General features: G+C 35.0%; 3 protein-coding genes across 14 annotated transcripts in view; 1 reads left to right on the forward strand and 2 right to left on the reverse strand.

Moving 5' to 3' along the window:
• LOC141394447 (uncharacterized) overlaps positions 1-6,663 on the reverse strand; it is an 11,361-nt gene extending 4,698 nt beyond the window's left edge. The window contains exons 1-2 of the mRNA XM_073968786.1: positions 6,334-6,663; positions 1-6,266 (exon numbers count right to left, since the gene is read on the reverse strand). The exon at positions 1-6,266 is cut by the window's left edge and continues 2,956 nt beyond it. Of these exons, the coding sequence (XP_073824887.1) occupies positions 979-2,370 (1,392 nt within the window). The 5' untranslated portion in view covers positions 2,371-6,266; positions 6,334-6,663 and the 3' untranslated portion in view covers positions 1-978. The remainder of the gene's footprint in view (positions 6,267-6,333) is intronic.
• A 6,892-nt stretch (positions 6,664-13,555) lies between these two features.
• On the reverse strand, positions 13,556-209,801 carry LOC141394445 (pseudouridylate synthase RPUSD2-like). 12 transcript variants are annotated; one of them, XM_073968777.1, is made up of 12 exons: positions 114,559-117,999; positions 68,847-69,661; positions 63,887-63,985; positions 61,210-61,297; positions 60,920-61,142; positions 47,010-47,097; positions 45,323-45,543; positions 42,744-42,934; positions 42,255-42,470; positions 41,988-42,196; positions 21,145-21,300; positions 13,556-13,762 (listed from the first exon to the last, which is right to left on the reverse strand). In XM_073968777.1, the coding sequence occupies exons 2-12, from the start codon at positions 69,609-69,611 to the stop codon at positions 13,694-13,696; spliced, it is 2,325 nt and encodes a 774-aa protein (XP_073824878.1). In that variant the 5' UTR covers positions 69,612-69,661; positions 114,559-117,999; the 3' UTR covers positions 13,556-13,693. The 12 variants fall into 12 exon arrangements, with proteins under 12 accessions (XP_073824878.1, XP_073824883.1, XP_073824882.1 ...); XM_073968782.1 differs by having other exon boundaries at positions 68,847-69,762; XM_073968781.1 differs by having other exon boundaries at positions 68,847-69,650; positions 114,353-117,999.
• LOC141393016 (uncharacterized) lies at positions 196,651-198,475 on the forward strand. The gene is made up of 2 exons (XM_073965969.1): positions 196,651-196,675; positions 196,744-198,475. Exon 2 carries the CDS (start codon positions 196,939-196,941, stop codon positions 197,761-197,763), a length of 825 nt encoding a protein of 274 aa, XP_073822070.1. The 5' UTR covers positions 196,651-196,675; positions 196,744-196,938; the 3' UTR covers positions 197,764-198,475.
• Positions 209,802-288,358: the final 78,557 nt, after the last annotated feature.

Here is a 288,358-nt window from a genome sequence, read left to right on the forward strand (position 1 = left end):
TTTTACGGTAACTTCGTTTAGCTTGCGTGCATCCAAGCAAAGCCTGTTCTTTTCGCCTCTACGTACGAGTGTGACTGGCGAATTCCATGGACTTGTACTTGGTTCTATAACACCTAGACTCAACATGCGATCCAATTCCTGATATATAAGAGACTCGACAGCTGGCGATACTGGATAATGTCGCTGTTTTATTGGGACAGCATCCCCCGTGTCAATGACATGTTCCTCCAGATCTGTCTTGCCGAGACCATGCTTCTCAAAATCTCTAAAACTTTCCTTAGCTTTCTCCAGCAAGGCTAATTGGTCATCGGACAAGATATGCATATCGGAATCTATTTTATCGGAATGGATCTCTAAGCTGCTAATAAGTTTTGGTGCTACGCTGAACTCTTTCCAAAAGTCTACACCGCAGTACATGGAATTCTCGAGACCAGGAATAAGATAAACATCCATGGTCTTCGTCTTACCGTCGTACGAGAGCTCAACACTAACTTTACCAGAACAGGAAACTCGCTGGCCACTAGCTGTACCAACGCTACATTTATACACAGGATTAACCTTCAGATTTAATTCATCAATCAAAGAAAAACAATTTTTACCTAAGCAGGTGACACTGGCTCCACTATCAAAAAGAGCTAAAACTGATACTCCATTAACAAGAACTTCTCTAAATGGTCGAGGATCATTGGGTCTAAAATCAGAAAATTGAGCAGACGATATTGATAACCTCTTAAGTCGCCTACGTTTATATCGCTCACGAGTCTTCATAATGCGTTTGGAAACAAAAACAGTGGTATCGGCCGTTATTTCGGAATTGAAAATTCTATCACGAGTCTTCATATAATTGGCCATGCGGACGTGAAAAGGTAATGTCAAATCAGGTTTGGTTTTGGCTAAGTTATTGGAAAGTCTGGGTAATACTTTACATGGATCAGAAAAAATTGGATCTGTATGAGTGGAAACATCAGTAGAGGCTAGTCAATCCACTGTCTGAGTAGCTATGGATTCGGATTTAGAAACATTAGAAGGACGACTAATTTGTTTGCATTGATTGCATTGTGGAGTGGTAACCCCTGGTGATCCACAGCGGAAACAAAATATTGAACGATGTGAACTAGAGCAGTTCTTAAAAATGTGGCCATTGCTGCCGCAATTCCAACATCGTGAAGGCTCACTCTTGGAAACACCAGTTGGCTTCTGCCGTAAACGCAACTCCTCAACATCATGGACTAAATCATCAAAATCAGAATCGTTAATTTCATTTATCATTCGAGGGGGTTGGCCTGTTCTAAATCTCATCGACGATTCCCTTTCAAGAAACTCTTCAGCTTTTCTAACTTCATTTCGGAATTGTTCAACAGAATAAAAGGTGCCACTGAAAGTTAAATGGGCAAGTCGGGGTTTTAATCCCGCTTTGAGAATGTCTATAACTTCAAAATCTTTCAAAGGTTCCCTCAACTGAGTACGCAGGCTATTTATGGCATCTATATATTGAGTAGCAGATTCATCCCTACCCTGCTTTCTGTCCATAATCTGCCTCATCACATCAAGATTTGATTGAAAACGTTGAAATTCATGGACTATACTGATCTTTAACATTTCCCAGTTCATGTTTGGATACTGTCTAATCTTTCCCCAATACCATTGGCAAGGACGACCTTCCAATAAATGATGAAATTCATCAACCAATTCTTGTTCTGGGCAGCCATAACTATTCCGAAGTCTTTCTACTCGAAAGATGAAATCTTCGACATTTGGTGTCTTTGGGGTAGCATCAAACTTAATGCCCCACTTACTGAGATATGGATACCTGGGCCTACTAAAATCTTCCCTATTTCGATTTGGAACTTCCTGGTTTCTACTACCCGAACCTGCATGTCTTGTATCAGTTTGTAGTGGTGGCAAGTCATGAGGCCAATCAATGCTTTGAGAATGTGGTTCTTGTCTGTTAATAGGATTAACTGGAGGAACAGAAGATTGAGAAAAAGCAGCTTGAACTGCAGCAGCAACCGCTTTCTGCATTTCCTTTTTCATGGTTTCAACCATTGATGCTTGGGTGGCCTCTAAGGCGGACTGAACTACCTCCAGAACTCCTGTGCTACTAAGCCTATCAACCTGATCTTCATCATTGCCACGAATAGTCAAAGGGCTAAAAGAAGGTCTAGTAATTGTGCTTGGTTGCTCATTTACTTGCGAAAGAGTAGGTGGACTTGCAAATTCGTTTGGTGTAGGCGGATCATTGCCATCAGCGCTAGCTGGGATACCTGATCCGGTACCTGGTTCTGTTCCAGCAGCTTCTCCCACTGCTTGGCTTGTCGACCTTGTAATAATGCCGTAAGTTTTTGGCTTAGCACCCGTAGCAGGCTGCATGTTGTTCAAATCAAAACCAAATCTCAACAAAAAAAAATATTGAAGAACTTTCCAAAAATGTACTTTTATTACTCAGTACAACAATAAATTTCAATAAAAAGCTCAAAATCCAAAAATGTCTTCTCTAATGACCGACAGGTTTCCAAAAAGGTAGGTATGATACCATAAATTCAACAAAAATACCAAAGATATGTAGATGAAACAGTCAATCACGGTTACTGCCTTAAGGTTCCGAAAAGTCCAATATAGACTCAATATGAACATTTAAATGGTTCCAACAGGTCAGGTATTTCGAAAAAGGATCGAACCAAAAAAAACAATAAATCTTGCAAAGTTTCTCATAAGCAGAAAAAAACTCAAAAATCCTGAAAAACAGAATAAATTGAGACAGTAGATTATCTAGGCTGTGGTAGATCAGGGTAAAAGTTTGTAAGTCCGGGTAAAATTAATTCGAATAATATTCGAATCAGAAAAAGAAAGGTCTTAGCTGGTGAAGGAAAAAAAAATATATATATAGGACTTCGATAGGCTCTTCAGTCCTCTTCGCCTACCCCTATTGTTCTATGAGGTAAACTGTTCACAACGTAGGAGTGATTGTTGCCGGTTAGAATTTCCTCAAAGAGTTTCTCGAGGTCTCTTCAGTGTATCTTTAGTTAAGCATAGAACGGCTTTCTAAAGATACACTGAGAAATCGACAACCAGACAACAACCAGTCCTACGGAAAATGCTCCAACTCAAGGTTGAGCGCTGCCGTCCGAAGGCTGTCCAGACTAACCGCCCCTACAACCTTAAGGTACTTCAGCTGACCTCGAGTCGAACTGAAGACCAGTCTTCGGAAACAGTTAGTCCAGTTCTGTGTACACCCTGTGTGTACGTGAAAACAAACAAAAATATATTGCTACTCAAAGCGTATATATTTTAAAAGTAAGAACTAGCAATCAGTAGTTTGAGCCTATCAAACCCCTCCTGCAGTCTTTTAATCAAAAAGGGAAAAACAAATGTCTTGAGGGCGACGACCCTATGCCTCCCGCAATCGGAAATAGCTTGGTAACTACCACGGTAGAAAATTCCAGCAAAGTGAATAGTAAATTACTACCACCTCTGGAAAATCTAACAAAAACTAATGCACCACAGATCCCAATTGAAATCTCGAAAGGTTTCACCAGTTTCCACGACTACGCTTCACATTCAATTCTCAAACCAGAAACAGAAAAAAAAAAATTGCCAAAAGATCTTATTAGTGCAGGTGCCAGATAAAACGAAACTAATACGTCTTAAATGTGCCAACAATCGAACAAACTATCAATAATCTAATTCTCAAAAAATTTCAGAAAATTTTTCCAATAATTTCAGGTTAAAATTATTTCATAAAATGTATAAGGTAATTGGTAGAAGGTTAAAGTATCAGCCAGGATAAAAAAAGAATAATCAACAACAACAAACAATCTTCATCATCTTCCAAAAGCGTGGTCAAAATTTTCCCCAAAAATTTCAATTCCAATAAATCAGTATATTAAAGCAGCTATAATATAGCAAATCATGCAAAAGATCATGAATAATCAACTGCAGATGACAATATATTATAAAGCTTTAAAGAAAGTCGAAGTATGAACTTAATAACATAGAAGTTTTGTCACAAAATTGCAGCTTGACATAAACTCAGGCTTGCAAGACGACTAAAACTCTTTTCCTTTAAGTTGACATTCAAGAAATGATGTTAAAATTTAATTGACCTTAAGTCGCAATTGGTATGTTGTAATATAACAACAACTCAAGACATACTGAAAACCAATCAAACAAAAATTCATACACCTAATGTTCAGGAGCAATTCCCATTGATGGGAGTTGAACCTAAGACATTGGCTTGAACGTTGGGCGCCATTGTTATGTAACTAATTTGGAGTGTAAAGGGGAATGAGGCATACCAAGATGTCGCTGGTATACACTTGCCATTGAAGAGATTCGGTCTAGCTCAGTGGCCACTCCAGACCAGACATAAACAAAATTGATTCATTATCAAATCACACATTCATAAAAGAAACGCTTATTTAAATTAAAAAGAATTAAAGTTGTTGTTGTTGTTGATGGTACCCAAGATGTTTGCTGGGTTACCTTGCCCTCCCAATGGATTTTCTACAAAATCCCCAATGAGTCTCATCGATGATGATGACTCCCAAAATCTGTACCTTGGCTGGATAACCTCTACATTACCTTATGTTAACAAATTAGAACCTCATAATGTTAAATTTCAAAGCTTAAATTCATATTTATTTTATAACATTAGGTTATAACAGATATCAATAACGCTTAGGAATAATTATTATATTCGTTGTTTATTATCTAAAGGATAATATATTACCAAATTCATTAACGAGATTTAATTTTACTTCACTTAATGATACATACAAAATTCAAATTTTAATTCTGTATGTCATTCCCATTTGTGCCACTGAGCACAAAAGAAAAAAAAAAAACATTTAATTTAACTTAACCCTCTACCTTTTTACCTAATGAGCTCAATGGTTAAAAACGAAGACGGTAAAATATCCAATAAGGATAGTTGTACGGAGATCAAAAAAAAAAAAAAAAATGGGATTGACATAATAAAATTTATATGCAAAATTATTAGTTGAAATATATGCATATATATACTATATACATATACGTACTTTAGATCGGAGGTGTTCTCCTAAAAGACTATAATCTAGTATTATGATTGACAATGAGTCAGGTCAACGCCAAGAAAAAAAATTTAAAATTGGGTATATATGTCTATATATATGCATATATAAACAGATGTGGAATTGAGGGATGATAATAATTTACTAATATAATCTTTTAGCGAACATAGTTCCATATAAACAATGAATAAACTTATAGAATATATGATAATTAACATTTCTCGATCAAATAGTAAATCGGTTGAATAAAATCCAAGTAGTTAAAATTTTGGTCAAAATGCGTGGCTATAGGTTTGGCGACAATAACCAAAGTAAATTATAAAACAGTTTAGGTAGTCCTATTGGGCTGGAATGCCTACTACCAAACTCGTGTTACACCCACGTGCATAATTCACCGTTATACTTTGACCTCAATCGACAACGAACCGTTATTTTGAATAACCAAAATGTTCACAAGAAAATTCATAAAAAGATAAAGCCCAAAAATATATATAAATACTTAATAATATATAAAATCAGGAATTTCTGGATCTGCTTGTGAAACAGAGGAAAACAGCAAAAAAGACTGGTCCCACACCTCCCGGTCTGTAACTGGTTGGTATGGGTTACCAGGAAGGAGCAGGATGGTTGCACCGACTATATCTGTGTGTTATATTGCGTACTTACAGTTAGAGGGTAGGCATTACCCTTAATTTGGATTAACATCTCCTCTCTAATGCAGATTGAAATTGTGTATAAAATGGCGGCAATCATAATGTTGTTAATGGATGCTTTTGTGTGATGGTGGTTCTGTGAGTTGTGGCTTCCTTCTATTGTGTGGTCAGTGGAATGAATTGATGATATGGCTTTTAGGTTATCTCGGCTGGATTTGATGAGATTGATTTATGATGGTTGAGTATGAAGGGTGGTGATGATGGAGTGACTATTGGTTGGTATATCTGGGCTATCTTGTATGGTTACTGTGGATGTTGTTATGTGGCTATTGGTAAAGTACAGTATTGTGGAGTTTACTGTACTTCAAGGCATGTCGGTTTTTGCAAACATCAAGAGGTAGCAAACGGTGTTATTGTTCGCTTTTAATTAATTTGTTTAAGCCGCATAACCTCAATGCCTGAAGCTGCTGTGGTATTGTACCCGGACTATGGTTGAATGGAATGTAGGTACAGCCACACATGCACCATGCGGTTAGCATGTGCTATCCGCTACCAAAAACACCTTTTAACAAACAGAAACGAATTTATTTTAGAATAAATTCCACAAAATTCCACTTCGTGTAACTCACCATTCTTTTGTTGATAAAATTCAACAATAATCCACTAGGGTTTCAAGAAAATTCCAATAAGATGGCAGGAAGATATCACAGGGGCACGTTTCTGGTGATTTGCTACTTTGCTGGTTTATTCCAGCAAAAGATATTTCAATTTTTCTTTGCCCGGCACAATTTTACTTCACGATTATGAGGAGATGTTTTCGCTTTGCTAATTTTTTTTGCAATGACGCTGGAAATGCACGTCAGAATTTTTGATGGCTGCAAATTTACGCCATTTGCAAAAGATGTTGCCACATCGATAAAAACACAAAAACGAAATGTCAAAATTTGCCTACGTGGCAGGCGAATGCCCACAATGCGAAAGCGTTCGTACGCCGACGCTCGGCATATATGAAGTGTTATGGCAGGTTTACATTTACGAAATCGAGTGGATTTCATAAATGTAAACCGCATTATGCTAGGTTAACATAACATGCTTCAGCCCAATTTACAAAAGTGGCATAAAATCAGCCTATGAAAATTACAGACCAATATCCATATTACCAATAATTGGAAAGGTCTTGGAGGAAATCGTTAGAAGATTGAACAAATTTATAACAAAATACAATATTATAAACAAAAACCAATATGGCTTTCAAAAAGGAATGAACATAAACCAACTTCTGGGACACTTCGCAAATGAAGCGAGCAAAAGCAATGCCTAGTGATGTTTATCGACTTTAGTAAAGCGTTTGACAACCTGTCGCACAAAAAACTGCTAGAAAACGGAATAAGAGGACACTGCTTAAAGTGGTTCGAAAAACTACCCATCAAAATCTTCGATGCCAAGGATGCTATTGAATCATAGGTGCAAGTGATCAGGCATGTCATCTTTTTAGCATTTTCACTCATGAATTTTATATGAGCGTGACCACCATAAGATGACATTCATTTTCGGATCTTAAGATGACATTCATTGTCGGATCCTAAGCATGTCATTTTGACCAATGCTTTGACATGTCATTTCACCTACCCTTTGGCATGACATTTTCATGTCTTGTTTGGAAAATGAAAAATTCTGTATTGAAATATGATTTTCATGACAAACCAAACTCTTTATTCTTCTTCTTTATTTGCATATCCGTTATCCGGATGTTAAGCGATCATACAATATTACATTTTATTACATTCTTCTTGCAAATATCTAGTTTATGTGGAAAGCGATAATTGTCGGTTTTTAGCCGCTGTTAGAAGACTGAGTTCATCGCGGTTTCCGGTCCAGTATTGAATATTTTTTAGCCAGGACAATTCTCGTCGACCTCTACCACGTCTTCCTTCAACTTGGGATTTGAGAATGATCTGCAGGATCTTATATTTGTTGTTCCTCATCAAATGTCCCAAATAGGAAACTTTCCGGGTTTTGATGGTTTTAATTAGCTGCCGTTGTACATTCATTCTTCGCAGAACTTCGGCATTTGACACTCGATCGGTCCATGGAATTTTGAGCACACGTCGGTATGCCCACATTTCAAATGCTTCCAATTTCTTCTCGTCTGCTGATTTTACAGTCCATGTTTCAGCCCCGTACAATAGAACAGACATCGTATTTCATTAGAAGATTGCCACTGCTCATTTATTTGTGCTCCCAAGTATTTATATGATTTTACTCTCTCTATTTCTGATTCACGGATTTTTAGTGTGGAGTTGTAGAAATTGGTGCTTTTACTAACGATCATATATTTTGTCTTATTAAGATTAATGTATAATCCGTATGAATTACTTATCTCGCTGAGGGAACTTAAGAGACTTTGGAGTCCAACTAAAGAACTCGCTATTATCATGGTGTCATCAGCGTATCGAATATTGTTAATGAATTGTCCATGTATTTGTATCCCAATCCTTTTTCCTTCTACGCATTCTCGAAATATTTGTTCAGCATATACATTAAACAATAATGGTGAAAGTATACACCCCTGTCGAACACCTTTTGATATTACTACTTCATCTGTAGTTTCACCGGATACTTCTACTGATGCTGTTTGGTTCCAGTATAGATTTTTTATGCATCTTATGTCATTGTTTTCAATGCCTATGGATATCAGAATTTCCATTAGCTTGTCGTGTTTAACAGTGTCAAAAGCCTTTTCATAGTCTACAAAACACATAAATACGTCTTTTTGGACATCGCGACACTTTTGGATTAGCACTTGAACACCAACTAGTGCTTCTCGAGTTCCCATTCCCTCATTAAATCCAAATTGCGTTTCTCCCATTGCTGCCTCGCATCTGGGGTATATTCTTTTGTGAATTATACGTAGGAATACTTTTAAGGCGTGGCTCATTAGGCTAATTAATCTATAATCGTTGCATTTTCTGGCGTTTGCTTTCTTTGGTATGGTGACAAATGTAGATTTCAACCAATCTCGCGGATATTGTCCTGTGTCGTATATATTCTTGAACAGTTTCACAAACAATTGTATATTGTTTTCATTGACTAATTTGAGCATTTCGGCGGGAATTTCATCTGGACCAACGGCTTTTTTGTCCTTTAACGATTTTACTGCATATATGACTTCTTCTTTGGTAATAGGATTTACACTTACGAGAGAATTTTCGTTTATGTCAGAGTTTTCATTACGATCACAATCTGATCTTTCATGATCTGTAAATAGTTTTAATATGTATTCTTTCCATATTTGCTTTCTTTGCGAGATTTCAAAAACGGCTTGGTTATTATCATCAAAGAGTATAGATGGAGGTTTCCGTTTGTATATTCCGGCTGTTTCTTTCAGCTTTTTGTGCATATTAAAGTCGTCGTGGAGTGTTTGTAGGGCTTCAATCTCTTCACATTTTCGTTTGAGTTGTTCATTTTTTGCGATACGCGTTGCGATTCTTATTTCTTTGTTGATTTCCCAATATCTTTCGAAGTTTATGTTTTTACATCTTTTTCTTTCTTATCGAAGTTCTCTTATCTCATCAGTCATCCATTCTGCGTATGTTGGTGTTGGATCTTTTTTAGAGCACTTCTCATAGTAGTTTAATACTATCCTTAACATCATTCCATACAGTTTCTATTCCATCTTGATGAATTCTTCTAAGGTCTGCGTTTATTGTATCCGTAAGTGCTTGTTTAATTGTCGGGTTGCTTAACTTATTGAAATCGGGTTTCGATACTTGCTGTGGGGATAGTCCTGTGGGGATTTCCAAGTATATAATCTTCTTGGGTGGAGTTGAAATAGCGTATTTGATATTATAAAATTGTGTTCTTGACAGAACTGTACGAGACTATCTCCCCTTTCGTTTCTTTCCCCCAAGCCATGTTTTCCCGTGACGCCAGCTACATGCTCATTGCCAACTTTAGCATTGAAGTCACCCTGTATGATGGTCAATTCGTGGGGTTTTGTCATTTTCAAAAGTTTTCCTATGTCGTCGTAGAATTTTTCAACTTCATCTGAACTCCCATCACATGTGGGTGCATAGACTTGGATTATATTCATGTTTATTGGTCTTCCCTTTATTTTTACCATCATTGTTCTTTCAGAAATTGGGACATATCCAGATTCACAGTTAGCTATATGGTTCTTCATTATAATGCCCACACCTTTTCTATGTATACCTTTAGGTTTCCAGAGTGGTACACTCCTGTATTTTCGTATCTAAAATCTCCACAACCTGTCCACCAAGTTTCGCTGACTCCAAGTATGTCCATGTTTAATCTATTCATTTCACATACCGCATTGTTGAGTTTCCCAGCTTCATATAAACTTCTAACATTCCATGTTCCAATATTTAGTTCATGTTTTGTTTTACCTCCGGGGATTCTTAGCACCCTCATTTCGCCGGAGACTGAGGGCCATTCATTCTGTGTCGTGTTGTTCATTGTATGATTTTCAAGGGAAGTTACTTCAGTGGTTTCCCGTTTCCTTCTGAAGGATTTAAAGTTTTCCATCTAGTTTGCAGCCGCTCCTCATGGAGTTCAGACGCTGTTTGCTGCCGCTTCACCTGAAGACAGACGCAGCCACCTGTTGGTCCACGAGACGTATTTGATTTCCGTCTTACCACCCATATCTGGGAAGCATTCCCCTATCCGCCACCTGGGGACGCGCCCTATAGGGGTTACAGGTTCCCCGTAGGGGAAAGTTTACACCCAGCATAAAGTTTACACCCAACATTTCAATTTTATCACCGCCGCTGCACCGCAACAGAGTTTACTTCGTCCACTCTCAGCCACTGTCTTTTTTTATCTTACAAAAGATTTTCTATTATCTTCTCATCACCAGTTCAGATTTCGACATGGACTCCAACAGCACTCCTTTAAGAATTTCTAGTTCGTGAACCTACATTTAATTTGTAATTTTATAACAAAAAATCTTGGAAATGTATACTCTTTTGTTTTGATGTCGCTACATGTAGGGATGTACAAATCGACTTGTTTGTTTCTAGTGATCTGTACAAATGATTCAAATGCTGATGAAAAGATCGGATCTTTCACGACTTCCTTTGCATGGGTTTAAATGCTAATGAAAAGATCGGATCTTTCACGACTTGCTTTGAACCAATGCAAAATATGCCATGAAATCACGTCACGCATTGAGCCCCTTCCTTAAAATTTTGCTGGGTACTTAATATGTCGTAGCTTTGAAGTTAAAATAGACAAATATACTAGCAGCGAATATAGATCAGAGTACGGAGTTCCGGAAGGTTCCAAACTAGGACCAATACTTTTTATTATATATGCCAACGATATGGTAAAACATCTCAAGACAGCATTACTTTTTCATATGCTGACGACACCACTATCATTGTATCTGATCTATCCAAATGGCTGGAAAAAGAATGCAAATTGAAATAAATATAGTTACAAAATGGTGTCACGATAACGGCTTGGTTATAAATGCTAGCAAAACAAAACTCATGCACTTCCGCCTTAAACATATCCCCCAAAGGGAAATATCGATAATTTTTCACAACTTCGACTGTCTACACAATAGCGTCGGCGACAGTACGCATCAGGAATCATGTACCACGCAAATAGAAGTGGTCTCTACATACAAATACCTTGGTATTGTTTTAGATGGCAACTTTACATGGAAACCATACATTGAAAATGTTGTGAAAAAACTTCGTAAAACATCATACGCCATGTATCACTTGAGCAACTGCGCCCCATATCATGTCTTAAGGCAGTCATACTTTTCACTGGCTGAATCGTATTTAAGGCATGGTATCACAGCATGGGGTAATGCATCAAACTGAAGAATACTACAAGGTGCCCAAAACAGTTTGCTAAAAATACTCCAAATCATTTCTATAGACCACAAATCGACCGAGAACCGATTTTCACAACCCCAAGTGCAACCCATATAACCACAATCGACGATAACCGGAGCATTACAACGTCACGACGCACCAATTCAACACAATCAGAAGTACTACGCAAAACTTTACATGTCTTAAACATAAGAAACTTATACAAAACAACCATAATCAACGAATTCTCAAATGACAAGAATCTCCTACAATCCAGTATACCAGAAGACGACTTGAAGAAAGATACCATATCGCCAAATTCAAAAATGAATACGGTAGAAGATCCCTAGCAGTGAGCCTTCCCACAACATTGAATGAACTACCAATAGAACTATTCAATATTTTAAATAAAAGTAAAAGAAAGAAATTGTTTACATAAATTGTCACTAATATTTTTTTCTTTTATTTGTTTTTAACATAAATTAAAAAAATTATGTAATTAATTAATACTATTATATTGATACAGCTGAACTCTTAAAGTCTTTGAAAATGTATATAAAACCTAAGCTATACCTGCAGACAAGCCTAAAGCTTCGCGGGATTTCTGAATTGTACACTTGTTATATATTTCAATAAATAAAGAATTTCAATTTTCAAAGTCAAACACTAGAGCTATTTCATAAAATAATTTTAGTATGGAACTGGATCTAAGAACTCATAAAAAAACATGTGATGAGCCGCCGCTGCCGAAAAAATCGAATAGTCTCCTCTTTGTTCCTATTCGTAAATTTCACATGCAGTGTTGCCTTTTTTTGTAAATTGGTACCAAGCGCACCTTTTCTTAAAAATACCTAATGCAAAAAGAGGGTATTTTATAAAAAATATTTTATAATAATCAGGTATGTGATGAATCCATAATCTGCAGTCGAAAGAAGAAAAATAGAAATTAAAAATATTTTTTTTATCTTGGCGATGGCAAATGCCGAAAAAATGTAATAACAAATAAAATTAATTTGTGTTCTTGTTTAAATTGGCCTATATGGAGGTTTAGTGTGGAAATTCTTGTCCAATTACATGAGGAGAACTTTGCAAACAGTGCAAACAACATATTAAACGGATGTCTTCACTAATCTAGAGGAAAGAAACATGTTCAAATTAGATTTTTTGATCCGTGTTTTTTATCGAAATATCAAATATTTTCTTAACAAAATATACTAAATAAATGTAATTTATCTATTCTATATCCGTGCTCAAATTTCAAGCTTTTTTCCTAAAAGTATCAAAATTCATTACATCGTTTATAAATCGACCACAAAAATATGACCGTTTTAAAAACGAGAACGATTATCGAATTGCGTCACACGACTTTTGATCAATTTTTCCATAGAACAAAATGGAATATGAAACCGATATCGAATCATTTTTGATTCGTTTTGAGCTCGAAATCGATTTCCATCACATACCCTGAATATTTAAATTTTATGATTTCAATAATTTTTAATGCACAAATTTGTTGCAAAATTACATTTTGTTTCAGTTTCTATTACTATGTTTTGCAACTCTGCTTAATAACAATAACAAACACAAAGAGGAGACGATTTCTCGTAGGAGCAATCGCGTAAATGTAAAACACCACTAAGATTGTATGCACGCAAACTACAAAACAAAACATTTGCTCTCTCTCTCTTGCACGATCTTTCCTTGCGTTCGGATCGTATGTGTGTGAATTGCCGAAAATCTTCGTACCCAGCGACATATGGCATTTCGGTATAATGATAACGGAGAGGGAATTCAGGGCGATTAGATTGAAACTTGGGTTTATGAGGAGGTTTGAGGGCATGTGTCCCCATATACCCAAGGGAATTTGTCCAATAGAGGAACTATAGAGGGAGGCCCTCTCTCCAAACAGACAACCAAATCGTTTACGTTTTAATTCAAATACAAAAAACGCAAAAGTGATTTTTATATTGTATAACTATATAAATCAGAAAAACATCAGTAAATATTTGATTATTTTGTAGAATTTATTGTGTTTTGAATGTGGTCTTTGAAACTGTGATACAATAAAAATTGTAATATAAACAATGAGTTAAAATACATATGTATTTATGGTATGACATTTTAATTATATTTGCATTTTTGTCTAGCTTGTTTCCTTCCAGTCCGGTGATCCCCAAGCTGGCAATTTAGTTTCGTACTCCCATCCAGGACCCTGCAAAAGAATGAGAATAAATGTAAGTGTGTAATAATGTTTTGTTGAATACTTTATGTTAAAGAATGTTTCTATGTACTACTCGTAGTAACGTATGGTAGTAATTATCGATAGCACCGTGAAAAACATCTGCCCAGTATGCGGCATGAGCCCGCACAACACGCACCTTCTTTTCAACTGCCCTGACAAACCTACTCATCTAACTCCAATGGATCTGTGGTTACATCCCATCGAAGCCAGATTGAGCAGAAGAACGAACACACAAACATACAATAATAAACACTGTTACAACTAGTAACGTAAGGTACAAATATACAAGACTTCAGTATTTTAGAAGCCCTCACACAATAACATATCCCAGCAAAAAATTTGGAAGTCGTGCAATTGGGAGTTATGAAAAATGCACTCCGTTCGATACATTTTATAAGCAGTTGGTTGATCCCTACACATTTCTTCAAAAGACAAACGAGAGTGTATACATTTCGAAGAATTTTTTATAAAATAAAGAAATAACAACTTAAGTTGCCAACATTTTTGCGGTAATTCACGAGACGGAAATTGTTAATGGAACGGAGTTGGAGTCCATGTCGAAAGCTGAACTAGTGATGGGAAGGCAACATAAAAAACCTTTTGGATGATGAAGCAAAATCAGATGCGCTTTGATTAAATTGAGAACGGAGGAAGTAAACTCAAATGTGATTGAATTTAATGGAAAGGTTTTTTATGTTGCCTTCCCATCACTAGTTCAGCTTTCGACTCCAACCCCCCTCCATTAAAAATTTCCGTCTCGTAAATTACCACAAAAATATTCGCAAGTTTAGTTTGTATTTTTTTATTTTATAACAAATTCTTCGAAATATATTCACACTTGTTTCACTTTTCAAGAAATGTATATCTGCAGCGACGGGTAGGGTTCAACCAACTGTTTTTGTTTTGTAGGGATCTCTAAAGCAACTGCTTATAAAATGTATCGAACAGACTGCATTTTTCATAACTCTGTTGGACTACATCAAAAGATGTTCTGAAATCATAACTCCAATTGCACAACTTCCAATTTTTTTGCTGGGTATGAATTCACTTATGAATTTTACAAGAGAGCGCGCAGCTAGGATGCACTCCATTTTGCTTCCACATCACACAGCTAGGGTGCATTCCATTTTCGATTCAAATCACGGCTTAAGATGCAGTGCTTTGGATTGAATTTATATTCATTCTTCGGATTGCATTTTTAATCAGTCTAAAGATGCAATAAAAATGCAAGCCATTGCGAAATATCCCAAAATAAATAAAATGCATTTATTACTTGTGTAAAAGAAGAACTCAAAGAACATTATTATATTTATTATATAAACACGAATTTATTATATAAACACAAATTAAAAAAAAAGTTTCCATTAAATTCAATCACATTTGAGCTTACTTCCTCCGTTCTCAATTTAATCCAAGCGCATCTGATTTTGCTTCATCATCCAAAAGGTTTTTTATGTTTCCATTTCGACATGGACTCCAACTCCGCTCCATTAGAAATTTCCGTCTCGTGAATTACCGCAAAAATGTTCGCAACTTAAGTTTTTATTTCTTTATTTTATAACAAATTCTCCGAAATGTATACACTCTTGTTTGTCTTTTAAAGAAATGTGTAGGGATCAACCAACTGGTTTTTTCTGTAGGGATCTCTACAGCAACTGCTTATAAAATGTATCGAACGGAGTGCATTTTTTATATCTCTGTTGGACTACATCGAAAGATGTTGTGACATCATAACTCCAATTGCACATCTTCCAAATTTTTTTACTGGGTTGTAAACAAATCCAAACATCTTAACATCACCGTCAGTCTATCTTTTAGTTTCAGTATTATTAGGTTCAGTAGAAGAGTTTTTGCTTCGGACGATAAATTAACTGGAAGTGAAAGGTATATATTCATTCCATATCAATTATATAGTCAAAGTTCAGCAATTGATTCAATAAGTTAGACAAACCTATAGTCATTAGCGATCTAAGCTGTGATCATTTTTAGTGAAGCTGTCGTTTAGTCCGGATTGTAGAAACTCTCAACCAAAATATCTCGATTTTAAAAATGGAAACTGAATGCTTTATTGTCAGCATATAAACAAATATCTCATCTTCCTAGCCAAGAATTAACCACAAAATAATCGACTGGTTCTGCTCATGTTCATCTTTTTCACTGGTACTTTAAATGAAGCTATTGCCCTAAATGTTCACTCTAAAATAAAACGAAAACTGTCAATGGATATTAAGATGTTAATCCAGACTCCATAATAAAAAGTAGAATTAAAAGATTCCGAAACATCTCATGGAATAAATTAGCGCTATTTTGGAATTTAAACAAAATTATTTATTCCGAACCTCTTTTACCTTGCAGTGTAGAGGTTTTTGCAAAGACTTCTCCAGTTCGCCCTGTCATGAGACACGGATTTGACCGTTGTGGGCTCTATATTTCGTTCGGTTAATGTGTCGTTAACTGTATCCATCCATGTTTTCCTTCTTCTTCCTCTGCTTCTTGCACCTGACGGTCTTGCCTCCATTACTTGTCTTGGTGGTCGATTGTCTGGCGTTCTGACAACATGTCCAAACCATCTTAAGTTATTTTCTCTAACTCTGTTCTTTAGTGGCTCAATTTCTAGAGTGGTCCTTATAGTGTCATTTCCCGCTCCATCCCTTCTACTTTTTCCTGCAGATATTTCATTTCTGCAGACAGAATTCTACTTTGGTTTTTTGTTGTGAGGGCCCACAATTCACTCCCGTACGTGAGCATCGGTATTATGTTGATTTGAATACTGCTAGTTTGATGTTCTTGATTTCCTCTCTTTTGCTAATGAAGTTTTTGTTTAGGCTGTAATATAGACTTGTAGTTTCAGATATTCTACGGTTAAGATCCTTGTCTGCTTTGCCGTCGTCGCTCAATAACACACCAAGATAACAAAAATGTTGAACTTGTTTCAGTGGTTCTGTTCCAACAAATAGTTCATGTTGACTTTTATTTCGGCTAATTACCATTGTTTCGGTCTTCTTTGTGTTGATGCGTAGCCCTTGTCGGCGAAAATATTAATGTTTTGTTGCAGGTTTTCTTGGCTGTGAGCTATTAGGGTCACATCGTCGGCATATGCTAGCATTGATATTTTCACTGGTTGTAGTTTCCGATGTCCAATATTCATCGTTTGAAATGACTCCTTGCACGTTTTTATTATATCATCCATTAGAATTATAAACATATATGGGCTTAAAATGTCCCCTTGCCTTACTCCTTGGTTTGTTAAAAATTCTTCCGAAGCAGCGCTGCCAGTTCGCACGCAGTTCCGACAGATTTTATTGAAGCTTCTTATTCGCCTGATAAGGTTTCGGTCCACGTTTCTTTTTTCAAGAACCTTCCAGATTGTTTTGCCACATTACGGAATCGAAAGCCTTCTCCAGATCTATAAAGCAACAATGTGCTTCTTTCTTGTATTCAATGGTTTTTTCTGTCTGTTTGTCTCATTGCAAAAATTAAGTCTTAAGTCTTCTTCTAGCTGGTCTTCGATTTCGCTCCTCAGTCTGTTTGTTAAAATTCTGGAGTAGATTTTCCCAGCTACTGATAGAAGTGATATTCCTCTATGGTTCTGGCACAATTCATTATCATTATGGCTATCTGCCAGTCGTTGGGTATCGTGGCCGTCGTCCATGCTGCGTTTATTACATCGAGGAGCATTTCTTCACCATTCTGACCCATGAATTTCAGCAGTTCCGGGGCTATACCATCATGTCCTGCAGAATTTCCCAGTTTCATTTTTTGTAATGCCTGACTAAGTTCTTGTCTTGTTATTTGGTTTGTTCCATCTTCATCTTCTTGGGGAATTTATGCTTGTTCCGTAATCGGCGTGTTGTCTCCATTTAGCAATTCGTTGAAATATTCTAGCCAACGGGCCATTATCTTTCGATCGTCTCTCAATATCTCACCTTCTTTACTGCGGATGAATTTAATAGGACATTCTTTTGGTCTTCTGAGGTTTTTTAGGGTTCTATAGAAAAGTTTTTAATTCTGATTGTAATTTTCTTCCATGAAGTTTCCAAATTCCTCCCTTGATTCGGATTTGAATTGACGCACAACTTCCTTGACTTTTATTGGTTGTTCCTTATAGTGATTGTAATTTGCTGGCATTCTGTTGCTGAGATCTCCATCCATCTTATTTTCTTTTTCTGTAGAAGTGGAAGCATAGTTTTGATGCTTGATTGGCAGCCGTTGACCGAAACACGATGATTTCGGGTCAATCCGGTACGTAAGAAACCGCTACCGTGGGATTGACTAAAACATGTTGATGAGCCCTACTCGCCAACAGCCGAGAAAAGCCAAATTTTATGCAAACGTTTTTATGATACCAATTATTTTTCTTGAAATTCGAACAACACAGCAACATAAGATATTTTAAATTACCCTTTAACATTGTATAGGTTCTATTAAGATTTTCATCTCATATTAACGTTCCATATAACCAAATATATACAATTATTAAATGTCTTAAAAATTAAATGTCTTAAAGTCTCCCGGACGTGATGGAATAAATAACTTCTGTCTTAAATCACTTCTTTAAAAAGGTGTAAAATTTTTAACTATATGTATTTATAAATAGTAAACTTGGCTATTTTCCACACATCCTTTAGTTCGAATTAGAAACATTGTTAAATCTAATTTTGAGCGCCAGAATTCTATTTGTATCATTTTACTTGTTATTCATGCCGCATTCGATTCTTTATGGCGCAATGCCTTAATATACAAGATGATTAAATTGCATTTTCCCACTTTTGGAGTTCATATCGGATCTATTCGGATCTATTTTTTTGCAATTATTTATAGTTCATTGTCTCAAATATAAGACACAATATACAACAAAAAATTTGAAAAAATATGAAAATACATAACACGCCTAAAAATTTAATGGTCAAAACATATGCAACTGAACCAAATCCGTTGCAAAAATCTTCAATATTTTGTAAAATATAATTTTTTTGTTTACTATTTGTATGTTAGTAAAGCTTAATCTCATATTTGTTGTTTTCAAATTTAAAAACAACAAGTTTAAAGTGGGTGTAGTTAAAATTGATTACTTTCGGGGATGGCAGAGAAGACTAGTTTCGTCCAACGCCACTTGGACTCATCAGTTCTCTTAGTTCTTTGTATTGAAACAAAGAACCCTTCCCCAATTTTATGACGACTCGAGCTCAAGAATAAGTGTGACTGATGAATTCGTTTAAATGCGAATTCAACCGAAACACCTAAAAATTCTTTGTATTGAAACAAAGAAAACGAATTCATCAGTCACACTTATTCTTGAGCTCGAGTCGTCATAAAATTGGGGAAGGGTTCTTTGTTTCAATACAAAGAACTAAGAGAACTGATGAGTCCAAGTGGCGTTGGACGAAACTAGTCTTCTCTGCCATCCCCGAAAGTAATCAATTTTAACTACACCCACTTTAAACTTGTTGTTTTTAAATTTGAAAACAACAAATATGAGATTAAGCTTTACTAACATACAAATAGTAAGTAAAACACACATCTCAACAAAACTGCCAAAGTGAATCTATAATTTTTTTGTTTGATTCAAATAAATTATATTTGTTTTGGGAAGATTAAAAGTGAATAACATTTTGAAACTGATATCAGTCATACGTACTTCTTCGGGGGAGTGGCGGGTCGTACGGGAGAAGCATGAATATGGGTCCAAGGGTCAAAATTGTCAAAACTAATAGAAATTTCTTCACATTTCAGTTGTCAATTTAATAACATTTAAAGTTTAGAGTGCAGTTGCATCATTTATTTGCAAAAGCCAGAAGTCTGGGTTTTGAAAAACATATGATCGTAGGGATTTGGTCCATGTCAGAATGATGGATACTGATGTATTGAAGTTATAACGGGCGGTATCATTGGCAATTTTGGATTCTATAAACTTAAAAAGTTTTAGAAAGCTCATCAAATGATAATTAAACACAAAAATTGAGTATATAGACACTTTCAGAAACCGAAACGCCGGTACCAAAAGGAAAATATTTTAAAACAAATAGGCTTTGCTAGTATGCATGTGGAATATCCCAAAAAAATTTTAAAAATGCGTTTATAATGGAATAAGGTGACAAAAACAGTTATTTAGTGCTCAAATAACAAGAATACAATCAAAAATTCAATAAGAAAATTATAAAAAATCAAAATGTAATGTTAATGGGCTCTGGCGAGTTTTAAATGTTTAAACTTTGAATGTTATTAAATTGACAACTGAAATGTGAAGAAATTTCCATTAGTTTTGAAAATGTTGACCCTTGGACCCATATCCATGCTTCTCCCGTACGACACGTCACTCCCCCGAAGAAGTACGTATGACTGATATCAGTTTCAACATTTTATTCACTTTTAATCTTCCCAAAACAAATACAAATGATTTGAATCATACAAAAAAATTAAATTTTACAAAATATTGAAGATTTTTGCATCGGATTTGGTTCAGTTGCATTTGGTTTGACCATTAAATTTTAAGGCGTGTTATGTATTTTCATATTTTTATAAATTTTTTGGTTGTATATTGTGGCAAAACTTTTTATATTCTTATATTTGAGACAATGAACTATAAACAATTGCAAAAAAATACTTAATTTTACTTTCAAAAAAATATTTTAAATAAAATTTCCTAAAACGTGCAATTTTGTTGCAAATGTATTGGCCACCACTGTATATGAGATTAATGTAGGCTGCCCACAGGGACCATGTCTATCTCCAATATTTTATAATATATACACTAGAGTTATGACTTTTTTACAAGCTCGTATTTGGATGAGTTTTTACCTAAGATTACATAAAATCTTAATTATAAAGTAATTCGATAAAAATTTTCCGCACAAAATGATTTTAAAATTTTACTTTATCAGCACTTTGGGCAATTTTTCGAAGTCACTGTAAGCAGATATACATATAGCCGAAAACAAGCTTTAGAGCCACACGACATAACCAAAATTACATAAGCTTTTGTTACTCAATAATTTTAACATCATATCATTACATATATGTATGTATACCGTATTATATGATATGGTTTGTGCGTGACCTTTCCAAGCGTTTGCGCGGTTTTGGTTTCATTGCTGTGATACAGAAGTTGACCAGAAACATATTCAAGCGTTATGATGCAAAAATTCTATCGTGTTGGGGTTCATGGACAACTTTTTTGCTCAGTACAATCCCAGGAATCAGAAACGCGACCCTTCCATTAAGGTTTTCAAATCGCCCCGGTTTAATATACAGTAATTCTGACAGTACAAAGACTTACTTACATCCATGTCATATTCTACTAATTACCACCATATATTATGGTACAATGCAATACTAGTAGAGTTTCTATTTACCTTATATTTCCAAGCATGTAAATACATTATAAGATCCTTCGGTTTTGGATCTCTGTAGCGCACTTTACACTCATAACAATGCTTATCCAAAGTCATCTTCTCAGAATTAAACGATGTATCGGGCGATTCATGATCAGTTTGAGTTGCAACAGTGACCTGAAAAAATTAAATGATTAAGAACACTATTTAAATATCGAATTATTTAATTAACTAGAATAGAATTAGATACGTTTTATTACACCTGCTATTAGTAATAAGAGAATTTCCTTATTTTATCTATAACGTATTGAATTGTTTCAAGGTTTTTTATTATGTAATGTTTTGTTGGAGGACAATCGGAAGAGTGATGCGAATACGAATAATTATATTTGTTCCTCTTCAAACGTCAACATCACCCAATGTCTACTTGCGACTTGGTGGCGACCGATCATAGGCGATATAACCCTAACTCGTTGCACTGACGAAATACCTGCATCAATACCAAAATATCTGTAAGAGCCAACTCGAACTACTTGGAGAATATGGTATACATATATCTGCGTTGTTATGGCGGACAATGCAGTAGAGATGGCAGCGGATGAGCCCATATAGGTCAACGGTGGCGCCCACAGGCTTCCAAGAAGTTTACGCTCGTGCTTAGACGTTGAGTGCCAGGCTTTCTAAGCTCTTCTTTGTGCTTACAAGCAAAGTTCACTGTTGACTGTTTAATCGTTCGGTTGTACATAAATGGAGCCTACAGCTAATACTCTTTGTAAAAAGTGCTACAAGCCTGCAAACGCTAAGTTTATAGCCTGCCACATTTGTAGGGCTAGATACCATCTTTTGTGTGCAAAAATTGATTAAATATTGGAGATAATATCCTTAATAATACCAATATTGTTTTTAATTGCGATTTTTGTTTGTCTATTACTTCGGATTTAATTACTGGCATCCGTCTTTAAAGAGTGAATTAAGAGAGTTAAAAATGTTTGTCAACTCTTCATTGAGTACTGAAGTAAACGAGATCAAGAAAATGTTGCAGAATAATGAGAACAACAAGCATGACAAACAAAGTGAAATGAATAATCCGCAACAACAAAGTTCTAATCACAACAATGCGACTACGAATGCAGGTGCTGTTGGTGTAGTACAAAGTTCAGTTTTGCCTATTGCTTCTACCACTGAAAACTATAAAAACAATAACAATAACAACGTGTTGTACAGTATGCGTCGTCTGTTTCGTCGTTAAACACACAGGGTACTGATGGTGTTGTTAATGACACTGCTTTGTTTGAATCAAACCCCCAAACCACTTCGAATTGGTTGCGTGTCCAGGGGCGTAGAAAAAGGATGTGAAAGTAATATATAAGGAAAATAATATCTTAACTGACTTGGAAGTTGTTGCTTCCTACTTTCCTACTTTTATTGAACGCAATGCTAATGTTGAAAAAAGCCATTTGGAGTGTTACAAGTTGGTAAAAAAAGATGCTGTGCTGTGTAATGATCTTAAGAAGGTGAATTTCAAAGTTGGTGTTTCTTCGTGCTATTTTGATAACATAGCAAATCCTAAATTGTGGCCTACAGATATCAAAATTAGTCCCTTTGTAAATTTTCAAAGGAAATTAGCACAACCAGTGCAATATTCATTAACGAAGAGCACGGCTTAAAAATCTACTATCAAAATGTGTCTGGTATTCGTACGAAAGCTAAAAATGTCTTGGATTTTTCCAACCAATTGGATTATGACGTCATTGCTATTGTTGAAACATGGCTTAATGCTGACTTTTTTGATGCAGAGTTTTTTAATCTAAATACGTACGCAGTCTACAGAAAAGATAGAAATATTTCAAGAACCGGGTGCTCTAGAGGTGGTGTCGCACAGTGTTGCCGCGTGGACAAAAATCAAAAAATGTGATGTTAACTTTTACATATGTTTATGTTTTTTTCTTACATTAAACACATCCGATACAAGGTATCTGAAAGAATTTTGTCGATATGTGCATCCATAATGAAGTTATAGCTCTTTAAATATGAAAAATATTTCCCAGGTAATCTAAGGCGATAATCATATGAAAATAAGGCGACATTTAAAATAACATTTTCTGAAAAATTTGATGAGTGGGCTATAAATATAACGTTTTAGTACAAAAAGTTGACATTAACTGCACATGGGCAATGTACCGTTATCAAGAAATCAATATTTAAATTTGATAAAAAAATCAAAATTCTTAATATTTAATAGAGCAGATCTTTTGATTGCCACCTATTGCCACCTTGGCTCCTGTTTTCCGTTAATTGGACATATCTTCCAAATCAAAATGTGTAAAAACATTCTGCCCATCCTTGCAACCTTCTGAGATATATCGGTTCAGATTTTATATAGCCCCCATATATATCTTTTCCCAATTTTGCTACAACTCGTTCAATTTTGATCGAATAGCCTTCAAATTTAGTATGTGTTATTTTCTTAGGCTCCTGAGTAGTTTCACCGGTTTTAGCAAAAATCGGTTCAGATTTGGATATAGCCCCTATACATATATATCTTTCCCCGATTTTGCTTTAATTCGCTCAATTTTTGATGAATAGCCTTCAAATTTAACATGTAATATTTTCTTAGGCCCCTGAGTAGCTACACCGATTTTCACAAAAATCGGTTCAGATTTGGATATAGCCCCCATATATATCTTTCCCCGATTTTGCTATAACTCGGTCAATTTTGATCGAATAGCCTTCAAATTTAATATATAATATTTTCTTAGGCCCCAGAGTAGCTCCACCGATTTTCAAAGAAATCGGTTCAGATTTGGATATAGCCCCCATATATATCTTTCCCCGATTTTGCTATAACTCCGTCAATTTTAATCGAATAGCCAAATTTGATATGTGATATTTTCTTAGGTCCCTGAATAGGTTCACCGATTTTCATAAAAATCGGTTCAGATTTGGCTATTCGATCAAAATTTACGAGTTATAGGAAAATCGGGGAAAGATATATACGGGGGCTATATCCAAATCTGAACCGAATTTTGTGAAAATCGGTAGAGCTACTCAGGGGCCTAAGAAAATATTACACATTAAATTTGAAGGCTATTCGATCAAAATTGACCGAGTTATAGCAAAATCGGAGAAAGATATATATGTGGGGGCTATATCCAAATCTGAACCGATATGGACCAAAGTTGAAATTTTTCATTCCTATGCCCTTACAAGTACTTGTGCAAAAATTCATCAACCTAGGTCAACTCCTTCTATTTTTGTCCACTTTTGTATGGAAGCGGCAACACTGTGTGTCGTGCTTATCGCCGTTAGAACCAAGTATAAATCGTATTTGCGTTCAATTAACGATGATGTTGGATCATTGGATCAACTGGCTGTTTGCATTGGTGGTTCAAATCTAAGTAATTTGCTTCGTTTATCATACATTCCGCCAAATAGTTATGAATCTATTTATACTACACATATAGATAATATAGTATCTTTGAAAGGAGCTATTGGATCAAATGTTTGTCTTTGTGTTATGGGAGATTTCAACCTTTCTACCATCTGTTGGTCTAAATTTGATGATAATGACTTCTTAACCCCTACGAATGTCAATAGGAGCTATGAAATTTACTGTATTATTACTCTGTTGAGTCTAAGTCTTGTTCAAATTAATCACTTGTCTTATAAATTGCTTCGGTTTCTAGATCTTATTTTTTATTTCTGATGAATATAAATTTGAAGTTTATGAATGTTTATTTCCAATATCTCCTTCCAATGCACATCATTTACCTACTATCCTCGAAATTAATAGTTTTCAATATTTAAATGCCTCATTGCCGAATTGTGTTGCTTTGGATTTTAATGCCTGTAATTTTAATGTGCTAAATTCAATTATAGGCTCTTTGGATTGGGCGTCAATATTTAGAGATAAAAGTACTATGTCCTGCTTTGATGTTTTCGTAGATAGAATTTCAGACATTCTTAAAGCCAATGTTCCTCTTAAGAGAATCAAACAATATAAACATCCATGGTATACTAGAGGCCTCAAGAAATTGAAAAATATAAGAAATAAATTTCATAGAAGGTTCATAGCAAATGGTATTCTGCAAGATGAAGTCAAATATAAGCACTATCAAAGAGAATTTAATTTTTTGAATAAATTCCTTTATAAGCAATTCATTCTAGCCAAGGAAAGTGATATTAAAAGCTTTTGGTCCTTTGTCAACTCTAAAAAAAATCTTCGCATATTCCTTCCAGGATGATTTATAATAACAGAGTGTCGCAGTCTAATTTTGATGTTGTCAATATGTTCGCAAACTTGTTTCAATGTAACTTTGAACAGCCATCCGTGTGCCGTTTGCCAAATTTAAACTCTCCATTCGCTATTAATCTGGGAAGTATGCTAATTTCAAACAAAGATGTAAATGAAGCCATTCTTAAAATTAAAAACAGTTCCAAAGTTGACGCTGACGGCCTTTGTGCGTTCTTTCTTAAGAATTGCTCTTCATCTCTGGCTCCTATTAAACTTTTATTTTTAACCTTTCATTAAAAGAAGACGTGTTTATCGAAAGGTGGAAAGTTGCATATATTACGCCTGTCTTCAAAGGAGGTAAAAAGATGATGTTACGTTTTATAGGCCTATTGCTAAATTGTCAGTTGTCTCTAAAGTAGTTGAGCACATTATCCGCAATAAACTATTTTTCATTTGCGACCCTTTTATTTCTCGCCATCAGCATGGTTTTTATTCAGGTAGATCAACTACAACCAATATAATTCTATTTACTGAATATTGCTTGTCTGTATTTGAATGTGGTTTTCAGGTTGAAGCCATTTATACAGATTTGAAAAAAGCTTTTGACAAAGTATCCATTTTATTAGCCAAATTGTTGAAATTGGGTTTCCACTCTAATTTCCTTAGTTCGATTGGTTCTTACCTACATAACCGTATATACAAACATCTGGTGTTCCTCGGGGCAGCATACTGGGACCACTATTATTCAATTTATTCATAAATGATATATCATCCTGTTTTTCCAAATGCAAATATCTTCTACTAGCAAATGCCCGCTACTTCGTATGCGGAAAGGAAAAAAATATATAAACAATATTTAATACGGGAATGGTGAATACTGGAGATTCTGTTGTACTAAGACCTATTTTATTACCAATATTTTTTCGATTGTAGTCAGATTTTACAAAACAAAAAAAAAAAAAAAAAAAAAAAAATTGCCGTATCGCATCCCTACACAACTACCATATTTTTTATATCGAATTTCCAAAACTACGTACCATATTGCAAATTTTAGATTGGACTCCTGGTTTTAATCCTTCACTAACACAGCATTCCCTTCCAGTACGAATTTCCAAACACTAAACTTTATTTCACCCCTTCACAACAACAATCCCGCACATTTACAATGCAAGGTTCTAGCTTTAGCGGTTTCGCCCAGAGCCCGAATAGGTCCGGCATTCCAAATGGTCATAAATATCCACGTTTTCGTATATCCCCATATAACGGTACCTCTCGACTTAGTGTATTTTAAAAGAAGAACAAATCTATATTGTCCAATTATCTTTAAATTTGGACATTGAATACTCAGGATATAGAAGTTTAATTTAAAAAAAAGCTCCAATTCAATCCACGTTTATTAGAAGAGATATTTTGAAGATTTAGAGTATTTTGAAGATCTTCGGCACATTTTCCAACTGAAATTCGGAATTTGTGGCATGAAAGGTTAGAAAAACTTTTTTACAAAAAATTTTACTTAATGTGCACGGGTATGTCCACCGTATATAACGGAAATTTTTTTGGAGGCATTTCAATTTAGGTTTTTTTATTATCAGGGGGTAAATAACTTCTATTTAACAAAATTGTCGCATTGGATCACGTTTTCAAGTTAACATACCAAAGCGGTCAGAACAAAAACATTTTTGAAAAGATACTTCACGTTTGACTACTTAATTTCAGTCCACTATTTAGAAACGCCTTGGCGTTAATATCAAATCAATGGAACAATATTCAGTACAATTTTTCAAACTCAGAACTTTGTCTCTAATTTTAGAGTGATCTTCATAACAAATATTTTTCCATTTCGAATTTTTTGTACAAATAGCATATTTCCAAATTATATAATCCCAGCTTTGTTCCTACACCCAACACCAAATTTATTACCTTCACTGTTTACACAATGCCAAAATGGTTTTGGTACCAACATGTTACCCAACTTTTCGTACACATAGGTAAACGTTTCAAAAATTACTTCCTTATATTCAACTTATATCCTAACCCCAATTCACTTTTCCAACTTTATCCGTTCCTCTGAAACCCATTATAGTACTATTTAGTACTTTTTGTATAAATAAGTACGAATTTTCAAAACCTCCTCCCTACCTCCACTCTAAACACCAATTGCTAATCTAATACCGAATTTCAAAATTCCAGTTCTACCCTTTACAAAATCACAAATTGTGAAAAATTCTATACCATATAGCAAATACCAAAAGGTACCAAATTTTGTACCATTTAGCACTTTTCGTACACGAATTTCCAAAATGTACTTTCATATCTCAGCTCTATCCGTTCACCTAAACCCAATTTATAGCCAATGTAGTTCCATTTAGCACTTTTCTATAAGTACGAATTTCCAAAACTACCTCAATCCTGCACTCCAACAGTAATCTGTTTACGCAAATACAAATTGTGCTTCGTGCACATTAGTACGATTTTCTAAAGCTACCTCCATATCTCAATTCTATATTCCAACAACAATCTTAATTCCAAATTTCAGGATTCCAGCTCTTCAAATCCAAATCCAAATCATACTAAACTCACTACCATTTAGGACTTTTCGACCTTTGGTACTTCTTTCTTACTCTTCATCAGTGACCCCCATTCCAAATTTCAGGATTCCGGCCCTATTCGTTAACCCATATCCAAATTGTACTATATTTATTACTATTTAGTACTTTTCCTATACTTTTAATTCGAATTTCCAAAAACCTTTCTTTTTACTCTCCATCAGTGACCTTAATTCCAAATTTCAGGATTCCAGCTCTATTCGTTCACCCAAACCCAAATTGTACTAAATTTAGTACCATTTATTACTTATCGTACACTTATAGTTCGAATTCCAAAAACTTTCATTTTTACTCTTCATCCGTGATCCTCATTCCAAATTTCAGGATTCCAGCTCTATCCGTTCAACCAAATCCAAATTGTACTAAATTTAGTACCATTTAGTACTTTTCGTGCATTTATAGTTCGAATTTCTAAAAACCTTTCTTTGTTACTCTCCATCAGTGACCCTCATTACAAATTTCAGGATTCCAGCTCAATCCGTTCACCCAAATCCAAATTGTACTAAATTTAGTACCATTAAGAACTTTTCGTGCACTTGTAGTTCGAATTTCCAAAAACCTTTCTTTGTTACTCTCCACCAGTGACACTAATTTCAAATTTCAGGATTCCAACTCTATCCGTTCACCCAAATCCAAATTGTACTAAATTTAGTACCATTTAGTTCTTTTCGTACCCTTATAAAACCTTTACAAAAACCTTACATTGTTACTCTTCATCTGTGACCCTCATTCCAAATGTCTGTATTCCAGCTCAGTCCGTTCACCCAAATCAAAATTGTACTAAATTTAGTACCATTTAGTACTTTTGGTACCCTTATAGTTCGAATTTCCAAAAACCTTTCATTGTTACTCTTATCAGTGACCCTCATTCCAAATGTTTGTATTCCAGTTCTATCCGTTCACCCAAATCCAAATTGTACTAAATTTTGTACCATTTTGTACTTTTCGTGCACTTTTAGTTCGAATTTCTAAAAACTTTTCTTTGTTACTCTATATCAGTGACCCTCATTACAAATTTCAGGATTCCAGCTAAATCCGTTCATCCAAATTTAAATTGTACTAAATTTAGTACCATTTAGAACTTTTCGTGCACTTATAGTTCGAATTTCCAAAAACCTTTCATTGTTACTCTTCATCAGTGACCCTCATTCCAAATGTTTGTTTTTTACAAACATTTTTTCAGGGCTCTGAGGAAGTCTTGGTTTTTTAACATTTAAATTTTGTACCATTTAGTACTATTCGTGCACTTATAGTTCGAATTTCCAAAAACCTTTCCTTAATTCCAAATTTCAGGATTCCAGCTCTATTCGTTTACCCAAACCCAAATTGTACTAAATTTAGTACCATTTAGTACTTTTCGTACACTTATAGTTCGAATTCCAAAAACTTTCATTTTTACTCTTCATTAGTGATCCTCATTCCAAATTTCAGCATTCCAGCTCTATCCGTTCACCCACATCCAAATTGTACTAAATTAAGTACCATTTAGTACTTTTCGTGCACTTTTAGTTCGAATTTCTAAAAACCTTTCTTTGTTACTCTATATCAGTGACCCTCATTACAAATTTCAGGATTCCTGCTAAATCCGTTCACCCAAATTTAAATTGTACTAAATTTAGTACCATTTATAACTTTTCGTGCACTTATAGTTCGAATTTCCAAAAACCTTTCATTGTTACTCTTCATCGGTGACACTCATTCCAAATGTCTGTATTCCAGCTCAATCCGTTCACCCAAATCAAAATTGTACTAAATTTAGTACCATTTAGTACTTTTCGTACCCTTATAGTTCGAATTTCCAAAAACCTTTCATTGTTACTCGTCATCAGTGACCCTCATTCCAAATGTTTGTTTTTTACAAACATTTTTTCAGGGCTCTGAGGAAGTCTTGGTTTTTTAACATTTTTTTTCACGGCTAGCAAGTATTTTTTCAAGGCTCCCAAGAAGTCCTGGTTTTTTACAAATATTTTTCAAGGCTCCCAAGAAGGTGTGGATTTTTACAAATATTTTTTCAAGGCTCCAAGTAGGCGTTGATTTTTTATAAATATTTTTAAGGCTCCCAAGAAGGCGTGGAGTTTGTACAAATATTTTCAAGGCTCCCAAGAAGGCGTGGAGTTTGTACAAATATTTTTTAAATTGTATTAAATTTAGTACCATTTAGAACTTTTCGTGCACTTATAGTTCGAATTTCCAAAAACCTTTCATTGTTACTCTTCATCAGTGACCCTCATTCCAAATGTCTGTATTCCAGCTCAATCCGTTCACCCAAATCAAAATTGTACTAAATTTAGTACCATTTAGTACTTTTCGTACCCTTATAGTTCGAATTTCCAAAAACCTTTCATTGTTACTCTTCATCAGTGACCCTCATTCCAAATGTTTGTATTCCAGCTCTATCCGTTCACCCAAATCCAAATTGTACTAAATTTTGTACCATTTAGTACAATTCGTGCACTTATAGTTCGAATTTCCAAAAACCTTTCTTTGTTACTCTCCACAATTGACCCTAATTTCAAATTTTAGGATTCCAGCTCTATCCGTTCACACAAATCCAAATTGTACTAAATTTAGTACTTTTCGTACACATAAGTAAGAATTTCCAAAATCACCCTCATGTCTCAATCCTACACTTCAACAGTAATCTTAATTCCAAATTTCAGCATTCCAGCTCTATCCGTTCACCCAAAATCCAAATTGTACTAAATTTAGTACCATTTAGTAATTGTCGTACACAAAAGTACGATTTTCCAAAACCACCCTCATTTCTCAATCCTACACTTTAAAAGTAATCTTAATTCCAAATTTCAGGATTCCAGCTCTATTCGTTAACCCATATCCAAATTGTACTATATTTATTACTATTTAGTACTTTTAATTCGAATTTCCAAAAACCTTTCTTTTTACTCTCCATCAGTGACCTTAATTCCAAATTTCAGGATTCCAGCTCTATTCGTTCACCCAAACCCAAATTGTACAAAATTTAGTACCATTTATTACTTATCGTACACTAATAGTTCGAATTCCAAAAACTTTCATTTTTACTCTTCATCCGTGATCCTCATTCCAAATTTCAGGATTCCAGCTCTATCCGTTCAACCAAATCCAAATTGTACTAAATTTAGTACCATTTAGTACTTTTCGTGCATTTATAGTTCGAATTTCTAAAAACCTTTCTTTGTTACTCTCCATCAGTGACCCTCATTACAAATTTCAGGATTCCAGCTCAATCCGTTCACCCAAATACAAATTGTACTAAATTTAGTACCATTAAGAACTTTTCGTGCACTTGTAGTTCGAATTTCCAAAAACCTTTCTTTGTTACTCTCCACCATTGACACTAATTTCAAATTTCAGGATTCCAACTCTATCCGTTCACCCAAATCCAAATTGTACTAAATTTAGTACCATTTAGTTCTTTTCGTACCCTTATAAAACCTTTACAAAAACCTTACATTGTTACTCTTCATCTGTGACCCTCATTCCAAATGTCTGTATTCCAGCTCAGTCCGTTCACCCAAATCAAAATTGTACTAAATTTAGTACCATTTAGTACTTTTGGTACCCTTATAGTTCGAATTTCCAAAAACCTTTCATTGTTACTCTTCATCAGTGACCCTCATTCCAAATGTTTGTATTCCAGTTCTATCCGTTCACCCAAATCCAAATTGTACTAAATTTTGTACCATTTTGTACTTTTCGTGCACTTTTAGTTCGAATTTCTAAAAACTTTTCTTTGTTACTCTATATCAGTGACCCTCATTACAAATTTCAGGATTCCAGCTAAATCCGTTCACCCAAATTTAAATTGTACTAAATTTAGTACCATTTAGAACTTTTCGTGCACTTATAGTTCGAATTTCCAAAAACCTTTCATTGTTACTCTTCATCAGTGACACTCATTCCAAATGTCTGTATTCCAGCTCAATCCGTTCACCCAAATCAAAATTGTACTAAATTTAGTACCATTTAGTACTTTTCGTACCCTTATAGTTCGAATTTCCAAAAACCTTTCATTGTTACTCGTCATCAGTGACCCTCATTCCAAATGTTTGTTTTTTACAAACATTTTTTCAGGGCTCTGAGGAAGTCTTGGTTTTTTAACATTTTTTTTCACGGCTAGCAAGTATTTTTTCAAGGCTCCCAAGAAGTCCTGGTTTTTTACAAATATTTTTCAAGGCTCCCAAGAAGGTGTGGATTTTTACAAATATTTTTTCAAGGCTCCAAGTAGGCGTTGATTTTTTATAAATATTTTTAAGGCTCCCAAGAAGGCGTGGAGTTTGTACAAATATTTTCAAGGCTCCCAAGAAGGCGTGGAGTTTGTACAAATATTTTTTAAATTGTATTAAATTTAGTACGATTTAGAACTTTTCGTGCACTTATAGTTCGAATTTCCAAAAACCTTTCATTGTTACTCTTCATCAGTGACCCTCATTCCAAATGTCTGTATTCCAGCTCAATCCGTTCACCCAAATCAAAATTGTACTAAATTTAGTACCATTTAGTACTTTTCGTACCCTTATAGTTCGAATTTCCAAAAACCTTTCATTGTTACTCTTCATCAGTGACCCTCATTCCAAATGTCTGTATTCCAGCTCAATCCGTTCACCCAAATCAAAATTGTACTAAATTTAGTACCATTTAGTACTTTTCGTACCCTTATAGTTCGAATTTCCAAAAACCTTACATTGTTACTCTTCATCTGTGACCCTCATTCCAATGTCTGTATTCCAGCTCAGTCCGTTCACCCAAATCAAAATTGTACTAAATTTAGTACCATTTAGTACTTTTGGTACCCTTATAGTTCGAATTTCCAAAAACCTTTCATTGTTACTCTTATCAGTGACCCTCATTCCAAATGTTTGTATTCCAGTTCTATCCGTTCACCCAAATCCAAATTGTACTAAATTTTGTACCATTTTGTACTTTTCGTGCACTTTTAGTTCGAATTTCTAAAAACTTTTCTTTGTTACTCTATATCAGTGACCCTCATTACAAATTTCAGGATTCCAGCTAAATCCGTTCATCCAAATTTAAATTGTACTAAATTTAGTACCATTTAGAACTTTTCGTGCACTTATAGTTCGAATTTCCAAAAACCTTTCATTGTTACTCTTCATCAGTGACCCTCATTCCAAATGTTTGTTTTTTACAAACATTTTTTCAGGGCTCTGAGGAAGTCTTGGTTTTTTAACATTTAAATTTTGTACCATTTAGTACTATTCGTGCACTTATAGTTCGAATTTCCAAAAACCTTTCCTTAATTCCAAATTTCAGGATTCCAGCTCTATTCGTTTACCCAAACCCAAATTGTACTAAATTTAGTACCATTTAGTACTTTTCGTACACTTATAGTTCGAATTCCAAAAACTTTCATTTTTACTCTTCATTAGTGATCCTCATTCCAAATTTCAGCATTCCAGCTCTATGCGTTCACCCACATCCAAATTGTACTAAATTAAGTACCATTTAGTACTTTTCGTGCACTTTTAGTTCGAATTTCTAAAAACCTTTCTTTGTTACTCTATATCAGTGACCCTCATTACAAATTTCAGGATTCCTGCTAAATCCGTTCACCCAAATTTAAATTGTACTAAATTTAGTACCATTTATAACTTTTCGTGCACTTATAGTTCGAATTTCCAAAAACCTTTCATTGTTACTCTTCATCAGTGACACTCATTCCAAATGTCTGTATTCCAGCTCAATCCGTTCACCCAAATCAAAATTGTACTAAATTTAGTACCATTTAGTACTTTTCGTACCCTTATAGTTCGAATTTCCAAAAACCTTTCATTGTTACTCGTCATCAGTGACCCTCATTCCAAATGTTTGTTTTTTACAAACATTTTTTCAGGGCTCTGAGGAAGTCTTGGTTTTTTAACATTTTTTTTCACGGCTAGCAAGTATTTTTTCAAGGCTCCCAAGAAGTCCTGGTTTTTTACAAATATTTTTCAAGGCTCCCAAGAAGGTGTGGATTTTTACAAATATTTTTTCAAGGCTCCAAGTAGGCGTTGATTTTTTATAAATATTTTTAAGGCTCCCAAGAAGGCGTGGAGTTTGTACAAATATTTTCAAGGCTCCCAAGAAGGCGTGGAGTTTGTACAAATATTTTTTAAATTGTATTAAATTTAGTACCATTTAGAACTTTTCGTGCACTTATAGTTCGAATTTCCAAAAACCTTTCATTGTTACTCTTCATCAGTGACCCTCATTCCAAATGTCTGTATTCCAGCTCAATCCGTTCACCCAAATCAAAATTGTACTAAATTTAGTACCATTTAGTACTTTTCGTACCCTTATAGTTCGAATTTCCAAAAACCTTTCATTGTTACTCTTCATCAGTGACCCTCATTCCAAATGTTTGTATTCCAGCTCTATCCGTTCACCCAAATCCAAATTGTACTAAATTTTGTACCATTTAGTACAATTCGTGCACTTATAGTTCGAATTTCCAAAAACCTTTCTTTGTTACTCTCCACAATTGACCCTAATTTCAAATTTTAGGATTCCAGCTCTATCCGTTCACACAAATCCAAATTGTACTAAATTTAGTACTTTTCGTACACATAAGTAAGAATTTTCAAAATCACCCTCATGTCTCAATCCTACACTTCAACAGTAATCTTAATTCCAAATTTCAGCATTCCAGCTCTATCCGTTCACCCAAAATCCAAATTGTACTAAATTTAGTACCATTTAGTAATTGTCGTACACAAAAGTACGATTTTCCAAAACCACCCTCATTTCTCAATCCTACACTTTAAAAGTAATCTTAATTCCAAATTTCAGGATTCCAGCTCCATCCGTTCACCCAAATCCAAATTGTACTAAATTTAGTACCATTTAGTAATTTTCGTACACATAAGTACGAATTTCCAAAATCACCCTCATGTCTAACTCCTACACTTCAACAGTAATCTTAATTCCAAATTTCAGAATTCCAGCTCTATCCGTTCACCCAAATATAATTTGTACTAAATTTAGTATCATTTAGTACTTTTCGTACACATTAGTACGATTTTCCAAAACCATTTAATTACATCAACTCCACTTCCCAACCTTGATTTCCATACCAAATTCCATGATTCTAGCTATATCCGTTCAAAATATACAATTGGTACTAAATTTTGTAAGTTTTAGTACTTTTCGTACACTTAGAGTTCGAATTTCCATAAACCCTTTGGTACATCTTTCTAGATCTCCATCAGTTACACTCGTTCCAAATTTCAGAATTCTAGCTCTTACCGTTTGCCTAATACAAAGGGTACCATATTTAGTACCTTTTAGTACTTTTCGTACACTTCTGGGTCGAATTTCCAAAAACCCAGCCTTATCTCACCCCTACACACCAACAGCAACCTACACCCAAAATTTCAACTTTCTAGCTTCAGCGGTTTCGTCTGGGCGGTGATGAATCAGTCAGTCAGTCAGTGAATACCTCACCTCACTGCTCTTTTATATATATATAGATATGCTGATGATTTAAAAATATTTCATAAAGTTGAGTCTTTTTATGATGTGGTAGACATTCAGAAAGACTTAGACAATGTTGTGAAGTGGTGTTGTGAGAATAAACTTACTATAAATTTCTCAAAATGTGCCCAAGTATCTTTTTTCTGATTGCGTAATCCTATTTTATCCACTTTCAAAATTGGACATATTGAGCTTAATAAATTAACATATGTTCGTGATCTTGGTGTCTTATTTGATTATTCCCTGACTTTAATTCCACATATGAACCACATCATTCCAGCGGCGTATAAAGCCTTAGCTTTTATTAAACGTAATTGCGTTTGAAACGGATCAACTTTAAAATACCATGAACTATTTTATTTTTACTTTATTTCATATGTTTACTTTTCACTGAATTCCACTTATGTACATATTTTATTTATCATAGTCTAAACACCTACGTCTTCTTTTCGCATTTACATATTAAGAATACAACCCTGATTTAAATATTAGAATTTAACAGCTAAAAATACAACCATGTACATATTTTGTAAACATTACTATTAATTTACATCTTTGATCCTACTACCTTTTGCATACAACCAATACTAAAAACAAAACGATCCTAAATTTCTATAAAGTCACTCTAACTTGTTTAGCCAACATTGAAAGTTTATAATCTACCACGCTTGCCCAAGTTGATGGATATAGATTCATAAGCTGGAAATAAACACTAAACAAAGAGTAAAAGTATTCATTCAAAAGAAATCTTGTGTTGTTCTTTCGTATGAAGCCATATCAGCTCCGCTCACAAGCTGCTTTATTGACGCACCAACGTGGAGCACAACAACAAGCTGCTTTATTGATGCACCAACGTGGAGCACAACAACAAGCTGCTTTACGTTGAATTTTCTGATCCTAACACTGTTAAGGCTGTTTATATGGCATTTGTTAGGTCAAAGGTTGAATATGCGTCTATAATATGGGATCCCTATTGTATTACCCATATTGCTCGTATTTAGCGGATACAAAGGCGTTTTACTCGTTTTGCTCTTAAGCCATTATTTTCTTTAGATCCTCCATCATACAAATCTAGATGTTTGTTATTGGGTTTGCAGAGCCGGAGGCAAATTCAGTCTGCTTTATTTATTTATGACATAATAAATAATAATGTTAATTCGCCGGATCTATTGGCTTTGGTACCATTTTGTGTGCCATCGAGAACTTTAAGATTTACAGATCTTTTTAATATTGCTTACCATCGTACTAATTATGCTCGCAATGGGCACTTGACTAGGACGTTTTTGAATTTAAATCAAATAAATATAAATTTCCAAAAAGAATTGAAGCCATGTATTGAGTTTAGCACGTCAAAGGACAACTTTAAAGCAAGTATTTTTTATGCTTTTCCATTTTCATAATATTTATAATATTTTTAAGAAACTGTGAATTGTAATCTTAGTCAGTAAGGAACTGAATTCCATTGACTATAATAATAAATAAATAAATTAAAGAAGAAATCCTGACGAATTTTGTCACCAAAACATGAAAGAAAGAACCGAAAGAAATGTAATTGCCAGGAGGTCACAGGCATATGCCAAATCCTCCCGCAATTGCGGCAAGCTCCACGTGTCTGGATGGGAGCACTTCATGTTCAGACAGTGTTTCAGAAACCTCTAGAGGCCCTATGCTCCTCAAGGAGTTAAGCAGAAACAAAGAAGATGTTTTGTTTACTTTAAGACAACATAATACATATTGGAAAATTCCATTACTTATCCTATATAAACGTTCATTAATATCAGAAGGTTACCGTCATATATATATATATATATATATATATATATATATATATATATATATATATATATATCAATTATCCGCCTTTGATTTCATATCAAAATTTATTGAGCTAGTGAATGGGATTTGTATTTTTTATATATCCTTTTGTTTTATTTTAGTATGTTACATTAATAAGATTTTAACACTAAAAACTACATTCTCGGGAGTAAGGGTTTAATCAACGCAAAACCTAGTGCTCTACAGACTCCCTGCTCGTCCACGAAGGCGAGTAAGGACAACGCGGAAACAAGTATTTTCCAGACTCCAAGCTCGTCTGTGAAGGCGAGTAAGGACAATACAGGACCTAGCGTTCTGCAGAATCCCTGCTCGTCCACGAAGGGGAGTAATGACAACGCAAAGCCTATTGCTCTGCAGACTCCTTGCTCGTCAAATCCGAAGCAGGATGGCATCGATGCTCGACGGATTGTCCCGGGTGAGATCCGCCTGGCGATCATAGACAGGGCTGACCCCAATGGGCGTAACAGTGACTGTCATTGGTTGCTAGTAGAGGGTCGTCTTCGGGACATCCTAATCTCGGGCGTGTTTGACCAGACCAATGTGCGGCTTGGCCAGTCTGCTCTTTGCAAGGGAGTATATCGCTGGCTGAGCAGATTGGTAGCACTACGTTTTGCTCGGTCAATGAGGACGCCCCTACCAGAATTAGAGGAGCGTGTCACAGTTCGCCAGACATAACCATCGTGTCATCTGGTCTGACAAATTACGTCACCTGGCAACCCGTAATTTCCCTTGGATCAGACCATCTCCCCATAATTGTCTCCATCAGCAGACCATCCGATTTCATCACCTCTGAATGCCGCACATTCATCAATCATGGAAAAGCTGATTGGCCGATTTTAAGAGAGTTCACTAATCACCGCTTCAGAGAATTGCCCAATCCTTCTGATGTTCGGGTAGCGGAAAGGACGTTCCGAGACATCATCAATGCTGCAGCCGCTCGCCATATACCTGCTGGTCGAATACCCGAAGTAAGACCAAATTTCCCAGCAGAGGCGACGGGATTAGCAAATGAGCGTGAAGAGTTTCGTCGAACCAACCCCGACGACCCCAGAGTCAGGGAGCTGACACTGGAAGTTAACAGGCTGGTCGGCGAACATAAGCGGAACAAGTGGTTAAATTATCTGAAGAGTTGCAACATTGGAGCCGGTATAAGTAAATTGTGGGCAACGGTTAAGTCACTTTCGAACCCCGGAAGGAGGGATGGCAGGACCTCAGTCACGTTTGGCGACGTTACGTTGACTGACCCGAGGAGGTGTGCAAGTTACTTCAATCGACAGTTTGTCGATCACCCCGAGAGTGAGAGGGCGAAGAGAAGAGTGTTACGTCGCATTAGATCTCTTCCTGCCGAGGATGAACCACCACAGTTTAAAATGGATGATGTTGCGAATGCCATCAGGAACGCTAAATCATCCAAAGCGTTGGGCCCTGACGGAATTTCCATGGTAATGTTGAAACAGCTGGATGAGCCGGGAGTGGATAATCTCACTAAAGTTCTCAACCTGTCGCTAGCCATCCTTATTGTTCCCGAAGTCTGGAAAATGGGCAAGGTGGTCCCGCTACTGAAGCCAGGCAAGGATGCCAGCAAAGGTGGATCGTACAGGCCGATTACGCTTTCCTTCCCAACATTAGAAATAGCTATCAAGTTGCCGACCATCAGCATGGATTCCGTAAGCAGCACAGCACGACAACAGCGCTGCACGCCATCTCCAGATATATTTGTCGAGAACTCAACCAGGAGCGGCCGTGTGATAGAACAGTGATGGTGGCGCTTGACTTATCAAAAGCCTCTAATACTGTCAAGAACTCCACGCTATTCGAGGACATCGAGCAGACAACCCTCCGGCCAAGTCTGAAACGTTGGATTATCAACTATATGTGTGGTCGCCAGTCGTATGTGTAATTCAGGAACAAGAAATCCAAGCCCCGTAGAGTGAAACAGGGAGTTCCCCAAGGAGGGGTGATATCTCCCGAACTGTTTAACCTCCACCTTTCCTGTATTTCGCCTCCTCCAGACGGCATTGAGATCGTAACGTACCTACCCTGATGACATCTGTGAGAGACTGAACTCCTATTTAACCGATCTTACCACCTTTTTCCACGCGAGGAATATGCTGATATCCGCCACTAAATCGACGACCTCTCCGTTCACCACATGGACGGCGCAGTATAAAATAGAGTAGAATATCAGGGTCGATGGTAGCAGAATTCCGACCACAAACTGCCCCAAAATTTTAGGTGTCACATTCGACACCACTTTCACGTCGTCCTCGCAAGCCACAGCTATCTGCGATAAACTGAAATGTAGGAACAAGGTTGTCAAGTCCCTAGCCGGCAGCACTTGGGGTGCAGATAAAGAAACCTCGTATAAAGCGGTAGGTCGGTCGGTGGTAATCTATGCGGCGCCAGTTTGGTCCCCAAATTTATGTGACATGCAGTGGGATAAGATTCAAATTTGTCAGAACGCCGCCCTGAGAACAGCAATAGGGTACCTCCTCAAATCTACAGTGGACCATTTACATGAGGAGGCAACGATTCTTCCAGTACGGCAACATAATGCATTATTTGCTCGGGTGTTACCGTGAAAGCCATCCCAATCACCATCTGCTGGCCACCGATACACCCAGACATATCAGGAAGGGTATTCATGCTCTAGGGACGGAGGTCCAGCAACATAGGAGAGAACCTCTAGATCAACAGGCATATAAGGCAGGTTATAGTGTGAATACAGTCATCGGAGTACATCCCCCATCTATCGCAGCTGAAGAGCGTCAGCTGCCACGACAATCCAGAGTAGTTTTGGCTCAATTATGCTCGGGATATTGCAGTCGCCTAAATTCCTATTGGGCTGGAATTGATCGCACCGTGCAAGATTCAACTGCCCCGCCAAACCTGCTCATCTAAATCCAGTGGATCTGTGGTTACATCCCATCGAAGTAGCCACTTTCCTGGAACTGGAGATAGAAGCAGAGCCAGAACAGGAGAACGAACATACAAACATAATAATAAAACACAGTTACAACAGCAACAACAAAAGAACCGCGACATTGCTGATTACCGGATCGATTAAAAGCACTCCTCAAGCTGCTTTAAACGTCATCCTGGATTTCCAACCTTTGGATATCCTAATCCAGTTTCTGGCGGCGAGAACTGATTTTCGACTCCGGGAGTCAGGGTGGCGTGGTTCACACTTTGGACACTCGAATGTCTTAAAACTAATTGATAGCCGACTTCAAGTCTGACTCCTTAACCGTCATCTTCCCAAGCAGGGACTGAGTGCATATCTCCTCTGGACGGTCTGGCAATATACACGGACGGGTCCAAGATGGAAGTCTACTGCGAGAATCCACTAATTAAAAACTCATACAAGCTCAACGATAATTTTAGGGGAAGATTCTTGCGCTCAGGAAAGCAGCTGAATTGGGGAAAGGGCTTGAAGGCAGTCTTACTCATCTTCCCAAGCAGGGACTGAGTGCATATCTTCTCTGGACGGTCTGGCAATATACACGGACGGGTCCAAGATGGAAGTCTACTGCGAGAATCCACTAATTAAAAACTCATACAAGCTCAACGATAATTTTAGGGGAAGATTCTTGCGCTCAGGAAAGCAGCTGAATTGGGGAAAGGGCTTGAGGCAGTCTTACTGGACCGGTGAGTATATATGTCGATAGTCAGGCGGCCCTCAAGGCTCTTAAGTCATGGATCATAAATTCAAGAGTTATTCTTGATTGCAGGAAAGCTCTGCAGGATATACACGATATCGTAAAGCTATGTTGGGTTTCGGGTCACAGCAACATTATGGGAAACGAGGTAGCAGATGAACTAGCTCGGAACCTGGTTGTAGGGACTCTCGTCGAAGAATGACGTCCCTCCCCTCACTTGATAAGTTAGAGGTGAAAATCGTGGTGGGACTTATAAAAGGCCACTGCAGAGTGAGATCTCTAACTTCAAAATGTGATGACAGCGGCATTGACTACTGCAGACTATGTGAAGATGCGGGGGAGATAGAGACTGTCGAACATCTGCTTTGTAGGTGCCCCTTGTTGCAAACAAGGAGATACCGAACAATGGGTAGATATGAGATAGACACTCTGACCTTTCTGTCTAACATAGATCCCATTGTTCTATTCAACTTTGCCAGACATCTGTCTTGGTTTGCCAAAGGTCCTTAACAATTAAATACTAATCAGACTTCTTCTATTTTCCAGCACAATATCATATATACCTCGGCATCAAACCTCTCATATTTACATCTTCATCCTATCTGCACTGCACCATCAACTCATCATCTCCTGTACTTCACCATCATCTCTACCCTATCATCCTCATCTCACTATACCGCATCAACATCCTCACATCTTTAAATCTTCAACTACAAACTACAGCGGATGAACACAATGGACCAACGGTCTCCGAGTGAAGCAGTCACCTATACTACTAGATGGCTGCGCATCCTTAAAACTAACCTAATCTAAGGGTTTAATCACATTATAATCAATTAATTATTGCTCTTCTCTATAAATATAAAAGAACATGGTGCTGTACACACTCCTATGGCTTATCGTTTACTAACTGTGGACAATATTATAGTTTCAACGAATCAATCTCCAGCTCGATGAAAACTATTTAAAAGGATAAATATATTCTAATACGTACATTATAAAAGTGGAGTACAATTAAAGTGTTTAAATTAAAATGTGAGATTTAAAAGATCTTACCTTAACATGAGTATTTGATAAAATTGCTTCAGTTTCAGTTCTGTCATCAGATTGCGTAATTTCTTCAAGTTTATTGGAGGAATTGTCCACTGTTATACAACAATTTTGTGCATTCTCTGGACTCATGTCCACTGTACTCGGACTATTTGGAAATACAGGCGATGTTTCACGCGAGACAGCATTGTCCTCTTCACATAATGAGTGGTTGGCTAACAAATTTTTTTATTCATTAGTTATTAAATACATTAATAGTATACCTATACATACTAATGGGCAAAGAATCTGTTTCGCAGTCAGTTTTATGTGGCTTGAAGAAGGACATGTCCGAGTCGCCATCAATTCCCAGCCAGTTTTCGGCATTATGAATATTTATTAAATCACGAACCAATTCTTCGTCGGTTTTGCCTCCAATATCACCTCCACGGCCCTTAAGTGGTCCAAAAACTTCATGATTGTACAATGGATCGTTGGCAACGGGGTATCCTGTGAGAAAGAAGAAATGAATTGTTTGCACTATATGTTTAAACTAAACAGTCTTAGATGTTGATATATATTGTCTTTATCGTGTAAAATAGCATACGTTAAAGCTAACAATACTTCTAAGAGAAATTAATAAAAAAAAAAATAAAACTCTTTAATTAGTTTATAAATCAGTGATAAAAGCACTGAACATGAAAAGGCGTTAATTATTTGGGCACACTTTAATAAAATACATTCATATGGACATACATATCTACATATTGAATTTTTACTTACCAAGGTACTGTAAATGGACCCGAATCTGATGCATTCTTCCAGTTAAAGGTTTACATAATACTACACTCGTTTTCCCGTCATATGATAATTTTTGAAATGTTGTTTTACATTCCTTTCCTTTAGGTGACACTTTGCAGACCCCGATTTTATAACTGACGACTTCAATGGGCTCATTGCATTCGATTACACCCCTGAAAACGAAATTGAAGTTGAATAAGAACGTCATAATAAAAATAAACTCAAAATTTGGAGGCTTGAGTCAGTTTTTTGGCAACCCTTTGGGATAGAACTTTAAAATTCAGAAAATACCTTTGCAAATGCATGTTATGTGCATGAAATAGGATATGATGTCAAAACCTTGTTGTAACTCATTATAAAATTACTTATTTGAGTTGGGTTATATAGGAAAAACTATTTATCACACATCGAGCACATTTCTAAAATTAGTTTGTATTTTTTCATGAAAAGCAGGGTTTACACTAGTTGCTTAAACAACTCCCTCTCTCCATGTTTAGAAAGGAGAAGAGAGCAATTTGTATATTTCCTTCGTATTCCTTTTTTATACCAGAAAAATGTTAATAATAGGTACGAATATATTCAATCCATCAACACTAGCTTCTGTTATTGAATGCTACATTTATATGTAAGTTATTGAGAAAAAGCAAATGGATATACAACTCGTCGTTTACTTGGTTTACTAGTACCGCTTAGAACTAGTTCTGGACTACTTAAATTGTGACAAAGGGAATTTTCATTGCTAGCGGGTTGCTATGATAACTTATAAGGATAAGAAATAAAGAGTAATATTAAAATTACGATCAATCAAAAAATATGAAAATTAAAAATCCTGTTTTTCGCGGATTAGTTAAAATCAGTTGGTGTATATAGGCATAAAGCGAATCAATCTCTTTCAGTGTCTATGTATATTTTGATGTTTCACTCAGCGGCCACAGTGTGCCGTCAGTTGCATCATACTCGCACAATGCAAAAAAACTTAATAATATGCATACGAATTTTGTGTGCATAGGATTTCAGTAACCTCCTTGAAAATACGTCAATATACACATATGTCAAACACATTCGTCAAGAACCGCGGATGTGCCTCCACATTCTATTTTATGAAAAACACCCATATTACTGGCGTATCGCTATGCATTTAAGAAAAAAAAGAGTCCAAGAGAAAAGTGTTTAATATATTTTTACAGATTTTTCTGTTCTTCAAGGTGGCAATATCCACCGATTTAGTTAAAATGAGACTAAAACCCATAAAACCCGTTATATGCAAGAGTATTTTGTATACATTGGGAACTCACTGTACCAAAATTACGCCAATCAGATTGTAAAATGTGGCTAATGAAAAACACCTTAAATCGGGAGGTACGGTTATATGGGAGCTATATCAAAACATGAAACCAGAGACATTTTCAGTAGTTTTTTTTTCTGTTAAGTTATATATACTGTTGTTTTGTCAATTTCTTAAATGAGGTCTTCGGACTTGGAATTGGAAAGAATAAATAAATATTAAATTAAATAATATTTTATGGTCGATAATGTGTGATTTTTCCTACAACACTTCATTTTATAGACATGCATTCAAATTATATAGAATTGTTTAACAGTTCGAGATTTATAAAACCTTAAAACTTAGCTTCAAGCATTGCAAAACATTTTTAAACTCGTTAGTTTTTTGGTTTCATTTGACCTTTTTTATTTAATTTTAAAATAATAAAAGATTTTTAAACTCTCCCATATATTCTTACCCCAATGGGCATTGTAGATTTGCTATATTATCGCATAATTCATACCAAAACAGACACTAAAAAAGTAGAAGAAGATGATTTTTGATTGATGATTACAAAATTTAGATTTTGTATCCGAAATGTGCCAACTAGTACTCACATATGAACACTGAAATTAGTAATAGCCTAGACAGACGGTAGTCTTAATTTGCATTAACAGCCTTAATTCAAATTAATTTGAACATTATCCCCATTCTTAATGCACAAAATCAAAGGAAATTTAAACTGAATTTAGCAATTTCAATATGGCAATGCTGTTGAAAATCATTTGTCTTTTGTCAAATTTCCATGTTTAAGAAAATAAAAAGGGAAAGCAAATCAGAAATTTTCGCGTTTCTTCAAAATAAGTAGTGGTCTTTCGGGAGTAGAATAGCAGCTAATCGTTTTTCACGCCTTCTAACAAATCTCTTTTTCAAATTTTTATTTTCACAAAAAATGTCACCATACCAATTCTATCGAAAATTATATCTTCCTCAAATGTTTTTTAAAGTTTTGCAATATTTTTATAATATTAAAAAGACTCAAAGATATCGCGAATAAATTAAATTTATTTTTGCTTCATCGTGGTGAAAAGATCAAAGGTAGAAAGTGTATTTGTTTCGCATATTTTGGCGAACTTTTGTAAAGCTTTATGAAATGGTCTGCTGGGTACAAACAAACAACACAAACAGCTGTTTCATAAATGCAGATACTATCGTCTGTCATGGTGAAAAATTAATTCAAATTAGGACGTTTTTAATGCAAATTAACTCTGCCGTCTGTCTAGGGTATAATACTCACTCTGGGAAGTTCCCTTCTACTCGGCAGACATATTCCTTTTGTACTTGTCTATTACGTATTTGATGCTCCAATTGGCGAGCCTTTTTCGGACTTCTACCAAATAAAAGGAGGCCCGATGTTAAACGATCTAGGCGGTGTATTGTTCGTAGATTTTTCAGATTATATTCTTTGGCCAAAATAAAGACAACCGTGTTGTGACGATACCTTCCGCATGGATGTACCTACACAAATAATAAAAAATATTTGTTTGTTTACACTGTGCGACACGAAAAAAATGAACCACATTCTGACACCGCAGCGTGATAGAAGACGAAAAATAAGAAGACACGTGTCTCGCCGTTTTTCCCTGTTACTTCGAATTTCACGGTTATGGGCCCCCAAAGACCTGAGGCCTTGATGTCAAAAAGGACCATTTTGTCAGGCTCATATCTTCTAAACCGCTAAGAATTTTGGTTTACTCGTGAAGGCAAAGTTGTAGCTCTCATCTTAAGGAATAATAATTGTGAAGACATAAAATCCATTCAACCTTATCTTCAAGGCCAAAATCGTTAAGGTCAAGTTTCCGTTATAATTTTTTCTCAGATTTTGGCCTACAGATATCAAACCGATCAAAATTGAATCAAACAACCAACTACAAAAATGTACCATAGATCTCAATAAACAATTTTCTAGAACGTACGAATCCTGTAGAAATGCTTCTTAAAGGTCAAAATAGCAAAACAAATGCAATTTTTAGTTTATTTTTTCGGTTTCTGCTCCATAGAAATTAAACCATTCAAAATTCAAGAAAACATTCAATCACAATAATGTAGCGAATATATCAGTATACAGCTTTGTGGAACATCAGAGCTTTCTTTGAACTGTTCTTAAAGGTCAAAATAGCAAAAAACTTTAGAAAATATTCAATTTTTCTACTTTTTTTGAACGGTTCGGTATCTTTGATCAGAATCGGAGAAAAAAGTATAAAAATCGAACATTTTCTAAAGTTTTTTTTTTTTTTTGCTATTTTGAACTTTAAGAACAGTTCGTAGTGGGCTCTGATGTTCCACAAAGTTGTATACTGATATATTCGCTACATTATTGTGGTTGAATGTTTTCTTGAATTTTGAATGGTTTAATTTCTATCGAGCAGAAACCCAAAAAAGAAAATAAAAATTGCATTTGTTTTGCTATTTTGACCTTTAAGAACCATTTCTACAGGGTTCGTATGTTCTAGAAAGTTGTTTATTGAGATCTAAGGTAGATTTTTGTAGTTGGTTGTTTGATTCAGGTTTGATCGGTTTGATATCTGTAGGCCAAAATCTGAGAAAAATTATAACGGAAACTTGACCTTAACGATTTTGACCTTGAAGATAAGGTTCAATGGATTTTATGTCTTCACAATTATTATTCTTTAAGATGAGAGCTACAACTTTGCCTCCACGAGTAAAACGAAATTCTTAGCGGTTTTGAAGATATGAGCTTGACAAAATGGTCCTTTTTGGCATCAAGGCCTCAGGTTGTTGGGGGTTTATAACAGCGAAATTCGAAGTAACAGGGAAAAACGCCGACGCGTGTCTTCTTATTTTTCGTCTTCCATTACGCTGCGGTGTCAGAATGTGGTTAATTTTCCATGACACAAAAAATTACACACAGTGTTATTAAATATTGTTAATATTATAATACCGAATATTATTAATGTACTTACAGGTATGGATGCAGGCTTATTCACAACGACAATATCTTCATCCATGTGGACTATGGTAATGGGTTCACTTGTTACTGGTACTTCATGTCTGTAAAACATACAAATTTTACAGCAATATTTAAAAGTTAGTTCGTGTGTTCAGAATAAATATATTCTATAATATACATTGTCGCGTCATTATTGTACTTTTAACGGAAAAATCACTTACAAGATATTTTTCTTATAAGTAGACATCGGATTTATGCATATTTTTGAAATTTCAACCAATTGTAACTATGTTATTATGCAGAATTATGTCGTTCCAATTATAGAAATTGGATGTCGTATTGAAAATAATCAATAATACGTAAAAAGCTCCAGCTTCTATTGTTTAATAAACGAATTATTTGCATTATAATTATATAGGGGATGGAAGATACCAAGGAACGGTCCTGACCGGTTTTAACATGGCAAAGCCCAGGATTTATCTTGGTCCCTCTTTCATCTCAAGTGGACACTGACCTCCCCGTGGTGTCACCTGGGGAACTGCCTTTAACACCCGTTAAAGGTAGTGAGCTAACATGTGCCGCGCGTTCACCCATAAGAACGTTAAAAACTTGGGTTTGGGCGTCGGGTTAGTAACCCTCCCCTAGAAAAAAACAGCCTACTATGAAAAAACGAAAGAAAAGAAAAACAAACCCCTCTAAAGTTGACGAACCCCGCAAACGTTTTAAGGACCATGATCTGCGAATCTGCACCTGGAATGTTCGCACTCTTTATAGAGAAGGTGCAGTCTTCGCATTGGCAGATGTACTTGGAAAGTACAAAGCCGATATTACTGCCATACAGGAAATACGATGGACTGGGAAAGATGTCACAACAACACCTAAAGGTGACGCACTGTATTATAGCTGCCATGACACAAAGCATGAGTTTGGTTGCGGTTTTGTAGTTGGTCGGAGGTTAAAACATCTGGTCTCCAGCTTCACCCCAGTGAATGAAAGACTTGCTACAATTCGATTTAAAGCAAAATTCTTCAACATCAGCTTTATCTGCGCTCATGCCCCAACCGAAGACAAGGACGAACAGACCAAAGATATATTCTACGAGAGCTTAGAAGAAACATATGACCGTTGTCCTGCCCATGACATTAAAATTGTTCTAGGCGATTTTAATGCCAAAATTGGAAAGGAGAATATCTTTGGACAAACAGTTGGGAAATTCAGTCTACATAGTGAAACATCAGACAATGGAATGAGGCTGATAGACTTCGCAGCGGCAAAAAACATGGTAGTTAGCAGTACCAGATTTAAGCATCTCGATATTCATAAGGGCACTTGGCTGTCTCCAGACCAAAGAACAATAAATCAAATTGATCACGTTGTGATAGATGGAAGACATTCATCGAGCGTGTTGGATGTACGATCGTTCCGAGGAGCAAACATAGATTCGGACCATTACCTCGTTGCAGCAAAGGTACGTACCCGTCTAAACGTTGCAAATAAAGCACGGACAGACACAACACGAAAGTTGGACATCGCCAAGCTGCAAACACAACAGATAGCCACAGCATATTCCACTCAACTGACCCAATTGCTTAATGATAGCGCTTCTCGTCCCGATAACATATCAGCACAATGGCAAAATATTGCCCACTCCATGCAAACAGCCGCAAAATCAGTACTTGGATACCAGAGACCTCCACCAAAGAATCCGTGGTATGACCAGGAGTGCCGTGCTGCTACCGAAGAAAAAAATGCGGCATATAGGGCTACTTTACAATCTGTAGCAACGCGTAGCGCACGAGAGAGGTATCGGGAGAAAAGGAGAGAGGAGAAACGTCTTTTCCGCAGGAAAAAGAGAGAAATGGAAAAGAGGGAGTGTGAACAAATGGAGATATACAGGAGACAGAACGAAGTCCGAAAATTCTACCAAAGAGTGAAGCATCAAACTGATGGCTTTGGTACAGGAATATCGTCCTGTAGAGATCAACAAGGTAATTTGGTAACTGATACAGATAGTGTGCTCAGGATATGGAAAGAACATTTTTCCAAACTGTTGGTATCCGATAGCAGTGAAGACGGCGAAGATACCACAGATCCAATCCCAGATGATGGTATTGAATGTATACCGCCCAGCCAAGATGAGGTAAGGACAGCAATAAACCGGCTGAAGAATAATAAGGCGGCAGGAGCCGATGGCCTACCAGCCGAGCTGTTCAAAACCGGAGGCGACACGCTGATAAGGTGTATGCATCAGCTAGTTAGCACCATCTGGCAGGAAGAACGCGTACCCGACGATTGGAACGTGAGCATCCTATGTCCAGTCCACAAGAAGGGTGATAAGACTGTGTGCTCCAATTATAGGGGCATAAGTCTGCTCCCTATTGCATATAAGATAGTATCTGGCATATTGTGTGAGAGACTAAAGCCTATGGTCAATGAAATTATTGGACCCTATCAGTGCGGCTTTAGACCTGGCAAATCCACCATTGACCAGATATTTACCTTGAGACAAATCCTGGAAAAGACCCAAGAAATGCAGATCGACACCTTCCATCTTTTCGTCGATTATAAAGCAGCATTCGACAGCCCTATACGTTCAAAGGTGTTCCAAGCCATGTCTGATTTTGGTATTCCTGCAAAGCTCATTCGACTTTGTAGAATGACATTAACTGAGACGAGATCCTCAGTTAAAATTGGAAAGAACCTCTCCGAAGAGTTTACTACCAAAAGAGGTTTCAGACAAGGAGACGGCCTGTCGTGTGATCTATTCAACATCCTGCTGGAAAAGGTCATACGAGACGCGAAGGTCAAAAGAAATGGAACGATATACACGAACAGCCACATGTTACTGGCTTATGCCGACGACATTGACATCATGGGTCGATCGGTAAAGGAAGTAACTGACACCTTTGCAAAAGTCGAAAGAGAATCTGCTAAAGTTGGTCTGGCAGTAAACGGCGTAAAAACCAAGTTGATGGTATCGACGCGTAATATGTCCATAAACACCGCACCATCTGTGAATGTTGGTACCTATAATTTTGAGGTAGTAAAGGACTTCGTCTACCTCGGCACCGCCATAAACACAACAAATAACATCAGTTGTGAAATACGAAGAAGAATAGTGTTGGCTAACAGATGCTACTTTGGGCTGAGTAAGCAGTTTAGGAATAAAGCCACCTCTCGCCAAACAAAAATAACACTGTACAAAACACTGATACTACCCGTGCTAATGTATGGTTCCGAAGCATGGGTACTTGCTCAAGCAGATAAGGCAGTGCTTTGTGTGTTTGAGAGAAAAATTCTTCGAAAGATCTACGGGCCAATCTGTGTTGACGGCGAATATCGGCGTCGTATGAACATCGAGCTGTATCAACTATACAATGACATTAATATAGTTGAACGAATCGAGATACAACGATTGCGATGGCTAGGCCATGTTATAAGAATGAGTGATGATGAACCCGCTAAAAAGGCGTATAAATACGGGCCGCATGGAGGTTCTCGCAGATCTGGAAGGCCAAAGCTTCGTTGGAGCGAACAAGTGAAACGAGATATCACAAAGCTACATATCCCAGATTGGGAAAATACAGCAGCAAACAGAGAGGATTGGAGATTTTTTCTTAGTTCGGCTTATGGAACAAATGTTCTGTAAAAGGCCAGCTAAGTAAGTATAATTTTCAAGCCTATGCAAAAATCCGATGTCTATGTATAAGCAACAACGTTTTTGATTATAATTTGAATAACATTGTTAAGAAAGTTTCCTCAATTCTTAGAAGATTGGTGAAAATCCAATTGAAAAAGAAGTTGTGAACTGTGACGATAACAATATAAACATGCATCGACGATTTGCTTCCTATATAATGCGAGATATCACTAAGAAAGTATTCCCATATGAAAGGACCAATGTGGCAGCACTTTATCTGTCTAAGCCTTTAGGTAATTATGAACCACTATAACTTCCTCGTGTATCAACATTGACGAGGTAAGCGGTTACATTTCTAATTATCAAATCACAAAATTCGTCCAATTTCACAAAAATATTGCCAGCGACGCTGATGCTATTTAATATTGTTGCTAAAATAAAAGAGCATCGGACATTCATAATCATATTTTGCAGCACACATTATCAACACATATCAGAAAAGAGAATAAGCAACATAGTTTCAACGGCTTAGCCAGGTTTTCAGCAAACAATTGTGTTTGAGTTCAGAGTTACCAGTGTAATGCATTAAAAATCACGATATAATTATTTCCACTTTTTCAAAGGACATGTGAATTTTTGTTGAAGCCGTTTAATATATATTTTTTGTTATTTTTAAAAAATAATATGGTCTGTTCCAGTACTGCAAGAATCTACTAATTTTTACTATTTTTTTTTTCAAAAAATAGTAGCTTCTTGCAGGTTCTGGAACAGGGCAATAATTAGTATTTTTTAGGTATGATGAAGCCATTTTGACATTAAATGACACCTTTTTTATTACTGCGTTGGCAACAATACTCACAGAAACATCGGTCGGCTGTATATGTGCTTCGACGACTGGTCAGCCGAATGCTAAATATGTAGCGTGGTTGTCGATTATGTATAACGAAAAAAAAGCTTAGGCGTAAAAAATGAAATAAGCAAAAATGTACAAAAATAAATATGCGTTAGGTTGCTTATTTGGCCGTGTGTGTCAATGTTGTGTAGCAGTTGAAGTGTACAGCTAATGCTAATGGTTTTAGATGTTGGCTTTTAAACCCTGCAGCAATTTCATTATTTTACTCTACTATGGAACTCGATCTAGAAACGCATAATTTCGTGATTTTTTCAATGAAATCACTCTAGTGCTTTGCTTTGGATCAATTCCTTCACTTGATTCAACAAATTTTTATATTAAATGTAGAGAAATTGAGAAACATGGCAAATCACACTTTCTCGTATGTATATTTTATTGGTAATCTTTATATGAGCCGCTCAGTGCACACTTCGACTAACTCCACTTTTTGAAAAAAAATGAGATTTTAGTGTCAAAGCTTTTGATATCGCCATATCTATTAATGATTATAATATCTTTCCTGAATAATAAAGATGAGCACCTTTAAATAACAAGTTTTTATTGACCACTGAATAATATGCAACTTTTTTCAGTGCACACTTCGATTAACTCCACATTCAAATGTAGCTCTGCTCGCAACGTGGCCTTATTATGACGTATTTAACATACATTTTTGACGTATATTACATACGTCGGAAACATCGTAAACCTAGCCATGAAGAATGACGCTAACATAAAGCTAACATGAATTAATTACAAATATTGTTTTATAACCGAACTGCCAACATTAATTTTTATGTAAAACCTGTAATATATGTGTATAAAACTAAGTTGTTCGTTAATAAAAAAATTCAAGACCTAACTTTATTACTTTTTTCAGTGCACACTTCGATTAACTCCACCATTACTAACGATTGTTTGTTGACTATTGTTATACCCTCCACCATAGGATGGGGGTATATTAAGTTTGTCACTACGTTTGTAACTACTCGAAATAATCATTGTAGACCCCACAAAGTATATATATTCTTGATCAGCGTGCAATTCTACATCGATATAGCCATGTCCGTCCGTCTGTCTGTCCGTCTGTGGAAATCACTCTAGCGTCCGAACGGATTGACGTAGGTTGATGAAATTTTGGGAAAATATGTTATATTTACGTAGGACTTTTGGTATTGAAAGCGGGCTATGTAGGCCCACGCTTTCGTATAGCCCCCATACAAAATGACGCGTGACGCGTCGTCGTTTTAAGGAATTTTTAAGATATTTAGCCCATTTTACCACCGAATTGGTTGTAATTTGGTACTTTGTGTCTCCAGAGGCCAAAAAATATTCCTACCAAAGTTGAGTTATATAGGTCCACGTTTTGGTATAGCCCCCATATAAGGCCCCATATAAAGTACGCGTCATTTTAATATATTTTGAATGTATTAGACCCATTTGACCACAGAATTGGTTGTAATTTGGTATTTTGTGCTTTCAGAACCCAGAAAACATTCCTACCAAAGTTGGGTTATATAGGTCCACGTTTTGGTATAGTCCCCACATAAGACCCCTTATGAAGTACGCGTCATTTTAATATATTTTGAATGTATTATACCCATTTGACCAAAGAATCGGTTGTAACTTTGTATTTTGTGTTTCCAGAGGCTAAGAAACATTTCTACCATAAAATGTTTATATAGGTCCACGTGTTGATATAGCCCCCATAATACAATATCTCCCGATTTTCGATATTTTGAACGTTTTAGCCTCATTATCACACCGATATGGCTGAAATTTGGTATTTAGTCTTCTTTAGGCGTATAAAACTTTCCCCCAAAAATTTGTAGCTATAGGTCCACGCCATCATATAGCCCCCATAGAACGGTACCTTCCGAATTTCGGTATTTTGAAGGTAGTGGCCACATTAATCCACCGAAATGGCTGAAATTTGTGGTGGAGGGTATAAAAAGTTCGGCCCGGCCGAACTTAACGCTTTTCTTATTTGTTTTTATTTTATTTTATATACCGTTAGATGAAAGCTATACCTGCTATTATGCATTCTACATTATATATTTGAATCCATATTATCAAGGGAATTTTAAAAAACAATATACATTTCATCATTGCTGTTGTAGACACTTGTAAAACATTCACTGTAAACATAAATAATATTTCTAACTACATACCATTGAAATATGAGTTGTCAATATTATACCATATATACAGAAATTTATGTAAATTTTCTTCAGTCTGAGTCTTTACTTCCTTAAATAAACATTGTGTTCTTTTGTATAAAATATAAATTGTGTGTTCCTCATTTTACCAACCAAGACCCCAACAAATTGGCGACGAGGATTATGGCAGATCAAAAAGTTTTGGAACTATTGGAATTGCAGAGCAAACTCCTAGCAAGCTTGACGAATGGAACTCCTCTTAATAATGAACAATTAATTGAGAAATTATCCAACAGCATTTCGGAATTTTGCTACGATGAAACAGAAGGTTTAACATTCAATAATTGGTATTCCAGATATGAATATATATTCTTGGTTGAAGGAAATTCGCTGGACGATGCTGCCAAAGTGCAATTGTTAATGCGGAAACTGAATTCTGTTGCATATAGCAAATACGCATCATTCATTTTACCTAAGAATCCAAGGGACAATTCGTTTGCAGAGTAAGTCAAAATCTTGAAAGAAATTTTTGGATTACAAGAATCTTTGTTCAGCACAAGATACAAATGTTTGCAAATAACTAAAAAACCTCAAGAGGATCTGGTTGCCTACGCAGCAAGGGTAAATGTAGCATGTGAAAATTTCAAGCTCTCGGAAATGACTCCAGATCAGTTTAAGTGTCTTGTTTTTGTTTGTGGTCTACAAGCGCACAACGATTCAGAAGTTCGAACGAGATGTTTGTCATCATTGGAGGATGATTCTAACAATTCTCTGAATAAGTTAGTCACTCAAGCCCAAAGACTGCTTAATTTGAAACATGATACAGCCATGGTACAAGAAAATTCACCAACAAATGTACATGTTGTCAAATCACATAATAAACATTGGAAAAATCAAGCTAATCAGAACACAAAAGTTCCCAAAACACCATGTTGGAATTGTGGAGGGATGCACTACTCCAAATTTTGCAACTACGCAAAGCACACATGTATACAATGCAAGGTCACAGGACATAAGGAAGGTTTTTGTAATTCTAAAAAACCGAACAAATCAATGCAAGGTCAGAAGAAATTCAATCATCACAAGAAATCAAATTCGCCTCAGACAAGTGTCGTTCAGGTCAATCGACTATCATCCGCTTCAAATCGGAAATTCGTCATGGCCACTATAAACCCATCATCATCAGGAGGAACTGGTCATGATATCAAAATGCAAATCGACACCGCTTCAGACATTTCCATTATTGGTAAGAAACTCTGGATGAAAATGGGAAAGCCAGGAACGCAATGCGATGACAAGTTCGTAACAAGTGCTTCCAAAAACAAAATCAAAGTCATAGCCGAGTTTCCATGTCAAGTACGGCTATCAGGTGATGTACAACAATGTATTTTATCTGTAGTAGACATTGATACTCTTTGCATTTTTGGTGCAGATTGGTGTGAAATTTTTGGCTTGTGGGACAAACCACTTAACAGCATTTGTTGTCAATTACAAACAAAAGAATCTATAAATAATGAACTGTCAAAAATTAAATCAGAATACAGTGACGTATTTCAAAACACTCCATCCAAATGCTCAAAAACACAAGTAGAACTACATCTAAAACCCGGTGCTAGACCAATATTTAGAGCAAAAAGACCAGTCGCTTACGCAATGCTCCCTTTAATTGAGGATGAGTTACAACGATTGCAATCATTGAACGTCATAACTCCAGTTGAATACTCTGATTGGGCAGCTCCAATTGTGGCAGTAAAGAAATCAAATGGCACGGTACGGATCTGTGGAGACTACTCATAAGGACTAAATGATAGTTTGGAACCACACAAATATCCATTACACCGTCCGGAAGATTTGTATGCAAAGATCGGTAACAGCTGCATGTTCACCCACATTGATTTGTCGGATGCATATTTGCAGACGGAAGTTACACCGGATTCTGCAAAACTTCTCACAATAAATACCCACAAAGGGTTATTCAAATTCAATCGTCTAGCTCCGGGGGTTAAATGTGCTCCAGGTGCTTTCCAACAGCTTATGGACACCATGCTAACAGGAATCGACGATACAGCAGCCTACATTGATGACATTATCATCGGAGGTAATACAGCGGAAAAACATTTGGAAAACGTACACAAAGTTCTAAAGAAGCTCCGTGAGTACAATTTCCATATCAAGTTTGAGAAATGCACATTTTTCTCAAAACAAGTCACATATCTGGGAAACAACATTACACCATCAGGGCTAAAACCAGATGCAAACAAGATCAAAACAATCTTAGATCTACCACCGCCAACAAACAAATCTGAACTGAGATCTTTCCTCGGATCTATCAATTACTATGGCAAGTACATACCAAATATGACAAACTTAAGGGCACCCTTAGATTATCTACTCAAAGACAATGTAAAGTTTGAGTGGAATCAGCAATGTCAACAAACTTTTCAAAAGTTCAAATCTATTCTTAACTCAGATCTAATGTTGACACATTATAATCCTTCTCTACCAATCAAAGTTGCAGCTGATGCCTCAGAAAAAGGCATAGGAGCATTCATTTGCCACATTTTTCCTGACGGTTCGGAAAAGGTAATTGAACATGCTTCTCGTACATTGACACCGGCAGAGAAAAACTATTCCCAAATCGAAAAAGAAGCTTTAGGGTTAGTTTATGCAGTGAAGAAATTCCACAAGTCATTCTATGGAAGAGAATTTATTTTATGTACGGATCATAAACCCCTACTTACAATTTTTGGCAGCAAAAAGGGAATTCCGGTATACGCAGCAAACAGACTACAAAGATGGGCACTGACACTCATGATGTACAATTTCAAGATACAATACGTAAACACCAAGGATTTTGGATGCGTAGACATGTTATCAAGACTTATCAACAATACCACAAAACCCGATGAGGACATAGTCATAGCTTGTTTAACACTAGAAGCTGATTGCACAGCATCTCTTCAAGATCATTTCAACGAATTGCCTATCACATTCAATATAGTAAAACAAGCCACACAGCAAAATTCAACATTGCAAACTGTAATAAAATCACTACAGAATGGTTGGCCTTCAGAATTATCACCAGATTTAATTCAATACCACTCTAGAAGAGATAGTTTGTGTGTCATTCAAGATTGCATCATGTTCAACGATAGAATCGTAATTCCTGAGAGTCTAAGACAGCAAATACTAAAACAATTACATCGTGGACACCCAGGTAAAGAGCGTATGAAGACACTGGCAAGAAGTCACGTTTACTGGCCAGGGATAGATGAAGATATCGCTGTCTTTGTAAGAAATTGTCAGAAATGTGCACTTGCATCAACCAAACCTGTCAAACACACTCTGCAGTCATGGCCATTGGCATCCAGACCAATGGAAATAATTCATATCGACATAGCGGGACCATGCAATGGTCAATACTATCTCGTGATTGTCGATGCTTACTCAAAATGGCCTGAGATTGTAAAAGTCTCAAACATTACAACTACTACAATGATTTCAAAATTAACGGAAATGTTTTCACGCTACGGAAACTGTGACACACTAGTGTCTGACAACGGCACACAATTTGTCAGTGATCAATTCCAGGAATTCATGAAATCAAGAGGTATCAATCATATAAGAACTGCTCCATATCACCCCCAATCAAATGGACAAGCAGAAAGATTCGTTGGAACTTTCAAACGAGCCATGAAAAAACTTAAGGGTGAGGGAAATAGTGATACAATACTGGAAACATTCCTTCAAACATATAGATCCACTCCAAAGGAAAATTCAAAATCCCCTGCAGAATTGTTTCTAAATTGTAAAATCAAAACAACACTCGACTTATTGAAGCCTCAAAATGATACGAAGGACAAACAACGAAATGTCAAAATGGAACAACAGTTCAACAAAAAGCATGGAGCAAAGCGGAGAAGCTTCAAAGCAAATGACCTCGTATATGCTCAAATTTATAGGAATGGGAAACAAATGTGGATACCCGGAACAATAGTGGAACGAGTGGGCGTAGTTAACTACAACGTCTACATTTATGAAGGTCAGAAAACAAAACTCATTAGATCTCATATTAATCAGCTGATCCAAAGAACAGACAAAGGTATTCCCGATTCAACCGCAGGTTCTATTCAAATGATGATGGAGATTTTTGGTATAAAGCCCTGTACTCAAACTGAACAGCAATCGCATCAAGAAATGGAACAAGTAATTCACGATGAACATTCACCAAATCGACAGCAAATTCAGAATCCCGAAAATATAGAACACCAACCAGATGCTGTTTCCATTACTGATTCTTCTAGCTCTCTTGAAGGTGACCGGCGATCACCTGTAATGTTTAGCACACCTACAGCTCCATCACCTCCACCAGTTTCAAGACCAACTCGCAATCGTAGACCGCCAGCCAGATTTATTGATTAACTTAAAAAAGGGAGATGTTGTAGACACTTGTAAAACATTCACTGTAAACATAAACAATATTTCTAACTACATACCATTGAAATATGAGTTGTCAATATTATACCATATATACAGAAATTTATGTAAATTTTCTTCAGTCTGAGTCTTTACTTCCTTAAATAAACATTGTGTTCTTTTGTATAAAATATAAATTGTGTGTTCCTCATTTTACCAACCAAGACCCCAACAATTGCTTTTCTCAACTTTTTGTTTTATGGAGTTAGTCGAAGTGTGCTCTGAACGCCTCATATATAAAACTCAATTGTCGTTTGTTGGTAATTGAATCAGTTGAAAACGGCTGGAGCGATTTGGATAATTTTTTGTGGAAATGTTAGTCATAGTCCAGTTTAGGTTTTTATGCAAAGAAAAATTGGCCAAGCCCACTTTTCCGCCCACTTTTATAAATATGTTATATCTACGAAACTACTCAACAGATTTTCCTGAAATTTTCAGGGAACGTAGAGTGGTGGCCCCCTGTTGAAATAGGCTATACATTTGGTTGAATTTCGGATCGCGCGGGGTGCCTCCCCTATGCCCTATTTTTGTAAAAATGCAATATTTGCAACAATTACAAATGTATCGCTTTGAAAATTAATTTCCGAGTCAATGGCGATTGTGTCTCCGACCTTACGTGCTTATTTGGGGCATTAAGACTGGACAACGCCCACTCTTTTAAATATGTTATATCTACGAAACTACTGAATCGATTTTCCTGAAACTTTCAGCGAATGTACAGGGTTGGTCCCCGATAAAAATAGGCTACATATTTTTTGACTTTCGGATCGGGCGGGTACTTCCCCTATGCCCTATTACAAATACGAATGTATCGGTTTCGGAATTTATTTGCGAGTCAATGGCGATTGTGTCTCCAACCGTACGTACTTATTTTGGGACTTAAGATCCGACCACGCTCACTTTCTAATTAGGTTATATCTACAAAACTACTGAAGGGATTTTCAAGGAAATCGCGATTTGTCTAAACTTTTAAATCTTTAAAAATAAAAATCAAATGTCGTTCGTTGGTCATGACATCAGTTGAGAATGGCTGGACCGATTTCGATATTTTTTATGCAAAGAAAATTTACGCCCCCTTTTTTCAATTTTAAATTTTAATCATTTCTACAAAAACTACTGAACTGATTTTCCTGAAATTGCCAGGGAATGTACAAGGATGGCCCCCGCTTAAAATTGGCTACAAATTCAGTTGAATTTCGGAAGGGGCGGGGAACTTCCTCTATACCCTACTTTTTTAAAAATGTTATATTTACAATAATTACGAATGTATCTATTTCGGAAGACCTTACCCACTTTTTTAGGATCCAATGACTTGACCACACCCACTTTTTAAAATATGTTACATCTACAAAACAACTGAACCGATTTTCCTCAAAATGTCAGGGAATGTACGGGCATATTTTCTTGAATTTTGAAGGGGGCATATTTGAAAAAAACGCCTTACCTTTATGAATAAAAATCAAATGCTGTCATAACCAAACTTAGGTTTTTTGGAAAGAAAAGTTTACCACGCCCCCCGAAAACAGGTTACATATTTTATTGAATTCCAGAGGGAGCGGGGTACCTCCCTATGTGATATTTTTAAAAAACGTTATATTTGCAAATTTATGCATGTATCGGATTAAAAATTTACGGATTAATCTACAATCTAGGTACCTCTTTAGGGCCTATAGCCCCGACCACGCCTGTTTTTTTTTTTTTAATATGTCATAACTCCAATACTACTGAAGGGATTTCCATAAAATTTGCGACAAAAGCTCAATGTTTGCCGTTGTTATGTATACATTATGAATTTCGGAAGAGGTGGGGCACCTTCCCCATGCCTTTCTGTTAAACGCTATATAAGCCAAATGTATGATTATATCGGTTTCAGCATACATTTTGGTAGGCAATGAAGTTGTGTGCACCCTAGGTACATATTTGGAGCCAAGATACCGGACCAGGACTTCTTTTTTATATGTTATATCTTGAAAACCGATGATCACGCCCACTATTTTCAAAACATTATTTTTCCAAAACTACTGAACCTAATATTCAAAAAATGTTCAGGAATGCCCCGTGGTCCAAACTGCTATATATTTGTAAACGAATTTCGGGGCCTATTATTTTATAATCGCTATATTTGCTAAACTTATGAGTGCATGAAAAGCTAAAACATAAAAGTCTCAAAAAGCGGGAGAATTCGATTTAACCACTTTTTAACCTTTAAAATTAGATCGCTTTAGGATAGAGACAGGGACATGGACGATAATAAATCCTAAAAAGCATAAAGCAATTGGCGAAAAAATCCGACAAAGTCCGTAAGAAAGGTTACAGACAAAAAATCCTTCTCGGTTTGACAATAGACCGAAGAAGTGAAGAAGAAAATACCTATTTTTGAATTTTCAAGCATAAAGTCGATAAAAAGTTGTCATTAAAACTCATTACGACGGGCCAGCAACGCGGACCGGGGTCTGCTAGTAATACATAAAAAAACAATATTTTAGAATTAGTAAGAACTCCTGAACTTCATAAATTATATTGTCTAAATTGAATTGGTTTACTTAAATCCTCTTGAATCTCCCCCGACTACATTAAAGATTTTTTAATGACATTTTTATTTCTTGATAATTTGCATTTTTAGGTCATTACACGCAATTGTTGATGTTGCAAAAAAATCAGAGTCGACGTAATTTTAAAGGAATTATTTGTTCAAGGCGTAAGTGGAAGTACTAGGTGATTATGACGCATACAAATGTAAACGAAATGCTACATACCTGTGAACTATATTCGCCAACAAATCGTTATGTTTCAGTTTGTAATCAATTGGCACTTTCTCATAATTGACAGTTAAAGTGCCAGATTTAATACAGCGTTCGTACTCTTCTGCAGGATGGGCTCTAAATTCTCGAGAGAATACATCCAAAATCTTTTCTCCGACCCAGCGTCCTTTTGTAAATGTTGTAAAAGTAAAATAATAGGGATAAACTTTCCGTAAACCTAGAAACATAAAAAATAATAATACAAAAGTTACTCAAAGAAATAAGAAGAATAAGGAGATAGTTACCATTTTCAATGTAATAAGAAGTTTCATGATATCTTTCATCAGTAAAACCTGGTCTTTTCGCCTTTAATGCCTTTGTTTCTAGTTTAGCCTGTAAGTAAAAATAAGTATAAAGCGTAAGTAAAAATAAGTATACAGTCTTGAAACCCCCTTCAAAATATAGCAACTCATTGGTCTCAAGTATGTAAGCTAAGTAAATTTTGCTTTAGAAAAATAAAAATAGCGGAAAAAAATATATCTTAAAATTGATAAAATATCGGAAATTATTTGTAGTTCTCATAAGATTGCAAAACATGCCGATGGCTTTCCAAAAAAGTCTGCCTTTAGATGTCCTTAACAATTTGTAATATTGTTTCGGCAGTAAACCTTTTCGAAAAACATACAATTTTTCGTAATTGGGGTTTAACGAAATTTTGCGTGTAAACTCCCTCGTTTAAAGACAAGATTATCAGTAGACAGCGGAATCCTATGCAAATGCATATATGGTTAGGATGGTCGTAGAGAAAATCTGATTAGACAGAAACTCGTTTTATCACAAAATAAAACGAATCAGGCCCAGAAATGTTTGCATATCGTGCATAGTTTGACATATTTGCATAAAATAAGTATATGCAAAACCATATGCAAAAATATATACAAGGATTTGTGGTCTAAAAATCCCACCGAAATGGCTGAAATGTGGTATTAAGTCTTCGTTTGGGGTATGAAGCTTTACACCTGATATTTGTCAGTATAGGTCCACATCTTCATATAGCCCCCATAGAACGGTACCTCCCGATTTCTGGTATTTTGAAGGTTGTGGCCTCATTATCCCTCTGAAATGGCTGAAATTTGGTATTAAGTCTTCCTTGGAGGTATAAAACATTCCACCTGAAATTTGTCGGTATAGGTCCACGTCTTCATATAGCCCCCATAGAAGGGTATCTCCGGATTTCTGGTATTTAGAAAGTTGTGGTCTCAATATCCCGCCAAAATGGCTGAAATTTGGTATTAAGTCTTCCTTGGAGGTAAAAATCATAACCAAATTTCAGTCACTTCGATGGGATATTGAGGCCACAGACCAGAAAGAATATACCGAAAATCACCATCTACGAACTTTGTATAAGATTTGCAGAAATATTGCTATAAAAAATGTTTAGACCATATCTGTTTCGAAAGTTGTCGTGCGCACCAGCCACTACACATGATGGAGGTAGGTATTCCTTACAGCTTTCGGGCCATTTTCTCGGGAAGTATGGACTTGTCCCTGACAAAAACTCGCATTGTAGTAATAGGGTCCCCGAGGACAATTATTGCAAAAAAGCAAAGCGTTTCCAGAGAGGCCTTTTTATTTATTATTACACAGGTATATTTACTAATTATCCAGAGAGGTCTTAAACTGCACTTGTCTGAAAAATTTTGAAATACTCTGTGAAAGTTTATTAAAAGAGTGGAGCGATATTTGTACAAAATATCACGGATGTCAAATGTTGGACCGAATCGGTTGATCTTTTCGAGAATTATCGTGTTCTCCAGGCAGCTATCCAGACGGACGAACATAGCTAAGTCGACTCCCAATTTTCTGAAACTGATTTCTTCCAAACACACTTTGGCACTAAAACCATTATTTCGATGGGAGTACAAAAAATGTAGATTGGAAAAAAATTGAGTATATGGATTTTTGCTAAAATTTTTTGCGCCAGAATTTCATTTTAAGAGACTGAGAAGAGTTTCCCCAGTTCCTGGTCAATTTATGAGAAAATCCACGATAGGAATCCAGAATTTCTATAAGAGATGTCCGACGATTGGGCGCAAAAATAGTCTATTGACAGATGCACGATTGGGCGACATAAATCAATTCTCTACTAATCCCATTTTCCTTTCATAAATTATTCAATAAAATTGGAGTGGAAAATTGAAGACGTGATTTTGAACTTTTGTGAAGTAATAAACAAAGGAAAGGTCCTCGACATTCCATGTAAACAACAAAATTAAATGTTAAGATATTTCTAAGGTTTTCCGATTGTATACATTTTCTTTTGGTCTTACCGAAGTGATATCACTGAATTACATAACATTCCCTGTAGTTGTGAGTTATCTGATAAATGATACAACCAACAGTATATGTGATTATTAATATATTCATTGTTTTGAACATATGTATATTAACTCTGATATATTGTCAAAAAAGTTCCGAAAACAAGGGAAATTGTCCAAAAATCTTAAGTCATTTTAATTAAAAAATAGTAATGAAAATTATTTCATCAGTAATATAAGTATAAAAAAAGGTTTACATCATTGCTAAATAAGGCATTTTCACTAACATGAACTTTCAAAATTTTTGTCAGGTGGGCCTCTCCCGAAATTAAATCCTCGCTACGTCCCTGATGTCCAATACCAAAATTTTGATCGGCTGCAGTTAGTTTGGAAACTAACTAATTTATACATCATTTTTGGGGGTATACCCGAGCATTAACCCAAATATTTACTACACAGATATTTAATGTGGTATTTTTATTTGCGAAATATATTTTAAAAAGTCAACAACAATACTGCAAAGTTAATTTATTGACCGAACGTCCTTCAAAACGGTCAATACTCAAATAAATTCAACATTTTCCGGATATTTACCCACTGTCCGTCTCTTATCATTGTAGAGTTGTTTGTATAAGTGAAGTTGTGTACTCGTTTAAGTACGTACCTTTTTTAGATCTTTTATTTGTTCATTGTCTTCGACTTTTCGTTTTTCCGGAACATGAGATTTCTTTTTCTCCTTATAGTCGTCAAAGTTTGACAATATCTGAAAAGAAGTTATATACATTAATTATAGTTATATACATACTTAATTAAAAAGATTTATATAAAAATAGCCATATTAATAATTATGCAGTATCAAAATAATAATAAAAGTATATTAAAAATCAGCTTTAGAATATTTGTCTATATGGTAATATTCAAAAATCGTTGAAGTTGAGGTTCACCATTTAATAAGTCGCGAACTGTCAATATATTTTATACAATATGAATATATTTACATTAATTGAAGTGTTTTAGCCGGGGTCGCATAAAATGAAACATAAAAAATAATTTATGTGGAAGCTGTGTTGGTGGTAATATTAAAAAAAAAAATAGGTAAAAATGTGTTGAAGTTTGCAAGTTTTTTTGTGTTCTTTATTGATTTCTGGTCAAACCACGGAAAATTTAGACCTGAGCTCAAAGAAAGAATTGAAGAATACCCCTTGGGTAACATGGTTCAAATGTATGAATTTTCGATATATACACTGCATCCCCCTAAAATCGATGCTGACATTTTGAAGTTTTGAAATCTGGGTTTTTTGAATTTTTCTTATAATTGGAGGGCGCAACCAGAAAATTACCCAAACTATTTATTGGATTGTAGAACTAGTGATTCCACGTCGTTTGATGTACACTCCACGTCAGTAGAATAGAACACCTACATTTTTGTTAATGTTCGCTTATTTATCCCAAAATGAATGAATCTTCGTTTTTAATTTTGTGGGGATTTAAAGTCTATGATGTTCCGTATCATACACAGAAAAAATTATGTTTCTAGCTTTTCGCGAAATGATTTTCTGATCAATTTTCAGATAGTACTATGAAAAATAGACATTTATTTTTGGTCATCAGGATAGGACAGTCACTTTATTTTCGCGAATTTTTGAGATATTAACGCCGAAATTTCTTTCAGTCGATAAAACAAGGCTTTCTAATCATTTTCAGCCAAAGAAAACCTATGAATTATTTCGCGGACACTGAAATAACAGCGTTAAAGTGTTTAAATTGACAGATATTTTAAACATCTCGGAATATCAATAGGAATCGCGCAGTTATGTCATATTTCTTCACAATAAGATAGAATATGAAACAGACAAGCTCGACGGATACAATCGAGTGCTTCGGATGCTGATAAGATGGAACATTTTCAAAATAATTATGAAAACGTCAAAATTTCTCATAAAAACCATGATGTTTTGATCAATAAAACGGGTTTTCCGCGAACAAGTCTGCCGTTTAAAGGTTTGGAAATATGCTCCACATTTAGAGGAAAATAATCTGATATGAAAACAACCGCTATTTTAATACACTGAGGGAAATTTTAGCTCATTTTCAAATTGAACACACCCTTTGGACTTTGAATTTTATATGTGTTCCTATTTCGGTGTCCGCGACCGTTCTCAACAGTGTTATGCTCCAATATAAATGGACCAGGTTATGCTCTCCATACCGGATTTTACGAATTAGTAGTTTTTTTAACTGAACTCGCAAATGTAAAAGACCCGTTTTCGCGGAAAAACACAGTCATGGAAATTGAGGTTTTAGGTTTCGTATGTTGTTTTAAAAAGTACTAAAATTTCTCTCAATGTATGAAAATAACGGCTGTTTTCGTATCAGATTATCTTCCTTCAAATCTGCAGCCTATTTCCAAACCGTTGAACGGCAGACTTGTTCGCGGAAAAACCGTTTTATTGAACAAAACGTCATGGTTTTATGAGAAATGTATACGCTTTTCATAATTATTTTGAAAATGTTCCATCTTATCAGCATCCGAAGCACTCGATTGTATCCGTCGAGCTTGTCTGTGTCATATTCTATCTTATTGTGAAGAAATATGACATAACTACGCGACTACTATTGATATTCTGAGATGTTTCATATATCTGTCAAATTAAACCCTTTAACGCTGTTATTTCGGTGTCCGCGGAATAATTTTTAGGTTTCCTTTGGTGGAAAATGATTAGAAAGCCTTGTTTTATCGACTGAAAGAAATTTCGGCGTTAATATCTCAAAAATTCGCGAAAATAAAGTGACTGTTCTATCCTGATGACCAAAAATAAATGTCTATTTTTCATAGTACTATCTAAAAATTGATCAGAAAATCTTTTCGCGAAAAGCTAGAAACATAATTTTTTCTGTGGTTGATACGGAACATCATAGACTTTAAATCCCCACAAAATTAAAAACGAAGATTCATTCGTTTTGGGATAAATAAGCGAACATTAACAAAAATGTAGGTGTTCTGTTCTACTGACGTGGAGTGTATATCTCATGAATGTGCTTCATACAGCTCCCTAGTAATAGGAGTCCAAAGTCGAAATTTTGGTGCGTAAATTTTCTTTAAAAACCTATTTTTTGGCTTCAAAATTTACAACTGTGACTTTGGTACCTTTGAGCCCCGCATGATTTTAGTTTTTTTTTACGCGCCGGATCTAATGGACCATTCCGCTTTCAAATCCATCCACTAAAACGGCGGTTATAGATACCTTGAAAGTAGGAAATTCTGCAAAATTATATTTTGATGATTCCGAGCATTGAACCGCGATTTTCTTTGGTTATTTTTAGATAAATGGAGCCCTTTATACGCGATGATATTATTTTCCAAAACCGTGTGGCATATATTACCGATCTTCTGGAGTAATATTCGTATTTCATATAAAATAGAATTTGATAGCACATCCGCGGTTCTTGACGAATTTGTTTAAAATTTGTTACAATGACGTATTTTTTATAGGCGGTCACTGAAATAGGATGCGCCTTATAATCTTATGTACATCGCGCAATTTTTACCCACATAAAGGTTTTTTGAACAGTAAGATGCAGCTGACGGCACACTTTGGCCGCTGAATGAAAAGTGGAAAAATCGCTACATATTGATAGAGATGCACTCGCTGTATCTGAAAAGCGCATGCGCCTTAATTGATTTTTATGTTTTTCTTTGTTTGTAATTTCAATATTACTTTCTATTTCATAATCCTATTGTTTATCAAAGTAAGCAAATACACTTTCGGATTTGTCAACAAAGTCCGCCAGTCCTTGCATCGAAATTTAGCGAAGTAGTAGAATAAGTCCCAGAAATGTTTTTTCTATTTTTCGTATTGAACAAAAAATATATTTTTGAAATAATATTCCAACAATAAGTTTTCGTCTTTTGTTGTTGCTGTAATATGGAAGTTATAAATCATATCTTTAAAATTTTGGTCTCATATTTTTCTACGCGTTGTCTAGAATCGTTTTTTTATTTATTTTTTCGAGTTTTATTTAGACTCTAAATTAGAATTAATTAAATTTACTCCAAGATTTTTCAGTATTTCTTGATTTTCCGCGAAAATAGAAATACATTTAGTAAATATTTAGGCATCTACGGATAGATATTAAATGCTGTTAACGCTTTATATATACATTTTCTTATTACAGCAAAAATAGAATTTTTAAATATTTTTTCTTTATAAGGGAATAAAACCCCCTATAACTTTGGAGCATCCAATTTTGTGAACGCGAACAGATTTAAAACCACGACTTTTTTCTTAATCTATGTTCCATAAATTGCGGATGTGCTCGCAAAAAAAAATTTTAACATTTTTTCCAATGGAATTGCAAAAGAAATTTGAAATTTACCATATAATTAAAAATTGAGATAAAAATTGCACCCACGATTAACAGTCTGCACACAGTAGAATCGTGATAATTTGTAATTCATTCATCGTATACCTTTTGGTTACTGCATGTATTTAAGAACTGTAGTAATTTGAACAAATAATGATTTTAATTCTATATACTGTAATGTAGACTTTGCCATGAGCCTAGATTAGGGTGGGGCGATTTGTGTGGAAGGAAAAAAAACCTTAATGAGCCCTTCGCGTTTCTGATTCCTGGGATTGAACTGAGCAAAAAAGTCCTCTGGACCATATATCTACCGTGAAAATCGAGCCTCCCGATTTTAACTTTAAGTTTTTTATTGACGTTTTTTTGGATATTTTGGCATATAACAGCCAAACCATTGAGATTTTCGATCCAACACAAAGACAAAAATTGTAGCCAAGACAGTAGTTGAAAACTCTCTAATACATCGCAAAAGCATTGGAACGATCCTTCAGGCAGTTTTGGCCTTAAGAATGTGCAAACTTTTCGGAAAATGTCGATAAATGACATTGTGCTACAAAATTTGACCAGAAAATTATTCAAGCGTTCTTATGCAAAATTCCATCGTGTTGGGATCCATGGAGAACGAAAATGCCTTTACTTCGTTTGGGTCACTTCTTTTAATTTTTTTATAACAGTAAAAGTAGTGAAAATCTGAGTTTCTTATATTTTCAAATTTAAACGGGCATATCTTATTTTTTCCACAACGGATTTCTTTTGATCCATCTTCCTTTTAAAGGGGTGAATAATATCTTTTGAATAAGCTATTATTGTTTTAAATCGGTTAACAAATGGCTAAGTTATAGTGGTTTATGTCTGAAAACCCCCACAAAAAAACTATAACTAAATTTCTCATAATTTTCATAAATATAATGTTTTTTGTTTTGTTCAATATTTATTTTGAAAATTGTGGGAAATTCAGTTATAGTCCGTCGGCATGTTTAGATTTCTGTAATTTTTAACTGTTAGATTGTGTATGTATGTTTTTGCCCACGTTGCGTCGTGATAAGATGTCAAATGTTATTGAGTTATATAATATTGCTACGTTTATTTATATATGAGAATTATCCTTAATTTAACAAACACACTGTATTTTTGTTGTACTTTATGTGAGTAATTCTTACAAACTGGGTTGCACTCCATTACATTGGCCGTCGTGCATTGTCGTTAACCTAATCGCAGTTTGATTAAGTAAATGTTTGGAAAGAGGTTAACACACTTACCTTTGTAAGAGAGATTGGAAGATTGTTGGTCGCATTCATATTGTTTACATGATGACGCATTGCGACAACATCAACATTAAGGCTCAATGATGTTGGAACCGCAGGATTTGGAGACGCCGTAGATGAAATGCATGCTAATGGGGAGGAAGATGTTTTATTTTGAGTCGAATTCTGTTGTTGTTGTTGGGAAATTAATCGAGTGCATTCAGGAAGGCTTGGTCGGTTGCTTGGCATTCCTGTCATGGTACTGTTAATGGCCGCGGCGGCGGCAGCGGCTGTGGACGATGCCATGTATTGTGGCAGTGTTAAGGGCGTAAACATCGTTGATTGGACTAACATATTTTGATGCTGTGCATGTGTATTTGATAGTTGGGTATTTGGGAGGATGCCTCGTGCATGACCATTCAGAATTGTCGAAGCTAATGCGGATCCAGAACGTTGGACATTCGCTGTGGACGGATTATTTCCATGCAAACCGTCGACGGTGTTGCTACATGCTAGCTTGCCCACGGCATGAGGATTAAATGGTGTGTGTTGATGATAGTTGGCCGTCCCAGCAGTGGCCTGCACTTGAATGGGACTCACAACATTGGTATTCACATTACCTTGATGTGGATTTGTTAGGACGTGGCATGTTAAAGACGCATTGTTAGTAGCCAGATATGGATCCATAGGTGCAGATCCGGGCTGCCCATACGTCATTGGAATCATTTTCTGTATTGGTATACCCCATGGTAAGTACCACGGTCCTCCTTGATATTGCATATTATTTTACTTCAATTCAATAATAGTTATATCCTTGTACTTATATTACACTACGTGTTAAAAGAATATTTTATTCGTGAACGCAAAGTATCGACACATGTGTGAATTTGTGCTACATTCCGATTTAGACATTTAAATGATCCAAGGACAACTGATCATAGAGGACGAAAGTTACAAGATAGCTGTTTTTACAATATACCATTCATTGAAGGAAATGTAAAAATGCCCAACCTACTTGTCCAGTTATACAATAATAACAACAATACAAGTCTGCGTGTTGTTTAAATAATAACTTAATTGATCAATTGGACCTCGTACATTTTTTTGAAATCTTCAAAACGACATAAAAATTAAACGAACATTTTAATTTGTATTAGCAAATCTGTAGATATAATCCAAAGTAATAAATGATGCCTTAATTAAAAGTGTTAGCGAAAAATAAAAACAACGAAACAAAACAAACATGTGTGCTGCCATCTGAAATTATCTTGTGTGTTGTCACATGCCAGTTTCAGACTGACCGAGTCTTAAAATATATTCCAGGCATAATGACGTACAGTGTTCTGAACGTTACTCAAAACGGAAAACTGTCATGTGTTTATAATTTGTTTTACCATTGTACATGTTGCAAAAAAATATATAATTAGTAAATAACTTATGAAGTTCGATTTAAAAAGGGTACTGAAATTGAATGATATAAGTAAAAATTGCGATTTCTTCTCTCTGTTAATATATTTTTTGTTGCTTTTAGGCAATCTTCTCGTTATGTATGTATATACAACACGGCAATAGCAATATACGCATGTATGAAATCTACAAAAACATGTATTATAGACAGCCTCATACTAAATGAAATGAGACAAAAAAATTAACATTGTTTGTCTGTACAATTTCTCATACACATAGTCGACACTATAATAGCGACCTAAAATATAAATTATAATACATACTTTCAAAAGAACCCGTAAACAGTGGGACTACTTGAAAAAAAAAATAATTATAATAAAAGGATTCGTAAATCGTTCCTAAAATACATAAAACGTAAAAGACAAAGGCATATTGTTGGTATCCATTTTTTAGACTTGGTAGAGTTTCGAATTTGAACTGTATTATTTTCTTTCCTCTCGGAAAGAAAAGGTTTCTTAGGACTCCATGAACTCTATCATCTGTCACAATGATATGGTTTGATAAAGAAATTTTATAATAATTAATTACTCCACAATTTTATGCAGGGTTCGCATACACGATGTTAAAAATATTTATATTCATGTTCTCTAAATAGTTGATTTGATTTGTGGTGTTAATATATACATTTCGATGTTTGTTTCGGTATTTAAATATTTATTTTGAAATGAAAATTTTGTTTTTATGTAATATACCCAGCAAAAATTTGGTAAGCACATGTCATTACTTCTTGCATTACCGGGTAATGAGTGCTCATTACACTCCGCATTATCAGGCAGTATATATATATAACAGTTTACACATAACTAGTTACTTCCTTACTTACTACTAACTTACTAAGTAATGAGTATGGTGGCACAGAGCTAGTGTGTCCGACTACAAATTCTAGAGTTGTGTGTTCAACGCTCAGCGTCGGCATGGGTGTTTGTTGTTTACAAAATTGCAAAAACATGTTGATGTACATGGATGAGTTAGACCAACCCTTGTTGTTCGTGCGAGTGGCCTAGTGTGTAGTGTGTTTGAAATCAGAAGATTGTGTGTTCAAAACTAGCATGTATCGAATGAAAAAGAAAAAAAAACAAAAAAAAGTGTAGTGTTGAATTTGAATATAATTTCACCTCAATTTTTTTCTAAAAATACAACTATGCTTTTTAGCTTCTTTTCGAATGCCGGTATGTGGTTAAGTATGTACATAAAAAACATATTTAACAAAGTACTTCCTTCCTATGACATCCCCATGTAAAAAGTGTAAGTAGTTACTACTGCCAAATTTTACTGAATAAAGTCATTACTTAGTAATGACTGTTTTTGCTGGGTACAAAACCAAAAATATAACAAAAAAGACAATAAAATCGGTTTAAATTCGCGGTTTAAATATATTAAATGTTTCATATCTATTGTTAACGTTAGATGTTGGCTGCAGACTGCAAAAAGTACAATTTTTCCAGAGAGGACCAAATCTCAAGATAATCAACGAAAATCGAGGATATAGTCACCTGATATATGGGATAATTTGAGACCTGGTCCATCAATGGTGTTTTCATTCAAGGCGCAGTTCATCCAAGCGTTCTAAATGCTCTAAAATACCAGAAAAGATGCTGTTACTATTTTTAGTTTTGTCAAAATATGGACAAAAATATATCTTATTAAAACTGTTCTCATATGTGAAATAAATAATTGTATTTATATTGAAGCTAAAATTTGCTAATCCACCGAGTTTTCTCCTCTAAATTGAGCATTACATGTTACATAGTTTCTACCACCGACGTAGTCAGTCACCGACGTCCAATACTTTGGCTTATAAACAACATCTAGAAAACAACATTCTTGCGATCTTTTGTTTTTAAAATTTTGATAAGAGCAAATTCAACAATAAAAGATAAAATCAAGATTATTGATTTTATTGCATTTTATATTTATTGCATATTATTTCCAATATTTCGAAATTTTGGGAAGTACTTTCAATGGGTGCACATTAGGGCTATAACCAAAAAAATACCACACCAGTACCGTGTGGGGAATTTTGTCCTGATAACGAAAACGCGTTCTAAGATCGATTCCGTGAAAAAAGTTTCTGCACCGACTGCGTCTACTAAACCCCTTTTGATATTTTTTCTACTTTGAATTTTAAATTTGATTTGTTTGGATAAATATTTATAGAAAATAAATACAATTCTCCCAGGCAAAGCCAAACTTTCGCGAATTTGTTGCAAATTACTCCATATTCTCTTGTCCGATAGGTACAATAAATATAAACATAAAATTCGCGAGTTTATAAAAAAACAACAAAATTGCAATATTGTCAAAAGTTCCTAATATGCTCTGAAATGCCGTGATTTGATAACAAATTGGTCCAGAATGGTTTGATATTGATTTTAAATTAGGTTTTAAAAAACACAAATTTTAATAAAAAGCGTATATGTCATTATAACAAATAAAATTAAAAAATGCAATACTGAACTTCAATGCATTTGGTGCGGAAACTTTTTAGCGATAGAGAAAAAATTACGCCTTATTTCATAATAGGTTTTTATGCTCGACACGGCTATGTGGTGGTATTTTTGATATTTGCAAAAAAGTGCAAAAAGTTATATCCCTAGTGCACATTTCTAGAAAAGTTCCTTTTTCCTCCTTCGACTATGTGACGACAAACAAAATAAAAAAAAACTGGACGGAAACAAATTCTGCTTCGTCAAAATCTCAATAAGTATCAGTCGGCTTTGCGGACAGGAATACACCCTGAGCCTGTGTGAACTGAAACTTTCATCTATGGACAGATCGAACAACGGCTACACAACCAAAATCCCTTAACCCAAACCTATGTATTAGGAGATTTTCAGAATTCTGTAACAATTTTCTGACGTATGAACTTGCCAACAAAATATGGATTTTATCATTGATCACAAGTGTTGCGGAGAAGGTATCTGAGGAAATGGACCGGACCAACATAGTTTATTTTGGAAGTAGATATTATTTTGGGAGTCATTCCTCTTAAAAGATATTGCGCCCACCCTCAGGAAATATGGACTTGCCCACGAAAAATATAATACCGCTCTAAACACAAGAAATGCCTTCAGTAAAAATTTCTAAGGTTCCTCGAACAGACCTTAAACTGCATTAAACAACTATTTTGAAGATTTTGTGAGGGATGTACCCAATGTGGTCCATTTTCGAGCTAAAACAAAGTTTGGACAAAATATTATTTTTCAAGAAAAATCGTACATACCGCTTTAGCTAAAATTCTTGAAATTTGGGGGGGAATACCCGAAGGAGTAGACCGAAAATCACCATCTTCTTACTTTAAATAACGCTCGCAGAAATATTGCGATAAACAAAGTTTGGACCAACGCAGTATCCGAATTCGATGAGGCACATACTGACTAAAGGCTGAGAGTATAAAAAATGTAGGTTGGGACAAATTGTGTTTATGGATTTTTGCTAAAAAATGTGTACATGTATAGATAGGCTTGGGCGCCAGAATTTCATTTTAAAAGAATTCAAGATTGGTTGCCAGAGTTTTCCTAGTTCCTGATCAATTTATGAGAAGATCCACGATAGGAAACCAGAATTTCTATAAGAGAAGTCCGACGATTGTACGCCAAAATTAGTCTGTTGACAGATGTCCGATTGGGCGACAGAATTTGTCATTCACATACCCGCTATTGGGTGCTAGAATTCCATCATGGATAGACTCACTATTGTTCAGCATTATTTCTCATCAAAAAGCCACTATCAGCCTTCAGAAATTCTTTGTGATAAGATCTACGATTGGACACCAAAATATATTTAGGGAAATAACTACAATTGGTTTCTTTATGACAATAAAAACGATTGAATTTCCGAAATTGACCATATTCTGACACGGCAGCGTCCTTTATATAAATAACTCCTAATTTTTACCTGTAAATACAAAAAAGTGGATAACGCCATGATATCCAAACGTTCCTTCTGCTTAAATCAATTCCCTACTAATCCCACTTTCCTTCTATAAATTACTCAATAAAATTGGAGTAGAAACTTGAAGCCGTCAATTTTGTGAAGTAGGAAACAAAGAAAAGGTCCTCAACATTCCATGTAAACAAAAAAATTAAATGTTAAGATATTTCTAAGCTTTCCAGATTGTATACTTTTTTTTTTGGTCTTACCGAAGTGACATCACTGAATTATATAACATTCACTGTAGTTGTGAGTTATTTGATAAATGATACACCCAAAAATATATGCGATTATTAATATATCCATTATTTTGAACATATATTAACTCTGATATATTGTCAAAAAAGTTCTGAAAACAAGGGGAAATTGGGCAAGAAGTCTTACCTCATTTTAATTAAAACATAGTAATGAAAATTATTTCATCAGTAATAAAAGCCTAAAATAAGGTTTACATCATTGCTAAATAAGAAATTTTCGCTAACATGAGCTTTCAACATTTTGGTCAGATGACCCCCCCCCCCCCCCCGAAATGAAATCCTGGCTACGTCCCTGGTTTCTACCCACATTTTGGGTAAATTTCCGGGTATTTACCCATTTTTACCCAATTTACCCATTTTAATGGGTATTTACCATTTCCATTTCTCCACATTCTCTCTACATTAATTCTCTCTATGTTTTCTTATTTACCAAAACTTTACGTATCCAAAAACGATCCTTGAAGTTTTTGATAATAAGTTTTTGGTGCGAATTATTACTTAACACGAATGCGTAAAAAGTTAAAGAAAACATCTTAGGGTTACTCAACAAAAATTTGGTAAGAACCAATCATTACCTCGTGCATTACAAAGTAATTACTCTCCAACATATATGGTAACATGGGCAGCTAAGCAAGCGCCGATTTTTTCGCATACTACAAATGCTAGAAAAAATCCGTTAACGGCAAAATTGTGAGTTTAACGAAGATCTATCATCTCCCAAAAGTTGGCAGTTGTGTCATAGGTATGATAGCGGACACACGCGGTTTTATGTTTTCAGAATATTGGGATAAATAATTATGGTAGGTATGTTTTCCCAGCAAAAAACCTCTACTAACAAGGGCATGTCGCACTGATTTACTAGATATTCTATGACCAATATAACCACTAGAATAACTAGTCATTCTATGGCCACTGGAAGTTGAAAAATATGCTATAAGTTAAAAAATTATATTTTTTTATTTTTAGAACAGTTGAGATGGAATTTGATTTCAATTTCAACACACTTAATATTTTTTATTTTATTTTTTATTTCGCCATCTGCTGGATTTAAACGCATGTTCTGCTTTGTAGCCTAGCACATTACACACTCGGCCACGAATATTAAGGGTTGTTTAAACGTGTACATGTGCTTACATGTGTACCAGCAACTGTTCTTTTTAACAAAAAGTGGTAAGTAAAAGAGCGTGGAATGCACGACCCTCGGATTTGCAGTCGGGCACACAAGCTCTGCGCCACCGTACTCATAACTTAGTAAGGAGTAATGGAAATGGAATTTATTCGTATTTCAAATAAAATAATTTGAATTACAAAAGCAATAATTCGAATAACAAATGGAATAATTCGAATTACGGATGGGGTTTTCTAATTACAAATGAAAACTTACGAATTAAACATAGAATTCTCTAATTACTGTTAAAATAATTCGAACATCATCTGAAAAAAACGTTTTTTTTAAAAACTAACTAACATTTTGAACAAAAACTTCTATTTTGCCTACTGTGTGCCTTATTGTGATGTTTTTTTGTATGTAGCAACTGATCTATCTGTACGTAGACGTACAACAATTTAAAAATTTCAAAAATTTCTCCGTATTTACGAAAAAATGAAAAATACAAGTATACGTGTATTAAAATGTTCTGTTATTTTTTGGCATGTTGATTTATATACATACATCTGTCTATGAGAACAAATGTTCATAAAAAATGTATGTAGATAAATATTTAGGTATATACATTGGGGTTATGACTTTTTTGCAACCTCGTACGTCTGTATCATATTTTGTTGAGTTTTTACATAAGACTGGATAAAATCTTAATTATAAAGTGATTCAATGAAAAAATCTACTGCAGGAAATGATTTTAAAATTGTTATGTATCAGCTCTATTATAATTTTTTGCAATCAATGTAACCAGATATATAGCTGAAAACAAGCTTTAGACTAACTTAATTATCATAATATTACATATATGTATATCATTTATAACATTTTTTCATACATCATTTTTGAGAAAAAAAATATCTAAAAAAGTCATAACCCTAATGTATACACATACATATGTACGTAAATTAGACTGGTTTTAACTCAAAGGGAAAAATTGATGTCAGGATTTTTATACGGTGTCCTCCTAAAATGTTAAGTTTTGTTAAAAATTACGATTGCCAAAGTTTGAGCTCAATCGGATTATGTTAACACGTGCCACTGGCGCCTCAAAGTTTCCATGCGCCCTTTATATAGCTAATATTAAAATCTTCATACCACATTTATTTTCCAATCGATGAAAACAGTTTACCAGTTCTTCGTAGTGGCAAAACAACGGTTGAGATTTTAATATTAGCTATATAAAGGGCCCCTGGAAACTTTGAGGCCCCAGTGGCACGTGTTAACATATTCCGATTGAGCTGAAACTTTGGCAATCTTAATTTTTAACAAAACTAAACATTTTAGGAGGGTGCCGCATAAAAACATCCGACATCGATTTTTTAAAACCACTCTAACGTACATATTATGCATGTTGCCTCTATTTTCAAATATCGCATAAGTTAAATGACATTCAATATGTGGTAAAAGATATATCCTCACTGAGCACTCAATTATTCTGCCTGAAATTGTGACAGCATCATAAACACGACTGTCATTATCTAATAGAGATCAATGGCAGCAACGCCATATAAGTATTGTATCTAATTTAACCATATACTTTGGTATGTCTGCTTTTTAAGAACATTATTATTTGCCAAAACCAAAACAACTAAATTGATTCCCTTACAAATTGCTGTGTAAAATGTATTTTCGAAAAAGAAGTTAGTTATTTTTTGTCTGTATGCGCTGCCATGACATCGCTGGATCTTTTGCATTGGTTCAAATGAAGTCGTGAATGATCTGAACTTTTCTTCAGCATTACAACCAATTCCATGAAAGCTATGTACAATCGTTTCGAAAAGCCACTTATATAAAACAATCAAAGCTGGCTCAAAATACTAGACTCAGAGAAAATTAATCCACGCTGCAAACATTTTTAAGTGAAATACTGTTATATTAAAGATACATAGATATGAATGCAGATATGTTCACTAAGCCATTGGGCAACATAAAATTTAAACTCCTCAAAGAACTTGCCGGTTTAATTAATTAAAATTTATGTGGTGTTATTGAGAAGGGGTATTGAATTTGTATTAACAATAACACTTTGTTATTTTCATTTTTACTTTTAATATTATAATCATAATTGCAAAGCTAACTAACTAGGTGATGGATTTATGGTAAATCGAAGGCTTGGTCTTCAGTTTCACTCCGGTTAATGAGAAAATTGCCACAATCCGTATAAAAGTAAAGTTCTTTAACATCAGTCTCATCTGAGCCCATTACTGACTGAAGAGAAAGACGAACAGACCGAACGGAACTGCCTATTATATAAGTGGATGAGAACTCTAATGCAGTTATTCCATTATTAATTTTTTGAGGTAAACTCTTCCACTGATCCGAAAAGTTCAGTTCAAACAATTGATCTTCAATTGTGGTGTATTTAAAACCACACAGGTTAGTCACTTTTCACATTATCGGCCAGAGCAAATAGTTTTAAAAAGTGAAAAAATGTATGATCCAAATACATACATACATACATACGGCGCGTTATTTTGATTGCTTTGCAAATATCAATATAATCAGAGGGAACATCAATATTTTCATTATGCAAAGAACTAAGGATGTATTACATATGAACACTAGGGTTATGACTTTTCGACATGTTATCTCAAAAATGATTTCCTGTAGCACGGATAAATGAGCTTTTGACATTTGATCGCTAAAATAACGTTTATACCATTGAAATATAAAAAAGTGCACGAAAAATCGATTTAATTTTTTTTTAAATGTATGAAGTGAGAAAAATCTCAATAATGACATATTTTCTGTTGCACGAATGAATAAATTTAAGCCTATTAATAACTAAAATAACGTTTATTCTGTTGAAAAAGGTCATGCCCAAAAAAACTTTAAAAATGTTGATTTTTTTGTTAAAAAATTATATCTATGAAAAAAGCAACATTTTTATGATTCTCAGAATTAAAGAAAATTAGTGAGAAACAAATGTTATGTTAGTTTGGTTATGTCTCTAAAGTTTATTCTCAATTATATATCTGCTTACAGTGACTTCAAAAAATTTTCCATAATTCTGTTAAATTCAAATTTTAAAATAATTTTGTGTGTGCGGGGTTTCCACCGAATCACATTATAATTAACATTTTATGTAATCTTATGAAGAAACTCATCACACAATGAAACCGGAATATGAGGTTGTAAAAAAGTCACAACTCTAATGAGCACATCCTATTACATTGATCACATATTTCATGTTGTTAATAATGTTAAACAAGATAAAGACAAAACACAATAATCAGTGCGCTTATAGAGGAAAAAAGCTGTCAAATGTAAATTTTCCTTGCAAAATAGAAATGATCAGATTTTTATGCGAGGGTCTATTGGCTCCGCCAAATATCTTCTGGCTGTAAGCTGCTTCTGCCATGGATGACGTTTAACAATATGTATGAACCAAATTAGCTGTAATATTCTTTCAAAATCTAAATTTTGCTGTTGACTTACGACCTTTGCTTTTAATTACTCTCGATATGGTTTAAATTGTAAAATACCTAAAATCGATCGGTTGGCCGGGATGTGTCATTTCAATACCACATATCCCATTCAAATTCGAAAATTCCAACTTTTCAAATTTATGTCTAAAATTATATAGACTTCTAATTTAATATTTAATTTAGACAGTGATCTGCTTCAATATTCCACAATTTAGACTAGGTAAGTAGCAGTAGTCCATAAAAATATGTAGATGTGTATAGGCATTTTCAAATACAAACTAATTAGAAAAAACACATAAACGCATTCGTAATAATGGATCTACTAAAAAAAAACAATAATTTGTTATATTTTCTGACAAGTAAAACAAATTTAAGATTGTTCATTAAAGAACATTTTTCTCTATGCGGGACATGTATATTAGGTGGGGTGCTCTTAATAAATAGCGTACTACTTATTTATGAGAATATGTATGAATAACATAACTAAACATTTTCGGGCCAATCTTATCGTAATGGTAACTAACCAGCGATACAAATATGTATGTATATACAGCGACCCGCTGAGACCGCCAAACACTGGTGTCTGTATTTCCATAAGAAAGTCATTGATTCATTCAACTCTTCACATTAGAATTCTGAAGCAAAAACGTTATTCAATTGTTGTTATTAGAGTTAAGATTGTGCTAATTTTTATATTTATTTAGGCAAGAAAACTTTTAAAAAATATTTGCCTTTGTTATAGGTTTTAGCTCAGGGACAAAGATATATAGTATATATGTACATATGTATGTATGCACATATAGGCAACCATAACAATATAAGAAAAATCGCAGTTTCCATACAAAATATTCATTGTGTCATTCATTGTACGTTAGCGAACATTTTCATAGACAGAAAGAAACAATCGTTCTTCTGTTTAAAGAGCAAAACAAAAAACCGCACAGTAACAGTTGCGTCTTGACATCATAATGACCGATCAGACTGCCAAAAAAATTGTTTTGTGTATTCCGAAAAAATTTTGTCGTTAATGTCTAGAATTCATCATTGGATGAATGAAAAATGTTATATATTGCTACCTATAACCACATAGCATATATGTACGTGAAATAATAGATTTCGAGAGAGTTGCTTAGTTTTGCTTTAATCTACCCAAATTAAGATGTGTATATACATAGTGTATGTATGTACACTAGGGTTATGATTTTTTACAACCTCATATCCCCGTACCTTTTACCTAAGATTAGAAAAAATCTTAATATAAGGTGATTCGATAAAAAAAAACCTTCCGCACAAAATGATTTTAAATGTTTTATTTATCAGCACAATTTTTTAAATTCACTATGAGCAGATATATAACTGAAAAGCTTTAGAGCCACACGACATAACCAAAATGACATAACCTTTTGTTACTCTCTAATTTTACATTACCTATATCGCTCATTTACTCAAAGAGCGACATAACTCAAAAAATGAGTTTCTGAGTTAGCGGTTTCTATTTTTTTTTGGACGACTTCTCCTTTATCTTGTGTCATTTTTTCATGCTGAAATCTCTACAACTCGACTAGTTTCAGCTCATTTACTACAAGTTTCGCATGATTCAACACAAAAGTTTTTTGAGTTTCTTGCACAGATATTTAACACTGATATCTGGCTAGCTGTTTGCATATGGTCCAAGTAGTTATTTAAGTTTATGTGTAATAATCTTTTTAAGTTGGGAAGTCAAATTTCAATTGCCAAATTAAAACGCGTTTTTCTCGAAACTGGACTTTTTGAGATGTGTCACTCTTTGAGTAAATCAGCAATATGTATATATATTATTTTATATAATATGTAATTTAATTTCATATATAATATTATTTGCAAGTGTTTTTAAATACTTAAATGTAATAAACGTTAGTTTTGTCATAATTAGACAAAAGTTCATTCATTTCTGCTGCAGGAAATCATTTCTGAGAAAAAACAAAAAGTCATAACCCTAATGTACACAATCCTTTACTTTTTAAAATGGCAAAAAAGTGACAAAAATAATAATAGTTGTGAAATGTTCCCTCGTAGGGGAACGCTTTTTAAGTAAAAAGTAGTAAAACTTTATTTTTTCACGTAAAGTAACAGAGCTAATATTTTGGGAAAATATTATCGATCTTGTGGGAATTTGTTACGGCCACATAATAAAGAACGTTTTTTTATTATTAGGTTTGTTTCGTTTCAAATTTTGAAATATTTATGTGAAATAAAATTTTCTAATAAAGTACTCGTTAAGCACTTTCAAATAATGCCAAAACTTTATTTACTTTCCCCTTTAGTTATATGAAAGGTGGTGGTACTACACTTTTATAAAATATTTATATATCGGTCGGGCCATCTAATCTAATTAAGAATATTATTAGTAAACGTTACTTTAATGCAATTTTCACATAAAATCTGTATGTATTTTGTTATGAAATTTTGAAGTCGATTGTGATCGTTTTTTTATGTTCAGTGTCTAAATTCGATAATTAGGTCATTAACAATGTTTTACAAAATTTACCCATAAATTGTCAAACCGTTAATGACGCTCTGAACGGTAAATTATGATTGTCGTTTCATAATCGGCCATTATTTATCTTTAGATACGTTTTTAACCAACAGTTACCCAAGCTTTACGAGAGAATTGTACGAAAAAAAGCATTTTTATGAGAAATTTCTACCTTGAAAACTGTGGTCTGCAGATGGAATACAATAATTTCTCATCTATAAAAAATAATGATCAAATGTAACAAGTAAGGATATGTAAAAGCTTAAAATTTAGAAAGCCCCCAATTCTTATAACTATGCGTCTTTTTGTGCATTGGCAGTGAATTTAGCAAACACATCACAGCACACATTTTTACAACTCCAACTTTCGTTGCAGCCTAGGGGTGTTCTTATGGTCGTGTGATGTCAACACACTGTTTATTTTATTTCTTCTTTATTTATTTCATTTTTGTTTACGAGGGCTACTATGTATATTTCTTGATATGTTTTTTGTTGACCAATGTTGATGTTATTTTAGAAGTTGTTATTGGGCTTATTTGGTCAGATTTTTTTTTTTTTTTTTTTAATGATAATAAAACGAATTTATTTCATCTTCTGCTCAACGTTTCGTTGGCTTGTTTCCAACTTTTTCAAGAGCTTTTCTTTATTTAATTCTAGTAACAAATGAGAGTTGTATTTAATTAGATTTTTGTTTTGTGACATATTTAACTTAACTTTAACTTACTTTATCTGTTTTGCATTTTTATTTATTTCTTATTATTTTAAAAAACGGGACTCCACAACATTTAATCAAAATAATAAATAAATAAATAATCAAAATATAAATCACAGTTAAACTTAAGCTAAATCACAGAACCGTTTCTAATTTTTTAATAATGTTTTAACGTGTTGTGGAATTTCAGTTAGCTGTATGTTTCCTTAGTGTATATTGTAATGCCAATGCGATCATATACCACCAGTCCCACCTCGGGAATAATTTTCCAATGTAGGTCATGGGTTTAAGATTATCCAATATCAATATGAGCTGCCATCTAGTGCCAGACTTTCACTGGTGGGTGGTTGCTACTGATATATTAGGGTATAACTCTGTTATACGTCTTACGTGGGCTATACGTGTCTTCCAGAAAGAACGCTATAAGATCTATATTTAAAATGTTTACCAATTTCAGACAAAAATGTTGGCATATTTAACACGCTAAGTCGGTTGGTTTTTATGTTGTTTTGGAGATTGTTTTGTTTCGTCATGCCTATTTTTGCATCATAAGATTATCGGTACTTTTGTTCATGACATTTAGTATTAACAGCATAAAACAATTCATGCTGTATACCCCCACCAGAGGGGAAAGAGTGGAGAATGCTACGCTCATGGTTTCATAAAACCATCTGCGCAGCACCACAAAGCTGTAACCAGCGTACTAATGTAATATCTGCACTGGAAATATTTTTGGTCACTTTCTCCATATCCACTGTGCAGAGTTAAGGAAATGCAAAATACTACGAAAAAAACAAAAGGTCAAAACAGAAACTTTACTTAATCCTGTCAAAGTTCACAATTTTAGCGATCTTTTAGGTTTTCACAATTTTGCCACAAGCCATATAAAAATAGAACTAAAGAAGATGTTGTAGCAGTGAAAATTCACTACAAGATTGTCCTTTATAATATTTTCGTAGGCTTTACCATGTTTGAGATATAGAAGTTCAAATTGGGACAATTCACTGACTGCATCGTCTCCTTATAAAACAATGTCATGACTGCAATTTCCAGCATACGTAAAAATACTGTATGAAGCATTTCCAATGAAATCGTTTCGTATTTTCCATTGGAACAATACAAAATGAAACATAACCCACGATGACCGAACTCGCTGTTTTGTTTCGTTTTGTTTACATTCGTGAGTGCGAACAAAACGAATAGCGAAAAGTTCTCAATTCCACAACAACAGATAGAAAACGAAAAAGTTCAAAACACACGAACGATTCAATGAATGATTCGTTTGGTGGTTGAAAACATAAACCGTAGTATGTTCCAAGTATATTGATGTTAGCTGATAGGGTTGTTAAGCAATCAAATATGTATGTGTGTTAGAGTGTGGCATTGATCATTTCGCACAGCAAATGTTTGCCAAAAATTATTTTTCTTTCGGTGGTGAATGAAACAACTAGGTAAAGCATAGCCGAAGTACATTTTAGTAATCGTACGGTTTTCGTATTTTTGTGGTTTGTGGTTTTGTTTTGTTTTGAGAGCGAAACGATTCAGAGAAACTGAAAAGTTTGTGACTTTGTGTGATTGGTACGGGAATCGTTTTGTTTGTTTGCGTTCATTGGGAATTTCCCAACATAAACTTATACATCTCAAAAATGGTACAACCTAGGAAAAAATAACGAAAGCCAATCTTGTAGACAAAAAGTTCTCTACAAGTGTTGCCTTAGACACGCCGTTCGGACTCGGCGATAAACAGTAGGTCCCATATCATGAGCTAATAAGAATCGGGGTGCACTCATTGATATGAGAAAAGTCTCCCTTGTTCCTTCTGGGATTATTATTATGATTATTAATATTATTATTATTATTAATCTTGTAGAGAATTTTTGACAACTGTAAGATTTTCTCAAGTCTAATTTCGATAAGATATTTTACCCCCAACAGAATCGCGAAAACATAAAATAAACCTAAAAATGTGAATTTTGACCGCGATTTATTTAAAAATCCCACCTGTGATTTTTTCTTGTATTTGGGTTTTTCTAATTTATGAACATTTCTGTTTCAAAATCAAGAAAAACTTTCCAGGTGTAAGCGGTTTTATTTAAATTTAGTTAAGGCGCACCGTACATGACATTCTTTTAAAAGGAAGCGACACAGTCAGTGTGTTGTCCCAATTTGAACTTATATGTCTAAGAAATGGTAAAACCTACGAAAATATCATAAAAGACAATCTTGTAGAGAATGTTTACACCTACAATATTTTTTCTAATCCCATTCCGATAGGACTTGCGGTTTCCAAGCAAAATTAACTTTTCTTTTTTAACTTTTCTCATCTATAATCATTGTAGTTTCAGAATCCAAAACTTCCCAGGTATAAGCTTTTTTCATTTAAAGTTGGTTCAAATCGCGAAAACCAAAATACATCAAAATAAGTTTTGTGACCGCTTGTAACCCCAAATGCCAAATTATAACTGATTCGGTCTGAAATGTGGCTAAAAACATCAAAATATGTACCTGAAACGTGGACCGATATAGCCCATATTCTAACATGACCTGCCTATGGAAAAAATACAAGTTTTTTAGCCATTGCTCTTGTAATTTATCACTTGGAACTATTTTAGTAAAACTCCATAGTGGAAAAATTATTATTCGTATAGGGTCTGTTCCCTTACTTTTGAAAATGGTAAAACCGGCAAAAGTAGTAAAAATTGTAAACTGCTCCCATATGAATTGTATGGTGTCTGACATAAACGAACGCTTTTCGAGTAAAAAGTGGTAAAACTTGAAGATTCTGGAACAGAGCTATACATATCTTTGATTTTTTAGAAATCCATTTAGCAGAATGACCAAAATTGAAATTGGAACGTTTTATGGACATTTTCGTTTTTTTTTTTTTTTTTTTTTTTTGATTTCTACTACTTTCGTTGGCCTCCTATTAGATAAAAAGTATCTACAAAGCACCCAAAAAGAAGTTTTATGTGAACTAAAATCATACCCTGAATGTGTATTATAGAATTCTGCTATGGAGGAAATCTTTCAAAGTATGGCCACAGTAGTCACATCTGCAAACAAATACAATTGGAGATCAGTTCAATGCTTTAAACAAATATCAAATTGAATACTCAGCTTAATGGCGTTAGTTACTATAAATTGTCATATACTTATGTATATCGTGTTAAAATATACTCTATATTTAGATTGTAAATTCTATATCAATAAAAGTTATGAACTCGCCTTTCCCTAGAAATCTGTAGATAATTTCAGGTCTAATTCTTTTCCATATTTCGTTTTTATTGACCTCAAATTCGTCCGTTTTTCACTGATTGTTAGACAGCGGAATTTTATGCAACCCCTATTTTTGGTCCGATTCTTGTCAAATTTTGGGACTGGGCATATTTTTGGGTTCTGATTACATTGCAATCGAAACATATGACATATGCAAAATTATGCAAAATGCATAAATTTTTGCATATGCAAAATTTATGCATTTTACATATTTTCTTATGCAACAAATATTTCAATAATAGGTACAAAAATGTCTACGTGTACAATTTTTCTGTTTAAAATTCTCTTCAGACAAGTCAATAAAATAGAGAAATGTATAACCACAGCCACAACCTTCAAAATACCGAAAATCGGGAGGTATCGTTCTATGGGGGCTATATGAAGGCCTGAACCTAAGCCGACAAATTTTAGGTGGAAAGTTTTATACCCCCAACGAAGACTTAATACCGAATTTCAGCCTTTTTGGAGGCATATTGAGGGCACATTCTTCAAAATACCAGAAATCGGGAGGTACCGTTCTATGGGGGCTATATGAAGACGTGGACCAATACCGATAAATTTCAGTTGGAAAGTTTTATACCCCCAACGAAGACTTAATACCGAATTTCAGCCATTTCGGGTGGATATTGAGGGCACATCCTTCAAAATACCAGAAATCCTGAGGTACCGTTCTATGGGGGCTATATGAAGGCAGAATATGAAGACGTGGACCTATACCGAAAAAATTCTGGGAGAAAGTTTAATACTGCAAATGAAGACTAAGTACTAAATTTCAGCCATTTCGGTGTAATATTAAGGCCACAACCTTCAAAATTCCGAAAATCGGGAGGTACCGTTCTATGGGGGCTATATGAAGACGTGGACTTATACCGACAAATTTCAGGCGGAAAGTTTTATACCTACAACGAAGACTAAATACCAATTTTCAGTCATTTCGGTGGGATATTAAGGCTAAAATTTTCAAAAATACCGAATATCGGTAGGTACCGTTCTATGGGGGCTATATGAAGACGTGGACCTATACCGAGAAATTTCTGGTGGGAAGTTTTATACCCCCAACGAAACCCAAATACCAATTTTCAGTCATTTTGGTGGGATATTGAAGCCACAACCTTCAAAATACCGAAAATCGGGAGGTCCCATTCTATGGGGGCTATATGAAGACGTGGACCTATGCCGACAAATTTCAGGTGGAGTGTTTTATACCCCCAACGAAGACTAAATACCAATTTTCAGTCATTTTGGTGGGATATTGAAGCTACAACTTTCAAAATACCGAATATCGGTAGGTACCGTTCTATGGGGCCTATATGAAGACGTGGACCTAGGCGGACAGATTTCAGTTGTAAAGTTGCATAACCCTAACGAAGACTTAATACAGTCAGACCTCGATTATCCGTGATGGTCGGGACCGGAGGTATTACGGATAATCGATTTTCCCGGGTAATGGAGGCAATGCTTTTATGCAGATTTTAAACATATTTTGAAGTAAAAATGGCATAGTATCGTACAATAATATAAAAATCTGCAATTTTTTTAAGTTTGTTACGGCAATCCACCAAAATTATAAAAGATACTTAATATCATCAACATCAGAGTCATCTGAATTGACTTTGTCCCAAGGTTTTTGTGATACCATAAATATACAAATTGTGTAATACGGGAGAATTTCCAGTTTTTCTTTGTTTACCTTTTGTTTGCTTAATCAAATTAATTGGAAAGTGTTCTTTTAATGCCGGGTAATGAAGTTTATAACGAAAAATAGAGGAAATGGAACAAAGTACAACATTTCTTCTCTATCACGGATAATGGAGGTTCCCGGATAATCGATTCACGGATAATCGAGGTTCAACTGTACCAAATTTCAGCCATTTTGGTAGGATATTTAGATCACAAATCCTTGAATATATTTTTGCATATGGTTTTGCATATGCTCTTTTTATGCAGATATGTACAAATATGTCAAAATATGCACGATATGCAGAATATGCAAAATATGCAAAAATTTCTGGGCTTAATTCGTTTTATTTTGTAATAAAACGAGTTTCTGTCTAATCAGATTTTCTCTACGACCATCCTAACCATATATGCATTTGCATAGGATTCCGCAGTCTACTGATTGTCTAATGTAAATTTTACTGAAAAATATATATTTTCTCAAGCATTTTTTGATTTGATTTGTGTTATTAAATTTATAATGTCAACATATCAGTGTTTTAATTATTTCATATGGGAGCATCCACTGTGCCTTGTCCCTACGGGGATGTTGTGGGAACATTGTATGTGTGTATGTATTAAATATTGTTTGGTATGTTTTAAGCACCTTAGAGCCCGAGCAAGGTTTTTTTTTTAACATTTTAAACCGTGATTGGTACTTATGGTAGAGAGAATAATTAAATTAAAAATAAAAAATCCAAATCTTGCAGTTACAAACCGCTTTAAAGTGGTTAGTAAATTAAACCGAATTTACACTTCAGACACAGAATTATAAATCAGTTCCTCTTGAGGATGTACAGAGATAATCATTTAATTTTCATAATAATTCATATTTATAATACCATTTTTTTCTCAGTTTATCAGTCATATAAAAATATTGACATAAAATTGTTTTCAATGAAACAAAAAAATAAAAAAACATAAAATATTGACATTGCAGTCGAACAAAAACCTATAAGGAACATAAATTAAACTTATCATAATTGGGTTAAAAGAAGTAGAAAAACATAACGAAAATCATTATAAGGATTAAATGATTTAAAAAAGTACAAATATGATATCTCATACAGAATAGTCTCTTTACAACGAAGTTTCGGTATAACATAGTAATTCTTTGTACCCATCAGCTACGTCATAGAGAAGTTCGACTGTATATCGATGTATTGCGACGTGCTAAATAGCAAATTGCAAATAATATTTGAATTAGAGGTTATAACAAAAATCTGCTAATTGAAACACAAAACACGTTCAGAAGTCAAAACTATTATCGAGTAGATAAATTATTGTTAAATCTTATTATTTTTGTTGAAAGAATGAAATCTCTTAGAAGCATTGTATTACGTTTAAATGAACAAAATTCGTCTTCGTGCCGTCGGATCATCGCTATACATCAATAGTCTTGCGAAATAGGACCAACAAAAATGTTGCTACAGTTGTTATATAAGTTTTGTGCAGAATAGCGTTGCTCATAATTCGAACGGCTGATATCTACACTTTAACAAGTAAAAAGTATCAGTCGGCTTTGCCCACAGAGATATACCCTCAGCCTATGTGAATTGAAACTTTAATCTACGGACAGATCGAATGTATTTAGGATCTTTTCAGGATGTTGTGGCCCTTTTTGGACATTTGATCTTGGAGAAAAAAATGTGGATTAGGATTAAAGTTCAAAAGTTTTGCGGAGGAGGTACTTAACGGAATGGACCGTATATCTTATTTTGGGTGTCATATCTTTTCGATAGATTTCTCGCCCACTAGTCATTTCAGTGGGTCATCGTATAACTTTTGGACCAGTATGTCAGGAAGCATGGACTTATCCACGGAAAACATAATATCCTTGTAAACAGGACCACAACGACCACCATCGGTATACATGTCAGAAGGATCGAACAGGTCCTAAACTGCACTTTGACACAAATGTTGAACATTTGTGGGGCAGGTACCATAAGGAGAGGACAGATACGGGCCATTTTAGAAGTTAAACTAAATTTGGACAAAATATTAGGAGATCCAAAGTTTGGACCAAATTTGTTGCCCCGTTCAATAGATATAGTGAATACAATTTTAGTGATTTTTTTTTAAATTGGGGGGAAATTCAGCAATTTTTGAACCGGTATTGCCCATCTTCGAACTGAAACTAAGTTTGGAAAAAAATATGACGAAGACCAAATTTTGGACCAAATCGGTTGAGCAGTTCGAGAGTTAACGTGCTCTCCAGCCGAACATTTTTAAACTTTTGTGGGGGAGGTACCTCAAGGAGTGGACCGATATGGCTTATCTTCGAACTTAAACTAAGTTTGGACAACACACGGTGTCATAGAGGTTTCTTGCATCTTTCAGGATATTTTCTCAGAAAGTATGAACTTGCACCTGAGTTATCTTGCCGAGAGTTACCTTGCGCCACAACACATTTTCCAAACACTTTTGAACTTTTGTGGGGGAGGTACCCGACGGAATGGACCGATATGGCCCATCTTCGAACTTAAACTAAGTTTGGTCAAAATATTACGATACCCAAAATTAGGTTCGAATCGGTTGATCCGTCCGAGAGTTATCGTACGCACCAGCCAGACAGACAGACGTTCAGACAGGGCAAAATCGACTCCAAATTGTCTGAAACGAATTTCGTCCAAACATACATGGGGTCTAAAACCGTTATTTCGATGAGGCACATTTTTGGTCGTATCAAAGTGTATATACCCTTTCTAGCCTAAAGGCTGAAAATTAAATAAAACGCAATGACTTGCTTGAAAGATAATATTCGACTCTCTAAAGCAAGGACAAATTATAAAAAGCCGTTGTAAAAACCACGATTAAAGTTGAAAGTCTAACCCCTATTATTATAAGACTTCTTTTGTTATTGATTAGATTTTTCCTGTTAGCTTAAATTTAAATTTCAAGGAGGAACTTCTTAGCATTAACTTCTAATGTCAAAATTATATTTTAAAGTCCTCCAAAATGGTTTATTTTGATATTTCCAATCCATCCAAGAAACACCACTTTTTTCCTTATTTACCATTATAAAATCAAAAAATGAAACGACTGAAAGAAGCCAAAGGTATTTTCTTCTTCCATGGAATCCAACAAAACCGAATGGATACATAAAGTACTGCGAGAAATATCCGAAAAAGGTTTAACATTTATCCGCGAACAGGTCTCAAGCTGTTCTTAAGTGTAAACGTTTGAACTTTTGTGGGGGAGGTAACGGAAGACGTGGACCGATAAAGTCCATCTTTGAATTATATATATAACGAATACGATGTGCAAAGATTAGACCAAGTCGAAAACTCCCTTTAAGAGGCATAGTTCGGGCACTAAGTTTGCAAAATTGTATGGTGACATGAAAGACCGCTCTCTTTAATCAGGCGAAGGTATACTATTAATATTTGTGAATACACATTTAAATAAGTGAAAAATTATTTTGCGTATGTAATACAAACTACATATGTATATAAAGTTCCACTCTTATTTTAAACTTAAGACAGTGAACAGTGAAATGTGTCAAATTTCATTGGAATAGGTTAGTCCACAAAATAAAATGACAGATTTATATCTAGTCACAAAAAATTGGAAATTTGCCAACACTTTTATTTAATATATACACTGAAGAAATAAAGATTTGGCACCATGATGTTCTACATATAATAAAAATTCTTTGGCCAAAACAAAATGTTTCAGAATAATATGAATGTTATTTTAATTGAATGACTTCTATAAATCATGAAAAACCCAAGTGCTTAATAAGATGTCTGAATTGAAAGTATATATTTGAAAACGGAATGAGGACTCGTCCGTCATTCAAAGGAAAACTTTGTGGATTTTTTAAAATCGAATCAAATACTGGTAAAATATTATAGAAATGATTGTATTCTATTGTATACGTATAATATAAACATTAGGGCTATAACCAAAAAAATACCACACCAGTACCGTGTGGGGAATTTTGTCCTGATAACGAAAACGCGTTTCTAAGATCGCTTCGTTGAAAAAAGTTTCCGCACCGACTGCGATTACTAAAACCCTTTTGATATTTTTTCTACTTAAACTTGCTTTGTTTGAATAAATATTTATAGAAAATAAACAATTCTCACAGGCAAAGTCATTAAAAACGGTCTGTAACTTTCGCGAATTTGTAGCAAACGACACCATATTCTCTTGTCCGATAGGTACACTAAATATAAACATAAAATTCGCGAGTTTATAGAAAAAAAAAACAACAAAATTGCAATATTGTCAAAAGTTCCTAATATGCTCTGAAATTCCGCGATTTGATAATAAATTAGTCCTGAATGGTTTGATATTGATTTTAAATTAGATTTAAAAAAAAACACAAATTTTAATAAAAAGTGTATATGTCATTGCAACAAATAAAATTAAGAAATGCATTACTGAACTTGAATGCATTTGGTGCGGAAACTTTTTTTGCGATAGAGAAAAAATTACACCTTATTTCATAATAGTTTTTCATGCTCTACACGGCTATGTGGTGGTATTTTTGATATTTGCAAAAAAGTGCAAAAAGTTATATCCCTAATAAACATATGTATATAAATATATATCTATTTTAAATATATAGTGAAATTTCCATAGACATTTTTATGAAAAAAAGTAAAATTCTTTTAAGTCACATGACTTCATGACAAATATTTATCACTGAAACGTGATAATCACAAAATCTTTTATAACCACACACAATTTTTGTAGTTCGAAAATCTCTATAATATTTATCGTCATCCAACTCAGAAATGATCCGTTTTTCAAAATTTGTAATGTACACGTGTTATATATGTATTGTGTCAACATTTCGTGTTCCATATACCATTTAATATTTCAGAAGTGTGATATACAGTGCTGCTCAAAACATGTGCCATTTCACATTTAATATATTTTTTGTGGACATTTTTAGTATTGAATTATATTTATTTTTGTAATTTAGGGGCATAACTAAATTCGTCCGTATTGAAAAGTAGAACACATGTACTCTTATGAATACTACCGAAATACGTCGAGCTTATTTTATTTAAAGTTGAAAATCGTCAATTGTATAAAAAGAAATCTTGTATAAAAAGAAATCTTAATATAATTGTATAATTTTCATTTTATATTCGTATAACAAATCGTGTACGAAATGCTTCATTATTTTTCTAATCCCGCTTGAATTGATTTGGAGAGTAGGTGAGGAAAAATATATTAAAAAAGATCGCGTGATTTTTTTTTAATATAATATTCCTCACCTACTCCCCAAATCAATTCAAACAGAATAAGAAAAAACTAAAGTACAGATGAAGAAAAATATATTTAAAAAATCGGGCGATTTGTTATATATATATATTTTTCTTTAACTTTCTTTAAGCTAATAATTCTGACACATTCAATTGCCTTTGTTCAAGACCCCTACAAATATATTAATGTATTATATATAACATAAGTTAATTGAACAATGTAATTTATATTAAAATTTTATAAATTAAAAAAAATTAGATTACTTATCATCCAATTTTTGAGTTCTATGAAATAAGTGTTAATTTTTGCAAGTAATTATTGGAAATTATTGTTATTTTGAGTGCTTTATTTTTTTACTTCATCTTAATAAAATTTATGAATTTCCGCCCCAGTTTTTGTTAATTTCTTAATAAAATCTTTTGAAAATACACCCCAATTTGTTGTTTTTCATTATTTCATTTTTTTTTTTTTGAAAAAAGGTCACTAAAATAGGCCCAAAAGTTTTGTTGTTGTTTTCCATGTACCTGTTTGGGGCCTATTTTCATTTCCAATTTGGGGTGTTATTTCATGGGCCCTTATTTCTGTACGCATTTTATTTGTTTTCTTCTACTTAAATTGAAGTGTGACACTAAATTATTATGTATTTACTTTTATTATATTCCGTTTTACTTTCATTCTTATTTCTTGTACAATTTATAATTTTCTATGTAACTATGCTTCTGTTGTTGCTTTTGTCTTCGGTATGCCTGTGCATTTTAATAAAAGAAACAGCTAACACCATTTAGAAACGTGTGTATCCTTTTTTGTTTTGGCTTTTGGGTTTGTATTAAAAGAAAAAACAACAACAAAATAATTTTAAATATGAACATTTTGTATTGTATATTTGATTTTTTTTTTAATTAAAAATCGATAAAGATTGTTGTATATGCGATAATTTTTTTATCAAGTAAAAAATTAAAGAATCGATAAACCATTGTGTTAATATGAAAAATATTTTATCGATTAAAAAAATAAAATTCAAGAAATTCTTAATATGATAATTACTTTATCAATATAACCTTTATCGACGATTATCAATATGAACATTATTTTTATCGGCAAAAATCAATTCGAAATTAATTAAAATTTTATTATTATTTATTATTAAAATTGTTCATCAAAAAATTACAAAAAATCGTTTCTTTTAAATTGCTTGCGTGGAAATGCAAAGGCCAATACAATCTTTATAAGCGTGGAATAACAGATAACAGGCATTACTATAAAAAATGCAAAAAAGTACACAAAACTATGCGACCCCTTTTTTGTGGCGTTTAAACGACCAGTGGCTTTAAGTGGGTTAAATATTATTGTTATATGTTATTTTGTACATTTATATACAAGCACTTTCAACCGACTTTCATCAAACATCCTAAGAATTTGGACATAATTCCATACGAAAAGTAAAAAACTCATCACTCTTCCATATGAAATTGCTTCATTCAGAATTACCCATTATTTGAAATTCAGAGTATGCTGGGAACGGTGTGTCTCTCTTAAAATGTTGGTCCGAAATCAAGTCTGCTGCGTCAACTCAGTTTTCTTATAAAATCTGACTTCTTTTGGTAATATTAGCACTTATGTACCGAAGTCTGTTACCACTCTGCCTATTTGGTTTGCTGGGAAGATATAAATACAATCGCCTCTGCTCAGTGTTTGCCCTTTCCTTTTGTTCGCAACCTGACCTAGACCAATCACATAATAATAAAAATAACATTCAAAACTATACAACATCAAAATTCTTTGATTTATGTGATTGGCCATTCGAGGTGGTTGTGTGCTTTGCTGGTCCCCGGGGATAAATTCCAACTAAAATCTTGGTGGAGCGCGGTTATGTATGTATTTGTTGTTCTGGTTAATAATTCAACAAATCCCGGCAACGAGCAAACAATCAGTCCTAAAACGCATTAGTGCGTGAGTTAATGACACATCATTCACATCACCTACATGTGTAGATTTATATTTTTACATGCAAACAGAAGACGACGTTTGTTTAATATATGCCGCATATCCATGTACATATTTTCTTCTATATTCACTGTCTAGCATTTTGGTATTGTTGAGATGCTCGTATTTAAAAATAGGTAAAACAAATAAACATACAATACACAATATCACACACACATACTTTAGTATAAAACAAGAAAAAAAAGCCAATGTAAAAATGAATGGTTGGATGAAAGGGTGTACGTTCAGTAAAGTATTCTGACAAACATACTAGTTCATTTAAATGTACCATAGGTATATTCATATGTATACTAATACATAGTATGTAGTGTGTGATTTTTTTCTTTTCTATTATTTCAGTCAAACACAGCGGACATCTTTCATTTTGCTTATATCCACTAATAATTTGATGGCAGTGTTGTCTAGGCTATTTGGTAGTTGTTGGTATGTGGCAATGGACCAATTCATCTAGTTCTAATCGCTTTTCTGTCTAAGGTACATACAAACGGCCAATAACTATTTATCCACGCATGCTTTATTCAGACGCATGGACAAACACACACTCAAATTCCCTTGTAATGGTAGCTATTTGACCTTGTAATGTAAAGCGCTTTATGGAATGCTATGGAAAAACGATGAAAAACATCACCACCATTACGCACTTCATAATATTTTCCTATGAAAAAAAATCTACGTTGATCCATTTCAGGATTAGGATATTTAACAATAGGGGTGACGGACCGTGAGTTGCCTTTCGAAAGGATTCTAAACTTTATAGAATCATGTAATTAAATATGAAATTATTATTACAATTATAAAGCAATTCACATGTTAAGCATTACATTATAGTTTGGAAAAAAAATCATGTTTATTATAACTTTTCCTTTTTGAATTGCGATTGATCCTTTTAATTTGAAATGTAGCTGAAAAAAGGCATCACTGAAAAAAATGTTTGATACTACTATTGTAAGCAAATGTATAGGGCCAAATACATACGTTCCGTTGAGCGCCGCGTTACAACAACCACATGAGCACTTCAAGATCAAACTTGGCATCACTTACAAATTTTTCATGTGGTTGTTGTATTCGAAGCGTGACACAACTCACAACGGACCGTATGTGCTGAGGCCTTAACCTATTGCTAAAGTACATAACCCCATACTAGATGTGATCTCGCTTCTCAAAAGTGGGATTTAAGCAGAGAGAAACTCAATAAACTCGCTTACTCAGAAAAAATTGATAACGATTTGTTAAACAAATTCAACTATTCAATTAAATTTTGATTGATTTGAAATTTATCGGAAAAGTTTGTTTTTTGCGTACTTCGGTAGGAACCTTTAGAATCGTAATATTAAAATCCGGTTTAACCTAACTTTCGGAAACATATTGGGTGGACATTGTGAAACTATCAAAATGATGTAAATAAGTTGTTGTTCAAAACTAAATTTTGTACTTGTTCAATTAAATTATACGAGGACTACTAGATAAGTTTCTAGCCTAATAATGAAAACGCGGATATTTATCATCAGTATTCTCCGCCATAATTTATACACTTTTGCATGCGCTCAAACCAAATTGTCGAAGCACTTTTCCTACTTCGATTGAGACACCTCCAAGACAGGTTGTTTCAACGCTTCAGTAGTGTCTTCTGGCGACGTAAATCGCTGGCCACGCATTTTTCTTTTGATGTGCGGGAATAAAAAGAAGTCTCAGGATGTCAAGTCAGGGCCGTAGATCGAATGACCCATCAATTAAAAGTTTTGTCCAGTCGAAGTGTGAGAGAGAGAAGTAATTGTATACAGTGATTGGTCTTCTCTTGTTCGTTTTTTGAATTTGTCAGGAGACTTCAGGCCAATGGTGAGCAAAATAGGAAAAGAGAAAATTTAAGAGAGAATTAATATTTAATTTTTCTTATTGTTTCATTACATATTTAGACACTTTTAAGCACTAATTTTACCTAAAATCGTGCTACAAATGAATTATTAAAGAAATATTACAAAAAATACTTAAACGCCCAAGTGTTGTTGAATTAATTAAATTAAGAGTATTTTACAGAAACCACCAGTGGATGGCCGTGCACAGCATTGCTTCAGGCTAACAAATTGTAGTATTGTTTCTCTTTGTAAATACTCGAATCCGCGAAATTTCAGTAATCGATGGTAGATTAGACCAACGATACCTAGTTCGATGATAGGGCTGCTATCTGTGTTTATGCATTTGTTTGCAAGTTTTGGCCTCCGAACATGCCATACTTCTGCTGTGGCTCCTAAACATTTCCTCTTAGAAACTGGTGTTATGGTTATATCGCCAATGGTCGGTCGTCAGAGCCTACCCTGCTAAAGACAGGGTCCACCACTAGTCGGCGAGGTTGACAGTAATGCAGGAGAGGCTTTAATTTACACATATAAGATATGTACACTACACTACACCTTAGACCCCAAATTGTAGTGTACCACTCAGAATTAACCGCCATATGTTGCTCAAGCGGAATAGTCTTCACATGGCCAGTTTTGTCGAAGATACAGGCGACCATTCGCTTCGTTTCTTCCATGAAAAAATTTCGTTGGATTTGGCAAGTCTTCGAAGACCGACACGATCGATTGCTGTTATGTTTCGAGCTTATACGCATAGATCTATGATTTGTCATCAGTGACGATCTTATAAACATCTTTTGAAGCACCGCGATCGCATTTTTTAACATTTGAGCGATTATTAAATTGTGCTGGACCTAACGTGTAAAACCCTTTTTTGCGGCCAGGTGTTTATTAGGGCTATAACAAAAAAAAAAAAAAAAAAAAAAAAAAAAAAAAAAATACCACGCCAGTACCGTGTGCGGAATATTGTACAAACATTTTTGAAAGTCGGATCGGATTTTGATATAGCTATATAGGGTCCAAAATGCCCAAAATTGGCAAAATTGGCGTATTGGAGCTATATTAAAATCCAATCTGATTTTCAAAAATTTTTTGTAGAAATCGTTTTTAGCCGCAATAGTGGACTAGTAAAGATTTTTCATCGATCGGACCATAGTTGTGGCATTTAGAGAATTTTGGTGAAAATGCGCCTTTGGCCCCATACAAATTGCTATGGAAACAAAGATTGCTAGGTTGGAACGGGTTAACGTTAACCGATCGCCATAAATTTTCATATAACATTTTTGGATCAAATGAAAAAAATGGGGGTAGGAAATAAAAAAAAAAAATAATTTTGTTTTTTTTTTGTCAACCTAATATACATATAAAAAACTGCGTAAATACATATGTAACCTAATATGTACCAGAAGTGGTTACCGTTTTATTGATTAAGGTGTAAATATGTACATATATAAAGTACTGACAATCGACCTGAATTGATCTCCTTTTTGTGATCGCACCCCACTGCGCGCTACTCATTTAGCTCAACTCGAACTACAAACAAACAAAGAAAAACTTTAGCTTAAAATTCCATTGGTCATTAGATCTAATACAACAAAGCAAAGCACATGCTAATTTTTAAATAAAATAAAGTCTCTGAATTTGTTTACTTGAAAACAGTGTAATTTATTGAACCACTTGCATTTTAAACTCTCACATACTTTTTTGTTTTTGTTTTAATGACAATATATAATAATAATTAAAATTTATTGACAATAAAAATCGAAACTGCATGTTTCCCCCTCTTCCTCTATCATTCTTTCCATCGATGAAGCACATAAATTAGTGAACATATTTTCCAAACATTTATGGTTATGTGGTGAACATAACTCAACAGATCATCAATACAGCAGCAATTGGTTTGTTTACCTCCCCCACCCCCATTTCTTGGGCGAACAAACAAATGTGACAACAAATTAGAGTGTAGGTGGTATCATTTACTATTAAAAACTAAATAAATTTATGAAAATGTAATAAATAATATTGATGTTTATTTTATAATTGATATTATATACAAAATTTCACTATTGCTAATTTTTAATTGGTCTTTTTTTAAAAAATCTTGACTGCGTTGATTGAATACTTTAATGAACAAAGAAAGGCTTTCAAAGACCAGTCCGTTCTTGGGGCATTTTTATTGGAATAGGAGAAATTTAGATTAATAAAAATTTCATGTAAAAAGTAAAGGTAATGTTCGGCAGGCCCTCATTTTCCATGATTGATATATGCCAAATTGAACTATATGGTTATTCCTTAAAGGGATGTCAATCCATTAAAAGAAAAGGCGCAATTATATAGGATACAATTTGAAAAATGTGGGGTCAACGGCATCGGGAGATACCGTGGAACTATAAATTTCATCATGATTTTATAAACTTTTGTACACTTCGGGTCGTCAAAACTTAAATTTTTCAGAAGAAATGCGGATATCCTGAAGTGGCAGCAGTGTTGCCGAATTTGACGATTTATCGTCATTTTGACGATTTTTTGGCCCAAAATTGAAAAATGACGATTTGACGATGGTCCAAAATGACGATTTTTCACTTAAGCCAGAAATGCATGAAATAAAATACGATAACTACATTTTGACCAAAATTTCACGAAAGATTTTAAGGAAAACAATGTTCCAAACTCGATTTTTGAGCTTTTTCAATGCAATTTCCAGACGGAGTGGCTATATTTAGGCACATATCTGGAATACAGGTATTTTCATAGCTTTTGCCCCACATTCAAATTACATCAGCTGAAAATTTTCGTTTAGTTTTGTTAATGGATGAAAATCTTCCTTGAAAACTTTTCGAGATAAAATATTAATAGTATCTATTTTGTTGTAAAAAAATATGAGTCAAGCTTTATTAACTTCACAATGAATGACAATTTTTATCGATTTCCGACTATCCAACAACCAAAATGTACGTGTACCGACAAACATGGGCGGAAGGAAACTATCATCCACTTAGTGCTGTTTTTATAGCGGTATTTAAGTGATATTGGGTTAGATTTATTGCTGTGGGTTGTATATCTTATGTTGCCAGCCTCATTCACAAAAATATCAGCGAAAAGTTGCAATAAACGGTAACCAAACCGGGTTTTGTACTATGTTGACGATTTTTTGACGATTTTCCAAATTTTGATGACGATTTGACGATTTTTTTGAGGATTTCCGATCAAAAACTGTCGGCAACGCTGAGTGGCAGACATATAAAACAGTGGTAAATATTCTCTAAAATGTATGGGAATGACTTATGCGTAAAATATACCACTCTAGGGGTCAGTATGCTTCCAAAAATAAACTTCTTGAAAGAAAAAGACAAGTCTTGTTAGGCATTTCACTTGATTATAACAAGAATCCTTGCCAAAGCAGCATATACGGGTTTGTTCTTAAGCAGGAGGGATATACTTTTACTGAATATTACTGAAAGTACTTCGTTTTCAATATAGAGTGACTATGTATCAATACTCTAATACAGTCTTTCTGTATACCGGGGGTTCTATTCAAATAAGCCAATTTTTTTACATAAATTTTTGACTTTAATTGGCTTTAGTTGTATAATCTTTATATATAAAACTCAATTGTCGTTTGTTGGTAATTGAATCAGTTGAAAACGGCTGGAGCGATTTGGATAATTTTTTGTGGAAATGTTAGTCATAGTCCAGTTTAGGTTTTTATGCAAAGAAAAATTGGCCACGCCACTTTTCCGCCCACTTTTATAAATATGTTATATCTACGAAACTACTCAACAGATTTTCCTGAAATTTTCAGGGAACGTAGAGTGATGGCCCCCTGTTGAAATAGGCTATACATTTGGTTGAATTTCGGATCGCGCGGGGTGCCTCCCCTATGCCCTATTTTTGTAAAAATGCAATATTTGCAACAATTACAAATGTATCGCTTTGAAAATTAATTTCCGAGTCAATGGCGATTGTGTCTCCGACCTTACGTGCTTATTTGGGGCATTAAGACTGGACAACGCCCACTCTTTGAAATATGTTATATCTACGAAACTACTAAATCGATTTTCCTGAAACTTTCAGCGAATGTACAGGGTTGGTCCCCGATAAAAATAGGCTACATATTTTTTGACTTTCGGATCGGGCGGGTACTTCCCCTATGCCCTATTACAAATACGAATGTATCGGTTTCGGAATTTATTTGCGAGTCAATGGCGATTGTGTCTCCAACCGTACGTACTTATTTTGGGACTTAAGATCCGACCACGCTCACTTTCTAATTAGGTTATATCTACAAAACTACTGAAGGGATTTTCAAGGAAATCGCGATTTGTCTAAACTTTTAAATCTTTAAAAATAAAAATCAAATGTCGTTCGTTGGTCATGACATCAGTTGAGAATGGCTGGACCGATTTCGATATTTTTTATGCAAAGAAAATGTACGCCCCCTTTTTTTCAATTTTAAATTTTTATCATTTCTACAAAACTACTGAACTGATTTTCCTGAAATTGCCAGGGAATGTACAAGGATGGCCTCCGCTTAAAATTGGCTACAAATTTAGTTGAATTTCGGAAGGGGCGGGGTACTTCCTCTATACCCTACTTTTTTAAAAATGTTATATTTACAATAATTACGAATGTATCTATTTCGGAAGACCTTACCCACTTTTTTAGGATCCTATGACTTGACCACACCCACTTTTTAAAATATGTTACATCTACAAAACTACTGAACCGATTTTCCTCAAAATGTACGGGCATATTACCACGCCCCCCGAAAACAGGTTACATATTTTATTGTATTCCAGAGGGAGCGGGGTACCTCCCTATGTGATATTTTTAAAAAACGTTATATTTGCAAAAATATGTATCGGATTAAAAATTTACGGATTAATCTACAATCTAGGTACCTCTTTAGGGCCTATAGCCCCGACCACGCCTGTTTTTTTTTTTAATATGTCATAACTCCAATACTACTGAAGGGATTTCCATAAAATTTGCGACAAAAGCTCAATGTTTGCCGTTGTTATGTATATATTATGAATTTCGGAAGAGGTGGGGCACCTTCCCCATGCCTTTCTGTTAAACGCTATATAAGCCAAATGTATGATTATATCGGTTTCAGCATACATTTTGGTAGGCAATGAAGTTGTGTGCACCCTAGGTACATATTTGGAGCCAAGATACCGGACCAGGACTTCTTTTTTTTATATGTTATATCTTGAAAACCGATGACCACGCCCACTATTTTCAAAACATTATTTTTCCAAAACTACTGAACCTAATATTCAAAAAATTTTCAGGAATGTCCCGTGGTCCAAAATGCTATATATTTGTAAACGAATTTCGGGGCCTATTATTTTATAATCGCTATATTTGCTAAACTTATGAGTGCATGAAAAGCTGAAACATATAAGTCTCAAAAAGCGGGAGAATTCGATTTAACCACTTTTTAACCTTTAAAATTAGATCGCTTTAGGATAGAGACAGGGACATGGACGATAATAAATCCTAAAAAGCATAAAGCAATTGGCGAAAAAATACGACAAAGTCCGCAAGAAAGGTTACAGACAAAAAATCCTTCTCGGTTTGACAATAGACCGAAGAAGTGAAGAAGAAAATACCTATTTTTGAATTTTCAAGCATAAAGTCGATAAAAAGTTGTCATTAAAACTCATTACGACGGGCCAGCAACGCGGACCGGGGTCTGCTAGTTCGTACATAAATTGGATTTGAATACGAATGAATGACTAAGTTTACTCCAAACACATGAAACACAATATAATAAAACTTACACACTTCATATCATGCATAAAACGAACAAAATGGAGGTTGAAAACAAAATTGTAGGGGTTATATTCAAGTGAGCGGCAGTGCCAAATATAAAAAGACCTGGGTACATGAGCAGCCTCGTCTGTTTACTCTATCTTGATCTAGTAGGAACATCTTCCATTTTTCCTTTTTGAAATGCTTACGAACATGTCTGTAAGGGGTTCTTTTAGAATCGTAATGATGTTCCTTATAATCATACAAAGCTAGCCCCTTAAGCTCTAAACGTGTTACTCCTCCATGAGTTTACTCATCCATTTTTCTGCAATTTTGTGAGGCTTTTGGATTTGGATCACATCACAAAATACAAATCCTTGAAAATTCTTCAACTTTATGATACATCACAATAGTTCCCTATAAAACTCGTAAATGGGTGAATGTGTGCGATGCTGCTGATGTGAATGTGCTGATGTGTTGCAATGACAACACATTTGTTTTTTTTTTTTTTTTTTGCAGATGGATATACGATCCACATAGTCCCATTTTTCAATCCGGACAAGGCCAACAAGTGTATTTAATGTTGCCACCGTGAGTTTTAATTTAGCTTGCTTACATATTCTAAGAACACAAAAACCCTATGTCTTCTCACAGCCATTCATACAATCAAGTACATATGTAATGGATATGTTGTTTGTTTTTAGGATTTTATGAGACAATACTATGGACTTTTTAGCTTCCGCAATTACCATATAATAGCGTAACACCTCAACACTCACAGTGACATAAATATGTATGTAAAGTGGCCGGCATATGCATTCTAACATCAGCATCAATTTTACGAGCCCAGCATTTTTAAACCGGACGAACAGGATTTTTATCAGACGTCGGGACGGAGCCGACTATGTGATGCCCTACACCACTACCCCTGTGTATAAGCGTTTCACTCGTAAACATTTCTTTTAGGGAGATACTAAAGTTTTAACCTATCTGGCTTATACCAATTTTTGTCGGTAACCAAAAAATGCGTTAGAGAATCCCGCTACTGTAGCCTGATTAAAAAAATAGAAAAAAGGAATGCATTACCGACTTTTGCGATATCTCCGTTGTTTGACCACATACCCCAACCTACTTTGCAACAACGTAAAGGAAATCTTATCTTCTTCCATTGACGGGCTTTTCTTTTGGAATACGCCTACTAGAAGCGGAGATATTCGCATATGAATAAAACGTTGAATGATCTCCAAATAAGTTTTTTTCTCCCCATTTCCGAACATCAGCTCCGGGACTCCATTAACCACCAAAATTTCGATGATATAAAATGATATATATGTAAAGATATGATGATAAGTTTAGTGAGAAACAAAAGGTGATGCCATTTTGGTTATGTCGTGTGGCTCCAAAGCTTATTTTCTGTTATATATCTGCTTATAGAAAAATTTTCAAATGACTTTGTGCGTGAGCATTTTTTTATAGTCAGATTTTATCTAATCTTAGGTAAAAGAAAGGTCGTCCAAATATGATACAGGGATACGGGGTTGCAAAAAGTTATAACGCTAATATACATACACAAATAGACACATCCCAGCTAACAATTTTTTTCCGATTGCTCTGATTTCCGATTTTTTCTGAGATTTTCTGAATATTTTTTTAGAAATTTGCCGATTTCTCTAATTTTTCCAAGAAATTTGACCGATCTTCAAATTTTATTTTTAAGAATCTCTCCACATTTTCTGAAATATCTTAAGAATCTTCGTTCCGAATTCGTTCTGATTTCTAAGGGATGTCTTTGTTTGGTTGTTATCGAAAAACAAAGTTACTGGCTATGAAATTCGCATATAAAATTTTTAGTTTTTTTATACCCTCAGCATTTATGCTAACGGGGGTATATACACTTTCATACGGGCAAAATGTGCCTCATCGAAATAATGGTTTTAGAATGACCCCAACTATGTTTGGATGAAATGTGTTTCAGACAATTTGGAGTCGATTGAGCAATGTCCGTCCGTCTGTCTGTCTGGCTGGCTGGACCGCACGATAACTCTCGAACGGATCAACCGATTCGGTCCAAAATTTGGCTTTCGTAATATTTTGTCCAAACTTAGTTTAAGTTCGAAGATGGGTTATATCGGTCCACTCCTTCCGGCACCCCCCCCACCCCCCACAGAAGTGGGGAAAATTTGGAAAATTTGTACGTACGATAACTCTTGAAGGAAGTAACCGATTTGGTCCATACTTTGCAAATCGTCTGCTCTCGAATCGCTTTGGTTTTTGGTTTAGCAACTTGTATTCACTGCCCTCCATACGACGGTACAAGTTTCATCAGGGGCAAGTCCATACTTCCTGAGAAAATAGCCTGAAAGTTGCAAAAAACCCCTATGACACCGTGTGAGGTGGTTGGAGCACAAGATAACTCTCGAACGGATCTGGCGATTGGTCAAAAATTTGGTCTTAGAAATATTTTGTCCAAACATTGTTTAAGTTCGAAGATAAGCCATATCGGTCCACTCCTTCAGGTACCTCCCCCACAAAATTTCAAAAATGTTTTGAAGGGAGTGGCCGAATTGGTCCATACTTTACCCATCCTAATATATCTACCAGATATAGATCAGGTTTAAATGTGAACTATATTTGTCCACTTCATCCAAACAAAATTTCGGATAAGTTCACTTTAAGACCTACTATCGAATCACTTTGATTTTTGTTGGAGCAACTTGCATTGACTCAATTATGATGGTAAAAGTTTTTTCAGGTGCAAATCCACACTTCTTGAGAAAACTGCCCGAAGGGTATAAGAACCCCCTATGGCACCATGTGTAGTGGCTGGAGATCCACTTCCATAATGGTCAATGTCGATCCATTCCTTTAAGTATTTCCTGCGCAAAACATTTGCTCTTTAATCCTAATCAACATTTTTGTCGGTTCATACGCCCAAAATTTTTAAACTTTTTTACTTGTTTTAAAATAAATGCAACATATAATAATTGAAGCTAGTGTTGATAGCTTCAAGTTACACGTGCACATTGTTCTACTATTAATCACCGAATGATAACAACAGGAAAAATCATTAGAACGTTTGAAATTTAGAATCTTTCATAAAAAGCGCATTAAAACAAAAGTGTCTCTGAGTGGGATTTGTTGTGTGTTGTGTCAATATCAAAGGCGCCAGCGCCCTAGGATTTTTTCTCCGACTTTTTTCAGAGTTTCTTTCCGAATTACGACCAATTTTCTTAAGGAAATCTAAATTTTCCACCGAATTTTCCAGATTTTTTTTTCGAATTCGGGCCGAATTTTTTCAGAATATCTGATGTTTTCTCCGAATTTTCCAAGAATTTACCTTCGAAGTCCGACCGAATTCGTTGCGAAACTCTAATATTTTTTAGAATTTCCTTAGAAAATTCTTTCCGAATTCGGTGACCACATCCATACAACTTTCGTACCGAAGTCGATACGAATTCAGCATCAGAATCGGAGATTTTTTCAGAAATTCGGAACAAAATGTTAGCTGGTATGTTTCTACGTTTTGTCGAATTGAAATCACGGGTCAAACTTTTGTATGGGTAACAGTACGAAAAAGTCGAGAAAGAATCTGCTAAAGCGAGTTGGACAGTATACGGCGATAAGATCAAACTGATCGTAACTACGTATTTATCAGACCCCCCAGTATTCTTGAACCAACTGTGAAAACTGAAAACTAAAATTTTGTGTTCGTTAAGGATTTTACCTACTTAGCAATGATTAAATGAACATGATAGTTTTCAAAATGTCTACCTCAGAGTGATATGAGTTTGGATGAATTTAACATTTTCTAAATAACTCAGGTTTGTGCTCCACGCATTGCCTTTCATCAAATTCTAAAAACCACATGCGGTCCTCAAGTACAATAACTCAATATCTTAACAGCACCACCTATGAAATGTACATACATGCATATGTATATAAACTATTAATATATCAGAAGCATTCCATTTCATTTTGTCTATAATCAGGGAAAAGTAAAAAAACAGACATGCATCTTGGTATCGGAAATGTTTGTTTGCTACCAGCCACATGTATGATTTTATGTACGAGTATATGACTATTTTGGTCCATGCCTTATTAATCTAATGCCATATAGATTTGTTTTTTGTTTTTTATTACACTCACTCATTACCTCACATTTTTCGGCATTTTGAGCCAAAACTATACGCCTTGTGTAATTTCCCATCCTTTCCCCACCAATGGCATACGTCGTGCACTTGAATGAATGGATTTGTAATTAATACACACCCGTCCAATAAAATAAACAAACATTTCCACATTAAAATCGAGAAAAAGTTAATATATTCTACGAATATAAACATAGTTTCTCACTTGTTGATTTTTGTTGCTTGTTTCTCCAAAATGAAATTATTAAATTAGAACATGAATAACGACCACATTCGTATAAATTTTCCATCAGCGCCATAATCTCATAAACCTCTTAATGAGTCTCATCATTTGAGAGAGTTGTACCCTTTTATCAATACAGATATCGGCAATTATGTTTGTTAAAACTGTTGAAAGAAATGTTTGCTCAACTTGTTGGGGAAGAAAGAAACAATTGAGTGCTTGAGATAGATCAATAAATCAAGTTACATAGTATTAAGAATTTTTTAATGATTTTTTTCTAGACCATCCGTCTACTACGAAAATCGAGCTTCCACATTTTAACTTGCAGTTTTTTTTTTTTGTTTTTTGGAAATTAAAATATGTATAATATTCCGTAGACTATTTGAAATTTCGACTTCAAAATAAAGTTGCAGCTACTGTCTCGGACAAAAGCATTGAAACGCTCCTTCAGGCAGTTTTGGCCTTGTGAAAGAGCAAATTTTGGTAGTTTATGAATATTTTCACGAAATATTTGCACTTTCATGAGACCAAAAATGCCGGAAGGAGCGTTCCAATGTTTTTGCGATGTACTCTAGTAGTTGTCTTGGCTACAATGTTTGTCTTAGTATTGGACTGCATTTTGTCTCAATGGGTTGGCTGTTAATGGGCAAGATATAAAAAAACCCAGACAACAAATGGTGAAATTTCTACATTTTCGGCTTTTTGATCATGAGAACAAAGTTTTTTTCTAAGTAATATTGTAGCCCGAGGCATTAATTTTGAAAATAAATCAAAGAAATTTTTCCAAAAAAAGCTCGAAAAGCTGTCGAAGCTCGATTTTCACCGTAGACGTATGGTCTAGTGGACTTTTTTGCTCAGTACAATCCCAAGAAGCAGAAACGCGAAGCACTTCCAAAGAAGTTGGTATGTACACTCACATACCAATCCCTTGGTTTTTTGATGAGAAAATACTCTTACCACTTTTTTACATTATTACATGTCAGTGACAATAAATGGATTAAACGTTTCAGCTGATTCGGTCCAAAATTTTGGCCAAACTTAGATCAAGTTCAAAGAAGGACCATATCGGTCCACCCCCTCGGGTACCTCGCCCACAAAAGTTCAAAAATATTGGCTAAAATGGTTCGCCTATTTCTGTCGATGGGAGCAACCAATATTTTCCACACGTTGTACGTCGTAATATTTCTACCAGACAAAGGTCAGGTTCATAAATGGACAATATCGGTCCAATCCTTCGGATACATCCCACACAATATTTAATTTTTTTAGTTATCGGAACACTCACACAAGTTTAAACATTTTCGGTATAATGTTACGCGCGATATCTCTTAAACGGAGCAACCAATTCGGTCAAAAATTGGCCCTCGTAATATATTGTCCAAACTTATATCAAGTTCGAAATTCGGCCTGCGGATACCAAACCAGCATCAATTTATACTGGTACACCAGCAACAACAACTGTTCAAAAATTTTCGCTAAAATGGTGTACACAATAACTCGCAATATTTCTATCAGACATAAATCAGGTATGGACTATATCAGTCCATGAGGAATAACTTTAAAAATAACCCTAAATGTTTTTATAAATTCATTAATTCCTAAAGAAAGGTTCGCAATTTTCCTAGTTTTATGAAATATGGTAGCAGTGAATCGTCTGACGAACAAGAAATTTCCAATATGTTTGCTGAATATTTTCAATCTTCATATATCGATAGAAGCTTAGACGGTCGGTACAAATATATGATTGATAAACTGAACCACCTGCCCCAAATAGTATTATCTGAAGACGAAGTATTAGCTGGTTTAAAATCTATACGAATATCGAACATACCCGGTCCTGACGGTATTCCCTCTTGCATTCTTAAATCGTGAGCGAATGAATTCTATTTACCTCTCACAAAATTATTTAACTATTCGTTGATAAAGAGTTATTTTCCTTTACTCTGGAGATCAAGTTATATTATTCCTCTTCACAAGGCTGGTAATAGATGTTTAATTGAAAATTACAGATGTATTGCAAAGTTGAGTGCAATACCTAAACTTTTTGATTTATTGATTTCGCGTATGTTACTACATTTTACGAAAGCGGTAGTTTCGCCTTATCAACATGCATTTTTGGAAAAATAGATCCACAATCACTAACCTTATGGAATTTGTTTGTCATATTCATAAAGGTTTTATTAAAAAACATCAGACTGATGTAATATATACTGATTTTAGTAAGGCATTTGATACGGAAGTGCATAAGCATTTACTTTATAAATTAGATGTTATGGGGTTCCCATCGTCTCTCTTATCTTGGTTAGCTTCATATTTAGAAGGTCGAACACAGAAAGTATTATTTAATGATTTTCTGTCCAGTGACATAATAGTGTCTTCAGGAGTTCCCCAAGGTAGTCATCTTGGCCCACTCCTTTTTGTCCTGTATCTTAATGATCTTCCACAGGCGATACGATTTTCGAACATTTTAATGTACGCTGATTACGTAAAGCTGTTTTCTCAAATAAATTCCATAAATCAATCCTCTAATTTACAATACGATTTACATTCTCTAACGAATTGGTGTTCTGCAAATGGAATGACCCTAAACCTTAAAAAAATGCAAAAGGTTGTCATTTTTCAGGTCACAACAAATTCATTCTGATTATTTTATAGGCTCTTACAAACTGGAAAATGTTGAATCATTTGTTGACCTGGGTATTATCCTAGATCCTAAACTACGCTTTCACTTACATATAGAATCATCTGTTAATAAAGCCAAATCATTGTTAGGTTTCATAAAACGCTGGTCTAAAGAATTTTATGATCCATACGTTACCAAACGTTTATTTGTGAGTTTAGTCCGTCCAGTTTTAGAATATGGTTGCGTTTTATGGAGTCCATTTTATAAATGCCACTCTGATAAGATTGAGTCTGTTCAAATTCAATTTCTGTTGTTTGCTCTACGTGGATTACGTTGGGATACTTCAGTATCATTCTCTCCTCTAGAGAGAAGACGGTTTATGTTAAGAGCGCTATTTATTTATTATACGTGGTCTGATTGATTCGCCATTTTTAGTCGGTGAAATAATGTTCAATGTACCCTCACGTTTAACACGTAACTTCCTCCCTATAAAGTTATCTCTAGTGAAAACTAATTATGAAGCAAGTAACCCACTTAGATCTTTATGTGAAATATATTCCTTCAGTAAATATCCCACAGAACTTCAAAATTTTTCGTGAAAGTCCAGTTTAAAGACATGCCTCGGATTGTTTCGTTCCGTGCCCCTATTACGAGGTACATTTTTTGAGGATGAACACGACGGTTTACGAATTGAGTATTCGATTTGGCCAAGAGGGACAAATTCTTTGGGTCACCTCTCACAAAAGTTCAACATTATCGCTTAAGTGCAGTTTAAGAACTGTTCGAGGATCGTTTGGAAATTTTACCGAAGGCACTTATTGTGATCGTGTTTCCAGTGATACTATGTGTTTTTTGTGAGCAAGTATGTACTTTAGAGCAGAGACGAGCTTCTTTGCAAAGACAGTATAGTGAGGGCGCCCACTGAGTTGTTTTTGCATTTGCGTCTATCTCTTATTTACAGCATAAGTGAATGAAAACCGTTGGTGCTCAAAATATTTTGTGCATTAGTCTCTCTGAGCGAGCCATTCCTTTGCTAAAACACGGCAGATGAGAAAAAATGAGACCATATGTTGTTGTTGTAGTCACGTTAACGTATATGGGTGATCTTGGCTGATGAAAACAAACAATAAACATCATGTGGTTGTTGTTCTCTTCACTCATACATACACACATACTGAAGCATTGATGGAAATTCTTGGGCGACGCTGCTTTAGAGCAGTGTCGCCCATAATATTTCCATCAATACTACAGCATATGTGTATGCATGGGTGAAAAAAAACAACAACCACATGATGTTCATCGTTTGTTTTCATTCACTTACACTGTACGTGAGAGAGAGAAGCAAATGCAAAAAGAACTCAGTGGGCGCCCTCACTATACTTCTTTGCAAAGACAGCGCGTCCCTGCTTTAGAGTGACCCAAAAAAAACAATTTTTTTTTTTGGAACACCTATCCCCATTTTTTTTTTAATTTGATATAAAAACCTTATATATGAAATTTTATGGCGATCGGTTTAGTTTAAACCGTGCCAACTTATGGGGCCAAAGGTACATTTTCACGAAAATTCTCTAAATGCAACAATGGCATAAAAGCTCTAAATCTTACAGTGACTAAAATGACTCCCAATATAAGCTCCATTTCCAAATTGACTATGTCGGTTCATTCCTTCAGGTACTTACTTCGCAAAAGTTCAACACTTTTACGCTTTAACACAAATTGATTAGGAAAACGTAGCGGAATCTTATTCTCTCCGTCGTCAAAGCTAAGTGATATTAACTTGTTTAAAGATATTTTCTGAATAAAAAAATCTCCATAGAAAACAAATAAATACGATGTCTTACAACGACACTCTTTCCCTGTATTTGCTTATTGTCATTCTTCACATTTTGGACCTGATTATTTATTGCCACTAATCTTTAGCCTTGTTCCAGAACCAGAAAGTTTTTGCCTACTATTTTTGCCATTTTTGCAATATTTTGCGAAAAAATTGTTCCCGTACTCCAAAAATTAGCAAAACTCACATTCACATTTCCAAAATATTTTAATCGTAAACTAGAGCAATGTTGAATATGTATGTTGTACTATTGTCATGATTGTGAATGCCACATTTCCACATCAGTGAATCAATTTTCAACACTATTATCAGTTATTAAAATCTTCAAAATAGGCACAAAAATTTTGATGTCTAGGTAAACTAGGATTTGAGTATTATATAAAAGTCGAACAACTTACAAGTTATACATTTTAATAGATTTTAGGAGTAAGCTTGTATTTTGTGCTCTCACTGTGAGCTGCACTATAAACCCATAGAGAATATGTGCTGCTAATGTCTGACTTTTTGTATTTGAACGGAAGTAACTAAAAATGACTGTAACGAAATATGAAAATAATCATAAGAAAGATCCAAAAATATTTTCAGCTAACTTTGTGTAAAATCTCGTTGAGCTAAGACCATATTTATTATAACGGAATCTTAATTTATCAGTGAGAGGTTTTCACCACAACCGACAATAAATGTCTTTTAAGAAAAAACAGTGGGGACGTCAACATAATAAGGTCTGCAGTTACATTAATATATGTAATGATCAATTTTTCAACAAAATTTGTGTTGAATTAATAAAGGATAGTAAAGGAGAAGCTATTACAAAATATTTGCAATTCAGCAATTTTTGTTGATGCCGACTTTAGAAACAACAAAATGTAAAGTTTGGCAGAAGTCGGCATGGGGTGAAAAACCTTCGTTTTGTCCATGACTAATACCTTCAAATCTAATTAATTATAAATAGTTTGAATAAAAATTTGTTTTGCTTTCAGAACATTGAAAATAATGTCAGATGCGAAAAATTTAAAAAGGAATTCCCATTCACCTTACAATTACATTCTCCTACAAACTGAGGCTTACTGCACCTAAACTTTCCTAATGTAGATTGGGACTAAAAAAATTGGAATCATAGTTACTTATGACCTGTTTCAGTATGACGATTCATTTGTTCGTTCGAACAACTACCAAACTTCTGTTTTTTGAACATTATTTGATGATTTCTACGCTTTTATACAAAAATCGTCTAAACAAATTGTCTCGCTTAAAGACAATTTTTTATGTATTTAATAAGCTCACCAACATAAAAATTCAAAATTTCCATTTCGGAAAACACGCGCTTACATAGAAATCACAATAAATTTTCCCTCATATCTCAGCCAATTTTGCTCCGAACGACTTGACATTTTTTTCTGCATACTCTACTCTATACTATCTGTACATCCAAATAATTAATATTTTCACGGTGCTCTTGAAGCAACTTTAAATGGAAGGTGCTTACACCTGGGAAGTTTTTGCGGATTCTGAAACTATAATGTTCATAGATGAGAAAAATCAAAAAACAAAAGAATCGCCGGAACGCTTTTTAAATAAATCGCGATTTATGACATTTTTAGGTTTTCACGATTGTGCTTGGAAACCGCAGTTTCTATCGAAATGGGACTAATGAAAATGTTTTAGCTATGAAAATTCTCTACAAGATTGACTTTTATGATATCTTCGTAGTTTTTACCGTTATTGAGATATAGAAGTTCAAATTGGGACAATGCATTGACTGTATCGCTACCTTATAAAGCAATGTCATACATGGTGCGCCTTGACTAACTTCAAGTGAAAACCGCTTACACCTGGAAAGATTTTGCTGATTTGGAAACAGCTATGTTCATAGGTGAGTAAAATCCAAAAACAAGAAAAAATCACTGGGATTTTTAAATAAATCGCGGTAAAAGTTCACATTTTTATGAGTTTTTTAGGTTTTCACGATTTTGCTTGGAAGCCGTAAGTCCTATCGAAATGGGGCTAAAGAAAATGTAGTAGCTGTGAAAATTTTCTACAAGATTGACTTTCGTAATTTTATCATCCTAGGTTGTACCATTTTTGATATATTAAAGTTCAGATCACTTTTTTAGTATTTTTTGTTAGGTTTTCGCGATTTTGCTTGAAAACGGCAAGTCTTCTCTAAATGGGGCTAGAGAAAATCTTGTAGCTGCGAACATTTTCTACAAGATTGACTTTCGTATTTTTTTCCTAGGTTGTAGTATTTTTGAGATATATAAGTTAATGTTAGGAAATTACAGTGGTAACATTGTTTTATAAGGAGGTGATACAGTCAGTGCATTGTCCCAATTTGAACGTCTATATCTTAGATATGGTGAAACCTACGACAATGCCATAAAAGTCAATCTTGTAGAGAATTTTCACTGCTACAACATTTTCTCAAATCCCACTTAGATATGACTTGCGGTTTTCAAGCAAATTCGTGAAAACCTAAACAACCCCCAAAAAATGTCAGCCGATTTATTTAAAAAGCCCTCCGCCGATTTTTTTTATTTTTCTCATCTATGAACATTGTAGTTTCAGAATGTCAGCTTGAATACCGATTTATTTAAAAAGCCCTCCGCCGATTTTTTTTTATTTTTCTCATCTATGAACATTGTAGTTTCAGAATCCGCAAACACTTCCCAGGTGCAAGCACCTTCCATTTAAAGTTGATTCAAGAGCACCGTGTTTTTCGATTTTTTCGAAAGAGATAGGTAGGGATAACCCCTTAAAATTGATAGTGGACCAACACAATGTACATACATACTTCGGAGAGGCTAATTCTACATGTATAATTGGAATGAAATTCAAGAAGCTCAAGGATATTCATCGTACCTTTGTGAAGTGCTGGTATAAACTAAACAGCAACAAATAATATTGCCAAGTTATGTGGGAATCAACGGAAGTCAGATTAAACCAAGCGTCCAATTCAAATTTCACAAAAAACAACTTGGTATGTGCTAACCTTCATAAGTTAATTGACTGATTTATTGCTAAATAATAAACAACACAAAAACAGCAACAAAAAAAAACGAAGTCGCAATTGAAGTCACTTTCAAAATTACAATCACTTCAGAAGGCATTGGGCATTGTTATGTTTACACCTGTCACGGTAAATTAATAAGCAATACTGAATCGACGATGATCAATCCACCATCAAGTAGCAATGTAAATTTGCAAATAGAGAAGATGAACGGCGTCGTATGCGAGGAATGCAGCAGCTAGATGCACACAATGTGTCGATTATTTGCTTATTTTTTATTATCCAGTAACTAACATTTGCTAGTTACCAGATTTATGGCAGAATTTTGATATTCACATCTCAATTGCTGGTTCATCACTCACGCTTTGTGTCTTCGTTGCTCACTTTTGCCAGCACTTGCTGCTGTTAATGAAATTATTCACTTTGGAAAAACACAACTCAAGTTTACACGATTTTGTAATTGCCGTAGTCAGACGTCGTAAACAAGTTGAAACATTTCCCAAGTACTTGGTCTACACGGATTAAAGTTGCATATGTTTGTAAATGTATTCGCCTGAGAGGAATACAATTTCAATTAACACTTGAAATACCTTTCCCGTGCAACGAAGCGCAACAATTTCAAAACAATTCAAACGTATGAACGAGCCAACCACCGAAAAAACAGCTCGAATCAAGGCACTGCAATTGTCTCTGCTGAGTTCTAATCTGTATGTAATTTTTGTTTATTATTTGTTTTTTTTTTTTTCTTATTATTTATACTATATTGTTGTCATTATTATTTTTAATTTTGTTGTTCCCTTCGTTGTTGGTAATTAACAGAATGTAAAAAGTGCTTAAGTAGTAATTTTTAATAAATTGTATAAATCTGTACGACGTTCACGCGAGCCAGTGCTTTTTTTAAATGACATGTGAGCTGTGGCTATCGCGACGTACACATTAACGTAACGAACTATTACTGTCGACTAAACTTCAGATTTTCGACACGAGCCGACCAGCCAGCGACCATCGACGGGTATTCTAAGCAGCACGAAATGTTGTTCTGCCCCCATAATTTAGTGGTTGTTGTATCAGAGATGCCACATAGTTGGCCAAAAGACCAAAAAGGGGCATCTTTTAAATTATTAACGAATGTGTATAGGTAAATAAATATTAATTTGCAAGAATAAATTTGTCAAAAAGTTTTGAATAAAACTCATAAACACAAAAAAAAACAAGAATACAGAGATACACAATCATAGAACATTTTTCGTTAAATCATTATTATATGATTAGTAGACTAACTGTATGTTATAGAACCAAGGTTGCTAATTGATGGAAGAAATGTTATTTTCGGCGAGTATAAATTTCTTGTAGGACACCAATAAATCAACACGAATGGAATTAGTGGAAAATATTATTTTCACAATAAGACAAAGATTATTGGCATTGTATAAAATTCGTGAGTTTATTCACAAAAAAATTAACAAAGAATCTATTAATCGAGGATTATACGATTGTGAATTTAATTGGAACACCATCGATTTTTGTATATTGTAGGAAAGACAGTTGAGTACATGCATTATGTACTTGTCAAAAAAAAAAATAAAAAAAAAAATAAATAATACATAATAAAAATTTGTCTTGTACCGTACAATAGCGAAACAAATGTTGATATCATCAATGAAAATATTAATTTTATGCATTTTGTTTGATATTAGTTTTCAAAATTTTCAATGTTTAATCCACAGGGTGACCCTGTAAGCCCAGCTGATGTCTTCTCTTGCACTCAGAATACATTTTTGTTTTAAAAAATATTTCAGGCCAACCAAAAATATACTTTTACAATTTATTTCTTTGAATTTTACCTTTGCGGATCCGATATTCGGATGTAAAGCGATCATTCAATATTCATCATCAAAATGAATTTCAAATACATACAGTCAACCAAAAAGGTCTACATACACCCTATAAATCTCGGGTTTTAAGGGTAAGGAAGCATTTTTATGAAAACCCAAGTACATAGTTCTGTCTCATATCCCTAACAAACAATATTACACACAACAAAAATATATTCCATAATTTGAATAACGGTAAATTCTTTAAAAATTAAAAAATTAATAGGGAAAAAGTGTACATACACCCGAAGAAATATTAAGATTACCGTAAAATTTATGGAATAAGCAATACAAATTTTACACACAGTCGATGTGTCTGGGGAGCCCCACAGTCGATGTGTCTGAGGAGCCTTCCTAAACCAAAGGCGAAACATGCATGTCACACAGTGGTGATTGTGTGGGTTCGTATCGTCGGCTTTCCTTTTTCAAAAAAAGCATCTTGGTCAGTAAGCTCGTCTCTAACGAGAAATTAATTAAATTTTACATTTTATTGCTTTATCGAATGTCTCTGGTTGTCTATGATATATTTTAGACAAAATAGGAACATATTTGTGCTTTAATTGGCGTTATTTAAGGTCAGACTTCGCGTATAGCTCGTTAAGGCGGACCCTAGCAGATTTCTTTGAGTTTTTTAGTCTGGTAGTTTATGAAACCCCAGGAAATACAGTGGGACTAATTATTTTGAGATCCTAGAGCGCTTTGAAGTTGTTCTTATGAATAATATATGCTCCTGAGCTTCGCTAAATATGCAAATTCCTGAGGTTTTCATAAATTTTATAGTTTTCACAACATTCCAAGGGGCTTTTTATAATATTTTGTAGAAATTTGTATTTTGTATTTCTCATAAGGTGACCCAAGTATGAGATATTTCGGGATTTGACAGTATGCAGGAGTTGTCTTTCATGGTTTAATTCTTCTCAGAACCTCCTGGTTTGTTATGTGTACAAAAGTATAGGGGTTAAGATTATATATTTTACTATCGAATGGAAAGCAATTTGGAGGCATTAAAAATATTATTTTCACATTAAAAGTTAATTTCAAGAAGCTCCTCCTTGAAATGAATCTTCACTTTTAACTTTAAGTTAACCGAAATGCTTTAAATCTGTTCGTTAAATCCAAACTATAACAAAAGAAGACTTATAATAAAGGGGACAGATGTATTACTGATGGTGGTTGTTTGGGTTCGAATCTTCGGCTTTCCATCGGTCATTAAGCACAACTCCAACGAGAAATTAATTAAAATTAATGTTAAAAATAATCTTCCCCCTAATGCAACATTTTCAAATAAATCTTTTTTTATAATTTGTTTAATATTACTTTTTCAACATTTTTAATTTTTAATCCATTTCTGTCGTCTCTTTTGTTATTTGGAATAGTTTTGTTTTCATTTGATTAAAAATGTCCATGTTTACTGTACTGCCTATGAAAATTTGAAAACAGTTCCTAGACATTTGCCAAAAGTATAAACGGATAAGTGAAAAAGGTTTGTATCTTTGCTATTGTCTTCTCAAAATTATCGTATGTAAACGCCAGGTAAGGCAGGTCAGGTTGTTCTTAAAATGTCAAATGGCATGGAACTATATTAAAGGTAGATGTATCTGCATAGTTAGTCGGTTTTACAAAAACATATGGAATTTAGAACTTCACTGTTTATGTTGAAAAGTAGCGCAGCGCAAATTAGGCTATTAATTGTCGTATGTAAACGCCAGGTAAGGTAGGTCAGGTTGTTCTTAAAATGTCAAATGGCATGGAACTATATTAAAGGTAGATGTATCTGCATAGTTAGTCGGTTTTACAAAAACATATGGAATTTAGAACTTCACTGTTTATGTTGAAAAATAGCGCAGCGCAAATTAGGCTATTTAGTTATTATACCTACCTGTCACTTTCAAAAATCGAAAAAAAAATGTTGGCTTATTTTGAAGTACAGGTAGTATCTATGTATATATGCCGCAAAAAAATGTCAAGTCGATCGGAGCAAACTTGTCTGCGATATGAGCATTGGAAGGCAGCAATTTATTTTGATTTGTATGTACCATAGAAACTTTAAGCGCGTGTTTGTCGAAACGGAATTTTTGAATTCAGTGCCAACGATAGCTCAAAAACTAATTGACCGATCTTCATATGGTTTGGTGAGCTTATTAAATACATAAAAGGCTTGTTTTTAAGCTAGACAGATTTTTTAACAGCCTGTTTCTGTATGTCGAAACGAAAATGTGTGCGAATGAAACACACCCAAGTTTTCCAAATACTTTTACCTTTGCTTTTGCTTCAAGACAAAAAAAAAATTGAAAAACACACACGAGTTTGGTCATGTTTCATTCGCAGACATGTTCGTTTCGACATACAGAAACAGGCTGTAAATAATTTTTTGACCGATTTTTTGACAAAAACAGTCAATTTGTTCGTTAAAATCGAAATTTTGACTTAGTTAAATTTTTTTAAATAGATTTTTTAAATTTCTGTTTCGCTTAAAGACAAGATTATTAGGTTCTTAAAACGCTTACAAAAATATACGATGATCGGCCCATCCGATTCGAACTATCGTTGGCAACGCAAAAAGGTTTTACAAAAAAGGGGTTTCGCAGATAGCCATTTACCACAAGATTATGCAACAACAATAAAAATTCCAAAAGTAGTATAAGATGTGCTCTTTTTGATGAAAGAAATAACTTTTTTAAACAAATGGCAATTTCTTTGAAAAAGGTTCAAGAAAAATGAGTTTTTTGGTCTGCACAACTAGGAAAAGGGATGGTCTGCACAATGGACTTGTTCTTTAGACTCCATAACTAATCACTAGCTGTGCCCCAGAATATTTTGGCTAGAAAAATGTTCCTGTGCTCCAAAAATAGCAAAATTTGCACCCAAAGTTAAGAGAGTGAAAACAAACTGGACAAAATTGACTAATTTGATGACATTTCAGTTACTGTTTTTACAATATCTGTCATTTTTCCTTTTCGATAAATGTTTCAATTAAAAGCAATATTTCAATACAAAGCAATATCGTTCTTTAGCCAGTATTACTGTTACCAAATCGACAAAACAAATCAAATTGAAATTTATTGTTCTTGTATTACAGCAGAAGTTTTTTGTTGGGACAATTCACCTTTATTTTTGCATTGTAGCTTTGTTCCAGAACTAAAAAGTTTTTACATTTTTTACCACTTTTACACATTTTACCACAAAACCCGTTGCCGTACACAAAAAAGTTGTAAAATTTTCACTTCTCTTTAAACGAAAATGGAACTGAATGACACACTCTTTAAAAACTTTTTGCACGACAAATTTGAGCATGTAAAAGTAGTAACATGTTTGCCGCCTCCTGATTGGCTGGTAGACCGACTTTGACGTATGTTCCAGTTTTTTGACATTTTTCCAGTTTTCCGTTCCCCAAATTATTAAAGAAAGTTGTATGTGTATCTCATTTTTCACAATTCGCTCTTTTACTACTTTTACCATTAAAAATGTACGGGAACACACATTATGTCAAGAACAGTAGCAGTATACCAATAATTACGTAGATTTTAAACATATACGTATGACATCAAATTTTAAAACTTTTCGAATTATAAAGGAAAAAATATAATAGAAGATTCTTGCAGGTTCTTGAATCGGCCATACAGTTTATCATAAATTTGTATTTCGACATTACAATTCATGGCTTCAAAATATATATTTTTACAAAATAAACTTTCTGAAAAATAAAATATAGATCTTCTGCATTGTAGTGGGGATTTTTGCTTTTGGTATTTTTTTTGCCACCAATGTGGCAACTCATTTACCAGCATTGAACGAATACGAAAGTGTATGAGATTGAATAATACAAGTATGGTATGACGACACGACATGTTGTGGATGGGGTTCTCATATGAATTCCGACACAAACTTAGGTTGTGTTTACTTTTTAACCGTTTGTGTGTTTTTATTAATATGCAAACATGCATACCCAAACATATTCAGCCACCCATACAGTCGTACAAATATTCACTTTTTCAATTAAGTAACGCAAGTATGAGTGGTTGCATTGTGTGCGAACCAGGCATGACATCCTTATTATTGCAAGTTCCCACACATTATCCTTACTTTGTCGGACACATAATCTAAACGTGTATGCGTAACAAATAACATGAACATTATAATATGTATATGCTATAGGCCGCGTTGCACTACATTGACTTTTTTACATGTTGTACCCCTATATTGCTCTTGGACAAATAAATGAGGTAATCTTACAAATGATTTACTAATATACATACAACTCAAAGCGCATTCAACTGATATGGCGAAAATCAATTTATTTTTGTATTTAATTATAACTGTTTGTCGGAGCTACTGCATCAAAATCGCCATATTGCGAAGTTGCCAATTACTACCTCAAATAATTGATCGCAAACTGTTCGACCCTATAGGGTGCAGTTAATAATCGTTTTAAACTTGAGGAAAATAATTTTAATACGATTTTATGTTTTTCAACAAAAAAGCAAAACTGACAACCTATTTTAATAGCAGCTTTTGCCCTGCTTATGTTTAGCTAGCTAGTGGATAAGTCGATTTTGAAAATTTGGCAAACATTTATGAAATTTCCTGTACCTTTTAATTATTTTTCTTTAATTCTTCTCTTTTAATTATTGCTCTTTAAAAAATTAACAATCGCCTTATTTTGTTCCTTTCTCAGAAAACCACAGATATAGGGTAAATGTTCCATTAGGAACTTAAAATATCTTCTTATATTCAATGTTTAGTCCTTCCGAATATAAATTTATAATCACATTGAATTTAAGTTATTGTGATTCGAATTTTTCTGTAGTTTTAGATAGCATAAACAAGTTTTTAGTTGTTTTTTGTTCAATTTGTAAAAATTCAAAATATTGTACTGCTCTTTTGCCAATTGTTGGTATAAAATCTTCGAATAGTCTGGATGTTATTTTTAAATAAAGAAAGAACATAGGTATATGGCGAATAACAAAATTCCTTTACAATTCCATTTGAAAAAAATTAAATTTTTTTACGAGCACATCTACGATTTTTGTTACAGATGTAAAGGAAACAAATCCGGTTTCAAATCTGCTCGCGTTCACGAAATTGGCCAATGCGCGCAAAAGTTATAGCGGTTTTTATTCTCATATAAAGAAAACAGCAGTCCATGTCTATTCGTAGATGTTTAAATAGTTATTAAATTTATTATTATTTTCGCGGAAAGTCAACAAATAATAAAAACATTTTGAAGTAAATCCAAATTATCCTGTCCCAGAATCCGTACAAACCCTCAAAAAATAAATTAAAGAATATATGCGGAATCTAGACAATGCGTAGAAAAATATGATACCAAATTTATAGAGATTGGGTACATAAATTGCATATTATAGCAACAACAAAAGAGAAAAAATTATTGTTGGAAAATATTGTTGCAAATATTTTTTTGGTTTGATTCTAAAAATTAGAAAAAAATATTTGGGAGTTCTCCAACTATTTTGCTAAAATCCCATAGAATAATGAATGTATACAGTTAAAACTTCATCAAAACATATGGTTTACCATCGCGAGAGTTTAACTGATTACTGTGATAACTTATAAGGGTAGGAAATTAAGAGTAATATTGAAATTACAATCATTCAATTAATATTATAATTAAAAAGTCTGTTATTCGCGAATTAGTTAAAGTCGGTTGATGCGCATCCGTTTTTGGATACAGCGAATCAATCTCTGTCAAAATTTATGCGTATTTCGATGTTTCACTCAGGGGCCATTGTGTGCCACCAGTTGCATCATACACTGCAAAAAACCTTAAAGTTGGTAAAAGTCGCGCAATGTGCATACGATTTTGATGCGCATCCGGTTTCGTCAGCGCCTATCAAAAATACGTCCAAATATACCAATTTTAATTAGATTCTTCAAGAACCGCGGATGTGCCTCCACATTCTATTTTTGGTGAAAAACCCATATTACACGCGAATCTCTGTAATTTATGACACGCGTTTTCGCAAATATTATAATCGCGTATAAAGGATTCCATTTACGTAAAAAAAATTCAAGAAAATCGCGGTTTAATACGCGTATTTGTCGAAATAATTTTTTGCTGCTTTTCCTATTTTCAGGGTATCTATATCCGCGGTTTTAGTGGATGGATTCGATCGCGGAAGGTCTCATTAGATCCGTCGCGTAAAAAAACTAAATTCACGCGGGTTACAAAGGAAATTGAATGGCACTTGTAAATTTTAAACGCAAAAAATAGTTTTTTTAAAAAAAATCACGCATCAAATTTTGGCCTTTCGACTCCAATTACTAGAATGCTGTAAGGAGCACACTCATGAGATATGCATTAAACGACGTAAAATCACGAGTTTTATAATCCTATTATTAGTTTTAAATATTATCTTGTTGCGCGTCCGAATTATTAAAACAATTCAAAAAACCCCGAAATTCCGGCTTCAAAATGTCAGCATCAATTTTAGGTGGATGCAGTGGATATATCGAAAAATGATACACTAGTATCATATTGCCCATGAAGTATTCTTTGAGTCTTTCTTTGGGCAAATGTCTATAAAATGTAAGGTTAAGCCTAAAATCGGAAGAGAGCATAAAAAAACTTGTTGGCTTCAACCCATTTTTACCTATTTTTCTACAGTGATGCCAACACAGCTTCCACGTAAATTAATTTTAATGGTCGACCTTATGGGATTCCTCCTAAAACACTTGAGTTTAAAGAATGTATATCATAGTATATAGAATATGTTAACAGTTCGAGAATTCTGAAAGGGTGAAACTCGGATTCATCGATTGTAAAAAATTTTTGTTTTTCGCCATATATATTTTTTAAAACGAATATGTTTTTGGACTTTTATTTTCAACTGTTTTTGCATCAAAAAAGTAACAACAATTAAATAAATTAAAACACTGCGCAGTGGTTCAGATTGTTTTTTTCTGGTGAAAAATTTATAACTTTTGAACTGATAAAGATATTTTTATAATTACATAATTAACGATACAGTAGTTGCTGAGGAATTCAAGGTCAAGGTTCCAATCTATTGAAAAATGTCAAACCCCAATGAATAAATAAAAATAACAATATAAAAAACATATTTTTTTTTCAAAAAATGTAAAATTTGTTTAAAATTTAAAATACTACTCCACGGCTATTTCCAAAAACTCATTTATTTCAAAAAGTTTTCATTTGTGTAAAAAGCTTTAATTCATATGGGAAAACGGTAAGAAAAAACACACATTTTTACGCATGTCAGGGTATAAGTAAAAAGGTAGAAAAATATATATAGAACCCTGGGACTCAATTCTGTTTCTATGAAAATGTGAAATGAAAACTTTTATAAAGGACAAAACTGTCAAATGAAAAAAATTATAAAGGAAATATTTTTCATTTCAAATTTTCATAGAACAAGAATCCAGCCCCTGGTTTTTCCTGAATTCTTAATACTTCAAAATACTAAACTCAAAAACAACAAGTGTGTTTGTTTATAGTAACTGGTTATTCATTTCGTGGTTTCAAAGTATGGGACTGGAATTCGACATCTGTCAAACTAAATAATTAAAACGAATTTTTTTTTCAGTTGAAAGTCTGGCATTGACTAAAATGGATCGCTTAACACAACGCACAAAAATTATCAGAACCTACTACATATAAAAATTGATTCTGGTTCCTCTGTATCCAGACTCAAGAATTCTGCGTCCATAAGGAATCAGGCGGCAGGTGAGTGGGGTTAGCTGGGCAGCTTTTCTTTTATATTTTTGGATCTCTCTCTAGATCATGAAGATCTCTCCTGACGTGCCTGGGTGGAGGAAGCCTGTCCATTAAATCGTGACAGGGATGCTCACTGCGATAACACCCAAGCAGGTACTGCATCGACAACATCTTGTTGTGTTGACGCACCGGTAATAAAGATGATCTCCTAGTGAAGATCGTCCACTGGTGTCATGAGGAGGCAACCTGTTACAGTCCTCAGGGCAGCATTTTGGCAGGTTTGAATCTTCTTCCAGTGCGTAGTGCTTGTTCCTACTTCTGATCTTATCGCAAATAGCTGTGACATGTGCGGACGACATGAACATGCTATCGAAAGTTACACCTAGTATTTTGGGGTAGTTAGTGGTCGGAATCAGTCGGGAGCCTCATTTCAGCCGTCCATGTGGTGAACAGCGGATATTTTCATATTCCTCAGATAGAAGAACTGCACTAGGTTAGTTATGTAGACATTTAACATATCACATATGTCACCACCTATCACGATAGGACCCTACGCCAAGATCGTACAATCATCCGCATACATCATGATCTCTATGCCGCCTGAAAGGTGTGGAATTTCAGAAATGTAGAGGTTAAACAGTTCCAGAGATATCACCCCTCCTTGGGGAACTCCCTGTTTCACTCTACGGGTTTTGTACTTCTTATTTCTGAATTCCAAAAACGAAGCGCGTCCGTCCGCACATATAGTTGATTACCCAACGTTTCAAACATGGCTGGAGAGTAGTCTTCTCTATATCCTCGAACAGCTTGACATGGTTGACGGTATCGAAAGGCTTCGATAGGTCAAAATCCATCATGACTGTTCGGTCGCACGGCCATTTCTGGTTCAGTCCTCTACTGATATGTATGGATATGGCGTCTAATGATGTTGTATTTTCCGAAATCCATGTTGATGTTGGGCAACTGGAAACCCCCTACTTATCGTGGGGAGGAGTAGTGCCTCTAGGATCTTAGCTACTGGAGATAGGAGCGAAATCGGCCTGTACGATTCACCTCTGCTGGTATCCTTGCTAGGCTTCAGTAGCGGGACCACCCTGCCAACATTCCAGACTTCTGGAATAATATGGGTGGGTAACGATAGGATGAGGACACTATTTAAATACTCAACTCCAGGTTCATCCAGTTGCTTAAGCATTACCATCGATATTCGGTGCGGGCCCAACGCTTTGGATGATTTCGCGTTTCGGATGGCATCTGCAACATCGCTCATCGTAAATTTTTATGGAACCTCCTCGGCTGGAAGGGCTCTTCTTATACGGTGCAGCACACTTCTCTTCGCCCTATCACTCTCGGGGTGCTCTATGAACTCCCGGTTAAAATAACACGCGCACCTCTTTGGGTCAGTTACTGTCACGCCGTTGAAAGTAACTACCGTTCTGTCATCATTCTTTTCCGGACAATTTACTTAATCCTGCACCAATGTTGCATTGCTTCAGGTGGTCTAGCCACTTTTTTCGTTTATGTTCGCCTACTAGCCTCTTGACTTCAAGAGTAAACTCTCTAACTCTTGGGTCTTCAGGGTTCGTACGACGAAGCTCATCACGCTCATTTGCTAGCCCGTCGTCTTTGCTGCAGTGATGATATCCCGGAAAGTTTTCTCAGCTACCCGAGGATCTGAGGGTGTGGGCAATTCTCTGAAGCCGTGATTGGTAAGTCCTCTGAACCCTTGCCAATCAGCTTTCCAATGGTTCAGGAAAGTACGGCGTTCAGAGGTTATGAAATCGGGTGGCCTGTTTACGGAGACGATGATAGGGAGGTGGTCTGAGGGAAATGACGGATTGACGGTATACTATTTGGCGATCAGTGGCAGTTTCCTCTAATTCTCGTAGGAGTGTCTTCATTCACCGTGCAAAACGTGGAATTATCAATTTGCTCGACCAGCGCTGTACCCCTCTGGTCGTTACCTAGGACGGAATGCCAAAGCTCGTGATGAGCATGAAGTCCCTAGCACCAGACAGTTATTGCCCTCTAAAAGCGAATTATTATCGGGCATATAACGCCGGGTACAGCTATTCATCGGCGGTATGTACATATTAAGCAGCCCTACCTCGGCAGTACCACACTTTACTGCTACCCCAATACATTCCATGTATGGGACACTAGAGCATTCCGAGATAAATTGCCGCTTTCATGGTGAAAAAATACACGAACACGGCCCCTGGTCGAAGATTCCTCCGAGTCAATGCGGTGCATAGAACCGGCAGCCGTGGTTTTTGAACAAATTTTCTGCAGCGATGAAACAGATTTCTAACTCGGTTGGTTCGGAGAATCCTCAAGTAATTAAAGAGAGGCCATTACATCCAGAAAAAGTCACTGTTTGGTGCGCTCTTTGGTCCGAAGGTGTGATTGGACATTACTTCTTCGTAAACGACGATGGAACGACTGCCATCAATTCGGAGCGTTATGGTCATATGATAACCGGCTTATTTTTGCCTAATGAAGAATACGACTTGGAGAATATGTATGGGGTTTCAACAAGACGGTGCCAACTGCCACACAACTCGAGCTTTGTTGCAAGAGACATTTCCTGGCCGCGTAATTTCTCGTCGTAGCGATATCAACTGGCCACCAAGATTATGCGATTTGACACCATTAGACTTTTTTGTGAGGCTAAGCAAAAGACTGTGTTTATGCAGATAAAACTTCAACTCATGAGCCCTAATATTCGTCAAGTTATGGCTGAGATACCGCCCAATATGTATCAAAAAGTGGTCGAAAATTATCTTAAAAGAATCAATGCTTGCAACAGTTCGCGTGGGGATCATTTTAATGATGTAGTCTTTATAATAAAAAAGAAATATGATGAAAAAAATATTTTATATGTATATGCGTCTACTTTTGAAACCACGAACCCATTACTTTTTTTGAGCATTTTATAAAAAAACCAAGGTTTTTCCACATAATTGAGTTGCGGATATGATTAAATGTTGGTGTTCCAATGCAAAACTGGAGAATTTCTTCCACACAAATGTTCTAAAAACAATTTTAAAAATCACCGAATTCGATTGTTTTTTAATTTGTTTGGCATATTAAATTGTGTATATCGCTTTGAAGTTTTAGGAAGAAACAAATTTTAATTGACAGGTTGCACGAACACATCTTTTTAATTCTACAATGACGCATGTAATTTCAACAAATTAAAAAAAGTGTTAAACCGTCGGAACTATGCTGGTACAAAAGTTTATATGGGCTGAACACGAAACGTTGTTCCAAGTTGTACCACAAAAATTTAATTTTCATAAAAATTTAGTACCTGAGAAAAAATAAAATTGTTCACTTTGTGTAAACGCTACGGTAATTTATTAAAACCTTTCTTAAAGACAACAGTCCCTTATCAACACAGTATCTGTTATAGCTATTTCTTTCCCAGAAATTTGAAAAAAATATTTTTTTTTTAGAATGGAGGAATGAAAATTGTTGTATTTAGAAGCACGCCGCGCCCACACCTTATAATATATTGCCTGAATTATATTATGGTTTCCTTAGTTTACATATGTTTGCTATGGAATACCATATAGAACATAACAATTGATGACGACAAAAAATTGGGTTGTGGCCAGGAAAATCGATTTCTGAACCACTGTGCGCCGTTTGCATTAGTGCTTTTTAGCCGGGTTAAAGTTCATTTAGACTACGCTGGATTTAGCAATTATCTGGCTTTATTTGACATATGTTTTATGAAAATGACAACTTAAATCCACTGGATTTGCTAAATCCAGCATAGTCTAAGTCAGGCATTAATCTTCTTTATGATTGTTTATTTGAGGTACACAAATGACATTTAAAACCCAGTGGATTTATTAATTCCGGTTATATGCAAACGTACAATAAATCAGTTTATGCCGGTAACTATTACTTGAAATCATTCCAGTCTTGTTGTTGTAGTTTTTGTTTCACCTTATTAACTGCACAATGTTCGCTATATTTAACTGACTTTAATCAACTTGTCATTTTGGGTTCTTAATCACTACAAATTTTGCTGTAGTAATCTCCATTTATAAAACACAATCAAAAGAAATCCTGTAAATTGTCATATTAATTATTAACAGTGGATTTTTAGCCTAGCTCTGTAACTTTTTATTTTTCATCTACTATTTCACATGTGGTCAGTGCAGACAAATGAACAAACATGACCACATTGTCGGTGTTGTTATGGTACCCTGGAAATTTTATTGTATTGCTGCAACATACTTACATATGTATGTACTCGTACATATGTATGTACATTAGGAATATACATTTTTAGTGAGCATTATTATTAATTAAATATACAGTATGCAAAACTCATATTCGAACACCCACCAAAGTGCAAGTGCATTAATTTAATGAATAGAGAATATTTAAGAATAATTTACATGAAACAAAAATATTTTTTAACTAGTTCTATCATTTAAGGGTAGATGGCGTTTAGAGTTGAAGCAAAATTCATACATAAATAAATTCATACATACATAAATTTGCATCAAAAATTCCTTAATTTGAATTAACTTTTTACCCTGACAGACGATAGTTTCTGAATTTATGAAACAGCTGTTTGTGTTCTTTGTTTATACCCAGCAGACCATTTCATAAAGTTTTACAAAAGTTCGCCAAAATATGCGAAACAAATATAGTTTCAACCATTGACTTTTTCACCACGATAATGCAAAAATAAATATTAAAAAATGTCGCAAAACTCTAAAGGAACATTTGAAGAAAATATTAATTATTGATAGAATTGTATGGTTGGTAATGAAATGTTTGTGAAAATTAAAATTTTAAAAATAGATTTGATAGAAGGCGCGAAAAACGATTAGCTGCTATTCTATTCGAGAAAGACCACTACTTATATGAAAGAAACGCGAAAATTTCTGATTTGTTTCCCTTTTTTATTTTCTTAAACATGGAAATTTGACAAAAGACAATTGATTTTCAATGCAAATTGTGTCTCAGAGCATGAATATGCTCTCTCTCCTATATGAATATGGGCTCTCTTTTACAGCATTGCCATATTGAAATACCTAAATTCAGTTTAAATTTCCTTTGATTTTGTGCATTAAGATTGTGGATAATGCACGAATTAATTTGAATTAAGGCAGTTAATGCAAGTTAACGCTGCCGTCTGTCTAGGGTATTAGCTGTTCTATGACAAAATACGTGGTCCTTATTAAAAACAAATGTTGCCAGCTCATGAGAATTTAAGTAATAGTAAGACATTTCTCATTTATACGTGTGAAAATGTACACGTATCCTTCAGTAAGTGGTCTAAATAGGTATTGAATATTGAAGAAGGACTCCGAAATTCACGTCACTGCAATAATTATGGAAAATCACTAGGTAAATCCTGGATTTAAATGCCGAAATGCCATCTAAACAAAACTAATTCGCTCTGTCTGGGATCAAACATATTTATTGGCTATTTTTTTATGCATATGCAACATTTATATTTATTTTTTTTTTTAATTTTCTATAACAAATGAGCTACTTTTCACAATTGAAAATTAGAAATGTCCTGCCATAAGCTTAGGCAGGATTACATTTTTATGAGCTGGCAAAATTTGTTTTTACTAACGACCACGTATTTTGTCGTAGAACTACTAGGATTCGCTATTTTTAGCAATATTCACAAAAAAATTGGACATTACTGTTCATTTCTTGAACAATATTGCTTTTTTTGTTTTGCCTTATTAAGGCGAAGGTCATTTTTAGAGTGATATTTGAATTAATTCTCTTTCGAGTTGAGCTATTTAGTCCTAATAGGTACATTGAAAAATTAGGAATCCACCGAAGTCCCACACATTCAACCACTATGCTACGTTTCACGGGTGGTTAGACCGATCATCAGGCATATTGAATGGTGTTTTTTAGTGGGTGGACGAAGGCTAAGCTTGGAGACTAGCATTTATATCACAAATCATTCGAAATTTGTATATTCGAATTATTTATTTATTTTAATGTTAGTCATTTAATTCCAAACCTTTCCTATAGTCCGACTTGGCTGGATTCCTAATTTTTCAATGTACCTATTAGGTCTAAATAGCTCAACTCGAAAGAGAATTAATTCAAATATCACTCTAAAAATGACCTTCGCCTTAATAAGGCAAAACAAAAAAATAATTTCAGCATGAGCCAGGCTGGGATTCGAACCTGGGACCCCAACAACCAAGTGACACGGTTGCAGGCGTCTTAGCGTTCTAAGCCACCATCAACTTGTCAAAGATTCCGATGACAAATATTGATGATCAAAATCTTCTGATACAGAAGAACAAATAAAATAAAGGTGGAAAAAAGCTGCCTTAGTATTTGTAATAAAGCATTGAAAAATAGGGTTACCAGCCAAGTCGGACTATAGGAAAGGTTTGGAATTAAATGACTAACATTAAAATAAATAAATAATTCGAATATACAAATTTCGAATGATTTGTGATATAAATGCTAGTCTCCAAGCTTAGCCATCGTCCACCCACTAAAAAACACCATTCAATATGCCTGATGATCGGTCTAACCACCCGTGAAACGTAGCATAGTGGTTGAATGTGTGGGACTTCGGTGGATTCCTAATTTTTCAATGTACCTATTAGGTCTAAATAGCTCAACTCGAAAGAGAATTAATTCAAATATTGCTTAGTTTTGTAGAAAATTTACAATATTTTTCAATCAATTAAATTTTTTAAAAATGTCCAACGTTAACTTTTCTAAATTTTATGTTTCTGAACATCAGAGGCTTCCTCAAGGATATTCAAGTCACACTTTACCCAGAAAATTCGATCAAAAAAGCAAATATGTAATGCCATAAGGTGTTCGAATACGAATTTTACCTCGACTCTGAGCGCCATCTACCCTTAATTGATGAAACTAGTTAAATATATTTTTGTTTCATGTAAATTATTCTTAAATATTCTCTATCCATTAATTTTTTCCACTTGTTTCTGCCATATCTGTTATAAATATCGATTTTACTCTTTTTTGAAGGGTGTTCGAATATGAATAAAATAATTGGATTTGTACGATTTTATTTAAAAAAAAAAAATAATTTCATACTGTTTGGACAAGATATTATTGTTTATAATTTTATCTATTCTTTGGACCGGAATTGTATTAACTAAATAAATATTATTTATAAAATCTATTTGTATTCAAACTTTTATTTTAATGTTTCAAGCTTTTATTTTAGAAATAGAATTTAAGAGAGTTTTGCGAATATCATTTTCCTCGATTTTGCTTAATTTATTTACTATTATCAGAATATAAAACTCATCTAAAATCGCCCATTAAATAAATTATTATCAAATAAATTCAATAAATGCACAAATGTTGTTGAATTAAAAAAAAATTAGGAGTATCGTACAGCGACACCAGTGGATGCTCGTCCACACGACTCTTTAGATCCCACTTCATTGGTTTAAATTGCTGGTACTCATCCGACCAGATAAGAATACAAAAAATAGTTTAACTGTGATAATAATTCAGTCAAAATAGATATTGACATAGCTAAAATTCCCGCAAAACTTAATTTTGGTTGGAAAAAAAGTTATTCGGTGTCGAATGTCACATTTTAAGGGTTTCTAATATTTTCAGAATTTCTCTTGAAAACGGTGGGTTTGGTCTTTATAATTTTTTTCCTAGAACGAACCATTTTTGAGATATTGCGGCGGATCTAGATAACATATAATTTTTATGCACATTTAAGGGGAGTATGCACATTAGGGTTATGACTTTTTGACCCTTTATCTTAAAAATGATTTCCTGTTGCGGGAATGAACAAACTTTTTCCCGTAAATGACTAAAATAATATTTAATACATTTCAGTTTAAATAAAAAATAATTTAAAAAAATGAAGTTTCAGTGTTTTATTTAGAAATGCACTTAAAACTAAAAAATAATTTGTCGCTTAGCCTCAATATATATATATATATTCTTTATCATGATAGAATCTCTCAAATAAAACGCTTGCATTTAAATTATGAATGGTGGCAAAATTAAACGGCAAGCGTTTTATTTGAGAGATTCTATCATGAGAAAGAATAAATATGTATATATATATATATATATATATATATATATATATATATATATTGAGGCTAAGCGACAAATTATTTTTTAGTTTTAAGTGCATTTCTAAATAAAACACTGAAACTTAATTTTTTTAAATTATTTTTTATTTTTAACTTTTTAATAAATACATTTTCTGACCACTGAGATCCCCAAATGCCGAATTACAGTCCATTTGAGCAGAAAATGTAGATTAAAATGCTTGAAATTGGGTGGTACAGTTATATGGATGCTATATTAAACCTTGACCTACGTCCGCAATTTTTAGTGGGGAAGTTCCAAATGCCAAGTTACAGCAAATTCGGGCTAAAAATGAAGACAAAATCCTCAAAATACCAGAAGTCGTGTGGTACCGTTATATGGAGGCTATAGAACAAAATGGACCCATATTGGTTTTGATTTCATATTCATGTATTGTCATCTAAATCTGAAAAATGTGCAAAGTGTTAGTTCGATTGCTCAACTGCAAGCGTGCTAAAAATCAGTTACCAGATTTTAAAAGGGGGTCAAGTTAGACACCGTAAAAACACTATAAGAATGGACCAATATTAGTTTTGATTTCATATTCATGTATTGTCATCCAAATCTGAAAAGTGTGCAAAGTTTAAGTACGATTGGTCACCTGCAACTGCGTGAAAAAAGAGTTACCAGATTTGAAAAGCTAAATACCGGAAATCGGGTGGTACCGTTATATTGGGGCTATAGGAAACAATGGACCCATATTTCTTTTGGTTTCATATTCATGTATTGTCATTTAAATCTGAAAAGTGTGCAAAGTTTTAGTTCGATTGGTCAACTGCAACCGTGTTAAAAATCAGTTACCAAATTTGAAAAGGTGGTCAAGTTAGACACCGTAAAAACACTGTAAGAATGGACCAATATTAGTTTTGATTTCATATTCATGTATTGTCATCCAAATCTAAAAGGTGTGCAAATTTTAAGTTCGATTGGTAAACTGCAACTATGTGAAAAATGAGGTACCAGATTTGAAAAGCAAATTAGATAAAACACTGTAAAACAGTGTAAAAATGGATCAATATTGGTTTTGATTTCATATTCGTGTATTGTCATCCAAATCTGAGAAGTGTGCAAAGTTTTAGTTCGATTGGTCAACTGCAACCGTGTTAAAAATGAGTTACCAGATTTGAACTAAACACACACCAAGGCAAGTTAAATAAAACACTGTAAAAAGTGTAACGCACAAACCACTTTGAAATTACATTGTTCCTCAAAAAATGATTTCCAGTTACATGAATGAATGTATTTTTTCATATTAATGACTAAAATAAGTTTTATTCCATTCAGTTATTAAAAAAGGTCAGGCACAAACCACTTTTAATTGATATGATATATGAAATAAAATGACATATATATACGTGATATATGTATATATCATCATATCATCATGTATATATACCAGTAGTGAGAAACAAAAGGTTATATCATTTTGGTTATGTCGTGTGGCTCTAAAGCTTGTTTTCAGTTATATATCTGCTTACAGTGACTCCAAAACATTTTCCAAAATGCTCATAAATAAAAAATTTAAATGATTTTTTACTTGAGGGTTTTTATCGAATCACCTTATAATTAATATTTTATCTAACCTTGAGTAAACACTCATCAAAATAAGATACAGTGATACAAGGCTGTAAAAACGTCATAACCCTAATGCACATATTCAGGCCAACCGGCTAAAATAACAGAGGTAACCGGGTCGTCCACAATAAATACAAATTCCCAAAAAAAGAGCGCAAATATACCAATATTAAAAAAAAAATCCACAAAATCGGACTGTGTTTAGTATAGTTATTCCATGCCAGATTAGCCTATTTGATGCGTGATCATACGCCAACGGGAACGTCTCCAAAGGATACTGTCTGATTTTTTACATTTTTGGATAGAGGTGGGGTTTATTGCGCTGATTACGGAAATGTATAATTTGTAATATAATGTATAATTTTCATAGAGGCCTGTTCGGGTTATTTGACCCGAAAGTCCGCGTTGATTACTACAAAGTATAGTTTGAAAGCTTATGGAAATACCTGACACGTGGGGTGATTACTTTAACCGATCCGCCTCATAATGTATTTACGCGGCTTATTTCTCCTTAAATCGCGATATCTCGAGAATGGTAACTCCTTTTGTAAATCATCACATCTACAACTTTTACTTAAGTCGGCTTTTGCTAAATCTTGCCGTTTTTGAGAAACATAAAAAAACTGAATAAGGCCTCCAACATTACCTTTGACCCCGAATAACTTTTTTGAACACATGGGATCCATCGGGACTTTTAGGACGTTGCTTCTAATAGCTCTCTACCAAAAATCTGCTTTGTCGGAATTTTTGCTATTTCCCCCTTATAGACATGCCTATTTCGACCGAACTATAAAGCATTTCTTGCTTGTATGTATATGTATTGTAGGGTTGCCACAATCTATGTATGTATATGATTCTTGAACCTTAACATTTTGGTAAATTATACATTCAATTACCAAAATGTTAATAGTTTGTATCATACTAAAGGACATTTGTCGACCAGGACTAATGGTCAAGCATATTCTGCTAAATTTAATATGTGGGAAATATTAGATTTTGGCCAAAAAGAAGAACAACTTAAAGAGATGAACTCACAACTCTCGGTTCTGTTGTCGAGCACATACGTTTTGTGCCACCTTACACATTTTTTAGTTATAAGAATAGAATAGAATAAGTTGTTTTGCATTGTAACATTTTTAAGAAAAAAACATAACATTGTCATGTGTTTTTCGGCTCATGTGGCTCCCAAGCCGCGTATTGTTAGTTGTCGTTAGTTAGTATAGTGCCAAAGTTGACACTTTTTTTGTATAAAAATGAAACAAACTTTGTCCTGTAAAAGATATATTTTTGTTGTGTTGTGTCATTGCATAAATATACAGAAGTAAAACAAAGGCATTATGATCAGCAAACAAAGTACTAAGACATTTGTAAAATTGGGGTAGTAAAATGATGTTTGTGTGTATATTGTAAATTATTTTTTACTAACTTTTTTAAATATCTTTATATATAAAACTCAATTGTCGTTTGTTGGTAATTGAATCAGTTGAAAACGGCTGGAGCGATTTGGATAATTTTTTGTGGAAATGTTAGTCATAGTCCAGTTTAGGTTTTTATGCAAAGAAAAATTGGCCACGCCACTTTTCCGCCCACTTTTATAAATATGTTATATCTACGAAACTACTCAACAGATTTTCCTGAAATTTTCAGGGAACGTAGAGTGATGGCCCCCTGTTGAAATAGGCTATACATTTGGTTGAATTTCGGATCGCGCGGGGTGCCTCCCCTATGCCCTATTTTTGTAAAAATGCAATATTTGCAACAATTACAAATGTATCGCTTTGAAAATTAATTTCCGAGTCAATGGCGATTGTGTCTCCGACCTTACGTGCTTATTTGGGGCATTAAGACTGGACAACGCCCACTCTTTTAAATATGTTATATCTACGAAACTACTGAATCGATTTTCCTGAAACTTTCAGCGAATGTACAGGGTTGGTCCCCGATAAAAATAGGCTACATATTTTTTGACTTTCCGATCGGGCGGGTACTTCCCCTATGCCCTATTACAAATACGAATGTATCGGTTTCGGAATTTATTTGCGAGTCAATGGCGATTGTGTCTCCAACCGTACGTACTTATTTTGGGACTTAAGATCCGACCACGCTCACTTTCTAATTAGGTTATATCTACAAAACTACTGAAGGGATTTTCAAGGAAATCGCGATTTGTCTAAACTTTTAAATCTTTAAAAATAAAAATCAAATGTCGTTCGTTGGTCATGACATCAGTTGAGAATGGCTGGACCGATTTCGATATTTTTTATGCTAAGAAAATGTACGCCCCCTTTTTTTCAATTTTAAATTTTTATCATTTCTACAAAAACTACTGAACTGATTTTCCTGAAATTGCCAGGGAAGGTACAAGGATGGCCCCAACTTAAAATTGGCTACAAATTCAGTTGAATTTCGGAAGGGGCGGGGTACTTCCTCTATACCCTACTTTTTTTAAAATGTTATATTTACAATAATTACGAATGTATCTATTTCGGAAGACCTTACCCACTTTTTTAGGATCCAATGACTTGACCACACCCACTTTTTAAAATATGTTACATCTACAAAACAACTGAACCGATTTTCCTCAAAATGTCAGGGAATGTACGGGCATATTTTCTTGAATTTTGAAGGGGGCATATTTGAAAAAAAAAACGCCTTACCTTTATGAATAAAAATCAAATGCTGTCATAACCCAACTTAGGTTTTTTGGAAATAAAAGTTTACCACGCCCCCCGAAAACAGGTTACATATTTTATTGAATTCCAGAGGGAGCGGGGTACCTCCCTATGTGATATTTTTAAAAAACGTTATATTTGCAAAAATTATGCATGTATCGGATTAAAAATTTACGGATTAATCTACAATCTAGGTACCTCTTTAGGGCCTATAGCCCCGACCACGCCTGTTTTTTTTTTTAATATGTCATAACTCCAATACTACTGAAGGGATTTCCATAAAATTTGCGACAAAAGCTCAATGTTTGCCGTTGTTATGTATATATTATGAATTTCGGAAGAGGTGGGGCACCTTCCCCATGCCTTTCTGTTAAACGCTATATAAGCCAAATGTATGATTATATCGGTTTCAGCATACATTTTGGTAGGCAATGAAGTTGTGTGCACCCTAGGCACATATTTGGAGCCAAGATACCGGACCAGGACTTCTTTTTTTTATATGTTATATCTTGAAAACCGATGATCACGCCCACTATTTTCAAAACATTATTTTTCCAAAACTACTGAACCTAATATTCAAAAAATGTTCAGGAATGTCCCGTGGTCCAAAATGCTATATATTTGTAAACTAATTTCGGGGCCTATTATTTTATAATCGCTATATTTGCTAAACTTATGAGTGCATGAAAAGCTAAAACATATAAGTCTCAAAAAGCGGGAGAATTCGATTTAACCACTTTTTAACCTTTAAAATTAGATCGCTTTAGGATAGAGACAGGGACATGGACGATAATAAATCCTAAAAAGCATAAAGCAATTGGCGAAAAAATCCGACAAAGTCCGTAAGAAAGGTTACACACAAAAAATCCTTCTCGGTTTGACAATAGACCGAAGAAGTGAAGAAGAAAATACCTATTTTTGAATTTTCAAGCATAAAGTCGATAAAAAGTTGTCATTAAAACTCATTACGACGGGCCAGCAACGCGGACCGGGGTCTGCTAGTACATATATAAACTTTAGAAAAAATGTCCAAATATATCCACATCCAAATCGGTTTTGGAATAATATATAATAAATTTCAGAATTCACTTCTGGCAAATATGCATTTTATTAAATTCAATATCTACAAAATCAAATCTGTCCAAAGTTCTGTAAAAAATAAAATATTTCATGAGCAAATGTTGAGTTATTTATTTTTTTAGAAAGGATCTTTATCGATCCTTAAGATTGAAACTTGTTAAAAAAGTCTTCAACAGTGCTATGCGTTATCTATATTCCACCAAACGCTTTTCACATATAACGCCTTTCGCAATAGATTTTTTAGGATGCACTTTTGAAGATCTGATTAAACTTCGGTGCCTCCTTCTTTTTTATAAGATTTGTAAATTCCACTGTCCTTGTTTCCTTGCGACTTCCTTTACATTTTCTCGATTTACACGAATTACTAGCCTCAAAATCCCTCGCTTGGATGGACGAATGGATAATTCGTTTCAAGTTAGAGTTTCTCGTCTCTTCAATTCCCTTCCCAATAATCTAAAAATGTTCAATTTCTCTATTTCTACTTTTCGAAAGCGCTTTCTTCTATACATTAGATCAACATACGAGAATATCTCAATAACCTGTTGTATTAATGTGTTATATTAAACTAGCAAATGCCCGCTACTTCGTATGCGGAAAGGAAACGAAATATATATAAACAATGTTTAATACGGGAATGGTGAATACTGGAGATTCTGTTGTACTAAGACCTATTTTTATTACCAATATTTTTTCGATTGTAGTCAGAATTTAAAAAAAATCTGCCGTATCTCATCCCTACACAGCTACCATATTTTTTATTGCGAATTTCCACAACTACGTATCATATTGCAAATTTCAGATTCGACTCCTTGTTTTACCCCTTCACTAACACAGCATTCCCTTCCAGTACGAATTTCCAAATACTTAACTTTATCTCACCCCTTCACAACAACAATCACGCACATTCACAATTCAAGGTTCTAGCTTTAGCGGTTTCGCCCAGAACCCGAATACTCAGTACCATTTAGGACTTTTCGACCTTTGGTACATCTTTCTTACTCTTCATCAGTGACCCCCATTCCAAATTTCAGGATTCCGGCCCTATTCGTTAAGCCATATCCAAATTGTACTATATTTAGTACCATTTAGTATTTTTCGTATACTTTTAATTCGAATTTCCAAAAACCTTTCTTTTTACTCTCCATCAGTGACCTTCTTTCCAAATTTCAGGATTCCAGCTCTATTCGTTCACCCAAATCCAAATTGTACTAAATGTAGTACCATTTAGTACTTTTCGTGCCCTTATAGTTCAAATTTCTAAAAACCTTTCTTTGTTACTCTCCATCAGTGACCCTCATTACAAATTTCAGGATTCCAGCTCCATCCGTTCACCCAAATCCAAATTGTACTAAATTTAGTACCATTTAGTACTTTTCGTATTTACAAAAACCTTTCATTGTTACTCTTCATTAGTGACCCTCATTCCAAATGTCTGTATTCCAGCTCAATCCGTTTACCCAAATCAAAATTGTACTAAATTTAGTACCATTTAGTACTTTTCGTACCCTTGTAATTCGAATTTCCAAAATCCTTTCTTTTTTACTCTCCATCAGTGACCTTCATTCCAAATTTCAGGATTCCAGCTCTATTCGTTCACCCAAACCCAAATTGTACTAAATTTAGTACCATTTATTACTTTTCGTATATTATAGTTCGAATTTCAAAAACCTTTCATTTTTACCCTTCATCAGTGATCCTCATTCCAAATTTCAGGATTCCAGCTCTATCCGTTCACCCAAATCCGAATTGTACTAAATTTAGTATTTTTCGTGCACTTATGGTTCGAATTTCCAAAAACCTTTCTTTTTACTCTCCATCAGTGACCCTCATTACAAATTTCAGGATTCCAGCTCTATTTGTTCACCCAAACCCAAATTGTACTAAATTTAGTACCATTTAGAACTTTCCGTGCACTTATTGTTCAAGTTTCCAAAAACCTTTCTTTGTTACTCTCCACCATTGACCCTAATTTCAAATTTCAGGATTCTAGTGCCATCCGTTCACCCAAATCCAAATTGTACTAAATTTAGTACCATTTAGTACTTTTCGTACTCTTATAGTTCGAATTTACAAAAACCTTTCATTGTTACTCTTCATCAGTGACTCTCATTCCAAATGTCTGCATTCCAGCTCAATCCGTTCACCCAAATCAAAATTGTACTAAATTTAGTACCATTTAGTACTTTTCGTACCCTCACAGTTCGAATTTCCAAAAACCTTTCATTGTTACTCTTCATCAGTGACCCTCATTCCAAATGCCTGTATTCCAGCTCTATCCGTTCACCCAAATCCGAATTGTACTAAATTTAGTACCATTTAGTACTTTTCGTGCACTTGTGGTTCGAATTTCTAAAAACCTTTCTTTGCTACTCTCCATCAGTGACCCTCATTACAAATTTCAGGATTCCAGCTCAATCCGTTCACCCAAATCCAAATTGTACTAAATTTAGTACCATTTAGTACTTTTCGTGCACTTGTGGTTCGAATTTCTAAAAACCTTTCTTTGCTACTCTCCATCAGTGACCCTCATTACAAATTTCAGGATTCCAGCTCAATCCGTTCACCCAAATCCAAATTGTACTAAATTTAGTACCATTTAGTACTTTTCGTACCCTTGTAATTCGAATTTCCAAAAACCTTTCATTTTTACTCTCCATCAGTGACCTTCATTCCAAATTTCAGGATTCCAGCTCTATTTGTTCACCCAAACCCAAATTGTACTAAATTTAGTACCATTTAGTACTTTTCGTGCACTTATGGTTCAAATTTCCAAAAACCTTTCTTTGTTACTCTCCACCAGTGACTCTAATTTCAAATTTCAGGATTCTAGCTCCATCCGTTCACCCAAATCCGAGTTGTACTAAATTTAGTACCATTTAGTACTTTTCGTACCCTTATAGTTCGAATTTACAAAAACCTTTCATTGTTACTCTTCATCAGTGACCCTCGTTCCAAATGTCATTATTCCAGCTCAATCCGTTCACCCAAATCAAAATTGTACTAAATTTAGTACCATTTAGTACTTTTCGTACTCTTGTAGTTCGAATTTCCAAAAACCCTTTGGTATATCTTTCTAGCTCTCCATCAGTTACCCTCATTCCAAATTTCAGAATTCTAGCTCTTACCGTTTGTCTAATACAAAGGGTACCATATTTAGTACCTTTTAGTACTTTTCGTACACTTCTAGGTCGAATTTCCAAAAACCCAGCCTTATCTCACCCCTACACACCAACAGCAACCTACACCCAAAATTTCAACTTTCTAGCTTCAGCGGTTTCGTCTGGGCGCTGATGAATCAGTCAGTCAATCAGTCAGTCAGTCAGTCAGTCACTCACCTCACTACTCTTTTATATATATAGATAAGCAGGCAAAACAATTACATATTTATAACTTTAAATTATAGTTTTAGCTTTATGCATTTAGCTTATAAATAACTTGTATTTATATATGAATTTGTATACACTATTTATATTACTATATTTTGGAGTAGGAACTCTTCTTATGAATATTGTAAAACTAATTGGCCTTCTGGCTTACTTCACAAAATGTTTCAATAAATAAATAAAATAAATTAATAAATACGGAAGAGAGGTGAAATTCTTGAAATATCAATTATACATATTTCACAAATCGGAAAACATTTCATTAAAAAGCAATAATAATTTAAATAAAATTTTATTAAGGAAACCATTTTTCAACATCAGCAGCGCGTAAACCTAAACTCATATTTTCATGGAAAATAAAAATGAATGGAACATGAAAACAACAGCATACAAATAGAGTTACACATAAACAGATTTAAAACAATATTGTCACCCCGTCGTCAAAATTATTTTTAGATTGTATTTCGTTGGAGTCACCTGACAAAATACTTCAAAATCACAAATCACTCTAAACACGGGAAGACAAACAGAAAATGTGTCCCACATAGAACACAACACACAAAATCCATTCCCGCAATGATCCATGTCAAACCCTCGTCTAGTTTTTTTTTTTCATTTTACTTATGGCATTACGTCATTGGTTGTCTTGTACAAAAAATCACATTGGTTGAAGATTAATTACAAATTTAAGAACACCCCATAGTTATACTTTCAATAAGATATCTATTAGAAATTATTTACTGGCCACTTGCATAGAAAAATTTGGAGTCTTTAGAGGAGCTTATGTAAACAATATTAATATATTGAAATAATATTCATATATTTAAAATTTTACGATTCGTTTTTTAGCCACAACAATGAAGTGGTAAATTTTTTCATCGATTGGACAATAAATGCGGCCCTGTAGACCGATTTCGTGATTTTTTCAGACAGTCCACTTGCTTTTCCTTATAATATTAATTATACCTGCCGCAACCTATTTTCTTTCTGTGTACAGGAAGGATCTCGTTTGTTGGCTCAGACCCAGAGCAATAACAATCACCTGATATTTTAATGATTAACTTATCTTAATGTCAACATTGACCCGTGTTATGGTATAGGAGTCGCAGGAATTTAAAGTTTTTCTATCAAAAATACCCAATTTTCAGTGGAATTTCAGGTTTATTTTGCAACATCTCTCCTCATTCCTTCGTTTCTCTTTAGTTTTTTTATAAAACTAAGAAGAAACTGTTAACTTATGCCAATTATTTAACGTATTATAGACTATTAAAGCCCACAGCTATTAAAAGGTCTTACATCCCCAGTAGTAAAGTCATAGTTGGACCAATTTTAGCTTTTTAAACTTGAAATAGCTTTTATTCGTTCCAATTTTAAAGAATCGAAACAGTAACATTAAAAATTTGCATTTGTACTCAAGTTATTAAAGAATGTGCTATTCCGATGAAACACTTTAGATCGTACAAATATTGGGCTTTTTGAAAGAAATTTTAAAAATATATATAACGATACGTTATCGAAGCCAACTTTTTGTTGAAAGATACTTCATAAGATTACAAAACAAGATCTATAAACATACCCGAGGTTATTCGAAGAATATCAACTAAAATGAAGTAACAAATAACAATTTGAAATGTGCTATTGACATGAAACGGACTGAATGTACATATGTGGAATTTATTGGGTCTTTCCTGAATAGGGTCTTTCCATTTAAGTTTCCTATCTAGAATTTCCACCAGTTATTCAACTCTTTGCTAAAAGCTTAATGTTTTATTTAAGAAAACTTGTTCCACGAAAGCTCCATAATTTCATTTTCCGGGTTAATATTTAGACTTCTCGGTCTGACTCAGTTGTACGCTACTTTAAATGCCATTTCGCCCATTTATAAATTGTATTTGGTTATTATATCGGAGCTTCATAAACTTCGCGTTTTTGCATTTTTTAGCTAAATTGCATTCTGCTAACTATTGCACCACACATGTACAAAAGATTAGTAAACTCAGCTTAATTGGGGTTGCAAAATTCGATCTTAGGAAGACAAATGAAAAAAAACCGTACATATATTTATATATCAAGCATTTGAAACCAGCTTAGAAGTACGTACATATCTATTACTATTTAACAAAATTTGCAAACTCTACGGTGATTTCAACGTTAAGATTGGCACTAGTTATTACATACCCTTTTCAATTTATTTTAATTCCAGAAAATTTAATATGTAAATATATAAATACATATATTATATGTGAGTTTTTCTTTTTAATTTACGATGATGACCCCCTCAACGACAAACGACTAGTATTTTTTGCTAATATATTTGTGGTTTTTTGTGTTTTTTTTTTTTTTTTTGCTGGAAAATGTGTTTGCTGGTGATGTCATGATTCATAACAAAGTTATGTGCATACCACCTACAGTCGAACTTCTCTATAACGAACTTCCCTATTTTTCTCTATAACGAAGAAAAATTGAAGACACAGCTTTTTATACCCTCAGCCTTTAGGCAAGAAAGGGTATGTATATACTCTTTCATACGGGCAAAGTGTGCCTCATCGAAATAATGGTTTTAGACCCCAAGTTTGTTTGGACGAAATGTGTTTCATACAATTTGGAGTCGATTTAGCAATGTCCGTCTGTCTGGCTGGTGCGCACGATAACTCTCAAACGGATGAGCCGATTTGGTCCAACATTTGGTTATCGTAATATTTTGTCCAAACTTAGTTTAAGTTCGTAGATGGGGCATATCGGTCTACTCATTCAGGTACCTCCCCCACAAAAGTTCGAACATGTTCGGAAAATTTGTGCGCACGATAACCTTTGAAGGGAGTAACCGATTTGGTCAATACTTTGCACATCGTAAAATGTGTACCAGACTTTGATAAGGTTTCAATATGGACTCAATCGGTCCACTCCTTCGTGTACCTCCCACCTCCCACACGAAAAAGTTCAGTTTTGGGCCTGCTCCTGGATCGCTTTGATTTTTATTGTAGCAACTTATATTCCCTGTCCCCCATACGACGGTACAAGTTTCATCAGGGGCAAGTCCATACTTCCTGAGAAAATAGCCTGAAAGTTGCAAAAAACCCCTATGACACCGTGTGTATGGCCTTCGTAATATTTTGTGCAAACTTAGTTTAAGTTCGAAGATAGGCCATATCGGTCCACTCCTTCAGGTACCCCCCACAATAGTTCAAAAATGTTCGAAAAAATTGTGCGTACGACAACTCTTGATGGGAGTGACAGATTTGGTCCATACTTTACTCATCCTAATATATCTACCAGGTATAGCTCAGGTTCGAATATGGACTATATTTGTCCACTCCGTCGGGTACCTCCCACACACATTTTTGGATAAATTCACTTTAAGACCTACTCTCGGATCACTTTGATTTTTGTTCAAGCAACTTGCATTCGCTTCCTCAATTACGACAGTAAAAGTTTTTTCAAGGGCAAGTCCATACTTCTTGAGAAAAAAGCTCGAAAGTTGTAAAAACCCCCTATGGCACCATCTTTAGTGACTGGAGGGGTCGAAGGAGGAAGGGGTGAACCTTCGAACAAAAGTTCGAAAATATTCGCTAAAATGGTACTCTAAATATTGTCGAAACTCAGTTTAAAAAAAAGCCCTATCTATCGATATCCCCTCAAATTTTTGCGCTTTAATCCTATCCATATTGTTTTGAAAACCCTTCTAAATACGTAAGTTTTTTTTTGGAAAAAAGTATTTTAATCCACACAGGCTGAGGGTATATCGGCCTTTTTGTAGAAAATTTACTTATGTTGAAACTGATGTATGGAGGTATTGTAACTCGCGAATTGTTGTAATATACCATAACTATTGAACGCATTTAGGTAAAATAAACTGTTTTAGCACGATTCACCGATGGATTTCTTAAAATTATAATTTGAGCAGAAGCTGTGGTCATATTAATGTAAAAAAAGAGGAAAAAATCGTTGAAGGAAACGAGTTTTTTAAGTCAATTTTTAATTAGTGGCTTTACAATACAATGTAGAGTATAATGTTCAAAGAAGAAGTGAAAGAATACACTTCAGAGATGAAGTTTCTAATGTATGATTTTTTAATATAACCAATGCATCAATCTCAAACGGATGCTGACATTTTGAAGACTGAAAAATTGGGTTTTTTGAATTTTTGCTCTAATCGGGACGCGCAACTGTACTCGTTTATAAACTGATAATGAGATTGTAGTACTCGCGATTACGCATGTTTTGATGTATAACTCGGGCGTGTAGCCTTCAAAGGTTCACAACAATCTCAGCTTAAAGTCGAATTTTTTGTGCGTAAATTTTTCTAAAAAACCAGTTTTTTGGATTCAACATTTACAAATGCCATTCGATTTCAGTGGAAACCCGCGTGAATTTAGTTTTTTTACGTTCTGAATCTAACAAGCCTTTGCGCGCCTAAATCCATCCACTAGATCGGCGGATATGATATCCCTCAAATTTCGAAAATCTGCAAAAAATGTTTTTGAAAATATCGCGTATTTAGACGGGGTTTAGATGTGTTATTACCATATAGATAAATAGAGCGAAACGCATATTTAAAATATGCGAAAACAGATATTGAAAAACGTTCACGAATCCGGAGATTTAATAGATTTTTTCTAAAAACTGAGTGCGATGCTACATCCACGGTTCTTGATGGATCGCATTGAAATGACATAGGATGATGGTGATCATTGAAATCGGATGCGCATAAAATGCAAATGTACTTCGTGGAAATTATGGGCATTTTACTGTTTTTTGCACCCTAACATGCAACTGATGCTACATCGTGGTCGCCAAATGGAATTTCACAAAGTGTATATAAAATAAGAGGGATTGATTCGCTGTTTTGGAAAATCGGATGCGCATCTTGTGATTTCCACTATTACGCGGTTTATATGCGTTTCAAATGTTGTAATATTCAATATAACATTATTTTTATGTTATGCCACAATTGGAATTCCTTGTGATTTAATATAATGTTCTAAAAATATTCGCCAATAGGAAAACTATAAGCGAAAAATTTGTTGCAACGTAATATTTTCATTATTGCGTGGAATTTGGACGAAAATGACGAAGAACTCCAATATTTTTTCTTCAACATTTCCTATAAAACCATAAAAAATAAAATTAGAATAACATGATTTTTACTTTTTTCGTCATATTTTCTTTGTATTTTTGCAAATAACATGAATACTATAGCTCCAAACTTCACGACTTAGGTTTCATTTTATTCCTCACAATGTCTGGATGCTGCTATAAATATATAAATATATAAATTTTTCGCGAATCCATTGAAACTTTTCGATTTTTTTTTTTTTGCATCATCGCAAAGGGTGCGAATTCAGTTAACGATAATAGGATATAACAGCTTACTATATTAAGCCGCGATTTTTTTAGAATTTTTTCTAATTAGCATAACTAAAACGGTCATATCTTTTGCGCGCAACGATCAAAGTTGGTAATGAAAACAGATTTGGAATGGCGATTTTTTCTTAATCTATGTACCAAAAATCATAGATGTAGTATCAAATTTTTTTTTTTTTAATTTTTTTGAAATGGAAAAGACGATTTTAGAAATTTTTGCTGATATCTCTGTCGGCAATGTCGACTGATACTTTTTTACTTGTTTCAGCATATTTTCACCTATTTTAACCTCTCTATAACGAACTTCCCTATAACGAATACTTCTCTATAACGAAGTGTTTTATTGCACAAGTGGGAATTCTCACACAAAATAACCTCTCTACAACGAATTTTTGTAAAACTTTTCCCCATTGCACAGTGGATCCACTTGTATGGATAAAGTGACCAAAAATATTTATTTAAAATCAAGCCAATGCGCCGGTTACAGCTTTGTGCTGCTGCGAAGAGTGTTTTAAGAAACTACGAGCGTAACATTCTCCCCCTTTCCCCTCTGGAGGGGATATACGGTAAGAATTGTTTTATAAAATGTTCGAAGATGGGCCATATCGGTCCACTCCTTCGGTTATCTCCCCCATAAAAGTTCAAAATTTGTTTGTAAAATGGTTTGAATGATAACTCTCGAAGGGAGCAATGGATTTGGTCCAAACTTTGCACATTGTATTATTTCTTTCAGATATAGATTGGGTTCAATATGAACTATATTAGTCCACTCCTTCAATGATTTGGTATAGCCCCACATTACCATACCTACAGATTCCACGTATTTTGAAGCAAACTCGTAATACAAAATTAATATATTTTTATACTACATAATTATTGTGTTTGGTTCTTTTTTTTGGTCATAGGCTGAGGGTATATTTCCGTCAGCACAGCTGACTTATACTTTTTTACTTGTTTTATTAGTACAGCTATAGAAGATGCTGCTGTTGGAGAAAATAATATTTCTATGACAATACGTACAGAAATAATACGGAAAATGTTACGATTGAAGACCATGCTAGTGTCGACCGCAACATTTTAACTATGAGTAATCCCTTTTTAGGAGTCTTGAAACAATGTTCCCGATCATATTTTTTCTTCTACTGCTCATTGTGAAGGTTTAGATTAGTAAAGTAAAGTGGCAAAATCAAAAAGAAATGAAAATCACTTCTTATTTCACTTCTAATAAAAATTCAATTTGTGTTTACTCATATACACACTTTTGTTTCTTTATTACTCCTTTATGTAGGTCAAATTAATCAAATTAACCATTTTGCGTTTGTTTCTCTATAACGAATTTTCTCTATAAAGTAGTAATTCTTCGGTCCCCAATGGCTACGTTATGGAGAAGTTCGACTGTATATGTATACTAGGATTTCTGTAAGAAGCTTGTAATTAAGTTTCATTTCTACATTTGTTGGTGGGATATGTGAGGGATGAACAGCATTTCCCATTTTTATTTTATGTAAAAATCTGTAGAATTGAAAAATGTACGTGTTTGTATATGAAAAATAAACTCATCGAAGTTACTATAAAATTGATCTCATCCATTTTAGAAAAACAAAAAATATTAAATTCACTATCGCAAATAGCTGTGGCTTACGCGGACGACTTAAACATGCTATCGAACGTTACACCCAATATTTTGGGGTAGTTAGTGATCGGAATCAGTGCACCATCGACCAATATGTTCAGTGGGAGCCTCATTTCAGCCGCACATGTGGCGAACAGTGTGGCAGTGGATATAACGGCGCATATTTTCATATTCCTCAGATGGAAGAACTGCACTAGGTCTGCTATGTAGACATTTATCCTATCACATATGTCTCATCGACGATAGGACCCGACGCCTCTATGCCGCCTGGAGGGTACGGAATTTCAGAATGGTATTCCACTCTCGGATCTGGCAAACGAAACAGATCCATACTGGCCCCGGGTTCATCTCTATCCCGGCACGGACCAAAAGAGCTCGGAGCAGGTATTCCGTGATAAATTGCCACTCACATGGTGAAAAATACACGAACACAAACACATAATTATTGAGGTGACGGCCCCTGGTCGAAGATTCCTCCGGTCCCTGGTTGTGGGCCTAGGTTGCCCCGATTACTGTTAATAAAACCTGGCACTTTTTTAGTCGATCTGATCGAGTTATTCTGTAGGCGAAATTTATATTTATTGTAATTGGCATTCCATCCTGGTGAACTAAAAAACTCATAAAACGTCTTAGTTTTTAGATATTCCCGGTTTGATACCTATAGGACATTGTTTACATGTAATACTATCTGGTACCCCCTTGGACCATATGTTATGTAGGGATATTATATACCTAATATTGTTGATGCTGGTTAGTAGTTAATCCTTATAAAGAAAAAAATCATAAAATGTCATGATTTTTAAGTATTTACCAAATAAATGGGGTATTTTTCATTACAAACAAACAAATCACAAACAAAAAACCAAAAAATCACCGGATGGATTTTAAAATAAAAGAGGACACAGTTTTAAGGCTTTTTAGGTTTTCAAAATTCTGAATTTTCATAGGACTTGTGACCTTTGACCTCGATTTATTTAAAAATCCCTCCGGCGATTTTTTGTTTTTTGATTTGTCTCATCTATGAACATTGTAGTTTCAGAATACGCCAAAACTACACCTGGGAAGTGTATGGGAAGATGGGAAGAAGAAGCTCCTTCCATTTAAAGCTAGTTCGGGCGCACCGTGTACTTCGGCATGTCACCAGTGGTATTTCAAATACAATAATCAGGGTTGTTTGATATGGCGATTTCTCGACCCTACATAACGAAATTTGGAATGTTTGATGGAATTTGATCTAGAAATAAATGTGGCAAATTATATCGAAATCGAATCAGATTTGAATATAGCTCCCATATATATTTTTGGTCTATTTGATGAATTTGATGCACCAAACACCCTATATCCGCCTGTGCAAACTTTTAGTGCCCTATCTCAATTTGTCTGGATGTTAAAGATATGGATTGGCGTACATGCATAAATCGACTCAGAATTTCACACTAATATACTATATTGAGCGCAAATCATTTTTTCATTAAAAAGAACAAACATAATATAACACTGTGTGTAATTTTTTGAGTCATGTTTTATTAACCATATTCTGACTCCACAGTGTGATGGAACACCAAAAATGAGAAGACACGTGACTCGCCGTTTTTTCGTATCTTTCAACTTTCGCGGTTATAGGCACCCAAAGGTTTGAGGCTTTGATGTAAAAAGGGTCATTTATTTAGTCAGGACTATATCTTCCAAACTGTTAGGAAATTTGAATTTATCTCAGAGGCAAAGTTGTAGCTCTTGTCTTAAAGAACAGAAATTGTGAACACATATAATCCATAAAATTTCATCTGCAAGGTCAAAATCGCCATGGTCAAATTTCTTTTAAAATTTTTTCTCAAGTTTTGTTATACAGCTATCAAACCGATCGAAGCAAACAACCAACTACAAAAATGTACCTCAGATCTCAATAAACATCTTTCTAGAAAATACGAACTCTGCAGAAACAAAATTTAAGGATACAATCAACTACAAAAATGTACCTTAGATTTCAACAAACAAGTTTCTAGAACAAATGAAGATTATAGGAACGATTCTTCAAGCTCAAAATTCGATTATTTTAGATCATTCTTTCCTGTTCAGGTCCGTAAACAACAAACCTTTCAATTTTCCTTGAGTTTTTAACAGTTTGTTATTTTCAAACCTGAACAGGGGGAATGTTAAAAGTAATTTAATTGTAATTGTATTTTTATTGAGACTTTTTTTTTCATTTCATAAAAGCCATAGTATTAACAGAAAATATCAGGAACACTTAAAACTATTGCGTATTATTTTAATTACATTACAGAAAATGAGGATGCTACATGCTTATACAGTTTTTAGTTAATTAATTGTTTTTAACAAATTTTCGATAATTACAGTAATATAGTGTTTGCTCCCGACACTAGCAATAGCGAATAGAGTTTAATCTATATATGTTGTAATGGACTTAAAAACTAGGACTTATAACTAATAATAATAAAAAAAAAACAAAACTTATACATTAACTTAAACTAAATACATAAAAAATTACCCCCTATGTGTGCCAGGTGTAGAGCAAGTATAAAAGTTTTCTACAGAAGTGTTTGGCCACTCATGTAGTATTCCAAAAGCGGAAAGATAATTTGTATTCGTCCAATTTAATTCATTTTCGCTGTTTAAAATATCCTGGAAAATAGACCCATCGAAATCAGCAAGTCTATCTACAAATCGCCTCATCAGATCCAATGCATATGATGAAAGCCGTGTAATATTGCTCTCGTTGTAAATGAATTCATTTGAAAGTCTCTTAAAACGTGACTGAAAATTTCGACCTATACTTTTCCGGATAATGTTCCGCTCAAAAATTTCTAATTTCTTCATCGTGGTTGGAGAAATGTTAAACCATATAGTAAAGGCATACAATAGTACAGGACGTATGCTAACTTTGTAGAGGTATAATTTAGATTTAACTGACAAAAATTTGTTGTTAAATAAATTTGAAAAAGCACCTTTAATCCGATTTGCTCTTTCCAAATTATAATCAGCATGCCTGTTGAATTTTAAAAGTTTATCAAAATTAACTCCTAAGTATTTTACACTATTTACGAACTCAATTCTATCACCATCTAACTGCAGATCTAATTGTTTGCTTTCCGGTACTACAGTATATTTGCATTTGCCAGAAGCATTTCGTATGCAAATTGCTTTACTCTTTGAGGCATTAATTTTAATACCCTATTGCGAATAGAAATATTTGACTCGATTAAGATGCGATGAGACACGTTGAAGGGCAGTTGACGGGGACTCATCATGGGCGTAGAGAAGAGAGTCGTCGGCATAAAGTATACCCTTGGATTCATCCAATAGATGGGGAAAGTCATATATAGAAATGTTATATAAATGAGGTGCCAATATGGATCCTTGCGGCACTCCGCAAGTAACATTGCACAAAGATGACTGAGTGTTTTCAAATTGAACACAGAATTTTCTTTCATCGAAAAAGCTTTTAAACAGTTTTACTATCGATGGTTGGAAACCAATCTCGATAATTTTAAACAAAATTCCGTTGTGATAGGCCTTGTCGAAAGCCTTTTCAACGTCTAGTGATACAGCTACTGTACAGCGACGTTCCCTAAGATTCTGGACAATATCATTATGAAATTTTAGGAGTGCATGAACCGTTGAACTTCCCTTCTTGAAACCAAACTGATATTGAGGAATATAAGAATCAACAAGCCCTATATCCATTTTTTCCTTAATAGTTTTTTCGAACAATATTCCAAGGTTGGACAAAAGTGAAATCGGCCTTAAGTTATTAATATCACTGTCGCCGGTCTTTTTTTGTATAGATACAATTTTTGCGATCTTCCATGCCCTAGGAAAATAACTGTTATTTATACAGTTATTAAATAATATTGTCATATACTCTAAGGCCTTCATCGGGAATTTTTTTAATAGGTAATTGGATATATTATCCACACCACACGACTTTTTGTTATTGATTGATTTCAAGTTTGCCTGAAGTTCATTTAATGACGTAAAAAATGTGTCGTTTTCATTATTTAACGCTGTCGTGGAATCATCAAATGTGTTGATTGAATCGGGTACACTAGATATAACACGATCTATGGTTTCATCTATGTACGATGTGTCTCTGTCCGGAGGAGAACCTTGATAAATGGAACTAAAATGATTCTTGAGAGCTTCTACCTTTTGATTTACGTCATTTATATTAACACCATTTACAGAAATATCCTTTACCTTTGACCTATTTTTCTTCCCTATAATATTAAATATCTTTTTATATGCCCAAGGGCCAGGTTTTATTTCACTTAATTTTGAGTTAAAAATGTTGGCCTGCTCTAACTCTACTTGTTCCTTAATTATTACCTTTATCAAATCAATTTGTTTCGATATCAATAAATAGTCTGGGTGGTTTCTATTCAAGGTTCGGGCAAAAATTCTTTTTAAATCTTTTTGCCAATTATACTTAACTCGAAGCAATGCCTTTAATTTATCTGACGGTATGAATTTAAAATTTCCTCTTTTAACTTCATTGGAATGAAGCTGTGCAACAAAATTCAGAGTCGTCACAAATTCCTCTATGTAATAGTCAATCTCAGAATTTGTCAGATTTCGGTTGATGGGTGGATAGTGACACATCAAGGAGTTAGTAATATCTCGTTTAAATGAATCCCAATTGGTGTTCTTAAATGAGATGAACGTTTCGTTGGGTTGCAAAATAAAGTCAAATTGGGGAAAAGACAGCTTAAGTTTCAGAGGTAAGTGATCTGAAAATGTGGGTAATGTACTTGTTGTGAAATTTTGGTTACCAACCAAATTACTACTAACAATAAAATGGTCTAAATGTGATGAACATCTTGGATAAGTGGGATCGGAATCACAAATTCTATTTACATTTAAGTTCTCATTAACAAACCAATTTGAGAGAACCTCACCATTATAATTATTAATTTGATCACCCCAGGTAACATGTTTAGCATTTAGATCTCCTCCCATTATAAGCCCATCAAAATTTTGAGAAAAATTCAGAATTGCTGATAAACCATTACATATATACCTGCGATCATAATTACTAGGGAAATAAACAGACCCACATAACATTTTTTGAACTGTTCCGTTTATCAAAACGTTGATTTCTACAAATAAATTTGGAAATTTCAAATTAGGAATTGCTATTTTTGAATAAGAAATGCTCTTCTTAATAGCTATGCCCACTCCAACAGAGCTCTTGTCCCTTAGAACTATAAAGTTGTCTAAATAAATATTGTTTTCTTCAGACAAGTGTAACTCCTGGAGAAACGCTATATCAACCTTAGCTTGATCCAAGATTACGTTAAGTTCTAGCTTTCTACTGACGTTGACAAGGGAGCCAACATTAAAAGTAACTATGTTCAAAGAATTACCGGTGGTACCCCTCTTGGACAACTTCCATTATTTTCAAGCATTCAGCCTTTGCTTGATCTTTCGACATTTGTTTGTACTTGCTCAAGAAATCCTTTATCCTATCCTCTACGGTTATAGGTTCAGGATCACATAAAATTTTGGCAACTTTTAAAAATTCATCGATTAAAGCAGGATTTTCCTGCTTCTCATGTACTCTAAGAACATTAGCAAATGTTCTATTTTCTCTAACCAAGTTTTGACTATTTAAAAACCCTGTAACATTTCTTGCCGCAGCCATTTTTCGTGCTTTGGATTCTTCAGCAATTTTGTTTCTATAAGAAATAAATTCCTTATAAGAGCTACATCCTCTATAATTTGCCGTGTGGCCAAAGTTTTTGCAATTAACACAAAATACTTTATCATCAGGACCAAGTTCACATAAACCGTGTTCATGTTTTTTATTGCATTTAACGCATGACGAAGGGCGACTGCAATTCTTCGAAATATGTCCCCACTGTTGACACCTATAGCACTGCGGAATTTTTTTTTGAAGATTTAGGTTTTTCCCAATATACTCTTTGTTCAAGGATATACCTTATGCCTAGAATCTCATTTGCTCTTCGATTTGGCTTTAAAGTTACTAAAAACAACCCGGTATCATAACCGTTTTTCTTGGAAAAATCCGTAGAAAACTTTGTGACGGTTTCCACAGTATCTGGAACAAAAATGTCTAATTCTGACTTAATATCATTAGCCTCAGTTTTATGGTATAGACCACGGCAGACTATACTTTGGCGTTTGAACTCCTTGGGAGTATATGTATAAGAAGAAATATTTTTTTCCTTCAATAATGCCATCATCTCAGCGTGTGTCGTCGCATCTTTCAAAAACAATTTGCTTTTAGAGTTAGACTGATTCTTAATTTTGAAATCTACATTCTTAGCTTTTAACTGCTTAACGAGAGACGTTATATTGACATTTTGTAGGAAAATTGGAGGACAAAACGAAGTTCTTTCCGCCTTAGGTGGTTCATTCTTTTTTGTAGTGCGTGTGTTATTATGTATAATATTTTCATTTACACTAGACTCAATATCTAAATTACCCAATAACGAAAATCTATTTGAGCGATTAATATTAGCATCTGCCTTATCTAATTGTTTGAAAACATGTTTTGATAAATCAATTTCCATATCACATTCATGTTTACGTCTTTTTTTTGATCTCACCTCTTTGAAATCTTGATCTACGGAAGCAATGGAAATTGAGTCCGGATCCCAATCATTACGTAAAGTTTCATTGCTATTGCAAGATGCAGAATCTTCCCCAAGGATGCAATTATTTGGTTTTTCAAAAACGGAACTTTGCAATTGATTCTCATGATCTCTGTTCGTATCATTTGATGGTTTTGAAATTGGTTCTTTAAGATCCTTGGTACAATTAATTTTAGTTTTCGGAGTAGCTCCATTTGCATTATCTTTCATTGCTCCTTCAGAAATATCGGGAGGCCTTCCTCCCGCTTGCAAAAGCGTGGACTGTTTCCTCATTCTTTTCAAAATCAAGGAATTAAATGTGGGTTTTTCTTTATTCAAGATTTCTTGAAAAATTTCTGTTTTTTGACTATTTTTATTTTATTTTTTGATTAGGAAAACACAACCGACTCGTTCGGCAGTTGGAAGAAAATTCTAAAATTCTAAAAGTAATTTAATTGTTCGTGAATTTCAGTCCTAAGAATCATTCCTAGAATCGTCGTATGTTCTAAAAAGTCGTTTATTGAAATCTTAGGTACTTGTTTGTGGTTGATGGTATTCTTAATTTTTGGGCTATTGGGTATCTGTGGACCAGAGTCGGAGAAAAAAGTATAAAAATTGGATATTTTCAAAAGAGTTTTGCTATTTTTACCATTAAGGACCGTTCATAGACATTTCGCATGTTCCAGAAAGTTGTTTATTGATGCCTTTGCTAGACTATTGTGGTTGATTGTTTTCTTAAATTTTGAACGGTTTAGTATCTATCGAGCAGAAGCCGAGAAAGCTGTATAACAAAACTTGAGAAAAAATTTTAAAAGAAATTTGACCATGGCGATTTTGACTTTGCAGATGAAATTTTATGGATTATATGTGTTCACAATTTTTGTTCTTTAAGACAAGAGCTACAACTTTGTCTCTGAGATAAATTCAAATTTCCTAACGGTTTGGATGATATAGTTCTGACTAAATGACCCTTTTTACATCAAAGCCTCAAACCTTTGGAGGCCTATAACCGCGAAAGTTGAAAGATACGAAAAAACGGCGAGACACGTGTCTTCTCATTTTTGGTGTTCCATCACACTGTGGAGTCAGAGTATGGTTAATAATTTTCGTGTTGCACAGTGTAATAAAAAAGCATAAAGCAGCATAAATTTTAACATAAACTGAAGGATTTTTGGTTTGGCGATTTCCAACACTTGATTTGGCGATTTAGGTAGAATAAAATCTGACAACCCTGACAAAAACATTGCGCTACAGTGAAAATTTGCAAGAGTTCTCATGCATATATTCTTTTTTGTGGGAGTTCATGGAAGACGAAAATTCCTTTGATTTTATTGAGTCACTTCGTTATTATTTTATAACTGTAAATGTAGTGAAAACCGGGCTTTCTCGGATTTTTCAATTTAAAGGGGAGAATAATGTCTTTCGAAGAAGCCATACCCAGCCAGAATTTTTTGACATTTTTATCAAATTCGAGTCTTTTTTGATCCGACTGCACGATTAAAAAGCTGAAATATGAGTTCATTTTCTGATCATAAATGACTCCTTTGTCGGGTGGAAAGCGTAACCTCAGGTGACTCTTCTAAAAAATCACAAATGAGCCTTCTTCTGTTTCGAGTCATTTTTGCCCATTTGCTGATGGTATAAAAAACTTTTTCGAGTCGTAATTAATTTGTGACTCTTTTTTGAGTCATGTTTATAATCGTTTATGAGTCGTTAGTGAGTCATTTATGAGTCTTTTTATCAGACGAAAAAATTAAAAGAATTTTCTTATTTGTTTTTTGTTTCTTTCCTTTGTTTTGTTTTCTTTTCTGCTTTGTTGTGACTTTTAATTATTAGAGTTGGGTCATCTAGTTCCTAGTTCCTGGTACTAGTTCCAAAACGTATGAGTAACATCATTAAATATAACGTGTGATAGTAAGTATACGCAGTTTGTTCAAAGAAAAAAGGTGGGCCATTGGAACTGCGAAGTAAACGAGATAGTTCCATATAGTTCCTTTGGCACAACTCTATTAATTATCCCTTTAGTATACTGTTTCTTCATTCACTTTCATTTCACTTGGCAAAACTTGGACATGTATTGTCTTTGTCATTATTCATAATATTATACTTGATATTTATATCAAAGTTTTGTAGAAAGTGTATATGAGAATTATATACAACCAAGCCGTTATGTTTGAAAAAAAAAAACAATAAGTGTTTAATCACTTAGCTGTACAAAATCTGATTTGTTGTTGTATTTTAAATTTAACTCTTTTTGATCATTACAAGGAGTCACTTTCGAGTCCCTTTCTGATCATACAAAAGATACCATATAATGTAATTATTAACTTTGAACAAGAAGGAAATTTAGTTAGCTTTCTAAAATGGAAAAAAGCTAATGAAATCGGCTGAAAAATAGACGAGTTATGCAATTTTTTGTTTTTTAACTTTTTGGTTTTTATTCTTCGCTTCATTTACTGTTATAAAATCAAAAAACGAAGTGACCCAAAGAAACCAAAGGTATTTTCGTCTTCCATGGACTCCCACAAAACTGAATTAATGCATCAGAACCCCTACAAAAATTTTTGCCAACTTTTGTATCACAGTGTAATTAATAACAACAGTTTCATATTGGACACTGCGAAGAATGTATATAAGACGAATGTGAGAAAAGTCCTGCAAACTGCAATTTTTAATAAATTTCCAACCACAAGTAAATGATTTTAGTATAATATCCCAACAAAAGTCTTTATTTTGCATGTTTTGTACAAAGTTTGTGGGAAATACTAAGATTTTTTGTAAACTCCCTTCAGTTTTGCAAGGGAGATTTTTTTGGAGGAAAACACATGTTTGGGAGCGTTCATGATACCTACTTTTTCTCCATCGGAATTTTTTTCGGTGCGGATTTTTTGTTTGTGATAGCAAAGAAGGGAAAAGAGAGAAATTCCGCACGGAATTTTCCTTCATGATTGGGCTGAATATTCCGTCAAAATGTGCAAAGGTTATTTGCGATTTATAACAAATACGGTCAAAAATAAGAATTAACTACTACTTGGGGATGACAATAAAAGTACTGCAACGGGAAAATCGGTACTATAAAACTATAAAATTTTTGCGGTTATTATGCATTTTTATGACTTTTGCGGCTAATAATAGACTAACAGTTTTGAATGTAATAAAGTTCAGTGATAAAAAATACAGTCATGGAGGGTCTTCAGACAGGTAAAAAACGCATGGGACCATATTAACAATAAACAATGACGAATAGGCCTCAGGCAAGTAGGCAAAGAATGAATATTTGACTCATTATGTATTGTAGGATAATGGAACAATGCAAAACAGTCCGATTTTGGCTTTGAGGACATCGAAATACCTCTGGAAAGTATATGGAAAAAATTGACACCAGTGTAGTATTTGGAACGACCTACGACAGAGCACTATTTCGTCTCTCAATGGTATTAATATGATTTAATTTTTACTAAGTGGATAGATATTATCCTCTGCTATCATAATAAATCCAAAAAAATGCGCCAAGTCGAATAAAACCCATCAAATATGGAAATTAAACCGCTACTGGAGAAGCTGGAATACCGAATATTTGGGTACTATATTCTTTACCATGAAAAATAGTATGCGAAATTGGGTTCACGGATATAATAATGATTGGGAAGACATCCCCACTGACATCATTAAGAAATATTATATAGCCATTAGTCTGAAAGTCAGAAAAGTCGATCCCGAAAGCTCAAACGAATTCAACTACCACCATTCCAAAGACCAGATAATGACATGCTAATCTTATTTGTGTAAATTGTCGATGTAATATAACAACACAAAACTCTTAAATACATCGGGCCAACATCCTGATATCAACCCTCATAAAATTGTTGGGTCCAATTAAACAAAAAACTCCAAAAACATCCTCCAACGAAAGATCAAGATTTACTAAAAATTGGGGAACCGGTATCCTTAGAGTGGAACATACCGAGCCTTAATTTTTGGTTTAACTAAGCTCATTAATGCTCCAATGAATGTCCAAAGTGGATAGACAACTCCTTAAGGAGCATACCTTTGGTAATTCTCGAAGAAACCATCGATTTTGTAACTTTTGCAATTTTCTACAATTTTGGTTTTTGCAATACATTTGTTGCCTAACTGTAATTCGGATTGCTAAAGATTTTGGTAAAAATCTTGAAGACCAATAATACGAAATCATTCAATTCAATTTCCTTTGGTTTACTAATTTTAAGAGACATTTTTCTTTTGTCGATTTTTAACGTATCAAAATATGATCTTGGCGAATCAATGAATTCTAATTTGGAATAGGAATTTATTCAATTTTTCATTATTTAGCTTAGCAAACAAATTAAATTTTTAAATTAAACAAAGAAACAAATCTAAAAGTTGTATTTTTAGTTACATCGAATGTAATGAATGACAAATCAGGGAGCAACCATATTACGGGCTTAAGGACCGTTAATCAATATAAGCCACACGCTAATCGTGACACTATTGTGTTAGTGGTGCTAATCTGGGTGGGTGTTACTAGGTACATATACATTTGTACATACATATATAGGAATGCTTGTGTCCACTTTCCACTGTTAGCATGCGAACAAATTGGATGACCAACATACATATTTTGCCGTTAACCAAAACGTATCCTAGTGACTTCGCAAACTAGTCGCTGGCCATCGGTCAGTTGCTCACATTTGAAAACTCAAACATTCTCGTTCATTACCAATTTTCGTGCATTCCATTCAATTCTACCTATAACTCACGTCACGTGACACTTAGCACCCCCACACACACATACATACACTGAAACACTGGCAAAACAATAAAAATTTCGCTTTATTAGTATGTACTATGAACGTCGGAATGGTAAAGTTAAAGAAATGAATGAAACAAGGACAGGCTAAGAAAATGACTAGCAGTCACACATACACACACCCCGATCACAACGGCAAACACGCGTACACAGGAACACACCGAAGGCCACATAAAAATCGTTTGCGGTGGTAGTCTATACGATAATGATGACTTGAGCACACACCGAAGATGTATGACTGTGGTTGAGGGCTATATTATATGACCAGCCACATATTAGGGTGTCATCGCACATATGTTATAGCTATAAGAATGTATTGTAAAAGCAATAATTAAATGAAAATATAAATAAACACATTGTCAATTTTATATTGATGATTACAACAAAATTTGTTATAAACTCTTATGACAACGTACCTTTTCTTTTGAGCTTTTTTAATGTATAACGTAATATTCATTATTATTTTTAATGGTCAATAGACAATTCCACTTATCAAAGTGCTGCTATGCTATTGTCTTCATAAAAGTATTAATAAAAATTTTAAATAAGTTTGACCCACCTCAATGTTTGTATTGTACATCTACAAATGCCGTAATTTCGTTTGCAAATACCTTACGTATAATATGATGAATAAAAGGAAAAAAGAAATCACACACACCTTCTTGGAAACTAATTATCGTCTAACAGCACTCAAGTGTTATAAAATCAGTTTGACCAAGGTTGCCGCCACAACATGTATTTGAGTAGTATTTCTCAATATAAAGTGAGAGAGTTATTATAAGCTTATATGATGAGCCGTTAGGATGCGGGTATTGCACCACAATCCCTACTGAAGGCGACTTAGTATATAGAGAATTGTTCGATATAGAGAATTGTTCGTTATAGAAAATTGTTATACCCTACAGACTATGTGGAAAGGGTATTATAAGTTTATTTTTCCGAAATTTCATGCAACACCGCGAAATACTATATAGAAATATAGACACCACATGTGGTGTACCAAAATTCATATCTCGACGAGATAAAGCGATTTTGAGATGAGTGTCCGTCCGTCCGTTTGTCCATTAAAAATTGTAATCACGCTACAGGCCGCAATTATGGACCAATCGAAATCACGAAATTTTGTATGGAGATCGGGTTCAGACCAGAACAGACCCCTATAGTTTTTGGCGATGATGGTGAAATATTTATGGGGTGAAATGGACCAAAAACAAAATTTCTATCCGATTTTGTAGCGGCTCTGTAGGCCACAATAATAGTCCGATCTGAAAAAGTAGGATTTAAAATAAGGATGAAGCTTGCAATTTAACATGATGATCAGATAATATTTAGCGGGTTAAATGGACCGAAACTTTTGTGTGAAAATTGGTAAAATTTGTAATATACATCTTATATCTCCATTCCTGCAAGATACATTCCGCCACCGTAAGTCGTATTCGGAAGACGAATTTTTAACCTTTCCATTGGTGTTAATAATGCAGATGTACGTGGTCAGATAACAGAGTTATAGCCTAGTATATGCAGGGATTCCACAGTGTAGTGTAACCAGTTAGGTCGCAGTTATAGCTCCAAACTGAAAAAATTTTGTACAACGTAAGAGTTTTAGTCAAGGATGATGCCAATTGTTTTGGATAATGATCAGATAGTACTTTGCGAGTGAAATTTACCCTAACTTTTGTGGGAAAAATATCCTAATTAAAATTTAAGAACCTATTTTAATTTTTGGGGTCATATTCCGGCAGATTACGAATACGAATCTTAAAAACCAATCTTTGACTTCTCCCTTGATGCAAATTACATCAATGTAGCGGTTAGATAACGGAACTATTGTTTAAGATATGCATAAGTGGGTTCCTTTATGCTTTGGCTTGTTTGTAAGGAAATACATTTACCGTGCATGCTACAAAATGTCGCAATCATGATAGACCAATTTTAAGTCATGATAGAGAAATTCCCAGTTTTTAAATTAAGGTAAATTATAATGATGCACGGGGTCTTGAAGTTTTTTTGCCCCCTTTGGACAAAAGTAATATAATACCACGAAATATTGGACGATTGGTATTCGTTGGTTCCGTAAAAATCGCCGAAGCTATTATAAAGACCTTTCGATATTTTTTCTCAATACAAATTTAATTTTTTTAAGAAGCAACCCGTCTATCCCTTATAAAATGTTATCATTGGGGTGGTTCTAAAAAATCGATGCCGGATTTTTTAGGCGGCACACTAATAAAATGATTTCTTTCTTTGGATTTTCAGATTGCCAAAGTTTGATCATAAAAGGAAGATGTTAATGCGTGCCACTGGGGCCTCAAAGTTTCCATAGTAATTTGTATGGAATTTACACGAAATTGCTCCAATCGATGAGAATTTTTTACCAATTCATTGCTATGGCTAGAAAACGTAGGATTCGTTTTCTAAGATTTCGATATAGCTCCAATAGTATATTTTACCAATTTTAGGTAATTTGGGCCCTATGATATAGCCTTATAATAAAATCCGGCCGGTTTTAACAATTATTTGTAGGATTACTTCTCATCGATTGGATAATAACTAGGGCCATTAAAGCAATTTCGTGCCCCATACAAATTACTATGGAAACTTTGAGGTCCAAGTGGTACGCGTTAACATATTCCAATTGTGCTCAAACTTTAACAAAACAAACGATTTTTCCCTTTGAGTTAAAGCCAGCCTAGTCATCATGTGTGTATGTCAACTTATGTATGTATGGTCGGAAGGTTAAGATATGTCGCAATCATATAAAATAACTTCCGTGGAAAACTAGTACCCAGGTTTAGTGGTGTTGGGTATCACATGGTCGGCCCCGTCCGATTATAGCCCTCTCTTACTTATTTGTTATAGAGACGTTCGTTATAGAGAAATTACTCGTAACTGTAATTCGAAAGTAATGGAGAAAGGACCATTGCAGACTAAGTCGACAGTGTGATATTCTACACCACAACAAGTATTTTTTGCAAATCGAATACCAAATATTGCTGCGAAAATGTCAAAATGATACGAGATATGTTCTTAAACTACACTTGTGCGAAAAATTTTGAAATGTTGTGTTCGAACCTGATATATGTGTGGAATAAATATTACGAGACACAAATTTTGGACTAAATCGACAAAAATTTGTAACACTTCTTGAAGAGATATGTATAGGTAATATTACACTGAATATGGCGAATATAGCTCACCGTAACACCATAACCTCCTCATAGCGGTATCTCCGCATATAAAATATTTTAGTTATTAAGATCACATTTTACTGTCAATTTTGCTTTAATTTGGTATTTAGGGTCTATAGTGAGTAGAAATGATCATTTCCAAACATGGGGCCCATAGGTGCACATTTTGGTCTAGCCCCAAGATTGTAGGTATTTTGAAGATATTCGTCACATTTCCCAACCATATTGGCTGTACTTTGGTATTTCGGGCTCTAAGTACTTACAAAAACTCCATACCAAAAATGTTCGACGTAGATCCACTTTTTGGTATATTGCCCATATAAAGGTATCTTCCAATTCCCAGAATTAAAAAGGTTTTAGCAACATTGTCCAACGGAACTGGCTGCAAATTTGGTTTTCGGGTTTTTAATAGACAGAACACCTACACTAGGCCGAGGCCTAGTCACGGGCAACTGGAATTTCTGATTCTTGAGATTGTACTAAGCAAAAAAGTCCGCTACGGTGAAAATCGAAAAGTTTTCTATCCAGCTTTTTTGGATATTTTGGCATATAACAACCAAACCACTGAGATTTTCGATCCAACACAAATACAAAAATTGTAGCCAAGACACGGGCAACTGGAATTTCTGATTCTTGAGATTGTACTAAGCAAAAAAGTCCGCTACGGTGAAAATCGAAAAGTTTTCTATCCAGCTTTTTTGGATATTTTGGCATATAACAACCAAACCACTGAGATTTTCGATCCAACACAAATACAAAAATTGTAGCCAAGACAATAATTAAGAATTTTCTTATATATATCAAAAGCATTGGAATGCTCCTTCAGTTTTGGCCTTGAGAAAGTGGGCATTTTTCGGAAAATTACGCACACAACACAGTGTCATTTATCACGATTTTCCGAAAAATTTCCACTTTCTCAATGCCGAAACTGCTTTAAGGAGCATTCTAATGCTTTTGAGATGTACTAGAGTGTGACGGGACAAAATTGACACCAAATGAACTTCTATATCTCACAAATGGTGAAACCTACGACAATGTCATAAAAATCAATCTGGTAGAGAATTTTCACTGCTACAACATTTTCTCTAATCCCACTTAGATATGACTTGCGGTTTCCAAGCAAAATCGTGAAAACCTAAAAACCCTTTAAAAATATCAACTTGAATCGCGATTTATTTAAAAAGCGCTCCGGCGATTTTTTTTGTTTTTTGATTTTTCTCATCTATGAACATTGTAGTTTCAGAATCCGCAAAAACTTCCCCGGTGTAAGCACCTTCCATTTAAAGTTGATTCAAGAGCACCGTGATGTTTCATACTTTTCAATACAATATTCTATGAGTGACTTTTATGTCAATAAATGTTTGGATGACATGGTAACCCTGTACGGTTGATTTTAGCTTGTTGCAATTAATAAGAATTTAATAGGGTGAACGGTACTGGGCAAGCCCAGTTCTTGGTAAGGTTCGTGACAATTCTTAATAAGATGTAGGTCATTTTTTGTGATTTAATTAAACTATGAGTGAGATCACACTTTTTTCTAAGCGAAGTGTGCGAATAACCTGGTGTATGTATGTTTATTTGTGTTTACGGCTAATATTCACATTTTAGTCGCTCCTTTTAATTGTATGTACTTTGACTCATTAATATTCAGATTTCTACACCCTTCTTGTGAGGAAGAAACATTTGGTCTGTTCCAGAACTGCAAGAATCTACTAATTTTTACTATTTTATTCGATATTATAAAGGAAAAATGTCATCGTAGTAAAAATTTGTAGCTTTTTGCAAGTTCTGGAACAGACATATTTTATTAGACTTATTTCGGGGTGTGTTGCATTGAATTAAAGTGGAATTGTTATGATTTGTTGGTTGTTCATGCGAATACGATTTTATATTTGTATTAAATCTAACTAAGAGAACACTAAGTGACACGAAAACACTTAACCCCACTACGTGAGTAAGGGCATTTTGCCCTTGTCAGTTTATATTGTATATGTATGCGTTTTATTATATCAGTTGGGGCATCAGTAACCTAGCCCTTCATATCAAAATATAATCAATTTCCAGGTATGGTTTCTTTCGATTTTCAGAAATTTTACAACATACACATTTTAAATAATTACATTTATAAAGTCCGGTCCGAGTTGCTGGCCCTTGAAACAGTTTTATGTTACCTTTACTATAAATGAAAAATCTTCAGAAATGTTGGTGTTGATTGCAATTTTAACATACCGCCAAAGAACTGATGACTTAAGGCATGCATTTATTTCATCTGCTGGAAGTGTTTGTCGTAAATTGCTTCTTAGATTCTTCAAGAATGGATCTATAGCTTCTAGGAAATTTTTAAGTGCCATTGGACATTCGTTCCAAATGATAACATCCATTTAACCCTTTGTGGCCCGATGTTGCCAGTGGGCAATTTTGCATGTTTATGTTTGCGTATTTCCTACACCGTTTGAGATATTATATACACTAAGTGGGTATCGGTAGGTTGATTTCAGAAGAATAAAAAAATGGAAATTAAATTTAGATAAATCGCTAGATTGATTGCTTATGCTTGTTTAAGTATAAGGAGTCGAGTAAAAATTTGGACATGAAATATTTTAGTGATTTTATAAAATGCCGTTAAATGTCAAACGAATTGAATAATTGCAGCCAACATTTTTTTGAAAAATCTTACTGAGACGTTGATCTAATAAAATAAAAAATAAGCATACAATTTACAGCTCCAGTCAGTAGATATAATTTTTGAAATTTGGATGTTGCCTGTGGGCAACATTGGGCCATTGTGGTAATAAAGTGGTTACATTAGTGGAAGTCGAAAATGCTGGTTAGTGGTATTCAATGAAATACAAAGGGTTATTGGGACATTCGAGCTTGGGAAAAATGTTGTATTTATATTATTATTCGAAGATTGGAATTGAATTAAAAGGAAATTGACACATTTTTTGGTGAATATAAATATTACGTATTAGAAATTTGTAAAATAACAAGCGAATATATGTTCAAATATCGATGATGATAATTTTATCTATTGGATGAAGGTCAATATTATCAGGTTTTGAGTCTGCATACAAAATATAAAATATCTTTCAAATTATATGAACACCACCATATACGTCAAAATTGGCTAATTCGTGAACTATATATGATAAATATATTTCCATTCAATTTCCATCATTTCCCTCTAGAATTAAACAATATCATCAGTTAAGGCTTTCCACGTCATGATAATAAAAAATGTAACGATAATACAAAGACTTAAGAAACAAACTTTGTTAATTTTTATAACCACAATGGCTCAATGTTGCCCACAGGCAACATTTGGTAACTTCCTAACCACGAGGTATTTTTAAGAATTTTTTTTCGCAGAGGACATATTTTTGCGACTACTAATCATAATAAATATGAACAAGTAAAAAAGTATCAGTCGGCTTTGCCGACAGAGATATACCCTCAGCCTGTGTATATTGAAACAATTTTTCCCAAAATACGTATGTATTTAGGGGGTTTTAAAATGTTGCGTTTGAACAGACAAAAATGATGATTAGGATTAAAGATCAAAAGTTTTGCGGAGAGATACTAAAAGGAATGGATCGACATTGACCGTTATGGAAGTGGATCTCCAGCCACAACATATGGTGCAATAGGGGGGTTTTTACACTCTTCGGTCTGTTTGCTCAAGAAGTATGGACTTGTTCCTAAAAAACTTTTACCATCGTAAATGAGGCAGCGCAAGTTGCTTTAACAAAAATCAAAGTGATTCGACATCAGGTCTTAAAGTGAACATATCCGAAATTTTGTGTGGGAGGTACCGGATGGAGTGGACAAGTATAGTCCATATTTGAAGCTGATCTATATCTAGTAGATATATTAGGATGTGTATAGTATAGACCAATTCGGCCACTCCCTTCAAGAGTTACCGTACGAACAATTTTTCCGAAAATTTTTGAACTTTTGTGGGGGAGGTACCTGAAGGAGTGGACCGATATGGCTTATCTTCAAACAAAAACTATGTTGGGACAAAATATTACTAAGGCCAAATTTTGGACCGAATCGGAAGATCCGTTCGAGAGTTATTTTGCGCTCCAACCACCTCACACGGTGTCATAGGGGTTTTTTTGCAACTTTCATGCTATTTTCTCATGAAGTATGGACTTGCCTTTGATGAAACTTGTACCGTCGTATGGTGGGCAGTGAATACAAGTTGTTAAAACAAAAATCAAAGCGATTCGAGAGATGACCCTAAACTGAACTTTTCCGAAATTTTGTGTGGGAGGTACCCGAAGGAGTAGACCTATTAAGACCATATTGGAACCTCATATTCCTCTGGTAGAAAGTTTACGCTATACAAAGTAAGGACTAAATCGGTCACTACCTTCAAGAGTTATCGTGCGCACAAACTTTCCAAACATTTTCGAACTTTTGTGGGGGAGGTACCGGAAGGAGTGGACCGATGTAGCTCATCTTCGAACTTAAACTAAGTTTGGGCAAAATATTACGAAAGCCAAAATTTGAACCGAATCGGTTCATCCGTTCGAGAGTTATCGTGCGCTCCAGCCAGCAGGACAGACAGACGGACGGACATGGCTAGATCGACTCCAAATTGTCTGAAACACATTTCGTCCAAACATACTTGGGGTCTAAAACCATTATTTCGGTGAGGCACATTTTCATCGTATCAAAGTGTATATCACCAATATTTTTGAAAATTTAACGTAGCTGAAGCCAAGGTTTACACTTTTAGAACACGCGACTCGTGTTTATATATTACACAAAATAAATACTTTTGGATAAAATGAAATGTTTTTGGACGAGGCAAAAAATATTGGCCTTAAAAGATAATTTGCGTGGAAGCTGTGGCTATATTTATGTTAAAAAATTGGTGAAAATGGGTTGAAGCCACCATGTCTTTTTTTGTTATCGCTCGATTTGTGAGTAAACCACACTTCTCTCGAGTTTCCTGTCAAAGTAAAAGCAGAAGCAAACTAAATAAGGATCATCTCACTAATGTATGACTTTTCAAAATTTCGTCTTCTTCTACCATTAAATGATGCTGACATTTTGAAGCCAGATTTACAGTGTTTTTTGAAATTTTCTTCTAATTTCATTCCGCAAGCTGGTTTTTCAAAAAACCATATTTGGGATTGTAGTACTTACGATTCTGAGTTATTTGATACGAATATTGTGAATGTAGTCTGCACAGCTTTATAGAAATCTGCATCCAAACGCGAAAATTTTGTGCGAACATTTTTCTAAAAATCATATTTTTCGGGCCTAATTTTAACAATTGTCATTCGATTTCTTCGTTCTTGATTGCACATTTTAGTTTTTTACGTTCCTGATCCAATAAATCATTCCCCGTGAAAATCCATCTACTAAAACGCGAGTTACAAGAAATTCCAAAGTAGAAAAATCACCTAAAATTGTTTTTGGAAATATCGCGTATTTTATCGCGTTTTCTACGGTTCGTTTCCACTGCAATGAAACAACTAGTACAGCATCTTCGTTTTAGTGGAAACAGATATTTGAAAACTTCAATGATAAGGGAGCTACATTCATTTTATCCCAAAAAATAGTGTGTGATGCTACATCCACGGTTCTTGATTGATCGCCCTGAAATAGATATATATCGATATAGATTTGCATGGTGAACACTGAAATCGGATGCGGACAAAAATTGTATGCACTTTGCGCAAATTAGCGATATTTTATAGGTTTTTTAATGCTAGATTGCAGCCGATGCTACATCTTAGCCTCCAATGTAAATTTCGAAAGATATATGAGGCGCTCAGCGCCAAAACGGCCTAACCCACATTTTCAAAAAAATCAAACTGACTATGCTGATCGAATCGGAACCTTTTCAAATATATACTAAAAAATTCCCTATTGCACAGGTTAACCCTATGTTAATCTAAATGCCGAAAACTGTTTTTCCTTTACTGAAAGTTTGACAAAATGTGGACGCCAAAATGGCCTAAGCCACATATTAAAAATAAAAAATACGTGTTGGTTAGGCCAAAAACGCATGTTACGGGAATTGGTTCACGTGACCCACAGGAAATAGGGTCTTGTATTATGCATTATGTGAAAGCCAATGTAAAATGTAAGAATTTCATAATATATAGCGAGCAATGTGGTGGCCAAAACCGTAACATAAGAATGAGCACTATTTGCACATACTTGGTCAATAATTCGAGCTTCTCAGTGGAACAGATAGACCAAAAATTGTTAGTGTCTGGCCATTCATTTCTACCTTGCGATCGAGATTTTGGTCTCATTGAACCATTTCACTTGGTAAAGATGACGACAGATGATATAAAAAACATATCCTCAATTGAGAAACTAGTATCAAACAGAAAAATCTCCAAAGAGAGAACTTCAAAAGTTGAATAGCTTAAGATTCAGTGGCTTTGATTCCAAAGGATTTACAGAAACTCAAAGAGTTCATATCACCTGTAAATCATGCATTTTACTTACTTACTTACTTACTTACTTAGCTGGCCCATTACAGAACATTTGTTCTATAGGCCGAACTAAGAAGAGATCTCCATTCCTCTCTATTTGTTGCTTTGCACTCTGGAATACTGCGCCTTTTCATCTCATCATCCACTTGTTTGCGCCATCTATTCCTTGGCCTGCCAATTCTGCGTGCACCGCCATGTGGCATGTATTCATACGCCTTTTTAGCGGGTTCATCATCGCTCATTCTTATGATATGGCCTAGCCAACGCAATCGCTGCATCTCGATACGTTTAACTATATTGATGTCGTTGTATAGCAGATACAGCTCGTGGTTCATGCGACGTCGATATTCACCGTCAACGCAGATTGGTCCGTAGATCATGCATTTTACAATAATTTAAATAAAAAATCGAGAGCCGAAGATAAAGATATCCAGGAAGAAGACCAATAATTATTATTTATCAATTAAAATGCTCACAGTTATTTTTATTATTCATCTGAAAAACTTTTGCTGTTTTAATAAATGTAGACAAAATGGCCTAACCCTCAGTTCCTATCAATATATTTTTTTAAGCGGATGCCAAAACGGCCTAAGTCACTTTGATTTTTTATTAACTTTTAAAACAGTCTTTATCTATGTAGACTAAAACAAATATCACAACTAATATGTATTTATGATTAATAAAAAAATATAAAAATATTTTAACAATTTGTTTTTTTTCAACTTCGTTTTTCTCAGAAGCATTTCATTGTGGGTTAGGCCGTTTTGGCGCTGAGCGCCTCATATATAAATTAAAAGATATAGTCTAGCTGTACATGAAAATCACATGCGGACAAAATGATTTTGATAATAACGCGATTTACACGTACTTTAAAATTCATATAAATTAAAATGGGTTATTTGACCTCTGTTTCCAATTCAGAAGCTTTGAGATATATCCTCATCAACCCAATTACCTTCCCTAATGGGAAAGCTTTAATATCAGGCATGTCACAGAAACGAATTCCGATCGAAAGTGGAATTGATTCCGTATTTAGCTTCTTCAGAAAACGAAAAACGAAGAATTTTTCGGAATGAAACCACTTTTGATTTTGCAAACGGAATTGTATTTTTATTTTGTTTAAATCTACCACTTTAAAACACTCTAAAAACACTTAGAAATAATTAAAATGTAGTTTTATTAACAAATTTACATTTAATTTCGCATTTAAAATAAATAATTAAGTTTTTTGACTTCACAAAATCGATCGGAATCTAAAGAAGCTAAGACAAAAACGATCGAAATGAAATTTCGGAATTGCAACCATTCCGATCGGAATCTGTGACATGCCTGTATGATTGTCAATAAAGCAAAATCCGTCTATTTTATTGGGAGATTGAAGCAAAATGAAGGAAGTATTCCTATAGATTTTTTCAATATTTTCTACTACATAATGCATGTGAAAAAATATTTTATCAAACAAAAAAATAATTTTTTGAGCAAAATATGTGCTTATTTTGGCTGTAACATCAAAACTATAACACCAATCTGTACGATTGTAGTCTCATTTGATTCGCCGTGAAGCGTTGATCCACAACATTTTTGTATGTAATTTTATGACCACTAAATAGGCCTTAATATTGAAAAAAGTTGTCTTATATTCAATAAATTATCAATTTCATGTACATTCCGCGAATTCTGTGTAACATTTTGCGGGTATTATGCAATCTACTCTCTGAAGTCACTTCCAGAGAACTTTTTTGTAACAATGGTGCTCATTAAAATAATTAGTGTTTTTATAATATTATCTTTCCTAAAAAGCGAAATAAAAGCGCCATACCTTTTGTCCGCAACAACCAAAAATTGGCTCGCGACCAGATTCGTACTGGGGATTTTTTTTCTTAACCTACATATCAAAAATCGTCGATGTAGCGCGAAAAAAAATTATCCTTTTTTTCTGAAATGGAATATGAAATAATTGACAATATTGGTGATATACCCTCCTTAGCCTAAAGGCTGAGGGTATAAAAATATTTGTATCTCTACGGAAAAAAATTCGGGATTCAAAGGGTTAATATCGCATGTGTCCCCTTCATTCACATGAATTTCCAGTGGCAATTTAACCCATTTAGCGCCAGATTTTTTTGAAAATTAAAATTTTTTTATTGAATTCAGTTTTATTTTCATTTCTAAGCATTTTTTATGAAATAACTTTTTTTCTTAAAACGTATAGTTTTTCCGGAATCGGGTGTCCGTTTAAACGGACAGTGGCAAAATCCACTACCGTAAATTTGTATGGGAAATTTGTGTTTTTTACAAATATGTATAAAGTAAACTTAATTTTTAGTCGTACGCACAAAGGCAAATATTTTATATTTTTAAAGATATCCTCTATCTTCTGCATTTTATAAAATATTTTCCATCGTACGCGCTAAAACTGCAGGTTTACTTTATCCATAATTTTGAAAAACACCAATTTCCCATACAAATTTACGATAGTGGATTTTGCCAATGTCCGTTTAAAGGGACAGCTAACTTTGCAGTGATTAATTCTTTATTGATTAAATAAATTTCTTAATAATAAACAATTCCTTTAAATGTAACAGTCTGTTATTTTCAAAATTAGAACTTAAGAGGTTGGCGACAATGTTGTATGTAAACGTCTTTGCAGTGTAATAAAGAATAATTCTTGCCTGGTAATCGAAATTTATGTTTTTAGAATAATACTTTCAAATCTTTTCTAACTATTCTCTGTGTTGTATAAGTGTAACTTGTCTACTTAAGTGTTTTTTACCATTGTAAGAAAATCGAAAAATCACTTTACGAATAGAATTCTCTTTGAGACCAGACCGCGTTAAACTACACAGGTCAAATGTTACTTTTTGAACGGGAAAGAACAGACATAGCAGTAAACAATAAGAAAATACCAAAAAACCCAAATAAAACACGTGTCTAAATGTTTTTTACCTGACTTTGCAGCGATTAATTCTTTATTGATTAAATAAATTTCTTAATAATAAAGAATTCCTTTAAATGTAACAGTCTGTTATTTTCAAAATTAGAAGTTAAGAGGTTGGCGACAATGTTGTATGTAAACGTCTTTGCAGTGTAATAAAGAATAATTCTTGCCTGGTAAACGAAATTTATGTTTTTAGAATAATACTTTCAAATCTTTTCTAACTATTCTCTGTGTTGCATAAGTGTAACTTGTCTACTTAAGTGTTTTTTACCATTGTAAGAAAATCGTAAAATCACTTTACAGGTCAAATGTTACTTTATGAACGGGAAAGAACAGACATAGGAGTAAACAATTAGAAAATACCAAAAAACCCCCAATAAAACACGTGTCTAAATGTTTTTTACCCGCATTGTTGTGCACATTTTTTGCTGGCATTTAAACAGCCAGTGGCTTTAAGTGGGTTAAGGACCGAATGTGTCGTCCTTCCACCTTCTTATAATGTATATCTTATATACCTGATGAAGCTATATCTATCGATATGTTCCAAACACTTGATTTCCAATAAGACCAAAGCTTCGTTATGTATAACATATGGTATTTCCATTTATTTGTAACGTTCGTAAGTTTTATGTACATATAGAGCGCATTAAAAAAGTAGGGCACAGGGGATAACCAACTTCTCCGACATTCAGCAAAATATATAGCCTATTTCCACCATAGGCCATCTCCGTACATCATCTGGGTCGGAGATACAACCACCATTGCCTCGCAAATTAATATTCACGCCGATACGTTCGTCAGTTTTGCCGCCCCTCCTAAATTCAACAAAATATATAACGTTTTTTCACCACGGGTTCTCCCTATGCATTCTCTGAAATTTTCAGGAAAATCGGTTCAGTAGTTTTGGATATATAACATACTTAAAAAGTTGACGTGCTAAAATAGCGTTTTTAAAAAATCGAGCATAGGGGAGATACGCCGCCCCTCCGAAATTCAACCAAATATTTTACCTACTTTCACCACTGGTCATACGTATACATTCTCTGAAATTGTCAAGAAAATCGGTTAAGCAGCTTTGGATATATTACATATTAAAAAAAAGGATATATAACATAGGAAAAAAGTCATAAAGACCAAACTTGTAGATAATTCTATAACATTCTGTCTTGTCACTTTTTATTGGTCCCACCATTTTCAAGAACCGATCGACTCGAAATTTTTATACCCTCCACCAAATATGGAGGGTATAATTAAATATGTCATTCCGTTTGTAACACATCGAAATATTGGTCGGAGACCCTATAAAATATATGTACATATATATTCTTGATCAGCATAAAATTCAACCACGTCTTCGTATAGTCCCCCCCATAGAGCGGTACCTCCCGATTTTCGGTTTTTTGAAGGTAGTGGCTTTAATATCGCACAAAAATGGCATTTAATCTTCGTTGGGGGTATTAAACTTTCCACCTGAAATTTGTCGATATGTGTCGACACGTCTTTATATAACACCGAAATTTCGACAAAACAGCATATTAAAAAGCTGCAAACAGTTTTACAAAAAAGGAAGTTGAAAGAATTTGGACAGAATACAATCTTATTTACAAAAGTATAAATTCTGACAATAAGCCATTAACATTACCTACAACCACAAACATATATCAAAATAAATGTTGTACCCGGCTAAGGCTTTCACACTGTAACCTAAAACACCCCTATCTTCTCAAAAAAGAATCCCAACCTATATGCGATTACTGCAAACGCTGTAATTTATCAACCTATCATTTAGTCCTTGATTGCCCGTCACTTCAGAATTTACGAGCGATATGTTTTTCACCACCGAGCGCATTGGATACGCTAAAAACCGCCTCTCATGACAACATCACCAATGTATACAACTTTTTAAAATACTTATGGCCTGTTTCACTAAGACGATTGGAAAACAAATTCGTTCGACTTACTACCAAACTTCTGTTTTTTGAAAAATATTTGATTCATTGTGCTTTCAATCAAATAATTTTTCTTCTACAACAATAGGAGTTTGGTAGCAATTCGAACGAATTTGAATTCGAATCGTCTTAGAGAAACAGGCCATTAAACATACATCATAAACTATAGTTAAGATTATTTATTAATTACATTTTATATTTATTTCAATCTAACATATTCATATTTAAGCCGATAGCCTTTGTTGCTAGTGCTTTATAATTATAATTTTATTATAATTTGTTATTATAATAAACATTTAAATAAATAAATAAACACCGAAATGGCTGAAATTTGGTATTAAGTATTCGTTGGGGGTATTCAACTTTCCACCTGTCGGTATAGGTCCACGTCTTCACATAGCCCCCATAGAACGGTACCTCTCGATTTTCGGTATTTTGATGGTTGTGGTCTCAATATCCCACACAAATGGCTGAAGTTTAGTACTTAGTCTTTGTTGGGGGTATAAAACACTTCACCTGAAATTTTTTCGGCATAGGTCTACGCCTTCATATAGCCCCATAGAACGGTACCTCCCAATTTTTGGTATTTTGAAGGTTGTGGTCTCAACATCTCACACAAATGACTGATATTAGGAATTTAGACTTCATTGGGGTATAAAACTTTCCACCTGAAATTTGTTGGTATAAGTCCATTTCTCTCATTGAACGGTACCTCACGATTTTAAGTATTTTGAAGGTTGTGGCCTCAACATCCTACCGCAAGGGCAGGAATTTGGTATTTAGTCTTCGTTGGGGGTACAAAGTTTTCCACCTGAAATTTGTCGGTCAGCGCCTTCATATAGCCCCCATTGAACGGTACCTCCCGATTTTCGGTATTTTGAATGTTGTGGCTTCGATATCTTACCGAAATGACTGAAATTTGGTATTTAGTTTTCCATGAGTTTATAAAATATTCTAGAAAAGAACTATCAGTATAGGTCCACGCCGTCATATAGCCCTCTTTGGGACCAAAAAACTTTCCCCCAGAAATTTGTCAGAATAGATCCACGTTTTGATATAGCACCCATGGTACCTTCCGATTTTCGCAAGTTTGAAGATTGTAACCACATTATCTCATCGAAATGGGTGAAATTTGGTATTTAGTAGAGTTGTGTAGTTCCGGAACGAACTAGTTCCAAGGAACTTTTCCGGACAAGGAGCTATTGGAACTATATCCGGCTCTTGCATTTATATAGTTCCTTGAATAAATATAGTTCCAGTCGTGCATATAATTCCTTTCATTTATATAGTTCATGTTCTTCCTTTAATTCCACACTCACTTCGATCTTTCTCGTTCGGTTCATTCATCATTCAGATGCGCATTCTCGTTAAATCGCTACAATTTATTTATTTGTATGTCAATTCATCCACCATAAGATGAAAAGAAAGAGAAAGATTAGTTAAACTACTTCACTCTCGGAACTATTTGGAACAAAGAAAATAAAAAGAACGACGCAGAGTGGTTCAGAATCGTTTTTTCCTGTTCAAAATTCTGTAACTTTTGAACGGATAGATATATTTTCATAATTCTTTTTTTGTTATACAGATAACATAATTATCTTTCAGGTGTATTATAAATGCTCATATTAGGTCTGGTTTAAAATAAATTAAAAATTATTTAAGAAAAATAAAACAAAAAATAAAAAATAAAACTTATATAACTCGTATAAAAACTCATATACTCAAAAAAGTCCATTTGTGTAAAAAATCTGTAATTCATATAGGAAACGGTACAAAAAACGTACGTTTTTACCATGTAATTTCAATAAATTTAAAAGTGTTAAACGGACGGAACGGGAACAAAAGTATATATGAGCTGAAAGAGGAGACCTTTGGGAATCTTTCTGTGAAAACAGAACATTGTTCCATGTTGATCCACAAATTCTGAATTTCATAAAATTTAGTACCTGTGGAAAAATAAAATAGCTCATGTTGTGTAAACGCTACGGCCACACTCCTACCTACATTACAAAGAAACAATGAATACGATATCTGTTAAAGTTTCCGAGAAATTACTATTTCTTTCTACAGAAATTTTCAAAAATTACGTATTTCCAAAAATGGGAAAAATTTTTGTTTTTAGGTGCACCCCACGCTCACACCTTCCCATATTTTGACGTAAATTTTTTGCTTTCCTTAGTTTTACTATTTTTACTATCGAATCCTATATAGAAATTAAATATCTTTGATTTTTGGCCAGGAAAATCGATTTCTGAACCATTGTGCGACGGAAGAGAAAGATTCATTGAACTATATCGGTCTCGAAACTATTTGGAACTATTGAAACAGAAAAAAAACGATGAAACAGGAAGATTTATTGGAACTATATTTAGGAACTAGTTCCTTTTGGGAAAAGGAACTAGAAATATCGATCCGCTCCAGGAACTAGATTGCCCAACTCTAGTATTTAGTCTCCTTTGGGCTAAACACACTTTTTCCCGGAAATTTATCAGTATAGGTCCACATTTTGAAATTACTAATATTTGCTGTTTAGCCCTTTTTTGGGGAAAAACTTTCCCCCGAAAATTTTGTCAGTGTAGGTCCACGTTTCGATATGGCTCCCACCCACAAAACAGTAGTTTCCGATTTTGGATATTTTCAAGGTATCATACCGAAATGGTTGAAATTTGGCATATATAATTCGATGTCTATAGAGAATTGTGGGTAAATATGCACGTTTTAATATAGCTGCCATTGAAGAGGTATTGCGGGTTCATAGAAATGGGTAGGAAACCTCCACGCAGAAAATGATCACTATAGGTTAATATATTGTTATGTACGCAGGTACCTTCTGATTTTACATATTTTCGGTTTGTGCACGCATCGTGGAATTGGAATGACCGATGGTATTACCGATTCTGAATGAGTATGAAACATCGATGTCTCATTACTATTAAATCTTGTTTAAAAGAAAGTGATATACACCAGTTAGCACATTCCACTTCCCTAGGAATAAGCCTTAACGCCGCGCAGAATTTAGTACTTTCATCACCGAAAGGAAAATAATTGTTCCATTTGACTTCAATACAACTCATTATGAAATTCCAGTTGAATTATTAAAAATGCTAAATAACAGTAACATTGAGCTACTGACAAAACTGTTTAACTACATCTACGATACTGGTATATACCCACAGGATTGGCTAAAATCCACCTTCATAACAATACCAAAAAAACCCCATGCCAAAAAATGCAATGACTATCGTCTCATTAGTTTAATGAGTCACGCTCTTAAAATTTTTCTTAAAATTATCCATAAGAGAATATATGAGAAATGTGAAAAGGAAATGGGAGAAACTCAATTTGGTTTTAAGGAAGGAAAGGGAACCCGTGAGGCTTTATTCTGCATACAAATACTCGTTCAAAAATGTAGAAATGTCCACAAAGACGTATTTTTATGCTTTATAGATTACGAAAAAGCATTCGACACTGTGCAGCATGATAAGCTCATGGAAATTCTCACAGCAATTGGAATCGATGAGAAAGAGATAAGGTGTATTAAAAGCTTGTACTGGCACCAGACTGCCCAAGTCAACATAAATGGAGATTTATCTGAAGATGTAGCAATATCTAAAGGAGTTCGACAAGGATGCATTTTATCCCCACTACTCTTCAATATTTACTCCCAAAAAATTTTTCACGAAGCAGTAGATGGCATCCAAGAAGGTATATTGATAAACAACAATTACATAAATAATATCAGATATGCTGATGACACTACATTAATATCCGACAGCATATCAGGCCTACAAAATCTTGTTGATAGACTAACATCAAGTAGTGAGTTGTATGGTCTAAAAATAAACACCCTCAAAACAAAATTTATGATAATAAGTAAGAACAACGCTCACAACGAGTTGATTTTAAAAATACAAAATTTCCATATTGAGAGGCTACAAAGTTTCAAATATCTGGGAGTTTTGCTAAATGATCAATGGGACTACTCAAAAGAAATCAAATGTCGCATAGAAATGGCAAGAGATGCATTTCATAAATATAAAAAAGTTCTAATAAGCCATGATATAAATGTTGCAACAAAATCTCGTTTAATAAAAGCGTATATATAGCATTTCCAGATTAAATGAATCCTTTTCCAAATTAAATGAAACCTTTTCCAAATTAAACGAAACCTTTTCCAAATTAAATGAAACCTTTTCCAACGGAAATGAAACCTTTTCCAATTGAAATGAAACCTTTTCCAATTGAAATGAAACCTTTTCCATTTGAAATGAAACTTTTTCCAAATTAAATGAAACCTTTATTTTTTATTATAATGAACATTAAACAGATATTGATTTTTATTGTTTTAAAATAAAATATTAACATCAATTGATGTTATTATAACAAATATAGTTATATAGGAATGTATTTGTGAATAAGCGTTACAGATACCATTGTTTTTAATTTATTTTTGCTTTTTGTTTTTTTTTTTTTTTTTTTTTTTTGAGTTATTATTTCATAGTTTTTACTTCAGTCTTAACAATAAAAAACTATGTTTTCCGAACCTTAAAAATGAAATACGGAAATTGAAAATTACTTTGAAAACAGCCTCAGTCGAAATAGAACGATCCTAAAACGACGGAGTTAAGAAAAAACAGGCTCGGTATTTTCCAAAATGGATACTTCAACAAAGGGAACATTTAATATTTATAGAAATAATGGATTTAATCTTCAGACTGTGCTGTCTTCATTATAAGATCGATATGTAACTCTAATGACAGTAAATAAAATCGGGGGTTTTGTGTACCATAATATAATTTCAAGTTTAAGTGTGAATGCAGCAAATTCAAACAATTTATAGAAGGTATTTTGAGGATGATTACATCAGACTTAGAAAACTCGTTTCTGATAGTGGATAATCAGCAAATACGTAAGAGGAATGACATAAGAACTTTATTAGAATTAAGCAGATATCAACTTAAATTCCTGCAGCCATATTCCCAAAGTTCAACCGATTTAGAATGCATTTTCAAAAATAAAATGCTGCGCTACAACTGAACTTCGCGATCTTTCATCTGACCATAACATAACTGAGGCGACAGAGCGCAGCATTCAACAGAAAAATCAGCAAGATTGTTCGAAAAGGCGATTGTATTGAAAGTTTCCCAAGCAGAAAACTGAAGGGACTGACTACGTAAGAAAAGTATTATGTTAACATAGTCAATTCATATATATTTCTCATTTCCAGATCTATATTTAACAAAACCATCAAGAATTTCAGCTTTTGTTTTTCGTTTATTGATAAAAATAAAGTTAAAATTGTGAAATAAGAGCTCAAAAAGAGTCGAAAAAAAAAACAATGATACCTGTAGTGAGATTCTGTAACACATTGTTGTCCTTACCGACAAAAGTCGTTAAAATTAAAATGCCCATAATTTCGGTAATTAACGAATTTTTTCGAGAAGTTAACGATGAATAAAAAGTAGTGGCTAACCTTTACGGACAGCAACAGTGATGCCATCTTTTATCAAAAATTTTCAATAATAATTTTGCGATTTAATTTTACCGATTTTTGTCGGTAAAGGTAAAAATGAGTTAAAAAATATCACTACTGTAAGGTTTATTCACAAATACATACGTATATCTGTACTTGTTTTAATTACATCAATTGATGTTAACATTTTAATTTAAAACAATAAAAATCAATATTAGTTTCAAGTTCCTTACAATAAAAGATAAAGGTTTCATTTAATTTGGAAAAAGTTTCATTTCAAATGGAAAAGGTTTCATTTCAATTGGGAAAGGTTTCATTTCCGTTGGAAAAGGATTCATTTAATTTGGAAAAGGTTTCGTTTAATTTGGAAAAGGTTTCATTTAATTTGGAAAAGGTTTCACTTAATTTGGAAAAGGTTTCATTTAATCTGGAAATGCTATATGGCCAGTCTTGTTATATTCAGTCGAAGTGTGGACGTTAAAAGCGGCAGATATCAAACGACTCGAAGCATTTGAGATGTGGGTGTACCGTCGAGCACTAAAAATACCATGGGTCCTGCATGTATCAAATACTGAAGTATTGCGAAGAATGAATACAACAAGAGAATTATTAAACAACATAAAGAAACGGAAAACGGCATATCTAGGGCACATTATGCGAAACCGTAAATACATCATTCTCCAGGAAATACTGCAAGCAAACATAGAAGGAAGACGTACCAGTGGAAGAAAAGAGATGTCATGGATTCAAAATATCCAACAATGGACAGAATTCCAGAACGCCGAAAATTTAATAAGCATAGCGAGAAATAGACATATATTTTCCTATTTTGTTAATAATTTATAAAATCATAAATATGTAATTTTTTTGACAATTGTAATATGATCGCTAACATTCGAAAATCGAATAAGCAATAAAGAAGAAGAAGCCATTTGTTAACCGATTTAAAAAACAAATGGCTTATTTTCGTCTTATGCACTCAACAAAACCGAATTGGTCATAGTCAGTAGTCACACATACAAAGTTTTCGTTAAATTAAACTGAGTTTTTGGGCGAGGACGTAGAGGAAAGAGCTCCTCTATTCTCTATACGGATTAAAATTGCATGTTATATAATAAAATATATAAACGAATAAAATAATAAACAAAAGAATGCCTCAAAAAAAAAAAAAAAAAAAAAACAGTCAAATAACAAATTTTCTTGCGGTTATTTCATCTTGCGAACATTAAGGGGCCAAATAAAATCGGATGAATGAGAGAGACAGCAGACTGAACAATATAGTTCTGTTTAATTTTGAAATTTGTTGTTATGGGGTTGAATTCGAACATGCACGAGTTATTAAATAACATGTTCGTTCAATTTCGATTTAAATTTAACCAAAGGCCATGTTTATTACGTCAAATATAGCCCTACATGCTATTTTTAGTAATAAATTTTCTACTTTATCTACTTTACCAATTCTTAAAAATGGAAGTGTTTTTCCTATTTTAATAAACATCATCGGCCACAAGCCGTGATGTGATATATGATATTTTGTCTTGCAGACATTCACAGATTCACGTTGATTCAAGTAGGGTCGCTTACTGGCGTTTAAGTAAAATTTAGAGTTTTGATGTATTCTAGGACCTATAGTATCATTTTATGGCGAAGAAATTTGTAGAATATTTTGATTTGATACGATCACATTTTATAGGAGATTTAAATGATTTTTGGAAAAAAAAGACCATTTTTAACGAAAATATTCCTCGCATTCGTGTCAGTAAAGTTGCCAAAGATATACCTAAAGTAAGGATTTCAGCAATCTTAACTCAAAAATGTAAAAACTGTGGAATCTTGTACCCCTACATTATAGCATGTTCCCACGAGCGTTTGAATTACGTTGCTCGCCTATCGAACGACGTACACGAATTAACCCGTTTCCACGACACCATTCGTCATAGTAACACGCTTCATACTTTCTCACTTCTTGTTTCCTCTTTTTTAGGGAAATTTGAACAAAACGCACATAATATACACAAAATTGTACAGAACAGACAATAATCTTCCTTTAAAATGTATGTTTTAAATGTTTCGCACATTTTTCATTAATATTTTCCATTTTTGGTATTTTCAATACATTTTTATACCCTACACCACTATGTGGAGAGGGTATTATAAGTTGGTTTTGGGGTCCCGGAGGGGAAGAAGCCTATTGATTTTGGTGATGGTCGGAAAATATTTAGGGGTCGGAATGGGCAAAAAACTTATGTGGATAAAAATACAAGGTTGTTTTCTAAAGCGAATATCTCAGGATCTATATGGGGTATACCAAAAGCAAAACCTGACAATGAAAGTAGAAAATAACACCTTTCTGATTATGTAAAGTAGGTTCTTGTAGGTGATCAAACAACGAAGATATCACAATAGTCGCAAATAAAACCCAACGTTTCATTTTTGCGATTTTAATTATGACGAATATCACAGCTTTGGTTGGGGACTTTCTAAAAGCAAAGCCTGACTATGAAAGTAGAAGATCACATCTTTACAATGATGCAAACTAGGTAAAATACATCCCATTTTACCATTTTTTTTGAAATCACACTACAGGTCGAAATTTTGATCGGATAGTCACGAAATTTCGAGCGTTAATGGAGGTCTCATAGAGGAAGAAGCTTATTGATTTTAGTGATGTTCGGATAATATTTAGCTAATAGAACCCAACTTTTCATTTTTGCGATTTCAATAATAATGACGGATATCACACCTTTGGTTGGGGGACCTTCTAAAAGCAAAGCCTGACTAAGAAAGTAGAAAATCCCATCTTTAAAATTATGCAGAGTAGGTTAGCGTAGGTGGTCAAATAATAGAGATATCGCAATAGTCGGTAATGCATCCCTTTTTTCCACTTTTGCTGCAATCACACTACAGGTTGGAATTTTGATGAGGTTATCAAATAATTTTCTCACAGAAGCATATTGATGTTGGTGATGTCGATAGTAGTCAAATATAAAATTAAATATTAATTATTTTGGTTCAGTTCGCCTTAAGTCATTTGGTATAAAAGCCAGATAGGTGAAACCTTTCGTATCTCCCTAAAAGAAATGTTTTCGAAAAGATTATGCAGAGAAGTAGTGGTGTAGGGTATCACATAGTCGGCACCGTACCGACTATAGCCTTTTCTCACTTGTTTTATTTTCAAAATTGAGAAAAGAGAGACATGTCAAAGCAATGTTTTTGTATACAAACTTTCAGTTACATATTGGTTTCGTTTCTGTTTCTAATTTTTTACACGATTTTGATCTGATGGACAAGAAATTACCGTTTCTTCTAATGATTTTCACTGTAGTTGTTATCGTCTTGTGAGCATAGCAGAACAATATGAACCATATATACGTACATATTGAGTCTATCAGCACTAGGTTGATATATTAGATGTTGACTTTATATTAAAGAAATTACAAAATTGTAGATGCGAACTATTTCGTACAGCCAATACTTTGTTCTTTTTTCGACACCAAACGCACTGTAGTTGTTTGGTTTATTAGTAGTGGTGGTTTTTGTGATAGTTAAGCGTAAAGCGTTTATTTGTATTTCAGTCGGGTTGTGTTGTGGTTTGTTGACCCAGCAAACCAAATGTCGGATGTCCGACACGTCTGAACAATTTCGGAAGCAACGTCGTTCAGATTTCGTTCCGATTTCTAAACGATTTTTCGGAGCGGAAATAGTTCCGATTTTGTACCGATTTCGTTCCGATTTCGGAACGAATGTCGGAAAGAAATTTCCTTTCCGAATTTCCCAATGATTTTCTTCAGATTTCGCTACGAAATCGGACCGAAATCGATACGAAGTCGCTACGACATTTCGTTCCGAAATTATGTCAACCACTTCATACAACTTTCGTTAAGATATCGTTACGATTTCGGATCAGACATCGGATGTAGCGTCCGATTTTTGTTTCGATTTCGTTAAGATGTCGGTACGACTGGTTTGCTGGGGATATAGTCTCAATGTGTAGATGAGACGATGGTGGGGGTTGAGTTGTGTTTGTGGTTGATGTTGATAGTGCGTCAATGTGGTGGTAAGACGATGAGACCATTCAAAACAAGGCGAGAACAAAGTTGAGAGCATTTACCAAACAAGAGAGGAAATATGAGAGCAAAGTAGAGAAAAATAGGAAAGTGACTTTGCATCTCATGTTTTTGAAAAAATAGTGGCTTTGGGATGGATGTACACATGTACACTGCACACGTATCTTATGTGAGGTACCTGTACAGTATGAAAACACTACATCACGAACGAAAATATGTAAAAATTCTTGAAATATTTTTTTTATATTAAGTTTAATTCACTACTTTTCATTCATCTTTTTCTTTTTTGAAAATTTGTGTATTTTCAATAAGTTTTTAATTTTTGAATTAAGACATGTCATAATTTATTTTTTCGATAAATTCTCTCATTTGTTAGGGATGGGGCATATTAGCAGTATTCACTCATGGTGGTAAAGTGGCATTGTAGGTAGATCTTGTACATCTTGTTAATATTGTAGATCTACAACAGTTTACAATGCCATAATAACTAAATACAGTATAGTCTCGATAATCCGGACACTCGTTAATCCGGACAACGCTGTAATCCGGACACTAGAATTTTTTACATTGTAGACTCGGTAATCCGGATATTTCAGATTTTTCGTACCTCGATAATCCGGACATCAATATTTGTTCCTATCTTGAGCATTAGATTCTTATTTATTTCATTGACGTTTTTGTCCTTAGCAATGGCAATTGGTGTATAAATAAGAAAAATTAAGTTTTTCAAAGTTTTCGGTTCACATCTCGTCTTTCCGGCTAGCCACTGTTGACACAGTTATACAGTCAATATGGAATTAACTATTTGAATCTGTCGAATGGTTTTTCTACCCTTCAACCATCGATGTCTAAGTATGATAAGCAACAGTTCCCTTAAAAATCGATGGGTGTTCTTTTCCTCTAAAGAAATTAATTTATTAGGCATCCGATTAGCGAGAAAGTCCCTTGGAACTGTGTATTGTAATCCAATGATATTTTATCTAGAAATGCTTAAAACATTTAAAACGTTGAAATTAATAGCTTAGTTTTTAGATTTTTTAGATTCTTAAACTCATATTTTGAGTTACCACCAAAAATCGGTAAAATAAAAACGCAAAATTATGAATGAATAGTTTAAACAAAAGTTGACAGCACCTTTGCTATAGGCAGAACTTAAGGACTAATTTTTTTGATCACTAACTTACTGAATAATATCGTTAATTACCGAAACAATTTAATTTTACCGAATTTTTTAGTATCGCAAAAAATTATTCTTGTATAGAAATTGCAATAAATTATTTAAAAAAAAACGCATGACTTTTCATTCTTTGATATACAAAATCACCGGTAACTACGGATTGTTGTATTGTGTTCTCGTAATTATACAAATATTTAGATTTAAATTCCAGTGTCTTATTCAAACATTTATATAATATTTATGTATATTAAACAATACCTTTTTTTGGTTTCGACGACAAGGTAAAGCCAGTTGCTGATGTTCATAGGAATGGCTAAAATATATTCACCATAATGAGATGAGTGCATTTGAATTCTTAAGTAATGTCTCAAGTCGTAATAGACTCATGTCCCATGGACACTGAAAATCAATTTGTGCACATGGAGGACGAAGTTTATATCCTAGAATAAAACTATGAATAAATATACACCAATTGTAAAGAAGTTCTAGACTACAAAAATACACAGGAAATGTCACCTATATTACGCTGGAGGAGTAAAATTAAGATGTAAATTTGGTAGCCAGGAAAGCTGCTTAGAATGGTCGCAAACCGTGATATTTGCTTAATATGAATTCGGCTACCTTAGATGTCAGGTTATTATATAGTAATATACAAAATTAATATACAAAATTATATGTTTTGTGACTACTCGGTAATCCGGACAATTCGATAATCCGGACATCGCCGAAACATGTGGTGTCCGGATTATCGAGATTATACTGTACATTTATCACAGGGTTGTTAATGTACTCGACTTAAAAGTATTGTAATCATTGCACTGTACATTACACACCCCTATAGAACCGCTGATTGTTTTATTTCATGACGGAGTTTTGTTTTGTGGTAGAAAAATGGGAAAAATAAAATAATGGAGGCCACTAAAAAACAAATTTAGGCTTAAATGTCGTTTAGGGGCACCTCTCGGAACGGGCTGAAATGTTTACACTAGATATCCCTTGGCATCCTTAATACAACGATAGTCCATTCTTCCCGAGATATGGGTCTTGACATTTCGGAAATTTAGTACTTTCACACCTTTAGGTTGTTTATGGGCACCTCTCGGATCGGGCTGAAATTTTTACAGTAGATAGCTCTTAGCATCCTGAATACAACGATATATAATTTTCCGGGGGAAGTCCATACTTCCCGAGATATGGGTCTTGACATTTCGGAAATTTCGTACTTTCACACCTTTAGGTTGTTTATGGGCACCTCTCGGATCGGGCTGAAATTTTTACAGTAGATAGCCCTTGGCATCCTGAATACAACGATATATAATTTTCCGGGGGGAAGTCCATCCTCCCCGAGATATGGGTCGTGACATTTTACAATTCTAACGTGGGCAATATGGGCATCGTTTTAAAGCTTATGGAGAGTACTTTTATGTACGCGACCTATTTTTACACCTGTTTATAGGAAAATGTATTAAATTCCTGTTCAAAGCCGGCTACTTAGGAAACTTTAAATTTACAAGAAAGTTTTGTTTTTAGCCCACTTTTGTCATTGTCCATAGGAGAAAGTCTTAAATCCCCGGCCGAAGGCCGCCTATTTAGGAACACTTTCAATTTAAAAGAGAGTTTTGATCGCGTAGCCCACTTTTGTCCTTGTCCATAGGAGAAAGTCTAAAATCCCCGGCCGAAGGCCTGCTACTTAAGAACACTTTCTATTTAAAAGAGAGTTTTGATCGCGTAGCCCACTTTTGTCCCTGTCCATAGGAGAAAGTCTTAAATCCCCGCCCGAAGGCCGGCTACTTAAGAACATCTTCAAAGAGTTTTGATCGCGTAGCCCACTTTTGTCCCTGTCCATAGGAGAAAGTCTTAAATCCCCGGCCGAAGGCCGGCTATTTAGGAACACTTTCAATTTAAAAGAGAGTTTTGATCGCGTAGCCCACTTTTGTCCCTGTCCATAGGAGAAAGTCTTAAATCCCCGGCCAAAGACCGGCTACTTAAGAACACTTTCAATTAAAAAGAGTGTTTTGATCGTGTAGCCCAATAATAACTTAATAAATTATTATTAGAAAATCTGATTACCATTATTAATTATTGGGGGCATTGGAAAGCACTCTTCGTGAGCTTTAAAATAGGGCTGCTCATACAAGTACAAACATATTTTTTTGTTATTGTGTTGGTTTTGAAAAACAAACATTTTGATAGTTTCCCAACATACCATTCAGTCTGATTTTATAAAATTTAAGAAAAACAATTCGTATAAATACATTCTACAATTACACGGATAAGCTAATAATTAGCATACACATTCATTATTTTCAAGAGAATCAAGTTTCGTTTATTCTCCAGTGGCTACACAAATATGATGTTTTGTTCGAGTAATGTTGGTTTGTTGGGTTGTCTTGTGTAATGGAAAAATGTGTGTATTAAAAATTTCAAAAACAAAAGCTCTCTTTTTCAATTGTGTGAGTGAGCAAATTGACACACACCGACAGTAGAAGTGTGCCCTTTGAACAGCCCTACTTTAAAACGAGTCCCATATTGCATAGGTTTTAAAAATAATGGTGATAAAAGTAAAAAGTCAAGACCCATATCTCGGGAAGTACGGACTTCCCCACGGAAAATTATAATATGTTGTGTTCAGGGTCCCAAGGGCTACCTATGGTAAAAATTTCAGCCCGATCCAAGAGTTGCCCATAAACAACCTATAGGTGTTAAAGTACGAAATTTATAGCCTTTTCAGATAGGAGGATTACTTTTGCGCCAACTTGTACAAGAGTTGTAAATTTACGACAATGAGTGAATTCCGCTATTTATTCGTCGTCCGGAGAGTATTTCTACTCGAACAGTAAAATCGTCGTTCGCTGACAGAATTTTGTATGGGAAACAAGTAATTTATTCGTAGTTATGGGTCGAACAACGTCTAGGGAACGGAAAACGGCACATAAGTTGATTCTGCTCGGGTTTAGAGGCCTTTTGTATTGGTTTCTGCCATTTCTTCCCCTCTGCTTTTCTATTCACTCGAGTTGTTTCTAATTACAGGCATCCAATTTCAGTTTGTAGCCTATTTTTAATACTACTCTACCTTTAAGTTTGTTTTCTTTGTTTATATTAGTTTTCATAGGTTATTAAGATAATATAAGATTTCTTATGCCATGTTCATACCGACGATTGTATTGGCTTCCAGAATAACGTACACGAATTAACCCCATTTCGTACTTGGTGTTCGATTTTTCGAACAGTAAAATCACATTTTTTCAAACAAATATTTATGGATGAAAAAGTTTAAATTTTAAACAAGTTTTGGTATATGTATAAAGTCTAATCTGTCAGCAAATAAAAAAAATTGTTCGCTTGAAAACCCCACCTCCCCCTCGATGTTAAGGGTAGGTTTTTAAAACCTATATTTTTGGATCTTTTTTAAATTAATTTTAAAAAATTATAAAAAAAAATAAAATTAAAAAAGTAATCATGGGGAATTATTGCCAATATATGTAGCCGTTTCACAAAATATAGAAAACTTGATTTACATGCGCAAGCGCGAATTTACAGATGTGCAAACTTGACTGTTCGAAATTTCGAACGCTGGTACTTAACCTATATATCGATGGGTATATCGAAAAGTCGAAATTTACTGACAAATTGCGGGGAAAAGTTATTATAGCACCATATAAGACTAAATACAAAATTTCAGCCATTTCTAATGGATAGTGCGGCTAAAAGCCTGAAATACCCTAAAATCGTTAGGTACAATTCAACGGAGGCTATACAAAACGTGGACCTATGCTGACAAATTTCTGGAGGAAAGTTAAGTAACCTCAAAAAATACTAAATATGTATAAATTTACAGTCATTTCTGTAGGATAATGCAGCTAAATCCTTGAGATCTCCCGAAAATCGGGCGGTACCGTTCTATGGGGGGCAATCCAAAACGTGGACCAGTGCTGACACATTTCGGGGAAAAGTTTTGTAGGTCCAAAGAAGTCTCAATACCCATCTTCTACCATATTTTCATACAAAAATTGTGAAATAAATCAATAAAACGGTAAATAAATAAATTTTATTTTACTTCTAAATATATAGCTTAAGTACCAGTGTTCGAAATTTCGAACACCACTTTCCGGGAAAACGAAAAATCGGAAAATTTTTTTGAGTTGATTTTTGACATCAGTGGGTCCTAATTACCCTAAAAAGTGCTTTGTTTTTAAAAAAATAAATAAAAAATTTTCCTCGGTACGATATGGGTTAACTTGGTACACAGAAAAAAAAACAAAAGTATGCATTTTTTACTAATTCTGTTCATAATTTTTTTTGTCCATAATTTGAACGCACCTCTTTTAAAGTGAATGGAAAATTTTTTGTATTCATGTACACAATACTATTTTTGCAAAAGTATGAATGCTTTTCTAAAATACAAAAATAAGTTTTTTAGTTTCCCCTACCATTCACCATTATTTTTCTTTCTAGTAAAAACCGGTTTTTGTGCTTTCCCTATAAAGATATTGTGGTTTTGCTTCTACTGTTTTGTCTTTCCTCCCCACCAACGTATCTACATGCAGATTGATTCCGTGTCAACAAACCACACGCACATATTTCCTTTTTATGTCGGAAAACACTCACTATATCAATAGCATTATTTCGCATATAAAATTTTTAAATTTCTTTAATATAAATGCAACATCTAATAACTCAAGATAGTGCTGATGGACTCAATATGTATGTACATATGGTTCACATTGTTCTGATTTACAAGATACACAATTCATTAGGAAAAATCAATTAGAAGGGAATCGTTTAAAGAACAATAATTACAAAATTAAATAAAAAAAACTAATTTTAAAATAAAATAAAAAAATAAAATTTGGATAGAAAAAATAAATTTATAAAAATATAAACAGAGTTTTGAATATAAGTAACTTTTTATTGCTTTAAAGAAGATTATTTTGAAATGAATGAATTGGTTCATATTTTGCAAAAGAGAATAGACATATACCCCATGTTTATGTTTCATTCAAAAAAGAAACCAGTATATATTGCTTCATAAATTAGGTTCATACAATGTAAAAATCTGAACATTGGAAACAATTTTAAAACACTATTCATAAATTCAATGAATTTAAATTTAAATCCATTTTTTTCTTCAAAATTAGTCATCTTTGTGAAGCTTTTTCTCCTTAAGAACCGCGAAAAATGAAAAAATGAGTTGAGTTTCGAAAAATTTAGAATGTTTTGAAGCGATTTGCATCTTTAAATTTTTAAAACGATGACATGATTTTTCTGAATTTTGTCTTTGGGCGCATCCACTGTGCGACGGTCGGTATGAACATGGCATTATATTATTTATATTGAAGTAAATAAATGAAATGAAAATTGGAAATGTGGATACCTGTGGTGGGATTCTCTAAGGCATTTTTTGGTTACTGACAAAAATCGGCCAAATTAAATTATTTTGATTATTTTGGTTGCTAACTTACCGACAAAATTCCCTAATTACCGAAAGTATAAGAATTTTAATTTTACCGACTTTTGTCAGTAATCAAAAATGCTTTAGAGAATCCCAATTGTACATGTTAATCACCCTTATTACGGTTGGCGTTGTCGTATCCAAAATTGCAAGCTGACGTGTCGTAACGTCTAATTGGTATTATGTATGTTTTTGTACAAAAAAGCAAAAATTTTAAATTTTAAAGAATTCTTTTGGTAACAAACATTATTAGAATTATTAGTAGATCATTTTTAAACTTTTAATTCAGAAGAAAAACTAACCCTATAGTTTTTACAATCAAAATAAGTGTTTGGCGTAGACGTTTTTGTGGTCGATGGCGTAGTCGTTGTCGTAGGGATATTTTTTGGTACCACGTAACATTTACGACAACGACAATTGTTTTCTCATAAAAAATTTAAAATATATATATTTTTAATTGTAAAACAATTCGTTTGAAATCATCTTTTGAGCAAGAACTAAGAACTAATTTACATTGCATCAATCGTTATATGAGGACTCTAACAGATTTCCATTAGAAAGTTTGTCATCTGATAAAGACACGAAATTTATCTTATGCAAATGAATCAAAGTAGTAAAATTTGCATTTATTATAGTTATTTTCCAATATATTTTAATAATCATTGCCAAAAAATTCTTTTGAAATTAATTTGTTTTTATTTTTATATGCTGTCGTTTACAAAATCGGTCACGACTCTTTCCTCGTATTTCAACGCCATTCGTAATACCAATTTGTCGTGTTACGCCATACGTAATACCGATTTGTCGTATCAAAAAAAAAAAATAAATGTTGTATTTAAACCAAGAAATGTGTTCTGGGAATTACAAATGTATTTCTTTCGATTTTTTAAGGATATAAAATGCTATAAAAGACAAAAATTTCGTTGTATATAATTTTTCATCATATAAAAATATATCTTACGACTACGCCTACGACAATGTCTACGTCAGTTGAACGTCTACGACTACGCCAACCGTAATAAGGGTGAATATATACTAAATAAAACTACATTAAAAAAAATACTGAGCGTCTTTTTCCATATTTCAAGTATTTTGCGGATTTTGTTAACGCAACTGTGACCAATTAAAGGCTCAGAATATTATCTTTAATATTGGCCACTTTTGTTGAAATACGTCCAACCAAACTTGGGATATTCGTTATTACTATTAATATCACAGGTCAATATTATTTAGCTACATTACCCTAATTTAAAATTCATACAATAAAATAGAAAATCCTTAAAATTAATCATTCAAATAATCTGTGAATTGTTATAGATTATCGCAATGATTTTCTTTATTTATTATTTATTTATTTACATATTTACATATTTATTTATTTATTTATTTATTTATTTATTTATTTATTTATTTATTTATTTATTTATTTATTTATTTATTTATTTATTTATTTATTTATTTATTTTTTTTTATTTATTTATTTATTTATTTATTTATTTATTTTTTTATTTATTTATTTATTTATTTATTTATTTATTTATTTATTTATTTATTTATTTATTTATTTATTTATTTATTTATTTATTTATTTATTTATTTATTTATTTATTTATTTATTTATTTATTTATTTATTTATTCATATTTAACTTATATTTAATATCGACGCCTCCAAACAATAGTATGCTAAGTCGACTTAGCATGTTTTCAAGTTCTTTACATTTTTATATTTAACGTCCTTTAACTTAAATTCTGTCAAATTTTGGTAATAATCGGACAATCCGAACAGAAGTTATAAACAAATATTTACTTAGCATAGTACTGAAGGTCAAAGAAATTTCCAAACTTTTAGAGCTTGTCCTGCAAAACTCACTGTTCAGTATTAGCAAACTATTATTTGGAGGTGTCGAACGTCCGTTAACTTAAATTCTGTCAAATTTTGGTAATGATCGGTCAATCCGAACAGAAGTTATAAACAAATATTGACATAGCATAGTACTGAAGTTAAAAAAATTTCCACACTTTGAGAGCTTCTCCTGCAAAACTCACTTTTTAGACTTAGCATACTATTATTTGGAGGTGTCGATATAAGGCTAATAATATGGAAAAATGGCATTAGCAGCCAGCTATGTAATAATATACATTTAGATATATGTATTATATAGGAATTTTACAAGAAGATATGAAATTGAATACAGCATCAATATTTTCCACGGTTGGGATTTGGAGGATATCCATTCCTTTTTTTAATTAAAGAATTGCATTCAGTAAAAATGTGTTCAACCGTACATATGATGTCTCTGTCGCATCTTTGGCATTTATTGTTAACATTTTTATTTATCAGGTGGAGGTGTGTTGTGATGGTGTGTCCCATTCGAAGGCGCGAAAAAATCCGAATTTTTATTTTTTCCATATTGAAGGGATAGGATGGGCTTTGACAGTCTGGGTTTACAAGTTTATAGTGCCTGTGTTGAAAGCTTGCAAAGTTGTTTTGATTTGTTTTTTAAGTAAATTTTTTTCATTAGATCTGTTATCAATGACGCAGAGCAAGCGTATTTTGCCGCCGCAAACGTTTCCGGTTAGCCCAACGTGTCCTGGGATCCAAACAAGTTGAATATTGCTTTTATTTTCCATTACTAGGCGTTTACACCAGACAGTTTGTCTTCAAATACAACTCTGATTTACCTACACATACATACATACATTTGTCGGCTGTCTTCCAGCTGTCCATCATTTTTTTACAGACGACAGTCGGGTTAACAAAATTTTGACATTTTGTAAAAAGTAATAAGATAATAATTGAATTGTGTTGAGAACAAAAGAACATGAACAAAAACAAAATATGTGATTGGAAAACAAAAGGAAATCGATGATTTTCATTCATAATTTTGCAACTGTTTTTGCAGTTGACGGGACGCCTACGTCGCACAGGCAAGTTGTGGGATTTTAACAACCAATACATGAAGTCAACTGTCCTGTCATGTGTAAACGCAGGGTTAGAATATCACGTATTTTATTTATTGATATCAAAGACGTCAAACTATTAAGAACTGACAAGGTGCATATGCAGTTTTATTATTTTGTGTAGAACAGAGACAAAACGGAACACAAGTGAAGATATATGTACATATGTGTGTATGTTAATCGCAAATTGCTATTAAAAACAGAAAACTAGAAAAAAATAATACCTGAAATGAAATGCATAAATAATAGGATCTATTCACGAACAATTTCATGCTCATTGGGTGGCTAAAATTTGTAAAAATACAAATAAAACTTTTAAAAATAACATAATGTTAGATGACCATGCTGTTAACTAAGAATACTAACAGGGCAATCCCACGGCAGCGGGTTCTCTGTACCGGATTGACCCGGGACCACACAACAACAGCGTTCCGGCCAGCGGCTGCCACCTCAGTGTACATGTGTTTGTATTTGTTTCGTTTTTCTGTGCTGGGAGCGGCATATCCCGGAATGTCTGCTCCGGATTCTTTTGGTCCGTGCCGGGACGGAGGAAAACCCAGAACCAATCTTCGGTGAGATGCAATAGAATTCAGGAGTGGGTGCATTTAAGGGGTTGCTCTGGACTTGCCCTCGCGGGGGACTACGATAGGGACTATGTTGCTGCATGCCGCGCGAACACAGCCCCCAGCGAGTTGTCGTCGGATTACAAAACTCATTCGTCGTCGGATTACGAAACTCCCACGCAGTCCCCCCCACCAGCCGTTGTTGTTCCAATCCCAGAAAATGCATCCTTTTTGCAATTTAATTGCAATGGGCTCCGAGGTAAGATCGATGAAATAGTGGACTCTATAAATCGGAAGAAGATCAAGGTCGCGGCGGTGCAGGAAACTATGATGAACGACCACAGCTCAGTACGTTGTGATGGTTACAACGTAATAAGGAAGGATCGCACCAGATGTGGAGGTGGGGGATTAGCTTTCCTTTTGCACCAGTCTGTTCAATACAGACCTATCTCGCTTGAGCCTGCCTCTAATGACCCATACATGGAATGTATGGGGGTAGCAGTCAGGTGTGGAACTGCCGAGATAGAGTTGCTGAACGTATACATCCCGCCGAGAAATAGCTGTATCTCAGATTATAAGCCTGGCATTAGCCCGCTTTTGGAAGGTCATAATCGTCTGGTCCTGGGGGACTTTAAAGCGCACCATGAGATGTGGCATTCGGGCCTCGGAAACGACCAGAGTGGTCTAGCGCTGGCTGAGCAGATTGATAGCTCTACGTTTTGATCGGTCAATGAGGACGCCCCTACCAAAATTAGAGGAGCGTGTCACAGATATAACCGTCGTGTCACCTGGTCTGACAAATGACGTCACCTGGCAACCCGTAATTTCCCTTGGATCAGACCATCTCCCCATAATTGTCTCCATCAGCAGACCACCCGATTTCATCACCTCCGAACGCCGCACATTCGTCAATCATGGGAAAGCTGATTGGCCGAGTTTCAGAGAGTTCACCGCTTCAGAGAATTGCCCAATCCTTCTGATGTTCGGGTTGCGGAAAGGACGTTCCGAGACATCATCAATGCTGCAGCCGCTCGCCATATACCTGCTGGTCGAATACCCGAAGTAAGACCAAATTTCCCAGCAGAGGCGACGGGATTAGCAAATGAGCGTGATGAGCTTCGAACCAACCCCGACGAACCAGAGTCAGGGAGCTGACACTGGAAGTTAAGAGGCTGGTCGGCGAACATAAGCGGAACAAGCGGTTAAATCATCTGAAGAGTTGCAACATTGGAGCCCGTATAAGCAAATTGTGGACAACGGTTAAGTCATTCTCGAACCCCGGAAGGAGGGATGACAGGACCTCAGTCACGTTTGGCGACGTTACGTTGACTGACCCGAAGAGGTGTGCAAGTTACTTCAATCGACTGTTTGTCGAGCACCCGAGAGTGACAGGGCGAAAAGAAGAGTGTTACGTCGCATTAGATCTCTTCCTGCCGAGGATGAACCAGCCCAGTTTACAATGGATGAAGTTGCGAATGCCATCAGGAACGCTAAATCATCCAAAGCGTTGGGCCCTGACGGAATTTCCATGGTAATGTTGGAACAGCTGGATGAGCCGGGAGTGGAGTATCTCACTAAATTTCTCAACCTGTCGCTAGCCACCCTTATTGTTCCCGAAGTCTGGAAAATGGGCAGGGTGGTCCCGCTACTGAAGCCAGGCAAGGATGCCAGCAAAGGTGAATTGTACAGGCCGATTTCGCTTTTGTCACCTGTAGCGAAGAACCTTGAGGCATTAGTCCTCCCCAGCATTAGAAATAGCTATCAGCATGACAGCACGACAACAGCGCTGCACGCCATCTCCACACATATTTGTCGAGGACTCAACCAGGAGCGGCCGTGTGATAGAACAGTGATGGTGGCGCTTGATTTATCAAAAGCCTTTGATACTGTCAAGCACTCCACGCTGTTCGAGGACATCGAGCAGACAACCCTCCGTCCAAGTCTGAAACGTTGGATAATCAACTATATGTGTGGTCGCCAGTCGTATGTGGAATTCAGGAATAAGAAATCCAAGCCCCGTAGAGTGAAACAGGGAGTTCCCCAAGGAGGGGTGATATCTCCGGAACTGTTTAACCTCTACCTTTCCTGTATTCCGCCCCCACCAGACGGCATTGAGATCGTAACGTATGCGGATGATTGTACGATCCTGGCGTCAGGTACCTACCCTGATGACATCTGTGAGAGACTGAACTCCTATTTAACCGATCTTACCACCTTTTTCCACGCGAGGAATATGCAGATATCCGCCACTAAATCGACGGCCACTCTGTTCACCACATGGACGGCGCAGTATAGAAGAGAGTTGAATATCAGGGTCGATGGTAACAGAATTCCGACCACAAATTGCCCCAAAATTCTAGGGGTGACATTCGACACCACTTTCACTTCGTCCGCGCATGCCACAGCTATCCGCAATAAACTGAAATGTAGGAACAAGGTCCTCAAGTCCCTAGCCGGCAGCACTTGGGGTGCAGATAAAGAAACCTTGTTGACCACGTATAAAGCGATAGGTCGGTCTGTGGTAAGCTATGCGGCGCCAGTTTGGTCCCCGAACTAATGTGACACGCAGTGGGGTAAGATTCAAATTTGTCAGAACGCCGCCCTGAGAACAGCAACAGGGTGCCTCCTTAAATCTAAAGTGGACCATCTACATGAGGAGGCAAAGATTCTTCCAGTACGGCAACATAATGAGATGCTATCGTTGCAGTACTTGCTACGATTGCTTGCCCAATCACCATCTGCTGGCCACCGATACACCCAGGCATATCAAGAAGGATATTCATGCTCTAGAGACGACGGTCCAACAATATAGGAGAGAACCTCTAGATCAACAGGCATATCAGGCAGGTTTGAACAGCATTCACACGGACACAGTTGCTAAGACCATAAGCAATTATTGTGTGAATGCAGTCATCGGAGCACATCCCCCATCTAACGCAGCTGAAGAGCGTCAGCTGCCACGACAAACCAGAGTAGTTTTGGCTCAATTACGCTCAGGATATTGCAGTCGCTTAAAATCCTATTGGGCGGGAATCGATCGCACTGTGCAAGACATCTGCCCAGTATGCGGCATGGGCCCGCACGATACTATGCACCTATTCAACTGCCCCGCCAAGCCTACTCATCTGACTCCAGTGGATCTGTGGTTACATCCCATCGAAGTAGCCAACTTCCTGGAACTGGAGATAGACCAAGAGCCAGATTGAACAGGAGAACGAACATGCAAACATAATAATAAAACACTGTTACAGCAACAACAACTAACAGGGAATGTTAGTAAACCATGTGATTCACTACGCAAAAGCCACATCTTATAATATTATATATCTTTGTTGATATCCATTTGTTATTAGAAATATTACAAACAGCTTTTACGCCAGATAAACTGTCCGTGAATATAGCAGTTGTTTTATTCGATTCCAAAGCTAAGTTTAGGGCATGTAATATTCCAGCTGCTTCGGGGGTAAAAATTGATGCGTTGTCTTTTAAACATTTTGCTACAATTGTTTTTCCATTTTCATCAACAACTGCATAAGCAGAAGTTAAATTGTATTTTGACGCATCCGTATATAAGAACACTCAATCGGATTGTTTTGCTATATATTCTACAACAAGTTGAAGATACACTTCGTTCGGAGTATCTTTTTTGAAAATCGAGTAAAACTAAGTATACAACATAAATTTGTGTACTTCCATACTGATTTTTTTTATTTTGATATATGTATATAATTATAGGACTCCATCTACCTCCTCTGCCCGTTACCAGGGGAGCGAGAGCGGTAGACCACCACTACCAAGGCCAACAACCAGGGAATCTCGTTCCCACGACAATCGGATCTACGCTCCGGAAAGACCCGAGTCCTTCTCGGCCAGGGATTGTCAACCCAGCACCAGCTGTAAAAACCATTTTTTTCCCCAGGTGAGCAAATCATGCCAGCCGTTTTGCTCAAGATCCTGTTGATTATGGCTGGCATCGAGCAGAATCCAGGCCCCACTTCCACCGAGGTCACAATCTGCTCCGTGTGTCATACTAGAATTACACGTAATTTAGTACAGTTTCAGTGTAGTCAGTGCCTTGGTTGGTGTCACCTCAGGCGCTGCTCTGGTCTGGCAAGTCATCGCGACTACACAGACACATTTGTGGCAAGCTGTTGTGGTACCCCTCCAGCTGCTGGCCAAGCAACAACTCGTGGCCGAACTGCGACAACGTCAACAGTCTGGCGCTGTTCAGTCTGCAGCAACATTATTTGGAGCAATATTGCATCAGTGCGTTGTAATAGATGCAATAACTGGTGCCACTTGAGACGGTGCACAAATCTGCGCTCACATCGAGATTGGTCAGAAGACTTTGTGGCGGACTGCTGCGCAAACTCTACCATAGCTAGCAGCACACCAACCTCAACGAGCAACACCACCAACAGCAGTCATTCTGGCACATTAACATCCATGTCTCCTATCAGCACCCTGTCCTCCCCTCCATCTAACATTTCAGGACACTGCAGCATAAGCATACCGCCACAACAACAACAGATTCTGCTTAATGCTGCCACACAGCCACAAAATCAGAGCCACTCCTCTCAACATCTGCAGCCATCACATCATGGTGTTGGTGATTCCCACTCCTTTAAGATCTTGCAGCCATCAATGAAAACTTCCCCACCAGAATTACGGCCAACTGTTCAAGCTCCCCAGACATCACGATCGTCAGCGCGTCGCTCATTGCCACAACATCCTGGCAAACTCATGTGGCCCTAGACTCTGATCATATCCCCATCTTGATCACGGTGGAGAAGTCAAGCGACTTTATGGAGCATGATATACGCACATTCGTGAACTACAACAAAGCCAACTGGCATGGCTTCACGAATGAAGTTGAAACTGCACTTAGTCAACAGCCGCCCCCCTCATGTGCCAGAAAGGGTGAGAATATCTTAAGGAATGTAATTCTCCGGGCGGCCAAGCGTCATATCCCCGCTGGAAGAATTCCGCAATGTAGACCGGGTTATCCTACGGCTGCAGCAAGACTTGCTGACCAACGCGACCACCTGCGTGCTACAAGCCCTGATGACCACAGGATTGCATCCTTGACGGCAGAGATTAATACTCTGGTAAACCAGCACCGTCGGGAAAAATGGATCAATCACCTCAACAATTGTGATGCTGGTTCACATAAATTATGGTCTACGATCAAAGGTCTATCCGGCGTACATAGCAACCAGGGTAACATTGCACAATGGTCCCAAATCCAAATTTTATGGCCAAAACTATTTCAACGTCCATTTAGTATTGAAATTAATTATTATTTATAATAAATGTGTACAAACAGCAATTCTTACGTGTTATCGACCAAAATGACTAAAAACTGCTAAAATTGTTGAACAGGGTGGTCCCGTTGTGTCGGGTCTAAACCAAAACATTGACCTATGTTAATAATTTTTGGTACGAAGGATTCATATCTTCCAAGAGGTCAAAATACCAAATTTCAGCCGAATCGGTCATAACGTGTCGCTAAAATCCAAAAAATATCTAAAATCGGACGGTACTTTTATGTGGGGGCTATGACAAAAAATGGACCTATTTTCAAAAAAATTATACATACTTGTTTTCTACACTCTGAAACCCTTAAATATGAATTTTAAGGAAAACCGGTTGATAGATGCGGGTATTACCGTTCTATTTCAATTGGATACTACGTACAATCTCAACAGGTATTTACAAAAAATTCTCCCATCTTGAAATAGAAAAAACCACTTTATTTTAACTGTGGCAAATTTGAGCAAGAATTTATTTCTCAATTTATTAGTTCAGTCCACCAGCTATCTTCCGAAATCAATTTGGAGGTGGACAAACAAAGAATATTTAAAAAGTATTTGTAAAAAATAAATTTTAATGTATATAAAAACATTGATTTTATGACGCTAATTTTACAAATTTCATCGTTCTTTTTGTAAATGTTATGAAAGTACTCATTAACAGCTTCCCGATTCATAATAACTTTGGTCTCACTTCTGTATATTTATGCAGCGACGCAATACAACAAAAATTGTATATTTTACAACACAAAATCTGTTTTATTTTTACATAAAAAAGGGTCAACTTTGGTACTGCGCCAATCAACGAATACTAACGTTATTTACAAAAACTAATTATTTTCAGATGACTTGATGTGTTTTTTATTATTCTGGCAAAAAAAAAAATTAAAATTTCGAAACTTCAAAAATAGGGTTTTGGCCAAAAATTTCCTGATTGAAACCTATGTGCATTGCTTTAACTTTCGACAACGCCCAACAGTCAGATGCCACAAAGTGCGCAAATAAGTTCTGCCAGCAATTTATTGCCCATCCCACCACGCAGAACAGGGCCAGAAGAGCAACCCTTCGGAAATTCAGGAAACTCCCATGCGAGACCAATCCCCGCTCCTTCACAGCTGCTGAAGTCGAAGCCGCAATCTCCAAGGCGAAACCATCAAAAGCTCATGGCCCTGATGGCATCTCCATGGTGCACTAAAGCACCTCGGTCCAATAGCCCTGGGATTCCTGGCGCAACTTCTCAGTCTCTCGGCAAACCTGTTGGTAATACCAGAGATTTGGAAGGTTGCACGGGTTATCCCACTTCCTAAGCCTGATAAACCGGCAAACTTTGGAGAATCATACCGTCCTATCTCCCTATTATCACCTATTGCCAAGGTTTTGGAAGCGCTGTTGCTGCCATCCATGACCGAACACCTCCAACTAGCTAATCATCAGCATGGATTTCGAAAGGCTCGTAGCACAACGACGGCTTTAAACGAGATAACTACTCATATTGCGAATGGTTTCAACCAGAATCGACCGCCAGCACGGACTGTGATCGCCGCTTTGGACTTGTCAAAGGCTTTTGACACGGTAGATCACTCGATTCTGATGGGTGACATTATGGATTCCACATTACCCAATATTACCAAGCGCTGGCTTGGTAATTATCTCAATGGAAGACAGGCATATGTGGAATTCCGAGGCCGAAAGTCAAAATACCGCAAACTAAAAATGGGTGTACCGCAAGGTGGAGTTCTGTCACCGCTCCTCTTCAATCTTTACCTTGCGAAGCTTCCTGCTCCTCCTCAAGGCATTAAGATGGTCTCCTACGCAGACGACTGCACGATCCTGTCGTCTGGAGTAAATGTCGATGAAATAAGCGCTAGACTGAATGACTACCTAGCCGTCATCTCAGCCTTCATGCAGGAAATACATCTCTTAATATCACCGTCGAAATCAACAGTTACCCTTTTCACATCATGGACACGTGAAGTAAGAATGGAACTAGACATAAGCGTCGATGGAAGAACAATACCGACCGTCCAGCACCCGAAGATCCTGGGTGTTGTGTTCGACAACTTACTCAACTTCACAGAACACGCCGCATACATAAAAACAAAAGTCCAAGCCAAAAACAAGGTCCTGAAAGCGCTGGCAGGTACCACTTGGGGCAAAGACAAAGAAACGCTCACAGCGACATACAAGGCAATCAGTCGCTCAATCCTGAGCTATGCTGCCCCCGTTTGGACATCGTTTATGAGTGGCACCCAGTGGAGTAAATTACAGGTAGTGCTTTGCGGATTGCTACCGGATGTGTTTTGATGTCGAGTGTGGATCATCTACATGAGGAGACGAGGGTACTGTCGATACAGCAACATAATGTGTTGCTTGCTAGACAGTTCCTCCTGGCCTGCCATCTGCCTAGTCATCCCAACCATCACATTGTGATGCAGGATCCTCCTCCACGACACATCCGGAAGGACATCAGGCGCTACTGCCCGGACATCCAAGACGTCATACCATCAGACCTCAACAGATTGTCAATAGCAGCAGGTCTGAAACAGCTGCACACTCGGGCGGTCCAAGAGGCCGTCAACAGATACAGCCCTAACAAAGTCCTTAATCAACACCCACCAGCAATCTCTGACAGCGAGAGACAACTTCCCAGATCAACCAGAACCATCTTGGCACAGCTCAGATCTGGTTATAGCAATATATTGAACTGTTACCGTGCCAAAATAGTTCCAGGCACATTGGACCAGTGCCCAAGTTGCTCACAGTCTCCGCACAATACCGCACATTTATTCTCTTGTCCGAATAAACCCACGGATTTGCGCCCCGTGGATCTCTGGATAAGACCGGTGGAAGTGGCCCGTTTTCTACAACTACCAATAGACAATTAGCCATATTTATATATCCTCACATATCACACACATCAATCAACCAACACACACACAACTAACCCACAATATCCCAATAACACAATATACCTCCACAATCAATTCTCAGCCCATACTCATCCAAACACAATATCCCATTACACATCCCAACACAATAACCCAAGCATGCCACACCCACACCAACTTATGACACACGAATGATTTAACATCTCTATTTATCAACAGGGGAAATCAATTGGTTGCAGACAACCTGTTACAACAACAACAACCAGGGAATCTCTAAACTTCCTTGTAAACACAATAGATGGTCTTGGCGAACTCTGGGAGGGCTGTCAACTGGTGGCTGTGGGTGTGAATGAGATTCCCAGCAGAAGGGTATTGTCGGCATGGGTGCCACCGCCCGCGGTTGACCCTGCAAGGATACTGATAATACTCGGTGGACAAAACCCCAACCTCCAGACCGGCTCTTAGAAACTTGTCAACCACAGTCCGGAGGGTGAGGGCCTTGCTATAAGGGTGTCAATTGACCAATGAACGGAAACAAACAAAACGATTCCCGTACCAATCACACAAAGCCACAAACTTTTCAGCTTCTCTGAATCGTTTCATTCTCACAACCAAAACAAAAACACAAACTTTTCAATGTAAAAAGATGGAAACGGTACGATTGCTGAAATGTAACTTCGGCTATGCTTTGCCGAGTTGTTTCATTCACCACCGAAACAAGAAGTATTTTTGGGAAACGTTTGCCGTGTGTATTGCCAATGACACACTCAGACACACACACATGTGCTTGCTTAACAACCCTATAACCCAGCAAACCAATCGTACCGATATCGTAACGAAATCGGAACAAATTTCGGACGTTACGTCCGATATCTGATCCGAAATCGTAACGATATCTTAACGAAAGTTGTATGAAGGGGTTGACATAATTTCGGAACGAAATGTCGGAGCGAAATCGGATCGATTTCGGTCAGAATTCGCAACGAAATCGGAAGAAAATCCTTGGGAAATTCGGAATTCGAATTTCTTCCTTCGAATTTTCGTACAGATTTCTGAACGATTTCGGAATAATGTCGTATGAAAATCTGAGGTACCTTTCGAACTTTCGTAAAGGTTTCTGAACAATTTTGGAATAATTTCGTATGATTATCGAAGGAAAAAATTTTTCTCTGATGCCTCTTTTTTATTGATAAATTTTTTTTTATTGGAAGATTATAATTTCAATGATATCTAATGATTTTCAATGTTGTTATCATTTTGTAGTTATAGTAGAACAATGTAAACTTTGTGTACGAATATGTTGAGTCTATCAACACTAGCTTGAATTATTATATGTTGCATTTATATTTAAAATATTTAAAAAATGTATATGCGAATTTTATAAGCAACCATTTTGTTTTTCGACAACAAACTAAAATGTTGCTTGTTAGATATATACAAAAGGTGGTTGCTGTGCGAAGGGAAAATTGTTTCCGACATATCGATCCGAATTCGTAACGAAATCGGAAGAAAAACATTAGCAAATTCGAAGGGAAATTACCTCCGACATTTTCTCCGAAATCGGAACGAAATCTGAACAAATTCCCCTACGAAAAATCGTATAGAAATCGATACGAAATCTGAACGATTTTGCTTCCGAAATTGTTTCGATATGTCGGACATCCGACATTTGGTTTGCTGGGAAGTTAGCATCAGCATACCACAGTGAATTTTATCAACCACCAATCAGCATACCACAGTGAATTTTATCAACCACCAAACGTTTTTGATTTATTCACATGTGTTTAGTACTATACCGTTTTCTATCTGCTCTTGTGGAGTTGAGTACTTTTCGCTTTTCGTTTTGTTCGCACTCACGAATGTAAACAAAACAAAACTAAACAGCGAGCTCGGCCAACGTGGGTAATGTTTCGTTTTGTATTGTTCCTATGGAAAATACGAAACGAAACGATTGGAAATGTTATTTAAAGTATTTTTACGTACGCTGCAATTGACACACAAGGGCAGGAGTACCTACAGACTCGTGAGGGAAAACTGCACTTTGGCCTAGGATGGATTAGGTTCCGTCTAGGTCAAAGACAGTAAAGGAACGACAACAACAGCCGCTTCGCATCATGCAGATCAACCTGCATCCCTGCAAAGCGGCTGCTGCTGAACTTCTACTTTCTCACACAAAATCCGAAGTTGACATCGCTTTGGTACAGGATCCTTTTCTTTACAAAAATAAGGTTGCCGGCCTAAGCGATGGCGACTATACTACCTTCGCCACATCCAGCGGAGATAAGGTAAGAACCTGTATAGTTGCCAAAAAGAATTTCAATTTAATATATCTCTCTAATTTCAGCGGAACCGATTGGGACAAGTTTGCTGAATTAGTTACCTCAACGCTGGGGGTACCGCGCTATCCCACAACAACATTTAACAGAGGTTCTGGTAGATAGCTATGAGGCCTCCTGTCCACTAACCCGCCCTCGCAGAAGAAGCCAACCGGTCTGGTGGTCAAAAGAACTCGCCAATCTTAGAAAAACCAACAAATCAAAGTTGTCCACTGAATGGGAGAACTATAAAGTGAGAAGATAGAGGGGTTAAGGACGTGTCCAGATTACGTAGGGTACTATCAAAGCACCCGAAAATCATTGGTGGTATAAAACGGCCTGATGGCACATGGAATAACTCTGGCCTGGAGACTCTATACCTCCTGGCTAACACTCACTTCCCCAACTGTATGGATGTATCAGAAAATCCCGATGTTCCAACGGTACACAACCGAGGATGTGAGTGTTATAGAGGGGATCGTAAGTCGAACAAAAAACAAAGAACTTCCACCCAACACGCCTATCTAAATGGAAAATCGGTAAAAACAGCGTTGAATGAAGTCTTAGGGTAAATTGATAAAGAGGGTGCCTTTAATAACGTTAGACTCGAATCCATACACAGCTCTCTCATAAATCTGGGTGTCTCCTCCACACTGATTAATTGGCCTGACGGCATGCTTGGCAGTCGAATAATCAATTCACAAATCGGTGGGAGTTCCATTCGGAAGTATGTTACTAGAGGTACACCTCAGGGTGGTGTAATATCACCATTACTGTGGCTCCTAGTAATAAACGACTTAAGGAATTTGACAAACTACATATAAAAACGGTCGCATATGCCGACGATGTACATTATTCAGCGGAAAGTTCCCACAAACACAATCTGAACTCATGCAAGGAGCTCTAGTCAAGTTATCAAGATGGGCACTCAACAATGGTCTTGGTGCGAACCCATCGAAAACTAAGCTGGTTCTGTTTACGAACAAGAGGAAAGTCAGATCATTTACCCTACCAGTGCTGGGCGGAGTTACTCTTGAACTCTCCTCGGAAGCCAAATACCTCGGCATCATTCTGGACCACCAATTAACGTGGAAAAGGAATGTCGAGGAGCGCGCCAGGAGAGGTCTAATAGCTCTATACTCAGGCAAGTATGGACTTCTGCAGTGCGGTTCTCTAACTAATTTTTCGAGTTACCGACAAAAATCGATAAAATTCTAATGCTTATAATTTCGGTAATTAACGAGATTATTCGGTAAGGTAGCGACCAATAAAAAGTTGTCTTAAAGTTCTACCGATAGCAGCAGTGTTGTCAACTTGTATTTGATCTTTTCATTAATAATTTTGCGTTTTAATGTTTCCAGTTTTTGTCAGTAATTCAAAAAATGGGTTAGAGAATCGCACTACTGAACTGTAGTAAAAACAGACAAACAAGTAAAAATGTATCAGTCAGATTTGCCCGCAGATAAAGATTTAAAAGCAAATAACATTTCCATAAGAGTGGACCGTTATAGTCCATACTCGAACCAAGCTACTACAAATATATATATATATATATATATATATATATATATATATATATATATATATATATATATATATATATATATATAATATATATATATATATATATATATATATATATATATATATAATTGTTCCACAAACATCCCAGATGGGACAAGGGAGACTTCTCTTGTATCAATGAGTGCACGGCGATTCATATTGGCTCAATGATAAGGGACCTACTTTTTATTGCCGAGTCCGAACGGCGTGTCTTACGACACCACTTGTAGAGAAGTTTTTCATGGCTTAAATACTCAGGAAATGTCGCCAGCATTACTGAGGGGGAATTTTGCCATTTGATGTTGCTTGGCCTGGGATTCGAACCGCAGACCTTCTGAGTGCAAGGCGGACGTGCTAACCATTGCACCACGGTGGCCCCCACTCAGTGTTCGAAAATAAACACTATGATATCGTACCGTACCGTTCTGTACCGTACCAAGATGGATATGTACACTTCGATAGTGTACCGCTCCGGAACACAAACACTAAAAAATATTTTAGTGATACTGTACCGGAACACAACGATAATCGTAGTGTACCGCATGCCGGAGCACTAAAAATCGTAGTGCTCCGACTGCGGAGGACTAAAAATCGTAGTGTTCCGACTGCGGAGCACTAAAAATTTTAGTGTTCCGACTGCCGGAGCACTAAAAATCGTAGTGCTCCGACTGCGGAGCACTAAAAATTTTAGTGCTCCGACTGCGGAGGACTAAAAATTTTAGTGTTCCGACTGCCGGATCACTAAAAATCATAGTGCACCACGTGTTGGAACACTAAAAAATAATAAAGGTATTATGTTTTCTTAGGAAAATTAAATATTTGGTTAAATTTGATCAAATAAAAATTAAGATAAATTGTTACATCCATGTATGATTAAATTAATTAAACACATTGCGAAATTTGGTCAAATTATGAAAAAACAATATTTAGTTTTTGTGGAATGAAGCACAAAGATCGTCGTGCCGGAGCACTAAAAATCGTTTTGTACCACGTTTTGAAACTATAAGGTAATGAACCATACATTAATTTATTATGATTTTTGAGGAAATTAAATATATATTTTTTAATAAATAAAAATTAAAAGAAAATGTGAAAAACATCTGATTTGGGGTTTGGACAATGGAACACTAAATCGTAGTGGAGCACTAAAAATCGTAGTGTTCCGACTGCTGGATCACTAAAAATTGTAGTGTTGCGACTGCCGGATATCTAAAAACAATAAAAATCGTGGTGTTCGGTTGTGGAGCACTAAAAATCGGAGTGTTCCTACTGCGGGATCACTAAAAATCGTAGTGTGCCGACTGTCGGATAACTAAAAATCGTAGTGTACCACGTGCAATACAATAAGGTAATAGCTTCGTTCCAGAACTAAAAAGTTTTTACACATTTAACACATTTTTCCCCAAAATGTGTTCCCGTACACCAAAAAAGTTGCAAAACGTTCACTTCTCTTTGAACAAATATGGCGCTGAGTAGCTTTCTCTTTAGAAACTTTTTACACGACAAATTTGGGTGAGCAAAAATGTGCAACATGTTTGACGGCTTCTGATTGGCTGACATGTCGACTTTGACATTTGTTCCAGATTTGTTGACATTTCTGCCATTTTTCCGTTCCCGTACATTTTGGAAAAATGTTTATGTTGGGCTCATTTTCGACAGTTTGCTCTTTTGACACTTTTATCATTAAAAAAGTACTGGAACGAAGCTAATGTACCACACATGAGTTTATTATAATTCGTGAGGAAAATGTAATATTTTATGTTTTTTTAATAAATACAAATTAAGAAATAAAAATTAATAGGAAATGTGAAAAACATCTGACTGGGTTTTGGACAATGGAGCAGTAACAATTTTACTGTTCGACGTTTAGGTAATCATCTGTTTATTATGATTTATGAGGAAAATTAAATATTTGATGGCTTTTGGGTCAAGTAAATATTAATAAATACAAATTAAGATGAGCATGTTATATCCATGTACTTAAAATTAGTTACAAAATTTGAGAACGTTAGTAGAAAATATAACAAGATGTATTCGGTACTAATTTTTATAAAATACTATTTATTACATTTTTTGTTACATATAATCTAAAATATTACACGTTACTGAATATTATATTATATATTACACGTCAGTATATACGTATCAGAATAACAATACTTAGTGTCATAAAGATGTACATATTCGTATAAAATTTGTCTTCTTGATCTTCATGAATTACTTAATTTTTTTAATGTGAACAAAAGAAATAAGGAACGGAAAATATTAATAACAACACAATGTTTGCGGAAATTGTACCTGTAACTTTTTGTATCAAAAACTAAATTCCTCAGTGAATGCAGTTGAAGAAAGTATGTGGATTTTCCCAAGTAGACTTGTACGTTTGAAGACACTTATTATTTAGGGGAAATTGTACCTGTTGCCATTTGTACAAGAAACAATATTCATCAATTAATGATGATGATTTTTTTTCTAATTTTCTACTAAAGCTCTCAACGTTTGTAACTAATTTAAAACACGTACATTTTATTTATTATTTTTTATTTTTAATTTTTACTCGTCCCACAACCCATAAAATATTAAATTTTCCTCAGAAATTATAATTAAGAGCGTTTCGATTTTTAGAGACCCGGCAGTCGGAAGACTACGATTTTTAGTGCTCCACAGGCGAACACTACGATTTTTATTGTTCCATTGTTTCGATTTTTAGAGATCCGGCAGTCGGAACACTACAATTTTTAGTGATCCGGCAGTCGGAACACTACGATTTTTAGTAATCCGGCAGTCGGAACACTACGATTTTAGTACTCCGCAGACAAACACTACGATTTTTATTGTTGGAACGCTACGATTTTTAGTGATCCGGCAGTCGGAACACTACGATTTTTAGTACTCCGCAGCCGAACACTACGATTTTTATTGTTCCATTGTCCAAAAATCAAATCAGGCGTTTTTCACTTGTTCTATTAAAATTCATTTTTTAGTTTTTGTTTATTAAAAAAGTATAAAATATTTAATTTTCGTCACAAATCATAATAAACTCATGTATCCACAGTCAGAACACTACAATTTGTAGTGCGCCATTGTACAACAACCGAATCAATGTTTCCCAACGTCATTCATTAATATGTATACACACATGGATCTAAGAGGTGTATCTGAGTTTTTATGTCCTAATTTGTGTGTGGTTCATTATCATTACGTTATTTTTTAGTGTTCCGACATGTGGTACACAACGATTTTTTAGTGCTCCGACTGCGGTACACTACGATATTTAGTGTTCCGACTGCGGAGCACTACGATTTTTAGTGTTCCGACTCGAAAATAAACAGTACACTAACATAGTGTACCGCTCCGAGGACAGTATCACTAAAATATTTTTTAGTGTTTGTGTTCCGGAACACTAACGCTAAAAATATTTTAGTGATACTGTCCTCGGAGCGGTACACTATGTTAGTGTACTGTTTATTTTCGAACTCTGCCCCCACTACAAATATTTTGGAGCAAATCGGTGCTCCGTTCGAGAGTTACCGTGAGACCCATTTTAGGGAAAATGGTTGAACTTCTTCTGAGGAGGTACCGATATGGCCAATCTATGAACATAAGAAGTAGAGAATATAAGGGCGCACAACATTTGTTATGATATCGTGACAACAGAGCCTTACTCACTCGGCATAAGACGGGAATACACGCGCACACCCGATCTCGGGAAGAATGGACTTCCCAGAGATATATATTTTTGTGTTCAGGACAACGAGACCTACCTTTGGTAAAAATTTCACAAAATAGGACATGCGCGTGTATACGCGACTTGTTCCAATATTTACATGTTTGTATGTACATATATACATACATATTTGCAAGCAACTTACCTCACTTTTGCCAACAGGTTGATAATCTTCAACTTCGTAGAACCAGACACATTGTTCCTGCACATCATCTAAAATGGTTGGAATGATATTTGATGTGCACATAATAATATTGCCTTCATCATTGGACGAGTCGCAATGCTGCGTTTGAGCATTTCTCAATAATTTGTTCTGCAACATTTCAAAATAACTTTGAGTTCCGTTTACCACTTGAATATCTCTCAAAAGATCGCTAATAACCGGGACGTTATCTATTCCTTTCAATAAAACTTTATATCTGTTTATATTGTTTATATACCGACAAAAGGAGTAAGTTTTTATAAAAGCAAGTCTTATAAATTCAACAGACATTTACTCAATTACGATTTAAATCAAACAATCGACAAAATGTAAACAACAAATGTCATCAGCTGATACACAAAACGTGGGCAAAAACATGGTGCCATCCACAATACAAAGACGTATAGCAATAAAGACCCGAACAAATGCATTTTCCAAAAACATATGCTAATAGTTACACATTTTCGTTACAGATGGCTACACAACTCACTGGAATTGATAACAGCAATGCCAATCGTTTTTGATTCCCATTTCTCGCGGCAGAAAACATAAACGTCGTGTTTTGTGGCTGAAATTTATTTCTTTACTTTTATTTGTTGTTTATTTAATAAAAAAACAAAAGCGAGTGCCGTCAAATTTGAGTTTTAATGTTTTTCTTGTCAATATTCCAATGAGTAACAGTTTTCGTTTAACAGAATGTTGCTATGATATCGTAGCAACAGAGGTTAACTCCCTCTACAGCTAATTTTTCACAATTGACTTTTCCTATCTTATTATATTGACATCTTTGCACAATAATACAGTAGAGTTGTATAGTTCATGAACGAACTAGTTCAATTGAACGATTCATTGAAAAGATCGTATGAACTAGATCAATCGTTATAGTTCATTATAGTTCAATAGCTCACTGAGCGCCGACCGAAAGATCCACGTAGAACGATCAATGAACGAACGAACGATTCACAATCTAGTTCACGCGTCATTCACATATGAATAAAGTGACGACGTCTTCTGTGATGCCTTATTCCACTATGGTAATTACCGAAATTATAAGCATTTTAATTTTACCGACAATTGTCGGTAATTCAAAAAATGAGTTAGAGAATCGCACTACTGGTGCAGTTAAATTATATTATTAATTGTTTGTTTCTATTTGTTGCCGTCGTGTTCTGTTAGTTGTCTGTTATACACAAACACCATCTATGGTTTAATAGTAAAATTGAACTGCATTATGCATTATGTCCAATCTTTACAGTTCTATGTCTTTGGTATGTGTTTTTATTCACAATAATGAATTTTGACAACTAGCTTGATAACAAGCTGTTTTTGCCGCTGTGCCTGTATTATAGAGTTGTACAGTCTAGTTCATTTGAAAGATCTAGTTCAAGAGCTCTAGTTCAGTAATCTAGTTCATAGTTCACTATCCAGTTCAATTATTCGGATCAGAATCGTTCAATCAAACGCATACATACACCAAATACAAAGATGTCAATATAATAAGATAGGAAAAGTCAATTGTGAAAAATTAGCTGTAGAGGGAGTTAACCTCTGTTGCTACGATATCATAGCAACATTCTGTTAAACGAAAACTGTTACTCATTGGAATATTGACAAGAAAAACATTAAAACTCAAATTTGACGGCACTCGCTTTTGTTTTTTTATTAAATAAACAACAAATAAAAGTAAAGAAATAAATTTCAGCCACAAAACACGACGTTTATGTTTTCTGCCGCGAGAAATGGGAATCAAAAACGATTGGCATTGCTGTTATCAATTCCAGTGAGTTGTGTAGCCATCTGTAACGAAAATGTGTAACTATTAGCATATGTTTTTGGAAAATGCATTTGTTCGGGTCTTTATTGCTATACGTCTTTGCCAAATAGAAACAAACAATTAATAATATAATTTAACTGCACCAGTAGTGCGATTCTCTAACTCATTTTTTGAATTACCGACAATTGTCGGTAAAATTAAAATGCTTATAATTTCGGTAATTACCATAGTGGAATAAAGCATCACAGAAGACGGCGTCACTTTATTAATATGTGTATGACGCGTGAACTAGATTGTGAATCGTTCGTTCGTTCATTGATCGTTCTTCGTCCGTGTTTAGACACACGGGAAAGTAAATTCAGTTTTTAGGCAATAGGGGGTAGGAAGGAGTATTGAAGAGCTCTTTCCTCGCCGCTCTCTCCCAAAAACTCAATTTACTTTCCCGAGAAATTTGTGTGTCTAAACACAGACTTCGTGGATCTTTCGGTCGGCGCTCAGTGAGCTATTGAACTATAATGAACTATAACGATTGATCTAGTTCATACGATCTTTTCAATGAATCGTTCAATTGAACTAGTTCGTTCATGAACTATACAACTCTACTTTGCACCATGGTACAAATACACAGGTAGCCGCATCGGCAATTGTTGGCAACATAAGATGTCAAAATTTGACATCAACTCAATGCAATTGACACATTGTGTTACCATCAGCTGGCATGGTAATGCTACCTGTATTATTGTACCATGCTTTGCACATACAAAATGCATGGTAGAACAATAAAAGGTAACATCAATACACAGCTGATTGAACTGGGTATCAATTCTGTTTCTATAAAAATATGAAATGAAAAATACTATAAAGGAAATAAATGTCAAATGAAAAATATTATAAAGAAAATATTTTTCATATCAAATTTTCATAGAACGAGAATCCGGTCCCTGGGTTGTAACCATGGCACAATAATACAGGTACAGCGGCAAAAACAGCTGGTTATCACACTAGTTGTCAAAATTCATTATTGTGAATAAAAACACATACAAAATGCAGGGTATCAATTCTGTTTCTATGAAAATATGAAATGAAAAATATGTACTATAAAGGAAATAAATGTCAAATGAAAAATATTATAAAGAAAATATTTTTCATATCAAATTTTCATAGAACGAGAATCCGGTCCCTGGGTTGTAACCATGGCACATTAATACAGGTACAGCGGCAAAAACAGCTGGTTATCACACTAGTTGTCAAAATTCATTATTGTGAATAAAAACACACACAAAATGTAAGCAAGAAATTCACAATAACACATTATTGTGACCAAATTTGATGTAATGCTTGGTTTAGGCGTTTCGTGATTTCGCGCGGAATCAAGCTAAATTTATCATACTTTCGCACACAAAAACGAAATCATCTCATTTCTTGATTTCAGCCAAATCAACATCGAAATCACAGAACTCATGATATACAACCCTGTTTCTGCCTAAAAAAGTACCAAAAGTTGCAACACTTTTCACGTATCACAATAAACAAGGTAGATGGTCATTTGGTGCAACAAAAAATTTTAGTATCAAAATTTGTATACAATATAAAAAATATTAAATTACTTTGCTACAATTCTTTTCATTGTATTCCCGTACTTTTTAATGGTAATGTTAGCAAAAACAGCTAATTATCAAAAATTGTTTTCCAATACAAATTTCTTAAAAAATTCGGGAACGAAAAAATGGCGGAAATTGCAAAACTCAGCGTATCAGATGCCAATAAATATGCTGCTAGTTTCTACGAGGCCAAAAATTTTTTTTATCAGAAAACAGGAGGAGAGGTTGTTATTTAAAAAGAAGTGCAAGTCTTGCTAGATTTCTTAGTACTGGAACGCATTTTTAGCACTAAACGGTAAAACTACTGCAAGTAGTAATATTTTGCAGGTATGAACACAAATTTTATCTATCAAAATGTTTTAATAATATTATATTATTAATAATATTATATATTATTATGATGTCTCAACGATAAAATTATTTTTTAGTTTTTCATTTGTTAGTATTATACACAATTAATACGATATATAGATAATTTCTATATTGTCGTCTATTTTTGATGACTAATTTAATTTACAAAAACTTTTTTTGAAGATTCATGTTCGATCAGCTGCGCATATGCATCTACCTTGATTATTGTGATATGTTTGAAATCAAGAAATAAATAAGTGTAAACAGCGGGATGTATTTCAGGATTTCGCGAAATCCAGTGGATTTTGGAGCGTAAATGTAAACTTGGCATAAAACACCTTCTTATTCCACCATGGTTGTAACCACCCAGCAAAATGTTTGCATCCGCAGATGCAGTTAAATCACTAGAACAATTGCCGCTGGAGTACATCTTTTCCTATGAATTCACCTATGAATTTGACAAGAGAGCGCGCAGCTAGGATGCACTCCATTTTGCATCCACGGCACACAGCTAAGATGCACTCCATTTTCGATCCAAATCACAGCCTTTGATGTAGTGTTTTGGATTGAATTTAAATGCAGTCTAAAGATGCTATAAAATGCAAGCCATTGCAAATATCCCAAAATAAATAAAATACATTGCTTATTCGTGTAAACAAGAATATTAACTTTATTATGTTTGGTTTACATTCGGCGTCTTTTCGTGATTTCGAAGGCGTTTCGTGATTTCGCGCGGAATCAAGCAAAAATCATCATGATTTCGCATACAAAAATGAAATCATCTCATTTCGTGATTTCAGCGAAATCAACATCGAAATCACAGTACACATGATATACAACCCAGTTTGTTTTCATTGCGTTCTCGTACTTTTTTAATGGTAATTGGTCTGTTCCTTTACTTCTGAAAATGGTAAAACCGGCAAAAGTAGTAAAAGTTGAAAACTGCTCCCATATGAATTGTATTGTGTCTGAAGTAAAGGAACGCTTTTCGAGTAAAAAGTTGTAAAACTTGAAGATTCTTGAACGTAAAGGAACAGGGCTAATGTTAGAAAAAAGAGCGAAATGTCTAATGCCAAGTTTACACTTGCGCTCCAAAATCCATTGGATTTCACGAAATCCTGAAATACACCCCGGTGTTTACACTTATTTTTTGTTGATTTCAAACATATGACAATGATCAAGGTAGATGCATATGCGCAGCTGATTGAACATGAATTTTCAAAACAAGTTGTTGTAAATTGAATTAAACATCAAAAATATTCGACAATACAGAACTTTACAACTTTATTTAAAAAATTATCTATATATCATATCAATTGTGTATAGTACCAAAAAATAAAAAAAAATAAATAATGATTTTATAGTTGAGACATCATAATAATAAATTTTGATAGATAAAAGTTGTGCTCAGAACCTACAAAATATTAGTACATGCAGTAGTTGTCCCGTTTAGTGCTAAAAATGCGTTCCCGTACTCCGAAATCTAGCAAGACTTGCACTTCTCTTTAAACAAAAATAGCGCCGAATAACACCCTCTTCTCCTGTTTTCTGCCATACAATTTTGGCCTATTAGAAACTAGCAGCAAGCATGTTCATATGTTCATTGGTATCTAATATTATAGCTGATACGTTGATTTTGACATTTTTGCTGGAGTTTTTGCAATTTCCGTCATTTCCCGTTTCCGTATTTTTAGGAAATTTGTATGGGGGAGAAAATTTTTTACAATTAGATCTATTTTCTAAAATTACCATTAAAAAAGTACGGGAACGCAATGAAAAATAGCATTGTAAGAAAGTTATTTAATATTTTTCACGTTGTTTACAAATTTTGATACTAAAATTTGTTGTTTCAGCAATTCGCACATCTACCTTGTTTATTGTGATACGTGAAAAGTGTTGCAACTTTTGGTACTTTTTTAGGCAAAAGCAAGGTTGTATATCATGTGTACTGTGATTTCGATGTTGATTTCGCTGAAATCACGAAATGAGATGATTTCATTTTTGTATGCGAAATCATGATAAATTTTGCATGATTCCGCGCGAAATCACGAAACGCCTTCGAAATCACGAAAAGACGCCGAATGTAAACCAAACATAAAATTGCTTCCCCATACAAATTTCTTAAAAAATACGGGAACGAAAAAATTACGGAAATTGCAAAAACTGCAGCAAATTAACGTATCAGCTATCGTATTTAGATGATAATGAACATTTTGCTAGTTTCTACTATGCCAAAATTGTATGGCAGAAAACAGGAGAATATGGTGTTATTCGGCGCTATTTTTGTTTAAAGAGAAGTGTAAGTCTTGCTAGACTTCGGAGTACGGGAACGGGTTCTATACACAATGAATACGATATATAGATAGTCGTACGATAATTTTCGAAATAAAGTTGTAAAGTTCTATATTGTCGTATATTTTTGATGACTAATTCAATTTGCAACAACTTGTTTTGAAAATTCATGTTCGATCAGCTGCGCATATGCATCTGCCTTGATCATTGTGATATGTATGAAATCAACAAAAAAATAAGTGTAAACACCGGGATGTATTTCAGGATTTCGTGAAATCCAGTGGATTTTGGAGCGCAAGTGTAAACTTGGCATTACACTAATACAAATTATAAAAACTCTCCATTAAATTTGATCATAACTGAGTTTACTTCCTCTGCTCTGCTTTTTGTGACACCGCAACTGATATTGCTTCATCATCCAAATGGTTTTTCATTTTTCCTCCAACTCCAGTTCAGATTTCCAAAAAAACTAACTCCACTTCAAAAATAATTTGCGTCTCGTGAATTACAGCAATGTTCGTATCTCTAGTTTGTATTTCTTTATTTTTTAAACAAATTCTATAATTTTAGACACTCTTGTGTTCAGAAAAAAGGACTGCGACTGTAGGGTTCAAAAAATTGGCTTGCTTGGCTAGGGATCTATAAGCGAGTGCTTCTAAAATGTATCGAGCTGAGTGCGTTTTTCATAACTCCGTGTGGAATGCATCGAAAGATGTATTGAAATCATAACTCTGCATTGCACTACTTCCAAACTTTTTTGCTGGGCATGAATACATGAATTTATAAAGCTAGAAAAGTTGCATAATTAATAGGAACAGAATATTTTAATCTAAATTTAATTTGGCACTTCATAAGTTTGGAAAAGGCCTTGGAAATCGTATAACAGGAGAATATAATCTAGAATCATCCTTAAAAATAGCTTATAGTTGCATACGAAGCCCATACAAAGTAAATTAAATGAATTTTTTCACGCTTTTGAGTGATTTAGTCTGCTGAAGTCCATAAAATAAGGACCTGCTGTGAATAACGGCCCCGGGCGTTCCTTAAAACGAGAGTAGTGAAAAATGGTAGGTTTGTAACCTTAGAAAAATATTACGATTATATAAAAACGCTTGGACTGTATACAGAATAGAGTTGTGCCAATCTAGTTCAATAGAAATATCTACTGCACTACGCAGTTCCAATCGTCCACGTCGTTTGTATGAAAAAAACTGCGTATACGTAATTTTAAACGTTAGGCCCATAAATGGGCCTGGTATGGGGCCGTTATTCACAGCAGGCCCTCATTTTATGGACTTCAGCAGACTAAATCGCTCAAAAACGTGAAAAAATGCATTTAATTAACTTTGTATGGGCTTCGTATTCAACTATAATCTATTTTTAAAGATGATTCTAGATTATATTCTCCTGTTATACCATTTCCTAGACCTTTTCCAAACTTATCAAGTGCCAAATTAAAATTAGATTAAAATATTCTGTTCCTATTAATTATGTGACTTTTCTAGCTTAATAAATTGATGTATTCAGTCTTAAAGAGACCCTTAACTAATAAAAATCTGGATATGATTCAAAAATAATATAAAAAGTCATAATTTTGAGCCTTATTTATATAGCGATGGGAGTGAGTTGCAATTGTTTTGTCATGCTAAAATATGGGATATTTCTTTTAAGTACGCTATTATAAGTGGACCACCGTTATGCTAAGTTTACAGTTACGAAATCCACTCGATTTCAACTGTCAATTCCATAGCTCAAACGTCAAATGAAATCTCATCTGGATTTCATTTGACGTTTAACCTATGGATTTGGCAGTTGAAATCGAGTGGATTTCGTTAAAGGTTAAACGTCAAATGAAATCCAGATGAGATTTCATTTAACGTTTGAGCTATGGAATTGACAGTTGAAATCGAGTGGATTTCGTAAATGTAAACTTAGCATAACACCTTCTTATTCCACCATGATGCGGAACATGGTACAATTAGAAAGGTAGATGCAACGGCGAATTGCTACTACAAAGCAACTTTTTTTGTAATGTAAACTGTCAAAATTTTCGCCAAATGGTCTCTTGTTGTCTCTTTTTATCGCTTGTGTTTGTCTATAAAGTGTAGACATGCTATCTCTTACTTACCGAATCATATGGTTTTTTGTTTTGATTTTTCATGGCGAATTCCTAGTTTTTTGACGTTTTAGATTCGATCAGCTGGGCTGAGGCATCTACCTTTTTAATTGTATCATGATGCGGAACAACGTTTGTTAATATGTGAGGTATTGTGAATAAAATCACATACAAAATATAAACAAGCAATTCACAGTAATGTCTGGTTTACATTCGGCATCGTTTCGTGATTTCGAAGGCGTTTCGTGATTTCGCGCGGAATCATGCAAAATTTATCACGATTTCCCATACAAAAATGAAATCATCTTATTTCGTGATTTCAGCGAAATCAACATCGAAATCACAGTACACATGATATACAGCCCTGTGTTTGCCTAAAAAAGTGCCAAAAGTTGCAACACTTTTCACGTATCACAATAAACAAGGTAGATGGTCAATTGCTGCAACAAAAAATTTTAGTATCAAAATTTGTAAACAATGTGAATAAAATATTAAATTACTTTTCTTAAATGCTATTTTTCATTGTGTTCCCGTACTTTTTTAATGGTAATGTTAGAAAAAAGAGCGAATTGTCAAAAATTTATTAAAAATTCCGGGAACGGAAAAATGTCGGAAATTGCAAAAACTCCAGCATAAATGTCAAAATCAACGTATTAGCAATCATATCATGATCATGCTTGCTGCTAGTTACTACTAGGCCAAAATTGTATGGCAGAAATCAGGAGAAGAACACAACTGTTATCGATCAAAATTTATTATTATTTTTCCATTTGTTGGAACCATACACAATTAATACGATATATAGATAATTTTACGATAATTTTCGAAATAAAGTTGTAAAGTTCTATATTGTCGTATATTTTTGATGACTAATACAATTTACAATAAATTGTTTTGAAAATTCATGTTCGATCAGCTGCGCATATGCATCTACCTTGATCATTGTGATATGTTTGAAATCAACAAAATAATAAGTGTAAACACCGGGGTGTATTTCAGGATTTCGTGAAATCCAGTGGATTTTGGAGCGCAAATGTAAACTTGGCATAATGCTGAATGATTGCACTGGTATAAAGATCAGCTGTTTTTGCCGCTGTACCTGTTTATTGTACCATGGTGGAATAATACTATGTTTACATTTACGAAATCCACTCGATTTCATCTGTCAATTCCTTTGTGTATACGTCAAATGAAAACTCATCTGAAATCGATTTGATTTCATTTAACCTTTGAGCAATGGAATTGACAGGTGAAATCGAGTGGATTTCGTAAATGTAAACAAAGTATAAGAAGGTGTTACATCCATGATGAAATAATAAGGTGGCGTAAAACGTCCAGCTGATTGGTTTCAATCTGTCAAATTTTTTGTTATTGTGAATAAATTGTATGAAAACGTAAACAAACATTTTGACATATTGAAGAATTTTCCGCCAAAAATGAGTCGTTGTTGTGCTACTTACGTGACCTGTTAAATAGATCTTGTTTACATCAAATCATGATACAATTAAAAAGGTAGATGCCTCAGCCCAGCTGATCGAATCTAAAACGTAAAAAAACTAGGAATTCGCCATGAAACATCAAAACAAAAAACCATGGTACAATTACTTAGGTAGAAACATCGGCGAATTGCTACAACAAAGCAACTTTTTTTGTAATGTAAACTGTCAAAATTTTCGCCAAATGGTTTCTTGTTGTCTCTTTTTATCGCTTGTGTTTGCACAGTGAAGTGAACACATGCTATCTCTTACTTTCCGAATCATATGGTTTTTTGTTTTGATGTTTCATAGCGAATTCCTAGTTTTTTGACGTTTTAGATTCGATCAGCTGGGCTGAGGCATCTACCTAAGTAATTGTACCATGCAAAAAACCATATGATTCGGTAAGTAAGAGATAGCATATGTTCACTTTATAAACAAACATAAGCGATAAAAAGAGACAACAAGAGATCATTTGGCGCAAATTTTGACATTTTACATTACAAAAGAAGTTGCTTTGTTGTAGCATTAGCCGTTGTTTCTACCTTTTTAATTGTACCATGAGACAAACACACGCGATAAAAAGAGACAACAAGAGACCATTTGGCGAAAATTTTGACATTTTACCATGGTACAATTAGAAAGGTAGATGCCTCAGCCCAGCTGATCGAATCTAAAACGTCAAAAAACTAGGAATTCGCCATGAAAAATCAAAACAATAAACCATATGATTCGGTAAGTAACAGATAGCATGTCTACACTTTATAGACAAACACAAGCGATAAAAAGAGACAACAAGAGACCATTTGGCGAAAATTTTGACAGTTTACATTACAAAAAAAGCTGCTTTGTTGTAGCAATTCGCCGATGCATCTACCTTTCTTATTGTTGCTTTGGTGTAGCAATTCGCCGATGTATCTACCTATGAGGTAGTTTACACTATCTATCAATGTCATATGACACGAAATAAAAACATTCCATATCTATCCACGAAGGCAATGTGGAGACGTAATTTTATTACAATTTTGCTGGTGTGGACGCTAGAGCTGGCAAATTCCCAACATTAGATATTTTCGATGTAATGTTTTAAAATATCGATTGCTATCGATATTATCGTTATGTTGTCATCGCCATTAATTTGGAGATGAAAATGGCGGAAATGTCAATGATTTTCTTGAAATTATGCAAAAGTAGTTCACAGAAATGTAAAGGAGAATAAACAAATGCTTTTATTTTATAAAAATGTAAAAAAATACATTTTATTTTACCGAAAAATGTGTACGTGTGACTACGGACTTAATTTCTTACACACACATAACCGAAAAGCAGCGAAATTTCTATTTATTCCAATGGATTTCAGGTTATGGGTTTTTATTCCGATAATATCGATAGGCAAAACTATCTATCGATATTAAATTTTTAAATAACAATCGATATTATCGATAGTGCCATCGATTTTTTGGCAGCTCTAGTGGACGCACAAAGTAAATGTTGCATGGTAATTGTACCATGAAATGGCGTAAGGAAAATCCCCAATATTGCACATATTAGCGACTATATAATGGTGGAAATTTTCATGTCATATGACATTTACATATAGTGTAAACTGCCCCTAAGTAATTGTACCATGCTATAAAGCAAACACATGCTCTCTCTCTCTTACTTAGGGGTAGTTTACACTATATGTAAATGTCATATGACATGAAATTTTCCATCGTTATATGTTCACTAATATGTGGAATATTGGAGATTTTCCTTACGCCATTTATTCTGTGCGTCCACCCTAATAAAATTACATCTCCACATTGCCTCCGTGGGTAGATATGGAATGTTTTTATTTCGTGTCATATGACATTGATAGATAGTGTAAACTACCTCTTACCGAATCATATAGTTTTTGTTTTGATTTTTCATGGCGAATTCCTAGTTTTTTTGACGTTTTACATTCGATTAGCTGGGCTGACGCATCTACCTTGGTAATTGTGCCATGTACTAGTGTCAAAGCTGATATGAAGTTTTGATATTATGACTTCATTTTTTTTTTTGTCAAATTGTGTTTCGATTATTTTCAAAAGGAAATGATTTTATTTTCCTAACTTGAAAATTCTATTGCTTTTACGAAAAAGGAGATTTTCCAACTTCTTAAGATAAGATAATACAGCGTCGCGCACGGAATTCATTTTGGATCAACTATTAAATAATGTCCTTAAGACCTGCGTATATAAGCTGTCTTGACTGGTTGCCTTGTTTTTCTGCTTCATTTCAGACATAACAAGTAAGAAAAGCGTTGAGTTCGGTCGGGCCGAACTTTTTATACCCTCCACCACAAATTTCAGCCGTTTCGGTGGATTAATGTGGCCACTACCTTCAAAATACCGAAATTCGGAAGGTACCGTTCTATGGGGGCTATATGATGGCGTGGACCTATACCTACAAAATTCTGGGGTAAAGTTTTATACGCCTAAAGAAGACTAAATACCAAATTTCAGCCATATCGGTGTGATAATGAGGCTAAAACGTTCAAAATATCGAAAATCGGGAGATTTGTATTATGGGGGCTATATCAACACGTGGACCTATATAAACATTTTATGGTAGAAATGTTTCTTAGCCTCTGGAAACACAAAATACAAAGTTGCAACCGATTCTTTGGTCAAATGGGTCTAATACATTCAAAATATATTAAAATGACGCGTACTTTATAAGGGGTCTTATGTGGGGACTATACCAAAACGTGGACCTATATAACCCAACTTTGGTAAGAATGTTTTCTGGCCTCTGAAGACACAAAATACCAAATTACAACCAATTCTGTGGTCAAATGGGTCTAATACATTCAAAATATGTTAAAATGACGCGTACTTTATATGGGGCCTTATATGGGGGCTATACCAAAACGTGGACCTATATAACCCAACTTTGGTAGAAATATTTTTTGGCCTCTGGAGACACAAAGTACCAAATTACAACCAATTCGGTGGTAAAATGGGCCAAATATCTTAAAAATTCCTTAAAACGACGCGTACTTTATATGGGGCCTTATATGGGGGCTATATCAAAACGTGGACCTATATAACCCAACTTTGGTAGGAATATTGTTTGGCCTCTGGAGACACAAAGTACCAAATTACAACCAATTCGGTGGTAAAATGGGCCAAATATCTTAAAAATTCCTTAAAACGACGACGCGTCACGCGTCATTTTGTATGGGGGCTATACGAAAGCGTGGACCTACATAGCCCGCTTTCAATACCAAAAGTCCTACGTAAATATAACATATTTTCCCAAAATTTCATCAACCTACGTCAATCCGTTCGGACGCTAGAGTGATTTCCACAGACGGACAGACAGACAGACGGACAGACGGACGGACATGGCTATATCGATGTAGAATTGCACGCTGATCAAGAATATATATACTTTGTGGGGTCTACAATGATTATTTCGAGTAGTTACAAACGTAGTGACAAACTTAATATACCCCCATCCTATGGTGGAGGGTATAATAAAAACAAAAGAATAAAGAAGGCCGAGCAAATTTCGAACTAGGTTGCCCTTTCCTTTTTTATTATTTTATTAGAAGCAAGCAAGTTAAGCAAGCGAGGCAGTTTATGTACGCAGGCCTTAAGTGTGTCTGCGTACTCGATAATTTGTAATAATAGCTTCGTTCCAGTACTTTTTTAAGGGTAAAAGTGTCAAAAGAGAAAACCGTCGAAAATGAGTGCCACATACATATTTTGGCATAGCAGAAACGTCAAAAAAACTGGAACAAATGTCAAAGTCGAATTAAACAATCAGAAGGCGGCAAACATGTTGCGCATTTTTGCAAATTTGTCGTGTAAAAAGTTTCTACAGAGAAAGCTATTCAGTGTCACTTTTGTTCAAAGAGAAGTGAACATTTTTATATATATAAATGTAACAAATTTGTTAACTCAACTGTCTGTGACCTGAATTTAAACTGCATTTACTAATTTTAAAAAGGCAATACTGTCGCAATATATATATATATATATATATATATATACATATATATATTCCCCCCATACCATTGCTATCGCAAACGATCCGTTTTCGAATGTTTTTCGATAGTTTTGCGGATATTTTGTTCGAAAACGACACTCGAGAACGAATTAAAAACGATTCATTCGTCGCTCAGTTTGTGGCAGGAAAACCTTCGAATTCGAATGTCGTTAATAATATTATTAGCGGATGAAAGATGATAGTTTTTACGATAGTGCCGAAAAAGCATTTTTGGCGGAGTTTCGATTTTATGACATGTTTAACTTTATCTGACGTCTCTTGGTTTTTCTGTTATGTACCTTTTCTTCTTTGTAATGTTTGCGATTCAACGCGTGTAACAGTTATAAACATTGTTGTCTTGTATTTGTAACCAAGCTATATATTGTGTTTATCATCATTTCTTGTTAATATTATAAGTAGCATTTATATCGAAAATATTTGAAAAAAGCAAATGGGAATTTTTCACGAACTACATAAAATTATTTTTTAAAACGTAAAAAATTTCGGAAGTAAAAAATGTTTCTCGAAACAATATTTCTTGTGAAGAAAAAACATTCGCAAAATGTTCGAAAATGATATCGTTTTTAAACTTTTGACGAACAAAAGAACAACGTGCTTGTGTACACCCGAAAAACATTTGCCAATCCTTCTGCCAAGTTTACACTTATGAGATTGAGATTTCATTTGACCTTTGAGCTATGGATTTGACAGTTGAAATCGAGTGGATTTCGTAAATGTAAACTTAGCATTACGCTCCAAAATCCACTGGATTTCACGAATTCCTGAAATACACCCTGGTGTTTACACTAATTTTTTTCTTGATTTCAAACATATCACAATAATCAAGGTAGATGCAAATGCGCAGCTGATCGAACATGAATTTTCGAAAAAAAGTTGTTGTAAATTGAATTAATCATCAAAAATTTACGACAATATAGAACTTTACTGCTTTATTTCGAAAATGATCGTAAAATTATCTATATATCGTATTAATTGTTTATAATACTAAGAAATGAAAACCTAAAAAATGATTTTATTGTTGAGACATTATAATAATAAATTTTGATAGATAAAAGTTGTGTTCAGAAACTGCAAAATATTACTACTTGCAGTATTTTCCCCGTTTAGTGCTAGAAATGCGGTGCAGTACTCCGAAATCTTGCAAGACTTGCACTTGTTTTTGAATTAAAGCCTCTTCTCCTGTTCTCTGCTATACAAATTTGGCCAAGTAAAAACTAGCAGCATGTTTTTTGGCATCTGAACACGATGGCTGATACGCAGATTTTGGCATTTTTGCTGGAGTTTTTGCAATTTCCGTCATTTTTTCGTTCCCGTATTTTTTAAGAAATTTGTATGGGGAAGCAATTTTTGACAATTCGGTATATTTTCTAACATTACCATTAAAAAAAAATTACGGGAACGCAATGAAAAATAGCATTGTAACAATGTAATTTAATATTTTTTCACATTGTTTACAAATTTTGATATTAACATATTTTGTTCCAGCAATTCGCACATCTACCTTGTTTATTGTGATACGTGAAAAGTGTTGCAACTTTTGGTACTTTTTTAGGCAAAAGCAAGGTTGTATATCATGTGTACTGTGATTTCGATGTTGATTTCGCTGAAATCACGAAATGAGATGATTTCATTTTTGTATGCGAAATCATGATACATTTTGCATGATTCCGCGCGAAATCACGAAACGCCTTCGAAATCACGAAAAGACGCCGAATGTAAACCAAACATTCGACAGTGATATCGTTTTCGAAAGTTGTGCCGGACATTCGAATAATATCCGCACTTGGTATGGGGGGTTTAAGCATATGCACATACATAAAACAAAATATATTTTATATTCCGAATTGAGTTATTTCATCCTTTAAGTATGTAGTTTTCTCTTAAAGGTCTTGTCGTACTGCCTCCACCTTTGGCTTTCTTGATAATACGTAATACTACTGGAACAGACCATATATGTCTGTTCCTGGGGCTGGTTTCTTGTTCTATGAAAATTTGAAATGAAATATATTTCCTTTATAATTTTTTTCATTTGACAGTTTTTCCTTTATAAATGTTTTCATTTCACATTTTCATAGAAACAGAATTGAGCCCCAGAACTGCAAGAATCTACTAATTTTTACTATTTTTTTCGTTAACATAAAGGAAAAAATGTTATCATATTAAAAAATAGTAGCTTCTTGCAGGTTCTGGAACAGCGCATAATTTGTAATATTTTTTCGATAACATAAAGGAATAATTGTTATCGTAGTAAAAACTTGTAGATTCTTGCAGGTTCTGGAACAGAGCAATTATTACAAATGTTTCGAATATTGACAGTTGTATATAGATAAAGTTGTATATAGTGACGTAGGGGATGGAAGATACCAAGGAACGGTCCTGACCGGTTTTAACATGGCAAAGCCCAGGATTTATCTTGGTCCCTCTTTCATCCCAAGTGGACACTGACCTCCCCGTGGTGTCACCTGGGGAACTGCCTTTAACACCCGTTAAAGGTAGTGAGCTAACATGTGCCGCGCGTTCACCCATAAGAACGTTAAAAACTTGGGTTTGGGCGTCGGGTTAGTAACCCTCCCCTAGAAAAAACAGCCTACTATGAAAAAACGAAAGAAAAGAAAAACAAACCCCTCTAAAGTTGACGAACCCCGCAAACGTTTTAAGGACCATGATCTGCGAATCTGCACCTGGAATGTTCGCACTCTTTATAGAGAAGGTGCAGTCTTCGCATTGGCAGACGTACTTGAAAAGTACAAGACCGATATTACTGCCATACAGGAAATACGATGGATTGGGAAAGGCGTCACAACAACACCTAAAGGTGACGCACTGTATTATAGCTGCCATGACGTAAAGCATGAGTTTGGTTGTGGATTCGTAGTTAGTCGGAGACTAAAACATCTTGTATCCAGCTTCACTCCAGTGAATGAAAGACTTGCTGCAATTCGAATAAAAGCTAAATTCTTCAACATCAGCTTTATTTGCGCTCATGCTCCCACTGAAGAAAAGGATGAACAGACCAAAGATATATTTTACGAGCGCTTAGAAGAAACATATGACCGTTGCCCTGCCCATGACATTAAAATCATTCTAGGCGATTTTAATGCCAAAATTGGAAAGGAGAATATCTTTGGCCCAACAGTCGGGAAATTCAGTCTCCACAGTGAAACATCTGACAATGGTATGAGACTGATAGACTTTGCAGCTGCAAAAAACATGGTAGTTAGCAGTACCAGATTTAATCATCTCGATATTCATAAGGGCACCTGGCTGTCTCCAGATCAGAAAACAAGAAACCAAATTGATCATGTTGTGATAGATGGAAGACATTCATCGAGCGTGTTGGATGTACGATCGTTCCGAGGCGCAAACATTGATTCGGACCACTACCTTGTTGCAGCAAAGGTACGCACCCGCTTAAACGTAGCAAACAAAGTACGAACAGACACAACACGAAAGTTAGACATCGGTAAGCTGCAATCACAACAGATAGCCACAGCATATTCCACTCAACTAGCCCAATTGCTTAATCAAAGCCCTCCTCATCCCGATAACATATCAGCGCAATGGCAAAGCATTGCCCACTCCATGCAAACAGCCGCAAAATCCATACTTGGATACCAGAGACCTCCACCAAGGAATCCATGGTATGATGAGGAGTGTCGTGCTGCCACCGAAGAGAAAAATGCGGCATATAAGGCTACTTTACAATCCGTAGCAACGCGTAGCGCACGAGAGAGATACAGGGAGAAAAGGAGAGAGGAGAAACGTCTTTTCCGCAGGAAAAAGAGAGAGATGGAAAAGCGGGAGTGTGAAAAAATCGAGATGTACAGGAGCCAGAATGAAGTCCGAAAATTCTACCAAAGAGTCAAGCATCAAACTGACGGCTTTGGTACAGGCACATCCTCCTGTAGAGACCAGCAAGGTAATTTGGTAACTGATACAGATAGTGTACTCAGGATATGGAAAGAACATTTTTCAAATCTGTTGGTATCCAATAGCAGCGAAGACGACGAAGATACCACAGTCCCAATCCCAGAAGATGGTATTGAATGTATACCGCCCAGCCAAGATGAGGTAAAGACAGCAATAAATCGGCTGAAGAATAATAAGGCAGCAGGGGCCGATGGCTTACCAGCCGAGCTGTTCAAAACCGGAGGCGACACGCTGATAAGGTGTATTCATCAGCTAGTTAGCACCATCTGGCAGGAAGAACGAGTACCCGACGATTGGAACCTGAGTATCCTGTGCCCCGTCCACAAGAAGGGAGATAAGACTGTATGCTCTAACTATAGGGGCATAAGTCTACTCCCTATTGCCTACAAGATCGTGTCAGGGATATTGTGCGAACGACTAAAGCCAATGGTCAACGAGATTATTGGACCATACCAATGCGGCTTTAGACCTGGCAAGTCCACCATTGACCAGATATTTACCCTGCGGCAAATCCTGGAGAAGACCCAAGAGATGCAGATCGACACCTACCACCTTTTTGTCGATTATAAAGCAGCCTTCGACAGTCCGCTGCGCTCAAAGGTATTCCAAGCCATGTCTGAATTTGGTATTCCCGCAAAGCTCATCCGGCTTTGTAAAATGACTTTAACTGACACGAGGTCCTCAGTTAAAATAGGAAAGAACCTCTCCGAAGAGTTTGGTACCAAAAGAGGTTTCAGACAAGGAGACAGCCTTTCGTGTGACCTCTTCAACATCCTGCTAGAAAAGGTTATACGAGAGGCAAACGTCAAAAGAAGTGGCACAATCTACACCAATAGTCACATGTTACTTGCTTATGCTGATGATATAGACATCATGGGTCGATCAGTAAAAGAAGTAACTGATACCTTTATAAAAGTCGAAGGAGAATCTGCTAAAGTGGGTCTGGCGGTAAACGGTGAGAAGACCAAGTTGATGGTGTCGACGCGCAATGCGTCCATTGAGCTCGGACCGACTGTGGAAGTTGGTTCCTATAATATTGAGGTAGTAAAAGACTTCGTCTACCTCGGCACCTCCGTCAACACAACAAACGACATCAGTTGTGAAATAAAAAGAAGAATTGTATTGGCCAACAGATGCTACTTTGGATTAAGTAAGCAGTTTAAAAACAAAGCCACATCTCGTCAAACAAAAATAACGCTCTACAAAACACTGATACTACCCGTGCTGATGTATGGCTCCGAAGCCTGGGTACTTGCGCAAGCAGACATGGCAGTGCTTGGTGTGTTTGAGAGAAAAATTCTTCGAAAGATCTACGGACCAATCTGCGTTGACGGTGAATATCGACGTCGCATGAACCACGAGCTGTATCTGCTATACAACGACATCAATATTGTTAAACGTATCGAGATGCAGCGATTGCGTTGGCTAGGCCATGTCAAAAGAATGAGCGATGATGAACCCACTAAAAAGGCGTATGAATACATGCCACATGGCGGTGCACGCAGAATTGGCAGGCCAAGGAATAGATGGCGCAAACAAGTGGATGTTGAGATGAAAAGGCGCGGTATTCCAGAGAGCAAAGCAACAAATAGAGAGGAATGGAGATCTCTTCTTAGTTCGGCCTATAGAACAAATGTTCTGTAATGGGCCAGCTAAGTAAGTAAGTAATATAGATAAAGTTGCTGAAATATGTATTTAAGCAACTTTTCCTTTATACAAATGTCAAAATTTGAAACATTTGTAATAATTAGCTTCGTTCCAGAACTAAAAAGATTTGTTTGCCGGCTTCTGATTGTTTAATTCGCCGACTTTGACATTTGTTCCAGTTTTATTGACGTTTCTGCCATCCCAAAATGTGTATGTGGAACTCATTTTCGACGGTTTTCTCTTTTGACACTTTTACCCTTAAAAAAGTACTGGAATGAAGCTATTATTAAAAATTATCGAGTACGCCATGGCAGAACTACCAGGTAGTGGTATCACACCAGCTGATCGAATATGAAAAGTCAAATCCCTTTATAAAAAAATTATTTTTGTTGTAATTTCCCCAACAACATAAAGAAAGTTTTGACATAACATATTCAAAATTTTACGATGCCACTACCTGGGTAATTGTGCCATGAAGTACGCATATATATAAAAATGTAACAAATTTGTTAACCCGACTCTCTGTGAAAAAATGATGAACAGCTGGGAGATAGCCGAGAAATATATATATATATATATATATATATATATATATATATATAGCTAAAAATAAATTAGTTGCGTTCCAGAACTAAAAAGTTTTTGCAATTTGTACCACTTTTACTTTTGAGCGTGTAAAAAATAGTAACATGGTTGCCGCCTTCTAATTGGTTGGTATGCCGACTTGACATTTGTTCCGGCTTCTTTTTTTGACGTTTTTTTTCGTTCCCGTACTTTTTGAATAAAATTGTGTGTGTATCTCATTTTTCACAGTTCGATATTTTACTACTTTTACCATTAAAAAGTACGGGAACACACATATTGTGTTGACTTTGGCAAACATTACGAATGTCGCATGCATAAATAATAAAATAAATTCTTAATGCACAAATTCGACCTGAATTTAAACTGCATTTACTAATTTTAAAAAGGCAATACTGTCGCAACATTCTAGCTTTGTTCCTTTAAGGGGTGTTTACACTATCCATGAATGTCATATGAGATGTCAAATTTGCTACCTGTGAATGTTGTACACATAAGCTTCGTTCCAGAACTAAAAAGTTTTTGCACATTTTTACTCGAAATGCGTTCCCGTACACCAAAAAAGTTGCAAAATGTTCACTTTTCTTTGAACAAAAATGGCGCTGAATAGCTTTCTCTTTAGAAACTTTTTACACGACAAATTTGAGCGAGCAAAAATGTGCAACATGTTTGCCGCCTTCCGATTGGTTGACATGCCGACTTTGACATTTGCTCCAGATTTTTTGACGTTTCTGCCATTTTTCCGTTCCCGTACATTTTGAAAAAATGTGTGTGTTGGACTAATTTTTGACAGTTTTCTCTTTTGAACATTTTACCATTAAAAAAGTACTGGAACGAAGCTATCGTGTGACCACTATGAACATTTTCATCTATCAAAATGATGTGGCAACTCATATGTACATTTTTCATTTAGGGAGCGCTCTATTCCCCCCAAGTATTTTCGTATGCAGTTGAGAAATTAATTGTTAGAAGAAAACAATTTTACCAAAAAAACAAGTAAGAACGGCGTTAAGTTCGGCCGGGCCGAACTTGTTATACCCTCCACCACAAGTTGTATTGAAGTAAAATGGAATAATTTGTTTCCTTTCGTGTATGAAGAAGACTTAATACTAAATTTCAGCAATTTCGGTAAAACAATGTGAGGCACCATTCTATGGGGGCTATTTCAAAACGTCGATCTATACCGACAAATTTCTTACGGAAAGTTTTTAGGCTCAAAGAAGACTAAATACCAAATTTCCTATATTTCGGTAAGAGAATGTGGCTAAAACTTAAAAAATACCGAAAATCAAGAAGTACGCTTCTATGGGGATATAGGAAGACGTGGACCTATACTAATAATACTCTTCTGGAATATTTTATTACTCTTGGAAGACAAAATAACGAATTTCAGCTATTTCGGTTGGATATTGACGACGCAGTCTTCAGTATTACGAAAATCGGGAGGTACCGTTCTATGGGGGCTATATCGAAACGTGGACCTATACCGACGAATTTTAGTCAGAAATGGGGCAATATGAAAGAGTGGACCTGTACAGACATATTTCTGGCGAACAGTTTTATATCACATTGAAGACTAAATACCAAATTTCAGCCATTTTGGTGGAATATTGAAGACACAACCTTTAAAACACGAAAAATCGGGAGGTACCTTTCCATGGGGGCTATATAAAGTCGTGAACCTATACCGACAAATTGAAAGGGGAAGTTTGAGTACCCCCAACGAAGTCTAAATACCAAATTTCAGCCATTTCGGTGGAATATTGAGACCACAACGTTCAAAATACCGAAAATCGGGAGGTACCGTCCTATGGGGGCTATATGAAGACATGGACCGACACCGACAAAATTCTGGGAGAAAGTTGTGTACCCCTAAAGAAGACTACGTGCCAAATTTCAGCCATTTTGGTAGGATAATGAAGTTAAAACCTTCAAAACACCGAAAATCGGGAGGTACCGTTTTATGGGGGTTATATGAAGGTGTGGACCGACACCGACAAAATTCTGGGAGAAAGTTGTGTACCCCTAAAGAAGACTACGTGCCAAATTTCAGCCATTTTGGTAGGATAATGATGCTAAAACCTTCAAAATACCGAAAATCGGGAGGTACCGTTCCATGAGGGCTATATGAAGGTGTGGACCGATACCGACAAAATTCTAGGGGAAAGTTTTATACCCCTAAGGAAGACTACGTACCAAATTTCAGCCATTTCGGTGTGATAATGAAGCGAAAACCTTCAAAATACCGAAAAACGGGAGGTACCGTTCAATGGGGGCTATATGAAGGTATGGACCGACACCGACAAAATTCTGGGAGAAAGTTTTGTACCCCTAAAGAAGACTACGTACCAAATTTCAGCCATTTCGGTGTGATAATGAAGCTAAAATCTTAAAAATACCGAAAATCGGGAGGTACCGTTCTATGGGGGCTATATCAAAACGTGGACCGATATATCCCATTTTCAATACCAACCATCCTGCAAGTAATAGCAACTTCTGTACCAAATGTTGACTCTCTATCTTTAAAATTGCGAGCTGTATCTTGATTTCAACAGACAGACGGACGGACTGACGAACGGACAGACGGACATGGTCAAATCGACATAGAATTTATGCTGATCAATAATATATATACATTATAGGGTCTCCGACGAATATTTCGATGTGTTACGAACGGAATGACAAATTTAATTATACCCTCCATATGGTGGAGGGTATAATGAAGGAAATAGGTAAAGAAAACGAAAATGTAAGTGCGATTAGAGTTTTCATTTGCGTGATTTATATTTTGTGGTCATATGAAATGTATGCTAGTGTAAACTAGCTAGCGCAAAAACTAAATGTGGTATGGACTTTGACAAACATAAAGGATGTCGAATGGATAAAAGAAGTGACAGCTCATATGACATTGATAGATAGTCTAAACAGCGCTTTACCCTGCGTTTTCAAATGACAGGACAGTTGACTTCATGTATTGATTGTCAAAATCCCACAACTTGCCTGTGTGACGTAGGCGTCCCGACATATGCAAAGATAGTTGTAAAATTTTGAATGAAAATCGTCGATTTCTTCTTGTTTTCCGTTCACATATTTTGTTTTTTTTTCATGTTCTTTTGTTTTCATCACATTTCAATTATTATCTCACTTATTTTTACAAAAACGTCAAAAATTTGTCTTCCATACTGTCTGTGGACAGCTGGGAGACAAACGACTAATGTATGTATGTGTTAGTATATAAGAGTTGTATTTGAAGACAAACTGTCTGGTGTAAACGCCTAGTTACGTTAAAGTTCCTTCAAGTTTTTCCAGTTTTATCATTTTTAACTCGGAAAGCGTTCCTTAACCCCAACAAGTAAGAAATCGTTAAGTTCGGCCGGACCGAACTTTTTATACCCTCCACCAAAATTAAATTGAAAGAGAATGGAATAATTAGTTTCGTTTCGTCTACGAAAGTACTTAGCTCCGCCTAATTACCAAATGTCAACCATTTTGGGGTAATGAAGCTAAAACCTTCAAAATACCGAATATCGGGAGGTATCGTTCTATGGGGACTTATGAAGGCGTGGACCTATACCAACAAATTTCAGGTGGAACGTTTTATATCCTCAACGAAGGCTAATTAACAAATTTCAACCATTTTGGTTGGATAATGAAGATAAAACCTTCAAAATTTCAGGTGCAACGATTTTTTATATCCTCAACGAAGACGAATTACCAAATTTCAACCATTTTGGTGGGATACAGAAGCTAAAACCTTCAAAATACCGAATATCGGGAGGTACCGTTCTATGGGGGCTATATGAAGGCGTGAACATATACCAACAAATTTCAGGTGGAATACCGAATATCGGGAGGTACCGTTCTATGGGGGCTATATAAAGGCGTGAACCTATACCAACAAATTTCAGGTGGAAAGTTCTATACACCCACCGATAACTAAATACAAAATTTCAGCCATTTTGGTGGGATAATGAAGCTAAAACATTCAAACTACCGAATATCGGGAGGTACCGTTTTATGGGGGCTATATGAAGGCGTGAACCTATACCAACAAATTTCAGGTGGAAAGTTCTATACACCCAACGATAACTAAATACATACCAAATTTCAGCCATTTTGGTGGGATAATGAAGCTAAAGCCTCCAAAATACCGAATAGCGGGAGGTACTGTTCTATGGAGGCTATATGAATGCGTGGACTTATACCAACAATTTTCAGGTGGAAAGTTTTATACACCAAACGATAACTAAATACCAAATTTCAGCCATTTTGGTAGGATAATGAAGCTAAAACCTTAAAAATACCGAAAATCGGGAGGTACCGTTCTAAGGGGGCTATATCAAAACGTGGACCGATATATCCCATTTTCTATACCAACCATCCTGCAAGTAATAAAAACTTCTGTACCAAATATTGATTCTCTATCTTTAAAATTGCGAGCTGTATCTTGATTTCAACAGACAGATGGACATGGTTAAATCGATATAGGATTGCGGCATCTCCGTCCCCGCAGTTAACAGATAGGATGAGTGATGGTAACTCTGACAAGAGGCAACAAAAAAGAAAACAAAAGTTAGTTGCTCGCGAAATCTTCAACACCACAGTTGTGGCAAATCGACCTAATTGAAATTGTATTCCTTTTTACTAAATTAATATCAAATAAATAGTTTAAAATAGTTGTTAAGAGAAGTGACTGTCTTTTATTTCAATAACACTAGATAAACTATAGTGGTGACCCCGTCTACGAACAAACAAAATAAAAATTTGCAACAAGCAGATCGCGATAGTTCGTGGAAATTCATAACACCGGCATACGCACACGTAAACACGTACATACATTCAAGTACACAAACGTGCATGCCCGCTTTTGCTCGACAACAGTTTCAACGGTCATTTTGCTTCTCAGAATTTTTTAACAAAAACACTTTGAAAACTTATGGTTGATTCAACACGGCAACTGAGACGACGCAATCCAATCAACTATAAAGAGGTCGACTCCAATAGTAGTGAAGACGAAGCCGAATTCTTCGAAAGCAGCAACATCGTAACGGACAACAATATGGTAGAAGACTTGCAACGGCAAATCCAATCGCTCCAGGAACAACTGGCTGCCTTGAGTAGTGCCACTCGGCATGAAGACACACGACCTAATCTACAAAAGGTTCACATTCCTAAATTCAACGAAAGAAACCCGAATTTATGGTTTGCGCAAGTGGAACGTTCATTTGCCCTGTGTAACATAACAGCGGATAACGACAAGTTCGATCTAGTGAGTGTCCGTCTTGAAGACGAAGTATTGTTGTCAGTTGAAGACCTTATCACAAATCCACTGGACTCAAGCAAATATTTAGCAATAAAAGAAAGAATTATTTCCAAATTTGCTGAGTCTCCCGAGTCAAAACTACGACGTTTGATACAAGGTGGTGAAACAAACGGCATGAAACCAACGTCAATTTTGGCACACATGAAACGACTTGCTTCTGGTAAAGGCAACTAGGCAATCATCAGAACACTGTTTCTTGGGCAAATGCCAGAAAACATGAGACCTTTTCTAACCGCCTGGGAAGAAGAGGACCTGGAAAAATTGGCAAAAATTGCTGACAAAATGTTTGAGGCAAACAACAACAATTGTGTTAATTCTCTCTCAACCTCACAACAACCAGCTGTTGATGCAATTAACCAAAGAATGTCTTTCGCCGATATGTGCCAAACAATAAGGGAACTTTCAGATAAGGTCGACAAAATCCAACAACAAATTGGTAAGCATACACGACATCGTTCCAAATCAAGAAATCGTTCGCCAAGTGGTCAAAATTTGTGCTATTTTCATCTCAAATTTGGTGACAAAGCACGAAAATGTAAACCTGATTGTTCACGATTTCAGCCGGAAAACTAACTGGGCTGTCGTCAGTCAAATCGGTTGGCGGCAGCAACAATAACAACAACGCTTGTGAAAAACGTCTACATCTTTACGACAAGTCAACAAATTCACGTTATCTCATTGATTCTGGATCAGCGGTATCAGTCGTACCCCCATCTATAACACTGGTCAACACGACTTTTGTTTCAACCGAAGTTGCGGTTATTTCTAGATGAAATCGGCGAATTATTTTCAAGTCCCGGTTTTTCTCCATCAGCTCTTGTTTTTGAGACATAGCTCAAAATCGGTTTTTACGAGTTTAACCCAGACTTTCGTTATTTTTGGATACAATCAAATATTTTTGTGGGTTTTTCGACATTAATATATTAAGGAGATGTTGTACGCTCGATACAAATCGTTTTTGAAATAGTTATGGTGAGTATATATGAAAAAATATAGAAAATATACGACGGACCTTGTAAAAATTGCATATTTTGAGTACTTTAAGCTGTAATTACGTCATCGGGGGAAGTCATAGGATTCATATGGCAATGCGGATATGCTTGGGGTGTCTACTATATAGTCCAGTATTCAAATATATAATATAAAGTTCATAGCGCCCATGATTCGGCCATAACCTAAAAATCGCCATGAAGACTGCTAAAGGGAAATCATTTACCAGTGATATCATTACTAGGGATACGCAGTGAGATGCAATAATCGGTTTTTCGATTATATGGTTTTCGTGAAAAACTTAAAACTCGATTTTCGGTTAGTCTATTATTTAAGAGTGTACTAAAAGTCGAGTTTCGATTATTCGTTAACCGCGGAAAACCGATCGTAATCGAATATAATCGACCATTTTCGTTGATTCAATCTGTGATGTACATATGTACAAAAAAGTACCGTCCATTACGCGGTCTTAGCACACCCAATTGTCAACTACGACTAATAGTCGTCCACGATTAATAGTCGACTACGAATTATAGTTGACTCCGACTTTCGAAAGTCGATTAAGAATAATCGATTATACGGTTTTTCGCACAGTCAATAGTCGACTACGATTTTTAGAGATTTTACGGTTAATAATCGATTAACCGAAATCGGTTTTACGTATCCCTAATCATTACCACATAAGCCATTTACTTTTCAATGGCATTCTTCATGATGGTTTTTAGGTTATGGCGGAATCATGGGCGCTATGAACTTTATATTATACATTTGAATACTGGATTATATAGTAAACACCCTAAGCATATCCGGAGTACCATATGAAGATCCTATGACTTCCCCTGATGACGTAATTACAGCTTAAAGTACTCAAAATATGCAATTTTTACAAGGTCCGTCGTATATTTTCTATATTTTTTGATATATATTCACCATAATTATTTCAAAAACGATTTGTACCGAGCGTACAACATCTCCTTAATATATATATATGTCGAAAAACCCACAAAAAAATATTTGTTTGTATCCGAAAATAACGAAAGTCTGGGTAAAACTCGTAAAAACCGATTTTGAGCTATATCTCAAAAACAAGAGCTGATGGAGAAAACCCGGGACCGGATTTGAAAATAACTCGCCGATTTCATCTAGAAACAACTGCAACTTCGTCTGAAACATTCAACTTTTTCAATTTTGTTGAGCAGTGTAATCAAAGGAAAACTCAAGCCGTCCAAACTTACACTTTTGGCTGCAAATCAAAGTGAAATCAAAACATTTGGTGATTGTGTATTGAAACTCGACCTTTGACTTCGACGAGAATTCAAGTGGTTATTTGTGATTGCTGACGTGCACACATCAATAATAGGTGCCGATTTTCTAGTCAACTTTGATTTACTCATTGATCGCAAACAAAAACGTCTTATCGACAACAAAACCAAATTATCCAACGGTGGTGTAATTTTGCAAACAAAACAATTTGGAATTTCAACGCTGAATTCTGCATCTCCTTTCGCAGATCTACTAAAGGAATTTGAAGACATTACCAAAACATCAACGCTTAGGAAACTAATAGATGAATTAATTGTCCTACATCACATCGAAACAACAGGATCTCCAGTTGCTGATCGTCCACGACGTCTTTCGGGTGATAAATTAAAAGCAGCTAAAGCCGAAATGGATTATCTCATCGAACAAGGTATTTGTCGTCCATCAAGGAGTGCTTGGGCTAGTCCTATTCATATGGTCGCTAAGAAAACAGGTGGCTGGCGTGTCTGCGGTGACTACCGTAAACTCAACTCACAAACAATTCCAGACCGCTACCCTATTGCCCATATACACGACTTTGCAGAAAATCTTCACGGTAAGTCAATTTTTACAACTCTTGACCTTACAAGAGCCTATTATCAAATACCCATGGCTGAAGAAGACATCGCAAAAACAGCAGTGTGTACTCCGTTCGGATTACTAGAATTTTGGACATGCCTTTCGGTTTGAGGAACGCAACACAAACTTTCCAACGTTTCATGGACAACGTGTTCCGAGGACTTGACTTCGTATTTTGTTACATCGACGACATTATCATTATGTCCGAATCTCCACAACAACATCGAGAACATCTTCGTGTAGTCTTCGAAATTTTACGACGCTTCGGACTCACTATCAACCCCAACAAATGCCATTTTGGTGTACCTGAGGTAAGATTTCTTGGCTACATAGTCAACGCAAATGGTTGTTCCCCACCCACAGATCGTATTGATGCCATAAAAAATTACAAGAAGCCAGACACTATCTGTGAGCTTCGTCGCTTTATTGGTGTCATAAACTACTACAGGCGCTTCATACCACATGCAGCACATTAACAAGCACCACTTAACGAACTCGTTGGGAATTCAAAGAAAAATGATAAACGCAAAGTTCCATGGACAACTGAATCAGAAAACGCTTTTGAGATTTGCAAACGAAGCCTTGGTGAAGCTACTGAGTTAGCACATCCAACTCCAGACCTAGATCTAGCATTAGTAACGGATGCATCAGACAGTGCCATCGGTGCCGTCTTGGAACAAAACTTCAACGGTACTTGGAGACCTCTAGGATTTTATTCATGTAAGTTATCAAAATCTGAAAAGTCATACAGCACATATGATCGAGAATTGCTCGCTATTTACAAAGCTGTGAAATATTTTCGACACATGCTGGAAGCACGACATTTCGTCATCAAAACCGATCATAAACCACTCATATACGCATTTTCTCAAAGCATCTCCCCGACAACTCAGAAATTTAGATTTCATATCATAATTTACAACTGATATAATTTATCTTTCTGGACCCGAAAACACCGACGCCGATGCATTTTCACGACTCAACGAAATCTCAATGCCGTCAACCGTTTCAACCGAAGACATACAGAAAGCACAACAATCTGACGATGAGTTGAAAACTATCATCAACGGCAACAATTCTCTGAAACTGCAAATAGTTCTTTATGGTAACACATCAATTTATTGCGACATCTCAACGGGATACGTCCGTCCATACATTCCGGACGCACTGCGCAAACAAATTTTCAATACCGTGCACGGACTTTCACACCCCAGCGGTCGCTCAACACTACAGCAAGTACGAACAAAATACATCTGGCCCGGAATTAAAAAAGACATCATCAATCTTTGTCGTAATTGTTTACATTGCCAAAAAGCAAAGATTACCAGACATAACCGTTTAACTCCGAACAAAATCGACGTTCCAGACAATCGTTTTGATCTCGTACACTTAGACATTGTTGTAATGCCACCAGTACAAGAATACAGATACTGTCTAACAATGATAGATCGTTTTTCCAGATGGCCTGAAGCTGTTCCGCTCAAAAACATGTCCGCTCAAACAGTTGCTACTGCATTTTGGTCAACTTGGATTTCAAGATTTGGTTGCCCAAAAACAATTACAACAGATCAAGGCACTCAATTTGAATCAGCGCTTTTGAAATCATTAGCAGCTTTTACAGGAGCTAAACGAGCACGTACAACGGCGTACCACCCTCAATCCAACGGCATGGTTGAGAGGTGGCATCGAACTTTTAAAGCAGCGTTAATGTGTCATCCAACAGTATCCTGGGTTGACATATTACCAACAGTACTACTTGGACACCGAACTGCATTTAAAGAAGACCTCCGAGCTTCACCATCAGATTTTCTCTACGGTGGTCAGTTGAGACTTCCAAACGAATTTTATGAAGACAACAATCAACATGCTGATTCTACAGAATTTCTTCAAAAACTTCGAGAATATTTCCGAATGCTACGTCCAACTCCAACTGCACATCACACGAAGAGTAAAATGTTCAAACTCAAAGACATCGATACCTGTTCACACGTATTCCTACGAACAGACGCTGTACGAGAACCATTACAACCTCCTTACACTGGACCTTATGAAGTTATCAACAGAGTAACAGATCGATTATTCACAATTCGAATCAAGGACAAAAATATTAACGTTACTGTCGATCGTCTCAAACCAGTTTTCGACTTCAACGATTCTAATTCCAACATCATTATAAGTCATAAACAGACTGCAACGCCAACTCAACTTGAAAATTCAATTTCCACTAAAACTCAGCATACAACGCAATGTCCTTCTGAAGATTCAACCGCACCTACTCCATCAACGAGGAAAGTTTCTTTCCTGAATGATCGTGATTGTGTCACTGGAGGGGGAGTGGTTGTGGCATCTCCGTCCCCGCAGTTAACAGATAAGATGAGTGATGGTAACTCTGACAAGAGGCAACAAAAAAGAAAACAAAAGTTAGTTGCTCGCGAAATCTTCAACACCACAGTTGTGGCAAATCGACCGAATTGAAATTGTATTCTTTTTTACTAAATTAATATCAAATAAATAGTTTAAAATAGTTGTTAAGAGAAGTGACTGTCTTTTATTTCAATAACACTAGATAAACTATAGGATTTTATGCTGATCAATATATATTATACTTTATAGGGTCTCCGACGAATATCTCGATGTGTTACAAACGAAATGACAAATTTAATTATATGGTGGAGGGTATAAAAAGTAGTAAAACTGGAAGCTGTTTTTAAGAGAGTGGGAGTGGCGAGAGAGCGAGAATGGCTTTCTCTTTTACTACTTTCTGCTCGACAAATTTCGTTGTGTAAAAAGTGGAAAATCTGTCAAACTGCTGATTTGACATTTATTTCACAATTAAGGCAAAAGGAAAAAAGAAAACCACGCGCTTTGCCAAAGCAAAATAAAAAGAAATAAAATAAAATAATAAAAATTTAGACCAGTGAAATAAAAAAATATTTTTTTAAGCAGTCATGTTTGTTTTTTGACATTGCTGCCAGATATACTATTTTTCCGTTTCTTTACTTTTGTGTAAAACTTGTTACGTGAGAACAATTTTCACAGTTTTCTTTTGCTACTTTTACTGTTAATAAAAGTAAAGGAACAAAGCTTCTATTTGATTTTCACTGCGTAACACCAAAGACGTATAGCAATAAAGACCCGAACAAATGCATTTTCCAAAAACATATGCTAATAGTTCCACATTTTGGTTACAGATGGCTACACAACTCACTGGAATTGATAACAGCAATGCCAATCGTTTTTGATTCCCATTTCTCGCGGCAGAAAACATTAACGTCGTGTTTTGTGGCTGAAATGTATTTGTTCACTATTTTTTACTTTTTGTTTAACAAAAAAACAAAAGTCAACGCAGTAAAATTTGAGTTTTAATGTTTTTCTTGTCAATATTCCAATGAGTAACAGTTTTCGTTTAACAGAATGTTGCTATGATATCGTAGCAACAGAGGTTAACTCCCTCTTCAGTTAATTTTTCACAATTGACTTTTCCTATCTTATAATATTGACATCTTTGTATTGCAATGCAAAATGATAAAGCAGTGCAATCAATGCAAACAACAACAAAATACATGTTAACCAAAAATCAGCTGATTCAAAAATGCAGAAACTGCCGTCTGCAGTTGATTGCATTCTTAATGCACGAAGCCATGTTGAATTTGTATTGCATTTAGCAATTTCAATATGGCAATACTGAAAGAATGTACCAATGAATTGTGGTAAAGAACAATGAATGGCAAAGGCATAAAATTCAATTGTTAACATTTGTCAACAGATGGAGCTAATATCCGTTGTTACGATATCATAACAATGTTAGAGTATATTTACACTAGTATTTATTTTTGTGATTATGGTTACATGTCGATTTGTTTCACATATGTTTTAGTACATTTTACGTCAAATAATACACTTTATCATCATATGAGGGTACAATTTAAACGCACGTTTATGACACATTTTAAGCGATTCAGCCGCTAAAGTAACATTTAATAAAGTTGGCATTTTTATGAAATACAATTAGTCCAAATATTTTCTATTTAGAACATCTTGCCCATCATGTATTAATATTCTTTAATTTGGTTTTTTGATTTTAAAACGCCTCTGTTATTACAAAATGCTGCTTGCCTTGTCTGTTTGTCTCTAATATTGTATACGGCAACGACTCTACATTTTTTTGTAAACCATTTTTTTCAAAATTCAGTTTAATTCATAACATTTTTTGTCTTTAAGAGTGGATATAGAAGTCGAAAGTGATAATGCAGAGCCAACAAGAAATGGCAGTGCAAGCAACAACAAAACAGCTATTTACCAACTATCAGCTGATTCATATATTTCATATATGCAGAAGCTGTCGTCTGTCAGGTCAAGATTTCAATGTGGCAATACTGAAGAAACTTACTGATGTAAATGGACACTAGACATTTTTGAGCAGACAATAGCAAAGATACAAACCTTTTCCGCTAATAAGTAAATGAAGATAGTCTTGACAGTGTTCGAGTGGTTCGAGTAAGTTGGAAGTACGAAAAGTTCGAAGAGCAAACAACGACTCGGACCACTACCCCAACTCAGCATGATATATTTAATATATTTAATATATTTAATATATTTAATATATACTAATATATTTACCATTAAATTATAATATTTACACATTTTATACAATTTTATACAGTTTTATATTTACAAGTTATTAATGTGGAAATTTTTCATCCCTCCAAAATAAATCATTATTAATTTCATTACTAATTTCTATGGATGCATCAGAACGCGACTTAACATAAATCATATTACTTATAGTAGGTGTCTTAATATAAATGTTTTTGATTCCTCCAAAAAATTTTTCTATAGTATTATGTGTATTACATTTTAGTAAGGAAATATTTCCAAAATCCCGTAATAATATTTTCCATGCTTTCATTGTTGAAATAAGTAAATATTTTTGAGGACATTCTACTTCTTTTAAGAATTCGCAAAATATATCTATAATTTCATTTTTTTCATTTAAAGACATGCTCCCCTCATGTTTCAATAAGCGCATAAGTGGAATCATGCCGGATACGAAATCTATGGTGCACTGTAGATCATCTTTTGGGCTCATTTTTTTAAGCTTTCCTACAGTATTATTATTGTATATACTTTCATATAGATTTTCTAATTTAAATTTCTCATACGCGTACCCTGACATCATTTTATATTTTATTCGAATATAACTATAGTTGGGCTTTGATTGATGCAATTCAATTTTTCCCTGAGAAAATGCATATGTTATATTACATAACAAATGCATAATGTCTATAGCCCACATGAACTTATATCCTGGAACCACTTCTAATAGTATGCGTTGTACTTTTAGTGGGTATAGTAGCTGCATGTGTATTGAATCGGCGTCGCATGTAACCAAAACTATTGTTACTTTAAGCCTTGCGCATGCTTCAAAAATTTGATGAAGCATGCACCTAACATCTTCATAATCATAGTTTGGTACAGCTGTCACCCCTACCAAAAGATGCCAATCCGACAGCAAACCACTCAACATAAAACCGTAACCGTATAGATATGTGTGTAACTTTCATCGCTTACCTTCAGTCCGTCGAAGGAAAGTATACATAGTCTTTCTGCTGGTGGTTTGCTATCGAAATATGAACAAATAATGGATTCTGTACTTTCTTGAAAACCCATTTCACTGTCTGGTAAAAATAGTTCTATGTACTCTGGGGGTGGGTACCTAAATAATTTTTGCTCCATTTTATAACTTTTGTCCGAAACTAACAGTTTCTTCATTAAAAATTTGATTTCCCTGGGCGTGTATGGGTAAGTCGATTTCCCAGTAAGTATGTCTATCCACATTTCAGTACACGAACGTACGTCGACTACGTCGACGTCATGATGATGATAGTATGCTTCATTAATTTCTACTTCCATAACATCATCGCCATCATCGTAGTCTTCATTGTTGTGGACGACACTGGTTCCGGCTGCAGATTCAACTGTAGAGGCTTCGACGTCATCGTCTACAGTTGAATGATGATAGTATGCTTCATTAATTTCCACTTCCATAACATCATCGCTATCATCGTAGTCTTCACTGTTGTGGACGAAACTGGTTCCGGCTGCAGATTCGACTGTAGATATAGAGGCTTCGACGTCACTGTTGTGAACGACGGAACTGGTTGCAGGTGGTGCAGGCAGTATAGTGGGTGTAGCCCCGTTATATAAATATTTTTTTTCCGATATGGCATTTGGTTCAAAATGCAGAGAGCATACATAAATTTTTTTTATGTTTGTATTGCTGTTGTATTGCTGCCCATACTGTTGCAGTATCGGAATCCATTCAATCCTAATGGAATAAAATCTCAGGTCATTATTGCCGGTTGGCCAAGAGCTCTCCTTGCTATTACATGCTGGAATGCAGCATTTCTTTTTTGATGGCATCTTAAAATATAATAATGAATATATAAAATTAAATTACATTGACTTTATTTTTCGATTTATTTAAAGCTGATATGTTAATAATTTTCTTTTTCGTCGGTCGGACGAATTTATACAAACTTGACAAACTGAGAGGTTATTTCGATTGTAATATATGTGTATAATAACTAAGTTTTTAATTAATAATAAATTAAAAAAAAAGAAAGACCTAACTTTATAACTTTATTCGTAAAAATACATATATAACAAAACTGTCATTCAAATTTCTATGTGTATATCGACAGTCGATGACAGAAACATGTTAAATTTGTTAAATTTGTCTACCCATTTGTCTACCATTTCTGGCACCTTCTGGCACAGAAAAGAAAAAATAAGGGGGAAAACTGGTTTTAATAAGGGGGAAAGCAGGGTTTGTGAATTCACTTTTGTAATTAAAAGAAAATAAAGACGAACAGAACGAAGATAGATAAGATAGATGGCGTTAGTAGTTTGATTTAGTAACATCACAATCCACTACAATCCACAATCCATTCAATCCATTCAATCCATTCCCAACATTCTTCCAATCAACACATACGTATTTATAATATTTATAACGTATTTATACGTATTTATCATATTTGTTTTTTAGTTTTGTTTTTATACGTATTTATCATATTTGTTTTTTAGTTTTGTATATTTATATTTTTTATTTATATTTACCCGTCAGAAAGTCGCCAAAACATTAAAAATAAAGGTGCAATTGGATCTGGTTGGTGACTACACCTCACTGTTCATAAAACTAAGATAAACAAGATTATGATGTTTTTCAAACATCATTATGACCATTATTCCTTAATCAATTTGTTTACATTTGGAAAGATCGACAAAAACAATAAAAAATCTGAAAATTCCACCAGTCCTAGTTATGTATACCCTATATAATTCTATATAATTCCCTTCAGACTGGTTGAGGGTATAAAAAGCAAACTGGAACTGGAGCTACAATTTTGTTCAAACTGAAATATATTTTGTGATTTTTTAAAACAAAAATGTATTTTGACAGCAAGAGAATACATCAGCTGGGCTTATAGGGTCACCTAGTCATTGCATCATGTTTGAAACTGAATATGGACGAAAATATTCACAAAATTTGTGATTTTTTGAAGGTGTGCTGTGTATATGTATATGCTATATACATATATATACTATATGGCGAACTTTTGTAAAAGTTTCTCAACTAGTTTGTTGGGTACAAATGCAGTTCCTATCGTCTGTCAGTTTTCATTAATTCTAATTTGTTAATTTGTATTAATATTAATAATATAATTTTTACCTTGATAATATCCAATAGATACTTATTACTTTAGATTGGTGTTCGTCTCTTAGATCGCCAAAAATCAAAATTACACAAATTACACACAAACGAACTGCGAACTGCGCGAACTGCACTGCCGAACTGCAATTTAGAAATAGACCAAAGAAAAGACAGGATGCGCCGTAAACCTACTCAAAACCAAAATGAACCAAAATGAACCCCCAAAATGAAAAAAAATTATGATTTTTAGAGAAAATAACATAACTCTCCCGCCCGTTAAATTTAAAAAGTTTAACACAACTCCAACTCCATTTCATTTACCATTTTTTTCAATTAGATTTTAGCTTTTCAACACAGCTAATTCAGACAATAGATAACATAATAACATAACTCTCCCGCCCGTTAAATTTAAAAAGTTTAACACAACTCCAACTCCGTTTCAATTTACCACCTTTTTTCAATTAGCGAATTCAGATAATAAAAATCAAAAGTCAATTCACGAACCCCGCTTTTCCCCTTATTAAAACCAGTTTTACCCCCTAATTTTAATCTTTCGAAGATAATAATATAAATATATATTTATTTATTCTAGATAAAAAAGCTTTGTTTCAACACAGCATGAAAGAGAAGAGAGGAGAGAGGAGTTTGAGTTAGATCTAACGATGAACTCGGAGACTGTGCATCTAACTGTTAAAGTTATCTTTTTTTTACAATTTTTTTTTAACTGAGTAGCTGCCTGAGCTGCCTGCTGAGTAGAGAGAGATTTGTGCAGTAAACGACTGTCGTTTCCCTAGACTAGAGTTCAGTTCTTTTTTGCAATCCTTAGCATTCAAATGGATCGAAAACAACCAAATTTTACACGTCGTGAAGCGCAATTCCAACAATACCTTGATGAATTAGCCAACGATTTAGAATTGGATCTAACTGATGAGGAAGAGAGAGTGAAGCGGGCTTTGGAAGCATATAAAAACAATATACCTATCGCCACTATTACTAAAGAATTTCAATTGTCAAAACCAGCATTTTACCGACATCTGCGAAACACGCAAAAATCAGAAGATATCCCATTTAGACGTTATGATGCGGACTTTAAACAATACCTTGATGAATTAGCCAACGATTTAGAATTGGATCTAGAAATTAGAATGGATGAAGTAATACAAGATTACAAAAAAAATGTACCACTCCCCAATATAATTAAAAAATACAAATGTTCACGAGACACGCTCTACAACGCTCTCAAATGTAAGGGCGTTACACTGCGAAAACTGGATGAGGTGAAAGACAAAGTGCAACGGGCTTTGGAAGCATATAAAAACAATATACCTATCAACACTATTACTCATGGTAGAACAAATACAAGGTAAAGTTAATACTACAACAAATACAACTCGAACAACAACCACAAAGGAATTTGTTTTTGTTTGTAACGTTACTGCCAGTTGTATTTGTAAACAAAACAAGGAAATGTCTATAAATTATTGGAATTTAAAAAACTAATGATTTTTCACATTTGGTTGAATATTTTGGAAAACATGAATGGAAATTCGTTACATTTTCAATTTGTATGTTTCCACATCATTCCACTAAATGCATAAATTCTCGCAGAAAGTAGAATTCTTGCAGAAAAGTTTGGGGTCGCTGAAAATTCATAGAAAAAGGAGAAGCTGTTTCAATGTTTTGTTTTAGAAATCAAAGAAGCTCATGTTTATTAGGGCTTTATTTTTTAAATTTTAATAAACACCTCACATATTAACAAACGTTGTATCGCCTCTACAAGCGGGGATTTACTGCGCGGCTTATCGTTCGAATTTGGAGGAGGTTACATGTCATTGATATGAAGAAGTCTTTCTGGGAAATCGTTTTTTCCGAATGATATATTTTTGTTTCTCAAAAAATATATGTCCCTAATGTACATCGAAATAGAAATAAATGTATAAAATGTCATATGAAATTTGGCACTAACGTTACAACCCAGTTCAGTCAGCTGTGTATTGCTGCTACCTTTTCTTATTCTACCATGACTATTACTAAAGAATTTCAATTGTCAAAATCAACATTTTACCAACATCTGCGAAAATCTCAAGAATCAGAAGATATACAACTTGGAAAACAACCAAATTTTACACTTACGGAAAAAGGACGACGTCGTGAAGCGCAATTCCAACAATACCTTGATGAATTAGCCAACGATTTAGAATTGGATCTAACTGATGAGGAAGAGAGAGTGAAGCGGGCTTTGGAAGCATATAAAAACTGTAACAACCGCCTGTGTCTCCACCGTCATCATTCAAGTACCACCGGATTTTTTTTATGTTTTGCTCGGCTGTCGGTAGATGGCGTTAAGTTCTAGATACTATGAATGTGACACGGCTGTTAGCAAAAAAAAAAATAAAAACAAAAGCTAGAAGCTAAAACTGAAACCTGGCTGAAACGAACTTGGGTTGAACTAGGAATATTTAGAAGTTAAACGGAGCACCACCAAATGATGAATCCAACTGACTGTTGTGTCTGAGACTCTATTTGTTTTCCCTAGGAACGATAGATGAATAAGTTCCTGGTCACCCTCCCCAACCATGGTATCACTTTGACCATTTTAAGGATACCCCTAATCGACTACACTGACGGTTTTTCACCCACTCACTTACCCGTAATTCTCTCTATTCCATGTTTACTGAAAACACTATCTATTTTTGGAAAACGTTATAATTCATTTCTTTATTCATGTATTCTTAAGCTAGCCTAGCACAGTGTGAATTAAAATTTGGAAAACTAAATCTAACGAAGGTTTAGAGGAAAAAGCTAAACAAGAACATCAAAAAAAACTATTTGACATTGGAAATTCAGAAATTAACTGAAATAAAAGGGTTATATAAATGTCACAAATTGAATAGAAAAAAATTAAGGCAATATAAATGAAATAAAAAAAATACAATAAGGTTAGTATGTTAGAATGTTATATTCGGCAACATTAAGTTCAATATATGTTTCTTTTGTTTTGTTTTGAGTTAAGGTAAGGTTTTAATTTTTTTTCTTTTTCAGATTCAATTGGTTTGGATTAAGTTAAGTACCTTTGTTTTCTTTTTCAGGCCTATTAAGTTCTCTTTCAGGTAAGTATACATCGAAAGTAAGTTTGAATAAATCGTAGGTAAGTTTGGATAAATTAAGAGTAAGTTTATTTAAATCGAAGGTAAGTTTATATAAATCAAAAGTAAGTTTTTCTTTATGTAAGTATGATATGATCAACTTTCCTATCTTTAGCAATCATATTGACGGGATATTTAATCTTTGTTCAAGCGAAATTAATCCTTATCATGGATTGAAATAAAAAAAATCGATCGACTTTTCTCGTAGGGTATGCAATTTATACAATATTTATGCAATTTATTTAGAATTCACAAGCAAAATCAAATTGATTGCTGTACAGTTATCAAAAAGAGGAATAATCTATTCAGGATCTTAAGTAAATGTTAGTATTTATAGTTAAATTCCATTATTAAATATTTTCTTTGGTTATAAAATGGATTTTTATAGAAGGTAAAATAACTTCCTTTAAATTTTCAACTTGCTCATTAAATATTTATGATCCAAATGCTCTCCTTAATTGCAAAGATTGCTTTAAACATTAGGATAACTAAAAGGCAAAATAAACCTACTCAAGAAAATCCATTCAATAATAAAAGAAAAGTTTTAATAATGATTCTAGATCTAATAAATATAATTAAGAATGTAAAGATCTGGCCTTGTTCGGTTCCTTAATGTTGTCAGCAGGATGGTTTGATGCTTTGTGCTGCAGATTCGTTTCTCGGCATGATGAGCAGGATGTGTTGACAGGATGATGTTTTGGCAAGACGGATGAAGTAGTTTAGTTTTTGGTGATTAATTTCTGACGCGAGGTGGCTTTGGGTGATTTTTGGTGCATTAGGTTTGTATTGGACTTATTTTTGTTTGTTTAATGTTTATGATTTTCATTTAATGGTTTATAAGGTAATAATTGTCTCACTCCACTTTCTTTATTTCTCTCTTTTCAGGTAAGCTATCTTTTTATCTCTTTTCACTAAACACTTTAGGTTAAACTTCTTTTAAGTTATGTGTTCTATCCTTTTGTGTTTTTCTTTTAGATTAGGTGAGTTTTATCTTTTCTTTTCAGGTTATGAGAACTTTCCTTTTCAGGTTATGTTAACTTTTCTTTTCAGGTTATGTTAACTTTTTTCACGTTAAATGCATTTTTTTTACTTTTTAGGTTATGCAAAATTTTTACTTTTTCTCTTTTCAGGTTATGTAAGTTTTTACTTTTTAGGTTATGCAAAATTTTTACTTTTTAGGTTATGTCAAAGTTTTACTTTTCTCTTTTCAGGTTATGCAAATTTTTACTTTTTCTCTTTTTAGGTTATGTGAATTTTTTACATTTTAGGTTATGCAACATTTTTACTTTTTCTCTTTTCAGGTTATGTAAAATATTTAACTTTTTCTCTTTCTAGGTTATGTAATTTTTTTTTTTTTGTCTCATTTCAGTTTACACAATTTTTTCCTTTACTTTTTCTCTGTTTCGTTCTGTTTTTGAACTCTTCACCACATATTTGCTGGGATGTATTGATTCGGTGTATGATATGTGTGTGTAGAGCAACTGACCACACTTTACATGTAAAGCCTGCGTAACCCAGCACACTTTTTATCACCGTTTTGTTTGTATATTATCACCGATTTAATAACAATTATTTTTGGAATATATGGCTGAAGGCAACATACTTTAAAATGTAATTTAATTTTAATAATTTAAAATGTAGTTGTGACTTTTCCATCAATCTTTTCTTTTCGATTAATGTATGCGAACGGTATGTTTTTTTCTTCTTTCAGAGTACAAATCGATATCATATAAATGAAACACACATCGGGGTAAGTTTCTTGAACTTTCTCACAAAATTTAACTTTTTCTTTGTCACTTAGTAGGTCATAAACTGGTATGTTTAATTTAATACTTTTTTCTTTCTTTTCAGGATATTTGACGCGTTTACCACTGACGAAACCGTGATTGACTTTTTCCCTTTTCGAAATATTTCTTGCATGGTTTAACATTGGCAAACGGTAAGTATATTTTCGCGAAAGTATTTTTCTATTTCCTTTCTTTTGCGAATTACACTTTTTTACAATCTTCTTTAGATTTCTCTAGAATTTTAGCATTTTCCACTCCTTTCAGTTTTATTTTTATTTCAGCGAATGATATTTGTTTCTTCTTTTCAGGTTATATTATTTTTTCTTTCAGGTTTTTTTATGTTTCTTTTTCAGATTTTATTTATTTTATTTTGCAGGTTAACTTTGATTAATTTTTCTTTGCAGGTTTAATTTATTTTCTTATTTAGATTTATTTTAATTATTTTTCCATTCAGTTTTTAATTATTTTTCCTGCTTTTTCTTGAATTTTCATTTATAGTTAATATATTCTTTTAATAAATTCACTTTGATATTTTAACTTTGTTAGCACTGTTCTTTCTTTTTTTTTCACGTACACCAACTTTTTCCTTATTCATCACCACCACCTTACCTCGTTACGCGTCCAAAAAAAACTGAATTCAAAGAGAGAGCGAGCTTGGGATTTTGCCGCTTTTATAGCTGCTGTTGTTTGGTATTCCTTTTTGAAGGATACCGTTATAATTTTGTCTACTTTATTTAAGCCCCTCCCATTCAGTGTTGCATTTTTGATTGATCGATGTGTCGTTGCCATATCGTTTGGCCGCCGCCATAATTTTCTTGCCGCCGTTGGTCATACGTTGTACGCTGTCTATTACGGCGTTTACACGTCACAAACCTTACCATCCTGCCGACAACCCTGTTAAAGGATGGGGAGGAACCTATGTCCTATTGTTGTACTCTTATTCTCTTAAGCTAGTTGTATTATCGGAGACAGAACGCTGAGCGATAGTGTGAGATCAATTATAACCGTAGCTTCAGACAAGAAACTAGAATAATCATCATCGGCCATTCATTCAACAAACTGTATTATGGTTTCAGATCTTTCGCATGGTAAATTCCAATAAATTTTCCTTGAAGGTCCTCTATTTCGTACATACAATTGCCTACGGGCTGACGAATTCTGCATTTAAGGTACTTCTTACAAAGTTTAGCGTTTACAAGATTCCTAAAATCACTATGCTGAAAATTCCGTCGATATACTTCTTGTCCTTGAATAAATTTAATTTCTCTAGCCCTTTTATTATAATTAAGTGCCCTTCTCTCATAAGCTTGAGTCATGTTCTTGGCAATGGTATCACTAATCAGATTTCTGCGATCTTCCTGAGTAACGACTTGTATATCAGAACCTTCTAGTGCCTGTAGTCGACGGATCAACTGATATGCACTACCATGTGTAATCATATTTTGTCCAAATAAGGCAAAATATGGTGTCATACCAGTAGATGCGTGGACTGAGGATCTAAGTGCGCATTCTATTTCAGAAAGATGAACATCCTCATCTAAATATGCTCTAATGGCAGCTAATATCGATTGGTTAACCCTTTCGGAAGAATTAGCCTGTGGTGCATATATGGCAGTCTTCATATGTCTGATACCAAAGGAAGAAACCATTTCAGAAAACTCTTTGGAAATAAATTGTTGACCATTGTCTGAGAATATTATCTCAGGAACCCCGAATTTGTGAAAAACCTCAGAAACTAAAAACCGACAAACATTCTTTGAGTTAGCTTTGGACATTGCCTTAAGCAAAACAAATTTTGAAAAATGATCTAGAACGATGAAAATGAACGAATTGCCAGACTTGGATCGAGTATATGGTCCTAAGAAATCTATGTATACTTTTTGAAAAGGCCTCACAAGTTTCATTTCTTTTCCTATTACTGGCTTGTTAATTTGATTATATGGTTTGCATTCTTTGCATGTCTGACATTCGCGTACAAAATTCCTGACATCAGTTGTCATACGTGGCCAATAGAAATATTCTCGAATTCTTGCTAACGTTTTATGAAAACCTCCATGACTAACTGTCGGTGGATTATGTGCTCTAGCTATTACGTCTTTCACTAACGCATTGGGTACCCAAATCTTCCATGCTAAATCTTCGCAAACATTGTCACCATTATAAACCGCTGTACGTTTATAAACCAAACCATCTATCACCATAAGATCTGGTAATTGATCCTTATTATCTTTAACTGTTTTAACTATGCCTTGGTATTCTTCATCCTTAAAGTGTTCAGAGTCTAGATCTATTAATGCGTTCATTTCTGTAGTGATAGCTTCAATGTCATAACGAGATAAAGTATCGGGAACAATATTTTGTAAACCTTTACGATGTTCCATCTCAAAAGTGTATGTCTGTAATACCAAACTCCACCGAGCTAACCTCCCACTAAGATCTTTATTAGACATCAACCATTTAAGGCTGGAATGATCTGTAATAACCGTAAATGGCATTAACTCGATGTAAGGCCTAAAACGTTTCACAGCCAATACTACCGCTAGACATTCTCTTTCTGTTACTGAATAATTTCTTTGTGCACTATTAAGTTTCTGTGAGAAGAAAGCAACTGGGTGTTCGGCTAAATCCTCACCTCTCTGAAATAGTACCGCTCCTACTCCAACATCTGAAGCATCACATTGTACATAAAATCTTTTGGAAAAATCGGGATGCACTAAAATAGGAGAGCTAGTCAACTGTTGTTTGAGTTTGTCGAATGCTTCTTCGGCTGGTTCCGGAAACGAAAAACTTTTCCCTTTCTTAAGTGTGTCAAATATTGGAGCTGCAATCGTCGCATAATCTTTTATAAATCTCCTATACCAACCAGTTGTGCCCATAAAACCTCTCACTTGCTTCGGCGTCTTTGGATATTTAAACTTTACAATCGCTTCAACTTTCTCTGGGTCTGGCTTTAACTTCCCTTCTCCTACTATATATCCCAAATATCTGAGTTCTTTGAAACAAAATTTAGATTTTTCCACATTTATTGTTAAGCCTGCACGACTTAAGGCTTCTGCAACCCTTTGCAATAACTGAATATGAGTTTCAAAGTCAGGAGAGACAACTAACAAATCATCTAAATACACAAATACTCTATCTCTGAGCTCAGAAGGTATAACCTTATCCATTAGCCTGCATTGCCTCTGTGCAGCATTGCATAAACCGAATGGCATTACGGTAAATTGATATAGGGGGCGCCCGGGTACAGTAAAAGCTGTCTTGGGCCGACTATCTTTATCCAAAGGAATTTGCCAAAAAGCGTCTTTGAGATCCACGCTAGATATATAGTGTGTATCTCCCAAACGGCTCAGCAACCCCTCAATGTGTGTGTCTTTGATGGTAAGTGAATTGAGCTTTCTCGCATCTAAGCATAATCGATTCTTTGTTCCTTTTCGCACCAAAGTTACTGGATTGTTCCATGGACTTTCACTGAGCTCAATCACTCCCATCGCCAACATCCTATCCAACTCCGCATACATGAGTTGTTGTACTGCCGGAGAAACTGGATAGTGACGTTGCTTTACTGGTTCCGATTCCCCTGTGTCTATTACATGGATTTCTAAACTTGTCTTCCCTAAGCCCTTCTCAGCAAATGATGGAAACTTCTTGACTACTGACTCTAACCTGTGCATCTGGTCTACTTCCAGGCTATGCATCTTCGGGTTAACTCCATCCTTGGCAACTTCTTCTCCCAAGAGTATTCCCTCTGTACTCAAACTCTCTACGTTTACTATTAACTTAAAAGCCTTCATAAAATCGATTCCCAAAAACAAAGCTCGCTTAAGAGTCGGCACTAAATAAAATTCAATCTCTTTTTCTAGTCGATTATATTTGATTTTATGACGAAATCTACCCACGACACTGTGCGATCTTCCATCTGCAGTCCTAACATTCGCCGTGAACCTATGGACTGGTATGCCTGCCTTATCGACAAACTCCAAACAACCTTCACCAAGTACTGACACTGTTGCACCACTGTCAAGCAATCCTTCTATTTCATGACCATTAAAAGAAACTCTAGTGTACAGCCTATTGTCTTGACCTTCATACAAGGAAACCATTGAAATCTCCCTACGTTTTTGTCTACGAATGCGATATCTCTCCCTTGCCTTCTCAATTTTAGTTTGTTTACCAAAAATCCTATATCTGGCCTCAGAATACTCCTTCATCCTTAGATGTAACGGCTTAATTTCTCTCACTACTCTACCACTATCCTTCTGGATCGAGTATATGGTCCTAAGAAATCTATGTATACTTTTTGAAAAGGCCTCACAAGTTTCATTTCTTTTCCTATTACTGGCTTGCTAATTTGATTATATGGTTTGCATTCTTTGCATGTCTGACATTCGCGTACAAAATTCCTGACATCAGTTGTCATACGTGGCCAATAGAAATATTCTCGAATTCTTGCTAACGTTTTATGAAAACCTCCATGACTAACTGTCGGTGGATTATGTGCTCTAGCTATTACGTCTTTCACTAACGCATTGGGTACCCAAATCTTCCATGCTAAATCTTCGCAAACATTGTCACCATTATAAACCGCTGTACGTTTATAAACCAAACCATCTATCACCATAAGATCTGGTAATTGATCCTTATTATCTTTAACTGTTTTAACTATGCCTTGGTATTCTTCATCCTTAAAGTGTTCAGAGTCTAGATCTATTAATGCGTTCATTTCTGTAGTGATAGCTTCAATGTCATAACGAGATAAAGTATCGGGAACAATATTTTGTAAACCTTTACGATGTTCCATCTCAAAAGTGTATGTCTGTAATACCAAACTCCACCGAGCTAACCTCCCACTAAGATCTTTATTAGACATCAACCATTTAAGGCTGGAATGATCTGTAATAACCGTAAATGGCATTAACTCGATGTAAGGCCTAAAACGTTTCACAGCCAATACTACCGCTAGACATTCTCTTTCTGTTACTGAATAATTTCTTTGTGCACTATTAAGTTTCTGTGAGAAGAAAGCAACTGGGTGTTCGGCTAAATCCTCACCTCTCTGAAATAGTACCGCTCCTACTCCAACATCTGAAGCATCACATTGTACATAAAATCTTTTGGAAAAATCGGGATGCACTAAAATAGGAGAGCTAGTCAACTGTTGTTTGAGTTTGTCGAATGCTTCTTCGGCTGGTTCCGGAAACGAAAAACTTTTCCCTTTCTTAAGTGTGTCAAATATTGGAGCTGCAATCGTCGCATAATCTTTTATAAATCTCCTATACCAACCAGTTGTGCCCATAAAACCTCTCACTTGCTTCGGCGTCTTTGGATATTTAAACTTTACAATCGCTTCAACTTTCTCTGGGTCTGGCTTTAACTTCCCTTCTCCTACTATATATCCCAAATATCTGAGTTCTTTGAAACAAAATTTAGATTTTTCCACATTTATTGTTAAGCCTGCACGACTTAAGGCTTCTGCAACCCTTTGCAATAACTGAATATGAGTTTCAAAGTCAGGAGAGACAACTAACAAATCATCTAAATACACAAATACTCTATCTCTGAGCTCAGAAGGTATAACCTTATCCATTAGCCTGCATTGCCTCTGTGCAGCATTGCATAAACCGAATGGCATTACGGTAAATTGATATAGGGGGCGCCCGGGTACAGTAAAAGCTGTCTTGGGCCGACTATCTTTATCCAAAGGAATTTGCCAAAAAGCATCTTTGAGATCCACGCTAGATATATAGTGTGTATCTCCCAAACGGCTCAGCAACCCCTCAATGTGTGTGTCTTTGATGGTAAGTGAATTGAGCTTTCTCGCATCTAAGCATAATCGATTCTTTGTTCCTTTTCGCACCAAAGTTACTGGATTGTTCCATGGACTTTCACTGAGCTCAATCACTCCCATCGCCAACATCCTATCCAACTCCGCATACATGAGTTGTTGTACTGCCGGAGAAACTGGATAGTGACGTTGCTTTACTGGTTCCGATTCCCCTGTGTCTATTACATGGATTTCTAAACTTGTCTTCCCTAAGCCCTTCTCAGCAAATGATGGAAACTTCTTGACTACTGACTCTAACCTGTGCATCTGGTCTACTTCCAGGCTATGCATCTTCGGGTTAACTCCATCCTTGGCAACTTCTTCTCCCAAGAGTATTCCCTCTGTACTCAAACTCTCTACGTTTACTATTAACTTAAAAGCCTTCATAAAATCGATTCCCAAAAACAAAGCTCGCTTAAGAGTCGGCACTAAATAAAATTCAATCTCTTTTTCTAGTCGATTATATTTGATTTTATGACGAAATCTACCCACGACACTGTGCGATCTTCCATCTGCAGTCCTAACATTCGCCGTGAACCTATGGACTGGTATGCCTGCCTTATCGACAAACTCCAAACAACCTTCACCAAGTACTGACACTGTTGCACCACTGTCAAGCAATCCTTCTATTTCATGACCATTAAAAGAAACTCTAGTGTACAGCCTATTGTCTTGACCTTCATACAAGGAAACCATTGAAATCTCCCTACGTTTTTGTCTACGAATGCGATATCTCTCCCTTGCCTTCTCAATTTTAGTTTGTTTACCAAAAATCCTATCTCTGGCCTCAGAATACTCCTTCATCCTTAGATGTAACGGCTTAATTTCTCTCACTACTCTACCACTATCCTTCTGAATAATTCTCCTATTGCTATTTTGCAGTATCTTGAACTCTCTACTAATATCATGACTCTGCACTTCAACTTCAAGCTTCAAGGTATTGTTGTGAATGTTTACTGGGGTTTGTTGACTACCGGGCGCGCTTCCCCAGTTCGTGGCGTGTCCGTCTTCTGGTTTCCCCGGCATCGAGGACAATTCGGAGAGGTAAAATCATCTAAACCACATCGAAAATTGGTAATTGGATTTGGACAATCCATAAATGGATGCCCCTGGGTCTTACAATTCCAGCATATATACTTGTTAGTGGCTGTCACTGCATCGATATTAACATCGTCTAAAGGGAGATCATTGTATTCTAGCTCATGAACTTTCTGAGCTGGAGATCCCCTTATCGCTGGATATAACTGCCTATGACTCATGAGTAGATTTTCAGCTTTTCTACACTCTTGTTGAAGATGACTAAGTCCACAGAAATCGATCGGAAACACCAATTGTGCAAGTTGAGGTTTAAGATTTGCTTTAATTACTCCAACTAGATTACCTTCAGACATTGGGTTGCCTTGTTGATTCCACAATCGGACTATAGCACTATAAAATTCCTCAAACCTCTCATGCGGTAACTGCCTTCGGCTCACTATCTTTTGTTGTATCTCAAAATCGCTCTCAAATCTTCGGAACCTGTTTGTAATGGCATCACGCAAATCTTGCCATGAACCAAAATCTTGAAGTCTTCTATGTGCCCAATACCACATCCTTGCTTCACCAGTAAGAAGAGTATGAATATCACGTAGTAACTCTAGCCAACTGCATTGGTAATCCTCACGTAAACGCTCAACTCTAAAAATGAAATCCTCAACATTCATTGTCTTATCTGTTCCATCGAAATTAATCCCCCATTTCTCTACTTCAAGTCTTTTAACTGGGTTTTGAGCTGGAAATGGATTATAATTTGGTGGGTGTTGTGTCATGAGATTCTGTTGAGACTGGTATGCACGCTGCGCTGCTGATTGCTGCTGACGGGCTGCCTGTGCTAGAAATACTGGACATGTTGGTATATCACATTGTCCACTTTGAGAATGGGCGTGCTGTTGTGCTGACTGTGCTCGACCTAGGTATGCACTGGGTCTGTTTTGATTTACTCCCAAAATTGGACGTGATGGTGGTCGTTGATTAGACCTTTGTGCTGCTTCCCTTTCTGCTTGCGCCAGTGCTCCACCCCATGCTTCAACTCTCGCCATGCCTCCTTGCACCTGAGACCTTTGTGAGCTTGCTGCAATCGACCGGATACTTTCAGCTACTAAACGTGGTACCATTAACTGAAGCCTCTGTTCCATTGTTCGTAACATCTGGATTTGTTGCAAACCTTGAGTAGCGTTAACCACATTAGTGTCTCCTTGTCCTATTGTATTTGCACCCTGCATGATTTCTTCATTAAGTTGTTGAATTTCATCTCTCATGTTTTGTTGAGTAATGCTGGAAAATGACGGAGGAGTAATCGAAGTGTTCGAATCATAAAACGGATCAAGAGCTGCATTTGAATTGTTTTGGCTAGAAGGTACTTCTTGAGCAGTTGTTCTTGTTTCAGTTACTGTAGTCACAATACCTGGCGGAATTCCTTGCCCTGGTATAACGTTGACTGTCGTAGTTGAGGTTTCGGTGTGAGTCGTAGTAGTGAGTGTAGCAGACTGCATGTTCCTACTTTTCGATCTAGTTCCTAACATTGTAAACTACTAAAATGATTCCAAAATCCAAAAATAAACTTTTAAGAAAACTATTAAATAAATTTTTTGTTAATTTTTCTCTCAAATCTCTAATCAAAATTTTGGGTGTGAGTGATGTGATAATGCCGTCAGTGTATTGAAAACATATGAGTCGAATATATATATATAGACAAATTTCTACATCAGTAATCTCCATCTTCTTTCTAAGTATCCCATTAGATATATTCGAGAATAGCTATATGTATTTAATACGCAATTTCTTTCAGCCATGAACGACTTCTACAGAAAGACTATCAACTACAAAATAACTATTTCTCTTTGGCTATTGAATTCTAAACTATTGCATGAGCTACCTAACCAAACTACTTCCATCGCAAGTATTTACTATCTTGATTGACTTTATAAACACGACTTATGGGCAGATTAATTAAGTAACCTTTACTTCTGAAAACAGCTTTGAAATAAATGTATTAAATCCTAACGTTGCACGCGATATTGACCTTGATTGATCTCTCTACCGGGACTCACTGAAAGTTTTTAATAATTTAAAACAAAACCAATTCTAAAAAAAAATGAAGTGGAAGAACCCGTATTCTCGGGCCCCCATTGTTGGGCGCCATTTTTGTAACAACCGCCTGTGTCTCCACCGTCATCATTCAAGTACCACCGGATTTTTTTTATGTTTTGCTCGGCTGTCGGTAGATGGCGTTAAGTTCTAGATACTATGAATGTGACACGGCTGTTAGCAAAAAAAAATAAAAACAAAAGCTAGAAGCTAAAACTGAAACCTGGCTGAAACGAACTTGGGTTGAACTAGGAATATTTAGAAGTTAAACGGAGCACCACCAAATGATGAATCCAACTGACTGTTGTGTCTGAGACTCTATTTGTTTTCCCTAGGAACGATAGATGAATAAGTTCCTGGTCACCCTCCCCAACCATGGTATCACTTTGACCATTTTAAGGATACCCCTAATCGACTACACTGACGGTTTTTCACCCACTCACTTACCCGTAATTCTCTCTATTCCATGTTTACTGAAAACACTATCATTTTTGGAAAACGTTATAATTCATTTCTTTATTCATGTATTCTTAAGCTAGCCTAGCACAGTGTGAATTAAAATTTGGAAAACTAAATCTAACGAAGGTTTAGAGGAAAAAGCTAAACAAGAACATCAAAAAAAACTATTTGACATTGGAAATTCAGAAATTAACTGAAATAAAAGGGTTATATAAATGTCACAAATTGAATAGAAAAAAATTAAGGCAATATAAATGAAATAAAAAAAATACAATAAGGTTAGTATGTTAGAATGTTATATTCGGCAACATTAAGTTCAATATATGTTTCTTTTGTTTTGTTTTGAGTTAAGGTAAGGTTTTAATTTTTTTTTCTTTTTCAGATTCAATTGGTTTGGATTAAGTTAAGTACCTTTGTTTTCTTTTTCAGGCCTATTAAGTTCTCTTTCAGGTAAGTATACATCGAAAGTAAGTTTGAATAAATCGTAGGTAAGTTTGGATAAATTAAGAGTAAGTTTATTTAAATCGAAGGTAAGTTTATATAAATCAAAAGTAAGTTTTTCTTTATGTAAGTATGATATGATCAACTTTCCTATCTTTAGCAATCATATTGACGGGATATTTAATCTTTGTTCAAGCGAAATTAATCCTTATCATGGATTGAAATAAAAAAAATCGATCGACTTTTCTCGTAGGGTATGCAATTTATACAATATTTATGCAATTTATTTAGAATTCACAAGCAAAATCAAATTGATTGCTGTACAGTTATCAAAAAGAGGAATAATCTATTCAGGATCTTAAGTAAATGTTAGTATTTATAGTTAAATTCCATGTTTGTTTTGTTTATTGTTGAAGTTCAATCTCATTTTCGATTGTTTGAGTGGAGTATTCCCCCATTGGCTCAACTTCATTTATTACCCTCTATTACAGAGAGTAATGTTTTTCAAAACGAACTGACAGTGTTGCAAAATTTTCTCCCAAGAGTATTCCCTCTGTACTCAAACTCTCTACGTTTACTATTAACTTAAAAGCCTTCATAAAATCGATTCCCAAAAACAAAGCTCGCTTAAGAGTCGGCACTAAATAAAATTCAATCTCTTTTTCTAGTCGATTATATTTGATTTTATGACGAAATCTACCCACGACACTGTGCGATCTTCCATCTGCAGTCCTAACATTCGCCGTGAACCTATGGACTGGTATGCCTGCCTTATCGACAAACTCCAAACAACCTTCACCAAGTACTGACACTGTTGCACCACTGTCAAGCAATCCTTCTATTTCATGACCATTAAAAGAAACTCTAGTGTACAGCCTATTGTCTTGACCTTCATACAAGGAAACCATTGAAATCTCCCTACGTTTTTGTCTACGAATGCGATATCTCTCCCTTGCCTTCTCAATTTTAGTTTGTTTACCAAAAATCCTATCTCTGGCCTCAGAATACTCCTTCATCCTTAGATGTAACGGCTTAATTTCTCTCACTACTCTACCACTATCCTTCTGGATCGAGTATATGGTCCTAAGAAATCTATGTATACTTTTTGAAAAGGCCTCACAAGTTTCATTTCTTTTCCTATTACTGGCTTGCTAATTTGATTATATGGTTTGCATTCTTTGCATGTCTGACATTCGCGTACAAAATTCCTGACATCAGTTGTCATACGTGGCCAATAGAAATATTCTCGAATTCTTGCTAACGTTTTATGAAAACCTCCATGACTAACTGTCGGTGGATTATGTGCTCTAGCTATTACGTCTTTCACTAACGCATTGGGTACCCAAATCTTCCATGCTAAATCTTCGCAAACATTGTCACCATTATAAACCGCTGTACGTTTATAAACCAAACCATCTATCACCATAAGATCTGGTAATTGATCCTTATTATCTTTAACTGTTTTAACTATGCCTTGGTATTCTTCATCCTTAAAGTGTTCAGAGTCTAGATCTATTAATGCGTTCATTTCTGTAGTGATAGCTTCAATGTCATAACGAGATAAAGTATCGGGAACAATATTTTGTAAACCTTTACGATGTTCCATCTCAAAAGTGTATGTCTGTAATACCAAACTCCACCGAGCTAACCTCCCACTAAGATCTTTATTAGACATCAACCATTTAAGGCTGGAATGATCTGTAATAACCGTAAATGGCATTAACTCGATGTAAGGCCTAAAACGTTTCACAGCCAATACTACCGCTAGACATTCTCTTTCTGTTACTGAATAATTTCTTTGTGCACTATTAAGTTTCTGTGAGAAGAAAGCAACTGGGTGTTCGGCTAAATCCTCACCTCTCTGAAATAGTACCGCTCCTACTCCAACATCTGAAGCATCACATTGTACATAAAATCTTTTGGAAAAATCGGGATGCACTAAAATAGGAGAGCTAGTCAACTGTTGTTTGAGTTTGTCGAATGCTTCTTCGGCTGGTTCCGGAAACGAAAAACTTTTCCCTTTCTTAAGTGTGTCAAATATTGGAGCTGCAATCGTCGCATAATCTTTTATAAATCTCCTATACCAACCAGTTGTGCCCATAAAACCTCTCACTTGCTTCGGCGTCTTTGGATATTTAAACTTTACAATCGCTTCAACTTTCTCTGGGTCTGGCTTTAACTTCCCTTCTCCTACTATATATCCCAAATATCTGAGTTCTTTGAAACAAAATTTAGATTTTTCCACATTTATTGTTAAGCCTGCACGACTTAAGGCTTCTGCAACCCTTTGCAATAACTGAATATGAGTTTCAAAGTCAGGAGAGACAACTAACAAATCATCTAAATACACAAATACTCTATCTCTGAGCTCAGAAGGTATAACCTTATCCATTAGCCTGCATTGCCTCTGTGCAGCATTGCATAAACCGAATGGCATTACGGTAAATTGATATAGGGGGCGCCCGGGTACAGTAAAAGCTGTCTTGGGCCGACTATCTTTATCCAAAGGAATTTGCCAAAAAGCATCTTTGAGATCCACGCTAGATATATAGTGTGTATCTCCCAAACGGCTCAGCAACCCCTCAATGTGTGTGTCTTTGATGGTAAGTGAATTGAGCTTTCTCGCATCTAAGCATAATCGATTCTTTGTTCCTTTTCGCACCAAAGTTACTGGATTGTTCCATGGACTTTCACTGAGCTCAATCACTCCCATCGCCAACATCCTATCCAACTCCGCATACATGAGTTGTTGTACTGCCGGAGAAACTGGATAGTGACGTTGCTTTACTGGTTCCGATTCCCCTGTGTCTATTACATGGATTTCTAAACTTGTCTTCCCTAAGCCCTTCTCAGCAAATGATGGAAACTTCTTGACTACTGACTCTAACCTGTGCATCTGGTCTACTTCCAGGCTATGCATCTTCGGGTTAACTCCATCCTTGGCAACTTCTTCTCCCAAGAGTATTCCCTCTGTACTCAAACTCTCTACGTTTACTATTAACTTAAAAGCCTTCATAAAATCGATTCCCAAAAACAAAGCTCGCTTAAGAGTCGGCACTAAATAAAATTCAATCTCTTTTTCTAGTCGATTATATTTGATTTTATGACGAAATCTACCCACGACACTGTGCGATCTTCCATCTGCAGTCCTAACATTCGCCGTGAACCTATGGACTGGTATGCCTGCCTTATCGACAAACTCCAAACAACCTTCACCAAGTACTGACACTGTTGCACCACTGTCAAGCAATCCTTCTATTTCATGACCATTAAAAGAAACTCTAGTGTACAGCCTATTGTCTTGACCTTCATACAAGGAAACCATTGAAATCTCCCTACGTTTTTGTCTACGAATGCGATATCTCTCCCTTGCCTTCTCAATTTTAGTTTGTTTACCAAAAATCCTATCTCTGGCCTCAGAATACTCCTTCATCCTTAGATGTAACGGCTTAATTTCTCTCACTACTCTACCACTATCCTTCTGAATAATTCTCCTATTGCTATTTTGCAGTATCTTGAACTCTCTACTAATATCATGACTCTGCACTTCAACTTCAAGCTTCAAGGTATTGTTGTGAATGTTTACTGGGGTTTGTTGACTACCGGGCGCGCTTCCCCAGTTCGTGGCGTGTCCGTCTTCTGGTTTCCCCGGCATCGAGGACAATTCGGAGAGGTAAAATCATCTAAACCACATCGAAAACAGAAAACTCTGGTAATTGGATTTGGACAATCCATAAATGGATGCCCCTGGGTCTTACAATTCCAGCATATATACTTGTTAGTGGCTGTCACTGCATCGATATTAACATCGTCTAAAGGGAGATCATTGTATTCTAGCTCATGAACTTTCTGAGCTGGAGATCCCCTTATCGCTGGATATAACTGCCTATGACTCATGGGTAGATTTTCAGCTTTTCTACACTCTTGTTGAAGATGACTAAGTCCACAGAAATCGATCGGAAACACCAATTGTGCAAGTTGAGGTTTAAGATTTGCTTTAATTACTCCAACTAGATTACCTTCAGACATTGGGTTGCCTTGTTGATTCCACAATCGGACTATAGCACTATAAAATTCCTCAAACCTCTCATGCGGTAACTGCCTTCGGCTCACTATCTTTTGTTGTATCTCAAAATCGCTCTCAAATCTTCGGAACCTGTTTGTAATGGCATCACGCAAATCTTGCCATGAACCAAAATCTTGAAGTCTTCTATGTGCCCAATACCACATCCTTGCTTCACCAGTAAGAAGAGTATGAATATCACGTAGTAACTCTAGCCAACTGCATTGGTAATCCTCACGTAAACGCTCAACTCTAAAAATGAAATCCTCAACATTCATTGTCTTATCTGTTCCATCGAAATTAATCCCCCATTTCTCTACTTCAAGTCTTTTAACTGGGTTTTGAGCTGGAAATGGATTATAATTTGGTGGGTGTTGTGTCATGAGATTCTGTTGAGACTGGTATGCACGCTGCGCTGCTGATTGCTGCTGACGGGCTGCCTGTGCTAGAAATACTGGACATGTTGGTATATCACATTGTCCACTTTGAGAATGGGCGTGCTGTTGTGCTGACTGTGCTCGACCTAGGTATGCACTGGGTCTGTTTTGATTTACTCCCAAAATTGGACGTGATGGTGGTCGTTGATTAGACCTTTGTGCTGCTTCCCTTTCTGCTTGCGCCAGTGCTCCACCCCATGCTTCAACTCTCGCCATGCCTCCTTGCACCTGAGACCTTTGTGAGCTTGCTGCAATCGACCGGATACTTTCAGCTACTAAACGTGGTACCATTAACTGAAGCCTCTGTTCCATTGTTCGTAACATCTGGATTTGTTGCAAACCTTGAGTAGCGTTAACCACATTAGTGTCTCCTTGTCCTATTGTATTTGCACCCTGCATGATTTCTTCATTAAGTTGTTGAATTTCATCTCTCATGTTTTGTTGAGTAATGCTGGAAAATGACGGAGGAGTAATCGAAGTGTTCGAATCATAAAACGGATCAAGAGCTGCATTTGAATTGTTTTGGCTAGAAGGTACTTCTTGAGCAGTTGTTCTTGTTTCAGTTACTGTAGTCACAATACCTGGCGGAATTCCTTGCCCTGGTATAACGTTGACTGTCGTAGTTGAGGTTTCGGTGTGAGTCGTAGTAGTGAGTGTAGCAGACTGCATGTTCCTACTTTTCGATCTAGTTCCTAACATTGTAAACTACTAAAATGATTCCAAAATCCAAAAATAAACTTTTAAGAAAACTATTAAATAAATTTTTTGTTAATTTTTCTCTCAAATCTCTAATCAAAATTTTGGGTGTGAGTGATGTGATAATGCCGTCAGTGTATTGAAAACATATGAGTCGAAAATATATATATAGACAAATTTCTACATCAGTAATCTCCATCTTCTTTCTAAGTATCCCATTAGATATATTCGAGAATAGCTATATGTATTTAATACGCAATTTCTTTCAGCCATGAACGACTTCTACAGAAAGACTATCAACTACAAAATAACTATTTCTCTTTGGCTATTGAATTCTAAACTATTGCATGAGCTACCTAACCAAACTACTTCCATCGCAAGTATTTACTATCTTGATTGACTTTATAAACACGACTTATGGGCAGATTAATTAAGTAACCTTTACTTCTGAAAACAGCTTTGAAATAAATGTATTAAATCCTAACGTTGCACGCGATATTGACCTTGATTGATCTCTCTACCGGGACTCACTGAAAGTTTTTAATAATTTAAAACAAAACCAATTCTAAAAAAAAATGAAGTGGAAGAACCCGTATTCTCGGGCCCCCATTGTTGGGCGCCATTTTTGTAACAACCGCCTGTGTCTCCACCGTCATCATTCAAGTACCACCGGATTTTTTTTATGTTTTGCTCGGCTGTCGGTAGATGGCGTTAAGTTCTAGATACTATGAATGTGACACGGCTGTTAGAAAAAAAAAATAAAAACAAAAGCTAGAAGCTAAAACTGAAACCTGGCTGAAACGAACTTGGGTTGAACTAGGAATATTTAGAAGTTAAACGGAGCACCACCAAATGATGAATCCAACTGACTGTTGTGTCTGAGACTCTATTTGTTTTCCCTAGGAACGATAGATGAATAAGTTCCTGGTCACCCTCCCCAACCATGGTATCACTTTGACCATTTTAAGGATACCCCTAATCGACTACACTGACGGTTTTTCACCCACTCACTTACCCGTAATTCTCTCTATTCCATGTTTACTGAAAACACTATCTATTTTTGGAAAACGTTATAATTCATTTCTTTATTCATGTATTCTTAAGCTAGCCTAGCACAGTGTGAATTAAAATTTGGAAAACTAAATCTAACGAAGGTTTAGAGGAAAAAGCTAAACAAGAACATCAAAAAAAACTATTTGACATTGGAAATTCAGAAATTAACTGAAATAAAAGGGTTATATAAATGTCACAAATTGAATAGAAAAAAATTAAGGCAATATAAATGAAATAAAAAAAATACAATAAGGTTAGTATGTTAGAATGTTATATTCGGCAACATTAAGTTCAATATATGTTTCTTTTGTTTTGTTTTGAGTTAAGGTAAGGTTTTAATTTTTTTTTCTTTTTCAGATTCAATTGGTTTGGATTAAGTTAAGTACCTTTGTTTTCTTTTTCAGGCCTATTAAGTTCTCTTTCAGGTAAGTATACATCGAAAGTAAGTTTGAATAAATCGTAGGTAAGTTTGGATAAATTAAGAGTAAGTTTATTTAAATCGAAGGTAAGTTTATATAAATCAAAAGTAAGTTTTTCTTTATGTAAGTATGATATGATCAACTTTCCTATCTTTAGCAATCATATTGACGGGATATTTAATCTTTGTTCAAGCGAAATTAATCCTTATCATGGATTGAAATAAAAAAAATCGATCGACTTTTCTCGTAGGGTATGCAATTTATACAATATTTATGCAATTTATTTAGAATTCACAAGCAAAATCAAATTGATTGCTGTACAGTTATCAAAAAGAGGAATAATCTATTCAGGATCTTAAGTAAATGTTAGTATTTATAGTTAAATTCCATGTTTGTTTTGTTTATTGTTGAAGTTCAATCTCATTTTCGATTGTTTGAGTGGAGTATTCCCCCATTGGCTCAACTTCATTTATTACCCTCTATTACAGAGAGTAATGTTTTTCAAAACGAACTGACAGTGTTGCAAAATTTTCTCCCAAGAGTATTCCCTCTGTACTCAAACTCTCTACGTTTACTATTAACTTAAAAGCCTTCATAAAATCGATTCCCAAAAACAAAGCTCGCTTAAGAGTCGGCACTAAATAAAATTCAATCTCTTTTTCTAGTCGATTATATTTGATTTTATGACGAAATCTACCCACGACACTGTGCGATCTTCCATCTGCAGTCCTAACATTCGCCGTGAACCTATGGACTGGTATGCCTGCCTTATCGACAAACTCCAAACAACCTTCACCAAGTACTGACACTGTTGCACCACTGTCAAGCAATCCTTCTATTTCATGACCATTAAAAGAAACTCTAGTGTACAGCCTATTGTCTTGACCTTCATACAAGGAAACCATTGAAATCTCCCTACGTTTTTGTCTACGAATGCGATATCTCTCCCTTGCCTTCTCAATTTTAGTTTGTTTACCAAAAATCCTATCTCTGGCCTCAGAATACTCCTTCATCCTTAGATGTAACGGCTTAATTTCTCTCACTACTCTACCACTATCCTTCTGGATCGAGTATATGGTCCTAAGAAATCTATGTATACTTTTTGAAAAGGCCTCACAAGTTTCATTTCTTTTCCTATTACTGGCTTGCTAATTTGATTATATGGTTTGCATTCTTTGCATGTCTGACATTCGCGTACAAAATTCCTGACATCAGTTGTCATACGTGGCCAATAGAAATATTCTCGAATTCTTGCTAACGTTTTATGAAAACCTCCATGACTAACTGTCGGTGGATTATGTGCTCTAGCTATTACGTCTTTCACTAACGCATTGGGTACCCAAATCTTCCATGCTAAATCTTCGCAAACATTGTCACCATTATAAACCGCTGTACGTTTATAAACCAAACCATCTATCACCATAAGATCTGGTAATTGATCCTTATTATCTTTAACTGTTTTAACTATGCCTTGGTATTCTTCATCCTTAAAGTGTTCAGAGTCTAGATCTATTAATGCGTTCATTTCTGTAGTGATAGCTTCAATGTCATAACGAGATAAAGTATCGGGAACAATATTTTGTAAACCTTTACGATGTTCCATCTCAAAAGTGTATGTCTGTAATACCAAACTCCACCGAGCTAACCTCCCACTAAGATCTTTATTAGACATCAACCATTTAAGGCTGGAATGATCTGTAATAACCGTAAATGGCATTAACTCGATGTAAGGCCTAAAACGTTTCACAGCCAATACTACCGCTAGACATTCTCTTTCTGTTACTGAATAATTTCTTTGTGCACTATTAAGTTTCTGTGAGAAGAAAGCAACTGGGTGTTCGGCTAAATCCTCACCTCTCTGAAATAGTACCGCTCCTACTCCAACATCTGAAGCATCACATTGTACATAAAATCTTTTGGAAAAATCGGGATGCACTAAAATAGGAGAGCTAGTCAACTGTTGTTTGAGTTTGTCGAATGCTTCTTCGGCTGGTTCCGGAAACGAAAAACTTTTCCCTTTCTTAAGTGTGTCAAATATTGGAGCTGCAATCGTCGCATAATCTTTTATAAATCTCCTATACCAACCAGTTGTGCCCATAAAACCTCTCACTTGCTTCGGCGTCTTTGGATATTTAAACTTTACAATCGCTTCAACTTTCTCTGGGTCTGGCTTTAACTTCCCTTCTCCTACTATATATCCCAAATATCTGAGTTCTTTGAAACAAAATTTAGATTTTTCCACATTTATTGTTAAGCCTGCACGACTTAAGGCTTCTGCAACCCTTTGCAATAACTGAATATGAGTTTCAAAGTCAGGAGAGACAACTAACAAATCATCTAAATACACAAATACTCTATCTCTGAGCTCAGAAGGTATAACCTTATCCATTAGCCTGCATTGCCTCTGTGCAGCATTGCATAAACCGAATGGCATTACGGTAAATTGATATAGGGGGCGCCCGGGTACAGTAAAAGCTGTCTTGGGCCGACTATCTTTATCCAAAGGAATTTGCCAAAAAGCATCTTTGAGATCCACGCTAGATATATAGTGTGTATCTCCCAAACGGCTCAGCAACCCCTCAATGTGTGTGTCTTTGATGGTAAGTGAATTGAGCTTTCTCGCATCTAAGCATAATCGATTCTTTGTTCCTTTTCGCACCAAAGTTACTGGATTGTTCCATGGACTTTCACTGAGCTCAATCACTCCCATCGCCAACATCCTATCCAACTCCGCATACATGAGTTGTTGTACTGCCGGAGAAACTGGATAGTGACGTTGCTTTACTGGTTCCGATTCCCCTGTGTCTATTACATGGATTTCTAAACTTGTCTTCCCTAAGCCCTTCTCAGCAAATGATGGAAACTTCTTGACTACTGACTCTAACCTGTGCATCTGGTCTACTTCCAGGCTATGCATCTTCGGGTTAACTCCATCCTTGGCAACTTCTTCTCCCAAGAGTATTCCCTCTGTACTCAAACTCTCTACGTTTACTATTAACTTAAAAGCCTTCATAAAATCGATTCCCAAAAACAAAGCTCGCTTAAGAGTCGGCACTAAATAAAATTCAATCTCTTTTTCTAGTCGATTATATTTGATTTTATGACGAAATCTACCCACGACACTGTGCGATCTTCCATCTGCAGTCCTAACATTCGCCGTGAACCTATGGACTGGTATGCCTGCCTTATCGACAAACTCCAAACAACCTTCACCAAGTACTGACACTGTTGCACCACTGTCAAGCAATCCTTCTATTTCATGACCATTAAAAGAAACTCTAGTGTACAGCCTATTGTCTTGACCTTCATACAAGGAAACCATTGAAATCTCCCTACGTTTTTGTCTACGAATGCGATATCTCTCCCTTGCCTTCTCAATTTTAGTTTGTTTACCAAAAATCCTATCTCTGGCCTCAGAATACTCCTTCATCCTTAGATGTAACGGCTTAATTTCTCTCACTACTCTACCACTATCCTTCTGAATAATTCTCCTATTGCTATTTTGCAGTATCTTGAACTCTCTACTAATATCATGACTCTGCACTTCAACTTCAAGCTTCAAGGTATTGTTGTGAATGTTTACTGGGGTTTGTTGACTACCGGGCGCGCTTCCCCAGTTCGTGGCGTGTCCGTCTTCTGGTTTCCCCGGCATCGAGGACAATTCGGAGAGGTAAAATCATCTAAACCACATCGAAAACAGAAAACTCTGGTAATTGGATTTGGACAATCCATAAATGGATGCCCCTGGGTCTTACAATTCCAGCATATATACTTGTTAGTGGCTGTCACTGCATCGATATTAACATCGTCTAAAGGGAGATCATTGTATTCTAGCTCATGAACTTTCTGAGCTGGAGATCCCCTTATCGCTGGATATAACTGCCTATGACTCATGGGTAGATTTTCAGCTTTTCTACACTCTTGTTGAAGATGACTAAGTCCACAGAAATCGATCGGAAACACCAATTGTGCAAGTTGAGGTTTAAGATTTGCTTTAATTACTCCAACTAGATTACCTTCAGACATTGGGTTGCCTTGTTGATTCCACAATCGGACTATAGCACTATAAAATTCCTCAAACCTCTCATGCGGTAACTGCCTTCGGCTCACTATCTTTTGTTGTATCTCAAAATCGCTCTCAAATCTTCGGAACCTGTTTGTAATGGCATCACGCAAATCTTGCCATGAACCAAAATCTTGAAGTCTTCTATGTGCCCAATACCACATCCTTGCTTCACCAGTAAGAAGAGTATGAATATCACGTAGTAACTCTAGCCAACTGCATTGGTAATCCTCACGTAAACGCTCAACTCTAAAAATGAAATCCTCAACATTCATTGTCTTATCTGTTCCATCGAAATTAATCCCCCATTTCTCTACTTCAAGTCTTTTAACTGGGTTTTGAGCTGGAAATGGATTATAATTTGGTGGGTGTTGTGTCATGAGATTCTGTTGAGACTGGTATGCACGCTGCGCTGCTGATTGCTGCTGACGGGCTGCCTGTGCTAGAAATACTGGACATGTTGGTATATCACATTGTCCACTTTGAGAATGGGCGTGCTGTTGTGCTGACTGTGCTCGACCTAGGTATGCACTGGGTCTGTTTTGATTTACTCCCAAAATTGGACGTGATGGTGGTCGTTGATTAGACCTTTGTGCTGCTTCCCTTTCTGCTTGCGCCAGTGCTCCACCCCATGCTTCAACTCTCGCCATGCCTCCTTGCACCTGAGACCTTTGTGAGCTTGCTGCAATCGACCGGATACTTTCAGCTACTAAACGTGGTACCATTAACTGAAGCCTCTGTTCCATTGTTCGTAACATCTGGATTTGTTGCAAACCTTGAGTAGCGTTAACCACATTAGTGTCTCCTTGTCCTATTGTATTTGCACCCTGCATGATTTCTTCATTAAGTTGTTGAATTTCATCTCTCATGTTTTGTTGAGTAATGCTGGAAAATGACGGAGGAGTAATCGAAGTGTTCGAATCATAAAACGGATCAAGAGCTGCATTTGAATTGTTTTGGCTAGAAGGTACTTCTTGAGCAGTTGTTCTTGTTTCAGTTACTGTAGTCACAATACCTGGCGGAATTCCTTGCCCTGGTATAACGTTGACTGTCGTAGTTGAGGTTTCGGTGTGAGTCGTAGTAGTGAGTGTAGCAGACTGCATGTTCCTACTTTTCGATCTAGTTCCTAACATTGTAAACTACTAAAATGATTCCAAAATCCAAAAATAAACTTTTAAGAAAACTATTAAATAAATTTTTTGTTAATTTTTCTCTCAAATCTCTAATCAAAATTTTGGGTGTGAGTGATGTGATAATGCCGTCAGTGTATTGAAAACATATGAGTCGAAAATATATATATAGACAAATTTCTACATCAGTAATCTCCATCTTCTTTCTAAGTATCCCATTAGATATATTCGAGAATAGCTATATGTATTTAATACGCAATTTCTTTCAGCCATGAACGACTTCTACAGAAAGACTATCAACTACAAAATAACTATTTCTCTTTGGCTATTGAATTCTAAACTATTGCATGAGCTACCTAACCAAACTACTTCCATCGCAAGTATTTACTATCTTGATTGACTTTATAAACACGACTTATGGGCAGATTAATTAAGTAACCTTTACTTCTGAAAACAGCTTTGAAATAAATGTATTAAATCCTAACGTTGCACGCGATATTGACCTTGATTGATCTCTCTACCGGGACTCACTGAAAGTTTTTAATAATTTAAAACAAAACCAATTCTAAAAAAAAATGAAGTGGAAGAACCCGTATTCTCGGGCCCCCATTGTTGGGCGCCATTTTTGTAACAACCGCCTGTGTCTCCACCGTCATCATTCAAGTACCACCGGATTTTTTTTATGTTTTGCTCGGCTGTCGGTAGATGGCGTTAAGTTCTAGATACTATGAATGTGACACGGCTGTTAGCAAAAAAAAATAAAAACAAAAGCTAGAAGCTAAAACTGAAACCTGGCTGAAACGAACTTGGGTTGAACTAGGAATATTTAGAAGTTAAACGGAGCACCACCAAATGATGAATCCAACTGACTGTTGTGTCTGAGACTCTATTTGTTTTCCCTAGGAACGATAGATGAATAAGTTCCTGGTCACCCTCCCCAACCATGGTATCACTTTGACCATTTTAAGGATACCCCTAATCGACTACACTGACGGTTTTTCACCCACTCACTTACCCGTAATTCTCTCTATTCCATGTTTACTGAAAACACTATCTATTTTTGGAAAACGTTATAATTCATTTCTTTATTCATGTATTCTTAAGCTAGCCTAGCACAGTGTGAATTAAAATTTGGAAAACTAAATCTAACGAAGGTTTAGAGGAAAAAGCTAAACAAGAACATCAAAAAAAACTATTTGACATTGGAAATTCAGAAATTAACTGAAATAAAAGGGTTATATAAATGTCACAAATTGAATAGAAAAAAATTAAGGCAATATAAATGAAATAAAAAAAATACAATAAGGTTAGTATGTTAGAATGTTATATTCGGCAACATTAAGTTCAATATATGTTTCTTTTGTTTTGTTTTGAGTTAAGGTAAGGTTTTAATTTTTTTTTCTTTTTCAGATTCAATTGGTTTGGATTAAGTTAAGTACCTTTGTTTTCTTTTTCAGGCCTATTAAGTTCTCTTTCAGGTAAGTATACATCGAAAGTAAGTTTGAATAAATCGTAGGTAAGTTTGGATAAATTAAGAGTAAGTTTATTTAAATCGAAGGTAAGTTTATATAAATCAAAAGTAAGTTTTTCTTTATGTAAGTATGATATGATCAACTTTCCTATCTTTAGCAATCATATTGACGGGATATTTAATCTTTGTTCAAGCGAAATTAATCCTTATCATGGATTGAAATAAAAAAAATCGATCGACTTTTCTCGTAGGGTATGCAATTTATACAATATTTATGCAATTTATTTAGAATTCACAAGCAAAATCAAATTGATTGCTGTACAGTTATCAAAAAGAGGAATAATCTATTCAGGATCTTAAGTAAATGTTAGTATTTATAGTTAAATTCCATGTTTGTTTTGTTTATTGTTGAAGTTCAATCTCATTTTCGATTGTTTGAGTGGAGTATTCCCCCATTGGCTCAACTTCATTTATTACCCTCTATTACAGAGAGTAATGTTTTTCAAAACGAACTGACAGTGTTGCAAAATTTTACTGATCGCTACCAATATCATGATTTCATCCCGGCGAAGGGAATTATCAATTGGCTTCTCAGTTTTTGAAATGATGCCTTTTTTTAGCGAAAACCCGAACTCTTTAAGTGTCTAGTATTCTCATATGAATGAGAATCACACTCACTTTTCGGCTTTTCCAAAGAAACACCAAAATCAAAATATTTTGCAACATGTCAGCACGTATCAACTAAGAATTCTTCGAATTCTGTGAGTTGAAAAGAACACCAACACAGTTGCCTGTGAGGTTGTTTATTGGAATTTTGTTTTTTTGTTTTAAACAAAGCTCCAATTCGCCCGTGCCTCGGCTGTTTTTTGTTTGTTCTGTTTATTGTTGAAGTTCAATCTCATTTTCGATTGTTTGAGTGGAGTATTCCCCCATTGGCTCAACTTCATTTATTACCCTCTATTACAGAGAGTAATGTTTTTCAAAACGAACTGACAGTGTTGCAAAATTTTACTGATCGCTACCAATATCATGATTTCATCCCGGCGAAGGGAATTATCAATTGGCTTCTCAGTTTTTGAAATGATGCCTTTTTTTTTAGCGATTTTGGTGTTTTTTTGGAAAAGCCGAAAAGTGAGTGTGATTCTCATTCATATGAGAATACTAGACACTTAAAGAGTTCGGGTTTTCGCTAAAAAAAGGCATCATTTCAAAAACTGAGAAGCCAATTGATAATTCCCTTCGCCGGGATGAAATCATGATATTGGTAGCGATCAGTAAAATTTTGCAACACTGTCAGTTCGTTTTGAAAAACATTACTCTCTGTAATAGAGGGTAATAAATGAAGTTGAGCCAATGGGGGAATACTCCACTCAAACAATCGAAAATGAGATTGAACTTCAACAATAAACAAAACAAACAAAAAACAGCCGAGGCACGGGCGAATTGGAGCTTTGTTTAAAACAAAAAAACAAAATTCCAATAAACAACCTCACAGGCAACTGTGTTGGTGTTCTTTTCAACTCACAGAATTCGAAGAATTCTTAGTTGATACGTGCTGACATGTTGCAAAATATTTTGATTTTGGTGTTTCTTTGGAAAAGCCGAAAAGTGAGTGTGATTCTCATTCATATGAGAATACTAGACACTTAAAGAGTTCGGGTTTTCGCTAAAAAAAAGGCATCATTTCAAAAACTGAGAAGCCAATTGATAATTCCCTTCGCCGGGATGAAATCATGATATTGGTAGCGATCAGTAAAATTTTGCAACACTGTCAGTTCGTTTTGAAAAACATTACTCTCTGTAATAGAGGGTAATAAATGAAGTTGAGCCAATGGGGGAATACTCCACTCAAACAATCGAAAATTAAATTCCATTATTAAATATTTTCTTTGGTTATAAAATGGATTTTTATAGAAGGTAAAATAACTTCCTTTAAATTTTCAACTTGCTCATTAAATATTTATGATCCAAATGCTCTCCTTAATTGCAAAGATTGCTTTAAACATTAGGATAACTAAAAGGCAAAATAAACCTACTCAAGAAAATCCATTCAATAATAAAAGAAAAGTTTTAATAATGATTCTAGATCTAATAAATATAATTAAGAATGTAAAGATCTGGCCTTGTTCGGTTCCTTAATGTTGTCAGCAGGATGGTTTGATGCTTTGTGCTGCAGATTCGTTTCTCGGCATGATGAGCAGGATGTGTTGACAGGATGATGTTTTGGCAAGACGGATGAAGTAGTTTAGTTTTTGGTGATTAATTTCTGACGCGAGGTGGCTTTGGGTGATTTTTGGTGCATTAGGTTTGTATTGGACTTATTTTTGTTTGTTTAATGTTTATGATTTTCATTTAATGGTTTATAAGGTAATAATTGTCTCACTCCACTTTCTTTATTTCTCTCTTTTCAGGTAAGCTATCTTTTTATCTCTTTTCACTAAACACTTTAGGTTAAACTTCTTTTAAGTTATGTGTTCTATCCTTTTGTGTTTTTCTTTTAGATTAGGTGAGTTTTATCTTTTCTTTTCAGGTTATGAGAACTTTCCTTTTCAGGTTATGTTAACTTTTCTTTTCAGGTTATGTTAACTTTTTTCACGTTAAATGCATTTTTTTACTTTTTAGGTTATGCAAAATTTTTACTTTTTCTCTTTTCAGGTTATGTAAGTTTTTACTTTTTAGGTTATGCAAAATTTTTACTTTTTAGGTTATGTCAAAGTTTTACTTTTCTCTTTTCAGGTTATGCAAATTTTTACTTTTTCTCTTTTTAGGTTATGTGAATTTTTTACATTTTAGGTTATGCAACATTTTTACTTTTTCTCTTTTCAGGTTATGTAAAATATTTAACTTTTTCTCTTTCTAGGTTATGTAATTTTTTTTTTTTGTCTCATTTCAGTTTACACAATTTTTTCCTTTACTTTTTCTCTGTTTCGTTCTGTTTTTGAACTCTTCACCACATATTTGCTGGGATGTATTGATTCGGTGTATGATATGTGTGTGTAGAGCAACTGACCACACTTTACATGTAAAGCCTGCGTAACCCAGCACACTTTTTATCACCGTTTTGTTTGTATATTATCACCGATTTAATAACAATTATTTTTGGAATATATGGCTGAAGGCAACATACTTTAAAATGTAATTTAATTTTAATAATTTAAAATGTAGTTGTGACTTTTCCATCAATCTTTTCTTTTCGATTAATGTATGCGAACGGTATGTTTTTTTCTTCTTTCAGAGTACAAATCGATATCATATAAATGAAACACACATCGGGGTAAGTTTCTTGAACTTTCTCACAAAATTTAACTTTTTCTTTGTCACTTAGTAGGTCATAAACTGGTATGTTTAATTTAATACTTTTTTCTTTCTTTTAGGATATTTGACGCGTTTACCACTGACGAAACCGTGATTGACTTTTTCCCTTTTCGAAATATTTCTTGCATGGTTTAACATTGGCAAACGGTAAGTATATTTTCGCGAAAGTATTTTTCTATTTCCTTTCTTTTGCGAATTACACTTTTTTACAATCTTCCTTAGATTTCTCTAGAATTTTAGCATTTTCCACTCCTTTCAGTTTTATTTTTATTTCAGCGAATGATATTTGTTTCTTCTTTTCAGGTTATATTATTTTTTCTTTCAGGTTTTTTTATGTTTCTTTTTCAGATTTTATTTATTTTATTTTGCAGGTTAACTTTGATTAATTTTTCTTTGCAGGTTTAATTTATTTTCTTATTTAGATTTATTTTAATTATTTTTCCATTCAGTTTTTAATTATTTTTCCTGCTTTTTCTTGAATTTTCATTTATAGTTAATATATTCTTTTAATAAATTCACTTTGATATTTTAACTTTGTTAGCACTGTTCTTTCTTTTTTTTTCACGTACACCAACTTTTTCCTTATTCATCACCACCACCTTACCTCGTTACGCGTCCAAAAAAAACTGAATTCAAAGAGAGAGCGAGCTTGGGATTTTGCCGCTTTTATAGCTGCTGTTGTTTGGTATTCCTTTTTGAAGGATACCGTTATAATTTTGTCTACTTTATTTAAGCCCCTCCCATTCAGTGTTGCATTTTTGATTGATCGATGTGTCGTTGCCATATCGTTTGGCCGCCGCCATAATTTTCTTGCCGCCGTTGGTCATACGTTGTACGCTGTCTATTACGGCGTTTACACGTCACAAAACAATATACCTATCGCCACTATTACTAAAGAATTTCAATTGTCAAAATCAGCATTTTACCGGCGTCTGCGAAAATCGCGGAAATCAGAAGATATCCCACCTCGAAGACTATCAAATTTATCAAATTTTTAACATCGACATGGTGCGGATGGTTCGGATGGTGCGGATGCCATTAAAAAAGTTATCCCACCTCGAAATGCGGATGCCATTAAAAAAGTTATCCCACCTCGAAATGCGGATGCCATTAAAAAAGTTATGAGAAAAAAATCAGCCATTAAAAAAGTTATGAGAAAAAAATCAGCGGATGATGAGACAGTAAAGAACAAAGAGAAAGCCATTAAAGAAATGAATGAAAATGGTATGTCTCGACGGATGGCAGCAAAAAAATATCAAATATCGGAATGGAGTTTGCGGAAACACAAGTAATTTCATTTAAATTCTTTTCTTCTTATTAATACTTATACTATGTTTACATTAAACAAATTATAACAAAGTGAATAAAATATTGGATTGTATATAAATGGATAGATATTTTGTATATTTATTGTAGGTGTGGGTGGTGTGGGGTGGGGTGGGTGGTGGGTGGGTGTGTTTGTTCTGTTTGCCTTAACTTTGGATATTTGGAGAAGTTGAGTTGTTGAGTTGTTGCGGATTTTGAGGATTTTGAACGATAACGAAAAGCATGTGTGTTCGTTTACTCATAATTTGGACAAATAGTTACAGGATGCTGTTCGTTTACTCTACCGTACAACGCAAAAGACCTTTGTCGTTTAGAAGAAGATACTGGACTTGTACAAATGTGTACAAATTGTTGAGTAAACGAACACACCTAGTAGGTCTGTTCGATAACTTCGCAAGTAAAAAGTACTTGCAAGTACTCAGCAAATTCTCAGTAACTTCTCTCAATGAATTCTACTCTCTCGAAGCTAAAAATTCGCAGAATGAGGCTAATGAGGCTTTATTATTACATTATGGAATAAATAAATATAATAAAATAAATAAATAAATGTAAACAAAATAAGTAAATGTCTATAAATGATTGGAATTAAAAAAATAATAATATTTTTCACATTTGATTGAATATTTTGGAAAACATGAATGAAAACTCGTTAGATTTTCAATTTCAATGTGTTCATATCATTCCACTAAATGCGTAATTTCTCGCAGAAAGTAGAATTCTTGCAAAAATGTTTGGGGTCCGCTGGTAATTCATCGAAAAAGAAGAAGCTGCTTTTGTTTCTGAAATCAAAATAGCACACATTAACAAATATTGTGCCGCCTCTCTAAGCGGTGTTTAGTGTGCGGCTTCGTTCGGAATTGGAGGAGGTTACATGTCAATGATATGAAGAAGTCTTTATGAGAAATAGTTTTTTTTTCTAATAAACACATTTTTTCTTCAAAAAATATATATCCCTACAATACATCGAACGTAGAAATAAATATATGAAATGTCGTATGGAATTTGACACTAACATTACAGCCCAGTCAGCTGGGTATTGCTGTTACCTTTTATCGTTCTACCATGAATAATTCTATTAATTTTTGTTACCAAAAGAATTCTTTAAAAATGGATAATTTTGCCTTTTTGTACAAATACATTCATAATACCAATTAGACGTTACGACACGTCAGCTTGCAATTTCGGATACGACAACGCCAACCGTAATAAGGTTGAATACTATGTCACCATATCGTTATTACACTATGATAAATTCAAAGGCCACCCGGCCAAAAATAAAATGGTACATGTTATTGGAGCATATCGAGCCCTTCCCGCGAAAAATGTGTAAGCGACTAAAAGCAAATTTTACAGGAGACGGTTTTTATTGAATATCTTTTGATCTAACCAAATTTTTTTTATTAAATTTTGGTATAGTTCCGTTAGTATATCCTATTTACTAAAAAATAAATAATTTGTGGAATATCTTCAATATAACGGTAATTTGTGTCGCTTACATCCTTTTCGCTGTCATGTAATCAAGCTATTACATTAAGAAGTGGCGGTTACATTAAAAGATTTTTTTTGAAACAAATAATTTTTAGAGTAATTCACATCTACAATTTAAAAGCAAAGCAACTTACATTTATAGCAAGTATTTATTCGAAAAATTATAAGATTAAAGGGTATTTCTTGTAATATAGTCGAATAACTACATGGTATGTTAATGTGGAATTTTGATGTAAGCGACAACTCGCTGTCACATAAAACTGTAAACAAAACAAAAAGGGTGCTTACATCAAAATTGTTCTTGTTCTAATTTCGTAACGGTACATGACAGAGTTCTAAAAATTTGGGAGATGGTGTGCTGGAATATTCTTTATCCATTTCAGTAAAAAAAAGAAAATCGAAAAAATGTCGCTTACACCTTTTCGCGGAAAGGGCTCGATATATAGCCACCATTCTAGTGGGTCGATATGGACGCAAGGTGTTATTGGTTTATCAACTTCCGGCATGGGTGTTGATCTGGCAGCTTTTGAAATTTATGATTTCTTTGCTGAAAAAACAGAAGTCGATCTTTCACTTTACAGTCACTGGTTGCCACTGCTACTGATGGGATTTATTATCAGCCCTATTCTGAACATTCCCGTGGGATCAACATTTCCCATTCCCACGCTTTCCATATTCTCAACGACTAGGGAACAGCAAAAAATGGGAGAAGAAATTTCGATATTCGAAATTAGTTACACCAAATTATTATAGCATACTTTTGGGGCTGTAATTTTGTTTTGTAATACAAAATGCACATTTGCATTGAATTCACGGTTTTTGAATTAGATTAGCAAAAGCACAACTCACCTAATTCAACAACCCACTGTGGATGCGCCCAACGACAAAAATAAAAAAATCATGACATCGTTTTAAAAATTTAAAAATGCAAATCGCTTCAAAACATTCCAAATTTTTCGAAACTCAACTTATTTTTTCCATTTTTCGCGGTTCTTGAGGAGAAACAAGTAAGAACGGCGTTAAGTTCGGCCGGGCCGAACTTGTTACACCCTCCACCACAAGTTGTATTGAAGTAAAATGGAATAATTTGTTTCCTTTCGTGTATGAAGAAGACTTAATACTAAATTTCAGCAATTTCGGTAAAACAATGTGAGGCACCATTCTATGGGGGCTATTTCAAAACGTCGATCTATACGGACAAATTTCTTACGGAAAGTTTTTAGGCTCAAAGAAGACTAAATACCAAATTTCCTATATTTCGGTAAGAGAATGTGGCTAAAACTTAAAAAATACCAAAAATCAAGAAGTACGCTTCTATGGGGATATAGGAAGACGTGGACCTATACTAATAATACTCTTCTGGAATATTTTATTACTCTTGGAAGACAAAATAACGAATTTGACGACGCAGTCTTCAGTATTACGAAAATCGGGAGGTACCGTTCTATGGGGGCTATATCGAAACGTGGACCTATACCGACGAATTTTAGTCAGAAATGGGGCAATATGAAAGAGTGGACCTGTACAGACATATTTCTGGCGAACAGTTTTATATCACATTGAAGACTAAATACCAAATTTCAGCCATTTTGGTGGAATATTGAAGACACAACCTTTAAAACACGAAAAATCGGGAGGTACCTTTCCATGGGGGCTATATAAAGGCGTGAACCTATACCGACAAATTTAAAGGGGAAGTTTGAGTACCCCCAACGAAGTCTAAATACCAAATTTCAGCCATTTCGGTGGAATATTGAGGCCACAACGTTCAAAATACCGAAAATCGGGAGGTACCGTCCTATGGGGGCTATATGAAGGTGTAGACCGATACCAACAAAATTCTAGGGGAAAGTTTTATACCCCTAAAGAAGACTACGTACCAAATTTCAGCTATTTCGGTGTGATACTGAAGGAAAACCTTCAAAATACCGAAATACGGGAGGTACCGTTCTATGGGGGATATATGAAGGTATGGACCGACACCGACCAAATTCTGGGAGAAAGTTTTGTACCCCTAAAGAAGACTACGTACCATTTTGGTAGGATAATGATGCTAAAACCTTCAAAATACCGAAAATCGGGTGGTACCGTTCTATGGGGGCTATATGAAGGTGTGGACCGATACCGACAAAATTCTAGGGGAAAGTTTTATACCCCTAAGGAAGACTACGTACCAAATTTCAGCCATTTCGGTGTGATAATGAAGCTAGAATCTTAAAAATACCGAAAATCGGGAGGTACCGTTCTATGGGGGCTATATCAAAACGTGGACCGATATATCCCATTTTCAATACCAACCATCCTGCAAGTAATAGCAACTTCTGTAACAAAATTTTGACTCTCTATCTTTAAAATTGCGAGCTGTATCTTGATTTCAACAGACAGACGGACGGACTGACGGACGGGCGGACAGACGGACATGGTCAAATCGACATAGAATTTTATGCTGATCAATAATATATATACATTATAGGGTGTCCGACGAATATTTCGATGTGTTACAAACGGAATGACAAATTTAATTATACCCTCCATATGGTGGAGGGTATAAAAATTGCATTTAAAAATGAGAAAAATGGTTATATTTTAAGCGAATTTATGAAACAAAGGACTATTTTTAATGCCTTAACTTAAGTTGAATCATTTAGTAAATCGCCTTAGCTTCATTTTCCTAGTTATGAAAATTCCTCTAAATTGCAAGGGTTGCCACATATTTTGGTTATAATATCGGTCAAAATGAATATATTTAATATAGATGTATGGATTTCCTTAAAGTTGAAGTTACTTTCCACAAATTCGCACAAATGGCCAATAGTACCAAATTGAAGCTTAGCGCCTGTAGATTTCAAAACTGTATAGACTTTTTGCGGAAATTTGCGTTTTGGCAGTTATGACCAAAAGTTAAACACCCTTTTTTAATTGCTGAATTTATATTTTTTGGAATATTTTTAATATAATGTTTTTTGTTCTATTAGCGATTTCTATGGTCATGGTAACTTAGAGCTGTAATGTAAACTCGCGAAAAAAGATTTGGGGGCATTCACTTTAACAAATAACTTTTAACTTTATAGCTCTGTTCCAGAACTAAAAAGTTTTTACAATTTTTACCAATTTTACACATTTTGCGTACCCGTACACAAAATTTATATGAAAATCGTTTACGACTTTTACGACTTTTACCACTTTATAAAGTACGGGAACAGGCCATATTTTTGGGACACCTTAATGTTGGACCTCGCTAAAAAGTGGAGATTTTTCCCCGCATTGAGAACCAAAAATACTTTATTACAAGTAATTCTGCAGACAAATGTGGTTAAATCTTATAAAGTACCAAGAAAAAGATATGACATTTCTTTATAAGATGGTGTTCTGAAATCTGAGATCATTATAAGAGCATAGTCGCTTAGAATATTTGGTTGACATATGCCCAAATAAATCGATATATAAAACATAGGGGAGCAAACCAAATCATGGACCAATACTGACAATTTTTCGTGGGGATGCTTACAATGCAATAATAACTCCTGGTACCGGATTACACCAAATTTGGTAGAACAATGTCTTGGTAACAGTAAAATACTTAAATTCAAGATGATTCGTTTCATGGGAACCACGCGAAATTTTGGACCGAGGACCCCAATTTTACGTAGTGTTTTTAGGCCACTATGACTCATTGATAACAATTTCAGTTCGATATAGCATTTAGAAGTATTTTTGTCACACCTTCCCATGTAAGTGCCACCACTGTGAAACCGTGCATTGATTTATGGATTTTTTAAGTCAATGGAGTCAAACGTTGTGTGGTGTTGTACAAATAAGCACATTTTCTTCAAAATGTGCGAACTGGTGTAAGCATTTTTTAATTAGTAGCCAAACATATTTTTTGTCTATAAAATTTGTATGGTGTCCAATCGGAATAATTATAGTTAGGGGTTTAACGAGTATATCGCTAGTATTACTTATTCCTAATGATTAGACGTCGGATTTTAGCATGTTTTTATTTCTTATCCGATTGGACTAAAATTTTGGATCTAGGCGTTTTGGCGGTCAATTTTTCGATATTTGGGGTCATATCAAAAATATGGAAAATATGTACAAAAAATATGCAAAATATGCTAAATATGCAATCGTTTTTTACGAAATCGTCAATTAAATTTGGAAAATCATCAAAAAGCGTTCTAAATTAAGTTCTTTTTTGTCGTTTATCATATTTTTTACAGATTATTATGTTATTGAGACTCTCCAGATATTCCGCCACAGCAATAAATCTGAACTAATAAGATCTTAATCAGTTTTCACAAGGTAAGAAAATGTCGAATAACCTATTTCAACATAAGTTGTTATCCTATACAAACAAATGTTGTAGCAGTGAAAATTGTTCACAAGATTGTCTTTTATGATATTTTCGTAGGTTTTACAATTTTTAAGATATAGAAATTCAAATTGGGGCAATTCACTGACTGTATCGTCTCCTTATAAAACAATCATGACTGCAATTTCACAACTTAAACTTATATACGTAACTCAAAAATGGTAAAACCAAGGAAAAAAAATTACGGAAGCCAGTCTTGTAGAGAATTTTCGCAGCTATAAGATTTTATCCAGTCCCATTTCGATTAGACTTACCGTTTTCAAGCAAATCGTGAAAACCTAACAAAAAAACCTAAAAACGTGACCTGAACTTCTATATCTCAAAAATGGTAAAACTTAGGAACAAATCATAACGGACAATCAATCCTCTAGAGAATTTTCACAACTACAACATTTTTGCTACAAAGCAAAATCGCGAGAACATAAAAAACCCTAAACGTTCACAGCTACGATATTTTCTCTTATCCCATTTCGACAGGACTTGCGCTTTCCAAGCAAGATCATGAAAACTTAAAAAAACCTAAAAACGTGAACTTTGATCGCGATGTATTTAAAAAGCGCCCGGCGATTTTTTTGTTTTTGTTTTTTTTTTTTTTTTTTGAAGGCAAAGATTTCAATGAATCTTAATTTCCAAAAAGATGAAATTTCACACCTGTTCCCTGTTTTGCTTACATCCTGATGTAAACTTTAAAAGCGTCATATTTCTAGCTCTACTTTCACAATCTGATTGGCTATTTCTGTAATTTGTGAAAATTTAATTCGTACCGAAATAAATAGGTATCACCCTAGGGCCAAAAAATGATCTTGATCAATTGGTCAATAAATGTGTCCTGCACTTTGTTTTCAAAAATTCATGACCAGACGGAAAAGTGCGAATCTATGCAGATCATCAAAAGGAACTGTGGGTCTATTTCGTTTCCTTTTGCATGTTGCAAACCCATTCACTAGAACACTTTTTGATGATTTTCCAAATTTAACCCTTTGTGACCCGATGTTGCCTGTGGGCAATTTTGCATGTTTGTGTATGCGTATTTCCCACACCGTTTGAGATATTTATATATACTAAGTGGGTGTCGGTAGGGTGATTTCAGAAAAAAAAACATGGAAATTACTTTTAAATAAATAACTAGATTGGCGAGAGATATTGATCTAATAAAATAAAAAAACGGACATACAATTTACAGTTCGAATTAGTAGTTACAAATTTTTGAAATTTGGAAGTTCCCTGTGGGCAACGTTGGGCCATTGTGGTTATAAAGTGGTTACATTAGTGGAAGTCGAAAATGCTGGTTAGTGGTATTCAATGAAATAAAATGACATTCGGGATTGTGAAAAATTTTATATTTATATTATTATTCGAAGAATGGACTTGAATTAAGAGGATATGGACACAGTTTTTGTTGAATATACATATTACATATTAGGAATTTGTATGGTATCAAGCGAATATCTGTTCAAATGTCGATGATGATAATTTTATGTATTGGATGAAGGTCAATATTATCAGGTTTGGAGTCTGCATACAAAATAGAAAATATTTTTCAAACGCTTCTACTCTGAAAAATGTCAATATGAACATTTCAGGTTATATGAACTCCACCATATACGTCAAAATTGGCTAATTTGTGAACTATATATGATAAATATAGACCAATTTTCCATTCCATTTCCTTCAATTTCCTCTAGAACTAAACAAACTCATCAGATTATGCTTTTCCACATCATGAATAATGAAAAATATAACGATAATACAAAGACTTAAGAAACAAACTTTGTTCATTTTTATAACCACAATGGCCCGATGTTGCCCACAGGCAACATTTGGTACCTCCCTAACCGCAAGGAATTGATAAGAATTTTTTGCATAAAGGACTTATTCTTGCGACTACTAATCATAACAAATATGAAAAATATTTTTATATCTACGGAAAAAAATTCAGGGTTCAAAGGGTTAATTTGACGATTTTCGTCAAAACATTACTTGCATATTTTGTGCATATGCAAAGAGCCAGTCATTGCATTCAGTTTTCTTCAAACCTAATTTTGGTCCAATCAGAATTTTCGTACCTTTATTAATAAAAAATATGCAAAAATCCGATGTCTAGTTATCAGCATAATTGGCATCAATGGAAAAGACAAGAATTCCTCTTCTAAATATAACTTACGGAGGTAGAACATATCTTCCAGGAATAATGATGTTGTTGTAGCAGCATATAAACCTACGTAGAAGCATAGGTTTGATGCTGGGTTTGCTGGTTGATGCCGCTGGCCGAAACACTAGGGTTTCGGGTAAATCCGGTACGATAGAACCCGCTGCCGTGGGATTGAGGAATAATGATATAGTCATTATACTAAAAAATTTACCAATTTTCACACACAAGTTTTGATCCATTTCACCCGACGCCAGCATGGTCTGCAAAGGTTAGCACTACGCAGTGGAAGATTCAAACTTGCCAGAATGTCGCCCTCATGACACCATATTCATGAGGAGACGAAGATTTTACGGTGCGTCAGCACAAGATGTTGTCGATGAGTACCTGCTTGGGTGTTATCGCAGTGAGCATCCCTCTCACGAACCGGAATTCTCGGGCCCCACGTTAGGCGCCATTGTTGCGTGACCACCGTCATCATTCAAGTACCACCTGATTCATTTGATGTTTTGCTCGGCGGTCGGTAGATGGCGTTGAGTTCTAGGTACTATGAAAGGGAAGCTAGAAGCTAAAACTGAAACTTGGCTGAAACGAACTTGAGAAGAACTAGGAATATTTAGAAGTAAAACGGAAAGCCACCAAATGTTAATTCCAACTGATTGTTGTGTCTGCGACTCTGTTTGTTTTCCCTAGGAACGATAGATGAATAAGTTCCTGGTAACCCTCCCCAACCATGGTATCACTTTGACCATTTTAAGGATACCCCTAATCAACTTACACTGACGGTTATTCACCCACTCACTTGCCCGTTATTCTCTCTATTCATTTATTTATTTAGGAAATCTTAATCTATCCTAGCACATAAGGAATCTAATTTTAGATATTGAATCAAAAAAATCAAGCTAGTCAAAAAAAACTGAATGGGAACTATAACCTTTTGTAACTTAAAAGAAGTTCTAAGACTTTAATGTTAAATTAATAAAGGCAATGCAAAAAAATATATATTCAAATTGAATAAACAAAATAAATTATCTAGACGTGGTTAACATACTATGGTTATTAGGTTACATACTCAAAGATAAAAAGATTAAATTAATTTTTATGTTTAAATTCCGTGTTGAGCTTATACTTTCTTTAAGCTTTATTTGGTGTAGATAAGGTTGAGATTATTATATTTCATTCGGTTTAGATTAAGGTGAGTTTTTAATTTTTCTTTTTCATATTTAATCCGTTTAGATTAAGGTAAGTATCGTTTGTTTTCTCTTTTCAGGCATATTAAGTTCTCTTCCAGGTAAGTTACATCGAAGGTAAGATTATATAAATTGAAGGCAAGTTAATTTAAACGAAGGTAAGTTTGTATAAATCGAAGGTTAGTTTATATAAATCAAAGGTATGTTTTTCTTTATGTAAGTATGATATGATAAACTTTCCTATCTTTAGCAATCATATTGACGGGAATACTTAATCTTTGTTTAAGCGAAATTAATCCTTATCATGAATGGATAAAAAAATCGATCGACTTTTTCTCGCAGGATATAAAATTAACAAGCAAAATCAAATTGATTGCTGTAAACGTTATCAAAAGGGGAATAATCTATTCAGAATCTTCAGTAAATGTTAGTATTTATAGTTAAATGCCGTTATTAAATGTTTCCATGTGTTATAGGATGGATTTTCTAGAAGGCAAAATATATGTCCTTTAAAATTACAACTTGCACAATAAGTATTCAAATGCTCTCCTTTAATTACAAAGATCGCTTTAAACATTAGTATAACTCAAAAGCCAAAAAATCCACTCAAAAAATACATTCATTAACAAATGCTCTGTTCCAGAACCTGCAATAAGCTACTATTTTTTACTACGATAACATTTTTTCCTTTATGTTATCGGAAAATATAGTGAAAATTAGTAGATTCTTGCAGTACTGGAACAGACCAAAAAGAAAAGCTTTAAAAATCATGGTACATCTAGTGAATAAAAATAAGAATATAAAGATTTGGCCTTGTACGGTTCCTTAATGTTGTCAGCAGGATGGTTTGATCTTCCGTGCAGCAGACTCGTTTCTTGGCATGATGGGCAGGACGATGTGTTGATAGGATGATGGGTAATGGTTATGTTATGGCAAGACGGACGATGTAGGTGAGTTGTTGTAATTTATTGCTGACGCGAGGTGGCTTTGGGTGATTTTTGGCGCATTTGATTTGTATTGGACTTATTTTTTGTTTGCTTAATGTTATTGATTTTCATTTAGTGGTTTATAATTTCCGAATCTATCTCTCTTTTCAGGTTATGTTCTTATTATCTTTTCAGGTAGGTTATCTTTTCATCTCCTTTTAATAAACACTTTCGGTTAAACTTCTTTTAGGTTATCTGTTCTATCCTTTTGTGTTTTTGTGTGTAGAGCAACTGACCACACTTGCGTAACCCAGCACACTTCTCAACACTGTTTTGGTTGCATATTATCACCAATTTAATAACAAATATTTTTGAAATATATGGCTGAAGGCTTTCATACACAGTATTTCTTGAATTTAAAATGTAGTTGTGACTTTTCTACCAATCCTTTCTTTTCGGTTAATGTATGCGAATGGCAAGTATGTTTTTGTTTACTTTTCAGGGTTTAAATCGATATTTCTGTCTTTTTTTCAGATTTGCTTTAGACTTTTTTAAATTTCGAGAGAGAACTATGTTTCTTGAACTTTTCAAATCCCTCATTAGAACAAAAACAACACTGTAAACACATAGATATGGTGATTGGGGATCACCGCTCGTTCTTATACCAAAGCCGAATGGCAATGTTCGCCTCTGTGTTGATTATAAGGTCTGTGTCAATCCACAATTGGAGCCAGCCCATTATCCAATA

The sequence above is a fragment of the Musca autumnalis genome, unplaced genomic scaffold (genome assembly GCF_047663935.1).
Source record: "Musca autumnalis isolate F117 unplaced genomic scaffold, ASM4766393v1 scaffold_2, whole genome shotgun sequence".
Lineage (NCBI taxonomy): Eukaryota > Metazoa > Arthropoda > Insecta > Diptera > Muscidae > Musca > Musca autumnalis.

Excerpts from the sequence above, each read along its gene's own strand:
- LOC141394445 (XM_073968777.1), bottom strand. The coding sequence starts at position 69,611 with ATGCAATATCAAGGAGGACCGTGGTACTTACCATGGGGTATACCAATA. Across the intron at positions 63,986-68,846 it reads TTCCAATCTCTCTTACAAAG|ATATTGTCAAACTTTGACGA; the intron begins GTAAGTGTGTTA and ends ACTTCTTTTCAG. Across the intron at positions 61,298-63,886 it reads AAATAAAAGATCTAAAAAAG|GCTAAACTAGAAACAAAGGC; the intron begins GTACGTACTTAA and ends TTTTACTTACAG.
- LOC141393016 (XM_073965969.1), top strand. The coding sequence starts at position 196,939 with ATGCCAGCCGTTTTGCTCAAGATCCTGTTGATTATGGCTGGCATCGAG.